The following is a 288,358-nucleotide window of genomic DNA, read 5'->3' on the forward strand; positions in this document are numbered from 1 at the left end:
CTGCTTTGTGTGTCGTTACATTACGAGCGAGTTTAATTACTGAGCAGTGCCGCGGACACCTTTGGGGTGTTTCCTAGTGTATGATATTTTAACCATGTTTCTCAGATCTGAAAGCTTCAAAATTTCCAAATCGCAGCGGCTTCCGTTGCCATCCTCGTGGGGCAGGGGAAGAACCTGGGGGGCACGACTTACGCTACTGGCCCAACATCAAACCACTGACAAGTGGTGGGGGGACGGGATTCAAACCACGGCCTGTGTACCTCAAGGAACTGCCCTCAGGACTCTCAGCCCAGTACGTCCTGTCCCCGACCGTCTCCACATCACAACCCGCAAAGAGAATCAGAGGCTGTCTGACCTCCTGGGGTGGAAGGGAAGGCTGTCGAGGGTCCGGGCGAGTGGTGCTGAGTTGTCCCCCCCTCCCCCCCACCCCCCCCCCCCCCCGCCGACTGCTGTTCCAGAATTCTGCCCTGGCTCGTCCATCTTCTCTGCCCGCCAGGGAGTCTGCTCCCACTTTCAACTTTCATTTAATGAATATCATTCGCCCACCACAGGGCTAGGCAGTGGTGCTTAAGGGCAGGACTCTGGAACGAGAGCTCCTGGGTTTGAATCCTACTGCCACTATTTGCTGGGTCTAAGACAGCGTGAGTCGCTCAGGAGCTCTGCGTCTCAGCTTCCTCGTCTGTGAAATGGTGATGACAGCACAGTAGTCACTTCCAACTGAAGGAGGGAGGCAGAGGAACTGGTGGGGGGCATTTCTGACCTTCAGGTGATCCGCCTGACTTTACGGGAGGGCAGAATGCGAGGCAGCCGGGGCTCAGACCCAGCCCTTGGAAGAATAACTTACATCTTCCCTAAGAGGGGTTGTGTTCATCTCTGGGGAAGGCGTGCATCACCCACACAGGCTGATAAACGCAGTTGGGGGGGGGGGGCGCGACAAAAGATGTCATCACTGTCCAGAATACACAGCTGTTGAGAAAGCCCGTCTAGCGGGCCTGAACGTCTGTAGACTAAGCCAGGCCCTGTTCTGTGTTTCTCTTTGTATTTCACCATTTGGGGCACTGTTTCCTTGGCCAGAGTTTTTACACTTGGCATTCCTAAGATCAAATCCAAAATTTCACAAGCAGAAATCAGTGGGGGGGAGAAACATGAGGTTGGAGCCCCTGGCTGGAACAGGATGCCAGGTTTGTTTCGGAGTTAAGAGCAGGTTCTCAGAAATCACTTGACATTGGAAGTTCTTTTCGTAAATGAGATGAACAGACCAAAAAAGTAGGCAAACAGAAAACAGCTCTCTCATTTCAAGAAGACTGTCTTTCTTCACCACCCCCTCCAGCCTTGCACAAGGCCCGAGAAGAGGTGTGCCTCTCAGCTACGTCAACCACGGGCCAGTCTCCCGGTTCTGTCTCTGCAGACCCGCTGGGGCCACGGAATGGGCTGACCCAGGGGCAGGGACCCAACGCTTTGGGGCCAGAAAAAATTGGAGCAGAGTTCAGATGTCCCCTGGGTAGGGTTCTTGATAATTCACTGAGGATTCTTGGCACCATTGGGCCTCCTTGCTCCTCTGTTTGTTTATTTATTTTCAGGTTTTTATTTATTTGGAGAGAGAGAGAGAGAGAGAGAGCATACATGTACAAGTGGGGGAGGGGCAGAGAAAGAGGGAGAAAGAAAGAATCCCAAGCAGGTTCTGCACGGTCAGCACAGAGCCCGACTCAGGGATCGAACCCACAAACCATGAGATCATGACCTGAGCCGAAACCAAGAGTTAGACACCTCGCCCACTGAGCCACCCAGGTGCCTCTGCTCCTCTGTTTAATGGAGCCCTGAAGGAAGCCACGTGTCCCATCCCCCCTGTCCCCTCCGTGAAGCCTGTTTCACTTTAGGGCTCGTCATCACTGAGTCAGCGACAGGTTCTGGGTGAAGCTTCACCCCCGAAGTGGCAGCATCCAGGAGCCTGGGTCTGGCTTCATGCCTCCTCCTTTGGTTCCTGCCCAGTTATCTTGTTTAGGATGACATTCTTCTAGTCCAGGGACTGGGTCCTGAGTCCTAGCTCAGAGCTTGGGGACAACATCTGTGCTGGGTAAACTCTTTCCCTGGGACTGGATCCATCTCACCGTGGCCTGTCTGCTGCATGCCGCCCATAGAATCTAGAAGGATCCTGCCCTCCGGATCAGACCAAAGCTTGATGGCCCGCATCAAGTCTTCTCTGTCTTTGGGAGACAGTGCTGTCACAGCCTGACTGCCGTCGCTGAGGCCGGCCTCTTTGCCGGGATGTTTGCCGCAGCCCCAGACCCCCAGCTTCCCTCCTCTTCTCTGCGGCTCCAAGTCTCAGCACCCCCTGGGCTTTACTTTGTTTCAGTGTCCTCAGCAGCTCGCCTGAATAAACCAGGAGGCTTCCTCTGCGTCTGTGAAGATAATGATGAACCCTGGCATCAGAAGGACTTTACAGTTCACCTGATGCTGTCTTCTCATTCCGTTGGGACCTCAGGTAGTTCTCTGGTAGGTGTATAGTTTCTGAGAGCAAAGGCCATTACCCACATGGCTCAAAGTTCAAGGGCCCCCCACCTCTGCGTGTTGTGCTTCTCTGGAGACCGTAGTCTCTCTCCTACCTGGGGAGGGGGTCTCACCTGAAATATTCTGGGTAGGTACTTCCTTGAAAGCATGTCCGCTGGAGGTACATTTCTTCTAAATGGCTGTTGTTAAGAGCGCAAGAGTTTAGAGAATGGTCGGGATTTCATCCTTCTCCTTCCATTGCTTAAACCTTGTACGTTCCTCCAACACAGAACTTACCAGAGCAGCTCCACGTTGGCAAAGATGGACTTAGACGAGTGTCGATTCTTACGAAAGAGATTATGCTCCTCGCTGTGTTTCATTTTACTCTTAGTAGTGAACACAGGGAGACCCCATTCCCTAACTTCCCCTGGAGTGAGGGGGGCCAGTGACGGAGCTCGGGCTGCTGATGGCACTAATGTGCCACTTCCAGGCCAGGTACCTAAGATCTTCTGAGTGACGCTCCTTCCTTCCTGTCTTCTCCTCAGCAGGCTGGACACAGAGGATCAAGCAGAAAGCTCTACGTCCTGAGAGGAAGGAAGTTAAGCCCTGACATCATTGTATGGAGCCCCCACCGCCCTCCACCCCACGCCCCATAGGACATGAATGACAGAAATCTCATCGTGTTTTAGCCACTAACATGGGAGTGATTCTCAATACCGGTCAGCCTTGGCTGACCCATATGGTTCTGATCCCGGTTCTACAACTAATTATACGGTCTGGGGAAAATCCTTTACTTTTCTGAGCTTTCTCATCTGCGTGAAACTTTGCTGGTAGTCTTTGTGGTCACAGGAGAAGATCTCAGGAGGCAGTCTTGCCGGGGGAGAGTGAACCTGCCTGCAACAGCTTCCCCACCCACTGCCTTTGGAGCTGGTCCTCCAACAGATCACGTGGGTTTGATCCCACCTCGGGGCCTTTGCCCTTGCCATTCCTTCCCATGGGGCCACTCTCCTCCCAGGGTGCTTGGTTCTCATTGTTTAGGGCTAATCTTCAACAGGAAGTCCTCAAAGAGGCCTTCCTTGTAGATCCCAGTTACACGGCATCCCTGACCTCCAATTCTCTATCCCAATTGTCCTCCCCAATTTTCTCTACGGCATCTACCCCTATCTGGAAGTAGATTACTTATGTATTGGTTTAGGGAACGTTATGGATTATCCCCACGCTGACTGCTAGTTCTGCGAGGGCCAGACTTTTGCCAGGATTTCTCTGGAGCTTAGGAAAGTACGGGCACAGCTCAACACACGCTGGCTGAGGGCATGCACACAGTACTGTGAGGGTCGCGTGAGGTCATTACGTAAAGGGTCTGGCACCGGGTCCTGCGCGTGACAAGAGCTCGACAGGGGCGCCTGGGTGGCTCAGTCGGTTGAGCGTCCAACTTCAGCGCAGGTCATGATCGCGCGGTTTGTGAGTTCGAGCCCCACGGTGGTCTCGCTGGCGTCAGCCTGGCTGGGTAGACCCTGCTTTGGATCCTCTGTTCCCCTCTCTCTCTGCCCCTCTCCCACGTAACGCTCTCTCTCTCTCCCCAATAAAAAAAAAACATGACAAAGTAATAAGGGGCCCTTGTGTCGAGTGTCTGCTTACACGTCCCTCTTTCATACTCAGTTGTGAGCCTTTCAAGGTCAAGGGAGCAGGTCTTATTTATCTGCGCTTCCCAAAGGACCTCGTGCATACGAGGTGATCGATAAATGTCTCTGATTTGAGGAGAAGCTCAAATCCTGTCTTCAGTCTAGTGTATCCCAAGACCAACGAAACCATCCTTGTTCTAAAAAAAATTAAACCTTTTTATTAGTATATTTATTTTATATATAAAAGAAATACAAAAAAAGGAAACACAAAGAAAATGCTTTCATGGCAAGTCGGACTTGTCGGCGCCCTCAGCCTGGGCCCCGGGCTCTGGCCCACTGGCTGTCAGCAAAGTCCGCCGGTTGTAGTGGCCCTTGATGATCCCTGTGTTGATGTTCTCATTGAGCAACTGCTTCTGCCTTTGCCTGTTGAGGGACTGGACAAGGCCCAGGACGACCGCGGCCAGTGAGTACTGCCCGGGCAGTCTTCTCGGGGGCAGGATGAACGGGTTGGGTTGGACTCTTCCCAGGAGAAAGTACGTTTTGATTTTTCCTTCCTGCTCACTGATGCCCTTCACGTAGATCTCCCCTCGGTAGTCGAAGGCAAAGCCCTGGTCCTTCAGGATGAGATAGGTCTCCTCGGGGACTTGGATCCTGCCGCTGACCCCTGTGCTGTCCATTCGGCTCGCCAGGTTCACAGTTTTGCCCCAAATGTCATATTGTGGCTTCTTAGCGCCGATGACCCCAGCTACCACGGAGCCGTGACTGATGCCTGCGAGCGACCAAAGGAGCGAGAGGTAAGAGAAGAGAAGAGGGACATCACTAAGGTGGCTGCACCCCCGCCTGGGACAGTGAGCAGGGAAGGTATGGTCTCTGTGGATAAACTGTGGGGCCCAGATCCCGCCTCGGCCGCTCACTGGGTGAGCGGCCTGGGTCAGTTACTTAGCCTGGGTGGACCTCACTTTTCCCACGTGCAGAGTAGAAGGAAGCTGGAATGAGATAACGGGAGGAAAGCCTCGGCATGGTTCCTGACTACCAGGGACTGCTCCCGAGCAAATTAGGATAATTTTCACCAGGATGCTGATGTAGCCCGTGGGACGGACGGAGCACTGTGCCACGAGTCAGGACGCTGGGGTCTCCTCCAGCCTCCGCTGTTGCAGTACTCTGAGAGCCTGGGTAGACCTTTGCCTTCTCTGTTTTAGTCCAGGGCCTGAGCATCATTCCCTTGGTCTGTGGCACAAGCCTCCCAACGGGCCTCCCTGCCTCCTCCCTTGTCCTCCAGCACACCAGCCCCCACTCCTGCCACCACAACAAGAGGGCTCTGGCTGGTGCGCATCTGGCCAAGTTCCAACCGCTTCAACACCTGCCACGGCCCCTTTTGCCTGTAGGATGAAGCCCAGGCCCCTTGGGATCACAGCCAAGGGCTTCTCGAATCTGCCTCGTCCTGCTTTGTCAGCCTCCTTCACCGCCACCCTCTCCTTCACCTTTGTGTCCACACTGACCCGCTAGAGTGTCCCCCCTCACCTGCCGGCCATCGCCCACCTCTGTGCCTTTGTCCCTGCCTTTCTTTCTGCTTGGACGATCATTTCTGCCCAACCCCCACATCTTATTTGGCAAATGCCTTTTAAGACATCTCCGACACCTCCTCTTTTACGAGACATAGACTTCTCTGCCAGGAATAATTGCATTTCACCAAACACGTTGGTGAGCACGTAGGTCTCCTTCTATTGGACTTTGAATTTCTCGTGTATTCTACTAAATTGACTAGACACCTGCTAGGTACCAGCGCTGTTCCAGGCACCGGGGCAATGGGTGGGAAAGAAAAGAGACGAGAGCCCCAACCCTCATGGGGCTTAACTTCACCTGGAGAGAAGGAAATATCAAAACAAGTAATATGGTATCAATGAATAATAGAGGCTAGAACGAAAACCCGGTCAGGTTAAAGGAAGAGAGAGGTGGGAGGGGGCATTTTGGAGGAAGGTGGCTAGGGAAGGGCTTTTCTGAGCAGCCATCTGAAGAATGTGGTGGGACAAGCCATGCAGATGTCTGGGTTAGATCATTCTAGGCAGAGGGCAGTACAACCCCTCCCCACCCCATACAAAATAAACAGAAATCAGAGAAGCAGACCCTACAGAATGTGTGGGCATCACAGTGATGGGGCTCCCTCCATGCCTTGCGGAGCCCCTCACAGGCGTCACCCCATCTGATCCCTCGTTACTGCTACGAGGCAGGCAGGGGTGGGGGTAATAATATCACGCCCAGCTTGCACACGAGGAAACTGACCTTCAGAGGGCTGGAATGATTGGCCCAACTTCACAGAGGTGGCCACAGCTGACCCCAGACACAAACAGAGGTGCCCCGTGAAATGGGGAAAATAATCTTCTAACCTCTGGTCTATATTTCACACCAAGGGTCGGCCCTGACCCCAGCGGCATCTCCCGCCTTTGTTCAGGGTTAAAGTTCTGGTTTTCAGTCCTGGTTCCGTCGTGTGGTCAAGGATTTCAGCAAGGACACGTAGGGTCAGTGGAAGATGCGGGAACAAGCCTTGAACATCCCATCCATAGACCAAAAACATAAAATAGAGCTTTTATATATGAACAAAGATCTGAGAAGTCAGATACTGGTATTTCTTGACTGTTTTTTTCTTGAAAGCTGTTGAGGGAGAGCCAAGTAAGCAAAACGGCATGAAGGCCAGAGGAGATGTAAAATGCGAAGACTGTGGCAAAGGCTGTCTTAGGCTGCAGCCCGGCAGCCAGAACGTCCCCGGTCTGTCCGGAAGTCCTGGGGCTGCCTCCAGGGTGTCCGCTTGGCTGTGTGATCGGAAGCTATCACCCCCCTTCTCTGGGCCTGGGCCTGAGTTTACGGCTTTCAGACCATGCTGTAGGGGGGCCTTCGAGAAGCAGCAGAGATGCCAAAAAAGTTGGCGAGTTATACAAAGTATAAAGGGTCACTATTCACCGGGCTGTGGTTTCTGTTGCATTGCTGCGCTGCACGAGGGGGTCTCTGAGCGCAAGGAAGGGCGAGCTGTGTGGCCAAGTGAGGAGCTAGGAGCCTCTCTGCCGTCCCTGCACACCACAGTATCTGACATCTTTGGGAGTGCAATCCTGCTTTTGCTTTAAGGCATATCCAGAAGGACTGGAGACCAACACACTGACCAAGGACATGGGACAGAGTGAATGAGAGATGACTCAGCTCCCTCCCTCAGCAGGGTGTTGTGCGGGTGGGGCACTGTACAAGTGAGCTGGAGGAAAGGTGGCTATGGTGTAGGGCCTGCTGTGTATGTCTGCACCCAGGCCAGCAGGCTTCCCTGGCTTCCAGCACCCAGAGCAAGAGGAAGCCTAGACAGGCCTGAGCTGACGCTGTCCCTGTCCCTGTCCTTGGCAAGGTCACACTAAGCCTGCTGCGTGTTGTAGGAGAAAGCTCCCCATGGCCCAGGGTGCCCAGGGCATGGGGCAGGGAGCAGGGGAGGGGTCTGATGGAGCCAGGCCAGGGAGCTGGGTGGGGGGGGGAGGGGGCCACACCTCCAGCTGCTACTCACCAATCCGGAGTTCGAAATTGTTGAAGGAATGTTTGTTGATCTCCTGTATGCTTTCGGTCAGGGCGAGGGAGAAGTCGGCCAGGGCACACAGATGTCCCCACTTGTCTTCACATTGCTGGAGCACAAGTGAGAGGAGAACTCACTCACTGTGGTGAACGTGGACCTTTCTGCAGCAGAGGGGAGCCCCGCTCTACGTCCCAACCCACCTGCGCATCCCTGGGATGAAGACGGCCAGGTGTGGGAGCCCCCGAACACCCCCGTCGGCAGTGTCCCCGAACACAGGATGGCAGGAGATTTGCTTAACTCAGTGTAATGTGTGCGGCTTATCAGATTCCTTTCCCCACGTCGACACTTGTGTATTCAGGCGGCCACACTATGAATTCCTGACTGTGCTCACTGGCGCGCGTGCGCGTGTTTATGTTTGCACGTGTCGTGTTTCCATCTAGGAAACGTGTACTTCCTTTCAAGTACTCACACTGTCTGTTCAAGGGATGTTTCACATTTGCTTCGACATTTGGTCACGGACCTTGAGGGGGGTGCGGAGTAAGCCTCTGTGCCTCTCTGAACCTCCGTCTCCTCACCTAGAAGATGGGGATCAGCATCCTTGCCCCGCCTACCTCCCTACCTCCCGGGGATTGAAGGAGATTGTGTATGCGAAAGAACTTGGTACCCCTCCAGAGCAGAGGTTGGCAAGTAGTTTCAGTAATGGATTAGAGAGCAAACGTTTTGGGCCTCCTCAGGGACACTCAGAACTGCCATTTTAGCTTGAAAGGAGCCGAAGAGAAAATATATGTAATGTGTGTGCGTGCGTGTGTGCGTGTGTGTGTGTGTGTGGTTGCGTTCCAATAAAATTGTATTTACAGAAACAGATGATAGGTCAGGTTTGGCAGGCAGGATGTACTTTGTGGACCCCTGCTCTCAAGTGCCACGCACAGGTAACCGATTACTAGTAGGGTTTTCTTCCCAGATAGTTACTCTTGGAATGTTTCTAGGTGTTTAGCTGGAAAGTAAACAAAGGGAGGATGAGAAGAAGGAATGAGGATTCCTTCTTCCCAGGAACTTAGACTCATATGCACGTAGCATTTATTGAGCACCTACTGGGTGTAGACAGCATAATGATGTTGCGTCCACTAACGCTGCAAGGTAAGTGTTAGTGTTCTCACTTAAGGCTGGTGCCCGGCACAGGGCCCTCAAGAGAACAGGAGCTATTATCGTTCTTACGTCCTACTTACACAAGTAAGAACAAGAAAACAGGCTGGTATTGGGGATTTGGTGACACTCACAATTAAATCATAATCAGGGTATTTCTCGGCCAGGGTATTTTGTCCATCAAGTCAACAATGATGTTCAGAATGGAGCCTAGAGGTTTCTGGGCCGTAGAGGCATCATTTCATCCAGCAGACCCTCATTCCCTCGGGAGCAAATGTACGTCGCACGACTAGAATATCCAGTGCGTCAGATTTCCTCCCTACCGGTCCCCAGACAGCCTGGTGACGATGGCCTCTCTGTCTTCAGCGACCCGACAAGAGTGAGGCCCCTGCCATATGGTGCAGCTGAATGCAAGGTGTTCCTTTACCTGTTTTTCAGGTGACAGGCCCGACACGGCCATGTAGGTGCTGCCGATGGTCTTAATCTTTTCAATGTCCTGAAACCGGTCTTCGCCTAGCAGCTGAAATAGATCCAAGCAACCACGTTAGCTCTGGTGTTTATTCTTCCAGAAGACAGGGGCTTCCCGAAACAGGCTCCCGGCTCACGCAAAGGACGGCCTCTGCCTTGAGGACGCTACCTTTCTCCCTGTGGATCATGCATTTGGGCAATCAACATGTTTACTGAGCACCCGGCAGGTGGCAGGTGCCGGGATGGGTGTGACCAGACACCCTTTAAGGAGTAGATCGGTTTCAATGAATCTTTTTTTTTTTTTTTTAATTTTTTTTTTTTAACGTTTATTTATTTTTGAGACAGAGAGACAGAGCATGAACGGGGGAGGGGCAGAGAGAGAGGGAGACACAGAACTGGAAGCAGGCTCCAGGCTCTGAGCCATCAGCCCAGAGCCCGACGCGGGGCTCGAACTCACGGTCCGTGAGATCGTGACCTGAGCCGAAGTCGGATGCTCAACCGACTGAGCCACCCAGGTGCCCCTCGATGAATCTTTGAAACGAATGCTTACTTTATTACTTCAAAGAAGAAATCCCAACTGTTCCCCAGAGCATCAACAAATTTTGGCTACACCTTCCACATGGATTTGGAGTCTTAACTCTTGTCTGTCAGCATCCTGGCCTGAGCCACTGTTGGCTTCCACCCGGTGGTTGTATCAGAATAATGTACCTGCTTGCTCTCTGCCTCACCCCCCCTCACCCCCCGCATGGCAGCCAGAGTGGTCCCATTCGGGGGAAAGTCAGATCATGTCCCCAATCTGTGCAAAACCTTCCTGTGGCTTCCCATTCCACTGCCTGCAGAAGATGTCCAGGTCCTAATTCTTGGAACCCGTGGGTATCTTACCTTCCAGAGCAGAAAGGACTTTGCAGATGGGATGAAGTTAACGATCCTGAGGTGGGGAGATTCCCTAGACTAGCTGGGTGCGTTGCAAGTAATCGCAAACGTCCTCATAAGTGAAAGGAGGAGGCGGGAAAGTTGGAGAAGGCAATGTGATATCAGGCAGGAGCGGAAGTCACAGCAGGGTGACCACGGGCTCTAAAGACGGGGGAAGGAGCCACCAGCCAAGAAATGCAGGTGGCCTTTAGTAGCCAGAATGAAACAGAGTTTCCCCTACAGCCTCCAGAAGGAACACAGCCGCGCTGACACCTTGATTTAACCCTGTGACATCCATTTTGGGCTTCTGACCTCCAAACTGTAACATCGTAAATTTCTGTTGTCTTGAGTCACTAAATTTGCGGTGGTTTGTTACAGCAGCGGTAGTAAACTAATACAGGAAGTATCCACTGAGCTTCTGCAACGTCTCATGAATAGGACAGGAGGTCCCAGCCATCCGAGGGCTGACAGCCCAGGCAGGGTGTGTGTGTGTGTGTGTGACATGTTAAATAAACCATCACACAAAAGGTGCCCTGCCTCAATTCTAGTAAAGCACATGATGGAAACATACAGGATGTAGGAACAAGGAGAGAGGAGCATTTTGATGAAATCTGGAGGGGCTGGGAAGGCTCCCCTGAGCAAGTGACTTCTAGCTTCACTTCTAAAGAGTGAGGAAGGGTCTTTTAGTGGTGGGTGCATGGGTTTGGGTGCTGGGAGGCTGGGGGGGGGCGCGGAAAGGGTTGAGAGGGGCATCCGGACAGAGGGGACGACATGAATGAGGACTGGAGGTTGGGGAAGATGTGTGGTAGGTTCAAGGAAGTCAGGAGAGGGCTGTGGTTATTTTTCCCATCTTAGAGAAAAGTCTTCCGGGACACCCCATTTCTTTCCACCTGTCTCCTTCCTTTTGCTGTAAAAATTTGCAGAGTTCTCTCTACTCACTGCCTCCAACAAAATGATGCCCCCATCATTTTCTAAATCCCCCAGAACCACCTTGACACTGACATTGCTCTGACAACCCCTCCCATTGTCTGGCCTCACTTGGTCCACTGTCTGGATCTTACCCGGTTGATTGCCACACCTCTCCCACATGGTTTCTGCCCACTCATGGCTTTACTTCCACACCACTGGCAACTCCTCAGCGTCCTTTGCTAGTTCCTTCTTATCTTCCTTATCTCACAGTGTTGGGGGCCCCGGGGCTCAGGCCTCAGACCTCTTCTTTTTTTCTGTCACCATGGTTCGTGGGCTTTCAACACAATCTCTCTGCCCAAGATTCCTCAATGCATGTGTCCTTCCTTGACCATCAGACTCTTCTGCACAAAACTGCTGTGACATCCCCGTTACAGTCCTCAAAGGCATCGTCAACCTGCCATTCCCAAAGCTACACCCTTGGTCCTCTCTACCCACCTGCCACCTTGATTAATGGCGTCTCCACTGTTCCAGTTGTTCTGGGTAAAAACATCATAACCCACATCTGATCTTTCAGAAAGTCCTTAGCCCCATCTTCAAAGCTATCCAGATTCTGTGTCTCACTCCCTCCACAGGAAAGGTAGGTTCAAAACTCAAACCTCCTTGGCTCCCGGGGCTAAGTTCTAGCCTCCTCTTCCTCCACGTGGGTGGGTATCTAAATGTAACTTCTGGTTTTCCAACTCTCTGCTTCCCTTAAAGACTGTGATGTCCTTCGGGGCTCATGCCGTGCTGGAGCTGGGCAGACAGGTGGGCCAGACCAAGAAGAGAAGATGGATTTTCCATATGCATCTTGCTACAGGCATCCTGTCAAAATGATTCTGGAGCTAAGAAAACGTGAAAAATTCCAGCTGGAGAGAAATTCTTCAGAGAAACAAGGGAAACACAGGCAGGTGCTTTTGAGATTTGCTTTGGGGTGTGTGTGCGTGCGTGTGTGTGTGTTTGTGTTGCCTGATTCACGGCTGAGGCAGCCTTTGTTTGTTATTTTTGTTTCTTGAGCCATTGAGTGAAGCCCCTCTTCTGCCCTGGCTGAGATCACACAAACTGCGTCCAGGGAAGGCTGAGTGTCCTCAGCCTGGGATCATGTCTGACACTTGCCCTCAGACACTACACTGAGGTTTGGTCTCAGCATCCCTTCGGCCGTTAAAGTGTTAGTTCGGGATCTAAGGCATGTCTTTGGTGGCCCACCTCTGTCCTTCTGCCTCCGTACAGCTGCATTTCCCCAGCTTTCTGCGGGGAGGGGGGACTCTTCCTCTCTGCTCTTGGAAGTACCTGGCCAAGGGCCAATTTCAGGCCCAGGCAATGCTGCCTCCTCTCAGAAGTGGATCAGAAGGCAGCAAGCGGCTTCATGATTTTCATTTAGTGTCCATGCAGCAAATCGATCCACCGTAGAGCTAAAAGCGTCTGGGGGCATAACGCGGTTCCTAATCAGCCCCTTTATTAATTCACTAGTCCGCACGGAGTGCTGAAACGTGGGAGCGCCCTTCCGCCTTCGAGGAAGCAGGGGCCCTGGGGTGAGGAGTCTTGAACCCAGTCTTGGCGCATGTGCTCCGTGCGGTGTTCTGCTTTCCTCCAGCCCGGAGGGAATTTTGCAGGCGCTCAGGTTCCCGTGGTGATTTTGTTACTAAAGTCAGCATCAGGGCATCCATCTGGCTGGAGCTTCGCCACGGCAGAATGCAGAGGGTCTCTCCTGACACAGAAGGCACGTGCGGGTGGCCCGAGGGGTTGGCAAGCCAGAGAATGTTCCTGCTGACCACATGCTCTTCCCTCTTCCTCCTCCTCTGTGCCGTCTCTTCTTTCCGTTTCTCCTTCTCTGCTCTGCTCTCCTATCTTTCTTCTCTCACCTCCCTGCCAGCTCCTCCTCCCTCTCCTCCTCCTCCTGCTCTAAAGCCCAGCTCTTGGACCAATCCCACCCCCACCCTCCTTCTCCTAGCCTCCCCAACCTCCCTCTGCAAAAACACGCCACTACCACTAGGGGCGCTGCCTGTTTTTCCTAAGACTCCTGGGGTCTACAAACTGGGGCACGGAGATGCAAATTTAGTTGAAATTTACGCATTACAATTGAAAAACTTGCTTGTGAGCACTTTGGAGGGATGGGGGGGGGGGTGCTACAGCGTTTAAAATAAAACTGGGGCGCCTGGGTGGCTCAGTCGGTTGAGCGTCCGACTTCAGCCAGGTCACGATCTCGCGGTCCGCGAGTTCGAGCCCCGCGTCGGGCTCTGGGCCGACGGCTCGGAGCCTGGAGCCTGCTTCCGATTCTGTGTCTCCCTCTCTCTCTGCCCCTCCCCCGTTCATGCTCTGTCTCTCTCTGTCTCAAAAATAATAAAAAATAAACATTAAAAAAAAATTTTAAAAATAAAATAAAATAAAACAAAGCCTGATGGCTCAACCTTCGGTCAGATTATTTTTAATACAGCTATTTTAACTTTTTTTTTTTAAATTTGAAGATATGTTTTGGATTGCCCTAGTTTCTCTTCACCTTGCTATTTGTCTGCCGATTTTTGTCCCCCATTAATTAATTAATTGATTGGCTGATCCCATCAGCAAATTCTTGGTAAGCATCTGTTACGAACATCTCTTATGTTCTACGCACAGCCCCAGCCCCTGAGGACTTAAAAGGATACATAAGAATATAATTCCTATCTTTATGAGCTTATGGCCTGTCAAAAAGAGCTGGAATAAAGATACTGTTACCATAGAATCACCCTCTACTCTCCACAATGCAAGGCCCTCTGAATGAGTGCACTTACTTCCCATGTAAAGGTGACCCAATCATCTTGTCCCTCCCTAGACTGGGAAGCCATGCGAAGCAAAAAGGGACCCTGTCTTATTTATCTTGATCCCCATTCCCATCCCTAGGACAACCAAAATGGCCCTTGTTGCCTTTTTGCCTGCAAAACTGGAACCATGAGATGCCAGTTAATGGTTAAAAACCCGAACAGTATGGCGGACCTGGGTGGAAATAGTTGGCTGGGCCAACTGGTGGTGGCAAAGCCTGGGCTCTCTTGCTGTCTCTCAGCCTCAGTTTTGCTTATTTGTAAAACGAAGGCTAATTAATTCTCCCCCTGTGGGTTTTGTTGAGGGGTAAGTGACTGAATGTTATGTCTTGAGCTTGTTTTGCATTTGTGGCAACACGTGGTAAACATTTATATTAATAAGATGGGTCTCTGCCCCCCAACTAGGTGGCTGGTGGGGGAGGCACATTTGCACACTGAAGGGTTTCAGGCTCTCTGAGGGCAGGTTCCAGAGTATACGTTTTTCACCGAAAAAAGAGCAACGACATTTAGCTGGGTAGAAGGGGGATGAGAAGAGGCGTCACAAATAGAGATGATATCGGAATTGACTGTTCAGGGAGTGTTACGTGTTCTGCTGCCCGTGGAGTTGAGGGAGAGAGGACAGGGTATAGTGACGATGGCATAACTTCTGGGCACAAAGGGCAGTGGGTGAACAGCCAGGTGGGTGTAAGGGCTTGTAAGTAGCTGGATGGTGCTTGGTGGGGGGCGGGGGGGGGCAGGTGGCACACAGTGGGAGGTAAAGCTGGAGAGGGTACAAGACCAGCGAGTTCAAACCAAGTGCAAAGCCTCAGGTGACCTTATGGGGCGCTGGAAAAGGGGAGGCACTGATGGGCTTCAGGTTTCAAAGGGATGTGAAAAGATAGTCTTGCTTTTGGTGACCGCTGAGGTGAGATACGGGAGGGGGCAGCTAGAGAATGGCTGCAGTCATCCAGGGGACAAGTAAGAGGGCGGAAAGCAAGGATAGGGCAGCAATGGTAGTGAGGAAGGGGCAGACCAAAGAGCCATCAAAAAGGAACCCACGGGGCTCAGTGGCTAAACGGAACGTGGGGGTGGAGCGAGAGGGTGATGATGTCACAATGGGAAACGTCACCAATGCTCCTGGTGCCCCACCCACGTCATTCTCAAGAACGCCATGAGGCCTGGCTACTGATAATGCACGGCTGTACCCTTTTTTGGATTTCCACGGGAATCGGGCTAGCAGGCTAGACTTCAGCTGAACCCACATCTTTGCAAGGTCTCTTCCTCAGCATTTTCTCAATGAATCACTTCCCTTCTCAGGCCTGGGCAGACAGATGGACAACGGTGCCCCACTTCAAGCTAGAAGATGGCAGGCGTGGGGGGAGGGGGTGGGGAAGGATCATTCCTGCCGAGCCTATTAATGTAAATTTAGTACAGCAAGAGTATCTCCTCCCATGTGATGTGTTCTTTAGACTCATGGAGCCTAAACGAACAAAGTACTATCTGGATTATGCGTACACTTATGTTTAGGTCTTGGACAAAATGCTAACTGACGGTTTTATCTCTGGCACTTTGAGCAGATGGAGAAAAGTCCCCATCACTGCCCAGTCTCTGTGACGCCAGTGCCCGAGTAGCAGTGGCCTCCAAGTCCTGGTTTTGCCATTTGATGGTTGTTTGACATTGGGTTAGATTACCTAGCCTCACTGAGGCTTATGCTCTCGATCCCCCAGATGGAGAAACCCTGGTGTGTATCTCTTGTGAACATTAAATTAGATAATACGTGTTTGTGTCTACACTACAGCCTGGAGTCCTGTAAGTGCAAACAATGGCTATTGCTACGGTGGACATGATGCTTTTACAAGACCGGTGCCCACTGGTGATTGGAGGCTTCCGAGGCTGTGACTTACCTCATCGAAGTCAGCAATGATCTCATTCAACAGACGCAGGCATTCTACCCCTTGGTTATTCATCTCAGTCTGAGAGTAAAAGTCTGCAAACCCCGGGATGGAGGCGAACATCACCCCGACGGCATCATAAGATTGGGAATACAGCTCCTGGACAGGGAGACACATGGGGGAGGGAGCCAGAAGGTCATCAGAGGTGAGGTTCTGCAGTGACGCTCCCCGTGCACGCGTGCACTGGCACCCACAGAGAGTGCAGAGAACGGGGCTCTGGCACAGTCATGTCAAAACAGTAACCATGTGGATGGGACCATTGACAATTCATAGTCTGCAGCCTTGGCTGCACCCAGAGGTCGGACTGCACATCCTTTGTGGCTGGCCAGCTTCCTTCTCTGTTCTCAGCAGCGAGTCCAAACCCTCTCCACTCTCCCTAACTTCACACCCCACACGACTCCTCTTAAGAGATGATCTTGTCTCTCACTTCTGTCGGGAAACTGAGGCTCTTGGCAGTGACCCAGCTCTGTTCCAGTATTTACACTCGTGTCTACATTCATATGTATTTTCATCCCTTTGGCTTCAACCCTAGACGATGTATTTTTCTTCTGTGGAAAGCCAACGTTTCTACCTGATGTCTCGACAGCACTCGCTTCCACCTTCTTCAGCAACTTCTTCCCGCAGCGATCCTTTTCCTTACTTCTTCTCTCCTCCACGACCTCCTCCTCTTCCTCCCCCCCTCCTGCAAATGTCCCCTGTTTGGAAAAGTACAACACGCCCTGGAGCCCGAACACACCTGTGACCACCCACCTGTCTCTCTTTCTCCTCGTCCAAACTTCTCAAACTGGTTCTCTCCACCACCTGTCCCCACCCCTGCAGTGTTCGCTCCGTGTCAGACTTCCAGCCAAAGTGGAAAGACTCGCCCCACAGATATCGCTTCATGTCTTCGAGGACGCCTCTGCGGGGTAGCGTGGTGACTGCTCCCAAGACCGTGCGTCTCGACCTTCCTTGTTTCACCGATGTCGTACTTGCTGCCATTATGCCTGGCTCCCTCAAAGATGCCTTTTTTGGGCTCACCTTCCATCTTAAAGGTGGCCGACGGCTATGGCTCCGTTCTGGACCCACTGCCAGGTCCAAAGTCTGCACACTTACCTGGGCCACCTTGTTTACTCTCAATCTTTCTCCAACATGCAAGTGGGGCAGCCTCTGAAGTCTTATCCTCAAGTCGGCTCTCCTTCTTGGGCTTCCAGCTGGGTTGTCCACATACCCCTCACGCTCTGCATGTTGAACCCAAGTGCATCTTCTCTCCGCCCAAACCTGCTCCCTCCTTCTCTCAGTCGGTGGCACTAGTGTTGCTGAGTCCTCAAAGTTTGAGACGCTCAGAGATGCTCGGAGATGTCCTGGCCCCTTCCTCTCCATCACATCTGGATTCAGTAACTTGCTAAGTGCTGCCAGCTTTCTCTTTATCTCCAATGTTGTTTTCTGCCCCTCCTGCCATTTGCTGTTCGTCAGGCCCACCGGCTTTCCCGCCCACACTGGACTCCTTGACTCGTTTTGTCCCATCCAGAAGCATGTTCCACATCGTGGCCGGAGTGATCTTTTGTTTTTAAGTTTATTTATTTTGAGAGAGAGAGAGAGAGAGAGAGAGAGCATGCGCGCACATGAGCAGGAAGGGATAGAGAGAGAGGGAGAGAGGATCCCAAGCAGGCTCTGCGAGATCAGTTTGGAGCCCGACGTAGGGCTTGATCTCATGAACCATGAAATCACGACCTGAGCTGGACACTTAATTGGCTGAGCCTCCTAGGCACCCCCCCAGGGTGATCTTTTAAAGACAGAATATTGGCCATGTCTCTTCCATTCTTAAAACCGTCCGATGGCCACACTGCCCTCAGGACAAAGCTCAAACACAGCAACATGACATGTATTCATATACTCATGCCCTCGCCTCCACCTTTCTCTTACATTTCATTGCCTGTGATTCCCTGCATCAGACCTCGCATTCCAGAAACACCGAAGCATTGTATCTTGGGTACACATGGCAAAAGATGCTGCAGGTGTCCTGACCTCTTCTCTCACAACCATCGGCTATGAGCCCTTGTGTTTCTTGGCGTGGAGCTTTTCTCTGACCACTAGAGGGCATTCTGCCCCCATTGGCATCGGGCTGATGGCTCCGGGAAATTCAGGCCCCCAGTACTGCTCTCAACCAGTGACTGATGGCAGTTGGCTGATACTTCTCAGCTCCTTCAGCCCTTGGGCCAGATAGCTGTGAGATATGCTCTCTGCATTTCCTGGAATCCCCAGGGGGATGGAGCTCCAGTCCCCTACAGAGGTAACTAGTCTGCTAATGCCTCCTTTATCACTTCTCTTCTCTTCCTTCCCACTCTCCTGCCTCCCAGGGTTTCCTGGGACCACCTCCAAGCCAATTACTTTCACCCAAATCCTTGTCTCAAGGTCTGCTTCTGGAAGAGCCGAAGACACAAACGGCTTCTCACCCTTGGGAAGGGGATATGTCCTTCCTTCCTGCAGTTAGCCTCTCTCACCAGGCTAGCTCTTCTCTGCCATCACTAGCCATGTGGATACCACGTCTTTGGAAACCTTCTCAGACCCACAGGTGGCGTCAGGAGGCTGAGCGCCGTGCTATATCCCTTGCTGTCTACATTATCACCTAATGTCTGTCTCTTCCTTTCGTGAGAGTTGCACAAGGCAAAGACCCCGGGCCATTCATCTTAGTGTGTTCAAATCATCCAGTTCATAGTTTCTGGATGCCTGGACTATAGCGTGTGCCGTCTATAGGGTCTGGTACAAGATAAAACACTCTAAATTGTTGGAAATCAATGCCGCCCCGGTCTTGGCAGGAAACATCAAAGCTCACAAAGCGCTTTCATAGGAGTTCAGTGATTTCATCCTTGCAATGATCCTGTGAAGGAGCCCCGATTCTTACTGCCACTTTACAGGTAAGGAAAACGAGAGAGAGGGGTCAAGCTATTGTTCTGGATTAACACCACGAGCAGTGGAAGACCCAGAGAAAGACAGTGTCCCTGATTCAAGATCAGTCAAGCACGGATGAACCTGGATGAATGCCTTTGCCGGCCCTTGTCCCCAAGAGCACAGGCGGGAGTGACTGGCTGCAAGGGGTTGGGCTGGGCAGGGTGCGGGGAGCACAGACCGCAGCCCAGGAGCAGAGCAATGGCACGCAGCTTCCTATGGTGCCGCATTCCCCTTGGCCTTGAGCAGCGGAGTGATCCCTGAAAAGGAGCCCAACTCTGCTTGATGGGTCAGATAACCTGAGGAATCGAACTTACAGAACTGCATCCTCCAGAGGGCTGTGATTTGGAGAAGAAAAAATGTGTTTATTACCTAGTACATTAGTTTGTTCAGGCTGCTCTAACAAAGCCCCACAGACCGGGTGGCTTAAACAACAAAAATTTCTCATCCCACGGTTCTGGAGGCTACAAGTCTAAGATCAAGGTGCTGGTCAGGGTCGGTTTCTCCTGAGGCCTCTCTCTTTGGCTTACAGATGCCATCTTCTCCCTGCGCCCTCACACGGCCCTCCCTGTGTGTCTATGTCCCAATCTCCTCTTAGAAGGACGCGGTCACAGTGAATTAGGACCCGTCCTAATAGCTTCATGTGAACTTAATCTCCTCTTTAAAATTTCTATCTCTAAAGAGAGTTGCATCCAGAAGGGCTGGGGGTTAAGACTTCGACATAGGAATTGTGGGAGACACAACTGAGCCCCTAACACTCATACTAACGATTTTCTGTTTAAAACAGAAAAGAGGAGACCCCAGCAGAGCCCTCTGAAACCCTTTCCATAGTTACACAGTTGGCCAGCTTGCCTCCCGCTTCCCCTAGGAGATGTAAATGCCCCTGTGATGTAAGGGCCGGTCACCAGGGGGCTCTTACCAATCATTCTCATGGATTCTAGCCCCTCCCACCCTCCAGCCTCCTCTTAGATTCAGCTCCCAGCCTCTGCCAACAACGAGAATGTTCCGATCGCTTATATAACACAAATAATGCTAATAATACCAGCTACAGCTACTGAGCCTTTACTGTGGGACAAGCGTGACACAGAGTGCTGCACACACATCCTCTCACTGAATCCTCACTTCCACGGGGTGTAGATGGGAGTTAAGATCCTGGTTTATTTGTGGGGAAACTGAGGCACGTAGAGGTTAAGTAACTTATCCAAGACCCGCGGTTGTGAAGGCACAGAGTTGAGGGGCGCCTGGGTGGCTCAGTCAGTTGAATGTCCAGCTCTTGATTTCGGCTCAGGTCATGATCTCATGGTTTGTGGGTTTGAGCCCTGTGTCTGGATCCAGGCTGGTGGTGTGGAGCCTGCTTGGGATTCTCTCACTCCCTCGCCCTGCCCTTACCCATTTATGCTCTCTCTCTCTCTCTCTCTCTCTCTCTCTCAAAATAAAATAAACTTAAAAAAAAAAAAAGACACAGAGCTGGAACTGACACCCAGGCAGTCGGACTCCAGAGCCCCCACCGTTGCTGCTACGAATGCTAACGTGAGTAAGCAAGCACCAGGAGGGTAGCCATCACCACAATAAAACAGTAATAATCAGGATAATGCCTAAGGGAAATGTCACCAGAACTGGAAACCAGATCCGGTAAGTCCTTCTGAATGGAGGGTTGATTTCACACAGGGTGGCTGTGGGAAGGGGTGTGGGGGAGGGTCTCTGTAAACCTCAAGACATATGACTTGAGTTCGGATCTTGACTGGCCATCCTCTTGGAGGCTGGACGGGTGGGACTGGGGTGGCGGGAGGCTCACCCCTCTCTGCCAGATGCTCTCTGGTGAACACAGAGGCCAGGAGGAACCAAACCCAGGGCCCTGGGCTTTCAAGTGCACCATGTGGCCTTGAACCCATAAGGTGCACCAGGCTGGACGGATCACTTCACATCTTCTTACCCAATTTGATTCCCACATCAGCTCAGCGAGGTCCGTAGTATCTCCCATTAATCAGAGGAGGATATGTGCTCAGAGACGTTGGGTAAGCCGCCCTAGGTCACACAGCTAGTTAACAGCAGTGATGGAATTTGTGCTGTGGGGGGTTGGAGGGGCATGGAAAAGCTCCAGCCACCTGCCTACACCTTTATTTTTTATTTAAAAAAAATTTTTTTTTAACGTTTATTTATTTTTGAGACAGAGAGAGACAGAGCATGAACGGGGGAGGGGCAGAGAGAGAGGGAGACACAGAATCGGAAACAAGCTCCAGGCTCTGAGCCATCAGCCCAGAGCCCGACGCGGGGCTCGAACTCACGGACCGTGAGATCGTGACCTGAGCCAAAGTTGGATGCTCAACCGACTGAGCCACCCAGGCGCCCCCTGCCTACACCTTTAAAGACAGCCCCAGTGTTCAACCCGCCCCAGTCAGCTGCTTTGAGTATGCTTGCTGTTACCCCAGTCATCTGCTGCTTGCTGTCTGGGGCTCCAAGAAAATGGCACTGATCGATGAATACAGAAAAGCTATTATTGTGCCACCCTCCTCTGGATTGAGGTACAGCTCTGGGCTTTCTAGAGGATTTTGAGCACATGCGCACTCCCTGCTCTGCCTGGATATCAAGCTGAAGACTCAGCCGGCTCTTTATCCAGGGAACCTGGGCCTGCCTCCTTCCAGGTCCTCAGTTTCTTATACCAAGTTAAGCCACCTCTCTGCAGGGGAGGAACAATGTCTGAGACCGGGTGACTTTATTAGTGTCCTCGGGTTTCTGTGCAAACGTCACCACCTCCGAGAGACCCTCCAGGGCCAGCCCCACCCCCTTCACATAACTCTCTTCTCTTACTCAGCTGCTTCCGTCCTCGGAGAAGTGACCACTACTGGGCACCTCTGAATATACATTCACTCACGTTCATGTCCATAACACATGCTCCGTATCGGCAAGGACTTCGTCGTCTTAGTTCACTGTTTGAGCCCCAGGATCTGGAACAACACCTGGCATATGATGTCTCTCAATAAATAACTTGCCGGGGCGCCTGGGTGGCTCAGTCGGTTAAGCGTCCGACTTAGTCGGGCTCAGGTCATGAACTTGCGGTTCGTGAGTTCGAGCCCCGTGTCGTGCTCTGAGCCTGGAGCCTGCTTCTGATTCTGTGTCTCCCTCTCTCTCTGTTCCTCCCCTGCTTACACTCTGTCTCTCTCTCAAAAATAAGGATTAAAAAAATTTTATTGAAAAAATACTTGCTAAATGAAGGTGTGAATGAGCGGGTGGGGCACTGGAATTACGAAGGAACGGAAAAAAATTGTAGGTGTGCTCCTAAAACGTGCCAAGCACCGTTGAGACGCTTTATGCATCAGAACTCACGGGAACAAGCCTTGTAGCAATTGGATTAAGTTGGGACGTACTGTCACTTTGTAGGTGAGGGAAGTGAGGTCCAGAGGGGCTCATCACTTGCTCAGTTACTGAGGTCGTGAGAGGAGGAGCTGGGATTGAACATCCAGCGTCAGGCTGTTGAGGGCAAGCACACAGCCTTTCCACACTGACCCCCCTAGCGCCAGGCTACGCGGGGCACTTGATGTGTTCTCACTCAGCTTCGTTCTCACGCTAAAGTCAGCAAGATTGGAACTGTTTCCTCAAAAACTGGATGAAAAAGTGGACTCAGAGAGGTTGGGTGAGGTGCCCGAGGTCACACAGCTGCTGAGTGCCACAGACGGAGTTCGTGCGGTATGGACTTCCCAGCGTCTGAGACACCCGCTCTTGCTAGTGTCCTTTCAGCAGCGAGCTGCAACGAGCGGGTGGGTTTCCCGGGACCCCGCAGTAGTCTGCCTGACACTGAGGACCCAGCCCAGGTGGCCTCATCTGTGACAAAGTCCCCGCCCCGGGGAGGTGAGCACTGTCCTACATCAAAGTCCAACAGAGTCCAGCCTCTGCTGAGGCTGCCAGAACCTCTTTGGGGGGACAGAGCCCGAACCGACTACACAGGATGTTCCCGGGGGCAAGGCTCTGTCCACTGCCCTGTGGCCGGTTGGTTTGAGTCCCTGCTTGTCACTGCCGCTCCTTCTCTCCCACTCATGCCCTAGAAACAACTTGGGACAAAACACCAGATTTAGCTTTGAAGTTACACAGGCCTGGGGGTGAATTCAAGCTTGCTACTCACTAGCTCTGAGCGAGCCTCAGTTTCTTCATCTGCGAAATGGGGATAATCATTATCTTTTTTTACCACTCACACCCGGGAGCCCTGAGGCGGCCTCGTGAAAGCTGGGACCCAAACGCATGTCCAAACCCCAATCAGCTTTTCAGAAGTCTGTATCGTAGTCCAGATTTGCAGCAAGAAGAGAAGCTAACATTACACCCCACAATAACAAGATACTGGGAGTTCCTGCAGGTCACAGAAGTCCTGCCTCTGTCACACACACACACACACACACACACACCCCATAGTTGTGCCAAACCCCCAGAGACAGCACGGGCTGCCCCACGGCTGGGGCAGCGCAGCACAGAGGGAAGAAATCCCAGGGGTTGGATTTGAGTCATAGCTTTGCTTCCATAAGATGAGGCAGGGCATGACCTCACTGAGCCCCAGTTCCTTCGTTGCTAAAGCGGGGTGACGAACTCTCCCCTTAAGAGTGTAAAGACAAGGGAAGGTCATTTACATCAATTGCCTATATCGGAACCTGGCCCGCGGCAGGTGTTCAGGAAACGGTACGTCCCCACAGCGTGAACGTTCTCTAGGCGATGTAAAATCTGAAGCCTTGGTCAAGGGTGAACTATTTAAACATTGAAAACTTCAAAGAAGGATGATGACGTTTTATCAAAAACGTCTTATATGATTGAGGCCCAAACCTGTCATTTGTTTTGCTCGGTGGAGGTGTGGCCTGGACCCCAGCTGCTGACCGGGGGGGGGGTCTCAGCATCTCTGGTTGGTTTCCTTCCTGTCGGGATAAAGCCAGTGAATTCTCTCTCCTCCCACCTGCTCCTCTATTACTCCATTGATTCGCTGTCTTCACGGAAAGGCGGCTTTCTTTTCATTTCTCTTCTGGTTTTCCCTCCGAGGGCTCCAGCCTGTTCGCTGCTCCTGCCGGTGGTCATAGCAGGCGCACATCTGCGTTCTCTCTGTTTCCTTGGCTTTGTCAAGAAGCTCTTGCGACAAAGCCCTTGACCTTAGGCGGCCCGGAGAAAGCCAGGCCCGAAGCTGATTCCAGAGAGCTTCATCTGTTGATTGAGGAGGGTGGGCGGTGCTTTGACGTGCATCCGGGAGATCTCCGGGACCCAGGTTCATCAAGACTATTCAAGCAGCAGCGTACTAACCCCCTTTACTTCTCTTCCGCTGGTCTTGTTGCGGTGACTTGGATGGGGAATGGACCCTCGGGATCTCTCCTCCTAGTCCTATCCTCAGGCAAGGGTCACAAACTCAAACGTCTTCAGCGCATCAGCAGGTGACATCAGTGGTAACATCTTACCACCAGAGAGGGAGACACCGGAGGGTCCATTCCATGCACACACATCAACATGTGCACAGACGTACGTAAAACTTACATTTCAACCCAGTCTCGCAATGGTGATCTCATTATGTCCATCTTACAGATGAGACGCCCGAGGTCGGGGAGGCCAGGCGCAAACCTCACGCACGCTAGGCAGCCTGGGTAGCCTGGCACTCTGGGGGTGGTAGCATGGTCTCCGTTCTCGTGTGCTGACGTGAGGACAACAGAACTCTCCCGGAGCCCGGGGCCAGTGTGCCCACCTCCACCCTCCCTCGCGGCCGGACAAGCCCGGGCTCACCTCGTTGTCTCGGTCTTTCTCCAGGAAGTGGCGGGCCACGTGGCTGGGTAGAATGTTCCGGAGCATGTTCTCATTGTGCTCCCTGAGCTCCTTCATCTCGTTGATCTCCTCTTTGGCCTGCACTCGCCAAAGGAAGTCCAGGCGGGCCGTGTACTCCAGCTGCCGGGCACGAGAGAGAAAGAGAAGGGAAACAGGTGAGCTCTCGGGGTACGGGCTCAGGGACGCAGCGTGGGACGCGGAGAAGGCTTCTCTGGAACCCATCACACACAAAACAGAGCCCGAGCCGAACGGTTCTGAGGGGCATTCTGCAATGCCAAGAGATCGGAGGGTGATCAGACTCCACAGGGCTGTGCACCTCCCCTTGCTACCATTAAGGTACCCGTGACTTTGCCACTGTGTGATTTACTGAGGATGCCTGGGTCGTCTACTAGACTGCAGGTGCTAGGAGGTCAGGGGTCCTCGTACCCGCTCAATGATATCCTCACCATGTAGCAACATGCCCTGTGCAGGACAGATGCTCTGTCAGTGTTGCTGACCCCACGAATCGGTTCCAATAACAGCCAGCGAACACTTAGATGGGGCTTCCTATGTGCCGGGGATTGTCCTGAGCAACATACATCTGTTCACTCCTTTCATGACACAACGGCCTCGACAGCGAGGTCGTCGGGATCCATCCTTATTCTGCAGATGAGTCAGTTAAAGCAAACGGGGTTTAGAGGGACTTGACCAGAGTTGCACCCGAGTTAGTGGGGAAGCCCGGATTGGAGCTAACTCCAGAGCCCACCTCCAGCATCTGAGCTCTTCATCACTAGACAAGAGAAGGGATGAGTGAGGTGACAATGGAAGGACCATGCACTGAGCTGGGACACAGAGGTGGCTTGGCTTAGAGTCCCGGTGCCACGTTTAAACACTGTAACCTGAACTCGTGACTCCATTCACGGATTCCTCATCTTTAAAGTTGGGACGAATACTGCTGACCACGCAGGGCTGGCAGCAGAATTATTCAGCAAGTTGCAGAGAAGGCACGTGGCTCACAGTAGGTTCTCAACGCACATCATTAGCTCCTTTTTGTCTCAGTGTCCCTGCACTGGAAGGTGGACAGCTTCTTTTCTGAAAGACTCTCACACACCGTATTTACCACAGCTTTGGGGATGCCATTATTTCCAAGTCTCTAACTGTAGAAATGACCCCTATGATGCCTGGTCGAACACGTGCCCTGAATTCAAGGGCTTGAAACATCCAGCTAGTTTCTCTCCTTTGTCTTACGTGAAAGTCTCAGTGGATGGTAAAAATACGGAAAGACAGAGGCACAAGATTATTCCTTCAGCAGAATTTGTAACAGCAAAAACTGGAAACAACCCAGGTGCTCATTTTGTTGCTTGAATAAACTTTTGTGTATGGCTATGAAAAAAAAAAAGGGAAGACTGGGGCACTTGGGTGGCTCAGTCGGTTAAGCGTCTGACTCTTGATCTCGGCTCAGGTCATGATCTCACAGTCCCTGAGTTTGAGCCCTGCATTGGATTCTGTGCGATGGCATGGAGCCTGCTTGGAATTCTGTCTCTCCCTCTCTCTGCCCCTCCCCGACTCCTGCTCTCTCTCTCAATAAATAAATAAGCTTATAAAAAAAAAGGAAGACTGTTTCTCTATACTCTGATGGATTAGTCTCCAACATGGAGAAAAGTGTGTATAGTATGTCACCATTGATCTAAAAATGGGAGCATCTACTTCTCCACACGCACGCACACACACACACACACACACACACACACACACACATATTTTTCTTTATTTATGGGAAAAATGAGGAATAAAAAATAAAATACAAAAACTCATTACCAATGAGATGAGAAAGGGAGGGAGTAGAGTGAGAAATAAGGAACGAATTTAAAGTTTTAAAATTATATCCTTTTTTATAAACCTGGCTGTTGTTGAATCATGGAAACATTTTACTTAATTATAAAATGAAAGAGATGTTTAAAAAGACTCCGTAAGAATAAACAAACAAACAAACAGTCAAGCAAATGGACCTACATGTATAAGCGCACTGGGAGGAGATACTCCAAATGTCTTTCACACAATAATTTGATGACACATTTGGAGAGGGAGATACTCTGAGCGTAAAAAGAACTCAAAAGGAATTTTAAAACTGTTTATAGCACTCATATTGTAGGTGGTAGTGTCTGTCTATTTTACCGTTAGACTACTGCATGTGAATTGCAGGATATAGCAAATGGGTAATTGCATTGCTGTCACTGAGAACTGGCCTTTCTGGGAAGGGAAAAAGGGGATGGAGATATAAAATGGATGGGTCTAAGCCAAAAGCCTGTAAGTATGACTGTGAACTCATGGTACTTCCTAGTTTTGCCCACTGCAAAAAAAAAAAAAAAGCCTAGAAATAATGAAAATCTAGAGCAATGGGCCTTCCTGTCGTGGTTTCCAAATATCGATTCCTACAAAAATGACCTTGCACTCTTGGCAGAAATGGCTAAAGTTTAGGGCAGAAAATGTGCAAGCCTGGAACATCTTTCAGATCAGAAAGTAGGTAGACCCCCGGAGACTACGGGCCTTATGTGACTAGGTTCCCTCGTGTCAAAGATGTGACAAATGAGCTTTTTAAAAAAAATTTTTTTTAATGTTTATTTTTGAGAGAGAGAGAGAGAGAGAGAAAGGGAGGAAGAGAGAGGAAGAGAGGGAAGGAGACACAGAATCTGAGGCAGGCTCCAGGCTCTGGGCTGTCAGCACAGAGCCGGATGCAGGGCTTGAATCCACAAACCACGAGATCATGACCTGAGCTGAAGTCCGACGCTTAACCGACTGAGCCACCCAGGCGCCCCTGATTGAGCTTTAATAAGAATGATGATTGCAGTGGATTGCAACACAGGAAATATGGCAGAATGCATCAGTCCACAACAACACTTAGGACACAAGACCTCACTGATCATCTCTGGATGGTGTTTGGGAACAGACTGGGAAACTTACAGGGAAGGCATTTATAGGGAAAGAATTAAGCACTTATCCTACTTTTGCTTTATGAGCTGTACTTGGAGGAGAAGGTTCTCCTTCAAATTGTATTCCAGCCAATGAATTACAGAGTATTGACAGAATTGAGATATCACCACCTATAAAATAAGTGAATAGAGGCTATTCTTGTCAATAGCTGCTAGCAGACAAAAAGATAAGCAGGTATTATGTGCCTGTTAACAGTTATTCACAAAACCAACCAATAATATAGTTTCGTAGAAAAAAACTGAACCTAAGTCTGGCCATTTCTAAATGTAACTACCAATAAAGAAAAAACAGGGATGCCTGGGTGGCTCAGTCAGTTAAGCATGTGCCTTTGGCTCAGGTCATGATCTCATGGTTCGTGGGTTCGAGCCCCACGTTGGGCTCTGTGTTGACAGCTCAGAGCCTGGAGCCTGCTTGGGATTCTGTCTCCCTCTCTCTCTGCCCCTCCCCCACTTGCACTCTGTCTCTCTCTCTCAAAAATCAACAAACATTAAAAAAAAATTTTGGGGGGGGCGCCTGGGTGGCTCAGTGGGTTAAGCGTCCGACTTCGGCTCAGGTCACGATCTCACGGTCCGTGAGTTCGAGCCCCGCATCGGGCTCTGTGCTGACGGCTCAGAGCCTGGAGCCCGTTTCAGATTCTGTGTCTCCCTCTCTCTCTGCCCCTCCCCTGTTCATGCTCTGTCTCTCTCTGTCTCAAAAATAAATAAACGTAAAAAAAAAAAAAAAAAAAAATTTTAAATTAAATTAAAAAAGGCTTAAGAGACATACCAACCCATGGCAATATGCGCATTTTATCTGCATTCCAATTTAAATAAACAAACTTAAAAATATAATTATAAACCAATTAAGAAACTGAAACACTGCCTAGAGGTTTTGACAATGTTAAAGAAGCACCACTTTCTTTTTTAAAGTGTTTAATAGCATTGTGACGAGGTTAACATTCTCTTATCTTTTGGGCGCATATTGAAGTATTCACAGATGAAACAGCAGGACGTCTAGAATTTGCCTCAAAGTGGTTGGGAAGGAGCCATGAGCAAAATCAATAGGGAGATAAGTGGGAAAAGACACATGAGTTAATGACTGTCGAAGCTGTGAGCTCATTATACCTTCCACGAGCTTTTGTATACGTTTGAAATTTTCCAGAAAAAAAGGAAAAAAGGAGGGGAGACGGCAGATTGCACCAAAGAATGCTGGTCTCGACCGTTCTGCTGTGTGACCTTGGGAAAGTCATTCCACTTCTCGTATTTTTGTTCCCCTTCTAAAAAATGAGGAGAGTCATCCCCATCACGTCTAGTTCAAGAGGCACGGATTATTATATGGATCTATGACCCGGGCCAAATCACGCGAGGCGTGCAAAAGAATTCTGGAATGCCTCAAATGTAGATTGGGAAGGTACTACCGCTACAATTCAAGGCAGCAGTGGATACGGTCTGATCGAAGCTGTGCTTTCACTTTTCCCCCCCTCAGATTCAAGAGCATCAAATTTTAATCTGTCGCATCGCAGGACAGAATTTTCTTATCCAAATGAAATGTTTTGTCATTCTCCTTAAAAATGCATGCTTGGGTGAAGCAGGAGACACTTTTGTATTTCTCTTCTGCCTGAAAACCTTTCATCTGGTTGAATTCAACTCAGAAACACAGGTAGGGGAGTCTGAAGCACTGGAGTCCATTTCAGCAAGGATTTTCCAGTTACAAGCAAGAACACACCTCGCGTTGGTGACCGCTGGCCACGGCGTTGAAGGCATGTCCATAAAGAGACTCTCTAATCCGGGGTGCCGGGGTGGCTCAGTCGGTTGAGCGTCCGACTTCGGCTCAGGTCATGATCTCGCGGTTTGTGAGTTCGAGCCCCGTGTCTGGCTCTGTGCTGACAGCTCGGAGGCTGGAGCCTGCTTCCGATTCTGTGTCTCCTTCTCTCTCTGCCCCTCCCCGGCTCATGCTCTGTCTCTCTCTCTCTCAAAATTAAATAAACATTAAAAAAAAAATTTTTTTTAAAACACTCTTAAGTACAGCTCTGTCTCTTGAGAAAGCAGGTCTCGTGCAGGCAGGCATCACCTATTACGAAATTTCTTTTCCAGTTTACTAAAAATCTAGTGGGTAGTGCCCCTACTGTGTGCAAGGTGTTGGGCATACAAAGATGGGTGAAACTCAGTCTCTGCCTCCCCAATTGGGAGAGTCTCTGTCTCTCCCAATCAACATTGCACCAGCATTCTTCTCAAAGCTAGAACAAGCCAGGGGCGCCTGGGTGGCGCAGTCGGTTAAGCGTCCGACTTCAGCCAGGTCACGATCTCGCGGTCCGTGAGTTTGAGCCCCGCGTCAGGCTCTGGGCTGATGGCTCGGAGCCTGGAGCCTGTTTCCGATTCTGTGTCTCCCTCTCTCTCTGCCCCTCCCCCGTTCATGCTCTGTCTCTCTCTGTCCCAAAAATAAATAAAAAACGTTGAAAAAAAAATTAAAAAAAAAAAGCTAGAACAAGCCATTCTAAAATTTGTATGGAACCATAAAAGACCCCAAATAGCCAAAGTAATTTTGAAGAAGAAGACCAAAGTGGGAGGCATCACAGTCCCAGACTTTAGCCTCTACTACAAAGCTGTAATCATCAAGACAGCATGGTATTGGCACAAAAACAGACACATAGACCGAAGGAATCGAATAGTGACTCCAGAATTGGACGCACAAAAGTATGGCCAACTAATCTTTGACAAAGCAGGAAAAGATATCCAATGGAAAAAAGACAGTCTCTTTAACAAATGGTGCTGGGAGAACTGGACAGCAACATGCAGAAGGATGAGACTAGACCACTTTCTCACACCATTCACAAAAATAAACTCACAATGGATAAAGGACCTGAATGTGAGACAGGAAACCATCAAAACCCTAGAGGAGAAAGCAGGAAAAAAACCTCTCTGACCTCAGCCGCAGCAATTTCTTACTGGACACATCCCCAAAGGCAAGGGAATTAAAAGCAAAAATGAACTATTGGGACCTCATGAAGAAAAAAGCTTCTGCACAGCAAAGGAAACAATCAACAAGACTAAAAGGCAATCAACGGAATGGGAAAAGATTTTTGCAAATGACATATTGGACAAAGGGCTAGTATCCAAAATCTATAAAGAACTCACCAAGCTCGGCACCCAAAATCAAATAATCCAGGGAAGGATGGGCAGAAAATATGAATAGACACTTCTCTAAAGAAGACATACGGATGGCCAATAGGCACATGAAAAGATGTTCAACGTCGCTCCTCATCAGGGAAATACAAATCAAAACCACACTCAGATATCACCTCACGCCAGTCAGAGTGGCCAAAATGAACGAATCAGGGGACTATAGATGCTGGAGAGGACGTGGAGAAACGGGAACCCTCTTGCACTGTTGCTGGGAATGCAAATTGGTGCAGCCGCTCTGGAAAACAGTGTGGAGGTTCCTCAAAATATTCAAAACAGATCTACCCTATGACCCAGCAATAGCACTGCTAGGAATTTCCCCAAGGGATACAGGAGTACTGATGCAGAGGGGCACTAGTACCCCAATGTTTGTAGCAGCACTCTCAACAATAGCCAAATTATGGAAAGAGCCTAAATGTCCATCAACTGATGAATGGATAAAGAAGTTATGGTTTATATACACAATGGAATACTATGTGGCAATGAGAAAGAAGGAAATCTGGCCTTTTGTAGCAACGTGGATAGAACTGGAGAAGTGTTATGCTAAGTGAAATAAGTCCTACAGAGAGAGACAGATACCATAATATGTTTTCACTCTTAGGTGGATCCTGAGACACTTAACAGAAGACCATGGGGGAGGGGAAGCAAAAAAAAGAGGTTAGAGAGGGAGGGAGCCAAAACATAAGAGACTCTTAAAACTGAGAATAAACTGAGGGTTGACGGGGGGATGGGAGGGAGGGGAAAGTGGGTGATGGGCATTGAGGAGGGCACCTGCTGGAATGAGCTCTGGGTGTTGTATGGAAACCAATTTGACAAGACATTTCCTATTGAAAAAACAATGAACACGGTGGTTTGAGCAGACCTGGGTGGTGAGCAGGAAAAACACGTGGGAGGCATGGGCGGTGAGTTTTTAAAAAGGAAAATTCTTCAGCATTTGCTTAAGAGACGTCAGTGGACTTGGAAATGCCATCTCTCTCTTGAGTGTTACCAAAGCACGAGAGAACTGGCTCTACGAGAAGAGTACTCGAGAACGAACACATACCGTTCATCAGCCTTGGGCCAGGCTCTTAGCACATCACGATGCCTAACACTGGCCCAGCTCTCGCCTTGGCCCAGGCGGTTCCAGGCACTTCCTACGTCTCGTCACACAACTCAGCAAGGTCGGCACTTTATTTAGTACCATTTCGCTGGTGAGGTCATCCTGTTCATTTTACAGGTTACGCACGGGCAGCTCTAGGGGCTTGAATTTCTCCATGTCACCCATCCTCCAGTGACACTGCTGAGATTCAAATTTAAGAATATTTGGTTCCCATGAAGGCACCATCAGTTGCACGTATGACTCTTGGTTTCAGCTCAGGTCATTCTCTCACGGGTTTGTTGGATGGAGCCCCTCATGGGGCTCTGGCACTGATGGTGTGAAGCCTGCTTGGGAGTCTCTCTCTCTCCCTGTCTCTCTGCCCCCCTCTCTCTCTGTCGCAAAATAAATGAATAAAAAACAAAGGAGAAGATTTTGTTCCGACGCTTGGGTCTTCCCTTCGAAGCCACACCGTCCCAGTGCCTGTCTTTATCTGACCAGGAGGTGACTGGAGACCTTATTAACCTCTGTCCCTGTGCATAGACTACACATGGTTCCTCTGCTATAAATGGAGCCCCCGAGGCAAAGTCCACACCTCGGGGGCTGCAAGTGAACCAGGCGAAGCAAGAGGCACCCGACCGCTCTCTCCTGTCCAACATTTAGAACATTCACCTGCCTCACGGGAGGAGGAAGCGACGGCATATCACCTCGACGTATGTACAAGATGAAATTTCCTAATTGCTCAGTTACATAACGCCCTCAGTCCCTCTGGAGGCATATAATTACCCATGCTCCCACCGGGCTGGCTGCTGCGTACCAGGCATCAGTGGGCATTATTCAGCCTTAAAAAAAAAATCGAGGGCCGCTGAGTCACAAAGGGAAACTGGTGGAGGCAGGTAGCAGACCCAGGAGGCAGGAGGAGACAGACTTGGTTCAGATAAACAGGACCCTGGCAGAGGACAGAGAAGTGATGCAATCCTGCTGAAAGAATCTTCTAACAAAGAGAGGCAGGGACATGTGGTGGAGAGGTAATGGACCCAGGTAACGGATTCCTGCTTCTGTCTGGTTTTCCTTATTGGTTTTATGACCTCGGATGACTTGGGACCAGACGGATAGTAATATTTTACCTGCTTGTCTCAGGCTTGTTTTCCAAGTAAAATATCCATAGCTTACCATTTTTGAAAGCTTCTTTGTGCAAACCACGGGTATAAGTATATTATAGTTATGTTCTCATACAATATTATAACAACCCCATGGAGTCAAAAATGTTATTATGGTACCCATTTTACAGGTGGGAAAGTTGAGACTCGAAGAGTTACGTAAATTGCTGAAGGTCACATGGCCACCATGTGACAGAATGGCGGTTTGAATACTTCTCTCCCACTCCAGAGCCTGGATGCCTGTAACTGCTACCATTATGGGATGTGACTATGTAATTTCAGAGCCTTCTGAAAGTTGAAAATAAGAGGGGGGACGCCTGCGTGGCTCAGTCCGTTAAGAACCTGACTTTGGCTCGAATCATGATCTCACAGTTTGTGAGTTCGAGTCCTTCATGGGGCTCTGCACAGATGGCATGGGGCTTACATTGGGTCCTCTGTCTCCCTCTCTCTCTGCCCCTCCCCAGCTGTGCTCTCTCTCTCTCTCTCTCAAAAATAAATAAACATTAAAAATTTTTTAAAAATAAGAGGGAAACATATCAGATGTCACTTGACCATGCAGACCCTCGCTATGCACAAATATACTACTACTTTATGCATAAACTTAACACGGTTAGGTTGTCAGTTTCCCAGGACAAACGGAGAACAGAATAAATTGAATCAGAATGTTGAAGGGGTGTTGGAGAAGGAGCATTGCCAGGGCACAAAATAATTCCTTAAGGTGACAGAGGAGGAAGGAACATCTTTCTTAATTTGGGATGAGGACTCTCACTTCAGAACTTGCTCTGTCTTAATTAGCTCTGAGGGCTGCTCATTTGTCACTTTCAAACCTGGGACGGGGGCGGTGGGGGGAGCATGGGTATGTTTCTCTGTCTGATCCTCTCCTCTGACTCCGTCTTCATAGCCCTCAAATGGGCTGCCACTTGCACGTCCGACTAAGTTCTCTGTAACTTCTAGAAGCCATCAAGACATGGAAGATATGACCCCAGCTCTGACAGATCCAGAAATACCTCACTACAGGAATTCTGGAAACGGCTAGATCTCACCGTGTGCCTTATTGTTTTGCCATAAATCCGGCTAAAATCTAAAACCAAATCAAAGTCCCGCTGCAGGATTGAATGCCCTGGGCCGTTGTGTTGGTGTGTTAACTTCTTTCTGTCTCTCTCCAGTCTAGAGAAGCGGAACGGGGGAGGTTCTGGAGAAAGATCCGGGTTTGACTTCTAGTTCTCCTGCCAACTAGCTGAGTAGTGTGACTTTCTTCACCTGTAAACTACCAAATCCCATTGTTGGAAGGGTTCCACAAGATAATAAAGGCACACACCAGTCACTTGATACATAGCGACTCCTCCCTCCTCCTCTTTCCTGGCCAAGTCCTTATACTCCTCCTTTCCTCCCTTGACTACATTTTCCCTTCCCCCTTATCATACATAACTTTATATGTATTTCTAGGTTCTCGGGGTTTGGGGCTGTTTCAGGGTTTCTCAGGGTTTCTTACCTCCCTGTTTCCATGGCGACTTCCCAGGGCTCTGTTTCTATTTCTGCTCTAGCCCAGAGCCTTCCTGTTTTGTTTTTCTCCTTTCCTGGTTACTTTTTTTTTTTGAAAGGCACGCAGACCACAGAAAGATGGACCGGGATCTAGGTCAGGGCAGGGGAGCTGGCAGGACCTGGAACTACCAGGGAGGGAAAATCTCCCCAGCCTTCGTGGTCTGAGTCCACATGGAGAAGTCCTACTGGCCACAGCAGGCAAATCTCCAAGGCGGACCTGGTGTCAGGCTCCCGTGCAGAATCGTTTCATGCGGCTCCAACTCTTGAAGTCCTCAGACAGCCTGACCCACACATAGCACGTCCCTCTTTGCGTCATTTGGGTTCTTCTCTCCTCCGGGAGACTGGAACCTTTGGGGCCAGGGATGGGGTTATGTACAGAGCCAGCCACAGTGCCCACCCCAGACCCCAGCGGAGCCGAGGCTCATAGGGAAATGGCATCAGAACGGGAGGCACTTGCTTTGCTTAAGACAAAGAAGTAACGAAGCACGTCCTATACTTTTGTAAGGCACAGGGCCAACGCAGCACATGGTAATCGCCACTGATTCCTCAAGACAGCCCTATTCAGGTGTTGCTATCCTATTTTATTTTATTTCAAATATTTATATATTTTTGAGAGACAGAGAGAGAGGAAGAGGGAGAGGGAGACAGAGGATCCAAAGCGGGTTCTGAGCTGACAGCACAGAGCCTGATGCGGGGCTTGAACTCTCAAACTGTCATCAAGACCTGAGCTGAAGTCGGACACTCAACTGACAGTGCTCCCCCCCCCCCCCCCCCCACGTCCCTTTATCCTATTTGAGGCGCGTAGAGGAGGTCTGGGCTCAGGGAGATAAGTCACTTGCCTGAGGCCACAAACTGCGAGTCAAAGGCGGGATTAGAACACCAGCTCAGCCGACACTCAAACCCGCCTGCTTATCTAGCACAGCACACAGCTTCTCCAGGGATGACCGTATCCAGGCAACGGAATTAGGAGGGATCCTGGTTCGCCTCAGGCAGAAATTGAAAGTTTTTTTGTTCTTTTTTTTTTTTTTTTTTTTTTTTTTTTAAATAACTGTGATCTCTTTGAAAGAGATTTACCTAAAAGGCATTAAAACCACCCGGCTTGCCAAATCATCTTTGTCGGCTTAGCTTTTCATGAGGTGGGCTTTACGAGGAATCGATTGGTTAAGAATCCCAACTTCCTGCAAGCGGCTGAAGGTCATTGGCTCCAGGGAAGGGCAGAGGTCTTGTAGGCCAGTTTCACGGCGGTGGGAAATGCCAGGTAACAGAAGGGAGTCGGTGCTAAGTGTTGGATTACCTGCTGTCCGTGGTAGAACACGGCAAGGAGGAACATGGCCATCAGCAGCAGTGACGCCTCCTTGGTCCCCAGGAAATCTCTGTTGGAAGAAGAAAGGCAAGCGGTGACAGGGTTACAACCACGGAGGGGCTCCAAGGAGACTCATTAGGAAACTAGGGTTCGGAGAGGACAGGGGTAAACAGAAAGGAGCGACTATTTCCTGAGCACCCACTAGGTGAGAGGGGCTGTGGCCCCGAGGGTTTCCCCATAGGCTAACTCAGAAATCAGTTGATTCCCAAGGGTAGGAAGTCACTTCGGTCACACCCGGCGGATGAATCTAGAATCCGGCATCTCGACAATGTACTCACATCGATAAAAATATCTTCCCTTTGCAGAACACTTCCAGACTTCAAAGAGCTTTGAAACTTTGTCACAAAAATCCATGTGAAGACAAGGATCCCTTCCTTTTTCTTTAGATGTTTTTCTTTATTATTTTTTTAATTTTTTTAATTTTTTTTTTTTTAATTTATTTTTGAGACAGAGCATGAGCATGAGCAGGGGAGGGGCAGAGAGAAAGGAGACACAGAATCTGAAGCGGGCTCCAGGCTCTGAGCTGGGAGCCCAGAGCCTGACACGGGGCTCGAACCCACAAACTGTGAGATCATGACCTGAGCCAAAGTTGGACGCTTAACCGACTGAGCCACCCAGGTGCCCCTAGATGTTGTTCTATCGAAGAGAGAGGGACGTGATGCTGACGATGTGGCTTTCTCTGTTCTAAGTGCTTTCACTTAGATTGTTTAGATTCTTAAGGCAGTTCTGTATGAGCTGGACACTATTTTAATCTTCCATCAATTTTTAAAATTCTTCTATCAGTTCTGTGAGTCAGGTACTGTTATAATCCCATTTCAATTCTTCTATCTTTTAATAAAGACTTTGTTCCCTGTGCATCATCTCCTCCTGGACTGACACCCCCTTTCCTCCCCGCCCCTGCCAAACACTCCATTTAGTCCTTGTTGGGGCACAAGCTGCCCCAACAGGTGTCACCGGTCTGGTCTGTCCCAGACTTTCCAGAAGACCAAGCTGGAAGGCAGCTGAAGACGGCCAGTGGCAAGCATGTGTTTAAGCACCGATGTGACTTTCAGTCATCCAGGGAATTCAGAAGTTCTAAGGAGTCCCTTGTTTGATTCCAAACGCTTTCTGTCTTTCATTTCAGCCCAGCACAAAGCCTTTTCCAGAACAAGCTAGGCCAGGAGGCAAAGAGTTTGGAGGAAGCAACATCAGGCTTGGAATGTGGACACTGGTGGCTTGTGGAAATAAACAGTCCCCTTGACAGGCTTCCATTGGCCAGTGAAGAAAACTCAAAATAAAAATGTTTTAGACAAATTGTTTCCAGGGACCTTGGGACTTGCTTTCCATCACCTCCTGGTTCTTCTACCAGTTTTCTTCACCTCAGGCGATGCTCCCCTCATCCACTCACCCAGGTGCTTGAGCCAAATATAAAAGCAAACCTAGGAATCAGCCCTCACCACCCCAACATCCAAATCATGTCTGCTCTTGCGCCCAAATATATCCCCAGTCCGTCCACTCTCTCCATCTCTACCTCCAACACCCGAGTACAGCCACCATAACTTCTGATAGCCCCCTGGCATTGCCCCCCACCATCTGTTCCTACATGGTTGCCCGAATATTTTGTCTCACCAAACCCAGATCATGTCACTCGTTTTACTGTCTTCCAACTACAAGCACACGTGTGCTCAGGAGTAACTTAACTCTGAGGGTTAAGGACACCAGGAGCCATCAAAGAGGAGATGCAGTGTTTAGATGGAGGGATAGAGTGAACACTGATATGGCCCCATCTGGGAAGTCTCCGGCCTTCCCTTTTCTTTTCTATCCTCCCTGGAGGTGAGCAGGGTAGCATTGGGCTCAAGAAATGGAGACAAGAACTCAGCTCCCAAGACCAGTTTCTCATCTAGCTTTATGTAAAAGACCCTCCCAGCTGATACAACTCTTCATATAGAACAAGGACTCAGGAACAGAACTGTTCTTTCTCCAGGGCGGGGGTTGGGGGGGGGCGGTTGTCCATACGAGGACCCAGGGGATCGGGACGTCTGTGGGCTGGAACAAGATTCAGATTCATGGATTCCTAGTTCCATCTGCTTTTCCTTAGAGATAATATGCTAATAATAGATGGTACTCATTATCGTGTCTCTTCCCTACAGCCCCAGTGAAGCACATAATTATTGAGCCCCAATGTGTGCCAGGCACACGCTGGGATACGGAAAATGAAGACGACACATTGTTTTTGCCCTCAAGACGGTCCAGTAAAGGAAAGGACCAAACAGAGAGTACGTTCATAACACAATATACTTCATTGTCAAAATATAGCCTTGTTGCCATGGGAATCCATGGGAAGTGAAAGTAACTCAGGATGGATGTTCTGGGAATTCAAGAGCTGGGTCTTACAGGATGATAAGACTTGAGGAGGAAAAGATGGGACTGGCTGTCTAGGTATGGGACATCGATCTTGTTCAGCTAGTTTAATAGCTGCGAGGCTGAGTCTGAATGGGAGACATCCTGTGTTTAACTCCAACTTTTGCTCTGACGAGCACTTCTGACATCCTTTTCTTGGTCATGTGGAAGCCTTTTGTAAGGCCTCCAATTTATCACTAACAACCTGCTTCCAAGAGAAAACACAAATGTCTCTTGAAAGCAGTGGTTGGCGAAAAATAGATGACTAGATTGAATTCAGAAGCAAAGAGAAAATGATTATGAATGGTTTCTTAGTCTTTAAGATGTATTTCAGACTGAAGAATTACAGTCTGAGTAAAGACGGCAAAATGTTCAGAGAAAGTCAGCCAGGCCAAGCAACATCCAAAAAGAACCATCATTTAAATTTAGAAGTAGGGGTGCCTGGGTGGCTCAGTCGGTTAAGCGTCTGACTTCAGCTCAGGTCACGATCTCACGGCTTGTGGGTTCAAGCTCCACGTCGGGCTCTGTGCTGACAGCTCGGAGCCTGGAGCCCGCTTCGGATTCTGTGTCTCCCTCTCACTCTGCCCCTCTCCCACTCCCACTCTGTCTCTGTCTCTCTCTCTCTCAAAAATGAATAAACATTGAACAATTAACAAACCGTAAAGCTAGAAGGAATTTTTTGTAGTTCTTGTGATTCTTTGAAGAACTTCCAAGAGAGCCAAATGACCAACATTTGTATGAAATTATAATACTCTGCTTGGTATTGGGTGGCAGAGAAACCGAGGGCGTTTGAACTAATTCATTTATACTAATAAAATCACGGTATTAATACTATTATCTTCCTATGCTAACAGAAAGAGGCATAATTAAGTGAAAACACATGTAGAAAATGTAATTCTCCAGGGCTAGAACAGTCTTTAGAGATCATCTTATCTGATGTCTCATAAAAATGAGTATTTAGTTTGAGGGTTACTTATTACAGAAGCATTTATACTAGTTGTAGTCAAATTGGAAGCTAATGCAAATTACAAATAAGAAAATAAAGGTAGTCCTGAAGCCTACCACCCAGAGAAAACAACGGTTAATACCTTGGAGCCAACTAAATGTCGCTCCATGCAAAAACATGCATGTTTGCAAATTTAGGACTGTATGGTTCGTACGATTTTTGTAACCTACTTTGGCACTTAGTGTATATAATGAAACTAATTCCATGTAATTACATACTTTACCACGTGAGCTGAGTGGGTCCATTCTATTTCATATTATGTGATGTAATATCCCTCGGGTGGCTCTCATTTTATAGATCTAAGGTTGAGGCCCAGGGAGAAGCTACGCGTCCAAGTTCGCACAGCTGATTTCTATCAGAGTCAAGATGCGCGGTCACATCTCAAGCACCAAGTTCAGAGCTTTAGCGATTACGTACCTGAGGCCAAAGTTTTGGTTTAGCTATGAGTTCCCATTTCCCCCTTTTGAAACTCAAAATACACCACCAGTTGGAACTGATGCTTTATTCTGTCCCCAGACTAGTGGCTGCATCGGCTACGTGCTGATTTTGTGTCACGCCTCTGATAGCACTCTACATACCTGTTGCTCGCCCTTTGTCACATCAACAATTAAGTACCATCATCCCTCTTCCAGTAAAGAAGAAACCGAGGCTCAGGTGTTAAACGATTCAGTCTAGTTCACTGATCTGGTGCGTGGGGAAGCCCGGCTGTCAATCCACACCTTAGTCATGCTGTCTCAGGAGCCACTGTGCCCTCCTATATGCACTTTCTTGTACTTTCTTGCCCCTAAGCTCCTTGAAGATAGAAACAGTGTCTTATTCGTCTGTGAATCTGCAGGGCCTAGAAGAGGTGGGACACAGAAGTGCTCACTGGGTGGGGAACGCTTGGTTTAAGGGTGATGGTGAGCAAACATCACAGGGTTGTGGAGAGCAGACACTTGGCTTACGGTGACTCAGTGGTACAATATGATTCCAAAGGAGCTAACGTTCCTTTCAGTCCCTCGTGTATTTAATGTTTCACCCAACAAGTCTTTAATTGGACACCCACTGCCAGATACCTCACTAAGTGCCAAAATATAAGCATGAGTAATGGTCCTTGCCCTCAAATGCTCCTACTCTAATGGAAGAGGAGGACGTGAAAAGTAATGATGGCAACACCAAGGGAGAAGTGCAATGAGAGGTTAGGCGCACAGGTTAAAAGCGAGGAACGCTCAGAGGGGGCATTACTGCCCTTGGGCTGGACCTTGAGAGGCATGGGCTGGGAATAAGGAGATGCACGCGTCCGGCAGAAGCCCCCTGGGCGGGTAACCAGCCTGGTTTCCTATGGCTAGAACACAGGATGGGTACGCTGTGGCCTCTGGAGCTACAGAAGGAAAAGCCTAGAGGAGTCATGGGGGCCAGACCAGGATGGCGGGTGGAGTCCTTGAGAAACAGGTTGAACTTTTAGCTTCGTAGAGGCAATAAGGAGCCCCTTAAGGGTTTTAAGAAGGATAATGAGTTCACCAGATGGCTCTGGTGGCCTTCAGAGGGGTGCACTGAGAGTGGAGGCTGGGAGATCAGTTAGGCGACCGCAGCAATGAGAGTAACGACCTTTCTAGAACTGTAGCGTTTGCAGCGTGGAGGGGGCAGATGGGACACTAATTGCTAGTACTCATCAAGTGCTTGTTCTATGCCAGGCCTTGTGCCAAGTTTCCATGATCACATTTGAGCTCTCTGACCCTTCTACTCTGGACCAGTGGTTATTGCCCCCACGTTACAGATGAGAAAAGCCGGGCTGAGAGAGATGGTCACTTTTCACGAATTCCCTTGGGATCCCACAGCTGGTTGATGGCAGAGCTGGGGTCTGAACCTAAGTCCTTTAACCCCGAAACTTGTACTCACGTGTGTTATGATAGAGTACTTCTCTGCAAGGGCTGCTGACGAACGGGAGTCCCCAGGGATTGATAAGATATTGGGGGAGAGGGTGCCTCTCTTGTTTTGGGTTCAGCGTCATCCACTGAGACAAGGAGTTGTGCAGATGGGGAGATGCCTGTCTGAAGTATGTGGGACCATCTCTCTGGAGACGCTGCCCAGCCACCCGGTGTAAGGTTTTCTGCACTTCTCGTGACCGGGGCACCCGACCCCCAGGAGCAACCCGCAGAATGCCCCCGAACCATCATGAGCAGGCTGTGGGTGACAACGAGATACACAGTGGCATCTAATGAACTGCTGACTTCCACCGTAGTGGAGAGAGAAGCCTGAACGAGCAGTTTCCCGCTCCTCATTAGTTTAGTTCCTTTGAAAGCAAAGTGGGAGTCAATACAATCCTAGCCGATAACCGACCTTGGCACAGGAAGAAGCTGAGAAAAACACTCGGACACTGGCAGCCTTGAGCCTGGGATTACGTTTACGTTCACAACCCTACTTAACAATTTCACTACAAGTTTTTGCTGAAGACCTCAGATCAGGGGCGCCTGGGTGGCTCAGTCGGTTGGGTGTCCAAATCTTGATTTCAGCTCGGGTCACGATCTCACGGTTCCTGGGTTGGAGCCCCGCGTCGGGCTCTGTGCCGACAGCTCGGAGCCTGGAGCCCGCTTCGGATTCTGTGTCTCCCTCTCTCTCTCTCTCTCTGCCCCTCCCCCTGCTCGTACTGTGTTTCTCTCTCTCAAAAATAAATAAATAAATAAACAAAGACATAAAAAAAATTTAAAAAAAGAAGCTGTGCTCCCCTTTGAATGGCTAAGTTGTAGCTGGTTTAATTTTATTTTTACCACAAACGTGGCTTATTTTGTTCCTACATGTCTTTACCCTCTGTTTGGCCGCAGGACACGGGTGGCCACTAACCACATTACCTAATTTGGAACTATTCTGATGGTCTTTGAACCCTGGGCATCCGGTGGGAGTTTCTTCAGCTTGACTTAAAAGAAGTTTACGCGATATTGACAAAGGTGGCCGCTGGAGCCAGGAAGACTCGAGTTGGAATCCGGGTCTGTTCCTTACTGGCCACGTGCCCAGGATAACTGTTTAACCTACCCAAGCCTGAGTTCTTCAGACGGTTGCCATGGGGATCAAATATACATACAGTGTCTGATGCATGTGTGCAGGAGGCACAAATTAGTGTCTAGAATTCACAAAGACCCTCTGCGAATCCCGTAAGAAAAAGGCAAACAGCCTAACACGTAAAGCAGGCAAAGGATATGATCTGACAATTCACCGAAAAGGAAATCCAAATGGTGAATAAGCAAACATATAAAATGCACACACTTAGTCATGATCAAGGAACTAATGAAAATAATGAGACACCCATAAATGCAACAAGAATTTTAAAAGTCTAACGACAGTGTGGGTGGCAACCAGAAGCAACGGGACCACGGCTTGTGAGAGGGAAACTGTTTTAAGCACGTTGGAGAGCAAATTTCGCAATATCGTAAAAGTGGGAAATGCGGATGCCCTACAATGCAGCGAGTTTACTTTTGAATAGAAGTTCCAGGAGAGGTCTTCGATAATGGTCACTGAAGCATTTTTAAGTAGGGAAAACTGCTAACAGCCTGAAAGTCTATTAATAGATCAAAGGATAAATATATTTTGGTACGTTTGTATTATATAATAGGAACATATTACAGCTGCGGAGATTGTGAAAGCTGTCAACAGAATTACATCTGTAGACATCAACCCACACGTAACTAAAAAATACAATACTGCGTGACAACAAAATAATTTTAGAAGTAATTTATAATACAGACATAACTAAATATATATTTAGAAAACCTGGGGGGCGCCTGGGGGGCTCAGTCGGTCAAGCATCTGACTCCTGATGTCGGTTCAGGTCATGATCTGAGGGTTGTGAGATCAAGCCCCGCGTCAGGCTCTGCACTGAGTGTGGAGTCTGCTTGGCATTCTCTCTCTCTCTTTCTCTCTCCCTTTCTCTGCCCCACCCCTACCTCAAAAGAAATGAAACAAAACAACAACAACCACAAAAAATCACAGATGGGTAGGGTACGCATTAAGTGCATTAGAAATTGGCACGTACGAGAAAGAGAGGAGAGGAATGCCGGGGAAGAGAACTTCAGCAAAATAGCTTAAATACTTTACCCTTTTAAGAGTGCAGAAGTAACTACGACTCGTTATTAACACTGTTTATGCAGGGGTTGGTTCATAGACGTTCACCTTATTAGGATCATGCACATTTTCTGAAGTTATTTGGGGGGTGATCTTGGCCTCATCTTTTTCTCATTGGGTTGGCCCCTTGTGGTCTCAGTTAGCCCGGTGCCTCCCACACCAGGGGAGAGTGGTCTCTGCCACTTCCAGCTCAGATAAAGCTCCACACTGCAGGTGCGGAGTCTGCGTGAGGGGCAACTGGCTGTCACCAGGAAGTTCATCCAGAGAATGAGCTGCGACTCACGAGAGCCAGGAAAGGGCTGGAGCCGATGGAGAAATTCCTCTCCCTTTCTCCGCCCTGAGCTGCCTTCCCCCCCCCCCCACCCCACCCCACCTCACTGCCCATCCAGAGACATTCCAGCTGAGTGTCTCTCCTCAATCTCTTCACAGTCCACGTGGCCATAGAATACCTCGTCAGCTTGCATTTGCCTCCTGCCCTCTTCCCCTTATTTTCACTGCCCTGGGGGTGTACCAGCCCTTCAGCCTTGTCTCAGGCTCTGTTCTAAGAAATCTAGGCTGAGACATTTTTTTTAATGTTTATTTATTTTGGGGGGGGCGGTGCAGAGAGAGAGAGGGAGATACAGAATTGGAAGCAGGCTCCAGGCTCCAAGCTGTCAGCACAGAGCTTGACGCAAGGCTCGAAATCACGAGCTGTGAGATCATGACCTGAGCTGAAGTCAGGTGCTCAATCTACTGAGCCACCGAGGCGCCCCTCTTTTTTGGTACTTTTTTGTATTTCAAAAACAATACAGTGCAAGGAGCATAGTAAGTGCCCGACGCACAATGTCTGCTATTGTTAATACTGCCCCAGCCAAATTATAATCAGATCCTGTACGTCTCGGAGCTGTGAAACTGGAAGGAATTGCAAATTATTGGGTGTGGAGGAGACCGGAGCTCCTATTTAGTTACTATTCAGTCCAGTCTATAAAGCTGATGTTCAGGATTGGAACTGGGGATGCTGCTTAGACTGGTAGGCTAGCGAGTGCCTGAGCTGAGAAACAGAAGTCAACGTCCAACAGTCCCCAGGTTTTGGTGTCTCCATCTCAATCACTTTCCCAATGGCTCCCTTTCCCACTGGGAGTCTGAGCACTTTTTGAGCACGCAACGGCGGGCACTTACTCTCCGCTGTGGTTTAGGTTGTCATAGCGCAGGAAGAGGCCCGCGTAGACGGTCTCAGTCAGCAGCGCGTAGATGGCAATCATAATCAGCAGCACGGCCAGCTTCAGGACAGAGTTCAGGCGGAGGAAAACCGCACAGGTCACCATGGCCAACACCCCAGTGAAGACGAAGTACTGGGAAGAGAGAGAGGGGAGGTGGTCAGACTCAACAGGAATGTGGGAGGCTCGCTCTCCTCGGCATGGGTGCTCGGGGCGGTGGGTGGGGGGGTGTCTCCTGATACAGATGGCCGCTGAGCACCTCCAGTTGGAGACCTCGGGCTGCCCTCCTGTTCAACAAGCCTCCAAGAGAACTCATCAGTGCCTTACCACCACCTCCCAAGCCTCTGTTCCGTGGTGTTTGGGGACCATTTACACCAGCCCTAGGCCAGAACGCTCGGTCTCTTCTCTGCTGCCTTTCTCCCCCCCCACCCCCCATGTTCCACAGCCGGGCCACCCCCAGTCTGCAGACTCCATTCCCTTCATAGAGCTCACATCCATGCAGTCTCCCCTTCTGAGCTCTTTCCATTCTGGTTCTGGAACGGTTTCGGCAGCTCTGTCTCCTCGCGGGCCTTGACCCTCACTGAACACACGTTGGCTTTCTCTCTCCAGAATCTCTAACACACGCCTCATCACCCCACTCCTCGCCTTGAAGGCCTTCCCTGGCCCACCATTCCCTCAAATGGTGTTCTCCTTGCTGAGTGGGAAGCTCACAAGGCCATGACGGATCAGATCTCCCTTCACTGTCCAAACCCAACATAGGCTTCGGCCTCACTGTCTCCTTGCAACTCCCACAGCTGTTTCCGGACCCTCCTGGGCCCCCGCTTTGCACCCCACAACTTCTTGCTCAAAGCTCATTCCTGTGACTTAGCCTTTCTTCTCTGACAAGGGTGAGCTCAGGTGTCCTTGCCCCTGAGAAGTCTTGGTGCATATCTCCAGGTGCCCTGGAAACAGTCTCGTTCCTCCACAGCACCCCCCCGCCCCCCGCCCCACACCCAGGATAAGGTCTATCTCCTTATGTTACAAGTAGCTGTTTAAAGGGCCAGTCTGGGGGCGCCTGGGTGGCGCAGTCGGTGAAGCGTCCGACTTCAGCCAGGTCACGATCTCGCGGTCCGTGAGTTCGAGCCCCGCGTCGGGCTCTGGGCTGATGGCTCGGAGCCTGGAGCCTGTTTCCGATTCTGTGTCTCCCTCTCTCTCTGCCCCTCCCCCGTTCATGCTGTGTCTCTCTCTGTCCCAAAAATAAATAAAAAAACGTTGAAAAAAAAAAAATTTAAAGGGCCAGTCTGGCACCACTCAAGCTAGAACACAGAGTGGCCCCCACGGGTCAGTCTGCCCAGGCAGATTTCAGCCTTCCAGAGGACACTCCCCAGAAGCCTATTTCCCTTACAGAAGCAGCTCATTGTATCATTTTGGATGAACAGGTTCAGATTCTGACTATCCAGTGGGAAAAAAGAATAAAACCGGCATCATCAAGGGCCACTTGATGGCCGTACTTGGATCTTTCCACACTTTTTCTCTTGCAATTTTCAACGTAACTGGCCAGGATGGGCATCGTAATTCCCATTTCACAGGTGAAGAGACTGAAGCTCAGAGAGCTCACGTAAATCGCTCGAATTCTCACAACTGGCAAATGGCACCCAGGACACCCGGATGCATCTGTGCACGTCCCCGTGACTCCAGTGGACACACGGAGCTTGAGAATTCCTCAAAATCCATTCTAGCCCTGTTATGCATGGCTCTGTGTAGCAAGTGGAGGTCTCCTCTCTCCTGTTATAGACAGAGACCACTACTGTATGGGCAGAGGAGACCAGCAAGAATTTCTAGAATCTCCGAATAACTACAGAACAGGTTGATTGAGTTCCTAAGCCAAACTGACCCATTAATGTACACATTCAACAGTGATATCAAGTGAGACCCCACTGAGGGCAAAGGCCCCGTGCTATTATGATGCATGGGGTAGACTCAGGAATAAATAAGGCAGTGTTCCGACAGATCCCCATGTCTGGGGCGGCCTTCGCTTTTGTCTTTCTTAGTAAAACCAGTTGTTTCCTTGTCTCAAATGGATGATGTGTTTTCCTCCCCTCTTTAAGATCTTCCCTTGGCAAGATTTTCGGGTAACTCATCTTGATGTCTCCGTGCCATCAATTTACCAAATAGAGAGGAAAGATGAATAGGTCCGAGGCATCCTGTTTCATCATTACCTGCATCATGATGAAGAGCTGTGCCCAGTTTTAGCAGTGCAAATTATGAATCATGTATTAAATCAAAGCTGTCAAAATGACTGTGCCCTTGAGAAAAACTTTATGAGGGCACAACAGTCAAGTTAAAAAAGCGTAATGAGGATTTATGGAGTGGCTATTGCAATCAGGGCATGGGTGCTGGGCGCTGGGGATTCCAAGGTGAGTGAGAGATGGCCTGGACCACATCTTGTGGTCTAAGATGTGAGGCCGACGTGGAGGCACCAGTGACAATGTGCCATGGAAAGTGCTCTGCCAGCAACGTGATCGCGTGTGATGGAGCACAGGGGCAGAAGGCATACACGTTTGGAGAAGGATTTGTGGGGCAGGCAGATCTGAACTGGATCTGAAGGATGGATAGGATTCACACGATGGAAAATGGAAAGGGAAGAACATTCTATGAAGATAGAATGACGTGAACTCAGGAGTGCCAAAGACCAAATCTATAGAACTCCTGGTTAAAAGTCAAAAAGTCGCATAATAAATCATAAGGGGAGCCAGGAACATAGGCAGGCAGATCAATTTCAAATGAATTGCCTGCCTCCTTTCTCTGCCAAGACGTCTGAAATTATCAGAGTTAAATACAGTCCCATACCTGCACGAAGGGTTGATGGATCTTTCTTTTTGTGGTCTCAACCAACCGGGTTAGTGCTCTCTCTCCAGTTCTACCTCCTCCCCCCAGTCCACCGAAACAAACCACCCTGCTCACTGCCTTGCACAGTTTAGGGAACTTTCCGCCCTAAAGTATAAAGCTGAACCTCATGGTGATGCTGTAAACCGCAGGATCATCAAAGGAAAGAGGCCCCTGGATAAATAACATCAGGAGCTTCTCCTGTGTCTCTTTCGTAGCTTGAATGAATAGTGGGAGTGGGACCAGGAAATGGAGAGGAACAGGAAGCTACCGAAGTATTAGGACTTCGCGAAAATCTCTCTTTCAGCTGGGCCTGGACCCATAAGTTTCATGTTTCCAATAACGTGGGAAGATGCCGGACCTAACACAGTTACTCAGTTTCTGTCAAGTGATAGTCTCTGTGCTCTTTAAGTCACTCCAGGAACTCAGAAGCCCCATAGTCTTTAGAATGCCCCCCACAGGGGACCCGGGTAACATAAAGGGTTCATAGGTGGGGCAGGGCAGAGACCGTTGGCAAAGCCACGTTGCAAAAACTCTCATGTGGACCGCTGAGAAGTCTGCCCTATAGTCCGCAGTCCACAAGGAACCACAGATGGGTTTCAGGTTTGCGATGGATTCAGTAGATCTAGGAAAAAACTGTGATGTGGGTAAGTACAGGATGGAATGTAATGAATGGAGAAAAGCTGAAGGTTTAAAAGAAAAAATTTTTTTTTTAAATTTACATATTTTTTGAGAGACATAGAGGGAGCACAAGTTGGGGAGAGGCAGAGAGAGAGGGAGACCCAGAATCTGAAGCAGATTCCAGGCTCCGAGCTGTCAGCCCAGAGCCCGACGAGGGGCTCAAACTCACAAGCCGTGAGATCATGACCCGAGCCGAAGTCAGACGCTTAACTGACTGAGCCACCCAGGCGCCCCAAAGGCTGAAGGTTTAAAGACAAGTTTAGGGACCTACCCAACAGACGAAGCAAGAGCTGTGTCTAGCTTCATGTGAAGGTGAGGAGAGAGGGGAGTCGGAACTGGTGCTAAGCATTCCAGCAGGGATTAGTCTATTAACTAAGAGAGAAAAAAAAAAAAACAACTACAGAATGAGGGATGGGGAAAGGGAATGCGTTCAGTTTTAGGCTTCTCAAGCTTTAGGTATCGAGGGTGGTTCAGTAAAGATAGCTCGTGGCCACCGCAGGTGTGAGGCTGGGGTTCGGAAGACAGATGGGGCTGGAGACGTGCAGCTGACATCGTTCAGCTGACCCCACAGCTGTGGTGACCACCCAAGCAGAACATGAAAAGGAAAGACAGAAGACACAGAGACTAAAATGTAGAGATTCCCATATTTGAGGGGCTGTGGAGGAAGAGAAATTGAGAACATTGATTAGGGATTGTTGGGGGTGTCAGAGAACAACGAGGAGACAGGAGTGTAAAAGCACAGAACTCAAAGAACAAAAATATCCATAGATGGGGCGCCTAGGTGGCTCAGTCGGTTGAGCAGCGGACTTTGGCTCAGGTCATGATCTCGTGGTTCGTGAGTTTGAGCCCCACATCGGGGTCTTTGCTATCAGCACAGAGCCTGCTTTGGATCCTCTGTCCTGTCTCTCTCTGCCCCTCCCATGCTCAAAAGCATGCACACTTTCTCTCTCTCTCTCTCTCTCTCTCTCTCTCTCTCTGTCAAAAGTGAAAATAAGCATTACAAATAATCTCCATAGACAAAGATTTTCAGAGGAACATTTCAAAGGCAAGATATAGAAAAATGTCTTCCAAATAACTGTGGAAAACAGGACGTAAAATTTTGTATGCGCTATAATCACAGCAATGCAAAATATGGACAGAGATAGGACATGGCTTTGGAGTGGATTATTTCCATCTAGTCCTTTAATTTGATCATAACATCCAATATCAAATGAGGCAATGGGTCGAATGCACTGTTTTGCAGTGAGTCCTTGTATTCCCAAGAAGTCTGTATCCCAATATAGTCATGGGGTTCTCTGCTTCTTCCTAGTTTTTTTAAGCTTATTTATTTATTTATTTTTTTTTGAGAGAGAGAGAGAGAGAGAGAGAGAGAGAGAGCACGGGAGGGGCAGAGAGAGGGAGAGAAAGAATCCTCAGCAGGCTCCATGCTGGTAGCACGGAAGCCAGACGTGGGTCTCGATCCCACAAACTGTGACATCATGACCTGAGCAGAAAACAAAAGCCAGAGACCCCCAACTGACTGAGCCACCCAGGTGCCCCTGCTTCTTCCTAGGTTTTAATGATGAAAAATACTAACACCAGGATTTGCATGAGTAGTGTTAAGGATGGGCCAGTTTCCAGCGACCTCTGATAAAGAAAACACACAAGCTGTGCACTCTAAGGGGAAAAGAGACCCAATAATGACACATCAGTTTTGACCAGGAAGATAAAAAGATTGCTGCAGTGGGCACTAGGCACTGGTCCCCAAGTTAGGAAATACAGATCAGAGGCATTTTGATAGTGAGGCTGAAACGTGGGTAGGAGAAGAGAGACAAACCAGGAGCATGTGCAGATGTGAGGCAGCCTGGGTCCTGATGTTAGACGAACACTAGGTAAGAGGGGCAGGGGGCGGGGCTCAGGTGGGGGTGCAGATGCCTATACATCAGGGGTAAGTTGGTAGAAGGTGGAAATAATAATTATAACCGGCCACTCGCTGGGCGGGCACGAATGCTGTGTAAGGTCCTTTATGAATGCCTGCTTCTGAGTAATTGAGACTTTCTTCTTTCAGATAATACACGGACTTGGGAAATTACAAATTACAAATTCCTTCCAAGTGTATGCGGAAAAAAATCGGAGTCCTACATCATGGCCAAGGGTCAAGGGAAGCAAAATCTGATGAAGTTTGCGGGAAACAAGCATTTTGCCAGCTAAATGCTGGCAACTCGTTGCTCTATGCTCGTTCCTCTACGCTTGCAGAATGAGGACCTACAAGCCACCAAGAATTGTGGCAGGCTGGAAGACACCATGCTAACGCCAGGACGTTGTCATAAAGTATCATAAATGACCTCAGCAACGGGTGCGTATTGTCCTCCTAGAAGAGGGAGGGGAAGACTATCACACAGCGAGAACGTGAAGGAGGCCTTGAACACCGACCCACGGAAGTCACCCAAGCTGGGCTGCGTCCATTTGGTTGCTGTGGCATTAGGAACTCAGAACAAGAGGGGCAGATAGCCGGTGGACCATTTTCAGAAGTCACTGCCGTTCAAAGAAAGAATCCAGACTTTCCGATTCACGCAAAACCGGATTCTCAACTCTAACTCTTCGTACAAGCAGCAGAGTGAAGGGCACGGAGGCTAAGGCTGGAGGCTGCTCTGTTTCGTCCTGAGCCTCCCCTCCCCACCATCGAACAGTGACGGTGTTAGGAACCTGGGGTCACCACGAGCGTGGGTGGGGATATAACCAACCCAATGTTCCCCGCCGTTTACTGGGTTGTGTGTGGCAGAGGAAAGGGGCGTTTTGTGTATGTTGGGTGCTCTGGTACAATCTTCCTGTGCTTTGGCTTATTCTAGATCCCGATTTCCATGGTTGACCTTTTTTTCCCCCCATATGGGGGGAAGAAAGGTAAGTCTTGTCTAGTTCTTTACAATGATTAGCTTAGGTAAGTCAAAGAAATACCACAAGGAGATGCAACGTTTATGACTGACTTGTGTTGAGGGCAGATGGACTCTTCTAGAAATTTCCTAGAAGCATCTACATTCTCAGTCAATACTCTCACCTCGAAATCTTTCCTGGAAAGGCACGTCTATATTAATGATGCCTACAAATAATGACTATCCCAGGAAAGCTATGAGGCAAACTCTAATCACAGAGCAGGCACAGTAGCTATTTCTTATGGAAAGGCACTACTAGAAAATATTTTTGGAAATACAGGATGATGCTGATCTTGGTGGTGCCCACTAGCCGACTCAGTGTGGCCACTTGGAAGGCTACATGCTTGTCTTGTCTCTGCTTCTTTGAGGACCGAGCTGAGACCCTCGTAAATGACCATCACAACCCATTTTTGAAAAACATCAAGAACGCAGTCTCTCTGTGTTTTGATTCCTAAACGGCGACGTCTCACCGGATCACCCATCTCAGTGACTTCCAGAAATTAAATGTGTTCCCAAAGGACGGCAACTTGACCTTGTTAAACATACATCTAGGAAGTATATGCGGTCAGCTGAGAACAACAGGCAGGGAGGAACATGGTGGGATTGTTGGAATAAAGTGTGTGCCCTCCAAGGCCCCTCCCTGAGCGTGGGCAGCAAGCGCAGGGTCTAGAAGGATCTGGCTCCCTGAAAATGGTGCCACACAAGGCGGTCACCATCTTGTACCCAGTGGGTGAGGCCAGAAGAGCAGCATTATGAAAGGGAAGCAGGCTATGAGAAGATGGCCTGTTCAAGTGTTTAGTCACACATTGGGCGCATAACCATGTAGATGATCTCATGTTTGGAGCACAAAGCCTTGTGCATTTAAAAAAATATGTTACGGCCCTTAACTGCCACTTGGGCAGGCTCTGTTTTCCCCGAGTTACCAAAGACGTCAAGAAAGAAAGAAACTAGCATTTAATGAGTGTTTTGGGGCGTCTGGGTGGCTCAGTCAGTTAAGCGTCTGACTCTTGATCTCAGCCCCGGGCATGATCTCACTGTTCATGAGGTCGAGTATTTTCTGTGTGTTAGCTCTATCTGTCACCCAAACAATCTCATGGCATAGGTATCATTAATAATCTCCTTATACAGGTGAGAAAACGAAAGCTCAGAGAACCTATGTGACTTGTCCAAAGCCACACGGCAAGTCAATGTCAGAAGAGTCCTCGCTCATCTGAGGTCACCACGCAGTCCCTGGTGTCCTCACCTGTTCTGTTTCCCATGTTCCGTTACTGCTCTTGAAGATCTGAAATCTAAGTTTTGGTGAACTGGGGCTGGTTGGTTTCTGGATCACGCTGTGCTTTTTATGGCTTTTTGGCTCTTGGTGGGGAAAGGCAGGTCTAAAAATTGATTATCATTTGGGAAAAAAAAATAAATCTCCTTTACGGATTTAGGCATAATACAAAACTGGCTCAGGGCAGAAACAAAACGGGCTTGTAGAACATCCCCCTGTTCAACTTAGAAAGAGTCCTGAAGTTATAGTGAAGCCATCTAACATTCATTCTTCGTTCGGATGTTTTGGGGGCCCCACCACTGCAAAAGCGTGGGAAAACCTAATTTCATCCTGAACAGCAGCTGGGGAATTTTAGACCACACTCAACAAAGTTCCCTCCGAAACCACTTGGGGTTCCAACTCCTACCCGCGGACTTGACCAGAGAAATGAAGGCACTAGTTTTCACAGCCACTTTTGGAATTTAAAAAATCTGCTTCTTTGCTTGTTCACGGATTCCTTTTGCTTTTGATCGTTTCTCTTCCTCTTTTAAAAAAAAAATTTTTTTTAATGTTTATTTTTGACAGAGATAGGCAGAGCATGAGCAGGGGGCGGGGTGGGGGGGAGAGAGAGGGAGACCCAGAATCCGAAGCAGGCTCCAGGCTCTGAGCTGTCAGCACAGAGCCCGACACGGGGCTCGAACTCACAGACCGTGAGATCATGACCGGATCCGAAGTCGGACGCTTGACCGACTGAGCCACCCAGGGGCCCCTCTCTTCCTCTTTTTTGACTCCTGGCTTTTTTCTCCCTCTCCTCTTCCTTTTTCAGTCTCCCCTTTCTTCTCTCACCTTCATCATGACAGCTGACATTTAATGAGCAAAGACATGGATAATTCCACCCCTAAGCAAGACTGGCCCTTAGAACCCTTTAAAATGTTAGCAAGCTCTGACTGCTTTTGCATAGTCGACTCTTTACTCAAATGTGCCAGTGCATACAGTAAAGGGGGTCTTTGTTGTATGCAATAAAGGTCTTTATTGCAGGTCTTTCCTTGGATCCTGCCAAGAACCCCAGGCAACGTTTGTGGGAACTCTATTCCTTTTACAAACCTGTGCCTCGTCCCTCCCCTCAGCCTACTTCTCAAATCATCCTGAGAATGCAGCTTTCTTCGCTGGCATTTACTGTGTCTTCATTCATTTTCAGGAACCGGCCAACTCCAGTTCAAGGCTGCATGATGCTTACTACCATCCATTACAACAGCCTCTTATTTTTACATCACATCACCCAGTTCCTTACACGCTTTGGGACCGAGTATTGTTTCTCACGGGGTGAGGCAGAGAGGTCAGGTGAAGAAACCAAAGCTCAGGGAGGTGAAGTAAGTGATTTGCCTGGGGACGCACACGTGGGGGAGCCATGAAGGGGGTGCTGCGTGCGGATTAAGCCTTTTCCCAGGTCTGTACGTCTCGTTCTCGTTGGGTAGACAAATCCTTAGGTAGAGCAGCACAGCCATGTATCTACCAAGATGGCAACCGGTTGGTCAAATCGGGTTGTTGGTGGTAGATGGTGATGGAAAGAGTCCAGCTCCCCGTCCTTTGGGCCAGTGGGTGTCCTGCGTCTGAGGGGATGCCAGGAGTCAGCAAACTTTGTCTGCCAACGGCCAGACAGGATATATTTTGGCCGTCGCAGCTACTCAACTCTGCCAACTGTACTATGAAAGCAGCCGGGGGCCATCAGTAATAAATGGGTGTGGCTAAGCCCCAATCAAACTTTACTTACGCGACAGGTGGCGGTTCGTCTTTGGCCAGAGGCCACAGTTTGCTGACTCCTGAGCAAGACGATCCTTTGGTTGTGGGAGGAAAGTACTGAGATGCTCATTTACTTTAACTCATTTTTTTTTAGACATTTTTAGTTTTTGGATATGGTCCCCAGTGTACACGACACATTAGCACAGCGAGAGGGGAATGTCACGTACAGGTAAACATATACTGGGGTGGCGGGCTCGAAACCTCTTCCACAGGAAATAACACGTACATCACGGCTGATGTTTACTGAGCAGATGCTATGTGCCTGGTGTTCCTCTAGACGCTTTACAGGAATTAATTCACTGTCCCCTCACAACCACCCTTGAGGGAGGTACGACTTTCATCCCCACTTTGTAGATAAGGAAACTGAGGCCCAGAGGTGATGCTACACGATCCAAAAGCCACTTTCTTAGGACCGGCAACCCCACGTGTGCCGTGGTCCTGAGTGCGGGAGCCTGGGTGTGGGGCCAAGGGCAGACACTGTCGTAGAGGGACGGGGAAGCCTAGACGAATAGCTCGCGTCCCATGACATGCTGGGAGCTCGGCATCTGCTAACCCACCTATGGAGGCACCACGAGAACACGACATTCCCACCAGAGGCGTGTGAGGAAGGTATTATTTCTCCCACTCTACAGACAAGGACGCTGAGGTTCAGAGAGAGTAAGAACTGATTCCCGATTCCACTGGCAGAAAGTACGGGGGGCTCAGTGGGGTGTGCCGTCCAGCTTTGCCTGGCTCTACGCATCTGACTGTCGGCCAACTTCCTGCCTCCTGGGCCACCCCTCCTGCCCTCCAAACCGAGACGTTCTCGGGGAGCTGGTATCCCACAGAGTCCACGAAATCTGTGCTCCCGTCACTACTTGGTGGGAAGAGGTCCCCCCAACGAGAGCTAGCCCCATCCTGCCCTGGACTTCCTTAAGAAATGCCTACTGCCTCCCTAGGGACCGAGCCTGGCTCCAGAAGCACGAGGTCAAGAACAAGCCAGGTATGGTCTGAACGGCAGTCCCAAGTCTTGATAACTGAATTAAGAAGAGGACAGAAAAGAAGAAGGAAGGAGAGAAGGGGGGGGAAGGATGGAAGGCAGGCAGGAGTGGCACGGAGCAAGTCACTCTCCAGGACCTTGTTGCATTCTCTGTGAAACAGAGGGCACTCCTGCCGGTGCCCGTTTCAGCTTGAGGATTTCATGCTGCATTTAATGCTGCACATCAAATAGACGACGGTCTACACCTTGTGCGGCGCATGAGGCTTTCTCTCCCTTTCAGAGCGTTTCGAACACCGATTTCTCACACCTAGCTGAGACAGAGAGCCTTTCCTCCACCCAGATATTGGCAGGGTCTTACAGAACTAGGGTCTGCCTGGTCCTCAGGGTGTGAGGATGGGCGGGGTCTGCCGGGACATCCCAGCCGTCCTCTCTCTTGACCCAGAGCTTCCGTTCCCAAATGTAAAGGTCTGGGCCATGGCTAACACAGCCTAAAACTGTCCTTTGCCCCAATGCTGCAGGCTTGATCCCCGAGGTCCAGAGCCAGACCAGTGGCTCTGTGATCAAGGGAAGGTCAGACTTACATAATGATGGTGGATACCTGTTGGGACATGTCCTGACCCCGTGTCCTGCAGTTTGCCTTTAGTGGTGGTTTCCTGTGTTTGCGATTTACTAGCTTCCTTCCTTCGGTCTCTTCCTCCCCTCCTTTCCTTCCTTCCTTCTTTCCTTCATCCCTCCTTTTCCCCTCCCTCCCTCCCTTCTGTCTCTTCCTCCCTTCCTTCCTTCCTCCCTTCTTTCCTTCCTTCCTTCCTTCCTTCCTTCCTTCCTTCCACTTCTTTCCTTTTCCTTTCCCTCCCCCTTCCTTCTTTCCTCCTTTTCCCCTCCCTCCGTCCCTGCCTTCCTTCATTCTGTCTATTCCTCCCCTCCCTCCCTCCCCCTCCTTTCCTCCCTTCCTTCCCCTTCTTTCCTTCCTTCCTTCCTTCCTTCCTTCCTTCCTTCCTTCCTTCCTTCCCCTTCCTCTTTTCTTCCCTTTCTTCCTCCTTTTCCCCTTCTCTCCCCTCCTCCCTCCCTTCCCCTTCCTTCCTTCCTTCCTTCCTTCCTTCCTTCCTTCCCCCCTTCTTCAGTGCAGCAAACACCATCTGAGCCATAACTCTGCAGCCTGTCTAGGCCGGAAGAAGCAGCAGCACATTCTGTGGTAGGATTTTGAGATGAGCAGGGGAAATGAGTGGGGGAGGGGGAGAAAAAGGGAGAAGAGGAAAATGGATAGAGATAAAGGTGAAGAAGGAAGAAAGGAGGAAGAAGAAGAAGGGAGACTAGGGAAAGGCTAGAAGTGGGAGCAGGGAAGAGGCAGGGGAGAGAAGGAAAGGCAGAGAAGGGGAAGGAGGAGGGGGCAGAAAGAGGAGCCGGGTCTCTGGAGCACTTTCTAAGACCCTTCAGCCAGTCCTGCTTGTGTGGAGCTGGTGGAGGAGACTCCTAGGCCAAGTCTCGCCAAGGGGAGCTTGAGAATAAATACCTCTGGGCAGGAGCAGATATCTGTAAACACAGCTGAGGAATTGAAAGTCAGGTTCTTCAAGGGTATCGACTTGTCAAAATCACACCACAGCTGCGGATTAAAAAAAAAAAAGAACAACAACAAGAAAACAAAACAAAACAAACAAAAAAAACAACAACACAGGAACAACAAAGTCAGCGTGAGTGCCGGGAACCAAGGATTGTGTGCCGTCACGGTGTCATTCCAGAATGGAGGTGCCAGCTGGGATCTCCTCGTTCATTTTAGAGAAGGCCCTGGCTCAGAAAAAGCATTTGCAAGCCAGCCAGGAAGCCGGGTTGAGACAGGTCTGCTGGCCCCATCACGTAGGGTCACTGAGGTGTGTTTGCGGGGCTCCGAACAGAGCCAGACGGCAGGAGGCAAGGTCTGAGGTACGCTCGCAGCCGGTCCCCTCATCAAAAGCTGGGAGGATTTCAGGGATCTGAGGGGCACATTTTCCAGAAAGACTCTTGGCATGGGGCGGTGGGCGTTCCCTAAGCCGGCACCTGCTGCAGATTTTGTGGTGCTCAGGAAGAATGGCTACCATTGGCCAAATGCCTCCTCTGTGCCACACACGTTGGACAAAAATGCCTCACAAGCACCTTGTGATGTAGCTACCATTTTTATCCCCAGTTTACGATCGAAAAACATGAAACTCTGAGAAGTAAAGTAACTTGTCCAGGATCCCCAAGCTGGTAAGTGATAGAGCTGAGATTTGATCGCATGTCTATCTGACTCCAAAGCCTCTGAACCTCCTACTGCATTGCTGTGGCCCCGGTAGCCGAGAGAGAGTCCTGACCTACAGCCACCGGATTTATTTCCAAATCCTGCACCCCAGAAACACCTGACACGTCAAGACTCGAGATCCTGGCTACACCTCCACAGGCCACGATCAACGGTCCTAAGCATTTCCATTTTCAACTGCAATAATCTATAAAATATTCATGAGATGATGAGTTAGTTAGAGTATGGTTTTTCTCTTTCTTTATCCCATAGACTCCTTTACTACGAGGCCAACCACAGAACTTGAGAATCTCCACAGACTCTAAGTAACTATCGGGCCACCCTGGGCAATGAATTTCAAGCAGTATAAGCCTCCGACTCACAGGCTGACAGTTGTGGGAGTCCACAGTTTGGGTCCCTGAACACGTGGAGACCTTCCCTCAGGCCCAAAGGGCCCAGTGATGGGTTCGGCCACAAGATGATGCCTCAACTAGCCCCTCTCAACCTGCCAAGTTCATAACCTGGAATCGGATAAATCACTCCCCAAATCTAGACTCACTAAGTCACGGACAACACAGACTGTTCGTAGATACACAGAAAATGCTATTGCTGTCATGTTACCACTCTAGAGAGAAAATGAAATCATTAAAACGTGGACCACCAAATTAGAAACAATGAGAAATATGGCAGCTGGAGAGTCATCTGAGTTCAATATGTCACAACCAATATGAACTCTTAGGAAGTCATAGGCAAGGTCTCAACCTTCCCGAAATGCAACCTTATCCATTACATGGGAACAGTAATACCTACCTGCAGCACACAGTAGGTGCTTGAGAAAGGACAGCTATTTTATTTCCATCCCCCCCCCCCCACTCCCAGAGATACAATTTAGCATTTGAGAATGAGCATGAGTCATGGAGTCAGACAGACCTTATTTGCAAGTTATTTCATGTCTCTGAGCCTCAGTTTCCTCAGCCATAAAGTGGGGATAATGAGACTTACCTCACGGGGTTCATGTGAGGATTAAGTAAGAAAAACGCATACAGCTTCTCCTTCAGTGCATGGCACATAGCAGGTAGGTACTTAATTAAAGGCAACTCTTATTTATGATTATAAATGATTGGCCATTGACAATACAGAAACTGAAGGGTGCTTGAGCTCCTTTGGAGCAAATAACCTCCCCCACTGGGAAGAAGACAGGTTGCCACCAGTAAAATGCACAGTTCTGACAGGAGTCCCATCTCTGTTCTCTGTCCCTAAGCTTGGGGCTGGACCAGGCACATGACGGTAAGTGGTCCCAAGGAAGGCAATGCAAAAGCTGCAGGCTCCATAAACTCTTCATTCCTGACTGCACACTAGAAGCCAGAGGGTTGCTGGGTTTGGAATGCTTACGATATTCAAGATGGCGCCCAGGAAGTTAATCAAGATGGATGCAAAGATGATGACGTTCCGGGCTAAGTAGGTCTCGTTAATCCAACAGCAAGTTTTCCGGAGGACGAGAGGCAAACACTTGTAATCTTCTGCCGTGGTGATGAGGACCAGAGCCGAGTGCAGCATGATCAGGATGGAAAACTGGATGGCCATTGGCATCACCCTGCGGGGAAACCCAGAATGTTGGGTCATGTGGCATCAGTTGTCTGATCCCCACTCACTGGACAATATGGGTAATCACATCCACGAGTGCCCTTCCCTGCCCCTGGCACCCAGTAATTCTCTAAGGCTCTGTTTGTTTAAGAAAAGGACCATCAGCAGGAGACCTTTTTATTACATCCGTCCCTAGAATATCCCCTTTAGTGAGAAACTTCAGAATGACCATCAGATATTTGGCTTGATTTATTGTTTCTGCTCGGTTTTTTTTTTTTTGTTTTTTTTTGTTTTTTTGCTTCTTTTATCATTCATCTTTCTCACTATGCGACTGCTGCCAAGGCAACACATTACTGGAATTTTATCTCAACACCCCGGCCGTGGGAGGGACCCACGTGCCCTTTCCCCTTCAGGGTGGGCTTTATGAAACACTTTCCCTCTTGGTCTACTCTGTTGCCATGAACTGAAACCCAGCACCTGTCTGCTCGGTTGGTAGTGATTACCAAGTTTCACATGGAACGTACTGTGTGCTGCTTGGGACATACCGGGTGCAAACTGAACTATAGGTAAGGAGAACTCATCCTTGCCCGAGGTTTCAACATCGCTCCCAAGTATCCGTCTCGAGCTTCAAGGTCTCACCAAAGCTCTGTTCCCTGGTAGCCCCTATCTATTGGACACCTCCTTTAGCTTATCTCCGCTCCTTGGAATGGACTTACGAAGTCTTTTGATCTCTCTTTTAGATGAAGATTTAAGGCTCGGAGAAAAGCAACTTCCCCGGGGTCACCGAGTTTACTGTTGGAGCTAGGATTTAAAGTCCACTATGCCATTCTAATCACTTAGGTGAGTGACTGATCTCCCACATTTGCGGTCATCTTTTTTTTGCTTCTGTGGTTTCATCTACGTATTCATTCAACAAGCGTCTTCCCAGGCACAGTGGCATGCATCATGGGGCACCGGGACCCAAGACACATCTTCCTCATCCTCTAGGAGATCGTCATCTGAAGGGGAATATGGACATACAAATGATGAACTACCGGATAATATGCTATGATCTCTGAAGGATTTTGAGCAACCATCATTTAGAAAATAGGAAATGCAATCCCGCGAGGCTTCACAAAAGAGGTGACATTTGGGTCAGGCTTTGAGAGGGTTTGGGGGAGGGGAAGTAGAGAGCACGAGAAGAGCATCAGAAGAAGAGTGACCAGTGTGTTTAGAACCTCCACTGACTCAGTGGTGAGGCTGTTGGGCTGGAGCGTAAGGGGTTTCATAAATGCTGTGCAGAAAGCTCCACATGGAGACCATGCACGGACGTTCCGGAAGCTTGATCAGGAAGGACGTGGTCAGGTCTGTGTATCCGAAGGACAACCATGGTGGGCAGTGGGGGATGGAGCGAAGAGGAGAGAAAGTGTTTAGCAGAGGTTTAAGTAGTTGGGACCTGAGTTACCAGGAGAGGGACACAAGGTAGCCGCACTGATAACTGGGAGATTCAGGGAAAGATGTGGAGGTAGTCTCAGTGTTTTGTATGTGTGTGCAGGGCGTGTGTGGAAGAGGGGCGTCGTCAAGGATAGCACTCATGCTTTTCCCGTCTTAACTGGGAAATGCAGGAAGAGAAGCTGGCCGGTAGAGGAGAAGGATAAGGAATTTGATTTGGGGCCAGCTGAATTTTTGGTGCTTGGGGATCATCTGGCCAGAGATAATGCAGAAGGTTAGGCAGTCAGAGGGGGCGGCTGTGGAACTCTGGGTCTGGAGTGAAAAGGTGGCGGCTGAAGAACTGAGAGGGAAGGCTTTGCCCAAGGAGGGTGAGAGGTAAGGGGACCACAGACGAAGCCACAGAAGAAGCTGAAGGGCCGGAAGAGGAGAAGGCAGCAAAGGGAATTTAGGAAGTGTAGTCGAACGCGCAGGAGGAAAGGACGCATAGCACCAGGGAAGGCAGGGGAGGAAACATTTGTAAGGTGGGGGAGTAACCAAGCCTCGAAAACCCCCGTGCCTGCTGAAGCATCACCAAGGCTGGAAAGTGACTCTCCCGCCCCGGCCCCCAGCTTTCATTGTGGGAGGTTTTATGTTTTCCCTTTTTAAAAAAAATACTGGCACAGTTTTGATTTTATGGATCACCTTGACAGGAAATCTCTGCAGGAGTTCTAGATGAGAACAGAAGGTCTGTGCAGCAGTGGGTCCCCAGAGGGCTCTGGGCAGACGGGAAGCTTCCCCCCAGACAGGTTGAGGAAAACACTGCTGAACGGCATACCATCATACTGGGGTCCCCCGGAGAGGCGAATGAAGGAAGCTGCAGGTGGAATGCTTTGTCAGACAGTCCCCGGAGAAGAGGGGCCGATTTCGAGGCCCGTGCATCTCAACAACGCGAGGCAGCCACTGAGAATGCGAATGCCTTGTTTCAGAGCGCGAGGCAGAAGCAAAGCTTGCAGAGGCCACTTTCAGAGCTGCTCAGAGGGAGCCTCATCTCTCGGGTGGCCCCCGCTGCCATCCAGACACAGTCTGTGGCCCTCCAGGCCGCAAGGGGCCGCGACGGCTGCCCTGGGCTCCCTCTCTCACCTCTCTGCCCTCCAGTGGCAACACTCGGCCACATGCCCCGAGGACTGTGCTGCTACTACGTCTGTGCTCTCTCCTGGGGGAATGTCTTGTTTGGCCTTCAAAGCTCAGCTTTTCTCTGGATTCTTCCTTGACACCTTGGACACTTCCTTGACACACACAGCGTGCTCAATAAACGCTCAATGACGTCTGCTTTTGTGGGGAGAGCAGGGGCGGTTCCTCCCCTCACCGCCTTTGATAGGGAAAAGGATTCTCCCCCACTCCCTAGCCCCTCTATCTCCTTGCCTCCGGGAGGAGTCTGCTATTAGCCTGATCAGAGCCTGTCTGGGGTATTCAGTGGACCTGGTCCTTCTTGGAAGGCAGGGCCACTGTTAAGTTCGATGTTTATATGAAGTTCAGCTGCTGGCCCTCTCCTCCTTCTAGATCCACTACGCTGCTTGGGAAGCCAGAGGCATGACCTTCCCTAGGAGAAGAGGCCTGGCCATCTCTTCCTGAGCAGAAGCTCACGTGCCCCCAGGAATTTACCAACAGGCAACTGCCCAATTCCTTTGGCACTGGGGCAGGGGGGCGTATGTGCCTTGTATAGGTCTTTCTGGGGATCGCAGCAGTGAGACCCCACACTGGTGTGGGAGGGTAGAGTCGGGGAGACAGGTGGAAATCCAGGAGGTCCAGAATGGACATCATGTAGTCTCATGACTTTCACATCCTGTTTTCCAGCCTTCACCATGGGTTTGCACAGACAAAGCAAGCATTTGCTTGGACATTTACAAAACGGGTGCTTTGTTGCCCATTTAGCTATTGTGCTTTGGGGTCCGCTTTTGGTGGGGTGTTTCGGGATGCTGAAGTGCCGCGCGTGGGATTTGCACACAGAACCCACTTGAACCCCTAACATGATTTTAAGTGATCAGCCTTCCCTTCTGGGTTTACTGAAACGAAGGAAAGGGCAGTGCTAGTGACGGACTTCTTACGTTTCCCCAAATTTGTATATTGAACCCTAATGCCCAATTGACGGTATCTGGAGGTGGGGCCTTTGGGGGGTGATCAGCTCATGAGGCCAGAGGCCTCACAAATGGGGCCAGTGCCCTCATAAAAGAGGCCCCCCGAGAGCTCCCCGGCCCCCTCCTCCATGTGAGGACACACGTACAAACCAGGAGGAAGGCTCTCGCCGGACACTGAGTTGGCCAGTGCCTCGATCTTGGACTTCCAGGCTCCACGACTGAGAAATAAAGTTCTGTTATTTATAAGCCCGCAGTCTGGAGTCTGTTGTTACAGGAGCCCGAGCAAGCCAAAGCAGGAGGGACAAGGCAGGCGTGTGGGTTAGTGAGCGGCAAGAGGGAACAAAATCTTGTGTGTTTGAACCGATGGCTCCAAAGCCTAACCAGGGACACAGCCTCGGGCAAGGCAACTAACTCTTCTGTGCATCCCTGTGAATCTGCAAAACCAGAATTGTTAAGCGCACCTCTTAAAGGCGGCTCTGAGGTTAAAAGTCATAAAGCAGTATGCTTCGCACGTAATACGAACTCAGAGAAACATTAGTTCTCTATTCACAGTGAAATCCAGAAGACCGAAGGCGTTTTAAAGATCTACGGGAAGAGTATTAATTACAAGATGCAGGGCGCTGGCGCTGCGTATAAAATTCCTCTAAGAATCCCTGCAGCCGCTCTCCGGCGTTCATTTCGTTTCTGCGCACACGAACATCAGAACAACGATTCGCAGTTTTCAAATCTAATTACAGAGCTACTCGGGCATCCAGGGTTTCTGAATTCGCTTTGCATTGTTGCTGGACGTAAGAGGCAAGGAAACCTTTCATTTGTGAAATCGAGTCTGAAACAAATGACAAAGGATCTGCAAACAGCTCTATCCAGATCATTTGTGGATGTGAAGTTCTAACTGTTCTCAGCAGTCTGTCTTTAAAGCAGAGTCTGGGCTGGTAGCATGACCAGATGTTTGCTGGGTGGGGGGGGGTGGGCAAGGATCAATGTGGATGGGTGAATAGCCTTAGCAGCTTGTGGTACAGTAGGAACAGGAAATTGGATCATACCCCAAAATGACATTTGAATCACCCTTCAAAATCTGCAAAGAGCCTATGAGTCCAATAGTACATTTGAGCCTCATAGCAACCCTGAGAGGTAGGTATTCTTAGCCACTCCGACAGATGAAAATGTTACGGCTCAGGAAAGGGAAGGAAACCAGAATTTAGCAAAATGGATACAGTTCTTTTAATTCTCGTGGCAACCTCGAGAAGTTGGCATTGTTATTCCCATTTTAAAGATGAGAAAACTGAGGCCCCAGAGAGATTGAGTACATACACACAGCTAGTAAGATGCACAGAAAATAATAAGATCCAGTGCCTGCCTTTCTTTCTTTTTCTTTCTTTCTTTCTTTCTTTCTTTCTTTCTTTCTTTCTTTCTTTCTTTCTTTCTTTCTTTCTTCCTTCCTTTTCCTTCTTTCCTCCTCCCTCCCTCCCTTCCTTCTTTCCTTCGCTCCCTCCCTTTCCTTCCTTCCTCCCTCCCTCCCTCCCTTCCCTCCCTCCCTTTCCTTCCTTCCTCCCTCCCTTCCTTCCTTCCTTCCTTCCTTCCTTCCTTCCTTCCTTCTCTCCCTCTCCTTCCTTCCTTCCCTTCTTTCCTTTCCTTCCTTCCTTCCTTCCTTCCTTCCTTCCTTCCTTCCTTCCTTCCTTCCTTCCTTCCCTTCCTTCCTTCTTTCCTTCGTCCCTTCCTTTCCTTCCCTCCCTCCCTCCCTTCCTTTTTCTTTTCTAACCTTCCTCTCTTGCTTGCATATTTTCTCTTTCTCCTTCCTTCCTTCCCTCTTCCCCCCACCTCGCCCGCTTCCTGTCTGTCCTCCACCTCCTCATCACCATGCATGTAGACTGAGGTACACTGTTCTATAATCACAAAAGATATTTTCTGTTCTTTCCTCAGTTTGCTCACTGGGAGAGGAACATCTGCGTGCATGTGGAAATTACAGCAAAGTGCCGAGCAAGCACTGTCTTTGCCAGGGTCCGTGCAGTTTTGCTTTGGGGGCTGGGAATTAGCTTCGGTCACATGAGCAAGGATGGTCTCCTCTGCTAAAAAGTCCATAATGGAAGAAATGCAAAGTGAAAGGCACCTACCATCTGTTGAGTCGTGAAGAATCAAGCAGAAACAAAATGAGTTGGAGAGGAAACGAGCACATTAATGAAAGCTTGTGCCCTGCCTGGGGCAAACGGACCCCTCAATCCCCACAACACGTGGACCGTCTGGTCAGAACTCAACTTGGAATTTTTCTTCACTGTCAGTTTTCTTCTCTTCGCTGTGCAAGTGGGCTTGGGGCGCTGGCTGGTGTTTCAGTTAGCAACGCAGAGTCAGGGACTCCCGCCGACCAGCAGGTGCACCCGGATCCAGGTCTCTTCCCGTCAAGCCAGGAGCCAGGCATCGGGGCTGGCTCACCTTCCTTGGTCGCGGCACTTGGGAAGGGAGCCTGCCCAGGCCACGGGAAGTGCCACACCAGTTCCCTTTTGGCACGACCCTTTCTGCCCTGGTGCCAGCCCAGATGCTCAGCCCCATCCTGGGCTCCTCTCTGTCTCCCACCACCCCCGGCCCCCACCAGTCCATCTCTGCCCTGTCTAGCAAGTTCTTCCTCTCTACTCCACTGCCATTTCTCACCCAGAGTTTTGTAGCCACCTCCTACTGGTCTTCCCAACGACAGACCATTCCTCCTACTCATTTTCCGTGTTAGTGTGATCCTTCTAAACACAAAGCGGAGCATAGCGCTTCTTTGATTAAAACGCCTTGGGGGCACCTGGGTGGCTCAGTAGGTTAAGCGGCCGACTTCGGCTCAGGTCATGATCTCGCGGTCCGTGAGTTCGAGCCCCGCGTCGGGCTCTGTGCTGACAGCTCAGAGCCTGGAGCCTGTTTCCGATTCTGTGTCTCCCTGACTCTGACCCTCCCCCGTTCATGCTCTGTCTCTCTCTGTCTCAAAAATAAATAAACGTTAAAAAAAAAAGAAAAGAAAAAAAACCGCTTTGATAATGTCTTCTCTGCCAACCAGTTACAATTCCTCAGCAAGGCTTGCAAACCCTTCACCTCCTTCTCAGTCCTCTCCCGCGACCCAGCCAGCTCCATCAGGAGGCAGCTGAGATGACAGTCACCTCCTCTGGAAAGCCTGCCTTGATCTGTTTGCTTTACCTCACCCCTACACATCCTCTTCCACCTTACCCTTGCCCTACCATAAGAGTCTTTGTACCATATTCTAGCTTTTCAGCTAATTGCCTCCCTCCACCCCCCCCCCCCCCGCCTTCATGATGACAGGGAGCAGGACTGTGTACCTCCCGGGTCTGGCACAAATGGACACATAAAAGATGTCTGTTGGGGAATGTCAACACCCAGTGTTCCAGGAGTCAGGAGGGAGCATGAACCAGATATGGTCCTTCTCGGCTCCCACACCTCCCCTGACTGCAGTGAAGAGGACAGTCCGGGAAGTTTGGGTGAATCTGGCAAGACCCTGCCATCACTCACAGCTCACCACCCTGAGACCATCCCTGAGACCCTGGGCCCTACATGGTTCTTGGGGAGTCAGGAAACCCACCTCCTTATGGCATTCCCTGGTACCTTTCCTGATTCATTCGTTGATGTAGAATTGATATGAATGTACATTCATATATGTAGAAAATACATGTACACGGTCTGTACATCATCTATATGCATAGCATAGACATAGACATATCTACATATGGATCTATCTATATATAGCATATAAGTAGCTATATATATGGCATATACATCTAGACATATGCATATATTTTCATTATTTATCTCCTACCGCTAGACTATAAGATCCAGGAGACCATATTTTTTGGGTCTTTTGGTCTTTTTTTGTTCACTGATCTATTCCCAGCATCTAACACAGGTCTGGCTCATAATAGGCATTCAATTTAGCAGAGGTACATCGTCTTTCCTTCTCTCTCTCTCAAAGCTTTTTTTTTTTTTTAATTGTAAAATGAAGCATACAGAAACCACACTGAAGTGTAGCTTCATTAGTTATTAGAACACATCTGCCTTTGTAATGACCACTGAGTCCATGAGACAGAACTCTGCAGGGCAGTCTGAAAGCCCATCCCTAGGCCCAGTTATCACCCTGTCCTTCAACACCAATCACTTTTCCTTTTCTTTACAGTTTTATTATCTACCATTAGACATTATAGTTTAATCCTGGCCACTTTTAAATTAAATTTGCTTTATCTTTTAAGTCTTGAAAAAAACTCTACCGATTCTCTCTTTATCCCTTTATTTTCCTTACAATTTATTTATTGAAGAATACATTACCTTTGACTGACAGCATTTCCCACTGCCTGGATTTTTTGCATACTCATTCAGCAGCCTTCATCCTCCATGATTCTTGCAAATCGGAAGCGGGATTCAACGGCCCGATCACTTAGGCTCAATCCCTTCGGTAAGATTATAGATGTGTTGTGTTCTTCCATCAGGAGACATGGTTGTCTCTGCTTCTGTGCAGTTCCTAGATCCATTAAGTCATTGGGGTGTTGGAAAACGGTGATATTTTAATTCTATAATTTCTTTAAAAATTATTGGCCTGAACAATTTGATGATGTTTCCATTCACCTACTGTTTGGTAATTTTGTGGTGCACTTCATGCAGGAAAGACAAAAAAAAATTTCTTTTCTTTTCTTTTCTTTTTTTTTCTAGTTTCCAAGATAAACAATCAGTTCTCTATCATTTACCAATGGTTAGCAACTTTTAAAAAATGTCATTATACACTTATAAAGTTAAAAAATAGTTGACCAGGTTTTCATTCAACATTTTAACAATTATCCGCCCCAAAGCTCCAATTATTCCCTTTTAGGACAGTGAAAGTTCTTCAATGTGGCTTCTGAGTCCTTTAGTGTGGCTCATAAACTTGATGGCTTCCTTACTTTCTAGTAGGACAAGATGTTCCAGTCTACCTTGTGTATTTCTGGCACCAGCCTTGGAATCACAAATATTTCCAAAAATTTTTTTTAAAACAAAAACTGGAGTATTATTTCAAGAGCACAGTCTGGCCCCTCATGCTCATCAATACTGGGTTGGACATTCTTTCTAGGGCTTTCCATATTTGCGTCTCCAATCCAGGAAACCACCTTCATTAAGTTGTCATATCTCCATAGGCTCTACTCACAATTTCTTAGACTTCCTTTGCTTTAAATGACCTTGAGAGTTGTGAGGAGTACTGGCCAGGCATATTGTAGAATGTTTTTCAGTTGGAAGTCATCTGATTTTCTTCATGATTAGGTTATGGGTTTTTGAAAGGAAGACCACAAAGGTTATGTGTCAGTCTCATCACATCCTACCAATGTGATTTATCCCTATTGATTTGATGTTACCCTTCATCAGCTGAGACAGTATGTGTCCTGTTTTTTCATGCTTTCCCTCCATTCATACTGTACTCTTTGGAAGGAAGATACTTTTAGGATAGCCACACTCCCCCACAGGAGTAAGGAGTTAAACTCCACCTCCTTGAGGACAGAGTAGCTACATAGAATATTTGGAATTTTTCTGAATGGGAGATTGTTCAATTCTTAATTTATTCACTCAATCACTTATTTCTATCAGTATCAATCCATTGATATTTATTTTGTATTTTGGGTTATAACCCAATTCTATTTTATTTATTTTCTTACTCAGGTTGTTTCAGCTTTGGCTCTGGGGAGTTTTTCCAATTGTCCCCCATGCCCCTTTGGCATTCTCCCATCATTGTGCGTGTGTGTGTGTGTGTGTGTGTGTGTGTGTGTGTGTTAATACTTCCTTATTTTCTGGCCCTTGTCATCGTAATAGATATGTGTTGGTATAGCATTGTTGTTTTCATTTGCATTTCCCTAATGGAAAATTATATTGAGCATCTTTTCATATGCTTTTTTGACATCTGTTAATCTTCTTTGGTGAGGTGTCTGTTCAGATCTTTTGCCTATTTTAAAAACTGGGTTATTTGTTTTCTTATTGTTGAGTTTTAAGAGTTCTTTGTATATCTTGAATACAAGTCCTTTATCAGATATGCGAGTTAATACACTTTCTTCTAGTCTGTGGCTTGTGTTTTCACTCTCTGAACAGTGCTTTTCACCCAGCAGGATTTTAATTTCAATAAAACCCAACTTGTTAGTTTTCTCTTTCATGGACCATGATTCTGGTGTTATATCTAAAAACTCCCAACCAATCCCAAGATCACCAATTTCTCCTAAGTTTTCTTCTGGTAGTTTTATACTTTGCATTTAGGTCTGTGAACCATTTGGAATCATTTTTTGTGAAGGATGTAAGGTTTGTGGTTCTTTTTTTTTTTCATATGGGTGTCCAATTTTTCCAGTGCCATTTCTTGAAAAAATACTCTTCCTCCATTGAATTGACTTTGCACCTTGTCACAAACCAGTTAATTATATATATTAGTGTGAATCTATTTCTGGGCTCACTCTTCTGTTGAACTATGTGTCTATTCTTTCTTCAATGTCACACTTTCTTGATTACTGTAGCTTTATATTGTCTTAAAATTAGGTAGTGTGACTAATCTAGTTTTGTTGTTGTTGGATTTTTTTTTTGTACTTTATTGATTATGCTACATCCTTTGCCTTCTCATATAAACTTCAGCATCAGTTTGTTGATATCTATAAAACAGCTTGCTAGGATTTTGAGTGATACCGTATTAAATCTATAGATCAACTTGGGAAGAACTGACATCTTAATAATATCAAGTCTTTCAACCCATGAGCATAGAATTTATTTAAATCTTTTTTGATTTATTTCATTGGTGTTTTTTTTAGTTTCATGCATACAGATACTGTACATAGGTTGTTAGATCCATACCCAGGGATGACTTTTTGGTGCTTTAAAAAATATTGTTTAACTTGGAATGCCAATTTTGAATTGCTTATATATGCCACAGCAATTGACTTTTGTGTATTGATCTCCTATGCTGTGACCTTGCTATACTTGGTCATTAATTTTAGGAGGGTGGTTTTTTTTTTTTTTTTTGATGGATTTTTTGGGATTTTCTACATAGAAAGTCACATCATTTGCAGATACACATAGTTTTATTTCTTCTTTTCTCATATGTATATGTTTTATTCCTTTTCATTGTCTTATTTTACTAGCAAGAATGTGTAACAGGATGTTAAATAGTTGTAGTGAGATAGCACATTCTTATTAGTGATATTAGGGGGTAAGCCTCCAGTCTTTCACCACTTAGGATTCTTTGTAGACTGTATTTAAGGAACTTCCCTTATATTTCTGTCTTTTCTGAGAGTTTTTACTTTAAATGGGCATTGGATTTTGTCAAATGCTTTTTCTGTGTCAAATGAGGGATCATGTGATTTTTTTCTTCTTTAGCTTGTTGATATGGTGGATTACATCATTTGATTTTCTTTTTTTTTTTTTTTTTAATTTTTTTTTTTCAACGTTTATTTATTTTTGGGACAGAGAGAGACAGAGCATGAACGGGGGAGGGACAGAGAGAGAGGGAGACACAGAATCGGAAACAGGCTCCAGGCTCCGAGCCATCAGCCCAGAGCCTGACGCGGGGCTCGAACTCACGGACCGCGAGATCGTGACCTGGCTGAAGTCGGACGCTTAACCGACTGCGCCACCCAGGCGCCCCCATCATTTGATTTTCAAATGTTGAACACACCTTGCCTATCTGGAATAAATTCTACTTAGTCGTGGTGTGTAATTGTTTTTATACATTGTTGGATTTTATCTGCTAATATTTCATTGAGAATTTTTATGTCCACGTTGATGAAAGATCCTCATCTTTAGTTTTCCTTTATTTCAATGTCTTTACTAGATTTTGATATTAGGATAATGCTGGCCTCCTAAAATGAATTAGGGACTGTTCCTTCCACTTCTAACTTATGGAAGAGGTTGTGTAGAATTGGTATTATTTTTTCTTTAAATCTTTGGTAGAATTCACCAGTGAAACCATCTAGGTCTGGTGTTGTACTTTTTACTAAGTCTTAACATTATTGACTACGTTTCTTTAATAGATATAGTGCTATTCAAGTTCACTTTTTCTTCTTGTGTGGATTTGGGTAGTTTGTGTCTCATTCTACAAGTTGGTATATTTCATCTCAGTTATCAAATTTGTGGGCACAGAGTTATATGTAGTATTCTTTTATTATCACTTTAATGTCCATGGGATCTGTAGTGAAAACCTTTCTTTCTCTTATGATATTGGTAACGTGTGTGTGTGTGTGTGTGTGTGTGTGTGTGTGTGTATGTGTGTCTCTACTTCTCTCTTCTGTTAACTTGGCCAGGGGTCTATCGATTTTGTTGATATTTTCAGAGAACCAGATTTCTGTTTTGTTTTTTCTGTTGTTTTCCTGTTTTCAATTTCATTGATTTCTGCCCTAATTCATATGATTTCTTGTCTTCTACTTGAAGTTTGAATTCTGTTTTCTCTGGTTTCCCAAGGGAGAACTTAGACGATTGATTTTAGATCTTTCTTTTGTGATACATGCATTTATTACTATAAATTTCTAAGAACTACTTTGGCTGCATCTTACCAATTTTGCTAAATTATATTTTCATTTTTATTGAGTTGAAAATATTTTAAAATCTCTCTTGAGATTTCTTTTTTGGCCCATGCGCTATTTACAAGTGTGTTATTTAACCTTCAACTATTGGGCGGTTTTCCAGCTATCTTTCTGTTATTGATTTCTAGTTTAACTCCACTGTGGTCTGAGAGCATACTTTGTATAATTTCTACTCTTTTAAATTTGATGAAGTGTGGCCTATGGCCCAGAATGTACTCTAGGACATGTCCCATGTGAGCTTGGAAGACTGTATAGTCCTTTGTTGGATGGACTAGTCTATCAAAGTTGATTAGCTAACACCGGCTAACTGTTCAGGCTCTCTATGTCCTTAACACCGTCCCACCTGCTTCATCTAATTGTCCCTGATGCAGTGCTGAAGTCACCAACTGTAATAGATTTGTCTCTCCTTTCGCTTCTATCAGGTTTTGCTTCACGTACTTTGACACTCTCTTCGTAAACAGATACAAGACAGGACATCCATATGGTTATGTCTTCTTCGAGAACTGATCTATCATTATGTAATGTCCTCCTTCACCTCTGGTAATTCTCCTTGTTCTGAGTCTACTTTGACTGAACTTAATATAGTCACTACAGCTTTCTTTTGATAAGTGTTAGCATGGTATATCTTTCTCCATCCATTTACTTGTAACTGATTTGAGTTTTTATATTTAAAGCGAGTTCTTAAATGCTTTGGTCTTTTTTTCCCCCCACTTATTTTTCTCTCTGTATTTCAACTTGGGAGTTTCTATTGACCTATATACAGTCAAGCTCTCTGATTCTTTCCATGGCTTTGTCGAGTCTACTGACGAACCCATTCATTATTTCTGTTGTAGTGTTTTCATTCCTAGTATTTCTTTTGATTCTTTCTTAGAGCTTCTATCTACCTATACTGCCCACCTCTTCTTGCACGGTGTCTAATTTTTCCGCCGGAACACCGAATATACTGTGCTCGCTTCGGCAGCACGTTGCCTAAAACTGGAATGAAACACAGAAAACTGGCATGGCCCCGTACGAGGATGAGACACAGATTTGTGAAGAACCCTTGATATATTAAAAATAGTTATGTTAGGTTCTCTGATAATTTCAGCATCTTTGTCATGCCTGAGTCTGATTCTAATGATTGCTTTGTCTCTTCTTGCCTTTTGGAATGTCCTGTAATTTTCTGTGGAACACTGGTCATATTGTGTCAGGTAAGAGAAATGGAGGTGAATGTATCTTTACTGTGAGGATTTAGGTAACTGTCTCTCAGAGGTGGGCTATGTTTAGTGTCTACGGTATGTTTATGTGTATGTATATGTATATGTATATGTATATGTGTATGTATATGTATGGCCCGCTTCAAATTCCTCTTGTGTCCTTTTTTGTCTCCCCTCTCGAATTGGGCTCCCCCGAGTACACCTCCTCAGAAAGAGTCTGTGTCTTGCAGCCCTTTCAGCCATAATCCACCATTAATCTTCTGGATTCTTGTCCATGTGGCATGAAGGCGTGGGGGAGGGGCCCTGAGAACCCTTTTACTCTTCTTTCTGATGAAAAAAATCCTTCCTTTGCACCTTCTGTTCCTCTTAAGGCATTCCTCGCCTTGTTTATGGGCTCTATGCTCTCTCTTGTTAAGTCTTTGTTTCCGAAATCTGTCTTGTCCTTTTTCTTCCTTTCCCGGGCGCTCTTGTCGAATGCCTAAGTTTTTCTAACTCTGGTTTAGGCTGTTATTTCATGTCTGGAAGCGCATTAAGTGCTTCGATTCCTTTTGAAGGAGTAGGTTAAAGATTTGACATATGTTGCAGGCCTGTCTTTTTGGAGTGTTTTCACCAACTCTCAGGATATCGATCTACTTTTTTCCCTTTTTTCTTGTAACAGCAGGGTATGGAATGGCTACTGATATGTGCTGTTGCTCATTTTCGTGTCAAACTAACTTTGCTGAGCTTTTCGAAAGAGGTGTGGTTTAGGAGAGATTATTATTATTATTATTATTTTAACTCTGGAGAGCTGTTTCTGTAGTTGATTTCCTGTGGCATTCAAAAAAGTGATGGCTACATTCTCTTTTCACTTTCACAAGGACCCTATCTTTCTTTTTTTCCCCTCTATAGTACGTATTGTGAGTAATCTTGATTCCCCTCACAGAGATCCTTCCAAGGCACTCTCCTGGGAGGGAGATGGGGTAGTCAGTTGGGGGGGGGGGTTCCTCGTGTGTAACAGTTCACGCTCTGCAGATTTGCTGTGGCCCTTTGCACTCCCTGGATGCCGGATTGGGCAAACCCTTCCTGCTTTCAGCTGCTCTCTCAATCTGGTCCATGACACTTCCCAGTAAATGGCCCCTCGTTGGTTCTACTGGGACTCCTTTCGTTCCCAGATGTGACAGGTGCCTACTTGCTTGTTTCTGATTCCTCACACACAGACGCTGACGTCGCACCAATCCCGGGGCTATTGGGAGATTGTTGCCCCCCACTTCCATTTGGGAACTTATGGGGCACCTGCCTCACCTGTTTTGGCTGTAGTACAGTCCATGAGGTTTTTGGTTCTGCTATCTAGCTGTTCAGACACGAGGGAATGTTGCCAGATTCAGAAATACACGCCCTCTGTCACCACCTTTCTCCTCCTCGTATCCCTGCCCATCCACAGCCATCAAGCATGGCCATTCTCTGAGTGTCATCGCGCCTGAACACCTTTTATCACTGAGGTCACAGCAACTGTGAGCTAGCTCATTCCTTTTTCAGCCATGGCACCCACCATACCTTTGCATAAAACCTTTACTCTAGCCTCCCATGTGCCCACGACTCTACAAACACAAGGGTTTCCGCACCTCTGTGCCTTTGCCAATGCTCTTTTTTAAGACTGGGAATCTTCCCCCACTCGATCTCATTCTTCTCAGCCCAAAATATTACTTTTTCTGCCAACTTTTCCTTAAACCATCTGCTCACAATGAATCGCTGATTTGGGTACACAGTAGGTAAGCAGTTAAAAGCACAGACTCTGGGGCGCCTGGGTGGCTTGGTCGGTTAAGTGTCCGACTTCAGCTCAGGTCATGATCTCTCGGTCCGTGAGTTCAGGCCCCGCGTCGGGCTCTGTGTTGACAGCTCAAAGCCTGGAGCCTGTTTCAGATTCTGTGTCTCCCTCTCTCTCTGCCCCTCCCCTGTTCATGCTCTGTCTCTCTCTGTCTCAAAAATAAATAAACGTTAAAAAAATTTTTTTTAGGGGCGCCTGGGTGGCTCAGTTGGTTAAACGTCCGACTTCGGCTCAGGTCATGATCTCACGGTCCGTGAGTTCGAGCCCCGCGTCGGGCTCTGTGCTGACAGCTCAGAGCCTGGAGCCTGTTTCAGATTCTGTGTCTCCCTCTGTCTCTGCCCCTCCCCCGTTCATGCTCTGTCTCTCTCTGTCTCAAAAATAAATAAACGTTAAAAAAAAATTTTTTAAAAATTAAAAAAAATAAAAAAATAAAAAATCTTTTTTTAAATAAAAAATAAAAAAAAAAAAGCACACACTCTGTCTCTGGATTCAACTCCCAGTTCAGCCATTATATAGGTATGTGACCTTGGATATAGCCTCATCTACAAAATGGGAATCAGAGTGCGCCCTCACTTACCGGTTGTCTTTGAGGCTTTGTGGAGACAACCCATGCAAAGGATTGAACATTTTTCTGCCAGGTAATAAGTGCTCATTAACCGGACAGTCGTCATTAATGTGTCTTAGAGGATGCAGACCTCCTCCCACAAAATTGTACCATACTCGGGGTCTAGCGTATCGCTTGCCTGTATTAGACATTTAACAAGTGTTTGTCGATCTCATCAAAGGGGAAAATTCATGGTAAGTTTTGGGAGAAGGGAATTTACCTAAGAAAGCAGGTAGGGGCTTCCTCAAAGTACAGGAAGGGCAAAAAGCATGGCCACGAGACTAATCCGGAACTAAGTTCCAGTGCTGGCTGGGGCACCCAGGACCTGTGCCATACGAGTCTGTGTCTGCATGGAGTGTCAAGGGCCCACACGCCGGAAGGAGACTTCCTGGGTTTGAATCGAGGCGGTCACATTTGCAACTGTGAGACCTTGTGCAAGTCATTCCATTACTCCGGGCCTCAGTTCTCTCCTCTTTAAAATGGGGACAGCAGTAGTACCTACCTCACAGGGTGGCCATGAGGATTTTATGGGCTACTGCATGTAAGGTATTTGCAACAGTGACTGGCCACATATAGGTGTCTGCAGTGTTATTAAAGTGCCAACTTCGCTGGCCCAGGAAGCTATGATGATGCTTTATCTATGAACAACAAAGAGGTCATTAACAAAGGGACAAGACCATGGGGAGGGAGGCTCTAATACTTACTTGCCGCATTCGTGGGTGCAATGTCAAATCAGAGCGGGGCCTATTTTGATTTTGGTTGTGGTTTTTATTGAGACTGGGGAAAGACTCTTGCCTTGGTAGAGCAGGGAGATGATGCAGAGTAAGACAACCCGGACAGACACTGATAACTGGCCAACGTTTCCGTGTGGATCCTGGATCCCGCTATTTTAAATTCTGAGCCTTTGAAAAGGTCAGCGGGCTGGCTCCAGGTGAGGGACCATCAACGCACAAAGACATTTCACCTGATAACTTAGTCCTTTCGTATTTACCTTGAAGAAGGAAGCAAACTTTGTATTGCCGTGATAAATAGGAGAACGATAAATGCACAGACCAAGTTTGACTTGAATACTTCATCCCTCATTTGAGAATACTGTAATTAAAAAAAAAAAAGGAGAATAAGTTACTTTATAGCAAAGCTGGACCTCTGGAAGAGTTAAGTTTTACCAGTGTTTGGAGTGGCGGGAAAACAGCAAGAAGAAACAAGGCATTTAAACATTTTTTTTTTTTAAAAGAGGAGTCCATATCTTAATTAACCCTTCACAGAGTCTTACGTCCATCCCTCCCTCCAACCTCCCAACGAGAGCCCAGAAGTGAATGCAATTCCCTTTGCAGCAAAAAGGAACGGGAAGGGACCCTGCACGTTTCTCCTGCTCTCCTTCCTCCGAACTAACGTCACTTTAACAAAACAGAAGCGCACACATCCATAAACGTCGCAAATCAAATTCACATGGACTCTCTTCATGAGTAAACTTGAGTCATTGAAGGGTCTCGCTCTATTTCGTGTTAGGTTTGGAACACAGGGAACGGTTTTGCCTGAGTCTTCCTGCCTCCTTTTTCATGGAAACTATTAAAAAATAAGGTCACAGAATCTTAGAGGGGAGAGCAGCCTAAGAGAGTTCTAGCAAGGGCAAGCCCTCTCATTCCACACAGGGAAACCCAACGGATTGACCAGCATGCTCAATGCCCTTCTGTTGTCTGAGGGAGGGGGCCCCGGCAAATGGTGCCAACTTTATTTTGATGATCTGGAGTGCCCAGTAATTTCATTGTCCAGCCTTAAAAGCTTCTGGAAGGTCAACACTGAATGTGAACTTGCCTTAGTCCTGCCTAGTTTCCGGAACCATCTGGGAGTCACTAAATGAAGAAGCATCCAATTCCTTCAGGAGGAGGAAAGGATTTTCAAAACTGAAGACGACCTTAAAATTAGCCTCAAGCAAGCCCCTCATTTTCCCTAACAGCCAGAGAGGGCGCGAACAGACAGCTAAGCCTGGCTTTGGAACTTTGTCATCCTGGATTCGAATTTCACAGTGACTCCATAGAGGAAACAAATGAATAGAACCGTTGCAACACCTCAGGCTCCGCATCCCCAGCACCAAGAGACGATCTGGGCCAGGTTGATGAAACAGTATCAGTCCAACTGGTCGGACTGCTGGTGACAATCGACAGTTACCTGAGTTTTATTCTTCGCCTACATCCTGGTGTGGTCCGGGGTTTAGGCTGACCTGAGTGCTCAGTGTTACGGCCAGGACGTGGGAAAGTCAGTGTCCTGTAGCTGGAGCTCTCCAGGGGGGGAGCACAACATTGCTCAGAGACCGCACATTCTCTGCGGCTTCAGGACAATGCTTTTTCTGCTCCCTAGTCCTGAGGCCTCTGTCTGCATGCTGACAACCTGTGTGGTATCTGGAGGGGAACCTGGAATATTCCCCCAAAGGATCACGACATGCCATCTTAACTCCCGATAAAACTACAGACAATCCGTATCACCAGGGGCTGTAAAGAGCGTTACCTAGGACCGGGGCACAGGCACAGAGAGGCATGCCCACACACACCAGCTGGGAAATAGTAAGTTGGCCACAGAACAGTTAATTCAAGGACAGATAGGTCCTTGTGCAAAATAAATTGCACAAGATCTGACTCTTCTTTGTCAGCTGACGGATGGATTTCACACCAGCTTGGTCATATAGATTTGATAATGAGATTTTGAAAACAGCACGAGTAACGTTTAGCGTACTTAGTCCCTCTCCTCTCGTTTTGCCTCCCCATCATCACCGCCCTTAGCACAGCACCTTGGCGTTACCATGGATCGTCGCCTTCAGGAAGCCTTCCCGTGGCATCCCTGGTGTCTACTCCAATGCCTGCTGGTGACCATCAGATGATCTTCTCTGCTTTGTTGGAGCAAGTGGGTTTCTATCCTCTGAGCTGGGGCAGGCCACCCTAGGGCTCTAAATACCCTCCACTCGGACACTCCCAGTGCCTGAGGACTCACTCCTTTGCCAAGGGTTCCTTCCCACTTTGGGTCTATTTTTACTGTGAAAAGGTATTTCCTGTAGACCCCAAGCTTGAGTTCCTTTCGTCTCCTGAATGCTTCTTGCCGATGGCTTTAAAAATGCCCCATAGTCCTCATTTGTCCAGCCTAAAGTGCGCATGGCTTTAGGCTTTTCGTTTTCTTCAGATGGCAGGCTGGGAGACTCACTCTGCCTCCAGATCTTTCACTCAGTCAGTGCCCCCACCATGAGCGACGCCAGTTTCTCTGAATCTCACTTTTCTTATCTGTCCGATGGGGGATTAATACAATTCACAGGTTCTCAATGCTATTATCCTATTTGTGCTAGAATTTAATGATACATTCCCTTTTTTTCATGTTTGAACTCCAGTTCCAGCACCGTCACAAGAAAGAGCCTTACAATATTTGGGAAGCTGATGTCAATCGAATGTAAAATACTGGGTTTCAGAATGGAGTGCATTGTTACTTTGGAAACACAAAGGAGAACAGGACTATGGCAAGACAATTCCTAATTGGTTCAGGATGATAGGGTACTGACATTGGGGAGTGATTCATTTCACTTCCTCTTGACTCGTGAAGGTCTGAACACGCTGGCTATATTAAGTTACAAGTACCCTCTCTCCTGCTACAGTCAGAGACTGCTCACCTCATGTCTGTCCCATCCTCACTTGGCCTTACTTATTCTTTGAAGTCTCAGTCATGAGCAAAATGGTCAATCTAGAGCTAGACGACCTGTATTTGAACCCCAGCTCCAACACTTACTAGCTACGGGACCCCAGACAAGTTTACTAAGCTTTGTGTCACAGTTTGCTCATCAAGAAAAGTGCCTACGGCAGATGCTTAGGGCTCGCGACGGCCTCATACACATATTCCCTATACTTGATTTACTTATCTTGATAATACTTACTTGATTGATTATACTTATTGGATTGCTATGAATGTTACCTTTTTGAAGCCTGCTTTTCAACTGCATGGTTGCCTTCTAGAATGCTGTCTTCTATTGCTCTACAGACAACGGTATCTTGTATTCAGTAAGGTCCCCTGAAGCGTGGCTGATTGATTGGTCCATTATGTTAGAAAGGGAATAGTAATCTCATTTTTTTTTTTTGGCTTAGTTAAAAATCCTGCCCTTACTCCTTCCCCTTCCTCCCAAAAGATCTAACAGTGTGCGGAATTCTCCACTTCCCCAGGGACCTTTAGGAAAGGAGTCCTTGGGAATGACCACTGGGCCTTTATAATTCACTGAGCCCTTGATCTGCAAGAGATTGTATATATAAATTCATCTGCAAGAGAATGTATATAGAAATTGAGAATCTGATATAGAGAAAGGGTTTGTCAAGGTCAGTTGGGGGAATTGGTGGCAAAGTTCAGACAAAAAGCCACATCTCTTGGCTCTCAAAGGAAGGTTCGCTCCATTAGACCACTGTCTGAGGGCAGAAAATGCCTGAAGCCAGCACCTGAGCCAACTTTTGGAATTAGTACCAATTAAGAGTGCATGCCACTTGGAACAAATTACAAATGTTTTCTTTGAAGCCTTAGATTAGAACTTGGATTACTTTTTGTTTTGAATCTGTAAGACTCTCAGGAAATGGTCAAAATCTTGCAACATATGTGAAGAATAATAACTAATGCCTGGTGCAAGGTAGGCACCACGCTATGTACTTTATGTGGATGATCTCTTTTGGTTATCACAACAGCACTTTGGGGAAGATACCGTTTATCATATCCCCATTTTGCAGAAAATGAAACTGAGGATTAGAATAATGGAATAACTCAACCAGGACTTTACAGATTTTCGGTAGAGAATCCAGAGTTTGACCCCGGAGTGCCACGTCTCATTGGCTGCACGATCTGCTGCTACCTTGATGTTTCGAAGGCAGGGCCATCGTCGTAGGGTACACGATAGCGTGTCTTGCTCTATTTCAAGAATGTGGTTCATGATACAAAGAAAGGGAATGTCTTGAAAATTTGAGTCTATGTAAGCCATGGTTAGAATGAGGGTAAAGCATGATCTGGGCTAAGGATGAACCTTAGAGGGGCACCTGGGTGGCTTAGTCACTTTCGGCTAACTGACTCAATTTCCGCTTAGGTCGAAATTCGTTCATGGTCATGAGATCCATCCCTGCACTGGATTCCATGATGACAGCATGGAGCCTGCTTGGGATTCTCTCTCTTCCTCGCTCTCTGCTCCTCTTGCATATACTCTCTCTCTCTCAAAATAATGAAACAAACTTAAAAAAAAAAAGATAGACCTTCAAGACACCCTATGAATGAGTTTAATACATGGGCACTGCTGAATTTCCATGACTGATGAATGAGTCCTCAGCCCAAAGCAATACAAAGTTAAGGGCCCTTTTCTTAAGGCCTGCGTGGGTGAACAAATAGAAGAAACTGAAAGACACAGTGGACTTTAAGTGTAACCATGAGAGGAACCATATAAGTAATGAAAATGTTGTTTGAAAAATAGAAGTTTCCTACTTGTTTGATCAAGTTGAGACTTGGCACCTCTTCCGGGGAGGTGGGGCAGGAAGGACGTGCGTTCCACTTTGTTCACGTCGGGGATGTGGGCCCTGCACTCTCTTGAAAGGCATCTTCAGGAATGAAATCAGAGCCATGAGGATCTAAGGGTTCCTCGATCTATCACAAGGGAGCCCGAAAACCAAGTTTGATCACACAAGGAAAAACCCATTCTAGATTCTTCATCCAGAAAGGTGCGACCAGGGAAGCTACCTTTCAGAGGGGAGGCACAGGGCTTCCCATGTTGTTTTTGTGCCCGATATAGGCCTGGAAAACCTTTTGGTATGTGTGGGACAGAAGCTATCCTTTTCTCTTAGATTTTCTACTTGGGCTCTGAGTGAGCTAAAGGGTACTGACTAAATACTTGCATCCTTATAAGATGTAAAAAATACTTCTAACTGAAGCCATGACCTAGTTAATTGTCCGAACTACAACCACACTGTCTTTTTATCCAGTTGTGTATGTGAGATTATGCAATTTTTCAGGAGGAGTGGACTGTATTTGTCACTTTGGTCCAATGCTTACTAATGTCAGTTTCACTCAGTGAAACCTCTCAGAAATGAGCCATTGACTCCTGCCTGAAGATTTCCAGTGATGGGGGAAATCAACCCCTCACTTGAGAGCCTAATTCCATCATTGGATAAATCTAATTGGAAACAAGATCATTTTCTAGCATGTTTGCTAAAGTAAAGAAGAATCTCAACCGGGGCAATCTGCTCGTTTCGCACGAGTGAATGGAGGAATTTAACTTCTATTGTTAAGCTCATGTATTATGTAGTGTGACGATGGCTAGAGCACCCTTAATTGATCCTGTGGGTAAAAGACATAATTGCAATAAAAGAGGGAGGGACTAATTTTCACTAAGTTCATATTTTCAAATAGACAGCCTTCTCTATCTTGGGTGTGTAGTGTCTAACCAAATCATCACTGAAAGCAATTCTATGAGTGACCAGCGCGTCCGAAGAACGTCTCACTATCAGACTTCTTCCCAAGTAACCTGACCTTTGAACAAAGATAGATTTCTTCATCTTTAATAAAGTCACAAGGAATCAGGCTAACACATATCTAAATGGACAGCTTAGAATGAGGCCTGGGAGGACACTACCCCAGGCATGACAGAAGACCCTTAGTGACCCAATATCCTTCATGGATTAGGCTACTATGTTCTGGTCTTCCTTGGTAGGGAGGTTGACTGACATGTGAGAATCCCAAGCTGGACTTTACAAAGCTTCCAGCCCAAATCTTCTAGCCCACCCTCTCTCAAACGTCCCATCCTTGGGAGGAGAGACTGGTTCTTTCCTGACTGGCCCAGTTCCCCAAGCCATGATAAGCTCCAGGGAGTGGTAACTACTCCTGTGTTCCCTGCCTAGAAGCCCCTTTTTAGAGGTGCTGGTGATGTCTACATATGAGGAATTAAGATTGCTCTAAGAACTTGACCAATGTCCTCTGGGCTGAAATCATCCTAATTCTACCATTCTACACTGTACTTCCGTAGATGGAATTGGTACGTCTGACTCTGAAAATATTGGCTTTGTGGGCCGAAAGCTACCTAATTGGTCTGATGAAAAGATACAAGTGAAATGACCCTCGATATCATCTGACCGCCTGGAGGGTGTTAGAAATAGCAGTAATTTTACAGGACAATATCATGAATATAAAGGGAGTCTCACAAAGCTACTGTTTGAATGAGGGATGGATTTTCTTCCTCAGCCTCCTTGAAACCTTTGAAACCTGTTCTTCCCGCCTGAAGGAGGTGGCCTAAATATTCTTACCATTCTGGGCCTCACAAGAGCAGTAAAAAGCCAAGAGTAACCTGATACTGTAACAGAATAGTTATTTTTAAAAAATGACTTCAAAAATAAGGTCATTGAAATGATCGGGACGTATCCGATTCAGAAAAATAAGAGAGAACACCTGAGACCATTTGGTTCACGCTCCATAGTCCTACCTCTCTGCATCTCCAGGGCATTTAGGAGAGCACTTGTCAGAAGGAGCACTGGGTGTCGTACGTAAGTGATGAATCATGGGAGTCTGCCCCCCAAAGCAAGAGCACGCTGTATACACTGTATGTTAGCCAATGTGACCATAAATCATATTTAAAAAGTAAGAAACGGAGTGGTCCGACAAATTCTGAGTGTCTCCAAAAAAAATGCGTTTTGTCACTACCTAATTCCAGAGTCCAACCTCCTAATCTATTAGAAAATTCCTTCATTCTCCTAGCCTCTGCCACAATTCCTCCTTAATGACGCCATTCCAGTCATTGTAACTTCAACAGGAGTGGGTGGGAAGGAGGAAAAAGAAAAGTCCAGGTTTGTGATGCGTTTTTCTGCAACTCTTGCAAGCCCCCACTTAACTTTGATCTCTTCATAAAAGATAAAATGGGGAGAACTTCTGAACTTAGATAAGAACCAATGGTACTCAGCCAAAGGCTTATCTAAAGTTTCTCTTGTGTGACAAATGCTTGCTTTCATGTAGCCGCGGACAGCAAAAAAAAGTAGCATTAAATGAACGTATTGAAAGTACGCAGGGCAAAATTCGGTTCGTTCCAAGCACTATCCATGACAGGTATTCCTACTACTGGAAAAGTGGGCGAGCTCTGATCGCTGACTTGCGAGTGGAAAAGGAAGCTCACCCATAGTTTTGTCTAACAACGCCTTTGGTCTTTGAGGTGGCTCTTCTCTGCTTTTGCCTGCTCTCTCAAGCCATCGGCTCACACAGTTCATTCCTTGACTGCTCACACCACCCAGCCTTCTTTTCGGATACACAGCTCAGGGGCAATTCCAGGGCTCGACCTTCCTACGTCCACTGCTCTGAGATGGATGGAGCTGTCTCACGCGCCTGCTTATTGGCTTCTTCCATTTTCACACGTGTGTGGGCAGCGCGAATGATGGGGGTGCCCTTGTTTTATCTGGGTGCTTCCAGGAACACGTGGTGGATCGTGTGTGCGTGCGTGCGTGCATGTGTGTGTGCATATATGCATGTGTACATATCTGTGCATGGGTGTGTGTGTGCCTGTCTGTGCATGTGTGTGTACGTGCATTCATGTGTATGTGTTTGTGCATGTACACGGGTGTGTGTACCTGTTTGTGCATGTGTGTGCATGCATGCATGAGTGCCTTGTGTGTACATGTGCACACGTGTAGCCACGTGTGTGTTTATACATGCCTGTGCATGGGTTGCCCATGTATGCGCGTGTACACGCCTCTGCATGTGTATGGGTGTGTATATGCATGCAAGTGTACGTGTCTGTGCTTGTGCGTGGATATGTATGCATGTACACCTGTGTATGTGCATGGGGGTGTGTGCACAGGTATGCATGTGTACACGTCTGTGTGTGTGCATGTATTCATGTGCATGCACATGCATGGATGTGTACATATATGTGCATGAGCGTGTACATATATGTATACGCATATTGTCTGTGCATGGGTGTGTATGTAGCAGAGGCAAACAGAGAATGAGAGAAATGATCATGGTTTAATGTAGATTGTTTTGTTTCTGCCTCCAAGGTATTTCCCGCATGCACGGCTATGTGTTTGTGCATGTGCATGGGTATGTGTGTACCTGTTTGTGCATGCGTGTGTACATGTATGCATGTGTGCATGCAAATAATCCCTCCCACGCACCCCGCCAGCCCCATCCTCAACACGTTCCAAACTATATGAAAAGAAGCACCCTGAAAGCAATAAGATCTTGTGCAGTGTGGTAGAAAAAGTCCGAGTTTTGGAAAAAGCTAGATTTGAATCCCCGTTCTGCTGTCCTCTACATGTTTGAGCCCTGAGAAAGTTACCCCAAATCTCTGGGCCTCCCTCCTCTATCAAACAGCGAAACGAATCCCTACATGAAAGGACTGTTGGAAAAATCAAGTGAGGTCCCAAATATAAGACGCTTACGGTGGGGCCTGATAAGAAAGTGATCAGCAAATGCCAGCTTCCTCACAACACTGTCGCCTCGAGACGCTTAAGAAGTACTATCTGCATTTCACCTGCACGGCAAGCTTGTGAGGTGGTCACTACCGTGCCCATCTCTAGGATGGGAAGCTCAGGGACTTGCCCGGGGTCACGAGCCGAAGTGTCAGCTGGAAGGCAGTGGAGGCCGTGTCTTTCTGTCTCGGTCTGTGTCTGAAGCAGGCAGCACACAGCACATGCTCTGAGCTGAGCCTGACGGGCTTCCCAGGGAGTCACAAGCATGGACAGAAGGACAGTCCTTGCAACGGCAGAAAGAGACTCATGTGTGAAACATACAGTCCTTCACTGGTTTGGTTTGGGGGGGAAGAAAGGCATGGCCTTTGGGACACCAAACGCTCTTAAAGAGCTGATCTTTCTCATCTTACTTGGAAGACGGTTGTAATAGAGAATTTGGAGTAATCAAATCATTTAGAGAAAAGACACCTGAATCACCCTTACCTAGTTAAATACATCCCAGGGGGCCAAGGGGGCCACGCGTGTGCTCCAGTGACTGAGAGGCAATGCGGGGCTCCCTCAACGGGCTGTCTGTGTGCACTCAGTTTGTGTGCACCTTTATGTACCTTTGTGATTACGAACTTATGAAGGCTGTGCCCCTGGTACACAAGGCACAGTGAGATGGTCACCTCCCACCATTTATAATGAACTAGTTTCTTTAAGGAAGCTCTAAAAGTGTGAGATTTATTTATTTATTTTAGCCTCATCCTGATTTGGATCGGCAAAGGATTAATCAGAAAGGAAGGGAACAGAATAGCTATTGCATTTATTCCACCATCTATTCTCTGAGTCTTATGTCATCTTATATTCACAACAACCCAATGAGGGGCAGATATTATGACCGTCATCATCTCAGTGAGATCACCTTGTCCTGTGTCACCCAGTCAGTAACTGGTAGGAAGTGGGTTCAAGCATGTCTATCCGGTAATCAAGAGTAAGTTCTTCCTCTGGCGTTTAACAAAGACCAGACACTTGTGAGATAAAATGTAGCTTACAAAAGTCCACCCGAGAGATGGAAAGTTCTCAACTTGTCAGCATCCACTAATGACCAGGAAATTCATCAACCCTCCTTTACACCTGCTTCTATTTCCAAAGTGGGATTTGAACCCGGGTCTGCTTGACTCCAGAGTCTGAGCTCCTAGAACACTGTGAGCTCTACAGAGACATTCCCTCTAGGCCTGCCTGAGGCCACACTGGCATCCAGTGTGGATCTAGGACCTTCTGATATGCCTTGATCTCTGAGGGTGTAAGGCAAGGGACAACCCCAAGTCTTAACATACAGCCAAGGACAGAGAAAGGTGGCCACCAACTTGGGACAAAGGAATCCTGGGAGAGTGTTTCCCTAAATGTAACTCCCCCTGAAAAATCAGAATATTGGGGACAGAGTAATGGGTGGGTATTTGTATTTTCAAAAGAACCCCAGATGATCTTCTAGGTGGAAAAATATCAGCCTAGGACAAGGAGACTTTTTATCACTTGAAAGTTTCACAATCACATAAGGAGGTCTTTTCTCAAAGAAAAAGGTTTTGGAATTTAGCAGAAAGATGCCAGCATTGAAGAAAAGAAGGAAATTTAGTCATTGTTGATATGGTTTGATTTTAATACTTAGACTCCCAAAACGCCCACACCAAAAGCATAACTTCTCATAAACAAATTTTGAACTATATATTAAACATAGCCTAACCTTTATTTGAGACGAGGAAGTTGACTCATTCTGAGGTGGTGATATTGTTTTTGAACACTAAGCTTAATGAAGTCACTCCAGGTAAGTGTCCTTATGCTACTGAGCTCTTCAGGCACTAAAAATATTAGGCCAGTTTATTTAGCCTGGCAACATCCATACGTAATTGTAATTAATTGCCTTCTCCATCCTAAGCTTCATAAATAGTAAATAAAGAGCCTTGTCCTAGAAGAGAAATGAGGACCAGAGGCTGATAAATATCACCTTCTCGTAAATGTTCTGGGGTTAAGTTTTTCATTATATAAAGAACACTCACAAATCAGTATGACCGAGGTGAGCACCACAATGAAAAATGACAAGGCGAATGTGCAAGTCACAAAAGAAGAAACAGACAAAAACCATAAAAACACACACAGACACAATTTCAACCTCAAGAACGACTAAAACATTAAAAGTGACGGGAGGTGCTATTTCTTATCAAGGTGGCAGTTTAAAAGTAGAGACACAATTTTGAGAGCGATTTTGGAACGTACATCAAGTATTTTTAAATGCAGATCCCCTAGCAGCCATGTTTGGGATTCTATCCCAAGGAATGAATTAAGCATGGGTGTATGATTTAACTAAGGCAGTGGTCACTGCAATGCGGTTTATAATTTATAATAGTGAAAAACTGAGAGAAGAAGAGCCAAAGATGCTTAAAACAGGCAAGGAAGTAACGTGCAGTTACAAACATTCGTACAAAAATTCGTAACTGCACACTTAATAGTATGGGGAACAGCTCAAGCAAAGAACACCTAACAGCACGTCACCCATTGTTATTTACAAAACAATCCCATTGTGAAATAAAATGGCGCGTGGATGAGTACAGAGGATCACGGTCATGGAAGCATAGCATGACTGTGCCCAAGTCTTTACAGCGGTTATCCTGGACTGTAAGATCACATGAGATGCCATTTTCTTCTTTGTCTTCTATGCTTGGCACACACTTTTCTTAGTGAAAATACATTCATTGTTTTCATATATAAGAAAAGAAAAAATCCACTATGGTCAGTAGTATTGGACAAACGTGTTGTGTTTCTACACCCCTTTACCATAATTCTTGTTTCTGTTTGCCCCTGAGATCTGTCAGCTGTCTCAGGAAACAGTGAGCTTGAGACTAAAGAAGGGCAGAGGATTCGTCTGTGAAATTTGGGAAGACCTTTGATGCCTGGTCTGTGCCTCCCAGCCCCACCCAGAAATCTGCTCAGAAGGTCTTCGTGGGGATTCTGGGAACTAGAGACGCTAAGAACCACTGATTCTAACCGGGCTGGGGCCCAAGCCCTGGCTCACGTTTTTTGTCCTCCACGTTGGTAAGTTTTGAAAGTGAAGAGAGGTGCTCCCAACAATCACACTGAGAAAATAAATGTCTCAGGCAAACCAGGACATATGGTCACCATGGTCAGAGGGAATTCAGAGGCTCATCGCATCGATTGCTGAAAGGTACCAGGGGCTGTCCAACTCTCTCTTCACAGATGAGGAAACTGAGGGCCAGAGAGAAGGAAAAATGGGTTGCCCAATCTCGGCGAAGCCACATGAGTCATGAGCATGCTTTTTTGAAGCTTAACACAAAAGACTCCCGTGTGTGTGTGTGTGTGTGTGTGTGTGTGTGTGTTTGTACCACCATGAAATGACATGGTAGGGAGTGATCAGAACGTCACAGTCTTCTCTCCTGAAGCTTCGCTGCAAAAAGTCACATCAACACTGACTCATGTCTTTTGGCTCTTACGGTTCTAAAAAATATCCCGAGGCCAACTACAGGAGTCAAGACAGTCTTCTCTAAACTTCTCCTGAATCTGCATCTTCGTTCATTCAGCAGACATTTATGCAACACCACGCGGTACGTAAAAGCCCCAGCTCACAGAACCCTGTTGGTGGATGGGGCCAATTTTTATAAGCGAATGAGACCGGGAAATGTGTGAATGACATTTCAAGGGAGATTTTATGTTCTCTAGTTCACTATAAAGGCGGGGAGGGGATGGCGTTCCCTTGTTCGCAGGTCTTCTTATTGTTCGAATAGAATGAAGCCTTTCCTTCCCCACAAAAGTTCCGATGGTAAAATCGTTGTTTCCGTTTCCTGTCTTCCTTTTGGAAAACATGCCTTTATGGCTCAAACTTGCTCCTAAGAAGCAAGGTAGGGCAGTGGGAGGAAAGAAGTCTTTGGGGCCACAAAGACTGTATATATTTCAACAATCCTAAGATGTGCTATTTTTTCCCCCACCTTTTAACAGCTCTGGAACCAGAAGGCAACTTATTCTCAACGGAGTTCTTCCAGAGAGGTCTTTGACTGCTTCTGCTGATCAGCAGGGGGCAATATCAACCTGGGACTTCAGTACATTCAATTCTCTGCCTGAGGCTTCTTAAAGGCCACATTCATTGTGTGAAATCAGGTGGCAAAGCTATGTAGATTTCGTTTTGGAGTTTAACCTCTTGGAGAGCTCCTTTTTTGCCTCGCCAATATCAGGAGATAAACCTGTGGGTTTCCTTACTCTCCTTATCTGCCGGGTGGGATTTTTTTGGTCCATCTTTATCTCGAGGGTAAGCCCAGCTTATTGGGAGGAGTTCCTTTTAGACTCCGCCTACTGGGTGATTTTTCCTTCTTGATGACGCATAGAAAATGGGGCATCTCATAGTTGATGGTACCTTCGAGTCAATAAAACGTGGCAGCCAGATTTTGAGATCTAGGACCTCTCCTTGACCTCTAGGAGGCTCAGTTTTCTCTTTTGTAAGCAGGACAGTAATGTTTCTCTGAGGACGCAATAAACTGATATACATAAACACCAGGCAACGGTAGAGGCACATTGATGCTGGTCTCCAATTTTGGAATCTTGTGGACTTGAAGGCACTGTGTCAATTTTGCTAAGGTTCTAGGACTCTTTCCTACTTACTCTCTCTCCCGAACCCCTGCTCCCTGCCTTCCACTCCATCCACAGTTCAAAGAGGAGAGAATGGAAGTTAGCACAGTATTGTTGTCTTTATATGAGGAACTGGGAGAGAAAGAGCCCCGGGACTCCCAGGATAGACAGTGCGGTGCATAGACCAGGCACCGGCTGGGGGGCTCAGCCGGTGCCCTCCGGGGGCACCGGAGGGCTCAGATAGAAGCCCCTCTATGGACAGGTGGCGTCTGGGCAGGCTACCTAATCATTTCCCCGTGTCTCCATTTCATCAAGCATAAAATGAGGCTCATAATAGCACTTACGTCACATTGTCATTGTCAGTGCATTCATTCTAAAAGCTTAGAATAGTGCCTGGTATTTGGTAAATACCAATACCATCGATGGGATCAATGAAATCAATGATTCCTACTTGTTATATATCCTCTGCTCGACAGTGATGCAGCCCCTGGAGAGAGAGTCTCAAAGCAAGAGTCAAAGAGGAGTGTCTCTGTGACAGAAGGGTAGCGAACCTTTCCCGACGCGCCCTACTGTCCTCACTGCGGGGAACCAACCCATGCGACACGCAGAGCCCGCACTGGAAGGTGCAAGGCTGGACAGTCAGTGGGCAAATCCCCCGTGTCTGTTCAGGGAACTACCCTTTGCTTTTCCTAGAAGAGCTTCTCCTGGACCCAGAAATCAACCACAGACACATTGTACTCTCCCCAGCACCCCCCCCCCACCCCCAGGTCCATTCCTGCTCCAATACCAGGTCCCTGCAGAGAAGATAGAGACACCACTGAATACAATGCATTAAAAATGATCTATCGTCTGTAGGAGTCAGGTCATTAGCGACGCAAGTACATCTTTAGCAAGAACGAACAAAAGGGTTTTGTATAGCTCTGGACATAGGTATTTTACCCAGGCTAATTGAGAAGATTCTTTGCTAGACTACCTCGTTTTCCTTCAATATAGCAACCGAGAAAGAAAATGCATTTAATTTGGACCTTAAGCCCTTAATTATATTACAAATAAGAAATGTCTACCTGCTACTCGGAGGGGGGAGGCGTTGAGTGAGGCAAAATGGTTCTTCTCTATCTGTTTTGTTAGTACACAGACTCAATGCATTTCAAATTATGAACCAGAGGTGAAGACACTAATTTTGGAGTTTGCAACCTTTCAGGTAGTTATCAAAGACACTCATTGGGAACGGTACATGCGCCCAGAAGTGTGAATTCTCCAAATCGAGGAGAGCAGAGCGTCCGAGGGAGCTGAGCAAAGTAACAACAAACTGCTCGCTGAAGCTTTGCAGAATATCGGATCAAACTCCTGAAATTTGCTTGCAAATTCCCTGCTGTTTTTGCCTGAGGCTCCTGCAGAGGCCAAGCGCCTCCTGTGCTCAGTCAAGGAAGGTCTGTCAGCTTCCATCAGCACAGAGGAGCAGCCCAGTTAAACAGGGGCAGTGCCTGCCTCCTCGCCGTCTTTTATAGATTAGAGCGAGAGCAGGAGAGAGGCATGGGAAACCGTCATCTTCAATAGGGCGATGGCTGCCATTTTTGAACACTTGACTTAATCGAGGCATTGCCTGGAGCCTCTCATAATAGCCTATTACGAGGGAGGTACATCCATTGTGCTCACCACCCACTGAGGAACTCAGGCTTAGAAGGGCACAAGGCAAGAAAGTGACAAGGTAGAATCTGCACCCACCACCCACCTTCTTTCCCCTGTGCCTACATCAGGAGCGCTCTGAGCCAGCAGACAACTGGGAAAATGGGAGAAGAGGGGTCTGTAATCTAAGAAAGGTGGTCTTTGTCACCAGTGCTGGTGTCAAGTCATTGGGTGGCCTCATACCTTACGTGACAGAGAGCTACAACTGACACGAATTCTCCTAAAAGCAAAAGCACGTGCGTGTTACTGTCACTTACTGGTTAAAAATCTCACAGTGGAGGGAACTCCTTTGTTCTTTTCATGACCTTCCCCTTAGAGAACAAAGCTGGGGCCCCCTGTATCTAACCAGCCTCTCCATTCATGGCCTTCAGTCTACTCATGATTTGCAAAGAGAAAAAGAAAAGACAGCACCAAACCAGACTAAACAAACAAACAACAAAGACACCGACCAACACCGCAGCCCCCGGGCTCTCTCTCCGGTCCCGTCAACATTTACGACAATTTACTTCGGAAAAAAAGAGCCACTGTGGAGACCCAGCTCTACCTTGTGCTCCAGGCTGGAGTCTTTAAACATCAGTGAGAATGGCTTGATATGCTCTCTTCTCAATTTATCGCCACTCCGCAAGTCGATGGTATGTTCTATTCTCTTGTTAATTTCCTCAGGCCCAGACTGGACATGCAAAGCTTGTGCAAGATGGTTTGGAAGTAGATTTATTGAATTTCTTGTTAGGGCAGCCAGAGTCTAGGGGGAAAGCACATGCAAACACAATAAACCTGCTAGTCCCCGTTGGATTAAGAAGAAATGCAATGTTTTTAGATCAGGTTGCATTGCAAACACAGTAACAGCGCTCCATGCAGTTGTATTCGGTGAAACCTACAGAGGTTCATCAGTTAGCATTTGCTTCAGAGAAACACAACCCGGCGAAATATCACATCAAAAGGGACACTTGCCTTTCCTCTGGGTCGGTGCACTACCTTCCTTTGGTTCAGGTATTTAAAGAGGTGTTGGCTTGGAGATGTTAAATCAAGAGCCTTTCTTTAACCAGGCACATCCCTGGTATGAGAGAAAGAGCACCGACAGGAATCACAGAAAGTGAAATAGCTGAAAAGCCCACGGAAAGGCTCATCTCCCACCGAGCAGCGTCCACACTTTCATGTGGTCTTTCCTTTGATGGTGGTGGAGAGACTGGGAGACCCAGGGCTTGCATTTTTGTTTTTGTTTTTGGTATTCTTTGTGGCCAGACAGCCAAACGTGCCGGGATGGGCTCCTTAAACTCGATGAAGGTTGTTCGATTTTTACACTTGGCAGGTACATTCCCCCTGCCCCCCGCCATAGCCCATTATATATCTATATCTTCATACGGCTGTATGGGCTTAATTCCCTTTAGGCAAAAAAATGCAAGCAGCTGGAACCTCTCACCATTTCCCTGGGATAAACAGCATGAGGTAGGGAAAGGCGCGACCATCCTGGCTGGTCACTGGGTGTGGCTACATGGAGGCAGGAACAGCATTGGCTTCTGAAGATTCACCAGGTGTGGCAGGGGGGGCCTCTGTCTCCCGGTGTTTCAGGGCAGGTGACGAGACCCACCGGCTGGATCGAGCCGAATGCGACGCCTGTTCGCAGCTCCAATTTAAGACAACTACTTTGACAAAGAAGTGGGAGTTTGAGCTGAGGGGGTGCCCAGCTCTTCCTCCAGGAGATTTCCCCCAGGAGAGGTACAGGATGCGGTGCGTTTGTAGAGCCAGGAAGTGAAAACTCCCTGCCTCTGTAGACACTCACCGCATCTGCTTTTCTCTGCCAGCCTCCCAGCTTGGCCCCCAGGCTAGACTGGGATCAGATGATGGAGCCAGCGGATGGCAGCCTGTGGGTACCGACAGAGCACCCAGAGCCCTCTTGCCCGAACCCTTCAGGTATCCCCGAGCCTCACAGATGTGTGCTCAAGAGCCATCAGCTCATCTACAGCTGGGTCAGATCCTCTGACTCTAGAGCCAGAGTCAGGAGCTTTGAGCTCACGGAGAACTTCTAGCCCATTCCATAAGGAATCTTCCTGTGGTCCTGTTAGACTCTTCATTTTAACCTTCACGGAGGTAGTCAATGTAACCTACATTCAAGGTCTCTAAAGAATTCCGTAGTAGGACTTCATCACCGGTAGAATGTACTGAAACCCCTTCTCCAGCCCCAGGCTGAAGGGTGGGGGAGTATGTGCCAACATAAGTAAGTAAAGTAGATGGTCTCAGGGCACCGAAGCGGTTGATTTCAGCTCTGAATACCAAATGCTCTCAGGGCACTGAAGCAGTTAATTTCAGCTCTGAATACCAAGGAGGCTACCGCAGAGAAAAAGATAGCCGTTAGGGGGAGGTATGGCAGGATGAGAGGGGAGGAGGAGGGCTGGAGCGGAGAGAAGGAAGCAGGGACCAATGTTCCAGAAAATTGAACAGCAGGATCCATGCAGCGCCAGAGGGCTGGAGCCCCTGGGATTAAATTCTGTTACAACAGCATCTCAGAAGGCAAAGGAGACTGTACTGTCGGCCACACTGAGCGTCCCCCGGTTCGTTTCTCGGGCACAAACTCTTCCCACAGTTTGGAAAATGACGGAATTTAGGTCTTTCTCTTGGCGGGGGGCGGGGGTGGGGGTGGGGGGATGATGCTCAAAATGCCCTTGTCCGGGCATACACTTTGACCCATACACTTGGCTTAGAGATGCCAAGATGCTCGCCCGGCAGGTGCTTGCGGCCGGGACCTAACAGCCGGACGTGCCACCGGCTAAATATCCACTCGATACATTCACAGCTAGGTATTTGTTTCTCCCCCTGCCATTTTAATTTTCTCACAGTTTTCCTTCTTTGAACTAAACTGATCCTACTCTACCAGTTCCTTATGCCTTCAATGGCTCTTGACCCTCTGGATTTCACAGAGGAGTTTCCAAAAATATTTTGGGGACCGACTTCTATAATTAACAGCAGCAGCCAGAACTGCCATGAGGGCAGCTGATGTGAGCACCGCTTTGAAAACATGAAGGGCGTTTCCCCCGATAAGAATGATGCGCTCTTGAAACAAAGGAGAGTCCTTTACATCGCATGCATTTATTTGAAGGTGTAACTCTCCGCTTTGCCCTCATTTTTCTTAGGTTGATGGGAACCGGCGAAAATGTCAGGAGAGACGGACTCTGGTGTGTAAAGCAGACGTTCAAAAAATCAGCAATGCATGTTGCTTCCTGGCTGCCTGCACCATTGGCCACTTCTCTAAGGCACAGATGAGTGAAATCATCTTTCAGAGATTCCTAACCCCCTCCCCCCCCCCCCCCCCCCGCCATTCTATTGGCTGTGTGGCTCCTTCAAATAAAAGAGAAGTCTGGAAGCACCTCTCTTTTTTCCCCCCTCATTGCTATCAGGTTATAGTTAACAGTTAGGAAGGAGCCCTTGTATCAACAGGTCATTGACAAAGTATTGAGAATTCCTTTCTTGTCTTTTCTTGTCCGGGCAGTTCTTTTTATCCTTTGCAATTACAGCCCTTGGGTTTTATTGCAGGAGTCAATGTTCAGGGGGTCCTTTTCTGATCATTTGCTTTGTCAATGACATACGACCATTACACCTGCTGTTTGACCAGCAATCCCTCTGTACCCAACACCGTCAGGTTGTACACGCTCAAGGGGAGACCAGCATCAACTCAAGAAGTCAAGCAACTTGCAATGAGGGAGGGAAACTGCTTTCACTTACCCCCCGCCTTCCATCACCACAAAGCATGGGTGGCTTTGGGGACGACTATGGTATGAGATTAGCTGTGATACCCTTCCTCCTCCATTAGGGACAACCACTAAGATTTGACCCAGTGCTCACTTTCCGTGGGCTAAGGCTGCCAACACCAAGAATCCATACGCTGATACCCCCAGAGGGATTCATTTGTAAGGAGGATTGGAGAAATGTATAACAGGTCTCATTTGGAGATTTAGAGTCATAATGGAATCCGTTGTTTTTAACAGACTATGGCTTTCTCTCTTTTCGAGATGGGCGGGAGCAATGAGGGCCAGACTAAGATCATGTTAAAAAGTAGTGTCAGTTGTCAAATAGGACTCCAATTTAAAGTGATCTCTAAAATGTCAAGATTGTTCTTTTATGTAAATAACTGAAGCAGTTGGCTAGGAACAGGAAAAACAAAGGGATGAAATGAGAGGAAATGGGAAATGCCCTGAGACTATTAGAATATTATTATATATGTAATCTATGTATTATATAGATATGTGTACTCAATTGTTTGTGTATGTATATATATACCATATTATGTTACATTATTAATATGTTATATTATATATACATACGCACAAACACAATTGAGTACATGTATCTGAATATATGTTTCAGTGTATAACTGAAATACTTGTTATGCTTATATACAACAGCAAGTGTGTATATTTACTTATTGACCTTAGCTGGTGTTTCCAGATATCTGGGGGCTCATACTGGAGCAACAGTGTTGGGAAACACCAAAGGTTGCTGCTGAGCCGGCCTCTCGTGTCTGAGTCTCTTCACAAAAAGGCACTGCAGCCCTGAGATTTATCCTCACCGAGATCCACACCCTCCTGAAGCAGTTCAATTATTTCCTTACTCATAGGCACTTAGGACAAACAGATCAAAAGCTCGAATGAGAACCAGAGGCCCTTCTGAGCCCACGTTTCTTTTTTTTTTTTTTTTTTAATTTTTTTTTCAACGTTTTTTATTTATTTTTGGGACAGAGAGAGACAGAGCATGAACGGGGGAGGGGCAGAGAGAGAGGGAGACACAGAATCGGAAACGGGCTCCAGGCTCCGAGCCATCAGCCCAGAGCCTGACGCGGGGCTCGAACTCACGGACCGCGAGATCGTGACCTGGCTGAAGTCGGACGCTTAACCGACTGCGCCACCCAGGCGCCCCTGAGCCCACGTTTCTGAATGTAGGGTCTGCCTGAGAATCCGGGAGCTCTGGTGAAAATCAGTATCGGAGGCTCCGGGAATTTTTCAGTAAACTGCATTTGAATGGGGGTGGGGCAGGTCATAAATCCTCTTAAACTCGTCATCTGGTTTTTGGCCCCATGACTTTTCTTTGGGAATCATCTTTTATCTACATACACAGCAAAAACCCATTCTTCCTGGAGTCCTGTCACTTCACGAATGACCTTGAACTCTGGTATTCCTTAATCAGGTCGTGTCAGCAAAGCAATTCTTCCCAAGAAGATCTCAGGCTAATGGTGTTCTCTCCAGAAGCATCCAGTTTTGGTGAATCGGAAACGCTTTAGGTCTTATGGCTCACGTATTGCAATGACAGAACACCCTGTAGACACTGCAAAATTAGCTGAACTAGTTGCAGTGCTGGTATCTGGGGAGGTCATCACCGGCTCTCCTAGTTAACTCCTTCCTAAGAAAGTTGTCCCAAAGAACGTAAGGATGAAGGGACACTTCTATACAAAATGGTTCTTTGGACCAATCAGGTTAGGAAATACAGATCTATTACTGTTTACTGCCATCTCTCCCCACCAGTCTCCATGAGAGAGGGAGCTCTGCCTCTTTTGTTAATTTCTTTGCCCCAAGGGCTCCTATCAGTGCTCGGCACAAGTCTGTTGAATGAACAATTCTTACATCCTCCTATTGGAGGCTCACAGTCCACATGACTGAAATAAAGGCTCCGATAAGTTCTGTAGAAATGAGATCTTAAAACTCTGCGTTTTCCAAACTTAGAACCACAAAATGCTTTCCGCTCAGATCACCTCCACATGTTGTTCTATGAAATACCATCTGGGAAACGCTGGTCTAAAGTTTTTCTCTGCTTTTGTTCATAACTTCTACCCATGGACGTGCCTCTGATCTCTGAGTAAGATCCTATTAACCTCCTTCCATGTGGCCACCTTCTTGTGTTCAGCATCAGCCCAATGCAGATGACCTCTGACCATCTGATCTTGTACTGGAGCCTAGACACCTGCCACAAAATGACCTACTGAATGATGACTCGGCCCATTATATTTTATGTATTTGAACATGGAGCATCTAAGTTGCGTGTCCTACCACTACGTTAAAAGCCAGTCAGGTATCACCTTCTCCACAAAGCCGACTTGAGCCTGCACGTACCCTCAGCACAGCGGTTACTATGATGCATTGCAGTTGCCTACTTGGGTGCCTGTCTCTTCCTCTAGGCTCTGGTCCCCTTGAGGGTTAGGCACTGTGTTTTAGCCATAACTCAATCCGGAGCATCCGACATATTTGGTAGGTTCTTAATACGTACGTATGGAGTGCATGCACGGATGAGTGGATAAAATGACAAACTATACAGAACACTAAAAAGGGCGTTGTTTCCAAACTCTTGCCATCAAAAGTCCCTTTATTTTTTACCTCTCTCCAGTCGACTCCGATTTGGAAAGATTCAATTTACTGCACTGTATTTACTAAATAAAAAGTAGTTTATTTTTCTACCATTCGATCAGTAGGAGATAAGAGGCATTACACAACTGAATATAATTCCAGCCAAGAGCAAGAGCCTTGAAAGTCAGCCCCACAATGCTTGTCAAGGTTCTGGGATCCAGAGAATGTCCCTGCCTTTACTGTCTCCCAGTACTGGCCACTAAGGGACCAGAGGTCACAGATAAGGACCCGCGCCTGGATTAACGTCAGCTTGAGTGCTTGCCACAAGACACCACAAGGTTGAGGTCATCACTGAAAGGGCTTCCTCTTTCAGCACCTCTGGGAGGTGGACGGGGCAGGCTTGAGATTTAGCCACAGGCGGTTGTCATTGGGGACGCACGAGATGGGCCAGCTCGTTGCCGATCTGGGAAAGACCCAGAGAAAATGCCAACTGCGGGGGGTCTGGGGCCCCTGCCTCTTTGTGCTGAGATGCTTTATCTTTTTCCAAGACCCTGCTTCTTCCAGGCTCTGGCTGGAGCCTGCATGCAGAAGCAGGTAGGGCCATGGCTTGCTCAGCTAACTTCTGCTTTGCCCCCCCACTGCCTTGATGGCAGCATTTCCCTGTGCCTGCCTTGGAGGCCTTCATAGCTCTCTTTCAAACCTGCTGCCTGCGTGGTCCGGGTTGTGGAAAAGACAGAGGTTTTCCCTTCCGGTTCCTACCCCCCTTCCTGCATCCTACAACCACACAAACGTGGGAAGAAATTGCGGGAACCCTAAGCTCAAATAAGAGCCCCCAGCTGCACACATGAAAGCTCTTTCTTCTTCTGTTTAGTAAAACCCCAATCCAACCCCCAGAAGAGAAAGTTCCTACCTGCTTAAAAAAGAAGACTTTTGTTGTTTTTGTGGTTGTTGTTCTTTTGAAGAAAGCTCACTTCTTAGGAAAGCTTTGAGGTGACCTAATGCATGAAGATTTGCATTCAGGGCCTCAGTTGGTTATGTCTGAAAGAGACAAAACCCCCCCTTTCCCCCACCCCCCCTCCTCAAAACTAGGGAGGGGGAGCAGAGATCTTCTTAGATGTGGTACATTGTGTTTTCCTGGTGAGAAGGCTCTGAGTGTTGGGGCTTCCCAGAACCTACTCCCTAACACTTCTTCCTTCTTGTAGGAACAGAGGCCCTAGGGAGCAGGACCACTCTCCATAAGCAAGGGACGCCAGTCAGGATTTGCCACAACTTTTCCCATCTGTACTGACAGAAAAGGAAGAATCACATTCAGATTACAGGCCTGACAGCGTCTTACTTAGGGATATCACTTACTTTTCTTTTATGTTTTGTATAGTTACGTGACTGTAATCTATTTTCCGAACACAGCCAAGGAATGGTCAATGAGACCTTACTGCAGGAGAGGTCTCCGTGGTATCGCCGTGGGAAGAGGTTTAAGTTATTTTCGTAAGCTCGTAGCTTCTGCTCCAAGAAATGAAATAACAAGGGGCAGAACTCTGCTGAAAAAACAGTCCAGATGTTTCCAGCTGGCCCCTGTGGGATTCCAGCAACTGTCTGTAACCTGGTTCCCAAATGTCAATCGAGCACACGAGGTGAGTCTGGGGCCCAGGCTACAGGGACAATCATTGGTTCCCAGCTTTAGGCAGAACTGAAAGTTTGCAAATATCATCTGGATGTTACATTTCATAAGGAACAAAAGTTGCGTGGAATTCTCCCATTGGTCTTGGTCACTCTGTGTCTGGAAATTTCCATCTGTTTGTGATTAAGAGGATAAGACAATGACGTGGGAGGTACCCCTAGTTCTCGTAGATGCCACATTAGTAAGTGTTTTCTAGAGTTTGCTACTTATCTGAAGCCCACAGCCTTGCTCTTGACTTTTCAGCTAATATTGATAAGCTGGATCATGAAGACACTTTCATCATTTGGGGGTTTAGTTCCCAGACTTGCTGAGCTCTCTCCCCAGTGTGTTTTGCCTGACATTTAATGCTTTGCTCCTTGCCTCAGTTCATCCTACTGGAGGCTTATGGTCTTGAACATATACTGGTTTGGCTCTCTTTGGATGAGGTTTGGGCAAACGGTCAGCTGTGGCTGACCTTCCAGGCCAACCACAAATCCAGGCGACGGGGCAGAGCGCCCAGGATCAGGGGACTCGGCGGCAATCACCAGCATCCCAGATTTTGTCCCCAAGCTCTGGTTCAAGACCGCAGAGCCAGGTTGACCGAGGACAAGTGGTGTCTGATACCCAGTCTGTCCTGTCTGAGAATCTTGTCTGGCTCTGTTCAGCTCTATTAAGCTAATTCCGGATTTCTTTCTCTGATATTATCCTTTGAGTTTCTCAGAAAGATGCTAATCTCAGTATGGGAATGTCATTGCGCTTGAGTCATTTACACACATGGGCCACTCTTAATCAAAAGGAGTCGTCACACTTCTGCAGAACTGGCTGAGACAGAATTTGGCACGTCCATTGGGATGTGGCCACTTTGAAGCCACATGATTGGAGGCAAGCTGCCAATTGAAGTTTTAGCTTTTAAAATACCCATCCATACTAATGTGTGGAATATATACACAAACCTCAGCAATGACCTCCTCTCAGGGTTGAGCTGGGATGAGGGACGGGAATGGGGTGAGCCCAGCGAGGGAGACAGGATTCCTGTTTGGGACACGACTCAGGAGTTGGGGAGAAAGACTCTGACACATTAATGGTTTGGATCAAAGTGCTTCTAGCCCTATAATGACTGGACCAAAATGTCATCGAGGCTGTGGTTGGACAGGTAACCAAATACCCACTGACCAAATGACCTCTGGGCTAGCAATATGGATACTTCCAGCTCAGGAAATGAATCAACAAACATATCAGGACCTAAGTTACTCAGTTTTGTGTGTGTGTGTGTGTGTGTGTGTGTGTGTGTAAACATCAAAGATGTAGACTTTTCAGAAAGGTCAGTTACCACGGGAAAAATGAAAGTGTGTGGGGAGCGGGGAAGGGAGCACGTTTGTGTGTGGAGTGTGTGTGTGTGTGTGTGTTCTTGGACATTTGAAGAGAATTAAAATATGAAAATTACCTAAATGTTTATTTTTTCTAAGGTTATGAAGTAGTTCTTTTCAGGTAGGAATAGGAAATAAGGATCATAAAGGTGAGTTGTTGATAGATTACTCATGTTTGGTGTTTTAAGTCTATCAGTCTGAGTTTTTCTATTTTTTTCCAGATTCCTACTCTACAATTTGTTAATTAAATTTAGTTACTGATGTTTTCATTCATTTGGTTCCAATGGAGCTAGGCATACTGACCTTCGAGAACCCAGCCTCTTACTTTTCACCAGTTACGGCAGGACAGAACCCAGCAAAGAACCTACTTAGGTCACGTTCTGTCTTTGGGACTTTGTGTCGTCCACTTTCTCTTAACTTTTCTACCACACGCTTTTCTGCTGGCATTGTCTCATTCATTTCGCTCTCCTGGGCTGTTATTATCCCCAGTGTTTGTTTCTGAGCTCATCAGTCCAAGACACAGAGTCCTGAGTGGATGCCACCACCCATGACATATACAAAGCCCTTCCCACGTCATGGTGGGAGATCCTTTGGGGGCCTAAAGGTAGTAAAAAAAGTCGTGGAGTAGGAAAGGCATAACTGAGCTGGGAGGTTCCTAACGTGGAATTCATAACAGCAGTTGGGAGACCTTGAGATGTGCGAAAAGCTTCCAGAAAGTTCCACCGATGCCCAAGCAAGGATCAGGGTAATACCTTTTTGACCCTGAGGGAAGTGAAAATAAGTACATGCATAAATAGCTAAGATGAGGCCAAAAGAAATGTCCAGTGTCTGCTCTGGGCTGGAATTAAATCACCTTAGCGTGGTAACCCTTGTTGCCATGTGCCGAGAAGCAGTAATGGTGGGTTATGGCACATATGCCCAACCATTTTAAAAAGCAAGAATACACATTCATTCACACCCAATGCAGTTTTGTGTGGAAAGAAAACCCTTCATACGCAGGCCTTGCACTGGGCCAAAATAATCGTTAAGTATCCTCGGTGGCAAAAAAGATGGAAAAATCTTAACGTAGCTCAACGAAATTTTACAACGAAGAGTCTTAACCGAGTCATTGTCCCAATTAGCCCAGAGATTAATAAAACATAAATCCCAGTTCAAGGATATAAAGCAGCTAGGGGAGAAAAAAATCCATATTTTTGCTTTCTCTTCCTACCAACCTTCACATATTTAAAATATCATGCATTAAATTTCTCATATTGAAAATACGATGCAGGGGCACTTGGATGGCACAGTCAGTTAAGTGTCTGACTCTTGATTTAGGCTCATGATCTCACAGTCGTGGCATCGAGCCTCACAATGGCCTCCATGCTGAGCGTGGAGCCTGCTTGGGATCCTCTCTTTCCCTCTCCCTCTGTGCTTCCCCCACCAAATAAAATTAAAAAAAAAATAATAAAATAACATAACATAACGTAAAATGAAATCCTATGCATTCATGGGTTCCAGCTCCTCGGGCTACGATTTTGTGACTCCCCGAGTCAATCGTTGGTGAAAGACGAGTCCAGCCAGTTTGTTTAGAAAAGCTTCAGCCAGTTATTGGCCAGTGGGGAAGCCTGGGCTGTGTGTTGTATACTTTACAACTAACGTGCATTTCCAGGCTTCCAATTCCACATGAGCCACAGGCTCACCTCTGCCTTTCTCTCTCCCACCTCACTCTAGCCCTGGAACTTCATGGAAAAGAAGCGTGATTAGTCAAAGTTAATGGACCAAATTGCCTACTTAATCCACTCAATGCTCCCTGAAGGCTTCAAATCCACTTGCCTGTCTGAACAGAGTGAAAAACCAGACCCCTTTAATGACTCTCCCGGGCTGAACTCAGCGGCTGTCTTCCAAGTCAGGGCTAAGGGCTGCCTGGGGAGATGTGTTGTGGGAAAAAACCCTGTTACCAGAAGAGCGCAGGTGCACTGGGGGGAAATGGACCAAGCCCTCCGTGTTCTCTATCCAAAAAGCCTGCAGCTGTCCCGTCCAGTGAACATCAAAACTTAATCTGATGTCAAAATGGTTAAAAATAAGTTACGGATGGAGAAAAATTCACCTGTGATTTCCTGCATACAAGATTGAATACGGACGATTAGATTTTCAGCAGCCTACCCCAGAAGCAGTAAAGTCTGAGAATACAACGTCTTCTTTCTCTTCAAAACCAAGGCCCAAGATTTCAGGCATGTTTAGGAGGAGGAGTTTCAGGTCAGGGTTCTCTGGGGTGGGGTGGGGGGGGCAGAGAGAGAAATAAGTGCTCCTTCTGAGCAGTAGAAACCCAGGCTAAGATGGTGGCCTTGCCGTCCCTCTCCTCCGTGGGTCTTGCTCCCTCACCCTTGGCCTACGTCTGCTTGTCTGTGGGTCTCAGTTTCATAGTCACTACCTTGAGAAGGTCTTCCCCAATTACTCTGCCCCCTGTCCTTTGTTAATGCTGTCTTGCTATGACAGTAAGTTCACAGTGAGCTGTTGACCTGGTGGTAATCCCAGGGACCAGGAACTCTTTGACAGCTTGGACTTCCTTTCTCATCCTTCCCTGCCACCCCCCTCCCCCCTAGTCCCCAGCACAGTGCCTGGCAAATGGCCTTTACTCAATAAACAGCTGAGTAACGAATGACTGAATGAGAGAACAAACGAATGGGGGGACTGACTTGTTCAAGTGGATGACAGAAGTAAAATGAGCTTGAATGGAGAGCTCTTCTTGTGGGCATTGGCATGCACAAAAAAGGCACCAGCCACTTTGCCCCTGCCCTGTGGGGGCAGAACCGAAGGAAAGACATCAAACCCCAGCGATCAATGTTACTCAACAGAACACAACGATCATGTTGAAAGCAGGACCCGGAAAGAAGGCAAAGGCTGATGATGTTTGCAATGACGTCTGGGTGTTCATTTCATGCAACCGAAACTCAATTGCGAGAACAGACTTCATTCTCTAGTTAGGCAAGATTCTACCTCAAGTACCTATTTATTTATTTATTTATTTATTTATTTTGGCTTTCACTTGTTGCTGAATTTGATAATGATGTTTTAAGACAGTTCGCTGGGTAGTAATTATGCTCAACCGCCATCCTATACTAGGGTAACTGTACATAGTGGGGTATCCCCGTTGCTTCTCGGTAAATTCTTATTTCCTGGGCTTTGCAGGGGGAAATTCTGAAGTGTAGATAACTCACCAGGACAGCCACAGATTCCCGGCATGCATCTGGGGCTGAGAGACTAGGGCCAATGTCAGTGCTGAAAAAAAAAGTGAAGGGACGTTCCAGGCAGACCTGCCCTTGTGCACATGAGGGCACTCGGGCTTGGAGGCTAGAGGGGCTGCCTTAGGCCTTGACATATTAAGTGCAGTAGTCAGAGCTCCCACTTAGTTCTCTGGAGTTTTCCTCCAGACCCTTCCCACCATTATTCGGACAAATTTTGGGTCCTGCAGAGATCTGCCCCAAGATGACAAGACTGACCGGCAGTTTAGCACAAGGAACCTGCGACCCTCAGGTCAACGTGAGGGTTTTGATCAGAAGGGCGACCACAGGAGAATTCTTTCTTTTCTCCCTATGGACACAAAGAGCAGCATCTAAGAAAAGCTCCATCTGGAACTGATGAAGACATAACAACCCAAATGTGTTTTTTTGTCCTGCTTCGAGCCCAGCCAGCTCTCCTCCCTCCACATTTTCTTGTCCCTTGGGCTCAACATTCTCGGATCCAAGTGGGACAGTGTCGAATGTTTGGCTGTCATTTTATCCTTAGGTGGACATGACAGACTGTCGAGCTTAGCCTTTTCCATGCAAGCGGTGATCCCATCAGGACACTCAGGGGACGAGACACTGCCTAGTATGTAGGGACAGACTGGAGGAAAATCTGGTCATTCCCTGCAGCTCTCGCAGAAAATTTCTAAGTATCAGTGGTGACCCATCTTTAGAGGGTGAACACACACACACACACACACACACACACACACACAGGCACACAACTTTGGAGACTCACTGACTGATCTGGCAACAACGTAGAAGGTAGAAACCCAGCATAGACCTTCGAGCAACAAAGGGGAGGCAGTGTGGCCGGATGGCAAGCATGTGGCTTTTGGAGTCAGACATAACTGGGTTCTAATTCCAGCTCTGTTATTTATTGGCTCCATGGCCTTTAGGGAATTAATCGATCTCTGCGAATCACAATTTCCTCATTTGTCAAGCAGGCACATCACACTTATCCTGTAAGGTGGGTATGGGCATTAAATGGAAACAATATGAATGATGATCCCAACGTGGTACCTGACCCCAGACTCTCTACTTCTAGCACTAGCCATGCTGGGGGTATTTATCTATACCCACAAGGAAGCACAAGGAAGCACATCCGTGTGGTTTTGTTGTGTGGAATGCAGAAATTCCACCGACGTCTTCAACCTCCACAGTGCCCGCATTAATTTCAGATGCCCCAAGTGAGTCTATGGTGTAGAAACCACACATCTCTACAACGAAGCAGCAAATGTGTACTCTTCTCCAGGGGATTCTTTTAGAAAGCTCAGAGGAGCACCAGAAAAAAATGTCGGACTGTGATGCCGTGGTGGGTGTGAAAGGGATGGACGGGACAATGCTGAGGATTTCACAATCGATGAGGGACAGACTCCAGGCTCTGAGAGGGGGCTTGCTCCTGACGCAGCAGCTTGGCCGATCGCTTGTCATAAAAACCAAGTTAAAATTACTACTGACCTCACACAATACATTTTACAGCAACGTGAAAGCTTCCTCTCATAAATCTAAGACGCGGTGTGTCTGATTAAGTTCATTGTTGCTCCTATCATCCATTCTCCGCAAGGCAGTCAAACCGATCTCTTAAAAATCTGAGTCACAGCATGTCACTGCCCTGCTCAAAACCTTTGATCACTTCCTTTAGAATAAAATCCAAAATCAGCAGGCCTGCAGGGCTGAGCTCCTGTCTCCTTTCACTTCATCTCATACCCCTTTCTTCCCTGCTCATTACGTTCTAGGACAAGGGCCTTTTTAATAACCCTTTTCTAACGCACCAAACCTTTTCCTACTTCAGGGCCTTTGCACTAGCTGTTTTCTCTGTCTGCAAAGCTCTTCTCCTGGTCATTTGCATCTAGGGCCCTTTAAGCACTCCAACAGAATCTTTAGAGGCCTCTACAATCCTCCTGAGTAATTCTATTCACCTCCTATTCATAGATCTCTACTTCTTTGCAGCACAAGAAAGTTCATTTATTATAGTTCATTGGCTGCATTCCCCGTAAGAGGCAAGCTCCTGCAAGACGGGGACCAAGTCTGTGTCCTCACTACTGGATCTCCAGGATCTAGAATGCTGGGTGCCTGTTAAATAACTCGATGAGTAAGAAGAGCCCAAGCCCACAGGCAGATTTTAGACAGAACATGCAACCAGCAGGGAAATGTGATCTTTAATGTAAGAACCGTTTTCTTCAGTCTTCACTTAACATCCCAAGTTCTGTCTTTATTCCGAGAGCTTTGGTGACCATGTTGATGACCCATCTAATAAGCTCACCTTGAAATTTCTGGACATCCTCCCTAAAGGTCAAAGTCTTCATTTTCGGTCTGCTCCCATGACCTGCTTCCGCTTTTACAGTCTTAACTTTCAATAGTCTACCATGATTCAAACTTCCTGACTTCTAGTCTTCTTACTTTCATTCCACCTAGAGGCTCAGAGCATAGGCGGCTTCCCTGGTAACTGAGCCTGGGTTCAGGAAGCCAAGACACCAACTCAGTGAGCAGAACACCTGCCCTTGTTAAGAGTCAGGGATGCAAAGCGTAAGTGCTCAGGGCATCCAAGAGCAGCCTGGATACCAGAACCCAGAGGGCTGAACGGCAATTTTAACCGAAATGGGCACAGACACAGGGGCAGGAGGGGGCACAACATCAGAACAAAGAGATTATCTTTAGGTTTAGTCAAGGACCAGAAGATACCACCGGGGGCCCAGAAATAATTCTTGGTAACATCTCTTGCTGTTTCAAACCACTGATAGACTCCTGAAATGGGCATTAGGGAGGGGAGAGGAATGGAGTTGGGGCTCTTCTTGGAAATCCAGAGTTCTTTCGTATCAACTCTGACAATCTGGCTCCTGACCCCATCACCTCATCAAATCTGCCTCCTACCAGTGATGGTTTTCAATCTAATTCCCATTGGTAGTTTCCCTTCTTCACCACCCTGGGCCTCTTGGTTACGGCTGACATTGTTGATTGCCCCCTCCTTCTCAACATGCTATGTTCTGCAGGCTTCTGTGACACCACATCCTCTAATTCTCTCCTGATCACTCTGACTGCTTCCTATCTGTGTCTGTCGTGGGATTCTTACTCGCTTTCACCTCCCATCAGGTGCCCCCCAACATCTATCCTGTGCCCTCTGGTTACGGCTGACTTTGTTGATTGTCCCCTCCTTCTCAACATGCTATGTTCTGCAGGCTTCTGTGACACCACATCCTCTAATTCTCTCCTGATCACGCTGACTGCTTCCTATCTGTGTCTGTCGTGGGATTCTTACTCGCTTTCACCTCCCATCAGGTGCCCCCCAACATCTATCCTGTGCCCTCTTATTGCTTTATTTTACATTTCCCTACGGTGATCTCTGCCACTCTTGTGGCTTCAGTTGGCACGCAGGTCCTGAAGACGGCCAGGTTCACATCTCTTGCACTGTTCTTTCGTGTCTGAGCTTCAGAAGTGTGTGTTCCATAGCCTTCTGGATCTCTCTCCCTGATCCATCCCAGGCATCTCAAGCTCAACATGCCCCAAACTGAATTCCTAGTGTTTCCTTCCCAGTCTTCCTCCATTCCAGTTTGGCTTATTTTCAGAAGGCGGTTCTACCATCTCCCCAGTCACCTGGAAGTCAGGTTTGACTGGCTCCTCCCCCTTACCACCTGTAGCTATCATTTCACTCATTCATTCAGTCAACAAACTGTAATCAAGCCCTGCTACCTACCAGATACCGTTGTAAGTGCGGGCAAAACAATGGTTAAGTGAAGTCTATGTTCCCTGTCTTCATGAAGCATATAAACTCCTGGCTGACTTTACCTCCAAAGTGTTTCTTTCCTCTGTCCCTCCTTCCCTTTCATCACTACTAGTAGTTGGCATATAATAGATGCTCAATTAATCTTTATTGAATGAATGAACACATGAGAACGTAACTCTCTGAACATCTGCTGTCTACACAGCACAGATTACGGCTCGGCATACTGATGTCATTAAAAATATTTCTAAGCACACATTATGAATCAATAGAAGCCAAAACATCTGGCCAATTTAGCTGGAACACCCCCCCCCCCCACCCCCAGTGAAGCATTAGTATGTTTCATCTGTCTTATGCAAACACTCAGATGGTCTGGGCTTTCTGCAGCACTGACTGGGTGTTTGGCAGTGAGCAGGCTCAGCCAGACCCCTCCTGATCCCTCCCAAGTGCACATTATGTCTCTGAATTACACGCATGGCTCCCTGACTCCCAGAGTTAAGCCTAAGCACAAACTCTGAGAGCCTAGCCTGTGACCGTTGCAACCGATTCAGTCATTTCCAAAATGTTATGAGTGCCACTCGGTTACTTATGAATATCAACACACATTCACTGGCTTCTAAGTCTGGAGGCATCAAAACGAATTGAGATTATTCGTGCTGAAGACAGTACAGATGAATTGTATCCAGGCAAAATTCGGCATCGCAAGAAATACACAGTATGGTTAAACACCAAGAATATAATTTTTGACTGATGATGATGACACGTCGTAACAGCTACTTCATGACAACGGCAAGTTACCTTTAGGAAACCAGCAAAGAAAATATTCCAACTATTCCTATGCAATTTTACCGGGTCAATCAATCATGAGCTAAAACCCAGCATCTCTACTTCTCTCTGCTTGGTTCTCAATTATTAGTAGCAAGGTCAGGTACAACAGAGATTAGAACCATCAGGAATTACCCCGACTTCCACAATCAGCGTAAATAGAGAGCATTTCAAATGGAAAGACCAAAAAGAAAAACAGAAAACAATAAACGCAAGAGAGAATTTCATGCACCGTTACGGAGGTATCCAGGGTGAGGCACACATCTCCTCTCTTAATAACTGGGATTCAGGCTCAAGCTCAAACTAGGCAAAGGGAACAGAGAGGACACCGTCAGCTGGCCGTGCACCCACTGCAGAAGTATACAAGACCGTTATTTTGTAGAACAGCAAACTGTACCTTGCATACCGCTCCAAAGATGGAAAGAAGGGAAGGCAGTGAAATCACGCGATGACGTGTGTGGACACAGAATTGGGGGGAAAGTGAAACACTCAGAAGAAATGCAAAGACCTAAATGTAGACTCTTACAAGGCCCGCAGGCTTAGCTGGACCTACATCCTTCCCCACTGGAATGTGACCCAGGCGCTGTTCTGTATGGAGCTTCTTCACACAGAACTGGAAAGAGACAGGTTAACCTGGCCTCCGGGTGCCCCAGGCATCTTTCAAGTGCAGAAGAAAGAGGGAAGACTTTCGGAATTGTAACCGTTTTCGTTCTAAATGTCTTTAGGCAGATAGATTTTTCTTATCTGCAAGTCAATGAGAACAGTTCAGGTTCATGAATTGAAACAACCCTTTTACGTCTTCATAAAGCTGGTGACACCTTGGTTGGGTTGACTGACTGCACAGCGCTTTCAGCTTTTGTTTGATAAACTATTTCCAAGTCTTATATAATATACTGGCTCTCGTTTGTTTCTTTAAAAAGGCCTGCTGGAGTCACATGAACTGACACAAATTCGGCTACCTGTGCTTGGCCTAAATGATTAAAAGTAAACTCCTAAGAGGGCAGGTAATTTAGCCCAGGCTCTGGACAAGCATGCTGGGGATAAGAGCACCTTTGAACCTCTCTGGTTCTCTCCCCCGATCAGTCTCCCTTTTCCGGTGCATCTTGGAGTCCGAGCATCTCATTGGATTTAGTGGGATTCTGGTATTGGAAGGAATAATTTTGAAAATAATTTGATTACTAGTGAGTTACACCTATGTACCCACTTAGTAGCCCTGCCCTGCATTTAAGATACAAATCCGCATTAAATAGGAACAGAACTAGGGCGCCTGGGTGGCTCAGTCGGTTAAACGTCCGACTTCGGCTCAGTTCACGATCTTGCGGTAAGTGAGTTCGAGCCCCGCGTCGGGCTCTGTGCTGACTGCTCAGAGCCTGGAGCCTGTTTCAGATTCTGTGTCTCCCTCTCTCTCTGACCCTCCCCCGTTCATGCTCTGTCTCTCTCTGTCTCAAAAATAAATAAACGTTAAAAAAAAATTTTAAAAATAAATAAACAAATAAATAAATAGGAACAGAACTATGTGGGCAGCTCTGAAATGGAAGGCTACTCCTGAATGCTCTGGTGCTCCATCACTTGGTGATGCTTTTATATTCCCAGATCAACAGTGCCCTCCTGATTTTGAATTTCAGAGGGCAACTCAGAACTCCTCGCCTACCAGCTGCCTAAGAAATGGTATTCTCACGGACATGATCTTCAACTCTTGTGGTTACATTAATAACATCAGGTTTATCTTTTCCAACACGAGTAATTTTGGGAGGGGGTGGAGATTATAATCCACCTTCACAGGACATTTATTTTCAGCTAGGTCAGAAAAAAAAAAAAAAAAGAGGGTGTGGGGAACCCTCTGGCATTTCTGGCATTTCCTGAAATTGCATACATAGGTTAACTGCATCATAGGAGAGATGTTTAATTGTTTGCAATTACGACGCTCAGCAGAGAAAAGGTTAAAAAGATGAATCGGTTCTCTCTGGGCTGGGGGTACGCTACAGCATGCATTCGTGGCTAACCAGAAGAAGGAAGCCAGGACTTACGTTCTGTTTCCCCACTATGTTATCAAAGGGCAGTTCGGGGCTCCAGGATCCTTCTGTGAATGTCGCCCCACTGTTTCTCCTGTCTGAGAAGCTCACCGACTCCTTGACAATGTCTTCGGGCAACGTCAGTAGGCTCTCCTCAGGCTGCTTAATCAAATAGGTCTCTATGTTATGCTTCCTCAAGAATTCGTTTCTCTCTTTACCATGACCCTCTTCCACATTATAGTCACCGTTGAGGCAGTCCAGCGTGGCTTTGGAAATGTGAATCCTCCTGTGTGCACAAAGCATAGGTCATTATACACTCCCGAGGGGGCCTACAAAGGCCATCACTGGTTTTTGTCTTGTGCAAAGCCAACATCAGGGCCACACACGCGTGCCGTGAAGACAAGTTCTCAAAGACAATATGCGTTCCCCTAAAAAAGCAGAAAGAATGAAAGAAAACAGAAGTACAAGCATAAATCAGTGAGCAGCATTATCGCTGACTTCACCCCAAGGGACATTGTGGCCTCTGATAAGATACAGCCTTGCTGAGCCACACTTAAGCACTTCTTTTGGCTTTTCCTATGACTGTCAGACTGACCCCAGAAACCTTCAAGAATCAGTGATTTTTCAGCGTTGTTATTGTACTAGACAAACAAGTTCCATATATGTTTCTGAACCCGACAGCAATTACTGTCCAGATCACCATGAAACAACAGTAGTTTTCTCATGGTCTGGGGACTTTTCTTGTCATTTTAATTTTTTTAAACTTTTTTGAATGTTTACTTTTGAGCGAGAGAGAAGAGAGGGGAAGGGGCAGAAAGAGAGGGAGACACAGAACCGGAAGCAAGCTCCAGGCTCTGAGCCGTCAGCACACAGCCCGACGCAGGGCTCAAACTCATGTCCAGTGAGATCATGACCTGAGCCGAAGTCAGACACTCAACCGACTAACACACCCAGGCGCCCCTTTTCCTACCATTTTGACTTTCATATATTTATGCCTGGATTCTTCAACTTGACTACAAGCTTCTTAAGAACAAAAGCAGGTCTTATAAGTTCACGGGGCTGCCTGCAGGGTCCTTTAGGAAAAGCACTCGATGATGTACTTTCCTCTAGAAAGCGTATATGTCAAGGAGCAGGGAACAAAGCTGGGGAATGCAGGCAGGCAGCTGGCTAGGCTCACTCACAAGGTAAGTGACTCATCTGAACATCATTACTGGCCATCCCAGCTCATGATCCAAGTTTCATTTTTTGTTTCGTTTAGCAAAACAATAGACGGCTTAAGGATCAGACTTCAGTTGTGGGAACTTCGCAAGGTAAATCCTTTGGTGAAGAGCATTTCTGTCCTCATAACTGTCTAACTCAGGCAGACTACTTACTGTGACGTATCACGGTCTGGGTAGATTAGTGTGGTGATGATTAGCACCGACTGTTTGGGCAGATTGCCTGGATTGAAACCACTTGCTAGCTGAGAGATCTTGGGCAAACTACTTACACTTTCTGTAAATGTGTTTTCTCACCCATAAACATGGGAAAATAACAGTACCCACCTCTTAGGGTCATTGTATTATAGGAGTCGATTTGTGTAAAGGAGTCAAGACAGTACATGATGGATATACTGCACATACCCTAAAAGCAAGTGCTAACCTACTACATTATTCTCAAAAATGCCGCTGTGATCATGTCACTGTCGTTTATTCCTTGTATCCTCAAGGCTTATAGGACACGACTCAAGTCCTGAACAGGCTTCTAAGCCTCTATTCTCTGGTTTCTGTCACTTCAAAGCTCATTTTCTGACACTGCTCCCCTACTCTACCCTATGCTTTCTCCAGCTAATCAGGTAACCAGCATTTCTTCAAATTCAAGGTGCTATTTCATGACTACTAAACTCAGAACAAGGCACTCTCTCTGCCAAGAATGCTCACTCCATGTTTTCGACATGATAATTTTCTACTCCCTGATTCAGCTCAGAAGTCATTTCCTTAGGTTGATTTTAGTGCTCCTCTGAATGAATGAATGAATGTGTGTATGAATGAATAAGGTGGATGCTTGATATTTTGCTTGGCTTCTGTAATCCTAAAAAATATATATATATAGCCAAGGAAACAATAAAATTTTTTGAAAGAGGCGTTTCCAAATACACTGTACTCAAATACACTGTACTTTTCACCCATCCTGCTGAACCCCTGCTTACAGGGAATAACTCACTGCAAAGGACATGTAAAGAAACAGCATTTCTGACCATTTAAGATCCATTCTCCGTATTTTCCAAATAAGTGTCGTTGTGCATAGTCCTCGATCTCAAAGGCAAGGCATACTAAAAATAAAAGTGTGCAAAACACGTTTTGAGCTCTCGAGAAATGTGTTGAGTAAATGCAAATTATTCTCGTGATGGATTTTGTGAACGCTTGGGAACTCAGTCATGCTAACCGAGGAAAACAGAGAGGTCACTTGACCTTTTATGAAATGGATGTTCCAGTCTCCTTTCTCAGATCAGGCTCAGAACTGGGTGCTAGAAAGCCATCTTCTTCTCCCTGGCAAAAGGAAACTCCTGGAAGGGTTTCGTTAGGTCCGAGGGTTGATTTTCTCTTAAAATAATTAAGTTAAATACCAACTTCATTTGATATTTTCTCTGGATTCTACATTTCGTTATTCTGCTGCCAGTACTCGGGGGAACTAATATTTGCATGTACTGAATCAATATTATGTTTCCCATAGTGGAAGGCATCCTCGTTTTTATTACTGATTCCTCTGCTGAAGTTGTAATCAATATATGCTTAAATGTTTTGATAGAAACTGGGCTTCAGATGTTCATTTTCATCCTTTCTACCGCCCCGAGGCTGTGGGTAAGGCATTTGCAGATGACAGTGTGCGTAATGACATTTCCCTCTAAAGGAATGAATCAGTTCTCAGACAGTATTCTCATATATTGAATGGCGGGCCAACATTTTCTAGCAATTTCAAATGCTAGGATGTAATAATACAAACAGTCATGATCGTAAATAAGATGTAACAATTGGGTAGCACTTAGTTTGCATAACTGCTATTTTGTAGCCAAAGGTATTACTATATGCTTAGTTGCATGGATCGTCTCCTACAATCTCCATTCTTCCAACAGCTCTAGGGGACAGGCATTTCTTCCCCTCCTTTTGTGGATGGTGCAAACTGGCCCAGACACAATGGTGGGTTTTGCCCATTTGGTAGATGAGAAAACGCAGCTTCGTGGATACGGAGCATCAAATCACAGGTACCATATCAGGATTACCATCTCTTCTTTCATAGTGAGGAAAGTGAGACTCAGAGAAGGTACGTGTTGGCTTGAAAGCATACAGACACAGCAATGAAAGTTCTAGGTGCCGTGCCTGCTTTCCATGACTTGTTAAGATTAACAGAGCTTAGTACGGGGCAGAGTGGAAATCCTGCTTTCTCTGAGACCACGCCCACAGTTTATTTCCCATGATACGATGTTACCTGATATTAAATATAATTAGCAAGGAATGATGACAGATACCAGAGAATTCTGTGGCTCCAAATGTAGGGCTGGGGGTGAGGGGTGGGGAAAGGAATATGTATAGGCGTTCTATCTTAGCTTTCTGGCTGTCTATTGGTCTATCTATCATCTATCTATCTATCTATCTATCTAACTATCAATCATCTATCTACCTATTACACATCATCTCTTGGAAAGAAAGAGTGTGCAAAAAGTCAGTACACCTTACTGGCTTACATATATCTAAAATCTCATCAGGCCCCGTGTGTGTAAGCAGAATCTCACTACTACTTTCCAGGGTTCATTGACCCCTTCCAGGCCACTAGTACCTTTGAGGATTCCATACCCATTGGTCTTGCTCACATTTGGAGAGCTGAGTTTTCAAGGGAGGGTAAGGTCGTATAGAAAGAAGGTCAGGAGGTCTCATCCCTGGCTGCCCAGGAGAAGTGCTTTAAGAAGTTACAGATTCTGCACACATTTCGCTTTCTATGAACTGACATGGGGTCTGGACACCACCGTTTTTAAAACGCTTCTCTGCTGATTTCAGCGTGAACTCAAGTCTGAAAACCAACGTTTGTGTGAAGTTTTAACGTTCTGTCTCCGCCCAAACGACGGTTTCTTAGATGGAGACCTCTAAATTCTGCACAAGGAAAACGATCGCAAAGGGAGCAAACGAAAAGGGTTAAACAAGAAAAGGGCTTTGCTTTTGACTTACCCAGGGATTCCTCCAGACTCAAGTTTGTTTGCAATGTCCACGTCCCAAGACCAGACATCAAACTGCCACTTCCTCAGACCCAACACGCCACACAGCACTGAGCCCGAGTGGATTCCGATCCGCATGTCAACATCATGCTTCGTCCTTGACCTCACATACCTGTTGACATAGGTGAACGAAAAGACGCGCATAAGGCCAGAGCAGACACTCTTGACCTCGGCGGCAGCCCCAACCTTTCCAACTCTGTAAGTTCAACTCCTGCCCATTCATATGCAACCTCTTCCGTGAAGCCTTGTTAGATTTCCTGGTAGCTGGAAGGATTCTCTTCCTCCCCCAAACTCCCGTAGTCTTCTATCTGAAATTTTAAGGGTCCTTATCACCCTCCTCCCTAAGCCTGCTCGTTCTATACAACCTGCCTCAGAGAATGGCAATCAACATCGTTGTCTGCCCCCTAGTTCATAACCTGGGATCCACCATAGATTCCGCTCTCTCTGGTACACTCCTTTTCCAACCCAAGTATTTTCATTTCCACTCAGTTTCCTTCTTTCTGTTCCTCCCGCTAGCATTCTACTTCAGCATACTTCGGTGCTTTGGTTCAGAGTCCCTGCTCCAGCCTGACCTTCCTCTAGCCTGTGCTCTACACGGCTATCACAAACGCAAATGCGACCTTGTCATTCTGTCACTCCCTTGATGAAAACTCTTTCCTGCCCTCCTATCCCCAGAGCCGTCTCCGAACAGAGCGCTCCCATCCCAGGGCTGAGCGGGTTCGTCCAATGGCATGCAGGAAGAAAATGGTAGGACCCCATTTACAGCTCTTTAAAAATCTTCACCAAAATTTGATATATAGGTTGCTCTCAGTGATCTCACAGGGTCCACGCCAGAGGGTCCTCTGACGGCAGGCATGGACGAAACTTCTTGAGAAAAGAAAGGACTGCTACTGTTGGAAGGTTTCCACAGGCACCCACATCCCTTCTTAACGTACAGAGCAGTTCAAACAATTTTAGTTTATGCGTTAAATGACGTTGTTTATGTAGAAAGAAATTCAAATGGTAGAATACAATACAGCTGACCCTTGAACTACGCCTGGAGATTCATGCCTTGTAAACAGTTGGGCTTAAAAACGTGACTCCCCTGCCCCCCTTTTCTGAAAGAATAAACGAATGAACGATTCCACGTACAAAACTGAGTGTTCGTGTTTGCTCTTCCTAACAAACTATAAGATCGTACAAAGTTATTTAAATAGGAAGGTAAAATTGCGATGGGTTGAAAATATAGAAATATTGAAATAAATCAGATTCTAGGAAGGCAGCCATGGAAGACTGTCTGTGGCTAAAGAAACAGTCCTCATCCCTGGTGAAGAATCGGGTTTCCGGATTTAACTTTAACTTTGAAGTTAACACTATATAGTATCAACTGATGATGCTAATAGCAGAGGCCATGTGAAAAACCGGAAGGAGGCAAGAGGAGAAACAGCGTCCAGCACTTGAGAGGAGCATTTGAGCTCTGATGCCTTTTCCCGTGAGTTTTTGTAAGGCAGGTCCCTGGGAGAGGTCCCCGGTGCTGTCTGCCAGCTGTGTTTAGTACCACAGGATCCAAGCAGGTGGGAGGATTGCACTTACCTGTACATTTCACGTTGCTTTTGGCCAACTAAATGTGAACAGAAGTGAAGGAGCACGATTCACTTCCTTCACTTCCGAGAAGAGGCTTTAAGAGCCTGAACAATCACACTCCTTGTCTTTTTTTATTCCCCCCTCCTTCTGTGTCAATTATCAGTCAAGGACATTGGGGCAGCCTTCTAAACCAGAGTTCTTTTTTTTTTTTTAATTTTTTTATAAGTTTTATTTTCTTTTTTGAGAGACAGAGAGAGAGAGAGACAGAGTGTGAGCAGGGGAGGGGCAGAGAGAGAGGGAGACACAGAATCCGAAGCAGGCTCCAGGCTTTGAACTGTCCACACAGAGCCTGATGCGGGGCTCGAACCCACGGGTGCGAGATCATGACCTGAGTCGAAATCGGACGCTCAACTGACTGAGCCACCCAGGTGCCCCAACCAGGGTTCTTTTTTTAAACATTTTTAAAATGCTTATTTACTTCGAGAGACAGAGCGAGAGAGGGGGAGGGGCAGAGAGAGCGAGAGAGAGACAGAATATCTAAAGAAGGCTCCACGCTGTCAGCACAGAGCCCAATTTGGGCTCAAACCCACAAACCTGGAGATCATGACCTGAGCCCAAATCAAGAACCAGATGCTTCACCAACTGAGCCACCCAGGTGCCCCTAAACCAGGGCTCTTGAGTGAGGATGATGCACAGTGGTACCCTTCCACTCTCCCAACCCTCCCAGGGGGACAAGAAATGTGAGTGAAAACTATTTGCTGTTTTAAGACCCTGAGATTTGGTGGGATGTTTGTTACTTCAGCATAACCAGGGCTATGCTGACTGGCACAATCATTATTCCAACGTACCTTCTTCTCATTAACCCCTATGGTTGTAGGCGTTAATATGGGCTCTGCATGACCTTAGGCAAATTACTTAACTTCCTTCTATAAAATGGGGATCATAAGATCACTGTCAGGATTAAGTGCATAAATGCATGCAGAGTTGAGAAAGTGTGTGGCACAGATGTAGGACGAGTTGGTCGCTTATCACATATGAAGGGACTGCAGCCCAGGAAAGTAGAAGGATTTTCTTGTGGTCACAGAGCCGGTCAGCAGAATTCTAGGACCAAAGTGGGGCTGCTGTGTCTTCAAACCTCGGCCTCTTTGCAACACAGGTGCTGTATATGGCACGTGATCCTGGGTAAACAGCTCAGTCTGACCCTGAGTTTCAATGGTTACAAAATAAGGCTCTAGCAGATTGTTTTACTAACGGAGGCTTTGTGAGCCCCAAAGGAGGTAAAGGATGTTAAAATGCTTCGCCAACTAATTGTGAGGGACTGGGGAACAGCACACTGTGCTAATGCCATTAGGTAATTAACATGACACAGGGACTGTATGCGAAAGGTCTTAATGAAAAGGCATTTAGGTCTTTTATTTTCTTTCACCAGGCAAAAATCTTAACAGGACCAAATTTCCTTATTGCGTTTTTTTTTCTTCCCTTTCTTTTTGTTCCGTCTGGGACTTGTCTTAAACGAAAGACAGCCATGAAACGGTGTGAAAGTAATGAATAATTTACAGGCATCGATCATCCTCCTTGGAAAGGCTACCCGGCAGTTGCACAGCACCTCAACCGTGTTTCAGGATCAGTGCTGGAGGGGACGGACATGGCACACGCCTGTATGTGTGTCGCGTACAGACACGGATGTGGACACCCCCACGCCGTGAGCGTTGCCGAGGCTAAAACGAACGGAATCTGCTCTGAGTTCCGAGTCTCGCCCACTTCCTCCACGGCGGAGCCCCAGGGATATTTTGCTGTGTCGCACCAGCCGCAGATCAAGAGAAAATGACTGCAGATCACTTGCGTCCTAAACACCCGCACCTTCTCCTTCCTCCCCACCAACGCTGAGCTTCTGGAGGGCGAGGGTATGATCTTCTATTTCCACGTGGCCCAGACCTTAGCACAGCGCTGAGCGCATAGGGTCCGTCCATGCTCCAAAGCATTTCCTGAATTAACGGCCACAGCTCAGAGGCTTTTCTTGCTCTCTAGCCCCACCTGGTCCTCGGATGCTTCTGAGAGCCCTGGGAACCACAGGGATGGCTTTGGACCTGCCAGCTGGGGAGGCGGCACCCCTCCCCCCCCCCCCCCTGCACAACTCCCTCCTCCAAATAAAGCATCTCTGCTTCTCACGTTAAGCTTCCATCTAACGTTTCTTTTAGGTAAAGAATGCACTGAATAATTAGTATTAGTTTTTGGCTCTGCGCGGACAGCACGGAGCCTGCTTGGGATTCTCTCCTCTTTCTCTGCCCCTCCCCACCCTCAAAATAAATACATAAAATAAAAACTCAAAGCGATAATAATTGTTATTCGTTTTTGCAGCTGTATGTCAAGCTGGGGACCGATAACACAACCACAGACCCGCGAAAGTTTGAAACCGTCATTTCTTTTAAGGGTGTCGTTAAAGAGGAGAGGGCTCGGTAAGTGGCAGGGCATGAAAAAAAATGAGACTTTTTCCTTTGATTTCAGGGCTTCACATGGTTCTTTCTGAAGCCAGTTAATCAATCTGTAGAAGGTGCTGGAGGAAGGACGGGAAGTATCATCTGGTAGCCATCACTGATCTGTGAGTCAGACTCTCTCCACTGTTAAGTAAATGGATGAACAAGAAGACCAACTTCCACACTGGAGCAGTTGGCACCGTGGGAGGAAGGACACCCGAGTCCTTGGCTCTGGGGGCAGAGACCGGAGTTCGAATGCTGGCTCTGCCCCTTGCCGCCTGCGGGAACTACAGCGAACATATATTCCCCCTTCCCCTCTGGCAGTGGAAGTGGTGTGGGCTCCTCAGCGCAAGTCACTTCAACGCCACCGAGAGGCAGACTCCGCATTAAAGCAGGCCCAGATGTGAAGCTGGGATTCCCCACTCGCTGGCTGTGGGTCTCCGGCTGGGTGCCTGAGGCCCCACCTGCTGCCTTCTCAGGTGCAATGGGAAAGAAGAAGGGGTCCTTTGTGGAACCGCTAGGACGCTTGGTAAAATCACGTACATAAAGCACTTAACCTGGTGTATTCAAACACCCCAAAAGAACGGCTGATACCGATTTTTGTTAGTAATACCGGCTTGTCATTACAAAAGAAGTAACACAGGTTGGCGTGCCTGCGTGGCTCAGTTGGTTAAGCGTCCAACTCTGGGTTTCAGCTCAGGTCATGATCTCACGGGTGGTGAGTTTAAGCCCTGAGTCAGGCTCTCGACAGTGTGGAGTCTGCTTGGGATTATCTCTCTCTCTGTGTGTATGCCCCTCCCCCGCTCATGCTTGCACTCTCTCTCTCTCTCTCTCTCTCTCTCAAAATAAATAAGCAAACTTTACACTCACAAGCATTTTCTTATACCACTGAATACTAATGTAAACCATGGTGCTTCATGGTTACCCATTTTTCTATTGTGTAGTATGCCAAAAGTTATCCAACTATTTATTTGCCTTTGCATATACAGAGTCCACTGGACATGGCTCAGCGTCTTTTATCTGCCACTTACAAGCCGTGTGCCATTGATCAGAAGTTACTTACCCTATCAGAGCTTCAGGTCCTTCCTCTGGAAAGTGGGGAAAGTAACAGTAGTTCCCTCACAGGGTTTAGGTGAGGGGAGTTAGGAACTTTAATATAGTGCCTGGCACATGCTGAAACTTCCACTAATCACAGCTGTATCAACTATTATTACTAGATATATTCCATCTCCACCATTGTAAGTAATTTTTCAAAAAAAAATCCTGTCCATGGACTGAAGAACACTCTGACTGCTACATCTTTAAGAGGAGAGGGGGCTTTATGGCTGCTGTAGATAATGGTATTTCAGAACAAAGAGAGAGGGGGCATTAGGGGGACAGTAAAAGAGACAGTGATTGGTAGAGGAGGGGAAGGAAAGAAGGAAGGAAGGAGGAAAAGAAGGAAGAAAGGAAGGAAGAAAGGTGGGAAGGAGGGAAGGAAGGGAGGGAAGAAGGGAAGGAAAGAAGGATGGAAGGAAGGTGGGAAGAAGGGAAGGAGGGAGGGTGAGAAGAAAGGAAGGAGGGAGGGAAGGAGGGAAGGAAGGAAGGAAGGAAGGAAGGAAGGAAGGAAGGGAAGAAAGAAGGAAGAAAGGTGGGAAGGAGGGAAGGATGGAAGAAAGGATGGAAGGAAAGAAGGAGGGAGGGAGGAAGGGAAGGAAGGAAGGAAGGAAAGAAGGAAGGAAGGAAGTTAGGAAGGAAGGAAGAAGGGAAGAAAGAAAGGAAGGAGGGGAGGAGAAGGAAAGAAGGAGGGAGGAAGGAAGGGAAAAAGGGGGGGAAGGAAGGAAGGAAAGAAAGAAGAAAGAAGGAAGAAAGGTGGGAAGGAAAGAAGGATGGAAGGAAGGAAGGAAGGAAGGAAGGAAGGAAGGAAGGAAGGAAAGAGGAAGGAAGGAGGAAAAGAAGGAAGAAAGGAAGGAAGAAAGGTGGGAAGGAGGGAAGGAAGGGAGGGAAGAAGGGAAGGAAAGAAAGATGGAAGGAAGGTGGGAAGGAGGGAAGGAGGGAGGGTGAGAAGAAAGGAAGGAGGGAGGGAAGGAGGGAAGGAAGGAAGGAAGGAAGGAAGGAAGGGAAGAAAGAAGGAAGAAAGGTGGGAAGGAGGGAAGGATGGAAGAAAGGATGGAAGGAAAGAAGGAGGGAGGGAGGAAGGGAAGGAAGGAAGGAAGGAAGGAAAGAAGGAAGGAAGGAAGTTAGGAAGGAAGGAAGAAGGGAAGAAAGAAAGGAAGGAGGGGAGGAGAAGGAAAGAAGGAGGGAGGAAGGAAGGGAAAAAGGGGGGGAAGGAAGGAAGGAAAGAAAGAAGAAAGAAGGAAGAAAGGTGGGAAGGAAAGAAGGATGGAAGGAAGGAAGGAAGGAGGAAAAGAAGGAAGAAAGGAAGGAAGAAAGGTGGGAAGGAGGGAAGGAAGGGAGGGCGGAAGGGAAAGAAAGAAGGATGGAAGGAAGGTGGGAAGGAGGGAAGGAGGGAGGGTGAGAAGAAAGGAAGGAGGGAGGGAGGAAGGGAAGGAAGGAAGTTAGGAAGGAAGAAAGGAAGAAGGGAAGGAAGAAAGGAAGGAGGGAGGGAGAAGGAAAGAAGGAGGGAGGAAAGAAGGGAAAAAAGGGGAAGGAAGGAAGGAAGGAAAGAGGGAGTGAGGGTGGGAGAGAAGGAAGGAAGGAAGGAAGGAAGGAAGGAAGGAAGGAAGGAAAGAAAGAAAGAAAGAAATAAGGAGGGAAGGAAGGGGCAATGATGGGAGAGTGGAGAAAAAGAGCTCAAAAGAAATACAAGAAACAGAGAGAGAGACTGAGCAGGAGACACCAGGAGGGGGCCTGGGCATTTCTGCCTCCAGGAAGGGCGGCAAAACCTCCTGTTTCTCACTCCTTGTCCTGCTGTGTGGCTTGGCAGGGCAACTCCACCACAGGGATTAAGATCTTTGCTCCAAGTAACTGTTGGGGACCAGCCAGTTCCTGCTCGCCATGCTGGTGTCATTCTATGACTTTTTAGCAAAGGCGCTGAGAAGACCAGACTCCGCAGTCTTCATGAAGATTCATCCAGGAAACCTTTTCAGATCACGAACAAGGATACTGCCTGTAGCAGCCCACCTTACCCCTGTGTCTTCTCAGCTCTAAAGCCTCCCCCTGCGCCTGGGTGGCACGGTCAGTTAAGCGTCCGACTTCAGCCAGGTCACGATCTCGCGGTCCGTGAGTTCGAGCCCCGCGTCAGGCTCTGGGCTGATGGCTCGGAGCCTGGAGCCCGTTTCCGATTCTGTGTCTCCCTCTCTCTCTGCCCCTCCCCCGTTCATGCTCTCTCTCTCTGTCCCAAAAATAAATTAAAAAAAAACGTTGAAAAAAAAAATTAAAAAAAAAAAAATAAAGCCTCCCCCAAAATAGACCCGGGGCGTGTGAAGGGGAGCCCCCTGGAGCCACTTTGCAATATATTTAATGGAACTATTATCTAAGCCTATTTTAATGAATTTAATTTTATGAACAGACATGCATGAAATGGTATTAAGTGCTTCATGAGACATAAAGTTACACTCAATCACTTTTTTTTTTGCCATTCATCTAGCTAATACCAGGTTTCTAAAATCAAGCATTCTTGATGGAATGGATTTATGATGAGGCTTGATTAAGGCTTACGATCTTGTTATTCTCAGATGTTAACTGACGTCCCCTCCCTCTCGGTATCGGTTCTGCTAATTTATCAGGGATGTATGGACAGTCTCTTGACCTGTGTGTTGAACCTTCGGCTACTAATGGGAGGTTTCAGACATCAGAAGCCATTGCAGAAGCCTGGAGGTGAGAGGCGGGGCATTAAGACGGTGAAGGCCAATGGCTTCGGAGTCAGAAGGTTCCAGATGGGTGTTCCTTGTTCTGCCACTGAATGGTTGTGTGATTTTGTGCAATTACACAAACACTGTAAACTCTAGTTTCCTCTCTGGTAAAAGCAGAGGCCAACTTTCAGAGTTTCAACGAGTCAGGATGTACCTGTAGAACTATACTGGTTGGTAAGGGCTGCCATCCATTCTGATTGGCTGCCCTGGACTATTCCGTACTGTGGTCACACGAGTGGTTCAGTATTTTGCCTAAGACCCCTGCCTACCTCTTAGGATTGTTGTGAGGACTTAATGAGATCATGCACGTAAAACACTTATCTCTGTGCTTGGCAAGTAGCATCGTAGGTGGTCAATAAACCCTATTATCATTATTTTCCAAGAACGGAATAGAAAATGTAAGAAAGGAATAGGTTTCTATAACTTAACTGAGCCAAATTTTCCGGTGTCCAAACTCAGCCTTAACTGCAAGATTCTATTAAAAAATATGTGGACGATCATAATGTGCCTGTTATTTGAGTTTTCAAAATCCATTTGAGTTTTCGAAAGAATACTCTGAGGTTGGATCTTACGATCCTCGTTTTGCAGCAGAGTCCCTGCAGGCTCTGAGAAGTCAAGTCACACTTGTCCACGGTCACACACCCAATAACAGGAAGGAGCAGAAACCAGATGAGGTCTGCTGACTGCAGGCCAAGGGCTCATTCCATACATACGCTCGACCCGTTGCCCGTAAGTCATCATTCATTCAGGGACACCGCCATGGTCGGCATGACCCAGCAACAAACTCTATCTTCAGTAAAGTGGAATCCCGTCCCAAATCCCTGGAGCACTGTCAACTGATAAATAAGTTCACTATTCTGATCCACGTCTGGTTTAATTTAAATGTTTACATCACGTATTGTCTCTTGCGGAGACGCTCAGGCTCGCCGGCTCGAATCGTATCGCTCTTCCCTTGTTGTCTCGCAAGGTCACCAACTATCTGTACACTAACTAGTGATCATCAAGGGCCTGCTTCAAATGCTGAAGACACACACACACACTTGCACAAATTCACACATGTGCACAAACACACACCTGCACACGTGTACAGGCACGTATGTGCACGCACATGCATGCACACACCCACACACTACACGTGTGCACACACACGTGCCAGACACACACGTACACATAAACACTGCACTTCTATACATATACACATGCACACATTCACGCACACACAGGGCTTCTGTCATTCTTAACAGCTAGGAAGGCATATTCTTCACACCTTTCTTTCCAGGAAAACACCTCTATTTTTCCATCAAAAAGACTAGAGTGGAGATACCTCTGGAAAAGACAAAAGGCAGGGGAAATGACTTTGGTCACACTCATTCTTCTGACGGCCTCGACCCTCGCTCACTTGGGAATCCTACCTAGTGTTCTAACCAGCAGCAGCTGACCGTGTCCTCTCCTGGTTTGGGCACCTGTCCTCAGCAGTCTGGGATCGCAGGACGACCTCCATCCCGTATTTAGACTCATCTGTGAATAAGGGTCAGGGTCGTTTTGAGAGCTGGTTTGCCATTTGCGCAAAGGTTGTAAATCTCAACCAACAAAGGAACTACTGGAGCTCTTGGGATCTACAGACCCAGGATCCAGATGCCATCTGGCCATCAGAGCACCGGCCCCTCACTGTGCACTCTGGGGACCACGGTGGGACCCCAACTCTTTGAGGAAATGCCAAAAAAGGCACCAGGAGAGACCTTGACGAGGTGGGGACAATACCTCGAAGAGGGATCGATCTCTGACGACAAATATAGGGGGCAGTCATCAAGTCTGCGAACACCATTCAATAAATGGCTTATTTTCATTACACAACAACACGCGTAGTATGATGTTATGAATGCTTCCAGACCTTATGACTTCTAGTAAGTTCTCCAGTTGGAACAAGTGCCTTTGGGTCTGAAGAAAAAGTTGCATCTTGTGTAAATGATGGTTAAGATTGTGAACTTTTTGATACAGTTATGGAAATGAGATTCTCTTCTACACACATTCAGAAATACTGCCTGCCTGTCGTTCCTCAGTCTGGCAACAGCAGACAGCAAGAGTGGAAGCTCTAGAAGTCTGAACCTACTGCAACTAAAGTTGCCTAATTCCAGTGTTCTTATTTATTCCCCCGCATCATGTTTTCTTGCTAACTGGAAGAATTAATTTTGGACCTCCAGTCACCTCCATTGTAATCAAGGAGTGTTTGAATATTAATAGACTCTGAGTTATGCAGTTTAAAAATTCCTATTGAACTGTCTTATTCTTAAAGAGTAAAAGTAGCCTTAATAAACTGATGAGAGAAAGCCCTCGAGTCATTTCAACGCATCCAAACCTGACCTCTCACTGACCTAGTCTGGAACTCCAGAAAGGAGACCTTACACTGGACAAAATGGTCAGGAGGAATGAGGTCTTTTCCAGAGAGATAAATGACCATGTTGTAAGTATGTTAAGCATTTTGATGATCGCTGTTCATTTCTTCTGCAAAACCCTCTCTGCAGCGTTTCTGCTGTTTACGCTCAAGATACAAACTCCCATGGAAAGTCTATGGATGAATAGATAGAGAAGATGTGGTATGTATATACATGCACATGTACATCTACGTATACGTAATGGAATATTACTCAGCCTTAAAAAGAGAAGGAAACCCTACCATTTCTATCCACAAGGATGAGTCTGGAGGGCATTACGCAACGTGAAATAAGCCAGACAAAGACAGACAAATACTGTGTATGTGAAATCTAAAACAAAAAATCCACATTTATAGAAACAGAGTAGAAAGGTGGTTGCCAGGGCTGGGGGCGGGTGGGGGAAATGGGGTGATATTGGCCAAGGGGACAGACTTGTAGTTATAAGAGGAGTAAGCTCCGAGGACTTAACATACAGCATGGTGATGACAGTGAATGATGCTGTAGCGTATACCTGAAATTTGCCAGAAGGGTAGAACTCAAGTGGGCTCACCAAAAACATGAGAAAAAGACCACTAAGTGAGGCAATGGATGCTCACTAACTAACTTGCCTTTGTAATTATTCCACAACGTACACGTACATTAAAGCAGCACGCTCTGCACTTTAGACCCATGCAATTTTTTTTTTTGTCCACGATTTCACCATAAAAAATAAAATTAAATTAAAAGGAAAGTCTGTGGCACTTGCTGGGATGAGCACTGGGTGTTGTATGTAAGTGATGACTCACCGAGTTCTCTTGCAATCATTATGGCACTGTGTCAACGACACGGCGATGTGAACTACGTTAACATATGTTACGTTCTGTTAACTAACTTGGACTTAAATGAAAAATTAAATTAAATTAAGTCTAATTAAATTAAATTAAAATTTTAACTTAAAAAAAGGAAGCCTTTTTGTGATGTGGGTGATCAAAAATCACAGCTTTTCAGAACTGGCAGAGACTTCAGAGCTGGTCTGGCCCAATCTCCTCATTTCACAGACAGCAAATCCACGTTATCACCCAGGGTGATGACACCCACGGGTGAGAGAAAGACACCCACGACACGTTGATCACTGTACTTCTAGGGATTAGTATGGTGGCACCCGACACGTGGCAGAGCTCCACAGATTCTTTGTTGACTGACCTACGGATTGGCCTGTAGAATAAACTTCACACACCTAACAAGTTGTAGAATGCACACAAAACATAGAGCCTTTGGGGTGTCCTGGGGCCTTCCTTGAAGCCAGCTAGAATATTACAATTCACCCTAGTTTTCAGGGCAAGACTCGCCAGTGTCCAAATTAATAGCCAAGAAGCACCTGCAGCCTTTTCCATCGACCAAAAGGGAACTTTGGGTTGGAAATTTTGGGCTCCTCTCTCCACAGGCCGTGGAGGAGACAACTTCTGAATTGCTGTCAAAGAGGGGGCGTGTCCTGTCACTCTCCACCTGTCTACTTGGACTTAGGGATGGTGATGGTTGGATTTGCATCATACACCCCATAGCAAAGCACCACGTCACCTTGACTGGCCCCGGTCATGGGTTGGTCCCAGAGGTGGGAGCCTAGGGGTCAGCCAGCATATCTGCCCACCGGGAATGTGATCTATGGCCAAGTCTTGAAATGACCAGTGTCACATCAATGAAGGAAAATCACATTTAGAGAAAGAGCTTCTGTCCTCTTCTTAATTAGAGGGCCACACAGCATTTCCTGATGTCAAGAGACCTCTTCCCTAAACCTGAATGAAGTCAGGGATCTATCAGCAGGTCGAAGGAGCCCAGGCACACCGTGTTGGGCATGGTCAGGCTCTAGAAAGGGAGGCTCCAACTGCATAGATCCCTCCTGCCCACTCTGGGTTTGGTCCCGGGAGCCAGCAGTTGGGCTGAGCCTTCAGAGGAGAATATGTGTGGGGTTCAGGAGTTGTTCTCCTGCTGTTCTTGAATCCAGATGGACAAGGCCAATGGTCACAAACATGGCTGCTAGACCACACAACCGAGGCGTGAGTTCACGAAAGAATATTCTGGCCTGTTAATGGCAGGATTCTCCTTCCCTTGTAAGATGAAGGCATGAGCCACAGAGAAGACTTCAGCCCACGTACCTTCCTTACTGTCTCTGCTGTGGTTGGGAAAGGCTGTAACGCTTGGAGGCTCTGCAACCACATTTAGAAGCTCAAGGGGAGCTCTGGCAACACGGAGCATCTGTCCCAGAGCCACAGTCTAATTCCAAAATCCTTGACCTCAATTCCTCCTGCCTTCTTGATTAAGCTTCTATTTACCAGATACACTGACCAAAGCCAAAAGCACCCAGGAAACCAACCATGGCGGTGGCCCTACAATGATTTCCTTTGGGCCTCAGGCCGCAGTGCAACCCTTATCATGGCTGAGAAGGCCCTGTGGGCCCTGCCTGGTCTCAGTCTGCAGTCCATCTGTCCTGGCCCTCTCCTCCCTAGGCTTCACCAGCTGTCACTGCAGCATGTCCCGATTCCCCATATGTCCAGCTGTGCCCCAAACTCCTCCAGGGTCTGATATCCGCTCACCTTTCCGAAAACAGCTTGGCTCTATTCTGGAAGGCCTTTTCCAGCACCCTGGCCCAAAGAAGCTGCTCCTCCTCTGCTCCCCTTGACGCACCCTGGTTTGGATTCATCTCAGAACTTATGGTACCATCCTGAGTAACCTTCCCGAAGTCAAGCACCCCCCGCATCTCGGTCCTCGATGTATCCCCACAAAGACATTGGTAATACAAATTTGCTGCACGAGTCATTGAAAGTGAGGCAGAGATAGAACACGATGAAGCTGGCAGGTTCACCGGTTCGTGCGGGAGAACTAACGGCCATGCAGGTTTCACGACGTAAGTCAAGGGGCGTCACCATTCAACACACGCACGATCTACCACAAAGGGTAGATGGGGTGGTTCGTCTCTGTGCCCACTGAAGGCCTGGGAATTACGGAGGAGACCCCGGATTACCTGATGGTTTTGATCATGCTGAGGCCCATTTCAACGCAGCAGTGGGCGTGGTCCTGGCGGGGCTCCGGAAGCCCTGAAACACAGTAGTAACAGTCCCCCAGGATTTTAATGCGAAGGCAGTGATGCTCCTGGAAGGAACAGGGTGGAGAGGAGAGGACTGAGTCAGCAGGCAGGCAAGTGCTCCTGAAAGTCTCCTGAAGGAGGGCAGTGGAGTCAAGCGGTCTTCACCCTGGGGGCAGAGCACCTACCTTTGAAATGAGCTTCTATTATCTTGCTAAAATATTGGGGAGGTACCCTAAATAAGGGTTTCAGGGGTTCAGCAGTGGAATGGAGTCATTCAAAAACACTGGATTTTGAGTCCAACAGATACAGGGCTATATCCCGGCTCTGTCACATACTAGCCTTCTGATGAACACTCATCATATGGGCAAGCCTGGCAAAGAATGGGCATGGTCAGTGTTCCTCTGTGAATCCTGCATCTCGATGTTTTCGTGCAGGACGAGTCTCTGAATGAACACGTTTCAGCAATCTTTAGCTCAATAATAAGCACTTAAAAGTATAAATTATTCAGCGATGCCTGTTCTTTCAACTCTAGCACCTTAAGAAGAAGGGCTGATTATGTCCTACATATCCTTTTATTCATGTACCAATTCACAGGCTCGCTCACTGGAAAAAATGTCTATAGGGCATCATGGTAGGTCAAGCGTTGGCCCTGACACAAAGACGATGAATAACAACCCCTATGATGCAGCATAGACTAAACAGACATAACCCTTACAACAACCTTGTGAAGTAGGTACAATGCTTTTATTTCACAGGTGGTGAGGGTGACACAGTTGTTTGGTAGATTGACAAGTTGCCTCATCTATAAAATGGTAAACGAATGGGACTTCACCGTGTGACGGTGAGGATGGGTGATACGATGCAAGGCTTACTACAGGGTCCGGCAGAAAGGGGGCCTGTGCCTGTGATGAAGAGGTGGACTTCTGACCCAGTGTTCTCACATCATGGACAGATGACTTTCCCTTCTGTCTTCTCTAGATACACGGACGGGGCTGAATGACCTCTGACAATGCATCCCAGATCTGAAGTCGAAAAGATTTATGGGCTTTTTGGGTGAGAGGCTCTCCTTTGGAGACCGGGGTCCAAGGGCAGAGAAGGAGGGGCATAGACAGAAAGGGGCCCATCGAGACACCAGCAGCCCAGTGGATACCTTGGTTATCAACCTATACAGCACCACGTTGGCTTCCTGACCTGATCACGGATTCAGCCATTGTGTTTGGGTGACAAACGAAGGAAATCGCTCTCCCAGTAAAAAACCCAAATATCAGAGAGGGAAAAGAGGCTCAGAAATGGCTTTGGTGCTTCTCCGTCTGGATCAGACGGCCAGGGCTTTGCCAACCTTCCCAAGTGGGGCACAGCTGCGATCCTTAGAGCTCTGATGGCACGCACGGCCGTCCCAGTGTTATTTTTAGGAGCTTGCGGTTCCTGTCTTTGGCTGCTCTGATGCGGCTAATTTGGCAAGACAGTTTCTGGTGAGGTCTGATCAAGAAGGGAAGCTTATGACCTTCAGCTGTTTCTTCTAAGACCCCTAGTGGTATGTGTGGAACAGAACCAGAGAGCACTTGTTCTATGGGTCTTGGCATTTCCCAGATTTGTGGCATCCATGGGACAGTTCTAAGAAAAAGAGGACCTGGGGACTATTCTAGGGTTCAATTTTATATTTTGCCAAAGAATTATGAAAAATTCATCAACAAACAAAATAACAACCCGAGCACCATCCACTGTCTCCATGGCTTTATTAAAAAAAGGGCAATTTTAACACGAAAAAAGTAAAAATACATTCCTAAGAGACAGGAAAGTTTCTTGAACTAAATAAAATTATTATAAAAACTCACTACATTGCAGATAAATATAACATGGATGTATTTTATCTCATGGCCACAAATTTAACTTCCTGACATTTGTTGTCAAAGAGCATTTGAGAACCACTGATGGAATAAATCCCTCATTTGTTTTTTCAATAATTTTTTAAAAATTCTTTAGAGAGAAAGAGGGAGATAGAGCATGAGCAGGACAGAAGGAGAGAGAGAGAGACAGAGAGAGAGAGAGAGAGAGAGAGAGAGAATCTTAAGTAAGCTTCACGTTCAGCATGAAGCCCAACACAGGGTTCAATTCCCTGCCCCTGGGATCATGACCTGAACTGAAATCAAGAGTCAGATGCTTTAACAGATTAAGCCATCCAAGCACCCCTAAATCCCTTATTTGGATTTTGCTGAGGACACTGAGGCTGGGGGCTCAGGAAGTGATTTCAACTAGCCACACTCTTTGGGGTAGAACCAGCTGTGGTGGTAGTCAGGAGCAATGGTAGTCAGGAGTTGTGATCATTGGCAGAGGAGGGAGGAGGGAAAGGGTAGAGCAGGAAATACTTTGGTCTAAGAATCCAACATCCGCATTCTGGTCAAATTTACCAGCTGTCTGACGTTGGATAAATCACTGAAGCCACTGATAGGTGAGTTTCAATTCCCCATACAGGAAACGTGTCACAGTAACCCATCTTGTTCTTTATACATAACAAAGTAAGAATGGCCATCAGTTAGCAACAGTAGCAGTGACAACAAACACCTGGAAACAGCCATCCGAGCGTTCAACGATCTTTCTTCCTTTGAGTCTTACCACAGTAACTCTGAGCACAGGAGGGCAGAGAGGATTTACATCTGTTTTTAAATATGAAAATTTCAGTATGATAGGAAATATGTGAAAATTTCCCTGTGCCACAAATCAGCTGGCTAAAAGTAATGATATGGCAACATTTCGTTGTTTTTAATGGCTAAAGTAATATTCCTTTATGTATATACAGACCGCATCTTCTTTATGTATTCATCAGTGGATGGACATTTGGGCTGTTTCCATAGTTGGGCTATTGTAAATAATGCTGCTATACACACGAGGGCACATGTTTCCCTTTGAATGAGTATTTTTGTAGTTTTTGGATAAATGCCTAGTAGTACAATTGCTGGGTCACAGGGCAGTTCTATGTTTAATCTTTTGAGGAAGCTCCATAATGTTTTCCCCAGTGGCTGCATCACTTTGTGTTCCTACTAACAGTGTGGGAGGGTTCCCCTTTCTCCACGTCCTCGCCAACACCTACTGCTTCTTGTGTTGTTGGTGTTAGCCATTCTGACAGGTGCGAGGAGTATCTCCTCGTGGTTTTGATTTGTATTTCCCTCATGATGAGTGATGGTGAGCATCTTTCATGTGTCTGTTAGCCCTCTGGATGTCTTCTTTGGAGAAATGTCTATTTAATCTTCTGCTCATTTTTTAACTAGAGGACGTGGCTTGGGGGTGTTGAGTTTGTGAAGTTCTTTGTATATTTAGGATACTAATCCTTTGTCAGAGATGTCATTTGTAAATATTTTCTCCCGTTCTGTAGGTTGCCTTTTAGGTTTGTTCGTTGTTTCCTTCGCTGTGCAGAAGCTTTTCATCTTGATGACCGATGAATGAATAAAGAAGATGCAGTGTATATATACACAAGGGAGTATTATTCAGCCATAGAGAATGAAATCTTGCCATTTGCAGCAACATGGATGGAGCTGGAGAGTAGAATGCTAAGTGAACTAAGTCCGTCAAAGAAAGAAAAATGCCGTATAATTCCACTCACATGTGGAATTTAAGAAAACAAATGAGCAATGGAGGGAAAAAAGGAGAAAGACAAACCAAGAAATAGACTCAACTCAAGGGAACAAACGATAACTACCAGAGGGGAGAGGGGTGGCGGGCATGGGTGAGACAGGCGACGGGGATCAGGAGGGCACTTGCGATGTGCACTGGGTGAAGTGTTGAATCGCTGTCGTGTATACCTGAAACTAATTTTACGCTGTATGTGAACTAACTGGAATTTAAATCAAAACTTCAAAAGCTAAGCGTTATGGGCCATAGGTGATAATTCACCGACTCTTAATCAGTGATTTTTCCATGAAAACAGAGGTAAAAGCATTTTGGAAACACTTACGTAGGGAAAGGAGGCAGCATTTACTGAGCACATACTATGTGCCAGGCTACGTGTTAAACGCGTAACATTTATGCCGGTGAGTCTCCACGACCACGTTTTGAGCCGTGCCATTTTCCCCAGTGGCTCAAGGAAGCGAAGGTCATGAAGCAAGTAAGAGGCAGAATTGGAATTCACACTCAGGTCGATCTGACTTTTGTACGCCATGCTGTCTCTACGAAACTGAAGAAAACATGGCGGTGTCCAGGATGTAGATCTCCTGACAAAACTGTGTTTTGGGAGGAAACTGTGTAAAATGCTTTATTACCCTTCTGGTGCAGACACGCACAATGTGGTGAATATATTTGTGCCCAGGGTCCATTTTTCTTGTAAACAAAACGTGAGGCTTGCAGCCTCTTTGAAAAATTTGAGCCCCAAATAAATGGTGCGTGTGTGTGTGCGTGTGTGTGCATGCGTGTGTGTGAAATATAAATATATAAATATATAAATATAAATATATATGTACACGGAAAACAGGTCTTATCTGTGAAGTTCTGTCCATTTGCAAGCACATTTTTCTGATCAATTCCTGTGAGCTGTTACATGACTCGACAGTAATATCCACCTTCCCTGCCTTCCGCGCCTCGCGAATTGGTATACGATAAAATGTTCTGTTTTGATATGGGGCACAGTGATGATGGCACATAGAGCAGCTACATCACTCTCAAAGCCACTGCACCTCATGTCTGTCTGTGCAACTCGCCTCTTCCGTCCACCTCTAGCTCCCGGCCACCATGCGTCTCTTTCCTGTCCCTATAATTTCGCCTTTTCTATAATGTCGTATAAACGCCTTTGTCCTGCCATCTGGGCTTTTGGGTCTAGCTTCTTTCACTTGGCATATTGCTTTGCAGACTCACTGATACTCCTGCGTGTCTCAGGGGTTGACTCCTTTTTGTTGCTGAACTGTATTCTATTGTATGTGTCTTCCCACTTTTAAAACTCGGTCCAAGAGTCGCCTTCTCCAGAAAGTCTTCTCTGACTCGGATGCAAGCACGAATGGCCCTCGTTGGAGGGAGGCAGCCTTAACTTCAGACACGCCGATGCTCTACAAATGAACTTCCAAGGGATGCATTTACCTTTGCTTCTCTCAACAGCCCTGTGACATTGGCACTGATCTACACACTTGATGAAGAAGGAAATTAAGGTATTCCGGGGTGAACCCAAAGCCCACTCTTAAAATAGAGGGTGTGGATGACAGTCTTCCCCAACTTGGGTGGCTTCGGGACTAGGAACCTGTGTTTTGATAGCAAATGTCTATCTCCCTTAGCCTGTTCTCTCGAGCCAGCTAGAAAATAAAGGTAGTGTCCTGTTGGCTAGAAAGAAAGCTGTTAGATCACGTCAAACAAAATGGGGGTCCAGCAGGTTCCTGGCTCCCAATAACAGTCATTTCAGATGGCTGGAGTTGGCTTGGGAAGCTGCAGGCGGCTATCCTTGCACGAACCAAACTGAGGTGGCACTGGATGGCACCTGGCCACATGCAGCGGGGACATGATGGGGAGCAGAAAACACATAAAAAGAGCTTTGGCTTCACTGTCGCTTCATCGGCTATCTCTCAGCTGGGAAAGTCAATCTGACGCACCTCCCATTCAAGATCTGTAAGTAATTAACCCCGGTTCCCAGGAGGTGGGAGGGTCAGGAGTCCGCGCCGGGGAAGAGGACGCAGAAGAGGAGGTCCCCGTGATGAAGCCTGAGTCTTTCTCTCCCTAATTCCACACGCAGCCCCTCACTCCCACAGAGGACCAGGAGGGAATGAAATTCAACTCACGTGGGCCAGTCGATCAAATCTGGCAAAGAGCTCGTTGAGCATCCTGACCAGCTCCTGGGCAGACAAGGTTGTGGAGAGGTTGGTAAATCCTTTAACATCTGCAAAAAGAATACTAGACAACAGGGAGGGGATGGGGCAGGGAGAAAGCACATTAATATTTTAATCCGTCCTGGAAGATATCAACCCCACCCAAATAAATCTACTGTGGTCTGAGATTCTAGCTTTCTCTGCCGGGGAGTCAGGAGGAATGTGTCGGTATTTCCCAAACATCTCAGCAGAGGGAGTCCACCCTGGGAGTTCAGCAAGGGCAAAGGGACAACGGCAAGCCCTTCTTCCTGTGCAGGGCTGCGGCAAACAGCCCAGGAGGGGATTTGTTACTAGGAACAGATCGATTTGTTGTGGAAAGCGAAACGAAGCTTTCTGGAGTACCTCTCTATTTTCCCAACCAACAACACGGCAGCTGCCATGAGCACAGAGTGAAACGGACACCCGGGACAAAAGAACAAAAGGTCTCATCATCTCCAGCAAACGGCATACCGAACATCGCAGGCAAGGAGAGGCAGGCAGTTTTCAAAAATTCTGAGAATAGGTGGCCAGAGCCGGGAGACCTCAGGCAGAAGAATTAATTACCTAAAAACTCTCACATTTACTAAGGATTTAAGTGAGACGAGGTCTTCTCTCTGCGTGTGGTTTGGCATAAGGGGCGAGGAAAGGGAGGGAAGGGGGTAGTCCTTGAAAGCCTTCTGAAAGCAAGGCACTGTGGGAGCACTGCCTTGGTTCATCCATCCAGGCGCCCTGCAGGGACGGCATTATTCCCTCCATTAGGATGACAAGCAAACCGGGGCTCAGAGAGGCAAGGAGACTGGCCTCACAGTCCGCCCGGTAGCGCGGGGCTGAGTGGGGATGGTCCACCTGCACTGTAGGGCCCTGTCCTCCCTCAGCGACTCATGCAAAAGCAGAGGCACCTCTATGTGGAGAAAGAGGAAGCCTTGTGCACCGCTGGTGGGAATGCAAACCGATGCAGCCGCTGCGGAAAACAGTACGGGGTCCTCAAAAAATTACAAAGGGAATTAGCATACGATCCAGGGATTCCACTGCTGTGTACCTTCCAGAATAAGAAAACGCTAATTTGAAAAAATATACGGCCCCTTCTGCTATAGCAGCGTTCTTGACAATAGGCCAACTATGGAAGCAGCCCAAGTGTCCATCAATAGGTGGTTGGATACAGAAGGTGTGGCATAGAAAGGCAACGGGATATTATTCAGACTTTAAAAATAACGAAATCTTGGGGCGCCTGGGTGGCTCAGTCGGTTAAGCGTCCAGTCGCGGCTCAGGTCACGATCTCACAGTTTGTGGGTTCGAGCCCCGCCTCGGGCTCCGTGCTGACGGTTCGGAGCCTGGAGCCTGTTTCAGGTTCTGTGTCTCCCTCTTGCTCTCTGCCCCTCCCCTGTTCATGCTCTGTCTCTGTCTCTCTGTCTCTCTCTCTCAAAAATAATAAACATCAAAAATTCAAAAAAAAATAATGAAATCTTGCCATTTGCAACAACATGAATAGACTAGAGAGTATTATGCTAAGTGACGTTAAGTCAGTCAGGGAAAGACAAATACCGTACGATTTTACTGCTATGAGGGGTATAAGAAAACACAAAATGGGCAAAGGGAAGAGAGAGAGGGAGAGAGACAGAGAGAGACAGAGAGAGAGAGAGAGACAGAAACCAAAGAACAGACTCTTAATCATAGAAAACGAACTGCCGGTTACCGGAGGGGAGGTGGGTGGGGGATGGGTGAGATAGGGGTTGGGGATTAAGAGCACACTTATCATGATGGGCACTGGATAGTGTAGAGTTGCTGAATCACTGTGTTGCACACCTGAAACTTACACAACACGGTCTGTTAACTATACTGGCATTAAAATAAAAAAAAAGAAAAAGAACTTGGGGCGCCTGGGTGGTTCAGTTGGTTGAGCGTCTGATTGCAGCTCAGGCCGTGATCTTGACGTTCAAGATCGTGAGTTCGAGTCCTGCATCAGGCTTGCCTCTGCCAGCACACAGCCTGCCTCAGATCCTCTGTCTCCCTCTTTCTCTGCCCTCCCCCTCTCAAACATTACAAAAAAGAAAAAGAACAAAAGAACAGAAGAACAAAGAACAAAAAGAACACCTCTCAGATTTTATCATCTTTCAAGCTAGAATAGCATCTTAGTGGCCTGTCAAACTTTCGGGGGCGTTTCTTAAGTGGCATAAAATAATGGGCATCTTGCAATCACTGTAACTTAGTTTTAATGCAATAGGTTAATTAGCCAGAAAACATTGCGGAATGTTTGCTGACTTACGTTGGTTACCCCAGGTATTCAGTGGTTCTTAAATCTTTCTCCATTACAAACCCTTTTAAGAATCTGATGCAGGCTCTGGGGGCGCCTGGGTGGCTCAGTCGGTTGCACGTCCGACTTCGGCTCAGGTCGTCATCTCGTGGTTCGTGGGTTCGAGCCCCACGTCGGGCTCTGTGCCGACAGCTCGGAGCCTGGAGCCTGCTTCAGATTCTGTGTCTCCCTCTCTCTCTGCCCCTCCCCTGCTCGTGCTCTGTCTCTCTCAGTCTCTCAGAAATAAATAAATGTTTAAAAAATAAAAAAAAAAAAGAATCTGATACAGGCTCTGAACTCCCTCTTCTAAAAGTGCCCAAGTATTCACAATTTTGCACTTTATTTCAAGGACACTTTCCCTGAGTGCATTCATGGATTCATTTGGAATCCTCAGGCCCCAGTTCTAAAAAAACCACTGGTTGAATTAATTATTCACTGCCTTAATTATTTTAGCAACGATTGTTACATTTCCCATGTGTCTGGCTACACACGGTGCTAGGAAGTCAGACTGAGTGATAATAAACAGGCCATGTGTGTCCTCAAGATGCTCAGAGTCTAGGGACCCCGGGGGACGCCTGAGCCGGTGGCTACTACTGAACTCTAAGTAGACTGTTTTTTCCTATACATACCTACTTAGGACAGAGCTCATTTTATAAATTAGGCACAGGGAGATATTAACAACCATAGTAATAGCACAGAACAATTACAGCAATATACCGTAACAAGTTACGTGAATGCGGTCGCCCTCTTTCTCTCTCAGCACATCTTAGTGTCCTGTACCCCCTCCTCTTGTGAGGAGAGATGATAAAATGCCTACGTCACGTGATGAAGCAAGAGCAGTGATGCAGGTACAATGTCAGGCTACCGTTGACCTTCTGACATTAAGTCAGCGGAGGAGCATCTACTTCTGGGCTCAGTTAACCGTGGCAAACGGAAACCGCAGGTAAGGGAGGGGACCTCTGTACTCTGACGGAAGGACACTCTGAGGGGTGACCAGTCACAGGGGAATCGGCAGTCTCCCAAGGCATCAGAGTTTCGGCCAAGTTTTGCAGGCCCGTGGGGCTTGCCGGAGGGCCAAGCGTGCAGAAGGGTGGACGGTCTGAGCAGAGGAATCAGCACACGCTGGGGTCGGCTTGAAGTGTGGCAAATGGACGGCAGCTCGGCAAGAATTCGGGGGCAGCTCGTCAGCAGGTGTCACTGAGCAACGAGGTCGGGGAAAGAAGAGAGGGAGAGACCGCGTCGGAGTGAGAGATGGCTGGCAACGGGCTGGTAAGCCAAGTGGAAGAGCACGGACTTTGTCCCGAAAGTGACGGAAAGCTAGTGAAGGGTTTTAAACCCGGGGATGACGCCTTGAGATCTGTAACGTATAAAGCCTGCTCTGGAACAATCACTGCACAGCCGCTGTCCTGTACAGCGATCTGGTGGCACAGCATCTGACAAGTGCATGGGGCCAAGTGCACAGGACTGGAGTCTAGACAGATCAGAGTTCAGAGCCCAGCTCACCAGTTACGAATACCATGACCTTGGGTTATTACGTCCCAAGCTTCTCTAAGCCTTTGATTTGTGAACTGGAGATAAGTGGGTGGCAGTTGCTTAGCACAGTGCCGGGTATACAGTAAGTGCTCCGTAAGCGCGTTAGCTCTTTTTACTATTTTACAAAAATGGACTGTGATTGCATGATTGCTTTTGAGAGACAGTGAGGGAAGAGAGGTAACAGAGGAGAAAGCGGGATCATTAATTAGGTCATTTGCTACTTGTAGCTAAAGGAATTCCTAATTGTTGACATAAATACCACGAGAGCACCAGCGATTTGCAGAGTACCTACTGTGGATTTTAAATACTGTCCCAAGTTCCACAGGTGTTCCTCACGAAGATCGATGAGGTAGGATTTATTTTGACCATTTCCATTTGATAGATAAGGACACCGAGACCTGAGTAACCTGCCCAGACATGGAAAGCCAGGACTTGAACCAGGCAGCCTGGCTCTGAAATCTATACTTTTTTTTTTTTTTTTTAATTTTTTTTTCAACGTTTTTTATTTATTTTTGGGACAGAGAGAGACAGAGCATGAACGGGGGAGGGGCAGAGAGAGAGGGAGACACAGAATCAGAAACAGGCTCCAGGCTCCGAGCCATCGGCCCAGAGCCTGACGCGGGGCTCGAACTCACGGACCGTGAGATCGTGACCTGGCTGAAGTCGGACGCTTAACCGACTGCGCCACCCAGGCGCCCCTTTTTTTTTTTTTTGAAGTTTACTTATTTATTTTGAGACAGAAAGGGAGAGAGAGAGGAGGGAAGGGGCAAAGAGAGAGGGAGAGAGACAGAGCCCGGTGTGGGGCCTGAACCCACGAACCACGAGATCGTGACCTGAGCCGAAGTCAGGCGCTTCACCGACTGAGCAACCCAGGCGCCCCTGGAATCTATGCCCTTCATCACTGTAGTATGCCACCTTCAAAGTAAGGACAGTCACTGCCACGGCAGGTGGAACCAGAAGGGCCCATAGACGACCCAGTCCAACCCACTCAACAGAGTCATTCGCCCAAAACTATTAATATCTATGTCGAGAATGATCCATTCATCCATCCCGTCATTCATCCAACAGCGAAGTAACTGAATGCCTACTTGTGCCAGGCGGTGGAATTATAGTGGTGAGCAGAAAGAACCATCACAACCCTTATGGAGCATGCCGCCTACTGACAGAAGAAATGGGATTTGCAGAGCTCAAAGGTCAAAACGGTTTCAGAGGTGATCAGCGATCCATTACCATCCAATTGCTGGCGGTTTTCTGAACACACTGTGCTTTATGAAGCTGGGTCTGGACATGATGTACCTGCTCCCTGGCATAGCTTCCCTCCCTGCTGCTGCCTATTAAACTCCTACTTGTCCTTCAAGAACCCACTCGTATGTTTAGATCCTGCTTTTTTAAAAGTTCATCTATTTATTTTGAGAGAGAGAGAGAGAGAGAGAGAGAATCCCAACCAGGCTCCCTGTTCAGGGTGGAGCCCGACACGGGGCTCGAACTCATGAACCATGAGATCACGACCTGAGCAGAAATCAAGAGGGGCGCGCCTGCGTGGCTCAGTCGGTTGAGCGTCCGGCTTCGGCTCAGGTCGTGATTTCGTGGTTCGTGAGTCCGAGCCCCGCGTCGGGCTCTGTGCTGACGGCTCGGAGCCTGGAGCCTGCTTCGGATTCTGTGTCTCCCTCTCTCTCTGCCCCTTCCCTGCTCATGCTCTGTCTCTCTCTGTCTCTCAAAAAAAAAAATGAATAAAGTTCAAAAAAAATTAAAAAAAGAAATCAAGAGGTGGATGCTTCACCGACTGAGCCACCCAGACGCCCTGTAGATCTTGTTCTGTAGATCTTGCTTTTACAGAAAATTCTTTAAGCACTGCCAGTCATTGTTTTTCCACCTCCCTCCCAGCCTGCGGTCCCCTCTGTCATGGTGCTTAACACTTGATAACACAGTCACTTAGGACGGAGTGTGCTCCATCTACTAACTAAAAAAACAGGAAGAAAGTCACTTCTGTGTCCCAACTGCCTAGCACACAGTAGCCTCATGACATGCTTCCTGAATTGAATCAAAACAGAAATCTTTAGAATTAAATCTTTTTTTTTTTTTTCTCTCAGAGTGTGGTTATGGCCACCACTGGCATCTCCTGGGAATCTGGTTAGAAATTCAGAATTTCAGGTCCCACCCCCCAACCCACTGAATCGGACTCTGCTTTAAAAGGAGCCCCTAGTGATTCGTGTGCACACGCAGGATGGGGGAGCACCTGTTTAAGTCATGGTTGTGCAGTGACAGTTTGTTGCGTAGAAGACGAGAAGCAGAAACCAGGGCCCCGATCTTCCCTGCATTTGCTCATTCTGCTATCCCCAAGTGGTGAGCTCAAGGTCAGGTCCTTTTTTTTTTTTAATGTTTTTATTTATTTTTGTGACAGAGAGAGACAGAGCCTGAGCAGGGGAGGGGCAGAGAGAGGGGGAGAGACAGAATCTCAAACAGGCTCCAGGCTCTGAGCTGTCTGCACAGAGCCCAACACGGGGCTCGAACTCACAAACCGCGAGATCGTGACCTGAGCTGAAGTCGTTCGCTTAACCGACTGAGGCACTCAGGCGCCCCGGAGTATATTCATTTTAGAATGTACTGAAGAGGCCATGTTAATTTTCAAATCTAATTTGCTTAAATACGTTGTTTATTGGGCTAAAAGGAAGCGATGTTACCTAATAGTCACTCTGCAAATAGAGACCTCAAGAAAGCGTTAGCAAAGTTCGAAAGAATCGCTAGGAACGTGGGCTCTATGTAGACTCTTCTTCCTAACTGTATGTCCTTGGGAAGCTTATTTAACCTCTCTGAGCTTCCATTTTCTTGATAATAAAGAAGAGATCACTGAAGCAATGATCTACCTACAAGTAGTAACTTCCGTTTATTTTTTTAAGTTTATTTATATATTTTGAGAGAGAGAGCACTAGCAGGGGAGGGTCAGAGGGAGAGGGAGAGAGAGAATCCCAAGCAGGCTCTCCTCACTGTCAGCATGGAGCCCGACATGGGGCTCGATCCCACGAACTGTGAGATCATGACCAGAGCTGAAATCAAGAATAGGATGCTTCATCGACTGAGCCACCCGGGCAACCCTAGGTAACTTAAAAAAATATATATACGTATTTATTTTTGAGGAAGAGGGAATAGGGGAGCTACGGAGAGAGAGTGGGGGACAGAGGATCTGAAGTAGGCTCTGTGCTGACAGCAGAGAGCCCGACTCGGGGCTCGAACTCAGGAGCTGTGAGATCACCACCTGAGCTGAAGTTGGATGCCGAGCCGACTGAGCCACACCTATGCGCCTCCCCCCCACCCCCCAACCCCTCCAGTTAACTTTTAAATCACAACGTCGTGTTCAATAAGTGGAGGGTATGCACTTCTGGGGAATCAGAGAGTATTTAATAGACTGCCACGCAGACAGGTCCTAAAAGCCAACAGGTTCTCTGGACGCATTCAATTGCATTTCGCTTGTGCGTGAAACTCTGGTCTACGTGGTACGTGTCGTGGCTGCACACATGGATAGGGCCGGCTGGGAGTAACAGCCAACCCAGAAACTGGGGAGGCTGAGTAAGCCTGTAAAACTGAGGGTCTTCCGATCCCTGATGAAGGCTCACTGAACTGTACACGGGGAAAGGCAAAGACAAATTTGTCTCCTGAGTGGATCCAAACAAGTCAGACGGTTAACCGACTTCACATAGCAAATATGCCAGTTTGTATGGTGTGGGGCTGGGCAAGAGGAAGGTGAAGGGAGCTTTGGGAGAGAAGCCAACTGTCCACCACATCCACGTTCCCCTGTCGCTAGGAAAGGCCGCTGAGCCCCAGACTGTGTTCTCCTCTTGTGTCTGCGTGGGGCCACGCGATCGGTCTCATCAGTAGAATCTACCCTTCTCCCTCCGAGAGCTGAGTACCGAAAACGCCGAGGCCCAGGGGAGGGCCTTTGTCCCCGAGTCACCCACTGACCAGGAGTGTGAGCAGTGAGCACACAGTATTACCCTAACTAACGTAAGTGTCTTAAATATACAGGAGAAAATAAGAGAAATAAAAGGAATTGGGCACCAAGCGGCTGGGTGTGGCTCCAGAGGGATGCTGCTGGAATCTCAGCTGCACAGGGCTGAAATCAACAGGAGAATCCAAAGTTTCTGTCCATTTCAAACAGTTCAGTTTTTGGAAACTGAGGTCCCCAAAGATGAAATGATGCACCCAAAGTCTAGCAGGGGATGTGGCTCAGAGAATGCATTCTGGAATGAGAAGCCTAGTCCCCTGGCTCTCAGTCCCCTGAGCACGGTAAGGGCACCTCTTACCATAACCTATACCCACCTATTCGCGTCTACATACGCGACAGGAGACAAAGGATTGTATGGAACACAATCAAGGATTAGACGTTTACAGCAGACCGTTTTCAGGGAAGGGTCACCAAACAACCACAGCAGTAAAAGCAACAGAGAAGAAAGAATGAGCAGAGGTGGGTTGCCCTGAAGAGCCAGACGGGATTGGAAATAATTTAGAAAATGCTCCCCACGCCGCAGCAGGTGCTCTGGGTGCTGGGGAACAGGGCAGAGCAGGCTGTACTTTTCTCATCTCTGATCTTATTTTAGTCTCCAGCAGCCCTGCAGCGGGCCGGAGGGGTCCCTCCTTCTCTCCCAGCGTTCACCTTCCCAATTCCAGGGGGAGGCTCTGGGCATCCCCCACCCCCGGCCTCCGTGAGGGCAGGAGAGCCCCCAGTGTGCCAGCAGGCGTCCGCAGACTCTTCTGTTAGAAGCAGCTCCTTTGCCTGGGGCTGAGGCCACTGAGAAGCACAGGGAAGCAAACCCAATTCTAATTTGGTGCCGTCTATACTTTTGCAAGAGGGTCTCCGGTGCAAGAAGTCCGTTTAATGATTTAAAATAAATGGGTTAGGGGAGCCTGGGTGGCTCCGTCGGTTAAGCATCTGACTTCGGCGCAGGTCACGATCTCAGGTCCATGAGTTCGAGCCCCGCATCAGGCTCTGCACTGACAGCTCAGAGCCTGGAGCCTGCTTCAGATTCTGTGTCTCCTTCTCTCTGCCCCTCCCCCGCTCATGTTCTGCCTCACTCTTTCTCTCTCTCTCTCAAAAGTAAATAAAGATTAAACAAAATTAAAAAAAATAAATAGGTGGAGTGGGGAGGGCAGAAGTCACCTTAGCTGTTCCCGACTAAGGGGAGCACTGGAAACTGATCGATGCAGAAAAGAACACCAAACGCATCGTTTATTGAGCTTATGGCTCCTGAATAAGTTGGTGTGGCTGTGCAGGCTTGTTTATTTTTTTCCTTTTTTTCTTTACTAAAAGTAATTGTCTCCTTCCCCCTCCCCCTGCCTTCTTCATGGTGACAGGCACTTGCATAATATTCTTTTCCTATTTTTAGATGTATATATATCATATAACATATATTATCATATTCTATGACATATATCATGTATCATATCATATATCGTATCCTATACATAATGATAACCAATTATCAGTATCAAATAATATAATAATCACATACATGTGATATATATGTTACATATTATATACAGATACAGATATAGATAGACAGATCTCACTGTTCAGCCTTCACTTGTACGAATCCTTTGGCTGGGGATTCCTTTCTTTGATATTTTTTTTTTTTTTTTAATTTTTTTTTTCAACGTTTTTTATTTATTTTTGGGACAGAGAGAGACAGAGCATGAACGGGGGAGGGGCAGAGAGAGAGGGAGACACAGCATCGGAAACAGGCTCCAGGCTCCGAGCCATCGGCCCAGAGCCCGACGCGGGGCTCGAACCCACGGACCGCGAGATCGTGACCTGGCTGAAGTCGGACGCTTCACCGACTGCGCCACCCAGGCGCCCCCCTTTCTTTGATGTTTTTCACTAAGCTGGCTCAATTTCAAATAAGGTAAATAAGAATCATGTCTTTTAGGACGGTTTCTCTTATCACCCCCATCCCCTTCCCCTCCCCCTAGCTCTTCCTCTTTATATGATCCATTAACAGCCTTTACTTACTTTAAAAATAGAATCCTACACTGTATTATAATTATAGGCACCTCCCTGAACCTGTTGTCCACAACTGGCAGCGATGAGTTCTCATTATCGATGGGACTAATCTGTACATCTGGGGAGTATCTTTTATGGGAGTTGCTATTTGACAAAAGGCTGCTTTGCAGACCCAGGCACCTACACCAGTGGAGCTCTAGTCTTGGACAAAATCCTGAGAATGACCTCTACTGAGACGCCCGCTGTGTTAGAATCGTGATCGCTGTTGGACTTCCTTTCAAAATTTTTTTTAATCTTTATTTTTGAGAGAGAGAGAGAGGGAGTAGGGGAGGGGCAGAGAGAGAGGGAGACACAGAACCTGAAGCAGGCTCCAGGCTCTGAGCTGTCAGCCCAGAGCCCAACGTGGGGCTTGAACTCACGCACCTGAGATCCTGACCTGAGCCGAAGTCGGACGCTTAACCGACGGAGCCACCCAGGCGCCCCTGTTGGACTTCTTTTCAAATGCGTGTCCCAGCATGCCAGGTGAATGCCCAGAGATGCTGGTTAGAAGGAAAAGCTGTTTCTCCCTCAGACCAAGGTCAGGACGAAAGGAGCTAAGAGGGTACATTGGTCACTCTTAGAGCTGTTTAGCATATAGAATGTTCTCCTATGCCTGGGTATGTTTGCCCTCTGATATTTAGCGGGAGGGAGGTATAATTCTACTGTACAAGATGCCCATGTCAGGTATCTGCTTTCCAGGCACTTCTGGTGAGTGTCAGGGTTAAGCCAATCAGACACATCTGCCCCAGGCTCTCACTTGCAATGCAAAGAGGCAGGGGGAACGGGGAGTGGGGGCAGGGCAAAGGCCACCACATCCAGATCCCGGGGGCTGCAGGAGGATTCCAAGAGGTGGCAGCTGTGTTGGGGAGGGTGAGGGAGTTGGTAGCGCAAGCAGTGGATTCTTCAGGGACAGTGGAGGCAGCATCCTCACTGGCCTAGTGCTCTGCTGTGATTCTGGCTCTGCTCTGGCTTCGCTCTGCCTCATTTGCTGAGCCTGCCTCTCCATCCTTCCCCAATTATTCTATGAGCCACTAGGCAGCCTTTTAACAGACTTGGATCTGTTGTTTTTGCTTATAATTAGGACATATGTCTAAAACCATCTACAGATGCCTAATGCTCTACTGTATGCTTACCTCTATTCTATGCCTTGTATATAACTTCACTCACATTATGTACATAAACCCCTGCAAGGTGGCTATTAACATGCCCATTTTATAGGGAATGGTCCTGAGATTCAAGTATGTAAATTGTCCAAGGTTTTACACAAGGAAGAAGTAGAACTGGATGGATGAAGGGATGGATGGGGGAAGGATGGGTGGGTGCAAGGGTGGGTAGATGGATGGGTGGGCAAGTGCATGGATGGATGGATGGATGGATGGATAGGTGAGTGGATGGGTGGATGGATGGATAGTTGGGTAAGTGGATGGATGGATGGATAGGTGAGTGGATGGGTGGGTGGATGGATGGATGGATGGATAGGTGAATGGATGAGTGGATGGGTGGATGGTTGGGTAAGTAGGTGAGTGGATGGAAGGAAGGAAGGAAGGATGGATGGATGGATGGATGGATGGACGGACGGATGGATGGATAGGTGAATGGATGGGTGGGTGGATGGATGGATGGATGGACGAAGGGATGGATGGGTGGAAGGGTGGGTGGGTGCAAGGGTGGGTAGATGGACGAGTGGGCAAGTGGATGGACAGACGGACGGATGGATGGATAGGTGAATGGATGGGTGGATGGATGGATGAAGGGATGGATGGGTGCAAGGGTGGGTAGATGGATGGGTGGGCAAGTGGATGGATGATGGATGGATGGATAGGTGAATGGATGTGTGGATGGATGGATAGTTGGGTAAGTGGATGGATGGATGGATGGATGGATGGATGGATGGATAGGTGAATGGGTGGGTGGATGGGTAGATGGTTGGGTAAGCAGGTGGATGGGTTGATGGATGGATGGATGGATGGATGGATGGATGGGTGGGTGGATGGATAGGTGAATGGATGGGTGGATGGATGGATAGTTGGGTAAGTGGATGGATGGATGGATGGATGGATGGATGGATGGATGGATAGGGGAATGGATGAGTGAATGGGTAGATGGTTGGGTAAGCAGGTGGATGGATGGATGGATGGATGGATGGATGGATAGTTGAATGGATGGGTGGATGGATGGATGGATGGATGGATGGGTAGGTGAATGGATGGGTGGATGGATGGATGGTTGGCCACAAATATGTTTGCAAAAAAAAAAAACAACTGAGCTGTAATCCATTTTACATTGTTTTAAAAAAAGTTATAAGAAGGAGACCAATGTGATCACCCCTGAAGTCTCTAGGTTGCATTTGGAATTATTTTTTTAATCATAATGTAAAAGGCTTTTGCTTTTCCACTCGAAATGTGAAGGCAGGCAAGCCGACAGAATTGTATTTCTCTGACATTCTTCTCGAGCCTCATTTGGAAATTAACTCTATGATGAATAGTCACTGGTTAATGAATTAATCAGCAAAATGAAGAAAGGCACTGGCATTCAGCCAGACAGAAGTCATGGCAGTCTGACGAGAGCAGCCAGTCACACACAGATCAAGTACAGAGCAGGGGTCAGGGCGCTGTCTTTCTCACCTGACATTCTCATAGCGGTGGATGTAGATCCGATGGAATTGGTGCTGCAGGTGCTCGTCTTCAACATTGGTCATGTCATTGATCATTTCCAGGACGACAAACCGGGGAAGCACAGACAGCACGAGCCGCTCCTGGAACACAACAAAGCAAAGGAGACGGATAGTCTCGTCAGGCCACCCAGCAAGTCTGAGATGGGTGCATGCACCACGTAGAAGTCGTGGGGCTCTTGGCTGACCTTCTGGAGGAATTGCTAACTTCACACCATCCTTGAACATGACAAGTATCTACTGAGTACGTGTTATTTGCCAGGCACTGTGCAGGATGTTGGGTAGACGGTGGTGATCCAAAGGAGTGTGGAGCTTATAGGGATCCGATCATTAAACATCACCCACTCAAATGCACCCATACACATTCACAAAATGCGGCGAGTGCCATGCGAGAACAGGTCATGGCCACAGAGCGCGGCGGTTGATGACACGATTCAAATCAGGTTAGGAAGGACCTTTTGGAGGACCTGATACTTAAACCGAAATCTGAAAGATTGGAATGAGCCAGCCCTGTGTAGTGCAAGAAGAAGAGAGGTCCAGGGAGAGGAAACAGCGGGTGTAAATGTTTAAAAAAAAAAAAAAAAAAAGCAATGGTGTGGCTGGAGGGTGGTGACAGAGGGGTGGGGTGACAGATGATGAGGTTGCAGGGGTAGCCACGTCTCCCATGCTTGTGTAAGACGTCGTGGCACTTAATTCCATCTACAACTGGAGGCCACTGTGGATTTACATTTTAAAAGATCACCCTGGCTGTGGTTCGGAAAACGAAATGTGACGAGGGTGCCCAGGGTAGAGGCAGAGAGACCAGGTGGGGAAGCTGCTCAGTGGTCCAGGTGAGAGGTGACGCTGAGACCAGACCTCGAGGCCTGGCAGCGGCGATGGGAGGAGCAAAAGAGGGTGTGACCACGGGGAGGGCCAGGCTCCGAGTCTCCCTGATGGGGACAACGTGCTACGCTAATGAAATGGGGGACAAAACCAGGGTTAGGAGGTACTGCCTCTTTATCAAGAGGACAGAAACGAGACACACACGGCCTGAAAGCAGGGACCTAACACTCGACAGAAGAATGTTCTTCTGTTGCAATCAACATGGTAGATAAAAAAAAAAAACAACTGATTCACCGGCCACAAGAACCAAATCCTAAAAAGACGTGTGCTGTGGGGGCCAGGCAGGGATCTGGCTTCTTTGCTCTACAGTTTGCTGCGATGTGGAGCTGAGCTTAAGACGGGTGAATTCCCAACACGGAAGTTTCTCGTATCTTTATAGTTATTTATGGCTCTTAAGGATTTTCACCATCCATTTGCAAAACGCCGACACTAAGCAGGGACAAATTATCACTGGCCTTGCGTGGACGGAGTCCAGGAGAGATTAAATTACTCGCATGGCCGGCACAGTGACCAAGTGGCAGCGGAGATGGGAAAGCCCTGGGTTTTGAGGGTGACTGGAGTCTGGACCTTGTCTTCATGGCCGATAGTCACGTAGCATTCGGCGAGCTCTACGTTCTCTGTGCTTTAGTTCCCTAATTTGGCAAACGGCAATAAAATCATCTACTTCCCAGGGTTGCTGCGAAAATTCAATGAAATAAAACATGAAATGGGCCTGGCATGAATCCTCTCTCTCCCCTCTGCTCTACTTAACTCGGCTCCCACGCAAGGGGCTTTATTAGTGAAGGGCCTACAGAGTTTCATACGATGAGGCTTCTCCTCTCTTGAAGGCTGTCTCACAGTGGGACTGAGAAGCATGTTTATTGCAAACGCCCCTGTACCATATCCATTTTGTGCTCATTAGTGCTTGTTGCCAACTTCCTAGGTACCCGTGGCCTTGCTCGCGCATCGCTGCTGGACGGGAGTAGGTGCTAATCATGGCTTTGCGGGGCACTCAGTGCCTGAAAATAGTAGACACTCAATAAATACTTCCTAAACAAATGGTGAACACACAGAGGGGCAGAGATTGTGCCCAGATCATGACTGGACCCCCTGCCCTGGCCAGCACAGTCCATGCACAGGATGATTATTTGCTAGACAGACTTTTTTTTTCTTTTTGAGAGAGAGAGAGAAAGAGAGAAAGAGAGAGAGAGTATGCACAAGAAGGTAAGAGGGACAGAGAGAAAGAGAGAGAGAATCCTCAGCAGGCTCTACGCTCAGGGCAGAGTCCAATGTGGGACTCAATCCCATGATTCTGGAATCATGACCTGATGATCATGGCCAACTGAGCCACCCAAGTGCCCCTAAACAGATTCTTTAAGTGGCAATGCACACTCACCTCAAAGGATGATATCAATGCCTTCATGGGAGACTTTAAAACTAAAATTCTAAGAAAAAAATTCTCCAGCACCCAGCCTTGCCAGTCTCCAGTCAGTGGTGTTACCTATAAAAGCCCATTTTCAGGGCACCTGGGTGGCTCAGTTGGTTAAGCGTCCGGATCTTGATTTCGGTTCAGGTCATGATCCAACCATCATCAGATCGAGCCCTGTGTTAGGCTCAGCATGGAGCACAGAGCCTGCTTGGGATTCTCTCTCTCTCCCTCTCTCTCTGCCCTCTCCCACGGGTTCTCTCTCTGTTTCAAAACAAATAAATAAACTTAAAAAAGCCCATTGTCAGCACTATTGTTTGCCTCAGATCTGTTCACTGCTTGAGAAATACCGCTCAAGTCCCCTGAAAACACAATCAGAAAGAAAATGAGGAAGTTGGCCCCTTAATGCAATTCCCAGCTCCTGCTGAGGCACAATATCTGATTTTCTGCTCTGGAGATCAGAGGTATGAGAATCTCTCCTGGAGCCAGACTGTGGCCAGGGTGGCCTTTGTGCTCAGAGTCTGCACATCTTTTCTACCCCCCCACCCCCCCACCCCGGGGCATTTTCCATCTGCAGTGAAAAGGGACCCAGGTTGATTCAAAGAGCACCATTGGCTCCTGCCTGGACTTCCTTTCCTCTCCCATCGTGTGCTCTATTCATGTCACCAGAAGCTGCTTCAGGGCATCGACTGCTACAGTGGCCCCTGGGGGGAGGTCCAGGTGAGAAATGGTGAGGGATTCAAGAGGTTTATTTTATGCAGATGATTGTCCTGGGGGAGAGAGAGAGGGGGGCAGGCCCCCCATGCAGACAGCACTTCTGGGCTTCTACGCCCCAGTGATTCCGAATGGCTTTAGGAAGAACCCACCACTCCCAGGCTGTTGCAAACTGAGAGACCTCTCACCAACCTGTCTCTATGGCAGGGCAAAGCGGGGTTAACGGCAGTGAAAGTCAAGGCACCAAGAGACCTCTCCTGGGGTTATAGACAGTATCTTATTTTTACTGACCACTCACACCGTAGCACACCAAATGCTTTGTATCCGGTATCTGATCAAAACTTCCCGTCAATCGTAGGAGGGAGTAAGTTACAATCCTTGTCCCATTTCACGCACGAGGATACGGAGATTCAAAGAGTTTTAGGGGAAATCCGGAAGCCCGAGGTCATGCACTTGGCAAGTGCACAGGGAAGACTCAAGCCCACGTTCTTTTTCACCGACGCCTGGCTCATAATTCATCCGTTTGTTCATGCACTCACCATGTCAAAGAGGAGGGGCTCTGTGCCAGATGCAGCGCGGAGCAGGGAGAATCGGCAGAAAACAAGAATGGACACGGCACTTGCCTCTGTAGAGCCAAGGTTCTAGAGCTGGAAAATGGACCCTGGAAGAAATGAAGGCGAGCCCGGTGGCAGCTCTGGCTGAATGGTCAGGGAGGGACTCCTCAAGGGGACTGAAGCTGGGATGTGAAGGACAGAGAAGGTGCTGCAGGCACAGGGCAACAGCCAGTACGGAAGCTACGGGATGCAGTCTCTTTGGAAATTCATTCATTCATTCACTCAACACATTTTTACTGAGATTCTCCTGTAGACAAGTAAGTTAGCTGCTGCGACTACAGGAGAGGACCAGCAGATGGGATCCTGAATTCCGTGGGGGGCCTACAGTCTCCGTCTCAGAGAGGACAGGCACAAGATGTGATAGTCGTGCTATCCGAGAGGTCCCACGAAAAGGAGCTTGACAAGCACTAGGACAGTAAGTCAGGAACAGGCCCTCACTAGTGCTGTGGGCAGATAACCCGGCGACGTGGGGCAGACTGCTCTATAAGCCACAGATGAGGTCCTGGGTAGCCTTTCGAGAGCTGCAAAGGCAAGAGAGGAGAGGCTGGGCTCCTACTCAGTGGGTCCTCAAGACTCAGAGCGAGGCAGAGAGCAGGGGATGAGAACTTCACCTCCAGACTAACCATTCGGTATTTAGTCTCAGGAATAAGGCATGGGCTCATCCCTAGTACAGGGGCTCGCCAGCCCAGTGTTTTAAACCCTCCAGGGGCGCCTGGGTGGCTCAGTCGGTCAAGCGTCCGACTTCCGCTCAGGTCACGATCTCGCGGTCCGTGAGTTCGAGCCCCGCGTCGGGCTCTGGGCTGACGGCTCGGAGCCTGCAGCCTGCTTCCGATTCTGTGTCTCCCTCTCTCTCTGCCCCTCCCCCGTTCATGCTCTGTCTCCCTCTGTCTCAAAAATAAATAAAACGTTAAACCCTCCAGTTATTCTGATGGGCCATGCAGTCCTCTGATCATAATGGACCTGTCCCTGGGATGCCTTCCTTCACTGGTCTGCGGAAGTGACACCACTTCCATGAAGCTCCCCCGAATCCTTCTATGCCACGTAGACCTGCCTACCTCTGCCCTGACTGCAACGTGCACCGGCCTCTGACTTTTACTGCAGCAGCGGCTTTCCTGGGTGACCTCCACTTACCAACTCTCTGGACTACCTGACTCAGTGGGTCCACTTTTTCCAGTCCCTCCCTCACACCTGTCAGCTGAGCACTGCAGGGCTGAAGTTCCCCCAGCTCATATGGAGATCTCTAGATGCCCCTAGTTTCTATGCCTTATGTAGCCCCACGCCGGCCAGGAGGTACTGGGCTTGTTCCCAAACATGATTATGTCACTTCATCTGTTGGTGCACCCATTCTATTTAATTAGATAGTCAATTAGAATTTTAAAACAAGTAGGAACAAGTGATGCTCTTTGTATGCAAATGCAATCGAATGCTTTGGAAAGATCCGGTAATGCTGGGTAACTGAAACACTGTCACCAAATCAGATGTGGGCAAGGTGGCCATGAATATTTGTGGGAAAAGTAATAAAAATTCAAAAGTCCCTCTGATCATGTTGCAAGTCCTTTTCAATCCTTGCTCCATGTTAAGGAACTAGAAGCCTTGGCTGATGCCCAGTTAGCTATGGTCTCAATAAGAAACAATAGATCTAAGCTAAAAATAAATGCGTGGGCTTTATATCAAAAGACCAGACAATGAATTTGTTATTTTATGTTTAAGTTATAAGCCAAATGTTTAAGTACAATGTTTCAGAATTCCCCATTTTAACCCACTTTTCCAATTAATCAAGCACCTTCTCATCCTGATGGCTTCAACTGAAGCGATCTTACAATTCTTGTTTAGATGTCTGTCTGTGAAGCCTTTGAGAGTCGCGGTGGTGTTCTGTCCACCTCCAGAACCCAACACAGGCTTAGTAAGGAAAGAGTGGCCATATTATCCAGATTCCTCTGTTGACGGATAGATACTCTAGTCTGCTTCAGAAAACTCAGGCTTTATCCTGAGTATACTGGGATGTCTCATGGAATCTAAGGGCAAAACAGAGGCTGGGTATGGGGAACCAAAGGGGACCCATAATGACTCTTTCCCCTAAATGTGGATCTCTGCTTCTCCTCCAAGCTGGCTTCATCCTTCTCTGTCACTTCTCATTCACTGAGAGCTCTTGGTCCTTATCCCTTATAGCTTAGGCCAGTTTAAGAAGAGTCTCGCTCAGTTCAAGCCTCAACGTGTCTTCTAGATGACTACCAGACGTATGAAAAGATGCTCGACATCACTCATTATCAGGGAAATACGAATCAAAACCACAACGAGGTATCACCTCACCTCTGCCTGGCTAAAATTAACAACACAGGAAACAACAGATGCTGGCAAGGATGTGGAGAAAGGGGAACCCTCCTGCACTGTTGGTGGGAATGCAAACTGGTGCGGCCACTCTGGAAAACAGTGTGGAGCTTCCTCAAAAGGTTAAAAATAGCACTACCCTATGACCCAGCAATGGCACCGCTAGGTCTTTATCCAAAGGGTACAAAAATGCTGATTCCAAGGAGCATATGCAACCCAGTGTTTATAGCAGGGCTATGAAGAATAGCCCAAATATGGAAAGGGCCCAAATGTCCTTCGACTGCTGAATGGATAAAGAAGATGTGGTATATACAATGGAATATTATTCAACCACCAGAAAGAATGAAATCTTGCCATCTGTAATGATTTGGATAGAGCTAGAGTGTATTATGCTAAGCGAAAAGTCAGTCAGAGGAAGATAAATACCATACGATTTCACTCATGTGGAATTTAGTAAACAAAATAGATGAATAAATGGGAAGGGGAAAAAAGAGAGAGAGAAGCAAGCCATAAGAGACTCTTCAAGATAGGGAACACACTGAGGATTGGTGGAGGGAGGTGGGTGGGGGACGGGCTAGATGGGGGAAGGGGATTCAGGAGGGCACTTGTTATGATGAGCTCTGGGTGTTGTATGTAAGTGATGAATCACTGAATTCTGCTCCTGAAACCAACGTCGCACTGTATGTTAACTAACCAGAATTTAAATAGACTTTTGGAAGAAGACAAAAAAGACTTAACACGTCTGCCTAAGGAGTCAAACACCCAGACCTGCCTAAGGCTCACGGTCAGAGATGCAGGGGCACAATAAAGAGACTGGTCATCACTGAAGTGACCCTTGAGAAAGGGGTGGGTTGGGTGCAGAGGGGAGAAACTAAAGTCCCCCTTCCTTCCACATTCGTGGAAGGAAAGGATGGGTAAACTATAAACACCTGCTCCTGAACAGAATCCCGCTTTGACCACAGGGGTACAGAGCAGGGAACGTGGAGACATGGGTAAGTTAGAGGAAGGTCGGTCATAGGCATGGCTCTGGCTGCAAACCCTAGCCCTGCCCGCTCCTACCTCTGTGACTTGGGACCTGCTCTTCAGCTTTTCTGTACCACAATTTTCCCATCTGTAAATCGGGGCTGGTGGTGATAACAGCATCGATCTGCTAGGGCTGTAGAATTAAGTGAGTTAGTATTTGTAAAAGAATTAGAGAGGGTCTAGCATACTGGAACCACAGCCCACGTGCCGATGAAATTCACCGGCATGCATGCTGTATTTTAAGCGCTGTTTCAGAACTCTGATTGTGCACTGGTGTAAAAACTTAAAGCTCTTAGAGGAGGAACACGACACAGCAAATACGGGGAGAATGCATAGACAGAATCTAAAAAGGCAATTGTGGTACACGGTGAAAAGCTTCAGCCGCACTTGTAAAAATTAAAATTTCTTAAGTTTTTATCACCAAAAATCTTGACTCTGGCATTTGAGTTTGTATCACAGAGGGATTTTATAGGATTTTCACGCGGAACTGCTACCATTTCTGAAAGGTAAGGGTGAGCACAGAGGTGCAGAAGCCGTTGTTGAACTGGCTCCTGGAGGCGTATTCCATGTACGCACTTCAGGCGGATTCGGCAAGGAGGCTGAAAAGTCTGGACACCATCCATGCCTCCTTGGTGATGGTCTAAGACCACCAGGATCCTTTGGTTCTACCCGGACATACAAACACTAAAAGGTTTGGAGTCAGGCAAGCTTGCAGTTTGCTCAATAGCTGGCCCACCTTGTGACCATAATAACCTCTATGACCCCTCTGTGCCTCAGTTTCTTCATCTACAAAATGGGAATAGTACCGCCTGCCTCCCAGGATTGTTGTTTACACTAAAGCCCCTTTTATAGATCCTGGCATACAGTAGGTGCTTACTAAATAGCAGTAGTGATCAGGTGTGCTTTTAATTCATTCCAGCAGCCAGCTCACAAGCCAGAGGCTGCGTTACTCTCTCGTCTGTAGTCCACGACGGGGAACACACTTTAAAGAACGCACACCTTCTGGCATGAGCACTGGGTGTTATATGGAAACCAATCTGACAATAAATTTCACATTAAAAAAAAATAAAGAACGAGTAAGAAAATTCAGGTTTCAGGGAAGTTTTTCTTCTTTTCATCTTTTCAAGGAGTTAAGATTTTTCCAGGTCCCTTCATTTAGTAGTTCCCAGGCAAGGCTCTTTCCTTATTCTTCGATTTGCTTAAGCATTGCTGAATGCCTACTGTGTGCCGGGAGAGTCCAGTGCACAAGGCCAACAAAAACCCTGCCTTCACAGACCTCGGCTCACTGCAGGGAATTTAAAACAGTAGTAACATAGTCAAAACTGCTTTGCTTTTTATTATCATCACCATTCACCATTTACCCTTGATATTTCAGTTTGAAACAACGTCAGTGCCGAAATACTCCCCTCTACTCCCCAGGCATCTGCTCAGTAGAGATGGCACACGGTCACTCTGTCCCCACAATTTTTAGCGCTTTCAATGCAGAATGACCCGTGATAGGGCATCACACGCCTTCGCCATAGGTTTTACACCCTCCCCGACGCTTAGCACACGCAGGGTAACTCACAGCTGAGGGCCTCCTCTGGTGTGTCGACAACTCTTACATTATCGGACAGAAAGGAAGGCAATTTCTGGGTCGGTAAAACAATGATAAATCAAAGGCAGTAGTATGACAGTCGGGCACAATGCTGAGCTGCCCTGAAAGGAATTTCGTCAAATATGAGGAATAAAGAACACATTTGCTGTACGCAGGAGACACAAGGGGCCGAATCTGCTCTCAAGCAGCTCCTCTAGAAAAATCTTTCTTTTGGGGCGCCTGGGTGGCTCAGTCGGTTAAGCGTCCGACTTCGGCTCAGATCATGATCTCACGGTCCGTGAGTTTGAGCCCCACGTGGGGCTCTGGGCTGACGGCTCAGAGTCTGGAGCCTGTTTCGGATTCTGTGTCTCCCTCTCTCTCTGACTCTCCCCCGTTCATGCTCTGTCTCTCTCTGTCTCAAAAATAAATAAACATTAAAAAAAAACAAAAATCTTTCTTTTAAGCACTTCTTATGGCTTGAGGATTTCAGTCTTTTTAGAGAGCGCTAAAAGGTTCTTTCACATAAGGTTTGCCACTCTTCTCTGACACAGAAAAAAGTAAACACCGGGCCATTTTCAATAAAAAGACATTGATATATAGGTCAGAAATCCACAATTGGAAGACGTGATTTTGAGTCTCTTTCCGGCATGCACCGACCCACTGTCTGATCTTGGGCAAGCTCCTTGATACTTCTGAATCTGAATTTTCTTAGGTGTAAAGGCAGGCATTGAACTTTGCTCTGCTGGCTTCACAGATGGTGAGATATTCCAGCTGGATATTATCACGTCTTAAAAAAAATAGGAGGGGCACCTGGGTGGCTCAGCCAGTTAAGTGTCCAACTCTTGATTTCGGCTTAGGTCATGATCTCGCGGTTGGTGAGTTGGAGCCCCTCATTGGGCTTTGTGCTGACCGTGCACAGCCTGCTTGGGATTCTCCTTCTCTCCCTCTCTCTCTCTGACTCTCCCCTGCTCACATTCTCTCTCTGTCTTTCAAAATAAATAAATGAAGCTTTAAAAAAAATTAAGAGTTTGCCAGTTAGAGTCAGAGAAGACCGTTCAGACAATGAACAAAGACACAGGATGGTCAGGGGATGGCAAGTTTGTGGGTGAGTTCACCATGGTTAAAGGTTCTCTGTGAAGGACTAATCAGAATAGAGACTTGAGAATTCCACTGGGAACAGTGTGGCATGGCCCTTGCGAATTGTGGCAAGGAATTTGGTCTTTAGGTCATAGGGGAATAGGGAGCCAATGATTTTTTAAGTGGGAGGGGAGAAGGGAAGTAATATTATTTGTGTGACTCTAGAGAATGGACTGCAAGCCTAGGGGACAGACAGAAAATAGGTGACATAGTCGTTGCTAAGCCTCCAGCAAAGAAAGTAGATCTGAACGTGGGTCAGTGCAGTGGGCAAAGAGAAGGAGAAAAAAAGGGAAGCTACTGTTATTGTATATAGGCTGAAAAGTCTTCCAATTTTTGAAATTGCACAAGGGATGAAACAGAAAAAAAATGGTATATACATATATATTTATATATATACACATATATATGTACATATATATACACATTTTTAGCACTTTGTATATATGTATATGTGTGTGTGTGTGTGTGCGTGTGTGTGTGTGTATGCTTGGGATTCTCTCTCTCTGTTTCTCTCTTCCCCTCTTCAACTTGCATGCAAGCTTGCACTCTCTCTCTCTCTCAAAATAAATAAATAACTTAAAAAAAGAGAATTTCCAGCTATTTATCCATTTCCATCTCTCTACGATCATAAATCTGAAAAAGGAAATTCCTTTTAATATTATTCATCTATTTATTTAAGTAATCATTCATCAATTATTTTTCAAGCTCTCCCTCAAAATGACACCATGTAATGAAGAAAAGGCTGCTCCTCTCACTGAACTTCAGACAAGTACAGAAAGATATTAGAGTGGTAAGTGCAGTGATGGACGGGAGGTGAGGGGCAGTATGAGTCCAATTAAGGGTATCTTGACCCAGTCAGGGAAGTCTTCCTGGAAGAGGTGGTTCTTGAGCCGAGTTTTGGTTTTGAGTAGAGGAAATCGTCTGAGTGAAGCCATGATGATGTAACAGACGGTGTACTCATAGTGCTTCAAATAGTTGAATGTGGAGAAGGGCCGGGTCTTAAAGTCACTCGTGTGCTAAACTAAGAAACAGTAACTTCACCTTGAAAGCTAAGGGGAGCCACTGAAGGACCTTTTTCTTATCGGTAACTGAAGTGTAATTTACAGAGAGGGACATGGGCGTAAGCTGGATGTATTTCCACAAATGAAACACGCTCTCGTGAACAGAACCCAGACCCAAAAGCAGAACAGGACAGCAACCCAAAAGCTGTCCACAGGGGACCCTTCGTGTCCCCCAGCAGTCCACACGTTATTTAGCAAAGCAAATGCCTAAGAAAGAATAGCAATCGTATTGTCAAAATAGGATTCTGTCCACCACCACTGCTCCTGTTGGCCGGCACTAATGGGTCCAACTCTGTACATGAATCGTCTCATTTTGTCCTCACCACAACTCATGAGAATGATATCCTTGCTTTACAGATGTGGAAACTGAGGCACAGAGAGACTAGAGAGCTGTGTCAAAGGCACACAAAGGGGCACAGAAAGGCAGCACCTGAATGCAAAGTCAGGTGTCTTGGTCCATTAGTGAGTGAGTTCACCACACCAGGCTCTGTGTTATGGAGCCTGATTCAGGTTCATTCTTTCCTCGGGGACAGAGGGTCACCTGGGACTGCCTCTCATGCCACAAGCTTTTCCACATCTTCATATAATCTACTGTGGAATATCACCCGCTACTCACTCATGCGTCTGGAGAACTGTTATTTAGCAAGCATGTACTAAGGAATGAGCGAGTGCTGTTTATTTCACTGGGCAAAGCAGGGGACGATCTTCACTTCTGCCTCCCCTGTGCTCGCGGTGTAGTCGGCTGAGAGGCTGAAAATTGCTGCCATAAAATATTAACAGCAGTGCACTAAACATCAGTTCAGGACACCACCTGGCTCTTGCCTGTTTCAAAGAGATGGCGGGATAAGAGATGTGGAAGATGAGATGCTTTGAGCTGGTGGAGAGTCAGAACTCCCAACGCCAAAGCTTAGTTTTTCCTGTCCTGAGCTTCATATAACGGAATCACCTGTTCTCCTTTGTGTCTGGCTTCCCTCGCTCTCCACCCAGGAAGAATGGGTCACTGATGGATCTCCTGTGACCTTCTGGCAGCCACTGAAAGAAGTCATCCACTACTCCTCCTTGGAACGTCTTCTGGTTCTGGTCTATGCACCTTGCTCTTCTGATTTGTTGTTGTCGTTGGGCTGTTTTCATCTTATTTTTATTTTTTTAAACTTTTTAACATCTTTGCGGATTGTTTCTCCTCTACCTACCCCTTTAAGTGTTGGGGGACTCCAGAGCTCAGCACCATACTTCTTCCTGTTTTCTCGTTTGCACTACCCTCCTGGATTAATTCCTCTAGGGAAATGGCTTTCTACACCATACGTATGTTGACCCACTCCAGAGGCTGTATTTCAATCTTAGCCTGTCTGCTGGACTCTAAGCTCTATATCCAAGTGCCTAAATTTGATACATCCACTTTGATGAATAGCAACCCAAATTTACTTGACCCAGATATGTGCTCTGGCCCAGTTTCCCATCATTCATCCCAATCAACACCACCCTCCAGGCACATGAACCTTTCTGCTCCTTGAACGTGGTAATAAGCTTGTTCCCATCTCATGACCTCTGTGTTAGGTATTCCTTCTGCATGGAATGTTCGTCCCCCAGCTGCTTGTTTAATTTGCCTTTTCCCAAAGGTCTCAGTTCTTCAAAGCCCCAATCTGGAGTACTGCTCCTTGTCACCTCATCTATAATCATGGCATTGATCATGAAAAATTTCAAGCTTATGCCTTTGTTCATTTGCTCACTGCTGATCTCCTCTCATCTCCCCCTAAGTCCATGAGAGCAAGGATCTTAGTGGTATCCTGAGTACCTTGAGCAATGTCTGGGACACAGTAGGCACTCCGTAAATGTCAGCTGACTTTCTTCATGAATGACTCACACTGCATCTTTCAGAGATACGCAGGCTGAGGAACCGTGACTGATCGCAGGAAGGCAAGAGGGAAACCGATAGGTGAGTTTAGAACTATTGAGAACACAGTCCATAGTGAGAGACTGTCTCACTGGCTGTCAGTGTCCTCACGGCAGCCTTCTCAAGTGTCTAGGATCCCTGGGGACAAACATTTGAGAACAGTTGATCTGCACAGTGACCACGCATTAACCAGCATATTTTAATGTCTGGAACATCCTGATCTTTGACATTCTGGGAGAACAGAAATCCCAGTGTATATAGGTCAATATGGTTTTTCCATGTTATATAGTATATGGTATACCTACAATCATATGGTGTATAGGTCTGATGGTTTTCTTTCTTTTCATCATGTGTTTTGCTAAACTTCATGTTCCTTTTGTCAACAGGGCTGAGATCAATTTGCAGCACACACACACACACACACACACACAGACACACACACACAATGAAAGATCAAAACTTAAACTTTGATTCCTTTGGCCTTGTCAGGACAAAACAGCTAGCAAGGCTATAACAAGGAAAGCAGAAATAAGGCAACATTAAATGTAAAATTTAAAAAGTCCAAGATGTCTATTTTGGAATGGCTTCCTGAGCCTGAAAAATGCCATTTCTTAAATATATCAATGGAACCAAAATACTTTGATATTCTCTTAGGGATCCGTTCATATTTATAAACCCGTTTTGTAGTCAGAGGTGGACCTGTTATGTTCATTGAAAATGAAAAATGTTTTCAAAAAAAAAAAAAAAAAAGAAAATGAAAAATGTTTTCTCTAGTGGGCATTGAGGAAACCACGGGAAGGACATTCAGATTTACCAGCCTGATCTTCATGTTACCCGTGAGAAGGAAGCGATTTTGCTCTGATGTAAGACAAACTAGGTCTGAGGTCATTTTCTCACTGAATGATCTTGCAGGAGTGTCAATTTCTTTATCGGGAAAATGGGAATGAGAAGGAGCCCTCCATGCGGGTCTCACAGAAGTGACACTACATCTCTGATGTATAGTGGGGGTTTAACCAAAGCTGACCGCCTCTCTCTCTCCTTTCCTCCTCCACGTTCCTTCCTGTCTACACTTTAACCTTCCAAAATGGACCAGAAAAGAAGGTTTATAATATAAACATCTAATACTAGAGATATCTAATATAAATAATATAATATTAGAACATGTGCCTTTTTTAAAAATGTTTTTATTTATTTTTGAGACAGAGAGAGACAGAGCACGAGCAGGGGAGGGGCAGAGAGAGAGGGAGACACAGAATCGGAAGCAGGCTCCAGGCTCTGAGCCGTCAGCCCAGAGCCCGACGCGGGGCTCGAACTCACGGACCGTGAGATCGTGACCTGAGCTGAAGTCGGACGCCTCACTGACTGAGCCACCCAGGCGCCCCAATGGTGATTATTTTAAGCCACTACGTTTTGGGGTCATTATACAGCAAAAGGTAAGCAATACTCTAAGGTAACAGGTATGGAAAGACAAGTTGGGTGATTAGGATCAATGACTAGGAAAGGGACTGACATCTGAGCACCTGCGTGTGACAGTTATCGCCCAATTTATGGTCTTGGACCCTTACAGCTAGCCAATGGAGCAAAGCCTAGCTTACAGCCAAGAAAAATAAGAGAGATATTATATATCGTCCAAGGACATAACGACAAAGCGAGCCTTACTATCCTATTTTATAGATAAGCATATTGGCTCAGAAGTGAAAAAAATCTGCCCATGAAATCAAGAGTGGCAGAACCATGCTAAAAACTTTGGTAAGTATGGCACTAAAGCCAGGGCTATCTTGAATACTCTTGATGTTGTGTCTACACTGCATGCTTCCAAAGCCGTGTAAATGAAGAAAGCACTATTAATTTTCCTTCTTCATTGTCCTTTGATGGGCTACTTCCCCTTCTTCCTGTGCTCTATCATCATCATGGAGGAGGAATGGATGCCTTGCTCTCAGGATGCTTCCCCATGGGGTCCTGGATCCGGAGGCATCGGAATCACAAGCCAAAGCCACCAGCCAGAGGGACTAGAGAGTCTGCTGGAACGGGCATATGAGGAGTGTGGTGGGCATGGTGGCCTTTACCCGCAACCTCTAACGCAGCATTTTTTTTAAGTTTATTTATTTATTTATTTATTTTGGGGGGGGGGAGGGGCAGAGAGAGAAGGAGAGAGAAGATCCCAAGCAGGCTCTGCCAGTGCAGAGCCTGACATGGGGCTCAAACTCACGAACTGTGAGATCTTGACCTGAGCCGAAACCCAAGAGTTGGATGCTGAACCAACGGAGCCACCCAGGGGCCCCTAGTGCGGCATTTTTTAAACTGGAGTTTGCGACACAATCGTGGGCCCGAAATCAAGCGGATGAGACACGGCCTTGAAGCGTGGTTTCACAGACACTTTCTCTGTTTTACATTGTATGCCTTTGTGATACTAGGTCATAAGTAAAATGAGCTTCTTACTGGGAGCTGCCATCCCAAAGTGGAAAGGCCCCAAATATTCCTTTCTGAATGAAAGAGGCTGGGAAGTTAATTTCCTGCATCTCCCTAAATCCTGCAGCTCTGGATACAATTTGGATTTTGCAAATTAGGTGTATTCCTGCAAGATAGAATGTAGAGGTGAGAGAGAGGCTATTTTCAGCTACTTCTGCTCTTAGTTGCTGGCAATCGTGGTCATGGAGATAATGGATTTTTAAATGGCAGTCTTCTAGTGTCCCGTCACAAGATTTGTGGTCGTCCAGAAGATGGCCACTGTCCCTATTTTGCCAGGGGAGACCCAGGAGGCGGCGGGCTCCGGAGTTAACATCTGTGGCAGTGGCACAGCTAACACGCTGTCCATCACAGTGACTGCGAGGCTGGTCCACAAGGTCTAGAAGAGGAACACGGGGGTCCGAAGAGAGGATTTAACCCTTCTGCGAGGCCAACGGACAAGAAAAGTCCTCTTGTTTAAGGGCAGCAGGGATCAGGGGAACAGGAAGGGATTTTATAGTGTCATCAATATTCAAAGATCCTTTCTAAGAGTCATCAGTCCAGGAGAAATTACATACACCCTAGAAATCCTCCTGAACACATGTTCGCAAATGTCGTACCACACATCCCTCTGCTTTTCCGTTACATACCAAAAACGAGTGCATATTTGGCTCTATTGAACCGTTCAATTCAATTTCCTCCAATAAATGGTAACCATGCCTGGCGTGTGCCAGGCTTGGAGGGTGTTATTCAGACTCTGGCCCCAAACAACGCATAGCCTGTGGGGAATCCAAGATGCAGGAACATCCCGATGGCTCGATTCAAAAAGCTCTGTCGCGAAACCAGAAGCCCTCACTCTGGGAACACCAGTCATGATCTGGGGATGGTGAAGCAGGGCTCCGTGGTACCCGTTCGTCAGGCACACTGCGAACATTTATTTCAGATAAGTCTCACCACAGTCAGCGAGGTATGTCGGATTATTCCAGTTTCACAGATACGGAAACGGCGGCACATCAAGTTAATGTTCTTTGCCCAAGTTTTCACAGCTACTGAGGTGCAAAGCTGGGGCTCAAAACCAGGTCCGTCTGACTCCACTGTCCATGCAGCAACTAAGCTGCCTGTGAACACAGTCGGGATTTTCTCAGAAATAAATCTCCCACTGAAATTCTAACAAAGGACAAAATTAGAAGTCTCAGATAGACTTGCCCTTGGAGGACTCTCGGCTCTATTCCCCTCCATTCTGATAAATCCCTGTCCTACTACGGTAACTTCCAAATCTGTTGTAACAACATACTATCGTTGGTGATGAGGAGCTATGTTACAAAAGCTACCAACTATTGCTTCAATATGCCAAAAAGGCACACATCTCTTGGACAACTACCAATCTTGGTGTGGAAAAGACCTCCACATTGTTATTTCCCCCCGGAAATATTTGAACCCATTCAGCAGAACATGTACATTTTCAAATTGGCTTCCGTGTCTGGCGACGGTAACCACTTGGGTGTTTACGGGGCGGGGGGGGGGGGAAGGCTTAGGTTCTGAAAGTATAGTCGGCACAGAGCCCGACGTGGGGCTCGAACTCACAAACCGTGAGATGGTGACCCGAGCCGAAGTCAGACGTTTAACCGACCGAGCCGCCCAAGTGCCCCTGGAAGGATCCTCTTTTTTTTTTATTTTTTAATTTTTTTTTTTAACGTTTATTTATTTTTGAGACAGAGAGAGACAGAGCATGAACGGGGGAGGGGCAGAGAGAGAGGGAGACACAGAATCGGAAGCAGGCTCCAGGCTCCAAGCCATCAGCCCAGAGCCCGGCGCGGGGCTCGAACTCACGGACCGTGAGATCGTGACCCGAGCCGAAGTCGGATGCTTAACCGACCGAGCCACCCAAGCGCCCCTGGAAGGAGCCTCTTTAAGAAAAAGATTGCAAGTAGTAACTAGACACGTGCCAGGACCCTCCGGAAGGCTTTGGAAGGACCTGTTGACCTGTTAAGTGAGAGGTCCTGAGGCTTAAGTTTCATGAGCTTCACTAGAGCTGGCAAACAATCCTGCATTCTGAGCAGAGCAACTTTTATTATTGTAAATGCTGGAAGATGCCCACAGCTTGGAGCAGCACCCCGCCCGTGGCTGCATGTGGACAGATAAAACAAATTACTGCCTACTTCAACTCTTAGCAGGCAGCTGTTCCCACAGATACCTATTTATAAATGTGCCGTAATACATGCTTCCCAGGCTCTTTGAACGGTGAATTCTCTTTTTTCCCCACACGGTGAATTCTCTTTTTTCTCTCTCCCCAGAAAACGTTCATTCACTCAATACACATTTTTCAAAGTTTGGAGACATGATGAACAAGACTGATCAGATCCCTGCTACGACCAAATTACATACTAGGTGGAAACAAGGAGGCATATGCATTCACAATGTAATTTCACGTAGTTTTAAGTTCCACCGAGGAAAGAAAACTGGGTGGTGTGGTATAGAATATACCTGTGTGTGGAGAGTGTGGAGAGGGTCAATATCACTCAGGGAAGGCATCCTAATTAAGGATACATTTGTGCCGAAGCCCGAAGGACGAGAATCCAACACCGGGAATTCTGAGTTTCTAATTCAGTGGTTATGATTCTGGGGTCTATTTAGTTAGCAATTGACAAGAGCTTTATAACACTCATTCGTGGAAATTTGTAAAGTATTGACTATGGGTTATCTTTTCACATTGATCCAAGAATATCGTATGTCAAATCTCACGGTTCATGGGTTCGAGCCCCGCGTCAGGCTCTGTGCTCAGAGCCTGGAGCCTGCTTCGGATTCTGTGTGTGTCTCTCTTTCCACCCCTCACCCGCTCGCCTCTGTCTCTGTCTCTCAAAATAAATAAATGTTTAAAAAATAAAAAAGAACATTATGTGTCAATAGTGATTGGAGGAGCTCTAATTTGGAGGTAAAAGACCGATTAAACCTTAAAGAAGCCCCTTAAAGGCAGTATTATCAGGACATTAACCATCCTCCTCCAATACAACATTTAAACAATTTAAAAATAATCACTTATAAGGGCGCCTGGGTGGCTCAGTCGGTTGGGCGTCCGACAACAGCTCAGGTCATGGTCTCACAGTTTGTGAGTTCGAGCCCCGCGTCGGGCTCTGTGCGGACAGCTCAGAGCCTGGATCCTGCTTCAGATTCTGTGTCTCCCTCTCTCTCTGCCCCTCCCCCGCTAACTGCTCTGTCTCTCTCGGCCTCTCAAAAATGAATAAACGTTAAAACAATTAAAAAAAAAACACATCTGAAGTGCGGTTACAGTTAGAAGATCACCTTCCTGTGTACGAGCTCATTGAATGGGCACAAGAATCCTGCGAGGTAGGAATTATTAAAACAATTTTACAGGTGAAGAAACTCAGGCTCAGAGAAGTAACTGGCTTGAAGCCAACCTCTGTATTAATACAGGACAGCAAACTGCACATCCCGCTTCTGCTGCATCTAAAAAAGCACGGCTGTCAATGCCTGAGCTCCAAAAAAGAAACCGAGTCAGAGGCCAGAGGGCATGGTGGAGGCAATGTGGCAGGTGGCCCTTCAACTGCAAACTCCACGAACTGTCTGGAGAAACTGTTCAGGGCAGGTATGGACATGTGGTCCCTGTGACCCCCTCCTCCGAGCCTATAACACCAATTGGCTGTTGATCTGAATCGTCACTTTTCACTTCGGTGTGTAATGAATGATAAGCTGATGTCAACTTTCTGCTCATGAAAAAAAAAACGATTAAACACTTCTCATTTATATTTGAAATAACAGGAAGTATCATAATCAGCAAAGTTTACCTGGAAAACACAGGCAACGTTCATTCTTTAGTTCCCTCTAACTCTGGGCAAACACAAGCTACCCCCTGAACAGAAGGCGTAATTCAATTGCCTTTGATTTCCGCGGCTTTTCACACTGCAAACATCTGAGTTTGGCTCTGTCTCTACTTGTTTAAAATCAATTCAGTCTCAGGGCACCTGGGTGGCTCAGTTGGTTAAATGTCTACTTTTAATTTCAGCTCAGTGGGATCGAGCCCTGCGTCAGGCTCTGCACAGAGCGTGAAGTCTGCTTGAGAGTCTCTCTCTCTCTCTCTCTCTCTCTCTCTCTTTCTCCCTCTGCCCCTCTTTCTCGCTTGTGCATGCTCTCTCTTTCTCTAAAAATAAATAAAATGAAAAAATTTTTAAATCAATTCAGCTTCTGGTAGTCTGAGGATTTTGTTTTCTGTGCGAGACATTGCCTTATGATTAAAACACATGCTTTAGAAAGAGTCACAATTACGGGATGCCTGGGTGGCTCAGTCGATTAAGCGTCCAATTTCAGCTCAAGTCATGATCTATTCGTGGGTTCGAGCCCCACTTGGGGCTCTGTGCTGACAGCTCAGAGCCTGGAGCCTGCTTCCGATTCTGTCTCTCCCTCTCTCTCTGCCCCTTCCCCACTCGCACTCTGTCTCTCCCATGAATAAATAAACATAAAAAAAAATTTAAAAAGAAAGAGTAGTAATTACAATGACAACCCCACTGCCAACAACAGATCTTACTCAGACTTAACTACGCGTCAAGCTTTATGATACACGATTCACCTCATTTCCCCCAGCAACTCCCAAGATAGGTACATTTCTTACTGCCATTTCACAGATGTGGAAACTGAGGCTTAGGGAGGTCAGATAGCTGTCCCAAGGGCACGGAGTGAGTCAGCAGCAGCACCTGAATGCATACCCGGCTGTCCTGGTCCATGAGGGAGTGAGTTCTACGCACCAGGCTCTGAGCTATGGAGCCTCATCAGGGTTCATCCTTTTCTAGAGTGCCACAGACCATGTCGGGCTGACTCTCAACCTCACGAGCTTTTCCGCCTCCTTGCATAATCTATTGTGGAATATCATCCGCTACTCATCTGCCCGTGCAAGGTGCTATGCGTGTGCTAAGGAGGGAGTTAATGGCAGGCATCGTGGTCTGTGCTGAGCAAAGCAGGGGATGAACTTCACGTCTGCCGTCCCTGCGCTTGAGTGTACTTGACTGACAGACTGAAGACGGCAATACGATATTAATGGCATTAGGATAAAAGGTCGGTACAGGGCACCACCTGTCTTTTGGTGTCTCTCAAAGGGATATCAGGAGTATCGATGCGAACAACGAATTGTTTTGAGCTGCTGGAGACTTAGGAGGTATAAGATGAAGTATTTACATTCCTGTGATTATCAGACAAAAGAGGGGGTTTCCACCAACTTAAACTGCAGACTCTTGGACAGTAAGGAAGGAGGAAGAGGAGTTGATGGGGAAGAGCAGTGAAGAGGAAACACCGTCAGTTGCAAACGGAATCTTCTGCGGAACTCATCATCCAACTGCTTGAGGAGGAGAGGGAAAGGATTCCTCCATATTTGTCAGTGATACTCAAATCTGGGGGAAGGGCTTCATGGGCAACGCTCCTTCATTCGGTCATTATTGTATTTATTTGATACAACGCTACTACGTGTTTAAAACCAGGTTAGATATGAGGAGGGAAACCTGAGTCGTCCACTGATCAAGAGACTTGGATTCCAGGGAAGAGGTAGAAGACATGCCACCTGTCACCATGAGAGAATTTGCAAAGTACGAAGCCCAGCAAACTCCAGTTAATTATGCGAAGTTCTATCTAAAAAAGAAATTCATCTTGTTTGATTCTTGACACCTAGTTCCGGACTTGGTCTACACTCCCTAATGCACTAACTTGATTAAAAGTGATGACACAGCGAGGGAGACACAGAATCCGAAGCAGGCTCTAAGCTCCGAGCTGTCGGCACAGAGCCTGACGCGGGGCCCAAACTCACGAGCAGGGAGAACTGCTGATGCCCCATGATGACACCCTTCTTACTAGTAGGACAGTTCTGGAGGGGGCTCTGGGAAAAAAGTCAACTGCGGTGGAATTTTGTTTGGCTTTTGGGGACTTAGCGGAGTCTCCGATAATGAAGAAATCAACCAAGTGTACTGGAGGGCCCCTGGATCAACGTGTGCCTGAAGCCTGTGAAGAATGGAACCCAGGTAGGTCAAAGCCGGGCCTGGAGAAGGACTATACACCTTGACGAGTGACCCCCTGAGGCCGTGATCAGTTTGGTGCATATGGTGGGTAAGTGAGCCTAAAGCTGGAGCCTTTGGAATAGTTGGGAGGATCCAGGATGCTTTTGCTGCGAGAAAAGCAAAGGGAATTTGCTTGAAACCCTACACTCTTCCTTGGCCCAGCCAGGCTCTCCCAATTGGAAGCAAGAGTCTTCATGGCGCGTTCACCGGAAGCTGGCAGCTTCACGGGCTGCTGTGTCTTCTGAGTACATCATTCTACGTTTTCCCTAAATTAAGAAAACTCATCTGATGTCCCCACATCTCTCCATTATTCTTACAGATCACGTCCCAGTCCCGCTGTGGCGAATGCACGCCGGTCCCAGATAGTCAGTAGCGGGAGGTGGCGTTATGGTTTTGATTGCCAAGACCAGTGCGAGCTGGGTTTCCTGTCATTCCACACTGAAAGTCTCCCGTGAGGAAGCGAGGGCCAGGGCCCTCCCGGCTGAGGAAACAGTTCACATTGAGGCACGGGGTTGTGAGCCGCACGGTACGTTGAGGAGATTTTACGAATTCACAAAGCGTAATAGTTGGTATATGCGTGCGCTCTGGAGCAGGACTGTCGAGGTCCAAATACCAGCTCTGGAACTTACTACCTATTATGTAACTTGTTTCCCATAGGTAATCGCTGCTCTGATAATTAAACAAAGTAATGCAGTGGACCTGGTTTTTAAAAAAAATTTTAATGTTTATTTATTTCTGAGACAGAGAGAGAGAGACACAGAGCACAAATAGGGGAAGGGAAGAGAGAGAGGGAGATACAGAATCCGAAGCAGGCTCCAGGCTCTGAGCTGTCAGCACAGACCCGGATGCAGGGCTCGAACTCATGAACTGTGAGATCATGACCTGAGCTGAAGTTGGACGCTTAACCGACTGAGCCACCCAGGCGCCCCGACCTCGAAAATCTTAACTTAGTACTGAAGCCCACTGTTGACTGGAAGCCTCACTGATAACATAAACAGTCGATTAGCACATATTTTGTGTTATATGTATTATGTGCTGTATTCCTACAACAAAGTGACCTAAAGAAAACATTAAGAAAATCATAAGGAAGGGAAAATGCATATACAGTACTGTACTGAAGTTATGGAAAAAAAAAATCTGTCTAAAAGTAGACCCACCTGTGTCGTTCAAGGGTCACCTACATACATAAAGAGGTTTGGGGAGCCTGGGTGGCTCAGTTGGCTAAGCCTCTGACTTCGGCTCAGGTCATGATCTTGCAGTTTGTGAGTTCGAGCCCCACATCAGGCTCTGTGCTGACAGCTCGGAGCCTGGAGCCTGCTTCGGATGCTGGGTCTCCCTTTTTGGCCCTCCCCTGCTTGTGCTCTCTCTCTCTCTCTCTTTCAAACTAATAAACATAAAAAAAGAATAAAAAAGAAATAAAGAGCATCATAAGACAGCATCCTAGCACCCAGTCAATGCTCCATAAGGGCTAGGTGTTGCTAATTCTATCCAGGAAATGTTTACGGTGGAGAGAGAAGAAATGCACTGGATTCTAAGAGCATGGACATTTGTCTTGGATTCCTAATTACCACACCACCACGTGGCTTAAAACAGTAGCCATTTACTCTCTCCCGGTTCTGGAGGTTCAGGAGTCTGGAATCAAGGCGCGGGCAGGCTGGTTCCTTCCGAGGGCTCTCAAGGAGAAACCGCCCCATGCCCTTCTCCCGGCTTCTGGTGCCCACCAGCAGTCTTGGTGTTCCTTGTCTTGTGCATCTCTCCAAGCTCAACTCCGAATGGGACTCGTAGATCTGTCAACTCCAATCGCTGCCTTCTAAAGTACTGCTCTCAAATTAGATGTGCACGAGACATTTGCAACAGACTCGAAACAAACACAGACAATTCTAGAATGGCTCTGTACTCAGACTGCTCTAAAAGTATTCTTTTTTTTAAGAGAGAGAGAGAGCGCGCGAACACATGTGATAGAAGGACAAAGAAAGACTCCCAAGCAGCCTCCGTGCTAAGCACAGAGTCTGACATGGGGCTCGGTCTTGTGTCACACCCGAAGATCATGGCCTGAGCTAAAATCAAGAGTTGGATGCTTAACCAACTGAGCCACCCAGGCGTCCCCTGCTCTAAAAGTATTCTTAAATGATCTGTCCTCTTTTATGGCCAATCCATTGTGGCTGCAAAACAGAGAAGACAGAATTCCCGTCAGGGGATCCATACTCAAATCCAGCTAAAATAAGCTATTCTCGGCATGAATCATTTTTTTTAGAGAGTTATTTTGGGGGCGCCTGGGTGGTTCAGACCATTAAGGGTCTGACTCTTGATTTCGACTCAGGTCACGATCTCATGGTTGTGGGATCAAGCCCCGAGTCGGGCTCTATGCTAAGTGTGGAGCCTGCCTGAGAGGCTCCTTCTCTCTCTCTGCCCCTCCCCCGCTTGCACGGGTACGCTCTCTCTAAAAAAATTTTAAACAATAATATTTAAAAGTAAAAACGCTTATTTCATCTTCCCCTGCTCCATCCTACTCCCACTTTTGAGACGTGCCTTCAACTATATCGACGCAACAGAACGTGTCCTGCCTTCGGCACTTGATAGTGGACTGTGTCTGGTTTCCGGCGAGCATTTTTTCCGTCAAAATTCCCGGGACAGGTTTGGGAGACAAAAGGGACCCTTGTGACTCTCTGGCTCCTCCTTAGCTTCTCCAGGCTGGATCAGAGGTATTGAGGGTGGTGGTGGTGACTGAGTCCTCTTATCTGAACTGCCTTGGGAAATGTTAACTGTGTGCAAATGAGCGCAGAGGGCTGGCCTCTCTTTGAATAGCGGGAGCACTATTTATGTATTTATTTATTTATAATTTATTGTCAAATGGTTTTCCATACAACACCCAGTGCTCATCCCAACAGGTGCCCTCCTCCATGCCCATCACCCACTTTCCCCTCCTTCCCACCCCCCCATCAACCCTCAGATTGTTCTCACTCAGTACTTAAGAGTCTCTTATGGTTTGCCTCCCTCCCTTTCTGTAACTTTTCTTTTCCCCCCCTTCCCCTCCCCCATGGAGTTCTGTTAAGTTTCTCAGGATCCACATATGAGTGAAAACATATGGTATCTGCCTTTCTCTGCCTGACTTATTTCACTTAGCATGACACTCTCCAGTTCCATCCGCATTGCTACAAATGGCCAGATTTCATTCTTTCTCATTGCCAAGTAGTATTCCATCGTATATATATAAACCACATCTTCTTTATCCATTCGTCGGTTGATGGATATTTGGGCTCTTTCCATAATTCGGCTATTGTTGAAAGTGCTGCTATAAACGGGGGGCGTATTTAAAATTAGTGCTGCCAGAGCACCCGGGTGGCTCAGTCAGTTAAGTGTCTGACTTCGGCTCAGGTCATGATCTCCCAGCACTCGGGTTGGGGTTCGAGTCCTGCCACTGGGCTCTGTGCTGGCAGCTCGGAGTCTGAAGCCTGCTTCAGATTCTGTGTCCCCCTCTCTCTGCCCCCTCCCCGCTCCTGCACACGCTCTCTCTCAGAAATAAATAAATGTTAAAAAAATAATAATAAAATAAAATTAAATTAAATTAGTACTGCCCAGGGATGGCACATATGAATAAGAACACGAACGAACAGCAAGAAGAGAAATTCTACAGTTTAGAATCAGAGCCAGAGTGCGTTCTGCTATTAAGTTCAGGGCATGACCCAGAGGATCCGATAGTTCAAGGGCCAAGTCTGACATCCAACTTTCACCTCTATGCTCGATTTCCTCGAAGCAACCTTGAAATACAGGGATCATCATTTTTGACGGGTGAAAGATCCAAACTTCAGAGAGTTTAACCGATGCACCCAAGGTCACCCAGATACGGAGCTGGAGCTAGCAATCGAATCCAAGTTCATTCTTCAGAGCTCACCCTCTGTCCGCCACGTCAGAAAATGCAAATAATGTACCAAAAAGATCACAAAGAAGCCGGCAGCCAGATGGACTGTAAGACTTGCTGTTCCACCCACAGGAGGCAAACACAACCCCTTGAGTGAAGTCAGCTATTCCTGAGAGGCAAGGCCATTAACACTGGTGTCTGTTCGCTGCTCAGAATCTTACCAACGCTTAGAGGGAATTGTCCTACTAAGCGTGATACCAGAGTCTAAAAAACCCGTGCTGACTAATAATCTCTAAGTGCCAGTCATATTTCATGACTGGGAGGAGCACAGGGAGCTTCCTAGAGGGGATGTCTGAGCATCAGCTCGGGGTGTTGGGGAGATTTTCATCAAAATAGCCCTAACATTTGTGGAGTTATTTATGGTTGAAATGACACTGAAAAATCAGGCATTAATGCTATTTGTCTCTCAGAACACCCCCATGGGTTAGGGCAGGAATTACTTGTAACTGAGAGATGAGAAAGCTTGCACACAAAATGGTTCAACAACTTGCACGGTCACATAATTGACATGGAAGGAGCATCTAGGGCAGCCGTGTCGAGAAGAAACATCATGTGAGCCACATTTAAACTCCCCAGTGCATGCGTTTTACTTTATTGTACATTATTTTATTATTTTTTCAATGTTTATTGATTTTTGAGAGAGAGAGAGAGAGAGAGAGAGACAGAGCACGAGCGAGGGTGAGGGAGGGGCAGAGAGAGAGGGAGACACAGAATTGGAAACAGGCTCCACGCTCCCAGCCGTCAGCACAGAGCCCAAGGTGGGGCTCAAACCCAAGGACCTTGAGATCATGATCTGAACCGAAGTCAGACGCTCAACAGACTGAGATACCCAGGTGCCCCTAAAAATCCCCAGTGTGCACATTTTAAAAAGCAGAAAGAAACAGTTGAAATGCATGTCAATAATATATTCTATTTAATCAAATATAGACCAAATATTATTCTGATATGTAATCAGTATGTGACCAACACGTTAAAAGTTATTAAGGAGAGGGGTGCCTGGGTGGCTCAGTTGGGTAAGCGTCTGACTTCAGATCAGTTCGTGATCTTACAGTTGGGGAGTTTGAACCCCACGTCGGGCTCTGTGCTGGCAGCTCAGAGTTTGGAGCCTGCTTCACGTTCTCTGTCTCCCTCTCTCTCTGCCCCTTCCCCTGCTCACACTTTTGTCTCCCCCTTTCTCAAAAAGAAAGTCTTTCTCAAAAAGACTCCTTGTCTTTCTAGTTCTACTAAACTGCTTCACAAATACAAATGGCGAGGGATGGCAGCAAAGGGAGCGATAGGAACATGGAATTCAGGGTCTTAGCAGGACACAACTGTTCACTCAAAAAGGGTAACAAAGAGACTTGAATGAGAGGCCCCTGAGTGGCTCAGTCGGTTAGGCGGCCAGCTTTGGCTCAGGTCACGATCTCACGGTTTGTGAGTTCCAGCCTCACGTCGGGCTCTGTCCTGACAGCTCGGAGCCTGGAGCGGCTTCGGGTCCTACGTCGCCCTCTCTTCCCTCCCCTCCTTGCGCTCTCTCTTGCTCTCGAAAATAAACAAACAAAAAATTAAAATAAAAAAAAAGAAGAGACTTGAACGAAAAGTTAAGGAAGCCGACAACGGATGGTGAGACGCAAGATAGCCAAAGACTAGGAACAGTGAATCTGCAAGTACCCTTGGAACCTGGCAAATCCTGTAGCTGGAGGAGAGGCCTACCTGATAGAAGCTGTGGCCTTTGGTAGAGAAATGTTAAGCACTGGCGTTCCACAGCTCAGCCTGGTAGGTGACGGGGAGATAAAACCATTGACCTCTTGGTCCTCCCATCTACTGGTCTCCATTCTGTGGCTCCCACTGGCCAAACCCAACCAGAAACTAGATGGTAATGAGCCTGTGGATGCTTCCCTAAAGGTCAGCCTGCAGGGGCGCTGATAAAAAAGAAGGGTAGAGGTCGGATCAGGAGGGTGATCAGGAGACATCCAGCAAAAAAATCAAAGGCACAGAAGGGTGGGCGCGTTTGCTGGTCTGGGTGGAGTACGAGAATGGAGGTAGCAAGTGAAGCAATTGAAAGGTTGGGCTGAACCAGGCAGAGGATGGGCCGTAACGCCGGGTGAGTGAGATTGGGCCATACTCTATGGGCAGTAGCAATCCACGGGAGGATTTAGTGTAAAGTCTTATACAACCAAAATGGGGCACTAAGATGATGATCATGACAGGTGTTACACTGGGTAGGGTTCTGAGATGTGAACTAGTTACGTGCCTCACCCCTCCGATGAACCTGCCGAGAAACACCCGTAAGAGGTGAAACAGGAATCAAGAGAGACACTGTATTACTGGCAAAGGGATGGGGACTGTGGGTCCGAAGGAGAGCCTCAGGGTGGAGTGACTACAGGGGGCTAGACCAGCTCCCAGTAGTTAGAAACTGGTTAGCACCCATTAGGAAGCTAACCTGTGTGGGAGGGCTTCAACAGTATCCGAGGAAGAGGTACAGCGACAGTGAGTACATATATGGCGGAGACAGCATTAACGGGCATTAGCACCACAGTCGACGTGGACAGATCAGGTCAAAAAAATGTGTATGACGGAAGAAAGTGCATTCGGGGGAGATGAGAGGATCCTGAACAGGCTGAGCCAATGATACCAGGCGGCCATGCAGATGAAGCTGCCCAGCAGGAACGGATAGCGAGCATCCGGAACCGGGAAAAGAACACGGTGTTGGAGATATGGACATGGAACAATCCAGAAGTGATGGGCGAAGCCGCGCTAAATCACCACAAGAGAGACCAGAGACAAAAATGGTGATTTAATAGTTATTTAAATCCAATCAAAAGTCGGGACCAACGGTTACGTCCTCCCCCCATTTCACAAAAGTCCTATGTGGTTCGTGGTTTCTGGACGGCACAGCTTTGGAATATTCCCGGCATCGCAGGAACTGGACAAGCACACAGTTGCAGAGCATTATATCCTGGGGGAAGACGGTGACTGGGATACCATTTTGCTTTTTATCCCCCAAATACCCGAGGGAAGTGGAAGTGAAACCGTGAAAAGGAATGCAATGACGCTGTGACAGAAAGGGAGCATGGAGGTGGAGAAACTTCCAAGATGAGCTGGAAACAACAAAGATGAGTTGACGTGAAACTTATTTATTTATGTATTTTAAATGTGAAGTCATGTATGTGAACGAATAACAGAAGGGGAAGCTGGCCGGGGAGATGCACAAACAGGAAGATTTTACGTGTCAAGGACAGACTGGGCTCCTGGCTTTGGAGGACAGGGGCCCTGGAAACCATAGCACAAGAGGAGAGCATTTCCCCGATCTATTTATTCACAAGTATTTTTGCTTGAAAGACTACTGCGAAAACACAATGACAGCATTCATTATGACGTTCATTGTCTCTGCTTTTCTTCCCAGCTCGGGCTTCTCCCCTTCTGGATCCAGAGCTCTCGTGAAGCACACGATGAGGTACATATCCGATCTTCGGGGAGTTCGCGGTGTAGAAGGAAACATAAAGCAAGGACATGGCAGAACGTAGAAAGAGATTAATGCCATAAAGAAATGCACAAATGAAACACTCACGGAGGTCACAGGTGGGGAGAACAGAGAAGGTCTTTGTGGAAGAGGTGACATTTGAGCGGAGCTTTGAGGAGTGGATGAGGTTTATGGATGAAAGGAGTGTTGTACCAGGTGGGGGAAAACAGAAGCAAAGGCATGAGCTTAGTAAGGCAATAAGAATGTTGAGGAGACCAAGAATGTTCTCGTATCGTCTAGACAATAGTTAATATGTATTAATGGCAGATAAGGATAAACATGACAGATGCTACGCGGGTGGTCTTCAACGTAAAAGATGGAAAATAGTAGAAAAACGGGCGATAAGAGACTCAAGATGTTTTTTGGAATATAATGAGAAGCCAACAAGTTGGAGCAGAAAATCCAAATATTCTGAGATTCTGCCATTTTCAGGTCAACCTTGATTCTTCCTTGAATAAGTGGGCGAATACATGAATGGATGACAAGGCTCTGCCTTAACAGTTACCTGTAATTTTAGAAAAAACTAAAGGCGGGGGGGGGGCGCCTGGGTGGCTCAGTTGGTTGAGTATCCGACTCTTGATTTCAGTTCAGGTCGTGATCTCAGAGTCATGGGATCAAGCCTCGTGCTGGGCTCTGCACTGAGCATGGAGACTGCTTAGGATGCTCGCTCTCTCTCTCTCTCTCTCTCTCTCTCCCCCTCTGCCATTCTCTCCTGTTTGTGCTCTCTTTCCAAGAAATATATATAATTCCCTCGATTCTGTAGGGCACTAATATAAATCAAGCTAACCAACCCAGAACTCCATAGGAAACCTACCTTTCTCACTATTGTCCGAATCACTAGCTTCCACCAATGTTGTCTAGCAAAGATTATTTAAGTTAAACAGAATTGTTTTAACATAGCTAAAACATCTGCTGCATTTAAGAATAATCTTCCTGCTGTTACAACATATGGCATCATCAGAAACTTTATTTCACTGCCCCCAGAGCTTTGGAGACACCTCGAAATGCCACGATTACCATAGGCAATTTTCAGCAATTCTCAGACTAAAAGAAAAACGATTAATTCATTTTAATATTTAAAATAAACAGAGGCCATTGGATCATTTGGGAGGAGCAGTGGGATCACAGTAACTACAGTGATTAGAATGCAGTTCCCCAAAGACAGATGTCTTAAGATTCAGCTTCTAGATGGAAAATTCCCCTAACAGGTTTGTACCAGACATGTGCTCAGTCTGTCCCAGTCTATTCCTGAATTGGATAAGAGCCCTCCCCATGCCGTTTTGATAGGGGGTCACAAAGGGCAGAGACCCCTTCACTTTTACATAGGAGAATTATTACAACATGACCCTCGTGTAGGCAGAAGTCAGGCCCGGGGGCCAAAGTTTGAATTCAATATAAATCAGTTAACCAGACATTAATCAGAAGATCTTTTATTCCAGCCATTGTGCTGGATAAATGCCAGAGAACCAGGTGAATTAGAAAGGGCAGACATCTTTAAGTAGCCCTTATTGGCTGTAGAGGACAGAGGGAACACAGACTAGTCCGTGGCATCAGGTGCGACAGGCTCTATAGCAGAGTTAACTTTAAGGAAGGCTGGAAGCCTGCAAAGCTGCAAAAAGCATTTCCACTCAACTCGGGAAGAGGAAACCAAGCCTCGTGGAGGAAGGATCCCAGAATTGTCTGGGTGGAGACGTTAGGAGGGAGGTGGGCTTTCCAGGCTGAGAGAACCAGACAGCACAGGACAGTCGAACAGCAGTTCCGGGAGATGACGGTCGGTCATCCGGTGTCGTGAGAGTGGAGAATCTGGGAGAGAGGATGGGGGCTGGAAGGTGGGCCATGTGTGGGGGTTCGGATTTTGTCTTGGCGGGAACATGGCCACTGAAGGGTTTTCCCGCAGAGAGAAGAGTGACATCCATGGCATTATCATCATAGCATCGTTTTTCGTATGGCTTGAGTACACCCTCTGCCTTGGGCTAAGAACTGTTCCTCCTTAATCCGCACCACAACTCTTGGAGGAAGGCAGAATCATCATGGTCATCTCATACCCACAAAATCAAGGTCTCTAGGAGGAATAGTGTACCTACGTTTCCATAGCCAGGAAGCACAGAAAGTAGGACTGGAATCCAGATCTTTCAGACATTGAAGGTTTGGCTCTAAAGCACTAGCCTCTCCAGGCTTCTGGACCAGACCAGGCTTTTTGGAAAGGAGAACAGATTGGAGAAACAGAAGCTGGAGACCAAGAGACCCAGAGATGTTTAGCAAGCGCCATGCAGGTGACGACTGGGGATAAAATTACCTTTTATTTGTTTCTTTTTAAAGTCTACTTATTTACTTGAGAGAGGGGGGAGAGCATGTATGAGAGATATAGGGCAGAGACAGAGAGAGAGAGGGAGAGAATCCCAGGCAGGTGCCACACTGTCAGTGCAGAGCCTTACGTGGGGCCCAATCTCACAGAGCATGAGATCATGACCTGAGCCGAAATCGAGTCGGCCGCTTAACCAACTGAGCCACCCAGGTGCCCCCGAATTAATTTTTCTTAAAAAGGCAATGCCCTTGCCTGACCAAAGGAGAAAATCAATATGTGCTCGACCTCTTGATATCAATCATCTAAATGAAACATGTCAACATTCGGACCCATTCAGTACCTTCTGTCTGGCATTGTGCCAGCCGCCATGGGAGGGAAAGGTGGTAAGAGCCACCTTCAAGAAGCTTTGTTAAAAATCTCGGTTGTAGAGACTTTGAGCACAAAGTGTTAACATTTGCTCGTCTCTTCTGCCTGCTCTTGACCATGGAACCACCCATGCAACCTCAGGTTATCCAAGGAAAGAGCCTCTTTTTCCCCTGACCTCAGGCATCATCATGCCATGGGACCCGCCAAGCAAGCGACGGCAGGGTTTGTGTGCCGTTTATTCTCTAGCTGATGCTGGGCAATTTTTCTTTGGAAAAATTATTGGAAACCACTATTAACCATTGACAATTTCAGTCACTTTATAACCGTATCCTCCGTGCTGGTTTTCAGGCACTGCTAGGTGGGCTGTATGGACGAATGAGCCACGGGTGAGTTTTAAGGAGCTCCCAGATACCCTACCAAACAGGCATGCAATGATCAAGGTCCAGTGTGGCATGGTGTAATAAAGATGTGCAGTAGACCTTCTTCATTTTGGTATGCATACCACATAGTTAACACTCAATAAATATATATTGAATGTCAAAGTGAGCGGAATAGTTTGCCATTGAAGGAAGTACATAACTTTGCTAGGGGCTGTCAGAGAAAACCTACGTTCCCATGTTGCTGTCCTTCATCACATCATATGCATCACATCAACAGTATCTTTGCTAATTCTTTCTCCCCCCTCTTCCAATAATGAAAGTTCTACTCATCCTCCAGGCCCAAACCAGAAGACAGACGGAGACTTATTTGTCTCTGTAACCCCACCATGAGTGGATGAATGGATGGACGAGTGCGTAAGTGAATAATGGGCGTAGGTCATCATGGAGTGCTTCTAATTGTCCGAACAAACTGCATCCTCCCTTCTTTTAGGTTGTTTGTGTTGATGGACCCTTACGTGGCACTCTTCACTGCTTCTCCGCCGAGCTAAATCCTACTCACAGGTCAACTCAGGCACCGTGTCTTGTAGGTAGCCTTCCATCAGCTTGCTTCCAGGTTTGGCCCATACATTAATGCCATAGGCATTTGTACAGCCACCCCTTTCCAAACCCAGTAAACTCTGTAAGACCAGGAACCAGCTGCTAGTCACTGTTATGTTCCCAATGTTCAGCAAAGTTCATGGCACATAACAGATCCTCAATAAATGAATTAATTCGTGATTGAACAAATTAAGTCATTTGACGATTTCCTTTGTATCCTACCATGAGATAAAGCCAGTTCTCGAAGAATCCCACAGAGCTTGAACATTTCTGTGGAATAAGCCCTCTTGATTCTGCATTTGTAAGTACAAAAAAATGAAATTTAGTCTCCTTTGGGATCACTTCCCAAGGAAAAAGGATCTGCTGTCACTGAGGCTCTTTCAGGGTCTGCTTTGCAGGGTATAGAATTTCTAACAGTTATGGTATTGCAATTAGCTCTGATAAGAGGTAAATGGGGTTGGATTCGTTAATGACACAAGATATTTTAACAGATATGGAGCCTAATGCTGAGTTCTGGTTGCTATGAACGTGAGGCAAACCACGATCCTGATTTCCTTCCCAATGAGTAACTTACACTTGGGGTTTCAACGGAGACGAGCCAATCCATAATATGTTCTCACAGGAGTCCCTCCCGGGATTGAGCTATGCTGGCTGACTCATGAATCATTATGCACAATCATGCAAACTCCTCACTGAGCTGCAAGGGCACGACACACAGTACTTCTCATTAAGCTGCCTCTTCAGGAAGAGTGTTATTAGTCCCATGCCACAGATGGAGCAACCAAAGCTCTGAGCTTGCTGGGGCTCACTAAGATAGTAAGTCATTCAGCAAACATGTCCAATCCTGAACAGTCTCATTTGAAAGGCTTCTCTGCCTCTCTACCACCGGGGAAGTTCTCAGGGATAATGGGCACCTGAAGCAGAGACCAAATGGAAAGTAACTTTATCACTGAGTGAAACAGAGTCAGCTGTCTTAGCTACTACCACGGGGGTGAAGGGAATGGTCAATATACCGGAAACACATTATCATAATTGTGAGCCCAGGGCTATACCAAACCTACAGCGTAGTTTGCTGTATATTTAGAACGAAGAGTATTCCACCGAAAGACAGTCTTTTCTTATAAAGAGGCCGACTTATAATTTTGTATTGATGCATACACATGACCTCACTTGAGGCAAACATAAAGCTGGAAAGAAAGCCATTGCCTCATGTTTGGACGAGGAACAAAGACAAGAACTCACTGGCTCCAGTGGCCCAACCAGGTGTTAGGACAGCTAATGCATGAACTCTAGTCACTGCTCCCCATCTTCCAGCTGTCACGGGTTCTCGCCTCTGTATACTGTTCTTTCCTTCATCCTTCCACCAGCTTAAAAAAAAATAAAGATTATGAAAGACAAAGGAAGGTCCCTCTGCCATGTGAGATGACTAGATGACAGTGACTCCAGGGCACTCAACCTGAAGGAGGGGAGATGGAAGAAAAGTCTTAGGGGTATGATAAAGCAGCCCTTTCCAGTGCCTCCCATACTTCGTAAACATTAAACAAAAGCCTGAGCTTCCCGGACAACTCACCCACAACTGCAGCTCTGGTCGCAACGGAACACCAACAACAGTCGAATAAATTATTAATACGGCAGCATTCTCTGAATTGGCTCGCGTCCCATGGAAAGAGGGACGGGCCAGTCTGGCGGGTGCTCTGTTTTGCAGAGGAACACGACATATCGTCCCGGAAGATACCCGTGTTTATTGCACAAGGTTGATTTCAAGCTATTTTTCGGGATTATTTTATAAGGACATTCAGGACCACTATAGTCAATCTATTATGAAGTTGCATGACGGCTCTAGACATTAATCTGAGAAACTTGATGCTGATATTCCGCATCCAATGAAGTCCACGGAGGGCCTGGAAATTTGGTAGTTTCCTCTGTGCCCCTGGCAGTGGCATGTGGCAGTGGGACTTGAGTTTGGGGCAGTTGCACCTGCCTACCTGCCTCACTGAAAGTCGCCCAGACGTGGCTCCCGTCACTTCAAAGATCCATGTTTTACTGATGATCTGACCAAATTAAGATGAAGAAAATGTGGCGCTTTTTGGGGGCAGCTACTCTCTTTATAATTTCTCAAACTATTATCGCGTAAAGCTTAATATAACACGTGCGTATCCACAGACGTAACATTTCTGAAAGAGAGCCTAAGACGAGAGAACTAATACATCTGTTGCACCCAGAACTCCCAAGAGCAAATAAACTTAGATTATATGCTGGTTCTATAACCGATTTTCCACACATTCCTGTTATTCCTCTTTGAAAACGGCTTTCAGAGGCAAAGATGTGCACGAATTTTGAAGAGGGTATGAATAATTTTCCCGGGGCAAATCTTTATTTTTTGAAAGCTAATTCATCCGGCGGGATATATATATATATATATATATATATATATATATATATATATTCAAAGCCAATATATATTTGAATTATATAATTCAACGCCAAAACTACTTTTTAAATCCTTATAACATCCATCCAATCAGGAGGTCTACGAAACTGAATTTCAGTCTCTTCAAACTGGAAACTCATGGCCCCGAACCCAACCCCACCTGCTTTCCCTGCTGCATCCCCTGGCCTGGGACCGCCATCATGTTCCACGAGATATACTGTGTTCAGTAATCTCTTCTGAAAATCAAGACGAGGCGTCAGGACCTACACATACACGAGATTCTTCCATAAGCTTACTACAATTTGAATTGGTAGGTCAGGAAAACATTTACTTGAAATAACCATTCACAGTTTCAAGACAGGAGGATCAAAAATGAGAATGTTCGTGGTTTTTAGGACCCACGGCCTCGTTCACAAACACAGATGTCAGTCCACGTGTCAGAAAAGCACTCTGGGACAAATCGCTTTATTTCTCGTAGACGGCATTTAATTGAAGGTGGGAAACAAAACCAGACGTGCTTTGAGCTAAAAGTCGAACATAACTACTTTGGACTCTGGAATCTTGGACGCAGACTTTAAGGGAACACTCGAAGTCAAGATTTGTTTGGGGAGGGAAAAAAAAAAAAAAGCTCCATGGATCTCAGACTGGCTGGGGATACCGAACGCCAGGCCCTTCCAGTTGGTACCTGTCTTTGGTTTTCCGTCTCCAGGCGCAGCCTGGCCTCCACACACCTCCGTGTCTCCAGGAAGGCTTGGCGCTGGGCCCGGTCTGACAGGTAACTGATGAAGGTTCCAGCCGTGTTCATACACATGAACAGCACTGCCTGGGCCATCACCTAAAACACATTTGCAAACATAGGCCGGTCAGATGGTTAAAACAACAGCTGTGTGGAGACAAAGAGGAAAACATAAAGAAAGGCTCCCCAGGTAAACCTTAAGGTACTCATGTAAAGTATGAGGCTAACAGAACCATATCCTTCATTCAGGCCTTGGGTGGAACAGTGCCTCAGAGAGGCCGCCCTCGAACTTTCTATTCAACTCAAAAGCTTCTCCCGCTGCAAGTCTGGATTTGAGCCTGAATTGGAAACTTAAGGTAAGATGAGGGGGGGCTTCTCTCTTCCTCACTCTGCCTCACTTCTTCTTCACTAGCGGAAGTGGGTCGTTAGCCTTTCAGAGGACTGGAGAAGCAGGTCGGAAGAAGGGAAAGAGACGAATAAGAAACAGGAGAGGTTAGCTGGACGGCGCTCTCCTGTTTTGCCTTTGTACTGTTTGGTAACATCCAAGTCCTGTGGCTTCTAACTCAAAAAAAGATACTATAATTGAATGGATAAAGAAGCTGTGGTTTATACATACAATGGAAATCTACTTGGCAATGAGAAAGAATGAAATTCTGCCATTTGCGGCAACCTGGACGGACCTGGAGGGTATTATGCCAAGTGAAATAAGTCAGTCAATCATATGTTTTCACTCATGTGGATCTTGAGAAACTTAACAGAAGACCGTGGGGGAGGGGAAGGGAAAAAAGAGTCACAAACAGAGAGGGAGGGAGGCAAACCATAAGAGTCTCTTAAATACAGAGAACGAACTGAGGGTTGACGGGGGGCGGGGGGGGTGGTGCGTGGGGGAGAGGGGAAAGTGGGTGATGGGCACTGAGGAGGGCACTTGTTGGGATGAGCACTGGGTGTGGTATGGAAACCAAATTGACAATAAATTATATTTAAAAAGATATCATATTCATTAAATGCTTTTAATCCCCGTGGTTATTATCCTATCCCTACACACCAAAGTCTCCTGGCTGGACCTTTACATCAGGCTTCTTACTTGCACATTTTCCCCTTTCAAACTACTCTCCAGTGAAGAAAAGCAGGAAGACTCTGGAAAGGAGTCAATACTTGGAAGAAAGAAATAGCCAAGTGTGGATTTTTTTATTTTTATGGCTTTAGCCTGAGGCAAGTCACGGAGGGCACCTTGTAGGGTAGCAAAAACTCAAACAGAAAACCCAGGTGGCCTGAAAAAGCAAAGATCAGAGTTCAGACAACTATAGCTGCTAGGAAATGAGGGGCAAATCCCCCAAAGAAGGGAACCAGTGAGGGGGAAGCTTAAATTCTTATATAAAATCTTCTCTGAACCACACATCCACAGGGAAGACAGCAAGTGATTAAGCTGATGGTAAAAGAATTTAACTGAGATTTGAATTGCCTTCCAAAAGACCAATCTTGTCATTTCATTTGCACCAAGTTAATCACTTGCTAAAACAAAACAAAAAAGCATTATTTCCCAAAGAATGCAAGAGAATCTACGATCTTAAAACACATAGCCATCACAGTGTCCTAAACTCAATGCAAAATTATGTGATATAGGAATAGACACGAAAAGGTGACTCACTCGAAAGAGAAAGAAAATGAACCGAGATGTATTCTGATGCCCCCCCCCCCCATATGTTGGAATTAGCAGACAAAAATTCTAGTAGCTTTTACGGCTTTTGTCAATGACGTAAAGGTAAGCATGGTAACAATGAATGCAAAGCCAACTCTTGGCAGAGAAGTAGAAACCACACACACGCACACACACACACACACACACACACACACACAAATGAAAATTCCAGAAGTGGAAAACACAACATTTCAAAGCAAAACCGTCACTGGAGGATATTAACAGCATAATGTCGGTGACAGAAGAAAAAAAAAACCCCACTAACCTTAAAGATAAATCAATAAACCAAGAATAATCTGGGAAACAGAGGAAAATGTCATAGACAGGGGACACGCTCTCCAGTTACAATAAAGATTTTTCAGGGTAGATAAAAAGAAATACATTTCCAAACGCACTGAAACAAAAAGTCTGAAGGCCAAAACAGAATACAGCGGGTTTTGCTGTGTAAATAAAATGAAAGAGAACTGAAGGAAGACAACATCACGAGCGATAAAAATCCCTAGATAACGGTAAGAGCTTTAATTTACCAGAAAGATACGAAAATTATGAACTTGAGCACACGTAGCGACATAGCTCAGAACACACAATGCCAAGTATGAGAGAAGTCTGTGACATTATTTACAAGTCTACCATCACGCTGGTCTATTTTTTACATAATGATCAGCAGTTAAAAATCAGCAAGAGGGGCAACTGGGTGGCTCAGCCAGTTAACCATCCAGCTCTTGGTTTTGGCTCAGGTCACGATCTCACGGTGGCGAGACGGAGATCTCACGTCGGGCTCAGTGCTAAGTGCGGAGCCTGCTTAACAAAAAGTTTGAAGGCCAAAACAGAACTAAGACAGACACTTTGAATAGCTCATACAACTAACCAACGTGAAATGAACACTATGCAGCAACTAGATGGTACAAATTCTATTTAGGTACATATGGAATAATTATAAATAGGACTGTATGATAAAACCTGAAGGTAGCTTCAACAAATTTCAACCAACTAGTATCATATAACCATAGTCACTAACTACAATAAAGTCAATTTACAAAGAAATTTTAACAGATAATTAAGACAACATCATGTGTTTGGAAATTAAAAATATTTCTAAATAACTCATGGATCTAGAAATATATTATAATGGAAAATATGCATAATGGGGCACCTGGGTGGTTCAGTTGGTTAAGTGGGCAACTTCATCTCAGGTCATGATCTCGCGGTCCAGTTCAAGCCCCGCGTGGGGCTCTGTGCGGACAGCTCAGAGCCTGGAGCCTGCTTCGGATTCTGCGTCTCCCTCTGTCTCTGCCCCTCCCCTGCTCACACTCTGTCTCTCTCAAAAATAAATAAACATTAAAAAAATTTTTAAAGAAAATATGCATAGCTGATGAATAATGAAAATACTACTGAACAAAATTTAGTAGACTTCACAGAGGAATGTAAGGTAATTAATGCTTTATTCTTAAAAAGGCTGAAAGTCCCTGTGCTAGCCATTCAATTTAAGGATTTAGCAAAAAACGAAAAGGAATAAATCCAAAGTAGGTGGAAGGAAAAAATAATAAAATAGGTGCAGAAATAAATAAAAAACAAATATACACTAAAGAGGATCAATGAAGTCAAAAGCTCATTTTCCAAAAACACTAGCAACCAGTAAGCATTCTTACAAGCTTAATTTGAAAAAAGAGACAAGGTCCAAACAAGCAATGTTAAGGATAGGAAATGGGACAAAGACATTGCAGAAATTAATAGGTCATAAAAATGTTATGAAGTTTAATGCTAAAAAAAATCTGCAATGACACTGATGTACTTCTCAAAATACATCTTTACCAGAACTGACTCGAGAAACAAGGAGAAAAAAATCAACAAATGGAACCATAATTAAAAATCTTTTCATAAGGAAAGCAATGGGTCCAGATGCCTCTAATGGAGCACTTTACAAATAATTGCAGAAGAAAGAATTTAAGTATTTCATAATCTCTTCCAAAGACAGGATAATGGCAAACACCCCCCAACTCAGTTTATACGACCGGCAAAGCCAGATACCAAAACCAATATGGTTCGCAGATGAAGGTAAGTAACTGGTGAATCTCACTCGTGAACGTGGAGGGAGATACCTACACAGAGTATCAGCAAATCAAATCCATCAAGAGATAGAAAAAATAATTTAAGTTGACTACAAGGAATTTTCCTCAGGAATCTGATGACAGTTTAACATTATCAACTCAATTAATGTAATTCACATTTACAGCTTTTCAAAAACATATATTCAGGGGCATCTGGGTGGCTCAGTAAGTTAAGCATCTGATTCTTGATCTCAGCTCAGGTCTTGATCTCAGGGTTGTGAGTTCAAGTCCTGCGTTGGGCTCCATGCTGGGTGTGAAGCCCACTTAACAAAAAGCAAACATATAATCATTCCACTGAAATGAAACGGTACTGATAAAATTCAGTATCTTTTCATTAAAAACAAAAACAAAAACAAAAACAACCCTGAGATTAAAAATAATTTTTCATTTTTTATAAGTTTGTTTATTTACTTTGAAAAAGAGAGGGAGAGAGAGAGAAAGAGAGAGAGAAAGAGAGACAGCAGGAGCAGGGGAAGGGCAGAAAGAGAGGGAGAGAGACAGAATCCCAAGCGGTATCCATGCTGTCAGCAAGGAGCCCGACATAGGGCTCAGTTTCACGAACCACAAGATCACGACCTGAGCTGAAATCAAGAGTCGGATGCTTAGCCAACTGAGCCATCCAGGTGCCCCTAAAATTAACCTCTCTCAATCATTACGTAGAACATGTATGAAAACAAAAACAAAAACATCTAAAGCAAACATCCTGCTGCATGGTAAAAGGTTCAAAACATTTGCTTCAAGACCAGGATGCCAGTTACCATCAGATGTATTCAAACAGGAGGGGCGGAGGGAGAGGGAGAGGGAGAAGGAGGGAGTCCCAAGCAGGCTCCACGCTATCAGCACAGAGCCTGCCGTGGGGCTTGATCTCACAAACCATGAGGTTGCAACCTGAGCTGAAATGAAGAGTCGCACGTTTAACCCACTGAGCCACCCAGGCACCCTTCATTATCATTTTTATATGCACGGTCTCCTTCAGTGAGGCCGTGGATAGTTCTGGGGACAGAACTGAAGCCTGGGTTTATAATTTCTGGGTTGTACATTTTGTACATGTGCGTGCAGTACCTATCCGAGCACATGGATTTTTAAATTGCTAGACTGATAAATTTATTGCTTCAAAAAAGGAGAAAGGCCAAGTCCTCATCATGGCAATAATGCCTGCTTGATCGTCTTCAAGTTCATTTCACACCATTTCTCCCCTTACTCACTTTGTTCCAGCCAATCTGGTTTCATTTCTGTTCTTCTGATAGGCCTGTCCCGCCTGGGAGCCAACGTTAATGCTGTTCCCCGTGCCAGAGACACCGTTCCCCACATTCCTTGCCTTGCTGCCTCCTCTTGTTCATAAAGAGACTGGACTTCGTGGTAGTTTTTTTCAGAGAGGTGCTCCCTGATCACTACATCAAAGTGGGATTTTCCTGCTTTTCTTACCCTTGCACACTGTGCACTTAGCACACACTGCAATTGTACCTGAATGTGCTTGGTGGGTTGGTTGATGCCTATTTGTCACGTTGGATTATTAGCTCTACTGATGTGAGGATGATGCTCGTTTGAGCCACTGACACCTAGTACCTAGCACAGCGATGATCAGTGCTCAGCACAGTGACTAGTAACTGCTCAGCAACCAGTAAGCACTAGATATTTGCTGAATGAATAAACAGCTTTCCTATGTCCCACTAATCATCATTTACAAGATATGATGAAACCCATCTTATTCACAGTAGCAACAATAATGTAAAACACCAAAGAGCATCCTTGACAACAACAAAAGCAAATGTGAGAGCTGGAAAACAACAGCAACAACAACAACAACAAGAAAAACTAAAGTATGCAATGTTACAGAGGATAAAGGAGGGAGGCATTTCCGGTAAAGGGATGCTAACTGCTGTTAACTATGGAAATACTGCCTGAATTGCTTTACAGATTCAATATTTTACTCCCAAGTGGAAGCCAATTTAAAAGTCTATCTGAAAGAACAGAGAAGTTAGAATACAAATGGGATTTGGGAGGGAGGAGCCGCGGGGGGCTTGCCCAGCCAAAAGGTAACAGGAATCAGGGGCGCCTGGGTGGCGCAGTCGGTTAGGCGTCCAACTTCAGCCAGGTCACGATCTCGCGGTCCGTGAGTTCGAGCCCCGCGTCGGGCTCTGGGCCGACGGCTCGGAGCCCGGAGCCTGTTTCCGATTCTGTGTCTCCCTCTCTCTCTGCCCCTCCCCCGTTCATGCTCTGTCTCTCTCTGTCCCAAAAATAAATAAAAAACGTTGAAAAAAAAAATTAAAAAAAAAAAAAAAAGGTAACAGGAATCATCACGCTACAGTAAGTAACATTCTATAGCAGTAGAGAAAATCCCAACTGAAAAATTAGTGGAACAAAAATGGAGTACACTAGGGGCCCCTGGGTGGCCCAGTCGATTGAGCGTCCGACTTCAGCTCAGGTCACGATCTCGCGGTTCATGAGTTCGAGCCCCATATCGGGCTCTGTGCTGACAGCTCGGAGCTCGGAGCTTGGAGCCTGCTGTGGATTCTGTGTCTCCCTCTCTCTCTGCCTCTCTCTCTCTCTCTCTCTGCCTCTCAAAAATAAAGAAAACTAATAAAAAAATGACAAGAGAAAAAAGAGACAAGAGAAAAGACAATGAGTTTTTATTATGATACGTATGGCTCAACAATCATGAAAAAATAATCTTGAGTAAAAGGATTCGATGACTACTGGTCAGCTGCTGGGGAAAAAGGATTCATGGTCATCTCATGCTAAATGTACGCATGTTGATGCCAGTGGATTCAAGAGTTACATGTGGAAAATGAGACTACAAAAAAGGAAAAAGGGGATATTGCTCTCATCTTCTAAGCACAAAAGCATGACCGAAATCCCAAAGATAACTGGTTTTGTGTTTTGTTTTTAGGAATCTCTATGACCAATGTGGGGCTTGAGCTCACGACCCCGAGATCAAGAGTCACATGATCTTCCTTCCAATGGAGCCAGCCAGACTCTCCGAGATAATTAGTTTTTGGGGTTTTTTTGGTTTTTTTAATTGAAACAATCTAATCACTGCTGGAACGGAAAGCAAATTGGCAACATGTTGCAAAACTTTACTCTTATCTTTTGGCCTTCTAACCTAACTTGTCGTTACCTATTTTAAGTAACTAATCAGGTACAAGGCCAAAAACTTCTGGTAAGGGATGTTCACCGCAGCGTTCTTTATGGGGAGAAAAAGGAAACTGCATATTTTTAGCAGCAGGGGAAACAGCTGAATGAATTGGGCTGTGCACATATGAAAGAACGTAAAATCACATGAAAATATTTAGCGGCACGAGCCAACCTGTACGGTACACTAAGTAAAACGTAAGTTTAACTCGAAACTTTTAAGATTTAATTTAAATTAACTTTATGTTTTAAAAGCTTTCATTTAAAACTCTCAGTTTAAAGCTGTGTTAAAAAAAATGGGGCGCCTGGGTGCTCAGCTGGCTAAGCATCCAACTTCGGCTCAGGTCATGATCTCACGGTCCGTGAGTTCAAGCCCCGCGTCGGGCTCTGGGCTGACAGCTCGGAGCCTGGAGCCTGCTCTGGATTCCGTGTCTCCCTCTCTCTCTGCCCCTCCCCAAAGTGATCTACTACAGGCCCACGGGCTGGCCTAAGGGAATCTCTGCTTCATAAGCATGGCCGGAAGATCACATAGAACACTACCTTTTGACCTCCTTTCTCTAGGTCCACCGGCCTTACTAAATTCTGAAAGCCCAGAGGGCGGACACCGTGTCCCTCCATCTCTTCCACAGGGCCTGGGGTCCTAGTGCTCAGCAAACACCCGTCCAGTCCAACTGAGCAAAAAACGTGGCACAGCCACATGAGCAAATCCCAATCACCCACCACTTTGGTCCAGTTTTGTAATCACCGGAAATGGGGAGATTGTCACTGAGATAGGAAGCCCTCCACGAACTTCTCCAGAACAGGACGAGTCCCTCCCCACCTCCCCCCCCAACTCCTCCCTCCACCCCTGGCATTGGAAAGGGTTCTCTCTGTTGGACCCATGGCCTCCCTCCCCGCCAGGGTGGTGACCGCACTGGGGGCGCTGCTGTGTGAGGCCAAGGGGCTCAGAGCTGGAAAGGCTCACAGAGTCGGCTTCCCTATTTGATGCAGGACGTGCATGCTGTCCCTGCAGAAAAAAACCACTGCTACTTGCCGCCAGGTGGCCAGACCGGAGGTGGGGGAGAGGACCGGCTCCCTGGGGCCTCCCAATCGCAGTGTGTGATTTCTGGTGTCACGGAAGGATGCGACGCGTTTTGTCCGTGGCTCGCTTTGTGCAGGAAACATCGCCCGGTCTGCAGCCTGAGCTGTCGGCGACTAGAGGAGGCCTGCTTTGCTAAGAGCAGGGGAATCACCCTCCTTCCCCGTGTTCCTGGGTCTCCAGGAGCATCCACTCAAGTGCCATCGCGTGTGGAAAGGCCAGACCTGCGAAAGTGATTCTGTGCCTGGAGATAGTTTTATTTTCTTAACTGAGAAAGAAAATAAAGGAGAGATGTGTTGCGATCCAATCACGACTGATTTGCATTCGGATAATTTCTCACCTTGTACTGGAAACCAGAAACTTGAAAGGTGATACCCTTAAGCTCAACTTATATGAAATTCTGAAAACTAAGTTTTATAGGACGTCCACCTGGCTTTGACCTTAGCACCAAAGTTTCACCATAAGCTTTGGAGGATATGCAGACTGAAACTGGAAGAGTGCAAGATAGCAAGTATAACTTACTTTTTTGGGTTCATATTAAGTGCAAGGTATCTTACTAAGTAATTTTCATGTATGTTCTTAAATAATCTCAACGGAGAAGGAACTCTTCTTATATCTATATGAGGAGACTGGAGTTCAGAGAGGTTAAGGAACTTGTCTAAGGTTAAACAGCCCTCACAGTGGTAGGACACAGAATTAAAGGCAGGAAGTCTGACTTTGCAGGGTCCGGACAAGCGTTGGCCAGGACCTGAAGGAGACCTTTGATATTCAGAAGAAATGGCGCCCTTTCCGGAGACTGGGGTATAATTTAGCAAATAAATACCGCACAACGCCTGAGGCACGCTGAATGTTTTGCCACGTAATGGGCTTGGCCAGCTGTGGTGTGCTTGCAAGCGTCCCACCGACGACTGGAGAAAACGTCCCCGTGCGTGGGCCCCTGTGCTTGAGGACTCAGGCCTGTCCTCATGGGGCCCACGCCTGAGCGCTGATGGCTGCCCACTGGGCACACGGAGAGGACGAAGAAGCCGGAAGCATGGACACAGGGACGAATGAGAAGAACCGTGCCTGGAGGCTGGGATCCTCTCTCCAACCCCCAGATGCGTTTAGCTTCTGTGGAGGGGGGGGGGTCCCGGACGAAGTGAGCAGGGCAGCCAGCCCCGGCTGTTGTAACCAGAGACCTGGGTTCGCATCCCACACCTTCACTACTGGCGAGGCGTATGACCGCAGGCAAGTCGCCTTTTGCCTTTTTGAGCCTCAACTTTCTCATCTGAACAATGGGAATAAAATTTTGCCCCAGAGACACGATGTATTTGTATGCACATCTCTATCTACCTATCCATGTACATATAGCATAGACGTATATGTGTATGAAAGTGCCTGGCAGATTAACAGATATCCAAGAAATGTTGGTTATATATTTAAATATGAGGCCATCTTTTTTTTTTTTTCCAAATTCTAGTCTATGGTGTAACACATATTTTTTTTTTTCCTGAATAAATGATGTCTTACAAATTTTCTGGGGCGCCTGGGTGGCTCAGTCGGTTAAGTGTCCAACTCTTGATTTGGGCTGAGGTCATGATCTCGCGGTTTGTGAGTTCGAGGCCCACATTGGGCTCTGTGCTGAGTGGGCTCAGTGCAGAACCTGCCTGAGATTCTCTCTCCCCTCCCTGCTCTCTCTCTCTCTCTCTCTCTCTCTCTCTCTCTCGCTTGCTCTCTCTCAAAATAAACAAATAAACTTAAAAAATTTAAAAAAACACCAATTTTCTTCCTCCCTGGTAAATACTCCAGAAGACCATGAAGTATTAAAATCTTTTGTACTTATGCTACTTTGCAAAGATGTTGACTTCCCATTATTTACCATCAGAGAGGACAGCAGAGGTGGGGACTAGGGAGAGAACTCTGGAGTCAGACAGAGTGGGCCTTAAATCACCATTTACCTGGGGCGCCTGGGTGGCTCAGTTGGTTGTCTGCTCAGGTCATGATCTCACGGTCCGTGAGTTTGAGCCCCGCTTCGGGCTCTGTGCTGACAGCTCAGAGCCTGGAGCCTGCTTCAGATTCTGTGTCTCCCTCTCTCTCTGACCCTCCCCCGTTCATGCTCTGTCTCTCTCTGTCTCAAAAATAAATACACATTAAAAAAAAAAAATTTAAATCACCATTTACCTGCAGGGTGACCAAAGCAAGCCATTCCCCTCACTAAGGGGTAGATACTCAACAGCCCAGTTTGCTGTGCTGTATAGAGCTTAGCAGTCTAACCCAGTGGCTAAAGATCCTGGGTCCTACTTCCTTGTTAAGGTGAACTTGGTCCGGTTGGTTAATTTCTCTGGCCCTCGAATTTCCTCACCTGTAAAACAGGAATCTTTCTTACAAATTTCGTTTGGACAACTGACACAAACAGTTAGCCATAGGGCTGTAGCATGGTAAATACTCAATGTGTACTGAGTATCGTTGTGGTGATGGCCATTATTGCTTGTCTTTTCTGTCACAGCGGTAACACCAGGTTAAACTCGGTCTGTGAGGGTTCAGTGAAGAATGGCATGGAGGAATGATGAACTGGAAGGCCAAACGGAACGGCCAACATCCTCTGCCAGGGTCGTGGGCTCTCCCATAGCTGCTGGCCCATGACCACGCTTCCTGCCTGCCCTTTATAAATAGTACACACTGAATTAGAAAAAGAAATCACCAGGAGTACAGAACGAAGTTTAAAAAAATAACAGAGCCATAAAGCAGTAAACTTAAGGGAATTCTCTAAGAAAAAGAGTTTTGAAAAACGAGTCTTGCTGAATCTCTCAGCTCGTGTACAAGAAAACGATCAGACTGATGAAAAACCTACACGAAAAACCTGATTTCAGTGACGGGAGTCCTGAAAAATCACAAAGCAATGAGGCGACAATGCAATCTTTTCCAACGACAACAAAAAGAGAGAAGTTCGGAAAATGGAAATGAAAAGAATCGCGGAACAGAGAGACCGAGATTGTTTTTCATGGATTTAAAAAACGGTGACATTGGGAAGAGGCAAAAATTTAAAAGGCGAAAACGTAAGAAGGGCTGGAGGTGAGGAAAAATAAGTGATCAAACCCTTTAAAACCAGACAAGGTACAAAATGACCAAGGGTGTTGTTTCGGAAGTCTGAGAAACGTAGCAGGTGGTGGCCCAAAGTTTAAAGATAAAGCACGTCAACCCAAAGCAGGTAAGACAGAACGTGGTTATAGTCACTAGAGCACCCACTTGATTTGCTTCCTGTGTGAATTAAATGAGTTGATCACAGGCACGACGTTTACAGCAGAGCCTATGACACAATAGGTGCCTAATACTCTTAATTAGTTAATGACATCAGCAGTTGGCATGACAGGCATCAGCTGCCGTTGGCGTGGGTCTATCCTGACACCTGACACCCTGTGTGGGAATCACATCTAATCGTCTCTCCTCCCCGCCGGACCGGAACGTCTTGCGGGCAAGGACATCATCTGTCCTATTTTTGTAACCCGCAGTGTAAGCTCAGTGGATAGCTCAAAGTGAGTTACGCAAAGAAAAGACACCCAGGGGCGCCTGGGCAGCTCAGTCACTTAAGTGTCCGACTTGATTTCGGCTCAGGTCACGATCTTCCCGCTCGTGGGTTCGAGCCCCGCATCGGGCTCTGCGGTGACCGCGCAGAGCCTGCTTGGGATGCTCTCTCTCCCTCTCTGTCTGTCTCCCTGTCTCTCTCTCTCAAAAGAAAGAAAAGTTGAAGAGAAAAAGAAAAGACATCCACACCACTGGGTTAGAAACGTGGAGCTACTTGAAGGAGAACGGCCGTATGTTGCAAACAAAGCAAGTTTTGAAAACGAAGCCACACACTTCGCACTTCCCTAGTGGTAATTTACTGAACATCTGCTGTGTGCTGGTGACTGGAGAATTCCAGGGGGGGTGGGGGGGGGTGGTTTCTCCACTTCGGCGCTGCTCATTGCTGTGCAGGATGATTCTTTTGTGGGCAGGGAAGACGGGCTGTGCGGTGCAGGATGTCCAATGTCACCACTGGCCTCCATCCCCAAATGCCGGTGGGCCCCCTCCAGATGGGACTTCAGAGTATCTCCAGACATTGCTGAACGTCTCTGATTGGGCAAAGTCTCCCCTTTGAGCTCCACTACTCGAAGGATAAGACCTTCCTTCTTCATCTTTACATTACCGTTGAGAGACGGAGAAGTCTCATGCTTGTGGGGTTTGTATGAACACAATCCTGACATAGTGCAGATGCAGGCCTTCGATTTCCTTCCCGGGCCATTAATATTTACGCCGAGTGAATTCAGCGATCCTCATTCTTTTTTAGGGGAAGGGGTGTGTCGCACCGTCAATTCAATAGAGATATTCCTGCCCGAAAAATTCCATATTTTCCACTGTTTTATACATTCGCTCATTATCTTGGGACCAGTGTTTGCCAGATATGGCTTCTCTTCATTTTGGCTATTACCTGTGTTGGATAGGATGCCTTTTTCTTCTCTTCTTTGGTCTTATAATCAAGCAATCTTCTATACATGTTGCAAACAACAGTCATGAACGGTGTTAAAAGACCAGTGTTCTCAAAAGTGAAAATCTTCTATTTTCTTTTCATTTAAAAAAATTTTTTTTAACGTTTATTTATTTTTGAGATAGAGAGAGACAGAGCATGAACGGGGGAGGGGCAGAGAGAGGGAGACACAGAATCCGAAACAGGCTCCAGGCTCTGAGCTGTCAGCACAGAGCCCGACGCAGGGCTTGAACCCATGGACCGCGAGATCATGACGCGGGCCGAAGTCGGACGCTTAACCGACTGAGCCACCCAGGCGCCCCGCACCTTTCCTTTTTTGAGTCATTGGCTGCCATTTGCAATGGCCCAGGAAGTGATTTGTTCACTAAGCCACCAGGAATTGTCACAATGTGGAAATGTGAACTTTCCAAGACTTCATATGCCATAGGCAGATGAAAAAAAAGCTAAGGTCTGGAGGCCTGCCGTGTTTACTTAGATGTTTCTAGGTAGCGGGTCTTTTATTAAGAAAAGCAAGTTGTAGGGGAAACTCTCTTTGTCAGGGTCAATAAACTCAAAATAGACCCACTTTCCAGGAAGTCAGTCTCTCTTTTTTTTAATGTTTATTTATTTTTGAAAGAGAGAGAGAGAGAGAGAGAGACAGAGCATGAGCAGAGGAAGGGCAGAGACAGAGGGAGACACAGAATCCAAAGCAGGCTCCAGGCTCCGGGATGTCAGCACAGAGCCCGACGCGGGGCTCGAACTCACAAACCGCGAGATCATGACCTGAGCCGAAGTCGGACGCTTAACCGACTGAGCCACCCAGGTGCCACCAGGAAATCAGTCTCTTGATAAGGGCATCCGATTTTCCCTGGAGGAGTCCCTTTTCTTACAGCCAGAAACGCACAGAGGGCACCCGTGCCTCTTCAGTGACTCTCTTGCTAAATCTACAGCTGGTTCTTAGACGACCCTGAAAGTGTCCTGTCAACAAATATTTACCGTGACAGCTATAAGTTAGGTATGGGATTCAGCAAGGGAGGACAGTAGCCATTGGCCTCGAGGAACACACCGGCAAGGCCCAGGAATGGACAGGAGTTTCAAGGCCACGTGCAGACAAAGTCTGCTGGCAGGAAGCATTGAGCGAGTGACTACCTGGAGGGTAAGGGACTTTCAGGGAGGACTCCCAAAGAGAAGATGCTTCTGCTGCATCTGGAAGAGTTCCAGGGAGATAACATGTGCGTGTGCTGGGAGTGGGGGGCAGGGAGACGTGTTAGGAGAAGGGACCCAGATGTTCAAAGGCCTGTGGATGTAAGAGGGTGGGGTTCATGTGTCACTCAGGGTCCCGGCAGGAAACAGATAAACACTCAACGGGGTAAGTAAAGGGAACTCAAGCTCAAGCAAAGGTTTGGGGCAGTTAAGGGAACTACAAGATGTGAGGAAGCTGTTTCCACCCCTGGGAGGAGGGCGGGGGGGCAAAGGGCCAAAGGGAGGGTACTATCAGACTGGGAGAGCTGTCCTATGGCAGAGGAGACAGTCCTTGACCAGAGGGCAGAGCAGGACTGGTGACTGCCCAATCTTTTTCTCTCTCTCACTCTCTCTGTCTCTCTCTCTCACACACACACACACACACACACACACACACACACACACATTCTCTCTCTCCTTCACTCCAGCTTTGTATCTCCTGCTTGAGCTAGCCACAGCAGAACCCAAATCGAAGCTGGGGATCAGGGGACCTGCTGCAGGTTCCAGAGACACCAAGCTCTCGGGGCACAGAGGGCAGCTCTTTAGGGCAGAAGGGGAATAACCCGCAGAGTTGGCCCAGATGCCTCCAAGTTATGCTGTGTGACCAGAAGCCACAGAGCATCTGCAGGAGAAATAAGGGTCCGGAGAGGCAGGGGCAAGGGTGGGGCCAAATCCCCAGGACTCTTCCATAGTCTGTGCCCAGTGCCTCATTCTGGAGGCAGCCTGCCTGCTTGAGAACAGCAACACTAGCGGCTGCCATTTTGGAGCCTTTGCTGTGTCTCAGGCAAAGGCTGGTAAGTCCTTCATATGCAGCGATTGCCTCCGTTAATCTTTAGAACCACGCGTGGGGCGCCTGGCTGGCTCAGTTGGTTGGGCATCCGATTTCGGCTCAGGTCACGATCTCACGGTTCGTGGGTTCAAGCCCCACGTTAGGCTCTGTGCAGACAGCTCGGAGCCTGGAGCCTGCTTCGGATTCTGTGTCTCCCTCTCTCTCTCTGCCCCTCCCCGACTCAGATTCTGTTTGTCTCTCTCTCAAAAATAAACATTAAAAAAGTTTCTTAAAAAAATCTTTATAGCCACTCATGAAGGATCATTACTTACTGACTGCTAAATTCCTGTCACGTTGATGGCGACATTCACGAGTTGTGTTATTTTATTTTCGCAAGAATCCTACGTCCCAGGAATTTCTTGTTTTCATGCGAAAAGAACAGTAAATTTGCTAGGATATAAGCTCCAAGAGGAAGAGACTTCTTCTGTAGCCCTAGTACCAGGGATAATGCGGGGCACATATATAATAGGCCATCAATAGGCACTTCTTTTAAAAACCAAAATTGGGGCGCCTGGGTGGCTCAGTCGGTTAAGGGTCCGACTTCAGCTCAGGTCACGATCTCGCGGTCTGCAAGTTCGAGCCCTGCGTCGGGCTCTGGGCTGATGGCTCAGAGCCTGGAGCCTGCTTCTGATTCTGTGTTTCCCTCTCTCTCTCTGCCCCTCCCCCATTCATGCTATGTCTCTCTCGGTCTCAAAAATAAATAAACGTTAAAAAAAAAATTTAAAAACCAAAATAGGTTCAGGGGCACATGGGTGGCTCAGTTGGTCAAGTGTCCAACTTCGGCTCAGGTCATGATCTCATGGTCTGTGAGTTCAAGCCCCATGTCGGGCTCTGCACTGACAGCCCAGAGCCTGGAGCCTACTTTGGATTTTGTGTCTCCCTCTTTCTCTCTCTCTCTGCCTCTCCCCTGCTTGTGCTCTGTTTTTCTTTCAACAAGAAATAAACAGTAAAAAAAAAACACCTTACAAACCAAAAGAGATTCAGAGGTTGTCAGAGGTTGAGTGTTGGCGTTAAGCTCTGGCTCCCAAACTCTAAACTCTTAAGTCACAGGCCCTTCCTGGCCACGTGAGATGGAACAGACGAGACTGTGCACTTTCCCCCTTCCCGTGGGTGTCCAGGAGAATCTGGCTTAGCTGAGGCCTCCCCTGAGACAAGGCAGCAAGCCGCATGGCCCCCGCCCCTTTATTCTCTTCCCCATCAAGCCCGTTCACTTATTCATTCAACAAACACACCCCAAGTCCTGCAGGATTATTAGGCTGTGACCTCCGTGCGGGCGGGACCGGTGTCGTTCGTCACTTTCCCACAGCCCTGGCTTGTGCCAGGCCATTTGGAGACCAGTAAACATTTGTTGACTCCTGCGTGTGTGAGAAGCAGGAGAGGTACCGGTGTTCTCCAAGGCACGGGGATGTCTAGAGTCGACCATGGAAAGATGGCGCAGAGGGGCAGTGATGGGTGTCTACATGGGCACCATCCTAGTGGGAAGGAAGGAGAGTGGTCGTTTCCACACAGGGAGGGCGTCAGGCTGCGTCGTTGAGTCGGTGATTGCCAGATGGACGGGAGGAAGCTTCAGAGAGAGCACGGCAGGAAGATGGGGGGGTTTCAACAAAAGAGCATTGGGGGTGGGGGCCCTGGGGAGGGCAACATACGAGGCGACAAGGGGCAGAACAGCGAACCCAAGGGCCATCGCTCATTCCCTGCCTCACTGAACTCCCAGAAGCCCTGGACCTGGTTGTTCACTCTCTCCTCACCTGCACTCTCTTCACCTGGCTTCCAGGACACCTTCTGGGGGCTTCTTCCTACTTCAGGAGAGAGAACACCGGACTAGAAGCCCGAGAACGGTATTCTGGTGAATTTCTCATTGTTTACAAAGAAAAACATTGGCGAGCCCACCTCACGCATGAGCCGTACCCTTTCCTTGGCTCGCCCTCTCCTTCCACCTACCACACGCCCATGCACACACTCACACACACACTCGCACCCATCCTGGTAACCTAAACAACCACAGGGACCCAACTTCTTTCCCTGATATTACCCCAGAGTGATGGGGAGATCGAGGGTCAAACACGATTTTTCTGCAAAGGACCAGCTGATAAATAGGTAAATATTTTAGGCTTTGTGAACCACGTCATGAAATCCGCCTCCCCCTCCCCCTCCTCTTTCTTCCTCTCCTCCCCTCTCCTCCCACAATATTAACAAAAAATGTGAAAACCACTCTTAGCTTACTGGCTGTACAAAAACAGGCTCTTGACTGATTTGCCTTGCATGTAGTTTGTGGACCCTGAGGGAGAACTTGAATGAAAACTCCTGCTTTTCCCCAGGACTGTCCAGATTTTATAACAAAGTTCTGTGTCCTGGGCACACAAAACAGGATATGTGGCCACTCTGGTGCCCCTTATGAGCTCTGTGACCTTGAAAATTAGTTGACGTCTATGAGCCTCCCTTTTTTGTAAAATAGAGCTAATAACACCAAGCAGGATTGCTACTGAGTGGTCCGTAAAATAGCACATTTAACAGCCAAAGGACAGTGTCTGCTATACAATCGGGGTGTGTCAACAGAAGTTCTCCGAAACTCCCCTTGCGAAGAGGTCGAGAGAAGACACTGAGTGGTAGACGTACCTCTTGGAATCTGCAAAATGGAACAATATGGCCACTTGTGGAATAGACTTCCGTGGAATAGACAGTATAACCACTGGAATAGACAGTCTATTCCACGGTGTCAGAGAGGGAGACACAGAATCCGAAGCAGGCTCCGGGCTCCGAGCTGTCAGCACAGAGCCCGACGTGGGGCTCGACCCCACGAACCGAGAGATCGTGACCTGAGCCGAAGCCGGACGCCCAACCGGCCGAGCCACCCGGGCGCTCCTCAGCTGTCATCGCAGAAGGAAAACCAAGAGCCAGACCCGGAGAAGTTTTGTCCAATGTGCATGGAGCATGGGGGAGGGAAGGTTCTCTACCGGACCCTGGGTCCCCCAAAGTGACAAATTAGAACACCGTGGAGTTTTCAGCCCTGTGCATTTAGGGCATATGTATTTCAACTACAAGCTGGGGGTGAGAAAGAGGGAGGGAGGGAGAGACGGAGAATGAGGAGAAAGGAAAGGGACAGAAACCAAGGGAAGGGAAGGGGGGATAAGGCATCCTAAATGGTTTGAGCAATGCTGTCTGCTTGGGAGCACTCAAGACCTGGCATGGGAGCACTCCCAACCGGGCAAGGGAGGAAGAGCACGTATAGTCTGTTTCAGGCCTGCGGCCTCCAGCACGGGGCCCACCCGACTGCACTGGGTGTGTATTGGGCTTAACATCCCATCTTTTCCACCCATCATGGTCTCTACGCAAAAACCCACTGCTCTACCTGGGGCTCGATCCTATCAGGGGAAAACCTGGGTTGGGTTATTGAGATGATGCATCCATTCACGGACTCTTGGCATTTCAGGGATTTTTTTTTTAACAGCAGGATTTCTGACTCAGCTGTTAGCCTTAAAACCCCACCCCAGTGTAAGCTGTGATTCCAATGTGGTGTAGGCCTCCCACGAGCGGCAATGGGTCCTGTGACAACACGTGTTCCAGAAAATGGAGGCGTTCACGGGCAGCAGCCGCAGGAAAAGCCAGCATCTTGACTCACACAACCCCTGGCAGGGTAGTTAGCGATGGTGGGTGCATCGCGAGTATTTTTAGCATTAAAAAAAACAACCCCGAATTCATGACCCAGCCGCCACTGGCGGTCAGAAAAGAATCAGGAGCACTTTCTGGAAAGGCTTCTCAGGCATGGGCATTTTGCAACGCTGCGTAGGAAATGAGGTCTATAAATATTCACCGGCCGGCGACTCGGTGAGGTTTATGAAGACCCGAGCGGACACTGATTCAATTCTGTTCCGTCTTCCTCTGGGGCCTGTCAGGCAGAATCTAAAGGGCTTTACGGACGCGGCTGGAAGGAGGCGAAGGGCCCGCTGGACGGGGACACAGATGAGTTGTGCCCGTGCTCAGGTCACGGGCAGGTCGAGGAGGAAACCGCCACCTTTACCAATTCTCCGTTCCTGACACACAGGGCAGGGGAGAGCTGGTCATCTGCTTCAGCTACTTTGAAGTGTTTATGCTGCCAGGGTCAGTGTTACCAATCTCGAAAGGGAGGGGACAGGGTGAGCCCGTGGTGGCTCTGCTAGGACTTTGGGGGTGGACGCGTGTGGGAGCGTCTGGCTCCGGTGGTCTCGTGTCAGACCAAGGGACAGCCTTAATGGCAGAGGAGGTGTGTGGGACGGGATGGGACACAAGACTGCCAGGCCCAGTGGCTGCCTCATTTACTCACTCCCAGAAGCGGATGCCATGAGAGAAGGAAGGAGCTCCCTGGTGCCATCTTGTAGGCAATACCCTCCGGAGATGGGATGCCACCCTCCGGGATGCAGTGGCCACTTTCCATCAAAGGCCTTCTATGGGGCTGTGCCCCTGTAGGAACGATGCAGGACTCTGAGAAACGAGGGGTGGAAACAGGAGTGGCCCTAGTTACCATCACTCTTGGTGACGCACGTGGGGAGCCTGTGATTTCAGAGCCTGAACCTTGGCTTCTATAGCTTTGGACTTCCAGCTTTCCACCGGGTGACACACAGCAAGAGCCCCACTCAACTATAAAATATGGCCTGTTGGGTGCCTCACGCCGAGTGGCCACGAGACAGGAAGAGTCACCTTCCAGGTGGAGGTTGGGCCCTGGCCTGAGAAAGGCATAGTGAGTAGAGGCTCAAATGCCTGACAGGTGAGAATCTGCATGTTGCCATCAGGTAAACCACCAAGACCAGCAGAGGTGCTAGCTGAGGGAGAGGCGAATCTAGAATAAAGCGTACAGGAGGGAGACCACGTCTGTCAGTAGGGACCCCGCCATTAGCTGTCCTCCTCCAAGGTTCTCCAAGAAGAAAGTGCCCCTGCCCCCCACGATCATAGAATGGCTCTCAGAACTTCACTGGTGAACTAAGTCCTGGAGGCACAAGGGGTGGACTGTGGTGGGAAAAGATCTCCCTCGGGGAATGGAGGGTGCATCCTGTCACAGTTACTGTGGGTGGACGCCCTTGGCTGTCCACCTCCTTGGGAGATCACCCAGCTAAAGAGGTCCTTCTCACCAAGATCATGCCCAGGATCGATCAACTGGGAGTACATTTGGAATACAGTCATAATTCCAATTCTGAGATCTCAGAAAGACCATCCCAGCTTCTGGGATGCCCACGGCACTAATGGGTCTCTGTGTAGAAACCGCATCACAGCTCAACTTGTTCATCTGCCTACTTCTGCCTCCACATCTTCCTGCCCATGGGGGCTGATCCCAACAGCATCTCCTAATCAACTTCCTACCCACTGACTTCCCTCCCAGAGTCTGCGTCTCAGAGGATCGAACCTGTAACAGCCAGAAAGCATTCATGACCCTCACTAATGCTGTCAGCCTTGTGTATTTGTGGAAGGGGTGATTTAATTAATGGATATAATTAGTTTGTGCCATCCAGACCACCAGATGGATGATGACGATGACTGTTTTGTAGATACTTTCCCCTTCCTCAATTCCTTTTATCAGTATCTCCTGAGCTCCAAGTCAGACCTAAGCACTGCTGTGGATTCTAGCAGCAAATACGAGAACAATGCCCTATGGGGCATCTCGTGGGGACCTTAACTGAGATCAAGGGGTGCAGGGAAAACCTCTCTGGGGATAAAATATTTCCATGAAACATGAGGAAGAGAATAAGTTGGAAAGAGCCAGGCAATACCTATGCCAGGTGAAGCTCAGGGAGGGTGACCGTGATGGGGGGGGGGGGGCTTTGAGGGAAGGGAGAAGGCCTCTTATTTAAACCCTAATCTTTAAAAAAATGTTCATTTATTTATTTTGAGGAGGGAGGAGGGGCATAGAGAGAGAGAGAGAGAGAGAGAGAGAGGAAGAGAGAGAGAATCCCAAGCAAGTTCCACGCTCAGTGCAGAGCCCGACACGGGGCTCGATCTCATAACCACAAGATCACGACCTGAGCTGAAACCAAGAGTCGGACGCTTAACTGACTGAGCCACCCAGGCGCCCCAAACCCTAATCTGATTTCCCCTGATACTCTTGGGTTGAGCCGCTTCCCAATCCTGGTGAAAACCCCTACAGACTTTCACAGAAGATGATCTTTCCCCCGGCACGTCCCTGGCTCCAGACTCTCTCCGTCTGCAATGACTGGCACAAATCGGAATTACCTTTTTCTCGTTAGACCACCTCTCCTCCTCACTACAGAGCAGATGGGGGTGGTCAAGAAGGTGGGGGCGGAGGTTCCTAAGGAAGTCTGTCACGTGAGCACAAGGATGGGTCTTATAACGTGACGGTTACTATGGCAATTTTTATTGGGTAATCGGGTTTGAAGAAACATTTTGATTCATCATTAGTTACTGAGCCAAAAATAGCACTCTTACCAAGAGCTCATTTTCTCTTCAAATGCATCTGCTTTTCAGGGTTAATAAAGTACAGTCCACGCACCGAAAACCGGAGCATTTTCCCGAAGTCATTGCCTCTTGATCCACACTTCTCACAAGCAGCCCGTATCACCTGCTGCTTTACTTAAAAAAAATGTTTAGTGTTTCTCGTTACTAAGAAAGATGAAAAAAATAGTTTGTTATGTCCAAACTGAGTATCCCAATTCTTTTTTTTTTGATGTTTTGATTTATTTTTGAGACAGAGAGAGACAGAGCATGAGCAAGGGAGGGGCAGAGAGAGAGGGAGACCCAGAATCCAAAGCAGGCTCCAGGCTCCGGGCTGTCGGCGCAGAGCCTGACGTGGGGCTTGAACTCATGAACTGCGAGATCATGGCCTGAGCTGAAGTCAGACGCCTAACCGACTGAGCCACCCAGGTGCCCCAGGATCCCAATGCTTTAAGGAAGGCGAATTTACACGGAATAACTTCACAAAGTTTCTCAACTGTACTATTTTACACAGTTGGGGGACAAAGAAGCCTCGAGGAATCCTTTTCTCTGATGAGTACAGACCACAGAGTGGCTGAAAAATGACTGTCTACTTAGGGACAAACACTGGTCGACATCTGCGGGGGGGGATACACACGAATAAAGGGAAAAGGGTTTCATGTACTCTTGCTTTTTAAACGAGTACACTCAATTCAATGTCTGAATCAAATACAACATTCCTCCAAAATTTAATACAGGGAGGTTATGAGTAAGCACAATGTGCTTTGGTCTAGAAGGCTGAGCTACATACCTTGTGACACATTAGGAAGTAAAAATATAATGGAAGCCAGGAACAGAAAATGTCTTCAGCCCATGGTGACTAATACCTAACACACCAGGCTGTTCGCAATTTTTTTCACAAACGTGCTTATTCTAACTTTGAATGCTGATCCTGTCACTGCACACAGCTAAGCTGGTTTTACCACTTTAAGACATTGAGACAATGAACCTTCCAGGACTGTCACCGAATAAAAGGAGGTTCCGTGTGAAAAAGCCCCTCAGTGGCACCTGCTAGGCTTACCTAGCAGGTGCCCAGGTCTGTCCGCTTCGGGGATTTGCATCCACGCTCTGCCTTTTACTCGTGGTGGGAAGAGGAGACGTTTACTTAACCTCTCGAAGCCTCAGGCTACTCGTGCTGAATGGGGATGGCAACTGAACGTACTTCATAGGTTGTTGTGGCGGAGAGAAGTAATTACATAGAACCCTTGACAGAGGACGAGAATCCAATACACGTTAGCTGTTAACTATCAATTGTAAATTTTTTTCCCTTCTCATCCGGACCATATGTTCCTCTAATGAGGGATTATCTGTCATGCCTAAACCTTTTGGACTTCGTAGCTGTTGTGTCGGTGTCATTTAGTTTGCAAACTGGGCCGCTTTGGAGGTGAAAGGAGACAGGAGTATATCTGGAGTGTCCTGGGTATGCTGCGACATAGGGTGGCCCTACCCGTGGCACACACTGCTGGGTTAGGCGGAGGCCAACTGTATAAATCTTCAAGCTATATTCCCGGCCGGTTGCGGAACGAAGAGAATTCACTTCAATTCACAGTATATATCTGAACAGGCTCTGGGTCTACGTCAAAAAACAAAATAGACTAAATCTCTTCCTCACCCTACGGGGACACAGACAATAAACAAAGATATACAGAATTACTGTATGTCCTGTGCATTGGTAAAAAAAAAAAAAAAAAAAAAAATGCGGGGCGCCTGGGTGGCTCAGTCGGTTGGGCGGCCGACTTCGGCTCAGGTCATGATCTCGCGGTCCGTGAGTTCGAGCCCCGCGTCGGGCTCTGTGCTGACCCTCTCAGAGCCTGGAGCCTGTTTCCGATTCTGTGTCTCCCTCTCTCTCTGACCCTCCCCCGTTCATGCTCTGTCTCCCTCTGTCTCAAAAATAAATAAACGTTAAAAAAAAAAATTAAAAAAAAATGCTATGGAGAGAATTAAAGGTGATAAAGACGAGAAAAGAATGGCCCTTTCTTTTATATGGGGTCAGGAGGGTACCTCTGATAGGCTGTATTTGAGCAGAGACCCCAAAAAGGTAAGCAAATCGTACAGGTATCCAAAGGAATGATGTTGAGTATATATCCCATTATCAAACACATTTATAGCAATTGTCTTGATAAAGGCAAAAGGTAAAAGGTAAAAATAAAGGACGATGAGTAAAATATAAGCTACCCGATGTTATAAAGACTTTAAAAACTCATTTCAGGGGAGTCTGGGGGGCTCGGTCAGTTAAGTGTCTGATCTCAGCTCAGGTCACGATCTCACCGGTTCACGAGTGTGAACCTCGCATCGGGTTCTCTCCTGTCAGCGCACAGCCTGCTTTGGACCCTCTCTTTCCCTCTCTCTCTGCCCCCCAGCTTTCTCTCAAACATAAATAAACATAAAAAAAAACTTCATTTCAGGTATGCCTGTTGTCTTCTCTGTAATTTTGGCTATTTGATCCCTGACAACTCATAATCTACTGCTTTATCCAGCTTTTGCCAGGATAAATTAAATTCATTCAATTCAAGTTAAATTAATGAAAGAATTGTTAATTAAGTTAAATTAAATCTCTCCTAGTTGCCTGGTGCTTTAGTATACGTGCTGTGGAAGCAAGCACGTTGCCTGGTGCTTTATAAAGAAGACGTCATTCCTTCACTTGTCAGTACGGGACAAGACACCCACTTCTCAGGTCAGAAGCCCGAGGCTCAGAGATGTGGAAAACTTTCCATGCACTCAGCCAGGGAGCTGGGGCTGGCCCTGAAATGCAGGTCCCAGTTTGCTAGTGTCTGGCCTCTTTTCTCAAGATTCTGCTTATAATACGAACACCTAGATGAGAATCCTGTGTCCCCGAGAGCAGACAGCAAGACACAGTTTTTGATGGAAATCCATTCTTTCGTTCCTCATCCCACAAATATTTCCCGAGTGCCTAGTACATGCCAGGAACTGTTCTGGACCCCAGGGATTCATTTCCGAAAAACGGACACAATTTCTACCCGTGTGCCCGCCTTCTTGCTGACAGAGATAAACAAGAAAACTAAGTAAATTATTTGGGGTGGGAAAAGGTAAAAAGTGATTTTTAAAAAAAATAGAGCTCCGTGGGGCACTTGGGTGGCTCTGTCGGTTAAACGTCCAACTCTTGATGTCGGCTCAGATCATGATCTCTAGGAGTTTGTGAGTTCGAGCCCTATGCCCTGCTTGGGATCTCTCTCTCCCTTTCTTTCTACCCCTCCCCCTGGTCGTGCTCTCTCTTTTTCTCTCTCTTTCCCTCAAAATAAATAAATAAAACTTGAAACAATAGAGCAGGGGGGTGCCTGGCTGGTGGCTCAGTTAGTTAAGCGTCAGGTCATAATCTCACGGTTCATGGGTTCAAGCCCCGCATCGGTCTCTGTGCTGACAGCTCAGAGCCTGGAGCCTGCTTCGGATTCTGTGTCTCCCTCTCTCTGCCCCTCCCCTGCTCACGCTCTGTCTCTGTCGCTTTCAAAACCAAATAAACACTAAAAAAGCAAAACAAAAAAATAGAGCAATGTAACAGGGGAAGCAAGGTCCGGGGGTGTGTGTGTGTGCGGGATGTGGTGAGATAGAGAGGTTACTAATGAGAACTCCAGGATAGACGCCGGGACCGAGAAGGTGGCTTTCCTTCCAAAACGTGGAAGAGGAGACCAGTGGATCATGGGGCTCTCTGGGTAAAGAACACTCCAGGCAGAGGGAACAGCCAGTGGTACGGCCAGGAGGGTATGCTCAGAGAAGCTCTAGGGGATATCTCCCTACCCCAAAAAAGCTGTTGATCCATGTGCTGGAACTGGCAGAATACAAAACCCTTTGCAGGCTGCCTCCTGCACTCCTCCCAAAATTTCCTTACCCCCAAGAGTTGCTCTCCTGCCGCCATCCACAATACTGGATAAAAGACACCTGCTTTGATTAGAAGGGGAATTTGGTGGCCTTGAACATCCCTTCCAACTTGGAATGCCAGTGATTTTAAAGGCAAACTAGGAAGAAATCTGAGCTGGATGACTGGAGGCATTCAGATTGGAATCCTTGCTCCCCCCCGGAATCTTTCTTTGGATAATTGTCTTGGCTTTTTAATTGAACTACAGTAAAAACAAACAAACAAAAAAAAACCCCACCCAAATATGCTTGCTTAACCGCTCTTTCTGATCTAGGAAGGAGCAGGTGCTGGTTGCACCGAAGAGCCGCCCCCAATCCTGGCGTCTGTGGGGGCGGCCACCAGGGGTCCCCGTTCTCATCTGTGCCCACCAGGTGGGTCTGACCCCACTGCCCACGCAGGGTAGGCGGCTGGAGCCCCAGCACAGTCACAGCCTGTTACTGGTTAATTCCCTTTGCCCATCAGAGTTTTAGAAATGGCAAAAGGGAAGTATCCCATGTAAGAGAAAAAAAAAATCCCCCTAGGAAATGAACTAAGAGAGGAACAGCCCAGGATGGTAACCTGCCCAGTGTCTGGATATTGAGAAATCTTTCAGGCCTGGGCTTCCTCAAATTTGCCCTCTATATCCGAGTTATTATACCATCTGGTATGCGTTAAGTATCAGAAAACGTTAAGATATAAATTGTGCTACAAACGCCAAGTATTTTCTTTGGTATGAGGGCTCTGAGCGGATAATTCGGACTAAGGGTTGGTTCAAGGGAGAGGGCTGGGCTTTGAAACACACGTCTTCCCTCAATATTTAATCAAAATTGTGACTCAACCTAGTTCCAATATTGCCTCCTCTAGCTATTATTATTTTTTAAAGGTCAAAGAGTATACTCAAAGAAAGAGAGGTAGTTCTGCGTCTGTCTTTATCTTTTGGTGAAATACACCCTCTTGGAGAAGTGATGTTCATATTAAATGTATTCTTCTAGCTTTCAAAGGATTTGGAAACATCAGCTAAATATACCAAAGGCATGCACTTTATTAATCAAGCCATTTGCTCGTGCTTTGACCTGAGCCTACTGCCCAGGTTGAATTAATGTTTATTTGTTTTTGAGAGAGAGACAGAGACAGACTGCAAGCAGGGGTGGCCAGAGAGAGAGCACAACGCAGAATCCAAAGCAGGCTCCAGGCTCTGAGCTGTCAGCACAGAGCCCAGCGCGGGGCTCGAACCCACAAACGCAAGGTCACGACCTGAGCCAAAGTCGACGCTTAACCAACTGAGCCACCCGGTGTCCCCACTGCCAACCATTTCGGTTTGTCCACGCTACTCTCCCGGGTGGTCGTTTCCTCATTCATAATTACTTACGGAGCACCAGTTATGTGCTAGGCAGTGTTCTAGTGGCTGGAGACATGGCAGTAAATCGCAGAATCAGGGTCTCCACCCTCACAGTTTGCCCTGCCTCCTGCATAATTCACAGGTGATACTTAGGGGCTACGCGCCGTTCCAAGACTTTACCAGAATCAGCTCTGTGAAAGCTCACACCTTCCTTATGAGATGTATACTTTACCTAGCCCCATTTTACAGATGAAGGAACTGAGGTTTATGGAGGTTGAGTAACTTGCCAGCTCAGAAGCCAATGAGTGGTGGTGTCAGAATCCAAATCCAAGCACTTGGGCTCTTGAATGTGTGTTCTCATTCGCTGGACCAAAACACTTTCTCTTATTTGAGAGGAAATACAGGGCAGTGTATATATTCCCTGAAGACTAAGATCCAGCAAAGGGTTGGGGCACCTGGGTGGCTCAGTCGGTTGAGCGTCCGACTCCAGCTCAGGTCATGATCTCACAGTCCGTGAGTTCGAGCCCCGCGTCCGGCTCTGTGCTGATGGCTCAAAGCCTGGAGCCTGCTTTGGATTTAGGGTCTCCCTCTTTCTCCGCCCCTCCCTGCTCATTGTCTCTTTCTGTCTCAAAAATAAAAAAAAAACATTAAAAAAAATTAAAAGATCCAGCAAAGGGCATGAATGTAGGCACCTCATCTTTGCCCAGTAAAGGTCTAAGTTCATCACGACACCATTTTGTGGGAATCTCCAGATCCTACCCCTGAATTTCAAGTTCACCTGCCACCTCCATGGTGAAGTCTTCCTCAGTCAGAATTAACTTGCCTTCTGGCTCAAAATACTCTGGAGACATTAGGGACACTTGTGGGGATGATGAAAGGGGAAAGGAAGGGGAATGGTGGGGACGATGAAGACAACGGTAACGTTGATATTAACGGAAACGGTAATGTGTGCTATCTTAGGCAGCACTCACCTTCTGCAACACACAGTTATGGCAGCTGCTTAGATCATGTCCACAACAAACATTCTTTTCTACAAATAGGGTTGTTAACATAAGGCAAAGAGCTACTTGGGATGGGAGAAAGCCCCCCATCGTTGGGGCAGTCAAGCAGAGTTGGGATAAAAATGTGGTAGGAGATTTATAGACTAAATAGGTTAATCCATATCTTACTTTCCTATGTTGTTCTTTACTCCTCCCAGACCCATTCCCAAAATTGAGAAGACAAATGAACAACAGTATGACTCAAAAACCCTCCTTAGTAGTCTATCATCTATCTATCTATCTACCTATCTATTTACTATCATCTATCTATCATCTATCTATCTATCTAATCCAATATTAGTGTCAACTTCCTCTTCATAAGGTCCTGTATGTCTATGTTGTAACTCGGTCTTAACAAGATCCATTACAAGAAACAAGCAAGAGGATAAGAAGAATGACGTGTCGTAAAATTGTTGTTTGTCTCTTTAATGATACCGTATATTTAAAGACTGTGGAAGCCACAAGTATTTTTACCAGAACACAGACTATTAAAAGAAAAGCATCATTCTGGCATAATGATTCTGTGTATGATCACTTGAGTAACAATTTGGCAGGTTCAGTAGGCCATCTTTGCCCGGTAGGATTTCTGTTCAGCTGCTAGTACTGAAAATATTTTATCTGCAAGTTTTAGCCTTATCCAGGAGTTGAGCCACGGAGACATGGGCCAGAAGCCCAGCGGAAGCACTAACCTGAACCCTGATCCAAACCAGTGTTATCTCACCTTCCCGGACTATTGATGTCTTTTGTTAGACATCCTCTAGAGAAACCAGAAGAACCAACAGGCCCTGGACACACCAGCCCCAGCCATTCCCATGCATCCATTCATTCTTAAATGCATATATATCAAACATGGGATGCTGAGAATATTCTGGTGAACAAGCAAACCTGACTCATTCCCATTTTTCACAGTTACTAGCTGGAAACAGACACAGGACAAATACTCTCACCACACACACACACGTATGTGTTTTCTAAGAAAAGTAGGAAGGAATCTGAAAATGTAATTAAGTGGTAACCTAAGAGAGGGCAGAGGAAGCTTCCCTGAGAAAGGTTCCCAGAGCTGAGAATGAGGGAAGAGCGCCCCAGGCAAAGGAGGAACAGAAATTCAGAGAGCTCAGAGGCAGGAAAAGACCGGGGTCTTTAGAAGAATTGAATGAAGGTCATGTGATTTCAGGGAGGTCAGGGAGAAGAAGAATGGCAGATCTAAAGGTGGGTCCCAGGAGGGAGTTCTGCCTTTGTTTTAAGGGCAAGAGGAAGTTACCGACATTTACTGACGGATTCTAAGCCACCATCAGGAGAAAACCTCCATCCTGGTGACACCGTGGACAGTAGACTGGAAAAGGCGGGAAGTGGATACAGTGAGGCTGCTATGATTCAGATGAGGAACAGTGTCTCCTGCACTAAAGCAGAAGGAGCAGAGATAAAAGTGAGTGGGGGGAGCTGGGTGGCTCAGTTGGTGAAGCTTCCAACTTCGGCTCAGGTTCATGGGTTCGAGCCCCGTGTCGGGCTCTGTGCTGACAGTTCAAAGCCTGGAGTCTGCTTCACCTTCTGTGTCTCCTCCCTCTCTGCCCCTCTCCTGCTCATGCTCTGTCTCTCAAAAATAAATAAACGTTAAAAAAAAAAGAGTGAGTGGGCTTGAGGGTATTCAGGAGGCAAACTTGTCAGGAGCTTGCAACAGACTGGCAGTAGGGGCTGACAGAGGGAGAAGGGACAGGGGTGCCTTTGGGGCTTTCTGGCTCAGGCAGCTGCAAGGATGGATGACAGGCCCCTGGCTTCCCTGGGGGGCGGGGGGGGGGAGATCCATGAAGAGGGAAAGGACACGGGAGCTGCTGGATGTAAATTTCTAGCACTCTTTTCTGAGATTCAGGTGGTTTCTGGGACTCCTCTCCTTTTTAGAGTCCAATTACTCTACATCTAACCAATTATTTATAACATCGAGACACAGTCATAAGCAGGGATCTCAAAAATAATTCAGTTCAACCCCATCCCCTTTGCCCCAAACCGCTGACAATGGGCAGCTGGCCTCTGCTGGGCACCTCCAGGGATGACTTTTCAATCTTGCAAGGCCTGGTGCAATTTCAAAGAGCTATAAATAGGAAAACATCAGTTTCTTCCCTTGAGAAATAGTCCCTCACATCTTCTCCAGCCATAATTATTGCCTGGCATTTATTCCGGTGCTATAAATTATGTATCAGGTGATACAACATCTGATCTGGGTCTTTCTGTTCCCCAAATCTCAACCATGGAGCAAAAAAAAAAAAAAGAAAAATCACAAAACGAAAATGGGTCTCTTTGTCTTAGACAATCAGATTGTCAAGTACACCCTGTTGCAATGTTATCTCAAAGAGTAGTCAATGTTAGTTTATTGGCTAATACGCCATGAATATATTTTGCAGCCAGGTTTTATTCGGATGCTGTAATTCGGCAGTAAGACAACAGGGGGTTAAATGCATTCAAAGTCTATTTTATGTCACATAAAACAATTCCTGGGGATGAGCAGTCTGGGGCTCGTACAGTGACCCGGGCACTGGCAGTGTGTACTAAGATTCTGATTTCTTTGTGGTGTGCCATCCTGCTCTGTGGTTTCCATCCTTAAGGGCTGCTCATAGTCCAAGATGGCGGGTGGAGGTGCCATTATATCTGCTCACCAGGCAGTAAGATGGTTAAAGGAGATGGGGTGGGCAAGGAAAGGCAGCCCTCCCAGGTGAATCAGGCGTCTTCTCAAAGCTCTCCAAAACCCTCCAGTGGTGAGTACCTCTATTTTACTGGCTGGTCTCAGATACATAGGAGGGATGTCTGTACAAAGAAGAAAGGACAATAGGTACCACCAGCCACCCAGCAGTCTCTGAAACACGGCTGTAGGGACGCCTGAGTGTCTCAGTCGGTCCTTAGCCAACTTCAGCTCAGGTCACGATCTCCCAGTTGGTGAGTCTGAGCCCTGCATCCAGCTCTCTGCTGTTAGTGCAGAGCCCACTCGGGATCCCCTGTCCCCCTCTCTGCCCCTCCACCACTCGTGGGCGCACGCGCTCTTTCCCTCTCAAAAATAAACGTGTAAAAATTTTTAAATGAAATAAAATAAAAGTAAAATACGGCTGTACGCAGAAACCTACCTCAGGTAGACAGGCGATGTCCTCAAATGGCTTATCTCTTTAAAGCATACAAAACAGTATAGTGTAACTCAGAATCACATGGGCAACTAGGTCTAGATTACTTTCAAGAAGCTATTTATTTTGCTAGAAGGGATGTGGGCCCAAAGGGCTTGGTCTGCATATTTTAATAAATTATATAATGATCCTCTGCTTTTCCTTCTGGTGTAGCCACTAATCCGGTCTTGAAGACAGATGGTGAACTGTGAAGTCATCAAAACTTCAAGTTCCTCTGTCTCGGTTTCCTCCCTAAATGTTCTACTTTGGGCACATGCACAGAAGGCCAGGTAAGGAAGTGCACCGTATCTCAAATCTTTATAGTTTCAAGGTATGAAACCCACTGCAGCTGTCTGTAGAGGCCATCCAGGAAGCAACCAGGTATCAACGCATCAACGTTTCTTTCTTGCCTTCATGCTCCGGAAATATAAACGACTCGAGGACAGGAAAGGGATCTTAATTGAAATTGCAGTCCTCAAGTTTAGCACGCTAGACAGTTGAATGAAAGAAACACGCTCTAGTAAATGTGAATATACATTTATTTAAATGGAAGCCTGGCGTGTGCGGGGGGTGGGGGGGTGGCGGTGGGAGCCAGCAGGAGCCCGTGTATGGCTGGAGCCAAACCAACTTGAGGCTGAATCCTCACTTGGCCACACGCATCCTGAGTGACAGAAGCCAAATGAATCTCTGATCCTCAGTTTCTGCATTTTGAAGTGAGGTTACAAGCCAACTACTAGAACAGGAATACCATTAGGAGTGGACAGGACGTGTGTGAAACCATATTAACACAGATACCACCAGAGCTTTGCCAAATCCAAATGTGTTCTGCTATCCAGTACTGCCTTTTGGAACATCTAAGTTAAGTTCTCAAAACCCGGAGGCCTGGAAGGGGTCTTCTAAAGGAGAGGTTCTCAGACGGTGCTGGGCTGAAGCTTGGTGGTGCCTTGGCCCGTGGGGCAGCAGAAGAATGGCAATGTAGCGAGGAGACAGACAGAGCGGACCTCCCTCCACTCTCCAACAGCACAGTGCCTCTTTCTTTACTTTCGTGTCTTATCGCTTAGTCTAGTATGTAAATGGGATTCTGGCTATGCTGAAATCATTCGTTTATCCCATTTGCTGGGGGAAGTGGGTACTTACTGTGAGTTTTCCTTCTAATTTTACTGTCCATCGATTCATTTCGCTGTCATTTAATGGGTGTTTAGTACTGAAATACATTCGCGGCTTAAATTCTGCCTGTGCGCGTGAAACAAAATAAAGTTTACTAACTAGACCTTGAAATGATCTTCTTGGCCTTTTTCACATTCCAATTATCCTGACCCAAAGTCTTTTTTGCAGGATGTCAAATGAGCATCTGTTTCCCCCTTCCACAAAATTAGGAAGCACTTTCCATAAGGGAAGACTTGAGTGTGGTTATCTGTAGGGAGATATAGCGGCTGTAGGGTACACAGTGTATCTGTAGGGAGAAGCGCAAGAAATGTTTCTCTTCCTCCTAAGAATGTTCCGAACATGTGGCAAAAGGGTGACTCCGAATGACTGGGTTCTCGTTCGTGAAAGGAACACGGGAGCGGCAGTGGGTAGCCAGAACGTTAGTGGGCATCCTCTCACCCTGGGTGCAGTTTCTGCTCCCAGTGTGCAGGGGTCATTGTCGCTGGGAGTTTCAGGGCCCTTCCACTTCACTCACCCTGCAGGCAATCAAGGGGCAGAGCTCCGCCCCAACCCCAGAGTGAGAAAGCCTGCCACCTGCGGCCACAGCAAGCAGACCCATCTGAGTTACAGAAGTAACACTACTCCCGCCCCGTGCTTGGTGACCGCCATTTCTCCATTCACAACCTTCACCTTCTTTCAGCTCCACTCGTATCGATAAACGGTACAGGCACCGCATTCTCTTCTTGTTACAGAAGAAGGGACCAACGCACAGCAAGATTAAGTGAGTTCCTCCAGGCCCCGGTGTCGGTTCCCTGGGGTCTGCAGACAAAGAAGACGGAACCACAAAAGCCAGCCTCCCAGTTACGGATCTTCAGCTGGCTAAGTGCCCCAGTTCAGTTGCTTCTGGGTAGTTCGGACATAAAATGGCTTGTTGATCACAGCGGACATGCACATTCTGAAAAAGCCAGATAGGCGATTCTGACAAGCACCACAAAGTCACTAATTAAATATTCACAAGGAACAATTGCCTGTCAATTAAAGAGCCCAGCCACTATTCCCTTTGAAACAAATCGAATCACCAACGTGACGATTTTACAACTCATGGTGTCAACGCAATTAAACCACCAGCAGAAATTAAATATTAAATACTACCTAATAAGTAATTCTCTCTGTATTTGCTAAATCATTATTCATCCTATTTTTCTTCCTTCTCAGAGGTCAGAGGCCTCAGCAAGCTATGTTTTCTATGTCAATTGCTTTATCTGATCTTGGGAGCCAGATAAACCAGGAAAGCAGATACATATCCCCAGATTCTCATTCACTGTAACTCAGGGGAATAAAAATTTTACAGCTGGGCGGAGCCTCAAAAATCATTCCGTGCTGATGGAATTTTAGAGCTGTGAGGAATTCGAGGCCAAGGCAGGTGGATTGGTCCGTACAAAGTTGAACCACGCTGGGTATAAAATCGGAGGTCAGTCTTTTGACGACTGTTAGGATGCTATTTTCAATACAATGTGTATTCCCCTGGCGCCACAAAGCTCTAACGTTGCTATAAGCATTGCTACCATTTGGAATACAAATCTCATTTTTCCTCTTCTTTATTACTTTTAACTCACTGCCTCTGAAACTAGCTGTGTTAATTGAGATAAAGTGGCCTTCAATGGCCATCAAATCCAGGGGTAGTTTTGAAATGAGACAGATGTGGCTTAGAATCCCTCATTAGCGGTATGACCAAGGGGAAATGATGTAATACTCCGACCTCCGCATTCTCAGCTATGAGAAGGGAAGCAGCAATGCTCATGCTAAGAGGACTGTTCAGGCATTTATTCAGCAAGTCTCTGCTGCGAGACTCCCTTGTGGTGTGCCAATGTCTCGTCCAGGGACATACAAAAGGACAGAGCCTGTCCTCAAAGAGCACATGTTTTAGCAGTAGAAACAAATAAAGACACCATAATTCCAGGTTCACCTGCCAACTTCTATTCCTCTCTCAGGTCTTAATTAAGAATGATTTCCAGGGGCGCCTGCGTGGCTCGGTCGGTTAAGCATCCGACTTTGGCTCAGGTCATGATCTCGCGGTTTGTGAGTTTGAGCCCCACGTTGGGCGCCATGCTGACAAGCTTGGAGTCCGGAGTCTGCTTTGGATTCTGTGTTTCCCTCTCTCCCTGCCCCCACCCCCCCCGACCAGCTCTCTCTCTCTCTCTCAAAAATAAATCAACTTCGTCCCCAGGATGCCTTAGTAGCTTCAACAGAGCCTGGTGTTGAACCATGTCACCTGGCTTAAAAGTACTTAACTCTGTTTGAAATTATTCACGGATTTAGGTCATTATTTGATTGATGGCTGTCTCTCGCTCTAGATGAGAATCCATGTAATAGCAGGATCGTGGATTTTTGTCCTTACCACAGTATCTCTATTGCTTGTGCCCCGCACGCAGTGGCACTCCATAAACATTCGTTGTGTGAAGGACTAAAGAGAAGTATGAACTAGTAAATGATGGAGGGACGTAAGGGGAATGAGGAGAGCCCCGGGGTCAGTGGGATCCACCAGTGGAGTGTCTGGGCAACCACTGCAGAGAAGGTGGGGTCTGTGCTCAATTCTTTTTATCACTATTCATTTTTTTTTATTTGAGAGAGAAAGAGAGAGAGAATGCACACATGAGCAGGGGGAGGGGGCGGAGAGAGAAAAAGAGAGACACTATCTTAAGCTGTCTCCAGGCTCAGCACGGAGCCCCACACAGGGCTCAATCCCATGACCCTGGGATCGTGACCTGAGCTGAAACCAAGAATGAGACGCCCAACTGGCTGAGCCACCCAGGTGCCAAATGCTAAAGCCTTTCTCCCCAGACTGGATGTACCGACTGGCAGCATGTAGCACTTGGGCCCTGACGAGGGATCCGGAATGTTGGGACCCCCTTCCCAAATCCAAAGGCTGTTCCAAGACCTCCAGGTGATCTTCACGCACGTTAAAGTCTGCAAGCATAGGTCTACTGTACACAGGTGTTTAGAAAGGTCAAGCCTGGGAAAGGACTCCTCGGGGCAGAGGACTCCATGAAAAAGGTAGTCAGTTCTGAAAATTAAGTTACCAGAGAAAATAAAACGTGTTGTGCAAGGTTGTGCACTCGCCCCAACCTAAATACTCCAAACACTCCAGGGGTACTTCATTTCTTCAGCAACCTTCCGGGCTGTTGTTATTATTCTCGTTTTACAGCTAAAGAAAGTGAGATGAAGAAAGACTAAGGCCCTTATTGGTATTATAAAATTACCAATGGCCATCAGTCCCAGGCGGTTTGAGCCCTCATCCTGCACTGGGCTCACGACTCCAGGGCCCTCCCGTGATACGTGAACGCCTGGCTCGTAGCAACCCTCGATACCTGTACTTCCCACTGAAAGAGTCGTACTTGAAAGGCTATTTATCTTTTCATCAAACATAGAGCATCTGCTTACCCCTCCTCCCTTAAACACCTCATCTGAGCTCCGGTCCCCCAAATCAAACACGCAAACGCGATTGATTCTCCGAACAAATAAAACGCCATTGGTTCTGAAGCTGGTACGTGTCTCTCAGGAGGGGCACGGGGGAGGTCTCCTGGAGCTGGTGACCCCTGGGTGAATACTGGCAGACAAGGAAGGGCCAAGAAGACAGAAGAGCTGCCCCAGGATGCAGATACAGGAGTAAGCCAGCGCCAGGAAACTGGGGATGGGTTCACCCGTGGAACTCCCCCGTGGGCACGAATGGTGAGAACACTCGCATTTGTGAGAAGCCTACTCCGTGGTGGATGGGGGAGGCTTGGAGAAGCACAGGGAAATCACTGGGTTGAGTAATCGTGGGGGCTTCCCTGGAACAGTAAGGAGGAGGAGGACGGAGAGCTATGGACAGATCCCAGCAATGGAAGAAAAAAACCATCAGGATTTCACGTGGATGTTGGGTGGGAGGGAGTCAACTTTTGATTTGCTGACGTTGAGCTGCCTGTAAGACCCTTAAATAGAGGTGCCCAGCAGACCACTAGATGGCCTGGTCTTAAACTTAGCCAAGAAAGCTGGGCTAAAGATCCAGATTTAGGAGTAAGCAGCACATCGATCCATGGTCAGTAATGGATGGAGGGAATGACTGGCCAGGGTTGGGGGGGGGGGGGATCGTGTGTGGAGTGAGGTAATGAAACACGTGGCCTGGCAATTTAAGGAAGCCCAACATTAAAGAAGTGAACCAAAGCATCTGAGAAGGAAGAGAAAGAAAAGCAGCACTAGACTATGTCACAGAGATACAACCATGACTCAGGTACAACCCCTGCCTCCATGAAGCTCACAGCCCAGCTGGCGAGACACCTGGGGACCAACAGCAGCACTGTGTGGCAGGGCAGGTGGGCAGGGGAAGGGTGATGCGGCCAGCAGAGGAGGAGTGTCTAACTTGGTCTGGGGCACTGGGAACCCTTCATGATCCTGTATTTCTTGCCACTACTCACAAAACTCTCTTGGGTATAAAGATACTTGTGGCCAAAGAAGCCAAGGCCGTTTGGCCAAAGTCACCAGAAAAACATCATGGCAAACACAGGATGAGAATTTGTGGTTTCTAGGTTTTTAAGGAAATGCATTTACATGGTTTCAAAAATACCTCTAACTGCCCAATGACAGAGCTCAGAGTTCGTCTCTGGCTGAAATGACGTGGGCAGGGCCCCAACGGCTGCTTATGACGCCGTTACTCACCTGGGGAAAGGCAAGGGCTGTATCTGTCTCTTCAATAGGGAAGGGCAGGGGCTCTGTCCATTGGACACTGTTTTGGCCATGAACCCATTCTCACATGAGCTGCCCACCACCAACAGGCAAGGTAGGAAAAGCTCACCCAAGTGATGAGGGGAGTCTGACTTTGAACTTAAAAGGAAACAAGCTTTCTGTTCTTGATTCTGACTTTGTTTCATGAACTAGCTGAAAAAGGAACCAAGTGAGATAACTCTGAAAATGGAAGACTTAACTCATAACCTTTTGCGGACTTCATGAGGACTGTTTTAGTTAATTGCATGGGGTTCCCATATCTAAAATCAGGCTTGATTTTGCTGTGAGGCAGCCTATAGATAAACTGATGCATTAGGGGGCAAACTGGCCTTTCTGTGAGAGGTTTTAAGCCAAGGGGAACTAAGGGCAGTCTAAGCAATTACCTGTTCACCGTGTTTCGCGAAGTCAACCAGTTGTGTGCAACGCCTTCCCCTTACGAGTGAGGGAGACCAGCCCTGCTGGTGTGGAATGCCAGAAATGAGGTCTGAACATGGGAGTGCGTCTTGTCCACAGCTATCCCTGTATCAAGCCAGAAGGTGAACATTCACTGGAGACCAGAAGTCAGGCCGTAGAAGAGATCTGGGGTGTGTCACAAGGAAAACCCGAGCAAGGTCTCGGTGTGTGGATTCAGAGCCAGGGTGCTGAAGAACCAGGAAGGAAGTGAGTGAGCAGGTGAGCCCCGTGTTGGGACTCTCCTTTGTATGGGTGGGCCCGACCCATTTACAATTTTCACAAATGGACAAACCCTTAATAGAATGTCTACAGTGCATTGCTTCCCCCGCCCTATTCTCCTTTCCTCTTTCTTTTTTGACTTAAATGATCACTTTGCTTTTTCCTCATGTTACCTGCCTCAACTTTCTAAAACACTTGCCTAGCAAAATCTCAGCTTGGGGCTTTCAGCCCAAATCACTTCAGAAGGGGAGAACTTCAGATGTGTTTTCTGGTTTCTCATTGGCCTTCTCTTCTCTCCTCTTAGAGAAATTAATCTCTCTTCTCTCGCTGGTTACTCATTCCCCGTTGGTAACTACGTGATTTGGCGTGGAGGGGGTCAGGGGAAAGGAGGTGGTCATGCAACATTCGTTCATTCCACTCTTTTAAATGTACGGTACTCGGAACTGCCCAAGTGCGATGCTACATGCTGGGAACACAGAAATGAGGAAGACACAACCCTTGACCTCAAGGGGCTCATGGGGAACGTTAGGACATTGCTCTGATAGGGGAAAAGGGCAAGGTGTAGCAGTGCACCGAGGAGAAGGAGCTGAGCTCTGACTAAGCTCTTCGTCTGCCTACCTGTGTGTGAGGGGGCGGGGCAGGGGGTTTCCTGGAGATGCTCAGTTTGTGGCTGGGGTCACTGTGCACACAGACCGGTTGGGAGTGCCTTGAGCTGCATACCAGCCTGACCCTCCCCAGCATGAAGCAGACATGCCCTCGTGCCACATCTTCTGGTCCAGGCTTAGGGTGCATTCAGTTTGTGGTTAGATAATACTCAAATAAAAAAAATGAAAAAAAAGCCCAAGGGGCACCTGGGTCAATGGCTCGGGTCAGTTGAGTGCCCGACTCTTGATTCTGGCTCAGGTCATGAACTTGCGGTCTGTGGGATCAAGCCCCAAGTCAGGCTCTGCGCTGAACATGGAACCTGCTTGGGATCCTCTCTCTCTTTCCCTCTGCCTCTCCCCTATTCACACCCTCTCTCAAAATAAATTAATAGGCTTAAAAAAAAAGCCCAAGACTTGCCTTTCCATAAAGTATTTACCGAATGCTGCATTCCCGACATGTTCTAAGAACCAGGTACAAACCTCCCGACCTCCACACCAGTCACAAACTCCCTGTCAAATTCCGTTCAAGTATCGGCCTCATGTCAGCAACAACCTTGACTGTCCCCTACACAGCCGTGCCCCAGAACCGAGAACCCAACAGGCAGTCAACAAATACTTGGTGAACTATTTACCTATTCAATCCTCATTCTCCCCTTCTTCCTACGCGATGCTGAGTTTTTGAGATGTGGTCAAATCTAATATATTTTTGCCGTCCTCTCTGGCTGATGGAGTGGCTATGTGTCAGGATTCGGGTCCCCACAATGTAAGCAGATGTCATTGGGCACGGAGCCCAGAGGAGCTCCTCGAAGGGCAGCCCGTTCAGCTGGCAAATGCCCATGGGCCATCTTAGCCTTCTGCCTTTTGCCCTCTCCTTTTTCTTGCCTGCGAAGAGGCCATGACAGCTTGGAGATGAAAACCAATGGCTTTCAACTGACTGTAAGGAAGACTCGTGGTATGGAATCTACCACAGGCCATCCCTGATGGATTGCCGTACAACTTTCCCTTGAAGAATCCCCACGACAGGGAGCTCATTACTTCACAAAGCAGCATCCGGGCAGGTGTCTGTGTTACAGAATCTCGCCTTTAGATGAACCAAATCTCTCACACTACACAGACCATCGATGGGTCCTTATTCTGTCCCAGAGGAGACACGTAAAATAACCTCTCTTCACCATGGCAGCACCTTAAATATCTGAGAGCGCCCACCCTATCTCTTCCACTTCCCTGTATCCCTAGGCTTCCGAGGGTTCTCCCTTTTTTTCTTGGTCTCGTTCTGTTAAAGTTTTCATGCTGCGTTTTTTCTTCTTCCCGTGTTCAGAGTTAAAGAGATACATATATTTCGATTATGCACTTCCTAATCCTTGGTAGCCTCCATTTTGTAAGCGATCATGGGTATTCACCATGGAATCACAAAAAGGAAAAAATGAAAGAACATTCTGGAATGATTTACTCCAGTCAACTGGAAAGCTGGCTACACAATGAAGTGGTTACAGTTCTTATTTCATGCGGAAATTTTATGCTGGTACGCACCTTACATAGAGACGGCAGCTTAAAAAATTTACTTCCCCCCGAACCCACATTACTGGGATTTAATTTCACATCGAGCTCATGTCCTCGCTATGTAGAATTTTATCATTTCCTGCTTTAGGAGAATTTTGGGTTTCAAGGACATGCTGGCAGATAAGGCAGGAAACGGGATGGAAAGGAGAGAGAACCCCAGTAGCTAAGGAATGTGTAAGATACCGCGCGTCTTCAAACACACGATCCAGATTAATGAAATCCAAATATCGATCACAGATATCAAAGGAACGAGGACCACACTGAGTCATAACCGCAGTTCGCCGGTCGAACTTGCATTTGCTGGTAGCGTGGTTTTTCTTCCTACCGGGGCTGTGGGGCCTCCCCGGCCTCCCTCGAAATGTCTGGCCCCTCAGTGGTTAATTAATCTACCTTACGCTTCCTCTACCCTGCGGGGCTGACTGTAACATCTTGCAGTGAGAAAAGCTGGCTTCCAAGTGCTACTTAAGTGACCTGCCTTCTTAAAACAGTCCTTCATACACAAAACACACATGACATGACTTGAGTGTGTAAATCCAATTACACATCCCGGGGACGCGCAGGGCAGACGGTACTGGCTTCTGCGTCTCCACTGTGCCAGCTGGGCCAGGCAGCGTCCCTGCCCTCGGGCCCCGAGAAATGCCAGGGAAGAAATGATCTACAGAAGCCATCCTCCTGCTAACTAAGGTTCAAACCCCTCCACCACCGCAACCTGCCAACCTTCAGCTTCCATTACCTTGATGTCCAGCCCAGAGAAAGCCCAGGACGCGCTTCAAAAGCAATTCATCAGGTGAACGGATACGCTGTCCAACAGGAGACGTGGCCCTGCTGGTTTCTTGAAGAATTAACATTGGGCCGATTTGCGGGTAAGAGGAAAGCTTTGAAAGGAGTGTCGTGGGTACCTCCCATGCCCCGAAAACAAACACATGTAAGATCAGCTAAGAGAGATCCGCTTGTGAAGTGAATAAATTGGCCTCCTCAGAAATATTTAGACAGCAGTGAAATGTCACGTCAGCATGATTACACGTTACCAGCGGCACTAAATATGGGCTATGCTTTTTTTTTTTTTTAATCTTTCCTTTTTATGCTTGGTTTCACTTCTTTCTGATGAGCTCTTACGGCGCCATCAATCATCAAGGTGTAAATATGACTAATGCATTTGTCCTACTTAGCATATGACATTGCAATAGCTCCTCCAGAAGGAACGTCCTCCCAGACTTCCCAGTTTTGATCTAATTACGCCCTGACCCACTGATACCAGTCAGGTGACATTACCAGATAGGAAGGAAAACAAATTCCTAATTCAATCTTGCAAAGCACACGATCGTTTTTACAACTCTCCCTAAAAACACAGGCACCAAGCCTATTAGCAACTCAAGAGCCAAGAGGGTGGGGTCCAGGCCAGGGATGAAGGGATTTCACAGGTCATTCCAGCAGCCATTAAAAATATCCTTTGTAAAGCCTACGTTTCCATCACACACAAAACCTCCCTAAAAAAACCCACAAAAAAACAAAAAAACAGAAGGGCAGAATTGAGGGAAGGAGTGAGGAAGGGAGGGAGGGAGACAGGAAGGGAAGAAAGGGGGGAGGGAGGGAGGAAGGAAGGAAACTAGGAAGGATGGAAGGAAGGAAGGAAGGGAGGGAGGAAGGGAGGGAGGAAGGAAGGAAGGAAGGAAGGAAGGAAGGAAGGGAGGGAGGAAGGGAGGGAGGAAGGAAGGAAGGAAGCAGGGAGGGAGGGAGGAAGGGAGGAAGGGAGGGAGGGAGACAGGAAGGGAAGGAATGGGGGAGGGAGGGAGGAAGGAAGGAAGCTAGGAAGGATGGAAGGAAGGAAGGAAGGAAGGAAGGAAGGAAGGGAAGGAGGAAGCTAGGAAGGAAGGAAGGAAGGATGGAAGGGAGGAAGGGAGGAAGGAAGGAAGGAAGGAGGGAGGGAGGGAGGAAGGGAGGAAGGGAGGGAGGGAGACAGGAAGGGAAGGAATGGGGGAGGGAGGGAGGAAGGAAGGAAGCTAGGAAGGATGGAAGGAAGGAAGGATGGAAGGGAGGAAGGGAGGGAGGAAGCTAGGAAGGAAGGAAGGAAGGAAGGAAGGAAGGAAGGATGGAAGGGAGGAAGGGAGGGAGGAAGCTAGGAAGGAGGGAAGGAAGGAAGGAAGGAAGGGAGGAAGGAAGGAAGGAAGGAAGGAGGGAGGAAGGGAGGGAGGGAGACAGGAAGGGAAGGAATGGGGGAGGGAGGGAGGAAGGAAGGAAGCTAGGAAGGAAGGAAGGAAGGAAGGAAGGAAGGGAGGGAGGAAGGGAGGGAGGAAGCTAGGAAGGAAGGAAGGAAGGAAGGAAGGAAGGATGGAAGGGAGGAAGGGAGGGAGGAAGGAAGGGAGGGAGGGAGGAAGGGAGGGAGGGAGGAAGGGAGGAAACCATAAAGGCTGGATGGTCTCTGGGCATTTTTCACAAGAAAGAAAGAGTAATATTTCCATTTCCTGGCAAGAGGAACCTCCTGGGAATGGTGACAGTCAAATTTGTTTCTGAAAGACATTTTCTCAGACACGCTGGGACACTGTAATTATTTTTTTAAGCCTATATGAATTTGCTTAAGGAAAATGTACAGAAATGGAGGTATCTGGGGTTTTACAAAATGCACACTATAACTAGCAAGGTGCATTAAATAGATAATTTAATGGGCACTTTGTGTGTTTTGAAGCGAGCGCTCTCTTCGGTACTGGATACCAAATTAGGAGGATTTAAATTGCAACGCCATTTGCTGTATGTTAAGTAGTCGTACAGTTCCCTTGATTTGATTTGAGTTAGCAGAGTTAGACAAAGAGCACAGAATATACACGTACGGGTAAATTTTACAAAAGCGGGGAGAGATATCGGTAATTCCATTATACTGACTTAACGTTTACCCTGCACTCAATCCTTCAGATCATCAGAAGTGCACTGTAAAGCACACACAAAGCCTGCTTGTCACCTGACCCCTACCTGCTCACACCATCAGCCACCAACTTACCCAGTACAAACACTGCATTTCCTCCCAAAGGGTTTTTTAAAGGCCAGATGGAAGCCAGAGGCTCTGGTTATTAGTCAAGTTGAACAATCACGATTTAATTAGTACTTTTCTGGCTCCAGCTTCTACTGTGTGATGGGATCTGTGTGAGACAGGAAAGAAAATGCAGCCCAGAAATTCAGATCTCAGGGCATGACCTTGAGCACTAACTAACCTGGCTGCTTTGGCTCTGAGACTTATCTTGGAGGAATCACCTTTTCTCTGACACTTCGGCTTATCTACCTTGCCAGGAGGTACAGAAGACTAATTAGACACTAGCTTTAACATTGCAGAATCCCCAAGAGGAAACATGATGCAGCAGTCGTTCTGGTTAAATATTGCTGCCTCTCTGTTTTCCAATAACTAAATGATCTTCACCATTTTATTGCTAATGAGCTGAAGAATGAGAACAAGAGGAGTTTCAAATGTTAGCTAGCTCATATTATTGTCACCAGCAATTAAGAGTAAAATGCACATTACGGCAACAGTCCTTAGAAATGTACTCACCCCACGGAAGCACCTAGCAAGGATAACCTTATTATTAGTGTTTTATTTATACAGATCATATTATTTTGTAACAGATGGTTAGATGAATAAAGTGAACAAGCAGGACGAACCATTTGTTTAAGATGGGGACAAAAACCGTGTCGTATCTGGACAAAGACACTACTGGCAGTGACCTGATTCACATACGTGAAGCCATGAACTTGAGGTGGATGAGGCGTCCTGAGGAAGGAATAATCGCAGCCCCCGTGTTAACCTATAACTGAGCTCCGTCAGGGTGGATGGACGAGGAACCCTTTGAACTGAGCTTTGAACCTTCCAGACGTTCCTTCATATTTCTAATGTCGCTTGAGACCTAGAACGTATACGGATGATCATGTCTGCCACGGACAATAACCTTTTCATTTGGGTGGGAAGTCCGTGACTCCAGTCTAACAGTTCACTGAATGGAAAAAACACAAACGACCTCTGTGCCGATGGCAAAGACCCCCCCCCCCTCCCCCCCGAGTGGCCCTTTTCAGGTTCCATCCTGTATCCACAGTGGAAAGCACAGGATGATCTAGAAAAACACAAAACCCTGTCTCTTCACATAGAATTTCTGCAGAGATTTGCAGCTTGGTGGTTCCCCTGTCGAGCCACAGATGTAATTTCCATCCGGAGGAAAAGAACAGAAACACATTCTCATAGCTTGGATTAAGGGAAGGCAACCATTGACTCATTTGTTACTTTTGAAAATGGCACGTTCAGTAAGTGAAACAGTTGCCGAGGTGTGTTGACTTTACACTCTCGCTTCTTGAAAATGCTAAGTTAAATGTGAGCCATCCTCTAACGGGAATCAAGATTAATGTGGAGAAAGAAGCTATCCCAGGGTGTGTGGCCTTCAGATGACAAGTTTGTATGCAGCTGAGCAAGATGATGGGCTAGCTGCAAAGAGCCTGTGCTCAGAGATTCAGTTATTTTCCCCTCATGATTTCCTTCTGGCTTTCTTCAGTAACTGTTCATTGGTGCTATAATGGGCATTGCCCTCTTGCGTAGCGACACAGGTACGCCTCGGTCTGGAGTCAGTTTGAAATGTGTGTTTGGAAGGAACCCCCCTCAGAGGGTTTCAACTTTAGAGCCAGATCTGAATCGTGTTCTTGCCACGTGTTAAACTCATCATCTTTGGGATGTCTCCTGAAAGTGCTTAAGAATGTGTTATCTCGGGGCGCCTGGGTGGCGCAGTCGGTTAAGCGTCCGACTTCAGCCAGGTCACGATCTCGCGGTCCGTGAGTTCGAGCCCCGCGTCAGGCTCTGGGCTGACAGCTCGGAGCCTGGAGCCCGTTTCCGATTCTGTGTCTCCCTCTCTCTCTGCCCCTCCCCCGTTCATGCTCTGTCTCTCTCTGTCCCAAAAATAAATAAATAAATTAAAAAAAAAAAAAAAAAAAGAATGTGTTATCTCTTCTCTGAAATGAAAACGAAGGATACGTCTGTTTGCCATCATTAGATGTGATGACGTACGTAAGTTACGTGTAGTTATGTTAGCTACATGTAAAATAGTGTACGGATGTGAAAGCTTCTCATTGTGGTTTGATTCCTCCAAAGGGGTTTATGTGGAAACGACCACCTTATACACATGTAACTTCCACGTGTTTGTGCACGTAGGAAGCTTTCACCAGCACAACATCAGGGGGCTTGGATATTTTATAGTATTGCCTTCACAATGGACCGTCTTGTTCATCCAGTGTTTGTGCTGAGTGCCTACTATGTGCTTGGCATTTTTCTAGGTGCTGAGGATAAATGGGTAAACACATAGGTGTCTGTGCTCTTAGGTGGTGTTTACATTCCTTTGGGGTTGGGGGAAGAAACACCGTAAATATAAGCAAATAAGATAATTTCAGACGGTGAACGTGCTCAGGAGGAAACAAAACAAGTAACGCACTAGGGAATACCGCGTGAACCGAGTCCAGAATCACGTGAACGGTTCAGCCGTGTGAAAACCTGGGAAAAACTATTCTAGGCAGCTGTCACTAAGGCTGAGAAGTGGGAAGGAGCTCAGGATCTCTGAAAGACACAAAAGGTACTGTGCGTTTGGAGCCTGAGGAGGAGAAGAAAAGGAAATATAATTAGAGAGGGAAGGAGCAACCACCTTGTAAGGGGACCGAGTGACCATGGTAAGGAGTTAAGATGTTATTCTAATTGCTATACGATGTTAGCCGGTTTTAAGCACGACTCGTATATTCCCCTTCCGGGAAGCCTAAACAGTACCTATCAAAAAATCAGATTTTTTTTTTTTAAAGCGATGATTTCTCTACCTTACCCGCCTGCAAGATCTAGGAAAGGAGCTTAGACCTCTAGAGGGCGCCAAAGGAAAACATTTTGTAGCCAAAGCCACAAAGGTCTTTTCAGCACCTACAAGGAGAGGAGAGCGCTCGGGCTGTTCCCTCCGAGTCTGGTACAAGAGGACTCCGCTTGGGAAACTCACCCATCCACCATTCCTACCCAAACATAAAGTCGAATGAGCTTGGTTTGCATGTACCGGGACCTTGGCTTTCAAGCGAAGCACTGTTTTACCACGGGATGGGAGTGGGAAGACATTTGGGGGTTATTTTTAATCTTCTTCCATCTGCTAGTAGTTGAGTAGAACATAAAACAAATACGAAGCCAAGATTTACTTTCTGGATTCATTTGGCAAGCAAAATGTCTCTATACTTAGAACTTTGAAAATATTCATCATTTGCCACTTGGGATGTGTTATTCTAAATACTATTCCAAACTTACTTGATGGGAGTCTTTTCGCAAGGAGTACTAAGGAAGGCTACTGCATGGAAAGCCGGGGGTTACGATCAATGGGATTTTCTGCAAATGAGCAAATGCCTACGATACAGGAGAGCCTTTATCACATGTGAATGCTAAAGGCTCGTGGTGATTTCGAGAAGACGTTCATTATTGTCTTTACTAAGGACAAGTTCAGCTGGTCAGCCCTTACTCACAGAGGCTCTCATCTCCCCATTTCGTGCCGGATGATCACAGCCAAGTACTTTATATACTCTTTGCTTTACCCAGGGAGACTTCGAAAAACACTGGAAAAGCAGCCGACCAAATAAGTAACCTGAGCAAATGGGTACAGAGCCATCAGAGAAGACAGAGAATCCCAAATCAACTAGAAGCCCCAGCAGGTCACTGATGAGTGAATCACTCTATAGGTGCTAGCACTCCAGAAAGCATGAGCAAGTTTTGGAGGTGTTGTACCTGGTTATTCGATGGTATATTTGAACCCAGCCAGAAGGAAGAGGAGTTTTTAAGCTTCCAATTGAGCAAAGTGACATAGAGGTTGAAACTGCAACAGGAAATCGCATACAAAGCAGGTGCGCGTCCAAGAACCTCTGTCAGCCTTCTATTTGGAAACACTTCAGCTGACATGTTGCCCTCATTTTTATGGAGAAGCTCTTGCTTCTCAAATTCAGTCTCTTGCTACCTACCAGACACGCAGCAAAGAAAGTGCCAGACCATTAATTATCTATTGATTTTAATGGACTTAAACAATAAAGTCACTATCTACCTTCTCTTTCACAGACAATGGGGAACTCTGTTCCCAGAAACACATCCATATTTAACGAGAAAGACAGGAAGAAAGGAAGAAAAGAGACAGAGTCAGGTCCGCCTGAGTATTTCAGACCATCTAGAGCAACATGCCCTTTATCAATTGAACAAAACTTGCGATCTTTGCCGAAGACACTCCCCCACCCACCCTACCGGCCCCAAATGAGGCTGATCTATGCAAAGCACTGGGTTTGGATCCCATAACAAAAGAGAAGATATCATGTGAGATCTCCAAGGCAATAAAGAACTCCCAAGTAAAATACGTTATCAGGGGACTGTCTGAAGGACTGGATTACAGGACACAAAAAGGTCCCCACCAGCAATCAGTGTCCAACAAATGCTGCTTCCTTTAAGAATTGAGGGTTTGTGGCAGAAATACACAGAAACCCAAATCTGAATCCCAGAGTCTCTTACAACACCCTCTGGAGAGGACAGCTGTTAAGGGATGGGTCACCTTCTAAACAGGGGTGTTCTTCCTCCCCCTTGGGTCTCCTGCTCCCTAGACTACAGACCCTGAGGGACATTTGCAGAGCAGGAAGAAGGCTGTTTCTTAGCTGATGTCAGAGAAGAGTTACTCACAGAAGCACAGGAGAAGGGCAGGGCTGGAAGAAACTTTAGAGGTCATTTACCTCCAAATCCTCTAAGATGAGCGAAATCCCATCCCACCAGCACCCTGGACCTCCCAAGTGCGAGGCTCTGTGCCAGGCTGGGGGAGGGGCCTCAAAGCGAGCAAGGCAAGCCAGCCTTCCCGGAAAGCTGCTTCCAAATAACCCAGGAGAGGCAGGGGGAAGCGCAAGGCAGGCAGGAGTTACCTGGTTGATGGAGATGACCGCCAGCCGGGGAATGGCCACCTGCACGACCACCTGCAGCAGCGAGGTGCCCAGGCCGGCCAGGATGGCCCAGGTGAGCGGCAGCGGCAGCATGCTGTAGGTGGCGAACAGTGTGAACAGGACGTAGCCGATGCCATCACCCAGAAGCCCGTAGCCGAGGCCTGCTGCCAAGATCTGGGTGGTCATGGCCACCCAAGTGACCACGCCGCTGTACTGCAGGTACGTGTGCGAGGTGGTGTCCTTCCTGACCACCACGAGCGCGCAGATCACCACCTCGATGCCAGTGAAGAAGCCCAGGAGAATGCCCTTGAGCGGGTCCATGGGGGCCGAGGCCAGGCTCAGGTGGAGGACCAAGAGGGTGAGTTTGGTCAGCACGTCCAGCACGTTCATCACCACCTCGGATTTGCGCCTCTGGCCCAGGAAATAGCGCTGGTAGAGGCGCTCCAGATCCCTGGACTTGAAGGAGTTGCGCAGAGTGGGGAAAATGACCCCTCGGTAGCTATAGCCCCCATTGAGGAAGAAATCGGAGTTGCTCGGGGCGCAGTCCAGGTGCAGGAAGCCCAGATCGCCCCCGCCCCCGCTGCCGCTGCCGCTCCCGCTGCGTTCCGGGAAGACTTTGGTGCCACCGGAGCTGTGCGCTCTCTCCCCGGGGCCCAGCGAGTAGAGGGGCAGCGCCGAGTCCCCGGACAGCTGCGCCGCGTGGTGGTTGGGGCCGCCGCCTGCAGCGTCCGAGGCTTTGCCGGAGCCTCTACTCCCGCTGCCGCTGCCGCCGCCGCTGCCCCGGTGCCCGTGAATGAAGCGCTGCTCGGTGATGTGCCTCACCGCCGTCTGCCACAGCAGCCGCTGCGGCCGGGAGCCGCTCCCGCCGTCGCCGGCCGGGGGCGTCGGGTGGATGGTGTAGAGTTCCTCGGTGCCGCTCAAGCAGCGCACATCGGAGAGCTCCATGGCGCCGGGCCGCAGGCGGGGAGGCGCGGAGCCGGGCCGAGGCGGCGGGGAGGTGGGGAAGGGTCCCAAAGACCCCACGGCGGCCCGACCGGAGCTTGGTGGCGAGCCCCCGGTATCCCCGGCCGCCCGGTCGCGCGAGCCCTGGACAGGAGGCCCCGCGCGTCAGGTCATAGTGCGCCCCGGGGCAAAGGGCGTCTGGAAGATCGCCGCAGACCCCTGCGTCCTTGCGCGCCGCCCTCCCGCCAAGCGGCGCAGCTGGGGCGCGCGGCAGCGGTGGCTCGGTGTCCGCAGAAGCCGCGGCGCTCGGAGCCACGCAGCCTCCTTCCCGGGCTCAGGCTTCTGGGCCGCTCCTGGGCTCAGCGTCTTGGCGCAGCCTTTGCTCTCCAAGAGGCACCCGGGCGCCGTGCTCCTTTCTGCTGCGCGCCGGGCGGGTCCTGGCTGCGGCACTGGGCTCGGGACACCCACGACTCGGCGGCCGCGGGAGGGCTGGCCCACGGTGACCGGCGGCGGCGGCGGGTGCGAAGTTAGCCGCTGTGGCAGGAGCAGAGCCCTTCGGGGAACTCCATTGCGCCGGGATGGGGAGCCTGGGCGGAGCTGGGGGCGGGAGCAAAGAAGGGGGCGGCGTGGGGGACGGGGAGGTGGCGGGGTGCCCCGCGGGAGAGGTGGAGAGGTGATAGCCTCAGGGCTAACAAGTCACCAAACAGTTAATTTGGAGAAGGGGGTGTGCTGAGGCTCCCTCCTCGGCTCCTCTCTGGCTGTCTCCTCTTCCTGCGCGAGGACTGACAGCGCGGCGCTGGCTCTGGCCCGTCGCATCCCTCGGGGGAGGCGGCAGGGTCCCAGTCGCGGCTAGAAGACGAGGTCAGCCCTTCCAGCTGTGCTTCCGAGGGGTCGGAGCCCGCCGTTCCCATTTCCTTCACTTCGTTCTTCGGAGTCCATTTGGCCCGGAGCTGGGAGGAGCGGGAGGTGGGGGCAGGAGAAAGTGGGGAGGGCTCGGAACCCAACAGCTCCGAGGACGCAGAGAAGCCACCGGTGCGGATCCCCGAAGCTAAGAACCGAAGCGTGGCGGGTGCGGCGAGTTTAAGGTTTGGACGAGGAGGGAGGCCCGAGGCCGCGGGGAAGTCGGCTGAAACGCCACTGGATCCAGGGACGCGCCGCGTGCCACCCTGGCGCTCTGAAGCGCGCAGCGGGCACCCGGCGGCGGGGAGGAATTTGGAGACCTGTCAGATCGGTCAGACACCCGCGGCGACTTAAACCCGCCCCCACGCCAAGCCACGCCCCCGGAACAGGGTTGGGGAGGGGTGGCGGGGAGCTGGCACCCAGATCTGGCCAGGACGCCCCAGGTCTTGGAGGCAGCAGCACGCGCAGACCGGCGTGGGTGAGGACGACCGCGGGCGCCCCGGTCTCCCCCCGCGCGAGGATCCAGCGCTCCAGCTGGCCGCGCGGGCCGGTTCCTCCGCTATTCTTTTTTAGGCACTGGCTCTGGGCCTCGGCAGGTGCGGAGCCAGGACTCGTAGGCCGCGCTGCCCACGGGCTCCGAGAGCCCAGCGCGGTGAAATAGAGGGTCTCCTTTCCGCCCTCCCCACCCGGGCATCGTTTGGCGTAGCCAACTTTCGGGCTAAAAGCAAAAGACCCGCAAGGAGCCGCAGTTGTAGAGACAGCTTCCGGCAAGGGACTTCACTACACCAATCGGGAGGGGTGGTGGGCTCGTCCCCTGAGCGCCGCGCGCACCAAGTTTCTCCCTGCTTGCGGCAGGGGGAGAGGGGGAGGACGTGGGGAAAACATTTCCAGCCGCCCGCCCTAGCTCCCGTTTCCCGCCCTCCGGGCTCCGCGCCCACACCGGGCGGAGCCGGAGCGCCGGGCGCCGGGGCCGCAGGGCAAGTGGGGTCGCCGCAGTCCCGGCCTCTGCTGCAGGTGGCGGAGCCGCGGTGGCCGCCACGTCCGCCACCGCGACTGCGGCTCTAGCCGGTGGAGCCCGGGCCCTGAGCACAGTCAGCTGATGGCCAATGACGTCAGGCCCTGGGCGCGTTCTCGGCTCCCAGCGGCGTCCTGCGAAAGCCCAGAAGACCGCTTGCTGCCCCCTCAGCCCTTCGGAACGCGCGATTTCCCCTGCTCTCTCTCGGAGAAACTCCCCTCCCTCTGCCTGCCCCGAGCCGGGATAGCTTTCCACGGCCCCCCTCCCCAGCCACACACTCCCATCTCTAGGGTTATTTGTGTCCACCGTGTCCCAGAAACACGAGATGTAATGCTTTCCTTTTTATTCTCTTATCCACACACATGGGTTTCGGTTTAAATCCAGGACTGGTCCACTGCCTTGCACAGAGAATCCCAAAAGGGAGAGGACAACTAACCTTTTCTCCTATCGCTTAACAGTAGATTTCTGGGGTGTAGAATACACCCGGAAAAAAAAAACAACTCCTTTAATCGCAGGCCTTTAGAGTTGTAGTCTTTTCTGAAGAAAGAGAACAAAACTGAATGCTCAATTTCAAACAGAAAGAAGGTCGGTTCTATTTTTAAGCCGGCTTGCGAAGGAATTGATTTAACTACAAAGATCTCCCAGAGTAGCTGGCCCACTCCCAAGGGGGGCTGGAGGTTAAGAGCAAAGCACCCCCCAAAACTCAGTTTCGCAGTTATCTGGGCCTTCATGAAATCATCCCAGGAAAGAGACAAGGCTTGTTTCTTGGTTCCTGAATTGGGTGGACTTCTCACCCTCACCAGCTCTCCTGAAACTCTGGTGGGTCATAAGTATGTTGACTTGAGGAAGGAGCCCAAACAGGGCAGAAGGCTGGTGAGGGAGGGGGGCGGGTTCCTGCAGACCCGGTGCCAGGATGTGTGGGGAGCTGTGTCCTCTTTGTAGGCATTGCCCCAAGTCATCTGTGCTAATGACCATATTAGTAAACTTGGCAGTGGAAGACACGTCTTTATTTTCTCAATTCTTTCTCCTTGGGAGCCTGAGAACTCAGCCTGAATAAATGAGGGGTTGAATGCAGATGGAACTTTCCTATGAAAAATCTTCCTCCTGGACATATCCCAGGATGATTTATTCAGCAGTAAAGAAGGCATGCCAAGGAGGGGGAGACTGGACCCAATCAGATAAAATGACTCAGGCTGATGAATGAGCATAGCAAGCGACAGAAAAAAAAAAAAAAAAAACAAATTAATGAACAATGCAGGCTGAAACTAACATATCGAGAAAATACTGCATCTGGTCAACTGACTCCTCTGGAAGTTCCTTTGCTGTAAGGGGTGTTAGAACAGGTTATTTAAAAATAACAGCACAGGGGCGCCTGGGTGGTCAGTGGGATAAACATCTGACTTCAGCTCAGGTCATGATCTCACGGTTCAAGCCCCCCGATCGGGCTCTGTGCTGACAGCTCAGAGCCTGGAGACTGCTTGGGATTCTATGCCTCCCTCCCTCTCTCTCTCTGTCCCTCCCCCGCTCGCACTGGCTCTCTCTCTCTCAAGAATAAATAAACATTAAAAAAAAATTTTTTTTAAATAACAGCACAGAAGAGAATTAGATTCTTCTTCATCTCGGGATGACACGGTGCCATTCAGCCAAAAAAAAAACCATTCTGTTTTCAAATGACAGCATTGGCTTTACACAAATATTGAGAGCCTTTTTGGACTATGCAAACCACCGAATGATTGTCATTTAAAACAAGTTAATTCACTGCTTTGAGTCTACCATGGGCCTCTTTTCCGGCTTTCACTTACTCTCTGCATATTTATTTGGGGTGGGTCTCTGTTATACGCAAGGACCTGTTCAGCATTTTGCAAACTGAAGGTCTTTCTGTACACAGTTGCCTTCTCTTGGAATTTCTCTCTATGCACACCCCCTCTATGCATGAACCTTAGGGCAGTCCAGCAAAGGAGAGGAATGTTATTCTACGGAGAAGAAGGAGGATGTTAGGAAGGGTTGTTATGAGAGCAAGTCCCCCACCCCCCACTGTCATTTCCTCCTCAAAATACTACTCCTCTTGAGCCGGGTCCTTGCACAAATCCTTTACCGATATTCCCAGTGAAAATTAAGGACTTCTTTCTGTGGAAGAAGATTGCAGAATGGAGGAGGCATTGCTAAAAGAGTCACTCAAAATAGAGTCAGAAGAATATCCAGGAAGTAGGACCAGTGCCTGTCTCCAGTTTTCATTCTCAGAACTTTTGACTTTTGTCAATTGCGGATCCGGGAGCTCCTGGAACACATCCTCCTACTTTGGACTAAAATAGAGATAGTGTAACACCTGTTAGCCAAACAACCAGCCGTGTATAGATTTCTTTAAACTCTGCCAGCACCCATCATAATTCTTTCAAAACAACTTATGTAACCTCGTGTGTTCTGCCTTTGTAAGCCTGTACACCCCTCTCCCATTGACTTCTGTGGATTCTGTATCCTCTGTATCTTCTGTGTCTCTTGGCTTGTGATTCCTAAGACTCGCAAATAAACATGTTTGGTTGCTTTATAGCTTTGTTGTTTTCTTGGTCGACACTTCTCCGTTGTCCAGCAGTCTCTTCTGGGTACTGCTAATGTGGCACTTAGGACGGGGGACTGGTTCTGTGCTCCTTGCTTACCCGTTTCTCTCCCCCTTCCCCATGAAGCAGTGAACTCATTGAAGGAGAGAACTGATTTTCTTGGGCCCACAGTCTCCAGTTTCTAGCAACTAGAGTGTTGACCTTAACCATAAAGCCATCAGTTTTTGTTTGTTTTTTTTTTTTACCAGGAAAAAAAAATTGGGGAATAGTCATTTGGCACATGCAAGCTATGGAAAAACCACGGGGCAGTCCAGCAGACAAAAGAGAGGAATGTTATTTTATGGAGAAGGAGGATGTTGGGAAGGGTTGTTATGAGAGCAAGTCCGTTGGAGAAAAGCAAGAGTTCAGAGTGATGACAGTTTCTTATAGGCTGAGTTGCAGGGACAGTGGATTTCTGAAAGATTCCGTGTGTATCTTTCCCTGTTGGGGGGGTCTGATCATTCTTTCCTGTCGATGATTCTTCTGTTTGAGTCTGTATTGCAGTTCTTCCTGCAATTGTAATTCTTCCTGGTATGGTTCCCAGCCCCCCTTCTAGCCTCCCCACCCTACCCCGCTTCGGTGAGGTTTTCCTTTATTAATTTTCACAGTAATAAGATTAGCAACAATTTATTGAGCACTTCTCCCTTAAGATCTTTGCAAACATCTCCTTTAAGCATCTCAGCAATTCTCTGAGTTAAAGAGAATCAAATGTTCTTCCCATTTTACTGAGTAAAATACCGAGGGTCCATCTGGCTAAGTAACTTCCCCGGGATCTCATGGCTAAAAGATGACAAAATTAGGGCGATTAAATTTAGATGATATAATTTGAGTGTTCACATGCTTAATAAAAATGCTGTCACAACTAGTCAACAAATGTTAACCTAATTTAAATAGGACTGACAGAAATGAAAACATCAACTATATTTGGACTTCCCAAATGCGAATTAAATAAGAGACGGCTGAGATATTTAGGCTTTGAAACTTCTGGTAGCATGATTCCAAAGGTCAAATACAGGTCACGGAATTAATTCTTGTTTGGGTAGACGGCCCGGCCCGTTAGTTTTTGCACAGTTGAAGCCACAGACACTATTCCTACAGCTTGTGAAAAAGCAGAGTTTGACATACTGGATTTAACCAAAATAACTGAGTCTACTTCACTTCCTTTGGGTGGTAGTGAATTGGGTGCTGGAGGGGGAAACATCTTGTCCCGTTAGAAAATAACATGGTTTGCTTTATGACCTGGCCATACCCACCGGCCTCGCCTACAGTAGACGTGTTTAAGAAAGGGAAAATGTGTTTTCCTCCGATGCATCTTTGACTTCATAGGTTAAGTGTATTAATATATAAGTTTAAATTTTATAGGCGCGGGGCCCTTTGCAAAATGCCCGTAGAAACCCTGCCACTCACTGAAGACATATAAAATATTCACACGTAAAAGAAAAGATGTACTCAGTTCAGGAAGGGGACCTGAAACCAGGGAGATCCTGTTTCCAAGGGGAAGGAGGGTATTTGTGACAGGCGGCTTCCAAAGCTGGAAATCCTTAAAGGAAAAGTACATGGCATTTTGCTAAGAGGTGTATCTTAATTGTTCTCCCTTGCACCCCACCCGAAGAAAAAACAAAGCGAATGGTAACAAAATGACCTCATCTTGACCGGTGGTGATTAACTTGCACGATGTATGAAGTTGCACACCTGAGCTATGCAGTTTTTATTTTCAGCTTTACCTCAATATGGCTGGAGGTGGGGTGGGGGGAGGCCCTGACTGTCTTGCCTGGAAAGCACTGCTCTTAGGGAAATATCAAAGGCATCCTTGACCGCTTTGATGGAAGTCAAGTGGCTAAAATAAGTAGGGCTTACTTTTTATCGTGTCAGTCATTCTACAATGTATATAAATGTCAAAGCACTATGCTGTACATCTAAAACAAACATAATAGCGTATGCTAACTATACTTCAGTTCAAATTTAAAGTAAGTAGGGCTCATCCATAAAAAACGGTCTATGAATTTACAAACTTGGAACTCAGGTTTCATCGGGAATGCAGCACAATGTACAATAGAAAAACAACAAAGTATCTCCTTTGCTCCCCTCTTGTATTTTCTTCTGCCTTGTAAAATGCAAGAGAAGAAAACAGCCCCTAGTATACATTTTGGATCTTCACCGGATCTAGTTTAAATTAGATTCTGGTGCCTGGAAGGAGAAGGGAGTCTCATTAGTGGGAAAACAATTCTGAAACAATGTATTTATATACAGAAGTCATCTCTTAGTCAAGTCAGAGGAAGAAATCTTAAAGTGACTTAAACATTGTTTTTTCTTCTTAAAAGATGATTGATTCCCTTGTCTCTGGTTTCACTAGAGTATGAGCTTCTTACGACATCACTTACTAAGGTTTCACTTACTGAAATCATAAGATAACAGGAACACACACACACCCGTGTGCGCGCACACACAGCTTGTTGGAGAAACTATTAAGGAATTAAAAGAAGTAATAATGAAAGAAAAAATAAGAGAGTTTCCAGCCAGTCTACCCGTGCAGCCAAACCCTCTTTTGGTCATGGCTCAAGACTTGCTTAAGACTTGCATTTTAATTTGACCCACATATGAAGTGTTGGGACAAAATCATCGGACTCAGTGGGAAACAAGGCAGATCATTTTCCTCATTCTCTTTTGGGAAAAAAAAAAAAAAAAGAGAAACCTACCCGAGGGCTATTCCAATAACAGAAACATCTTATTTTTTAAATATTTCGTCCTATTACTGACCCCCCTCCCCCACTCCCCAGGAGACCCTTGGAATCTATGGAGACTATTCAAGCTAAAAATGTATAGACAGCATTGTAATATATTCATATACATATATGTCGTTGTATATATAAATCTCTGTCCATTAAATGAGTTTGTGAAAGAAACGTATTTCTTCACTTTTCAAAACCCAGTGTATTTCTGTCCTACCCAGTTGGTGACACATTTAATTGACATCAGTCTGGAGGCTTTCATTTGTATCCTCCCACCCTAGGCGTGAGGGTGTGTTGGAAGGAGAGGGTACACCCGTGAATGCGCATGCCCTCTGGCACCTGACTGTTCACAAAGGTCATCCCTGAGGCAGTCAGTCTTTTGTGCTACTCGGTTCCCTGCGGGAGAGTCTCCATAGGTCCCCTGTGCTTGATGTAACACATTGCCCTTCTCTTTAGAGTAATGAAACCTCTCCACCACACTCCTGAAAAAGTCATTATTTAAGGCACACTGGCTTTCTCTTTTTCTCTGTCTGTCTGTCTGCCTCTCTTCCTGCTCCGGCTTGCGAGTATCTCCATTAGACTGATGAAAACCCTTGCTTTATGTTGCCTCCAAGCCCATCTGCTCACCCATGCGCACGGGTTCCTCCGTGCAGTTCCAAAATCTTTTAAGTTCTCTCTGGGGATTATATTTTTGTAAACACCAAAGATGAATACATGACTTTTGCTTTCTGCTCTTTCTTTGCGGAAGTGATTTAAAGAAAGCCGAAGTGAAGGCAAGGAAACAGAGGAGCACACAAAAGCAAATCCCATGAAGTAATATCTTAAAATATGATTCCTATATGCCAATGTGAGAGTCACTCCTCCCAAACAGTGTTTTGTTGGTTTTTTTTTTTTTTTTACACGGTGGGTTCCAACCAGATCATAGATTGTGAAATGACCTGGTGGGTCACAATTAGCGTTTAAATACTAAATTCATAAGGGGCGCCTGAGTGGCTCAGTCAGTTGAGTGTTGGACTCTGATTTGGGCTCAGGTCATGATCTCACGGTTCCTGAGCTCCAGCCCTGCGTTGAGCTGTGTGCTGACAGTGGGGAGCCTGCTTGGGGTTCTCTCTCTGTCTCTGCCCCACTGGCACGTGCACATGTGCATGTTCTCTCTCTCAGCAAATAAACTTTTTTTTTTAAAAAAAGACTAAATTGATGAAAGAAAGTAAAATAGATTAATAAGAAAATCATGTCTTGCAACTCCATACAAAGGTATTCTTTAGCATCCAAATTCTTCTCCTCTGAAGTAAAGAACAGAAGAAAATTATGGGACACCCGGGTGGCTCCGTCAGTTAAGCGTCCGACTTCGGCTCAAGTCATGATCTCGTGGTTTGTGAGTTCAAGCCCCGTGTCGGCTCTGTGCTGACAGCTCGGAGCCCGGAGCCTGCTTCAGATTCTATGTCTCCCTCTCGCTCTGCCCTCCCCTGCTCACTCTCTTTCTCTCTCTCTCTCTTTCTCAAAAATAAATAAACATTAAAATTTTTTTTAAAAAGAAAGGAAAATTTTTCGATAGGATTTCAGAGAAATTCCTAATCAAGTTCTTGGTGTTACAGTATCTGAAATTCACAAAACATAAAGTTCAGTAAACATGGTATTTCTCACTCTACAAATAGATACTTGAACTCACGTTATATAAATAGGAATCAAATAGATTTGGATAGTGATACACACACACACACACACACACACACACACACACACACTACATGTACTGGACACAATTTAGAGTGGATTTCTTAATGTAGACTGAAGTAAACGAGATATTTGGAAGTGATTGGTCCGGTCCTCAGATGCTAAGTGGAATCCTGAAATACTAGGTTTACTTGAAGCCATGGTTTCGTGAAACGAGTTGGGTTTTTAGTCAGGAAGACTGATTCTTGAGTTCTAACCTTACAGGGTGCTAGCTCTATGACCTGGGGCAATTCCTGCACACTTCTGAACTTTCGTAATAAGGGAGGAAATAACAACTTGGCCAGGTTTTGTGAAGGCGGAAGGCGATTCATCCTAAAGCACCTGGTATGGTGCACACGTAGCAAACGCTGTTAGAAGAGCTCGCCCTTTCTCATCCACTCAGTTAATAATGTTACCTACTGACAGTAGACCCCGGCTTCGTCCTGTTGCCTCCACCTCCACTACTCTTTTCTTATTTCTGGCTATCATCCTCTCTCACATAGACTATGGTAGGAGACCCAACATTTCCCTCTGGTTGTAGTCTGCCTCCTTCCTCCAGCTGCTGTGATCATTCTGAATTAAATAGATGACTGTGTCACTCTTTCTTTCTATTGTGGAAAAAACACACAACATCAAATTCACCTTGCAACAACTCCCAAGTTTACCACTCAGTGTTGTCAACCGCACATGCGTGGTTGTATGAAGTATACATACAATGGTTGGTGAAGTATATTCCCAGAACCCCCTTGCCCTCCTACATGACTGAAACTTTGTACCTACCAAGGAACAACTCCCCACCTCCCTTTACCCCAAGCCAACCTGGCACTCCTTGACTTAAAATATCGCAATGATGATGCTTTGCCCTCCTGTGCCTTAAAAATCATAGACAGATGTCTCTAGGATTGCCCCTCTCCAGTCTCCTCTTCCACTGCGGCCATCTTGCCCTCAGGCCTTCAGCCACACTCAGCTGGCATTCGGCTCCCCAGACTTATCTGGCTGTCCCATCTCTCTGAATCGAGGAATTCTCTGCTCCTTTTCCCCGGAGCCTCTTCCTACCCATGCTTCTGCTCTTAGCATGGGTGTCACTTTCTCCAGGAAGCTCTCCCCAGCCTCCTATGCCTGGCTACGTGCCTTTATAAGTTAGAATGACAGCAAATAATGGGAAAACCCAAATAAGAGTGGCTTAAATAAATAAGAGTTTATTTCTATGACTCAACAAGAAGCGTGGATGCGGAACTTGGCTGGTTTGGTTCAGGAAGTCAGTTATGCCAGGGGATTGGTATTGGCCAGTCTAGAATTCCTTTGACCTTTCCCTCATGGTTCCGAGATTGTTACAGCTTCTTTTAGCGTTCGTTCTCTGGCACCACATGGAAAGATCAAAGCAGAGGTAGGAGCACGGCTCAGAGTTTCTCCTGGGTACCTCTTTCTTATTCAGAGGTGAAGGAGTCTGTCCAGAATCCCCTAGAAGACTTCCATATATATGTCATTGGCCAGAACTGTATCCCATGCTTACACCTAAGCCAGGACCTGGCCACCTTTTCCAATGATCAAGGGATGTGATACAAAGAAGCATGTGGTTTTGGAGAGGCAACAGAGATAATCTTAGAGCCCCCGTTCGCTCTTTGCTTAGCAAGCTGTACGCCTTCATCTCGGCTCTATCTGAAAACCTCCCTTTGCTCATCGGTGGCAGCCAGACTTTAAGATGATTCCCCCAACGCCACTCCCCCACATCCTAGTGTTCATGCCTTCGCATAGTCCCCTCCAACATCACACGAGAATTCGTTTCTTTGACCGGTAGAAAGCAGCAGAAATGGTGGCAGGTCATTTCTGAGGCTAGACCATTCTGCTTGCCCTCTCTTGCACTGTCCACTCTTGGGGATGCCAGTCACCATGTTATGAGGACCCTCAGGTGTTCCATGTAGTAAGGAGCTAAGGCCTCCTGCCAATAGTCAGCAAGGAACCGATGCCCTTTTCCAGTAGCTATTTGGGTGAACCCTCTGGGAAGTAAACTTTCCTATCCCAGTCTTACCTTCAGATGATGCAGGCCTGGCTGAGAGTCCGTGAACCAGAATCACCCAGTTAGGTCACTTTTGAATTTGTGACCCACATCAACTGTAACACAATAAATGTTTATTGTTTTAAGCCCCTAAAGTTTGTGATGATTTGTTACGCAGCAATAGATAACTGATACATTATCTGACTGCCCCAGTAACGTATGTTTCTTTTTCTTAAGTTTATTTATTTATTCACTCTGAGAGAGAGAGAGAGAGAGAGAGCAAGAGCGAGAGAGAATGGGGGGAGGGGCAGAGAGAGAGGGAGAGAGAGAGAATCCCAAGTAGGTTCCACGCTGTGCTGTTAGTGCAGAGCCTGACTCAGGGCTTGAACCCATGAACCATGACATCATGACCTGAGCCAAAATCAAGAATCGGATGCTTAACTGACTGAGCCCCCCAGGCCCCCCAAATACCACTTCTTAGTTTAAAAGCATTCAGTAGGGGCTCCTGGGTAGCTCAGCCAGTAATTGTCCAACTTCGGCTCAGGTCATGTGATCTCACAGTTGGTGAGTTCGAGCCCTCCATCAGGCTGTCTTCTGTCGGCAGAGAGCCCACTTCAGATCCTCTGTCTCCTACTCTCTCTGCCCCTCCCCTGCTCTTGGGTACTCTCTCTCTCTCTCTCTCTCTCAAAAATAAATAAACATTAAAAAAATAAGTGTTCAACAGCTTCCTATTGTACTAGGAATATTTCACACTTCTTACAATTTCTTTCTTTCTTTCTTTCTTTCTTTCTTTCTTTCTTTCTTTCTTTCTTTCATGACCAAATGGGTACATACTGTAGAGATACCAGGACAGGACATTTACACTGGGCTCTGAGACAAATAGGCACTGAAGCTCAATTATTCGCTAAGAAGAAAACGTAAAGAGGACAACTGCTCTCACTCGTACTTGATGTTCCCTCTGGAGTCCCTTTCCAGCTCATGGCTTGCCTGGCCCCTTCTGGTATCACTCAGAAATCACCTCCTCAGGGGTGCCTGGGTGGCTCAGTGTGTTGAGTGATCGACTTCATCTCAGGTCTTGATCTCACGGTCTGTGAATTTGAGCCCTGTGTTGAGCTCTGTACTGATAGCTCAGAGCCTGGAGCCTGCTTCAGATCCTGTGTCTCCCTCTCTCTCTGCCCCTACCCCACTCGCTCTCTCTCTGTCTCAAAAATAAATATTTTTTAAAAATTTTTAAAAAGAAAAAAAATTCACCTCCTCAGTGGAAGTGTTCCTTGACCATCTCACTTATGTTACCTGCTCCTAGAATTTTCCAACCAAAAATATGTTTACTTTCTGCATAGGACATCTTACCATCTGCAATGATCACATTTAGTTATTCATTTATTTGTGTTCTGCCTTCTCTGATTAGAATGTTCCCTCTTTGGGACGCCTGGGTGGCTCAATCGGTTAAGCGCCCGACTTCGGCTCAGGTCACGATCTCGGGGTTTGTGAGTTCGGGCCCCGTGCTGGGCTCTGTGCTGACAGTTAGGAGCCTGGAGCCTGCTTCCGATTCTGTGTCCTCCTCTCTGTCTGCCCCTCTCTCTGCCCCTCTCTCTGCCTCTCTGCTGCTCATGTTCTGTCTCTGTCTCTCAAGAATAAAATAAACATCAAAAAAATTATTTTTAAAAACCATGTTCTCTCCTTGAGGGGCAAGGACAACTCTGCCATAGTCACCACCCTCTCCCCAGTGCTGGGCACATAGTAGAAGTGTAGTAAACAGCTGTTGAATGAATTAGTGAAAATCATCCAGTTTTAGTAACTAACTAGCTGACTAGTGACTGACAGGCAAGTCTTATAAGCAGATTAACCAGGCCAAGAGAAAGGCTATACTTTTTATGAGCTGCAGCAAAAAACAAAACAAAGCAAAACAAAAGAAAACAAAACTTCAAAATTAGAAAAGGACAGCTTACAGCCCTGAGAATGTTTCATGGGATTCTACTTGGGGCACCTCCTCATGGTCAAGAACACTTAACAAAATCGCAGGGTTAGGGCTGCTTTGGAAGGAGCCTAGGAAGGTGTTTTCAAGGCATCTGCGTGCATCCAGAATAACTCCCCCACGCAGATCCGGACGGTGGAAGGGTTGGGACTCTAATTTCTTTCCAAAGCCAAGAGATTATTGATTAGTAATATTTTTAGCCGCAAGTTAACAGCTTGTATTCGTCTGCTGGGGCCTACCGTAACAAAATGCCTTAGGCTGGGTGGCTTAAACAACCGAGATTTATTTCTCACCGTTCTGAAGGCTGGGAAGTCCAAGATCGAGGAGCCCTTTGAGTCAGTTCCCGGTGAGAGCCCACAGCCCGGCTAGCAGATGGCTGCCTTCTTGCTATGTGTGATCTCTCTCTCTCTCCTTCTTCTTGTAAAGCCACTAATTCCATCGTGAAGGTCCCACCCTCATGACTTTATCTAACCCTAATTTACCTCCCAAAGACCTCACCTCCAAACAGTAGCACATTGGAGGTTAGGACTTCAATATATGAATTTGGTGGTGTGAACACAATTCAGTCCAGAGCAGTACATGAATAGCTCGCTTGGGGGGTTATTTTTCTTCGGGTAGGTAGTTGCAAGCGTTGAGTCAGCATCCCCAAGATGTTTGGGTGCAGATTCTCCTGGCCCCCTCAGACTCCTCTTTCCTTGTGTATGCCTCGCCAGCCAAGGTGGTGAGAGACAGTCTTCCAGCAATAACAAACAACCAACACCTCTGTGTGCTTCGCCACTCCAAGTGCTATGCTTGTGTTTTAGTCTCTTACAAGTTTTCCAGCCTTGCCAGACACCCGGGGAAGTCTCGGATCCACTCACTGTGTCTGCGATGACTCCTGGTGGCAAAGGGAGAGGGTGAGCAAAGGAGAAAGCCCGGAAGAGGAGAGCAAAAGAGGGACGGGGGAAGTAAAGGAGGAAATGAAAAGAGAAAGAAGGAAGAATGGAAGGGGAGGAAGGGAAGACAGGCAGAGATTAAAAAGAGCCACCTAACAGAGAGGAGGAGGGAGGAAGAGTGCAAAGGCTGAAGGAGGCGAGCGGGAGAGAAGGAGGGGGTCACCGTCAGGGGCGCAGCCTGAACCCCGCACTTGGGCAGGCTTTACTGCATCTCACCCGTGCAAGGATCCCGCAGGGCGGGTATCAGCACCACCCATAGCACGGATGAGGAAACTGAGGCCTCATGAAGCTCACACAGCGATTCATCTGCACGATTCAGGAATGGGACTGGGCATCAGTGGAGGCTTTCAAGGTCATGTGGTTGTCACTAAATCACAGGAGAGAAGACAGGAGTATGGGAGGGAGTGATCGTTGATGGGGAGGAGCCGGGGAAGGAACAGGAAGAACAGGGAGGAGACCAAGTAGGCCAGATCAAAGGGGACATCTGGTGCCCTTTTGTCTTCATTAAAGCTGTGGATACTCTCTCACGACGATGCGCGCTATTCGATGGGTTAGTCGGGCTCCAGGTTGGTACCCCTTACAAACCCCAGGGGGGTTGCCGGTAAATGGTGTCTTTGGCTTTAGTTCCCGGTGAGACTGACTGGCTAGAAGGCAAGATTTGGTTCTGGTTCTCCGCAAGGCTGGAGCTAAGACTTCACCCCACCCAACTTTATCTGACAGCCCCCATGGTGAGATGGCTTGGAGTAGCCATGTGGCCCTGAGTGGGGGTCCCAACATAACAAGGCGCATTTGTCCCAAGCCTCAAACTAACCGAGGACCACAAGTCTACTCTTTGGCAATATTCTTCCTTTCTCTGCCCCTCCTTCTCCTCCTTCTCCTCTTCCTCTTCTGCTTCTCTTTTCATACTCTTTCCCTCCTTCCTCTATTCCTTTCCTTCCTCTCTTCTTTTTTTTCTTTCCTTCTCTCTCTCTCTCTCTCTCTCTCTCTCTGTTTCCACATGACAGCCCTTGATCTACTCAGCTCCAAGGCCTTTCAGTCTCGGGAAACGTCCAGGTTTCTCATTTCCAGAAGATAGAAATATTTCACTGATAGGCTAGTCAGGTGCTTCCGCTTGGAGAACCATCTTTGGTCCCATAGGCATGGTCCCATAGTATCCCATGTGGCTACTGGGTATGGCCCGTGGATCACCTGAATTAGTGTTTACTGCATACATCAAGCATTTATGGAGTGCCTACTGTATGCCAGGGAACACTCAGACGACTGCAACACGGTTTCCAACTTCAGCGGTTTCTAGCAATCTTGGGGAATTCCTGTTCACATTTTACCAACTTTCCATAAATCGGTTCCCGTTTAATGTACTCACAGATTTGGAATCTTGACATCATCCTCTTTCACTCGTGTGTAAGACTAGAATTAAGAGCTATAGCTCCTGGAGTTGGACCTAAGTTCAACTTGGCTTAATTGTGGCTCTAGGCACATTTCTTAATTTCCCTTCTCTGTGCTTTGGCCTCCTTGCCTGCAGTAGGGCAACAGTACGAGTCAATAGCTTGTGTGTGTGTGTGTGTGTGTGTGTGTGTGTGTGTGTGCGTGTGTGTGTGTAAGAATGAGAATGCATTAAGGTGATGCATGCGCACAGATGCCCAATGGTTGTAAGCTCTTTCTGCTCCTGTTACTATGGCCCTGGTGCTGTTGATCAAAATTGGGTTTCAGAAAAACTGAAATGATTTGATCAGTATCCCTCACTATCTACTGGTGGAACTAGACTGTATTTTAGGTAGAAGTGAAGCCACCCCCACATATATACGGCTCTGAATCCTAACTCTAGGGCAATATAACTGTCCAGATATATACACCGGGCAAATCACCTCCATCCCGAGCATGTGGCAGTTAGTAGCAACTACATGACTCTAAGCTCTTGTGATATTTCAGGACTAGTTGTTGAAAGTTGTGTGTGTGCCCCCCACGTGCACCTGTTGTGTTGTATGTGTGCACGTGAGTGTGCAGGCCTTTTCTCCCCACCCTACTTAGCTTTTGAAACATATTAAAGGAGTGGTTCTCGTAGAAATTGTAGTCAAATTGGAAATTAAGAATTTGATGAGAAATCAGAAAATGGGGACTCTGAGAATCCTCTAGCCAAATTCTTTCAGATATTCGAGAGTTCCCTCCTCTTTGTAGTGATCACTGAGGAATCATGTGTCAGGAAGGAGCCTTCTTCTTGTCTTCTTGGGCCCCAGGAACCATATAATGAGCAGATCCCCAGCCGAGCTGGGTTGAATACGTCGCATGAAGGAGAGCTAATTCTATTCGTGTGAAGCAATGGAGCTTTGGGGATGTTTGTTACATCCGGCCTCTCTTGACTAACACTAGCAATTTGAACTTCACAGTGGAAACCAGTTATGTCCAGATTTTCGGCACTAAGGGGAGGGACCCCAACTGACATGGGGATTACCTCGTAAGCATTCAGCGAGCACTTGCTTGTTCCAGGGTTATGTGGGAATCTGATGTGCAGATATGAAGTTGTTTCTTTTCTTAGGGCGTGTGCAGCAGAGAGGGTGACACAGAGCAGTGAATTAGCGACTTCGGGTCCAGAGGGCTCAGCCTGTTCCTGGACTATTACGAGACTGGCAAAAAGTATTGGTTGAGTTAGGTCTTGATAAGCAAGTGAAAGTGAGTTAAGACAAGAAGCAAGTGGAGGGCATTTCAAGCGGAGGGAACCTTGGTGTGAAGCAGGAACACATGGAAAATCCTGACACCTTCAGGGAACTATGAAGACACATTGTATCTGGGTCAAAGGTGAGTGAGGAGACATAGGCCGGAGTGAAACTAGAAAGGCAGGTCCAGACCACCTCGGGCTTGAATGTCATTTAGCATACCATGGGACGGTCCTGAAAGACTTTTTTGTTCCATGTATTCCTCGTGGCAATCTTGTGAGGCAAGAGTACTATCCCTAATACATAGGGCTCAACTGGGGTTCAGAGGCCAAATGAGACTTCTTTTTAATCGTTCATTCTCAAGTCTATCTATCTATCTATCTATCTATCCATCTATCATCTATCATCTATTATTTATCATCTATCTATCTATCATCTATCGTCTATCTATCTATCATCTATCTATCTATCTGTCATCTATCTATCTATCATCTATTATTTATCATCTATCTATCTATCTATCTATCTATCTATCTATCTATCATCTATCGTCTATCTATCATCTAGCTATCTATCATCTAACTATCTATCTACCTATCTATCTATCAATCATCTATCTATCTATGAATGGCATAAGTGACACAGAACATTGGGTCAGTTTAAGGTGCCCAGTGTGTTGATTGGATATATTCCTCTATTGCCATATGATTACCACCGTAGTGTTAGCCAACACCCCTATCACGTCTATAATTACCGTCTCTTTTTTTGTGGTGAAAACATCGACAGTCTAGTGTCTTTGCAACTTTGAAGTATACAACGCAGCATTGTTGACTATAATCACCATGCTGGGCCTTGCAAACTTGTAGTTAGAAGATGAATAAGTTCTGGAGATCAAATGAGATATTTCGATTCCACGCGACTAGTAAGTAAGCCACCAGCTGAGACTTGAATAGTGTCTGGGGTCTGAGTTCCCCAGCTTCTTATCTATGCTTGTCCTTGCCTCTGGCAGCAATCTGGGTTCTCAGATCTTCCACTGACTGCCTTTATTTTGCCATATGATGTCCCCTAAAGTGTCTCTTCAGAGCCATCCTATCAGAAGAGTCTCCTCACCCTGATTTCCCCATCCCTCCTACTCTGAATTAATTATTTCTCTTCAAAACACTTATTACAATCCAAAAACTTTCTTTGTCATATACCCTACTTACATGTTTTTTCCTTGTGATTCTCCTTTAGAGTGTAAGCTCCATGAAAACTTGACTGTTGTTCATTTTATTGATCACCATATCCCTTGCACTGAGCATAGGTACCTGACTCATGGTGGATGCCTAATGAATATTCATGGAAGGAAGGAATGAATGGTCCAATGAATGACTTCCTCAAGGGCACAGTCTAGGAGACAGCCCTGTGCTTGTGCTGAAGGTTTAGGGTAAAACTTTGATCCAAGAAAAAGATTTTATGCTGATTTGACCCATTATGGGACCCCCCCTCCCCTAATTCCTATATTTTATCCAGGATTAGTATTGAGAGGTTAGAGCAAAGAAGGTCTTTTTCAAAAACAAAAGCAGGGACACCTGGATGGCTCAGTTGGTTGAGTGTCCGACTCTGGATTTCAGTTCAGGTCATGATCCCAGGGTTGTGGGATTGATCCCTGAATCAGGCTCTGCTCTGGGTGTGGAGTCTGCTTGAGACTCTCTCCCTCCCTCTCTCTCTCTCTCTCTCCCCCTCCCTCTCCCCTGCAAGTGCTCTCTCTCTCTCTTAAAAAAATTTTTTTTTTAATTGAAAAACAAAACAAGTGAACATAAAAAAATCTTCCAAAGCAATCAAGGAAGGCTAAGTGTTTAGCAAGGATCTTTCAAATTTATCAAATATATGTTGAGCACTGAGTACATTTCAAACATCTCCAAGGATGAAATGATAAATATCACCACGTCCTTACTCATGTTACCTAAAGCTGGCATCTTTTTTTCCACCATTATTTTATGTTGTTGACTTGCAGCGATAATCTCAATGACATTTTATATCTGGAAAAACCATGGTTCCTGGGTAAAAGAGTCCTAATGGATTGAGCACCCTGAGGAAATAAATCAAAGATACATACAATTGCAGAATTTTAGGGTTATGTGGCCTCGCATGCAATTTCAGCTCATGTCTTTTGCTTATAGGAGAGCAGGATCACAGATTCTAAGTGACATGCCTCAGGTGACACCTAAGATAGTTGAGAGATCTGGATCCTCTGATTCCTATTTTCCAGATTTTCCTGTGTAGAAAATGAAACATTAAAACCAAAAAAGAATAAAGGGAGTTTCTTCCTTTCAAAGAAATATTGAACCGCTCGAAGGGGGCACGATGACTGATGGGATTTGTAACGAATCATGATTTCTACTCGATGATTGCTTAACCAAACAGAAGCTCCCAGTTGAATCGTGGTGAACTCTTTATTACCTGACAGGAGGTCAGGTACTCGCTTTAGTTGCCCTCGCTTTGGTTGTTCTCTCTGTTTCTGAGGGGTTGTTTGGATGCAAGTGCACCTGTAATCATTATTTTCAACCTACATGGATAATGCTCTGTTGACTCATGTTCACATTTAGATTTGAAAGCTTGGTTTTGTCCTTGCTAATTAAAATTACCTCATCCCTGAGACGGGCAGGGAAGATAGCAGTTCTATCCCACTGCGTAACAGATAAGATCTGTGGAAACACCAGGACCTGTTTATTTGAATCCGATTACCATCCCCTCGGGAGTGCCAGAACATCGAAGGTATTCGTAGTGAGTTTATGAATTTCTCCTGGTCATATGCTCTTGCCTTCCTCTCACTGAGTGGTGGAAGAGGTTCCTATAACTGGAAGTTTCTTGAACATGGTTGGAATGGAGTGGGTTATTGGGGCACTTTCGTCTCACTGATCTCTGTGGGTGCCAGGATTCCATGACCATTGGCTTCACAGATTCATGGGGGCTGGGAGATCAGGGAGAGCAGGGGCTGGTGACCCAGGTCAAGTGGGGCTGCCGTAGGCAGTGAGAAGAAAATGCAGCGTCTGGTTCTTGTTGTACTGTCGAATGTGAAACACGGTCAAGGCGGCCTTAGCCACAGAGTACTTTTTCCGCCCTTTGTGGACCAGACATCTGCAGGGTTGAGGGAGAAGGTCACGTTCCAGGTGCAACACGAGTGATAGGAGTGTAGAGAAGCCGAGAGGTAGCTTCTGGAACGTCTGGGGCCACAGTTGCAGAGGCCAGCCCAGAGTCCCCCGAGTTCACAGATACTGGGTACTTCTATCCGTTTTGCTGATGATGTGGTCGTTTGCGGTTTGCCTTTGGTGGTAATCCTTTTACACTCTTTCAGTCCGAACTAGAGGATAAACACTTTATTCACATCCGTTCTCAAGTGAGAACTTCTTCATTGTTTTGAAATACTCTGTAACAAAACGTTTGACTGCCTTTGAAATCTGTTTACAGGCTCGCCAGGCATTGCCTCAATACTTGTCAGTGAAGGAAGAGAAGGATCTTTTGGATTCTGTAAATTTAATTTCAGCGGTTGCAAATCCTGGATGGTTGTAAAAGGGTTTTACGCTTCATTATCACCTACGTGTGCAAAGACATTTTTTAGTGGTGGTAGCTATTAAGATTTTGAAAAGAGCCTCATTAAAACGTATCCATCAGAAATTGTGGGTGGCCAATTCAAGCATAAAATCCACTATAAAATAAAAGTTATCACCAGAGAAACAAGTTAGAATTTTCATTGGATTTCAGTTAGATGTTTCGCACAAGCTTAATATTTACTACGTTCCGCAACGCTTTTTATCTTTTATCATAATTATGTTTTATAAGGAAATTTAATGATTTTTTCCTCTACTCCCAGCTTTCCTGCACTAAAAAATAGTATCACATTTCCTGTTGCAGTAAAAAGGGTTCCACACTACACCATACTACCCTCAACAGTCCTTTTACCAGTTCCTATTGTGGTAACAATAATGACCCTTGTAAGAAGTGATTTATAGTTTATTTGAAAAGAAAACTCTCCCTGGTTTACATAACAACTTGGTGAATGAGGCAGATTGTTTTTCTGTCTTTGTAAAGATGAGGACAGAAAGCAGTGAGGTTAACAGTCTTTCCCACATTGAAGCAAACTGTGAATGGCCTACGTCTTTGCCTCCTGTCCTGTGCTCGCAGACCCATGCAAAGTTACTCAAGAAAACAGATGACTTTCATGGGGCGCCTGGGTGGCTCAGTCGGTTGAGCGTCCGACTTCAGCTCAGGTCACGATCTCGCGGTCCGTGAGTTCGAGCCCCGCGTCGGGCTCTGTGCTGTCAGCTGAGCCTGGAGCCTGTTTCAGATTCTGTGTCTCCCTCTCTCTCTGACCCTCCCCCGTTCATGCTCTGTCTCTCTCTGTCTCAAAAATAAATAAACGTTAAAAAAAAAAATTTAAAAAAAAAAGAAAAGAGATGACTTTCCCCATCCAAACTAGAAAATTGAGACAATTCTGGTTGTTATTAGTACCCTCGTCACGTAAAGGAATTTTAAGCGCGTAATCCCAGAAATCCATGTAAACGTTCATCTTAATATGTTGCATTCATCCTTTCCTTTGCAGCCGATGCTCTGCTCGCGAGGAGTAGAATATCTTTTTTTTTTTTAAGTACTTATTTAGTGTGTGTGTGCGTGTGAGAGAGAGAGAGAGAGAGAGAGAGAGAGAATCCCAAGCAGGCTCTGTCAGCACAGAGCCCAACATGGAGCTCGATCCCATGAACCGTGGGATCCTGACCTGAGCTGAAACCAAGAGTCAGACACTTAACCAACTGAAGCACCCAGGCACCCCTAGGTTATCTGGTGGATAGGAAAAAGATGTTTTGCTAGGTCACACAAGAGGGGACGGAAAGGTACATGATCTGGGAACCTGTGAAGTGATACACCAAGAGGGAAAATAATGCAAACCCTGCATTACCCACTGAGGACACGAGTCTAGGTGTAAAACGAGGGTTATTACAACATTCAGCTACAATCCTTCCCCATCTGTCCCGTCTGCTGTCGTAAGGTGTCTCGTTGTGCACGACCACCTCTCAAATCTTTCTCCTTTCCTTTCAACTCCACGGCCACTTGGTCCAAGCCACAGCAGCTTCTGAGTTGGTCTCCCTGCGTCCTTCCTTCTTTTTGTTTATTCTCCCCTCCCCGGTCAGTACTGATCTGGTCCACAAAAAAACCTGCTAAACCACCCCCTGGTGGCTTCCACTGCCAATCCCCCAGAGGGAGCTCAGGGCCTCCCGTGACCCAGCCTCCACCTGCCTCTCATCCTCACCTGCCCCGAGGGTCACCTGAACTCCACTGTCTAAGCACCTGTTCCACACCGCCCGTGAACGTCTGTCCGCCATCACCCCTTGGTGCCGGTGCCTTCCCTCCCTCTGGTCACCTCAGTGACCCCTTTCATCACTAGTATCTTTACGTCATTGTGGTATCCTCCAAGAATATTTCCCCGATTCCCTGTCCTCAGCTGCTCCTATCACAGGCTCTGAAAAGATCGTGTAACACATTCTTGGTTCTGCTTCTCAACTTGGCAGTTTTTCATTTACTCGGCAGTTACGTGATTAACATCTATTTTTCCCACCAAACCATTTGCTGCCTACGAGAAAGGACTGCGTGTTTTTTTTTTTTTTTCCCCTCACCATTGTGTCCCCAGGGAGCAATTTTGAGTCTGATCAAATGTAAATGCTTAGCGCATCTCAGCTGCTATTTAATCTTATTATTTTTTAATGTTTTTAATGTTTATTTTTGAGAGAGAGAGAGAGAACATGAGCAGGGGAAAGGCAGAGAGAGAGAGAGAGAGGGAGACACAGAATCCGAAGCAGGCTCCAGGCTCTGAGCCGTCAGCACAGAGCCCGACGCGGGGCTCGAACCCACGAACCGTGAGATCGTGACCAGGGCCGAAGTTGGAAGCTTAACCGACTGAGCCACCCAGGTGCGCCCATAGTAAGTTTTTACGAGGAAATAACCATTAACTTTGCCCAGGGCATTCAGGAGGGACTTCTCAGGAGATACTAACGTATGAGGTGAATTCTAAAGGGTAAGGAGGGATTTCTCCAGCAGATGAGCTGGGTCGGAGAGTTCTGAGGAGAGGTGGGGGCAGGCTCTCCAGGCAGAAGTGAGGAAAATCAGCTGGTTGATTCGGATGAAATGGAGCTTGCGGGGTGGAGGGGGTGGTATACTCGGAGCTCAAAGCCACAATGAAACACGAACCCCACGTTGTGGTCCGGCCACCACGTTTCTGAGAAACACGGTGGAGAAAGTCCAGGAAAGCATCCTGGTAAAATGAAAGAGACCACTGGGAGCTGGCAGAAACTAACTTCATTCATTCCCTTCTTCATTTGGTAGAAGCATCTCGGGTGCCAGGAGCCGCCCAGGTCAGAAACGCAAAGAATGAGAGGTGGTGGAACCACAAAACACGGCAAGGTTTTTTGGGCCAAGGTGGGACATTTAAGAGGCTGCTCATCCTTATTCAAACCCGCGTATGCCTTTTTAAGGCATAATAACCATGAAGTGGGAGGAATATATCTCACGTATGAACTAAAATGTGTTCTTGCTGGCAAAAAATAGTACACCCTGGGTTACACACACCATGTTCGGTGTTTAAATTTTTCAGCAGAAATAAACATTCCGAGTGATCACATAGAACGACAGAATTAAGTTTATTCTTATTTACTTTGAGAGAGATAGAGAGAGCGAGTGGGGGAGGGGCGGAGAGAGAGGAAGACAGAATCCCGAGCGGGTCCCACACTGTCCTCGAAGAGCTCGACGCGGGGCTCGAACTCACAAACCATGAGATCATGATCTGAGCTGAAATCAAGAGTCAGAGCCTTCACCGACTGAGCCGCCCGGGGGCCCCTAGAATGACAGAAGTAAAGCAACTCTCCTTTTGTTTACCTTTACATCCCTGCACTGTCCCTGGTTGTTGTTTTTGTTGTTATTGTTGTTGTTGTTGTTTTTTTCACCTGTTGGTTAAATAGAGGAATGAATGCTTCCTGCCACAGACCTGGAGACGTTGAACAGCACTGTACCTGAGGTGAGCACGGACGATTCCAAATCGTTACACGCTTACTCTCAAAATAATGTGTGTAGCCAGATCTGCCCGTGTCAAGGGGGTTCTTGAACCAACTTCCGTTTTATTCATGGACAATGAACGTGCCCGTTTGGGCTTTATCTGCACATTAGTAAAACCCAACTTCAGTAACAGCAATGGGACCCACTTACAACAGCAAATATTTGGAAGGAATGTGCGTTTTCTCACTGACCTTGTTTAGAATTGCCAGTGAACGGTGATCATAAAAGCAGGTGGAATTTCAGCTAGGTATGTTCTTGTTATGAAGGTTGCATAAGTTAATATGTAAAGTGTTTATTTTTTTCCAATATTTTAAAGTTTATTTATTTATTTTGAGAGAGAGAGAGTGCAAGCAGGGGAGGGGCAGAGAGAGGGAGAGAGGGAATCCCAAGCAGGCTCTGTGCTCTCAGTGCAGAGCCCGATGCAGGGCTCGAACTCACGAACCCTGACATCATTTCCTGAGCCAAAATCAGGAGTTGGATGCTTCACTGACTCAGCCACCCAGGCGCCCCAGTGTGTGAAGACTCAGAATTTTAAAATGAAGGGTTATTTTGGGGAAATTGGTTTATGCATTGTCGCATGCCAGTTTTCCAAATTTGGGCAAGGTATGTAACCTCTCTGCCTCAGTTTGGCACGAGGTGTTATTGTAAGGAAAGTGGGAAGATGGATCTATAACAGCCGCATGCTGTGTGCACCTGCTCACTGCTCAAAAATCGATGATTTTTATTACTATCATTATTACATATGAGCGCTGTCCAACAGAAATAGAGTGCAAGCCACAAGGCCTGCCATAAATGGAATGTCAAGTTTCCAGTAGCCACATTTCAAAAGTAAAAAGAAAGAAGTTGAAATTAATTTAATAATTTAAAATAAGCTCAATTCGTATTAGAACAACTTATTGACAAGAAGTAACTTAAAAGTACGTTTCATGTAACCCAACGTAGCCAACTATTATCACTTTCAACATCAATATACAAATCAACAATGAGATTGATTACATTGTTTTCCTAGTCTTTGGAATCCAGTGTGTATCATACACCAGACCGTGTCTCAGTTTGAGCCACTCACCCTGCAAATGCTTAATAGGCACAGGTGACTCTGTCAGATAGCACAGGTATAGATAGTTACTCTAAACGGTGGCATAGATTGAGGCTATAAATAGTTTGGGTAGTCAAGTACAATCAGGGGTGTCTGAAGGTCATCCTGAACTTTGAAATATTTTATATAAAGTACAGATGTTCTTTATATAAGATGTGTGTGTGTGTGTGTGTGTGTGTGTGTGTGTGCGCGCGCGCTATTCTAATGATGTACCAAATAAAGATCTTTGTAAGGGTCCACTTAGAGTTCAGTGCAATGCTGTTTTTCCTATAAACATTTATGCTTCCATTGGTCAGCTTTTGAGACCTCTGTCTACTGAGGTTGATCGCACTGCCTGCCAGGAATCTTACAGCTAAGTTGCGTATTCTGTCGTGACAGTTCTCTTCAGCCAAAGAGTTTTCTATCTGCCCTACTCATGGGTCCTTTTTGTCTGTTTGCTCTACCAATTTTGCCTAATTTTTGCCAAGTTATTTATTTGTTATTGCTTACCGAAAATTATTTGAAGAGAATAAATAATCTCTAAAGGAACGGGTATAGAAAGGCTCCTAAGAAGCGTTTTGTTGGCAACTGCTTCGGACAGATTTTTTCGGCTGAATGAGTTACAACCACAGGCGAGACGCGACTTGGAGTTTGGGATTCTTAGAAGAGTAATTAAACCTCAAACTCTAGATTGAGGGATTTTCAGAGCCTGGAAAAGCTGAGAGATTATTTAGTCCGACTCTCTGAGTGCCACGGAATTGAAACAACCTTAAAGGTTTCAAGACGGTTAATGGCAGAACTGGCTTCCAGACTGACCTTCTCCCAGCATATAAGCTGCCTCTACATCCATTTCAAAAAGATCCAGATAAATGAATCTTTAAAGAATCAGCTGTTCTTGGAGAGCGGGCAGAGGCGTTTAAATCTTGACATTTGCTGGTGTATTGGAGACAGGGTAACACTGATTTATATATTATTTGCCAAGAGAAGACTGTGTTGGACCTAACTGGGCCACCCTATGAAGGAGTCTAGGCTCTCCGTCCCTGATAATAGAACGATTATTCACGTGAGATGACATGCCACTGGGAATTTGACCTGTAATAGATCTTGGTTTTCATCAAGTGTACTCGATAAAACCACACAACATACTAATTGCTGAAATTATTTAATAAAATTTGACGTTGGTTTGGGAGAAAAAGCAGCCCTTCCCGTACACTTATCTCAAGCCTTTTGGAGAGCAGTTTGTAAAGGTGTATCAAAAACCTTCAAAATATACATGACCGCGGGACCAAAAATACAGCTTTTAGGCATTTAGTGCAAGTCAGCATAAAGTCTCTGCTTATGCATGTTAACATTATACAAAGTACCTTCTGGTCACACGTCTGATCCTGGGAAGTAGGGCAAACCCAATGATGCCCATTTTATAGATTAAGAAACCAGGGGTTGAGCAAGTTTAGACCAGCAGCTTGAGGTCCCTTAGCTAATACACCGCAGAGACCGTACTCAAACCTGCCTCCAAATCCAGTACTTTGAACCCTCCGGTGAGTGTTGTCTTCTACAGTTCTTGTCCACTTCAAATATATGCTGTGGTAGCACTTCCAGATAAAATACAGGACATCCCCCGAAACTCAAACTTAATATCAATAATAAACAAGTCTGAGTTTAAGTCTGTTCCTAAACAGTGCATGGATGTCCGCGCAATATTTGATACATACTCATACTGAAGTTTTGTTTGTCATTTACCCGACATTGAAACTGAACTAAATGTCTTGCCTTTCTATTTCCTTCATCTGACATCTCTATTCCGTGGGTGCCGGGGTTCCGGGCCCGAAGATAATCAAAAGGAGAACAAGATGGGTGGGGAGTACAAAGCCATTCGGCCAGTCTCGATGCAACAGGAGTCAACGTGAGTTGTCTAAGGTTGGAGAGACTGCACGTAGAAAACCATTGGCCAAAGACAGAGTCTTCATCTAGACGGGATGACTCTGAGCGTCTTACATTGCGTAGTCATGCAAAATAAGTCCCAGTCTCTCCAGGAGGGAATATTTAAATTGTTTAAGAGTTAGGCAGTGGGGCTAAATAAGTAGACAAGAAATCTATTGGATCTTATATAAAATATTATGAAGGAAAATCAGACTTAAATACTTGCTGGAGAGAACACATGTTTACGGTGGCATACAGGCATGAATGACCCTATTACACGACAGTGAGTTTGTTTATTGCACATGTAATTGAAAGGAAGGGGTGGAGGATAAAGACAAGTAGAAGGTGAATCAATGCCGTTATGATAGTTTTTTAAAGAAACAAACACAGTATAGAGAGAGTGCGGTCAAGTTTCCTGGAAACAAATCGAAAATACATTCAGGGGGTTTACTGGGAACACACAATGAGGGAGTAAGGAAAGGCTGGGGTGGGCAGAGGGAGACGTTCAGTCTCAATGCACTTAACCCAGAGAACGCAGCCAAGAGCCTGGGAGGATCTGGGGCAAGATGACCCTTCTGGGTTGTCCCAGTTTGAAGCAAGTGTTTTGAGTTTTGTATCTCTGCATAGACCAGTCATTGGATGAGGGGTGCCCCCGGGAAGGGGAGGCGTATCCCTCTGGCTGAAGGTGATCCCTAGAGAAGGGCAAAGTGCTCACCTCCTTCAGGGGGCACTCTTGGCAGGTGGGAACATGAGTGCCTCGGTCCCGAAGGAGATCGGAGTGGCACATGCCACGAAAGAAGTGACCAGGTGGCAGCCATGGCCTAAAGTTCAGTGGGACATTGACAATGTCTCCTGGTGGGGGATTTGGTTGTAAGGCATGACTTGAGCAAATGGGTGACTAATCCGTAGGATGGACTCCCATGGGTATGGCCAGCTCTCAAGGGTAATGACCCAGAAGAAGGTACACCTCACAACATCCACACTGGTGTGGAGATATTTGGAGGCAAGTACTTGACTTCTTTGCGTTTCTTACTCATTTGTTTTGGATTGGAACGTGCCGAGCAACTGAAGAATATAAAAAAGTTTCAAACCTTCGAGGATGGCTGACAAGAAGAGATAAGGGACTCTGGACTTTAGCCAAAGAAGCCAAGATTCAGGGTAGTTTCCAACTCTAAGACAGCAATGGAAATGTAATCAGGAAACCGTGACAGATTTGAACGGGGTGACATTGGTGGACAATTGGAGAAAGACATAGCATGAAAACATACCAAACCTTGTAGCTGAATGGACGGTGTCCCCCTGAAACTCATATGTTGAAGTTCTAACCCCCAATATGATGGCCTCAGAGGATGGGGCCTTTGGCAGGTTAAGTAGGCCATGAGCGTGGAGCCCTCATCAATGGAATTAGTGCCCTTATTTTTTTTTTTTTAATTTATTTCTTTGGAGAGAGGAAGAGAGAGAGAGCAAGGAGGGAAGGGGCAGAGAGAGGGGGAGACAGAATCGCAAGCTGTCAGTACAGAACCCTATGTGGGGCTCGAACTCACGAACTGTGAGATCATGACCTGAACTGAGATCGAGAACTGGATGCTTAACCAACTAAGCCACCCAGGTGCCCCAAGGATTCGTGCCCTTATAAAAGAGACCCCAGAGAGCTCCCTCACCCTTTCTACCATGTGAGGATGCAAAGAGAAGGTGATGTTCTGCAACCTGAAGACAGGTCTCACGAGAACATGGCTGTGCTGGCACCCTGATCTCAGACTTCACCCCTCCACAACTGTGCGACAGAAGTTTCTGTCGTTTCCATACCATAGTACCCGTCTATGGGACTTGGTTACAGCTTCCTAAACTAAGGGCAAAGGCTGTGAACTCAAACAGGTCTGAGTATGAACCTCAGCTCTGCCGTCACCCAGCTCTCTGACTTTCTCGGGGACTCAGTTTCACTTGGATAAGGGGCTATAAATACAGCGTATGAAGTTTAGAGAGAAAGCGCGTATAATACATATCCTGGCATCTGGCCCATTCCTGCCTCCCAAATACTAGTCCACTGTCCACCTCTTTTGAATTATGCAGTCAGCCTTCAAGACCAGCACTTTCGAAGAGACCAAGGAAATTCGATGAAGAGATTAGAGGAGACAGGAAAAAGAGCAAAGGAAGAGCAAGGCATCCCTAAGTGACCAGTCTTATTTGATCCTTAAATATGTTTGACATCGGGGCGCCCGGGTGGCGACCAACTTCGGCTCAGGTCATGATCTTACAGTTCGTGAGTTCGAGCCCCGCGTCGGGCTCTGTGCTGACAGCTCAGAGCCTGGAACCTGTTTCAGATTCTGTGTCTCCCTCTCTCTCTGACCCCTCCCCATTCATGCTCTGTCTCTCTCTGTCTCAGAAATAAAAAAATAAATGTTAAAAAAAAGAAATGCAAGTTCAAAGTGATACAGTATTTTGCTTTTTATGGCTGTTCATTTAAAACTGGCAAAGATTAGAACCAGCTACCAACCTTCATTCTTTGGACCAAAACAATCCAGTTTTAGAAGGAAGGACCAAAGAACAAACTCACCATCTTAGCTCATTTAATTTTTTTTTTTCTTTTTATCTTATTTAAAAAAAATTTTTTTTTACAATTTTATTTAAATCCAAGTTAGTTGACATATAGTTTAATAGGGGTTTCAGGAGTAGAATTTAGTGATTTATCACTTCATATCTAACACCCAGTGCTCATCCTAACAAGTGCCCTGCTCGATGTCGGTCACCCATTTAGGCTCCCCCCCCCCCCACCCCCAGTCCAATATGCCACCATTAACCCTCAGTTTGTTCTCTGTATTTAAGAACCTCCTCTGGTTTGTATCCCTCTCTGTTTTTAGTTTATTTTTCCTTCCCATCCCCTATATTCATCCGTTTTGTTTCTTAAATTCCACATATGAGTGAAACCATATATCTTTCCCTGACTGACTTATTTTGCTTAGCAGAATATACTCTAGTTCTATCCACGTTGTTGGAAATGGCAAGATTTCATTCTTTTGGATTCTTTCTCCACTGTGTATATATATATATATATATATCTATATATCTATATATCTATATATATATATCTCACATCTTCTTTATCTGTTCTTCGGTTGATGGACACTTGGGCTCTGTCCACAATCTGGCTATTGTGGATAGTGTTGCTATAAACATTGGGGTGCATGTTTGAATCAACATTTTTGTATCCTTTGGGTAAATGCCTAGTGATGCACCACTGGGTCGTAGGGTAGTGAAATCTTTAATTATCTGAGGAACCTCCATACTGTTTTCCAGACTGGCTGCACCAGTTTGCATCCCCACCAGCGGTACCAAAATTTTTATGGCCACCTTGTGAACAAAGAGCGGTTCTTTTCAATTTAAGGGGAGTAAAAACCTTAAGACTCAGACAGCGGAAGTAGTATTTCCAACATCACACAGCTTGGGGATGGCAGAATTAGGAATTGAACTTTCCAAGCCCATGTCCGTTGCACTCTTCTGTGTTCCTTCATTCCATGCTTATGCATTTGCTCTGTGATAATTCATGTTTATAAAGAATTTAAGAAATGAGTATTTTCACAGTGATTCTTGGAATATTTGGGGCGTAGATGTGGGCGAAGCAGTTAATACCTACACGACAACATGAACTAAAAAAACAACCTGCACGTCACATGCTTCCAATGACCATCTATCAGGCAACAGCCATGGGGTTGAGTATCCCCCATGCTGAGCTTGTTTTCCATATGAGACCTCCCCCCCCCCATCATGTTCTAAGAGCTATCATTCTTTTTTCAAAAATTTTTTTTAACATTTATTTATTTTTGAGAGACAGAGAGAGACAGAGCGTGAGTGGGGGGAGGGGCAGAGAGAGAGGGAGACACAGAATCAGAAGCAGGCTCCGGGCTCCGAGCCATCGGCCCGGAGCCCGACGCGGGGCTCGAACTCACGGACCGCGAGATCGCGACCTGGCTGAAGTCGGACGCTTCACCGACGGCGCCACCCAGGCGCCCCTGATTTTTTTTTTTTTTTTGAAAGAGAGAGAGAGTACGTACCGGAGGAGCAGAGACAGAGGGAGAGAGAGTCCCAAGCAGACTCTGCACTGTCAGCACAGAGCCCAACGCAGGGCTCAATCCCACCAACTGTGAGATCATGACCTGGCGTAAACCCAAGGTTGGACCCTTAACCGACTGAGCCACCCGGGTGCCCCTCTTCCGATGATTTTTAAAGGCACTAGCAAATACGTTCAAACAGAAAAATTCCATAAGCACATTTATTCAGGAAGACCTCTGATTATAGATGCCCGCCTTCTTTGTCTCTGAACTTTCTAGTTGTTGAATGCTTTCTATGTGTCAAGAGCTAGTAAGGATAAACCAGAGGTTTCTGCCTTCTGGGGGCACATGGTGTAGATACGGGAGTGGAGAAGACGTGCTTCAAACACCCACAATATAATATAACAAGTGTTTCAGTCAAAGGGAGCTCCAAACATTGACGGAACACTCCGTGTTCCCTTGGTTCTACCAGGGAGGGTTAGGAAACACGTTGCTGAAAAAGTGATGTGTGAGCAGAGTCTTGGGGGGTGAGGTATGACTTTTCATGACAGAGAAGTTGAGGGAGAACTCGCCAGGCTGTACTGCGTGCTTGGGGACCGGCTTGGTCAGAGAATGTTCAACGTACAATGTGTGGGGAGCGCATTCTGAAAACTGTCAGAGGCGGGAGGAAGACACACAGGTAAGAGCCATCAGTGATTGTATTTATTTACTTATTTTTGGTGGGGGTGGCCCTTGTCCTGAGCCTTGAAAGTCACAGGATGAGGCTGAACTCCAAGAAGCACCGGAGGGAGGACAGGACATGCCTGCCCAGTGGCAAGGCGACTCAGGTATTCGTCTCCCCCTATAATTCTTGAGACGCCATAACTGATTTTACGCTGGGGCAGGAGACCCCTACATGCGTGAGGCCACAGTCTAATCGTTGAGAAAGAGACTGTCTGTTAGAGTTGGTAGAGTGTGGGCTAGGACTCATTGGACCTGGACTTGAACTCTGGTGCCGACGCTGGGTAGCTTTGGGAGGGTCGCCGGACCTCCCCGGCTGGACAACTGAGTTCGTAGTATGCAAGCTGCGGACTCTGCTGTAAAGATCGGAGTTACTATATTCGTGTACTTTGAATACAAAGCACAGAGCAGGTGCCAAACCACTGGTAGTTATTACTGTTGTTATTATTTGGGATTTCCCAATCTGGTAAAGGAGTGTGGAGAGGAATGACGAAAGTGGGAGATCAGAAATCTCCAGAACTCTGGTGGCAGAAAGACAAGTCTTGATTACATGGGGGAGGGGGGGAGGTCTGCTGATAGTTCTGGAAGCACACGGTGATGTCAGCAGGGATCCTGGTGGCCAACTCAGGCAACCCGCCGTCCGCTTTTGCAGGTGAGGGTATGAGGCAGAAAGGGCAATTACCCGTTGACGTCTGTCAATGTTCTGTTCCTTCCAGCGGTTAACAGAGAATATTGCTGTCTAGTAAAAAAAAAAAAAAAAAAAATACAGATGTGATGTACTGGAGTATATGTGATGGAAAATCAAACGCCAGGGAGTCGTTGAGTGAAGGCAGAAGAAAGGGCAGTTTGGAACACATCGGCCGTATGTTTCGGAGATTAAAAAGTACTGACTTAGCACTAGGAAGACAACCTAAAAGGAGAAAGATACTAGCTTTTAACCTGTTGCACGAGTGCAGGGGAGGAGATAAGAGGAGCAAATGGGATGCTCGAGCAGCCTGATTGGGACTCTCAGTTCAGTCCCGGCTCTGCCTCTTCCCTGCAGACGTCCCCATGGCCATCTGGCCCCCTCTAGGAAGGCAGACTGGGCTCGGGCCCCGCATCCGGCCGGGGGCTTCTGTACCGTACAAGAAATGGGTCTCAGTCCCAGACGACGGGCAGAAAAACAAGTTTAAAAAGGTGGTTTGTTCTTATGGTTCTTTTTTTAAAGGCTGGTTCCTATAACCCGTGGAGTCTCTGATTCTTATTTTGAGGGAGGAGGCAGTTCTGGAAAAGGCCACAAATACCTAGTGCACTCTGCCCTGAGAGACCCTGTTCCTCAAATGCAGAGCAGGCCTCGCTGCCTCTTCCTTCACTCCCCCTGCTTTTACCTGGTGTTTTCAGAGGCCCCAGGTGGAGCCACCCCGGGCACACAAATAGCCAGGCGTCCAGCATCAGAATGATTTTATCTGCCTCAAGCCAGGCATCTGCACAAGGGACCTGTGTAATCTTGAGACGTGAACCCCCTAGGCGCTGTTTGCCAAAGGGCTGGAGGCAGAGTGCTTGCTTCGTGAAACTGGGGACAAGGTAAAGTTAGAAAGTTCAGGATAGACGGGACCCTTCTCTGCAACATGGCCACAGTTCAAACCCAGTTCCTGGAGCCCCCATAGTATGCGACAGCTCTATCACTCTGACACTGGTGATCAAATATGTTTGTCCTTTTCAAAGTGAAAATTACTTTATTGCTAGAGTGGGAAATGAACTTAGTTTTGTTTGTTTTTTGTTTTCCTTAGGGCACAATCCAGGCAACGCCCCGGAATACTGGAGGCTGGAACCGCAGTTCCGAGGCACTGTTCTGTGACACCTGATATTAGATTCCAGTGACACATTTTGACCTCTGCTGGTTTGTTCTAAGGTGTGGCTTTCTGTGTTTAGATGCCCTGTTCCCGAATGGAGATTATGTTTAATCTGCAAAAGCACAGTTTACATTAAGTGAAGTCGTTATGGTACTTTGCTTTTTTACAATATATGGGTTTCTTTTTTCTTTTCTTTTCTTTTCCTTTTCTTTTTTCTCTTCTCTTCTCTTCTCTTCTCTTCTCTTCTCTTCTCTTCTCTCCTCTCTCCCTCCCCTCCCCTCCCCTCTCCTTCCCTCTCCTCTCCTCTCCTCTCCTCTCCTCTCCTCACCTCTCCCTTTCCTTTATTCTTTAGCACAACTTATGACCCTCAGTCTTATGGTGACCAACACCCTCTCTGGTGTTGACACAAGCACCTTAGAATTCCTTAACTCTTCCAATAATTCATCTTCAATCATACATGTTTCTTTTTAGAATATTAGTTCCCCCCTTGTTTTTACATTCCTAAATCTATCAAAATCCTTTTCTAATTAATGTATATCATGAAGGTTTACCTATAAGTTAATTCTCTTTTTGTTCATTTCTGAATTTACTCATTTTGGCCTCACACTCTTTTTCTTGATGAGTCTGTCTAGAAGTTTATCAACTTTTTTGAAAACATCTTTTCAGTGATGTTTCCAGCTCTTAGTTTCATTGATCTCTTCTTTTTTTAAATTTTTTTTTTTTCAACGTTTTTTATTTATTTTTGGGACAGAGAGACACAGAGCATGAACGGGGGAGGGGCAGAGAGAAAGGGAGACACAGATTTGGAAACAGGCTCCAGGCTCCGAGCTGTCAGCACAGAGCCCAACGCGGGGCTCGAACTCACAGACCGCGAGATCGTGACCTGGCTGAAGTCGGCCGCTTAACCGACTGCGCCACCCAGGCGCCCCTCATTGATCTCTTCTAGTCTCCATTTCATTTATTTTCACTCTGATCCTTATTATTTCCCTTCTTCCACTAACTGCGGACTTGCTCTATTTTTCTTTTTCTGGTTCCTTTGGATGTACGGTTTGATTGTTTATTAGCAATTTTTCTTGCATCTTGAGCTGTGCAAGTGACAGTATTTTGGGATTTCCTTTGTGACGTCTTTGGTACCTGTCGGTTGTTTAAGCAGTATGTTGTTTTGCTTCCATGTGTTTATGGGTTTTTTTTTTCCAATTTGTAAATGTCATTGATTTCTGGTGTCCGAGTGTTGTTTTGGAAAAGATGATTGATAGGAATTCATCCTTCTCAAAATTATTGAAACCTGTTTTGTGGTTTAACTTGTGATCTACCTGGAGATTGTTCCCTGTGAAATTGTTCTTTTTTTAAATTCACTATTTGCAGCATAACTTCCTTTGTATTTAGTTTTCTTCTCCGTGAAGGACATCCTTTAGTATTTTTAATTTTTTTTTTTCAGTTTCCTTGTGGGTACCACTCTCAGATTTTGTCTTATAATTTCTTTTTTTTTTTTAACGTTTATTTTATTTTTGAGAGACAGAGAGAGATAGAGCATGAGCAGGGAAGGGGCAAAGAGAGCGGGAGACACAGAATCTGAGGCAGGCTCCAGGCTCTGAGCTGTCAGCACAGAGTCCTATGTGGGCCTCGAACTCACAGACCGCGAGATCATGACCTGAGCCGAAGTCGGACGCTCAAAGGACTGAGCCACCCAAGCGCCCCCTTCCTGGTCTCTTCTAACACGTCTTCCTTATCTTTAGTTTACTGCTTTTTTCACGAAGATGTTGAGTTTTGGATTTACTTTTATGTACCCATTTACTTGTATGTACTTGTATGTACCCATACATAACCCATTGTTATTCTCAATATGAACATTCATGCTTTTCTATAATTCTGGAAAGTTCTCAGACATTAGCATATCTTGCCTCTCCCCTGTTTCTCTGTTTTCTCCTTGTGTACCTACTGATGGACACACGTTGGGACATCACAATGCATCTAATTCTCATCACTTTTGTTTTCTCTGCTGCATGATGTGCATTTTTCACTGCCTGATTCTCTCTCGAGAGTTGGTTGTATTAAAGTTGCTGTTTAACTCGTCCAACAAGTTTTTGATTTCAGCGACTGTTTTGTTCATTTTTGGAAGTTCTCTGTGTCTGTTCTTCCACGGTGTTCTGGTCTTATGTTTCCAATTTCTTCTTTTATGTCTGTAATCACTCACCACATATTTACAGTCTCATTTTATGTGGCTATTATTTGAAATGCTTGGCAATCTAAACTAATTTGTTCTGTCTTCTGACATTGCTCATGGCTTGTTTGCCTGTTACATGGAGAAGTTTGGCAAAGGGTTAAGAGGACACGCTGACATCAGAACACATGGGTCTGAACCTCGACTTTGATGTTAGCTGAGTGACCTTGAACTGGTTACATCACCTCTTTATGCCTGACTTTCCTCAAGTGTAAAATGAACAGATTAATACAACCTGTCCTACGCATTAATGCCACATTTAAAATGATTAGAAAGAATTTCTAACGACGTGAGAATTTCTCAGAAATGTTAGGTCTATCCTCATCGTCCTCATCCTCAGCATCCTCGTCATCATCATCTATTTGGTTTGTGAACTCATTTTCAGGGGGGCCGTGGCTTTCTGGATCCTGCGAATGCTGGTGTGGTAGGGCAATGCTATGTGGCGGTCTTCTGTTTATTTCTCTCGGGCATCTCAGGAGGATCTCCTGGGTGGACTCCTGCTCGGTTAACTTATAGGGCTTTGGGTTACAGAACCGAGGGGCTTTGTGGATCGAATTCCCAAACCTGAGGGTCAGCGGGCTTATATTTGGGTTTGAGGAGGCCCAACAAAGAGTCACGGTAACTAGGAACAGTAAATACATTAAACAGGTTTACTGTCTAGTCATAAAGACGGCAGGCCCGGCCTCCCCAAAACTCACAGCGCGGACAAGCTGAGGGAAATGCCTCTTTCTGTGGCTTGGCAGATCCCAAAAAGCAGCGAAGAAAAGGAAAACGCGGAAGTAAAACATGCCCGATTTATATGCCAAACTCCTGGTTGATAAGATGCTCTTTCTTCTTCCTCTGGAAAGATGAGGGATCAGGAGAGGGGCACTAGAGGAAGCCCCTCCAGGGGCTCCTGGGTGGCTCAGTGGGTTGACCTTCTGCCTCTTGGTTGGGGCTCCTGTCATGGTCCCGTGGGATCGAACCCTGCGCTGGGCTCTGCACTGAGCGATTTCAGAATGGATGTTAGACCTCCGTTGGAGATGTACTCCTTGAACAACCCCACCTTGGTTGAAACCCCTTGGTTGCATTTTCTCCCGTTTTTGGGTCTTATTACAAATACTGGTTATTTTATACCCAGAGTCTAGCTCAGTCCTTGGCACAGAGTAAGAACTCACTGAATACCTATTGAACAAAAGAACACATTTCCCCCTTTACGGAAAAGACGATTTTGGAGCTAAGTTAAACACGTCATGCTTATTAGAAGACACACCCACCCAATCCTACCTCCGTTACGATTTCTTCTACCGTTTCTACCCATTTTCTACCCCTGGAGTTCATGTATTTAATGCTTATCCTCATCCAGGGACTTCCCTACAAACTTCTAATGCATACACTCATAAAATCCTCATAATCTTCTTAGACTGAAGATATTATCACTACTGCCCTTTTGCTAATAGTGACATTAAACAACTTGTTGTAGATCCGTAATTCTCAACTGGGGAGAATTTCATTCCCTCTCCAGGGATGTTTGACAATGTCAGGAGATATTTTCGGTTTTCGCAACAGGGGTAGGAGATCCTTCGGGTCTTGTTTATAATTCCTGTATTTTTCACCCCCTCCCCGGGTGTGAAATGGCCTCACTCAATCTTCCATGTATTCAGATTTTCATTCATTCATTCATTCATGTAACCAAACATTTGCTGAGTATCCAGTTGGGCGATGGGTCCTAATCAGTTGCTCTCATACATTCACACATGCATCATTTCGCTCAACATCCAAGAACCTACTTAATACCTGGCACCTGGCACCTGGCACCTATTAGGCCGTTGTGACTCTTAGGATAAATAAGGCATCATCCTGACATAAAATCTCGGACGTGGATCTTACACTCTAGCGGAGATGAGCGTCATGTAAAAACGTATACCCCAATTCAACTGGGCACATGTTATATTGGTGGTAAGAACTAAATCATGTAGGAACATGTAGAAGCTGGAATCTCAGTGGGAGGGTCTCTGAGACGGTCCCCTTGTGTCAGTGGTGGATGTGATGCATCCGATGGTGTTCAATCTGCTCGGACACAGAAACACACTGTTAAGCTGCAGGTAGTACTGCCCTTGGCAGTGATGGTGGGGAGGGTGTAAAAGTCCTCTGGACTCATGCGGTGGGGCTGTGTAACTGACTGCGGGTAGGTACCCAGCAAGTGGCAGCATTTATTAGAAAAGAGGTGGCTACAAAAATCTTTATTTAAATCTAGGGCTTCAGGAAAGCTGTTGAGGAGCAGCTGGGTGGCTCAGTCAGTTGAGCCTCTGACTTCGGCTCAGGTCATGATCTCACAGTTCATGGGTTCGAGCCCCACCTCGGTCTCTGTGCTGACAGCTTGGAGACTGGAGCCTGCTTCAGATTCTGTGTCTCCCTCTTTCTTTGCCCCTCCCCTGCTTGCACCCTGTCTCTCTCTCAAAAATAAACATAAAAAAAAAAAAAGGAAAGCGATCGAACTCAAATGGGAGAGGACTAGCGTAGGGAAGGAGGGTAATGATTCTGGAGACTGAACTAACCTGATCAGGTGTTCCAGGTCTGGCTTAGAGTCTGGGAGGTAGGTGGCTTTGCTCTGGGACCTCGGCTACTAGCCTGGACAGAGGGTCTATTCTGGCTGCTGCTTTGGGGCCCAATTTAGAGGCTCCCTCTGCCTAGCAACGAGGAGCACTGCCCACTGGTTGCAGAGAACCCATTACCATTACCCCAGCTTCTCAAGTGAGTCAGGGATGTCACCTGGTTTCTTTGCCTCTGCTCTGAGATGGCTCCTGGAAACGACTCCTTCAAACACTTGTATTATTTTTATGTCGGACGTGCTTTATTACTGTGGGATGGGGGCAGGAGAGTTGGGATGCTCAAGTCTTGCACTCTGGGGACAGATTGGGACATTTATTTATTTGTTTGTTTGTTTTTGAGAGAGAGAGAGAGAGCATGAGCAGAGGAGAGGGGCAAAGGGAGAGAGAGAGAGAGAGAGAGAGAGAATCTCAAGCAGACTCCACACTCAGCAAGGAGCATGACACGGAGCTTGATCGCAAGACACGGGGCTCGATCCCACGACCCTGAAATCTTGACCTGAGCCAAAATCAAGTGTCTGATGTTCAACTAACTGAGCCACGCTGGTGCCCGCGGGTGGGGCATTTCATTTGCCTTCTGAGCTGGGAGGGATATGGGCTGGGGAAATACACTCTGGCTAATAGGGATAACAGGATCCACATCTTTATTGGACAGTCCTAGATGCTTGGGTGCTCTGCTAAGGATTTTTCAAAACAACAAGACCCCTGGGACGCCTGGGTGGCTCAGTCGGTTAAGCGTCTGACTTCGGCTCAGGTCATGATCTCACAGTTCATGAGTTCGAGCCTTGTGTCAGGCTCTGTGTTAACAGCTCAGTGCCTGGAGCCTGCTTCGGATTCTGCGTCTCCCTCTCTCTCTCTGTCCCTCTCCAGTTTGCTCTCTGTCTCTGTCTCAAAAAATAAATAAAAAACAATTAAAAAAAAAGCAAGACCCGTGAATTTAAATCCAGCAGTGTGACTTTGTGAAAATCATGTCACTTTTTCAGACCTCAGTCGCCCCGTCTCAGAAATGGGATCATAATTCTACGACCTTTTAGAGCTTCTGTGAGTATGAGTTAATGCATGAAAGGGGCTTAAAACAACCTGATAGGGTTGTTCCGAGTTATTGATATTTATTGCTATCATTTGGTCCTCCCCACAATTCCGTGGGTGCTATCGTTATTCTCCCTTTGCCCATGTAGAAACTGAGGCTGAGGTCATGAAGCTGGTACGTGATGCAGCGAGGCTAGGAATCTCTGTCTGACTGTGGTGCCTGGACTCTGAGCCACTAGGGGGTTGGATAGTATCCCCTCAAAATTCGTGGAACCTCAGTGGTCGTGGAACCTCAGTGGGAAGAACCAACGTATCCAAGATGGATGAAGAAAATGTATGCATAGATACAGTGTGCTACATTTCAGCCCCCCAAAAGAAGACACTTCTGCAATGGGACGCAACCTAGGCGGACCTTGTGGACATGCTACTAAGTGAAAGAAGCCGGCCACGGAAAGACAGATGCTGTATGATTTCACTTATGAGAAGTACTTACAATAGTCAAATTTACAGAATTGAAGAGTGGAATGAATGGTGGTTTGCGAGGGCTGGGGGAGGGCAGGAAGAGAATGGGTAGTTACTAATCAATGGGTATAAGATTTAGCAAGATGAATGGGCTCTAGAGATGTGCGGTACAGCATCGTGAACAGTCAACAATGAGGTATTGGATACTTAGAAATTTGTTAAGAGGGCAGATCTCATGTGTGTGCTTACTGGCACGAAGTAAATTTTTAAAAAATTCATGGAGACTCAGAATGTGACCTTCTTTGGAAATCGGTTCTTTGCAGGTGTAATTTAGTTAAGATGAGGCCACGCTGGGTGAAGGTGGCTCTGGATCCGATACGACCGGTGTGTCGTCATATAAAGGACAGAGACACAGAGATGTACACAGGGAGAAATTCACATAAAGATGGAGGCAGGTATGAAAGTGACCTATCGACAAGCCACAGGATGCCAAGGATTGTTGTGTCCACCAGAACTGAGAGGAATTCTTCCCTATGACCTTCAGAGGGAGTACAGCCCTGTGGACAGCTTGGTTTTGCACTTGGCTTCCAGAACTCTGAGAAATGAAAGGCTTGTTATCCTGGGCTGAGCTGTTTGTGGTTACACTTGTCCTATGAAACTAATGCAGCCACAAAGCGCCCTGTCAGATGGCTGCTGTGGGGCAGTCCTGCCCCCCTGGATGGAGCTTCTGTTTGGGGGCAAAGGGGGTGTGGGATTTTCTGTGGAGTCTTTCCTGCACCTGCCTGGCAAAGTTCTTTTTAACTTTAGCTTGTGAAGCTTATAATAAGGGATTTTTCAGTGGGAGTCAACGCCAACACGCAGGGTTTTAAAATGCCGGCACTGGGGCGCCCGGATGCCTCAGTTGGTTAAGCGTCTGACTTTGGCTCAGGTCATGATCTCGCTGCTCGTGAGTTCAAGCCCCGCCTCGGGCTCTGTGCTGACAGCCTGGAGCCTGGAGCTGGCTTCCGACTCTGTGTCTCCCTCTCTCTCTGCCCCTCCCCTGCTGTCACTCTGTCTCTCTCTCTCTCTCTCTCTCTCTCTCAAAAATAAACAAACATTAAAAACAAAAACAAAAAAAATGTAGAAAGGACTTGTGAAGACACGTGGAGGGGAGGGGGGGTAAACCTTTTCCCTGGATGGTTACCCACTCCTTGCACAATCTATTATGATCATCGTTATCACCATCATCATCAAAATAATTCCGAACGGTATTGGGGCATTGAGTTCCAAGCACTCTGCTAGGCATACCGAGTGCATGATCACAATTAATCCTCATCGTGCTGAGGTAGGTACTATTACCCCCACTTTGCAGACAAGAACATTGCAGCTCAGAGTACAAGCAGAGCATCACGGGAAGAGGGGCAGCTGGACCACGGTGCTCAGCTCACACCCTAAATGTCAGCCCCGGGGGACCTGGCCTCAAGGGAAGCTTCCGGAAAAGAAAAACGGCTGCAAACAGTCAAACCTCATTTGCATCTAAATAGTCTCCATTCCATTAGATGAGGATGGGAATTATTCCATCCACCTTGAGTACTGTGTGCTCGGAATGGCTGGAACTAAGCAAAATCGAATTGCTGCTCTCAGCTTGAGAAGCTACAGATGAAAAGTAAAGAGAAGGAACAAGAATCAGAGGTCAGTTTGGAATCAGAGGCTACCAGCTCTGTTTGTATATTCCACAAAGAAAATAATCTGTTGGGATGATGTCAGAGGGTGTTCCTGCGGCTCAGTGTAGGAAAAAGTTTTCACAGATGAAGAACGAACAAAACACAGAACTTTAAACATAGGCGGAAAATGAAAACTTAGCGAGAACCTTCCAAGTGCCTGACCCTACTTTATGTGTATTTTCACATCGATTTTTCTGCAACCTGCAAGGTAGGCATTAAATATCCCTATTTTAGGGGCGCCTAGGTGGCTCAGTCGTTTAAGCGTCTGACTTCGCCTCAGGTCATGATCTCGCAGTTGGTGAGTTCGAGCCCCACATCGGGCCTGTGCTCACAGCTCAGAGCCTGGAGCCTGCTTCAGATTCTGTGTCTTTCTCTCTGTCTCTGCCCATCCCTTGATCACGCTCTCTCTCTCTCTCTCTCTCTCTCAATAAAATACAAAAACCAAACCAAAACAACACAAAACAAACAAACAACAACAATAAACATTAAAAAAATTGAAACAAATGTAAATATCCCTATTTTATAGATGATAAACGTGGAGCTTGGAGATATTATGTGACCTGCCTGAGATCATTAAATGCTCATCTCTCTCACTCTGAACAATATTTCTAATTAATGTTCCACAACACTTCCGAAACTATTTTAACGATTTGACTTAGGTCTCAATCTTCCCAGCAACTGTAGGAGGTAGGTTCCATTATCCCTATTTTAGAATGGAGACGCTCAGATTGTTTAAATCACTGTCCTAGGTAAACCAGGTGGCAGAACCTGGGTTTGAACCCAGGGGTGCTTTTTGTGCTCTGCGCCCTCTACTCTCAAACATGCAGCAGGGTGTGAGAGCAGTAGCAGCAGCAATCGTAACAGTGATAGTAATAAAAAATAATGCGTAAGTAGCTTAAGAAATTTAGATGATGTGCGAAGGACTGGAGAGGATTGGGCAGGAGCCAGTAGGGCAGACGCTGGGGGCAGAAGACAGAAATTTCCGCTTGGGGGAGGAGGGGTGAAGGGCAGAGGTGGGAGGGAGAGGGCCGGGGAGAAGACAGGAGTGTGGGTGCTTTGTCATAGCCCAGCAGTGGTGGGCAGAACTTGACAAGAGCCTGAATACACACAGTGTGGGGCAAACGCAGCCCTGGCAGAAGCTGGAGCCCAAGGTTTGGACTCACCCAGGAATTAGGAGAACATCTGTGAGACAGACCCAGACTTGGAGAGGCCATGGCCTTGGAGCTGGGGACCTAAAGGCGATGTCATTAGGTTCTCTAGGTGGAGGGAAGCCCATGGGCTCACTCCCTAAGCTGCAAATGTTATTCAGACCCAAGTCAACCATTGCGTCTAATGGTTTTAATGTAGCTCCTCATTAACCTTGTTTTCTCTGTGAGAATGTTATGTCCTTGACCAGGCTCTGCTTCCTTTTAGCCAAGGACTTGGGGATGGGGAAGTGGTGAAGAAAATGCACAGGTGTTCACTGATTGCCACGTGTCGCCAATTCATGTGCGTTCTGCAATTCAGTCCCAGAACAACCAACACTGTAGAGTAAGGATAATTATCCCAGTTTGGTAGACGAAGAATAAGGCTCAGAGGTTAAATGACTCTCCTATGATCCTTCAGCAAAATGACTCACCCCAGAGCTAAAATCACTTGCCTAAGAAGGGAAATGACTTGCACGAGAGGTTGACCAGGAGGTCAGATGACTTTCCCAAGATCGTTCAGATGTTGCTGGTTCCAAAGTCAGGCTCGAATTCCTGGGCTGCCTCCTCCTGACCCTGTCCTCCTTCCCATGTCCTTTCAGCACCCAACACAGAGCTAAGTTCGCACCAGGTACTCAATAAAAGTTTCTCTTGATTGTGTAGTTGACAGATTACTAAATCCAGCACCAGGATGAGTCTCTGGCGTTACTTCTTCCAGCTGTGTATCTAGAAGGAGCCCTAGATGTCCTGGAAAAGAAAGCCAAACAAATACCCGGCTAAGTTCAGGTAATAATTTTGCATCTAACGACGCTAATTATCTGTGATATCCAACCAGGCTCTCAAAGTCCCACTCAACAGGTGTGCTCATTTTCTTCTTAGATGCCTGTCTACCAGGTGTTTCCATGGGTAATGGAGGGACCTTTAATGACCAGGTCATTCCCTGACCAGGTGTCTATGGAGGACAGAAACACTGCTCTAACTGTCCTCTCGCTTCTCTTGTGATCCAGTAGGGAAGTCTGTGCTTCAGTTTGTTTTCAGGAAAATGGGGACATTGAATATTTCAGGAATTCATAACGAATGTACTTAAATGAGTCTTTAAAGTTCCAACCAGAAGGAAGGACAAATCCTGAGTTTGGAGACAGATACCTCCTGGAGTCCTGGCTTTGTCTGTCCTACGTGGATCCTTGAATATATTCTTAAACTCCAAAACCTAGGATTCTCTTTTTTTTTCTTTTCAAAATTTTATATAAATCCCAGATAGTTAACACACAGTGCGTTATTGGTTTCAGTAGTAGAATTCGATGATTCATCCCTTACTTACAACACCCAGGGCTCATCCCAACAGGTGCCCTCCTTAATGCCGGTCACCCATCTAGCCCATCTCCCCCCCCCCCCCCCCCACCTCCCTCCACCAACCCTCAGTTTGTTCTCTGTCTTTAAGAGTCTCTTATGGTTTGTTTCTCTCTCTCTATTTTCTCCCCCTCCCACATGTTCATCTGTTTTATTTCTTAAATTCCACATGTGAGTGAAATCGTATGGTATTTGTCTTTCTCTAACTGACTTATTTTGCTTAGCATAATACACTCTAGCTCCATTCACGTCATTGCAAATGGCAAGATTTTGGTTTTTTTTGACAGCTGAGTAACATTCCATTGTATATATATGCCACATCTTCTTTATCCATTCATTGGTCAATGGATATTTGGGCTCTTTCCATAGTTTGGCTATGGTTGATAGTGCTGCTATAAACATTGGGGTGCATTTACCCCTTCGAATCAGCATTTTTGTATACTTTGGATACTTAATAGTCATATTTTCTGGGTCATAAAATACTTCTAACTTTTTGAGGAAACTCCATACTGTTTTATATTTCTTTGTTTTTTTCTTTAAATTTTTTAATGTTTAGTTTTGAGAGACAGAAAGACAGAGTGTGAGCAGGGGAGGGGCAGAGGGAGAAGGAGAGACACAGAGTCTGAAGCAGGCTCCAGGCTCCGGGCTGTCAGCCCAGAGCCCGATGCGGGGCTCCAACTTATGAACTGTGAGATCATGACCCGAGCAGGAGTTGGATGCTCAACCAACTGAGCCAGCCAGGCACGCCTGGTTTTTTTTTTTTTCTTTAAAAGTGATAATAACCATTGTCCAGTCTCCCAGGTGAGGGTGTTCCTTGGGGGTTGTGCAATGGGGGAGACTGGCAATCGTTTGTAGCCTGGACCCCTGCAGTGGCTTCCTAAGGGGTGTCCCCACTCATGTTCATGCCACCCCACCACCCTTTCTCCACACAACAGCCTGGGCCACATGAAAGCGTGGATCGGATCCCAGCCTGCTCCTCCAAGAACTCTCTGAATGAAGGTCGAGTAGCTGCAGAAGAGACAAGAGCCAGTGCCTGGCAGAGTCTGTTAATGAACCTCAACTCCAGGTGATATCCGTCACCCCCTCTCTGGCTTTCCACCTCAACACTTAAAAAAGTGCACGACGAGGGCCTTCTATCGGGGGTAGCGTAAGGTTGTGAAAGAGCATGATCTTTGGTGCTGGACCAGCTGCGTTAAGGACTCATTTCTGGCCCTTGCTGATTGTGTAGACCTCGGGAAACCTACACAGTCTTTCCAAGTCTCAGCTTCTTCATCTGTAAGATGGGAACAGCAACACTGCTTTCTCCGGGGTGACTGTGTGCTTACACAGCACCCTGCCGTTGGCCCATTGAGACAGTTATCAGTCTGTTTCATTACTGCCTCCTTACCTGGCTGTTTCTCTGTGATGTTGGAAGTGACACAAAGGCAGGGCACATATCAGTCATATTTTCTGCTGTGTCCCCAGTGCCTAGCACAGGGCCTGAAACAGAGTGGTATGAACAGAGAGATTGTCCAGCGAGCTCTCTCACAGCAGGGATTGTGCCTTATTAACCACTGGATCTCTAGTTCCTGACACAATAAGTGGTATTTCCTCTCTCTTTCCTATTATTGGAGTCTCCACAGCAGCTGTCCTGGATACAGCACATCAGGACACGCGCAGCTCACGAGGGTTGAGAGATGGGGTGTAGACCAGATTTCAGTGAGCTGATTTCAAACTATGTGTGGGTGTGTATTCGTTTTCCATTGCTACGAACCAAATTACTTCCAATTTAGTGTCATAACACGTTTATTAGCTCACGGTTTCTATAGGATCAGGGCTGGGCACAGCTTAGCTGGGTTCCCCGCTTCAGGATCAATTGAGGTGCTAGACAAGGCTACGTTTTCATCTGAGGTTTGACTGGGGTGGGGTCTGCTTCCAAGCTCACGGGGCTGTGGGCAGCAACCATTTTCTTATGGGTTGCTGGACTGAGGACCTCAACTTCTCACTGGTGGTTGACCAGAGGCTCTCTTTCATTTCTGGAGGCCACCTTCAATCCTCCTTTGAATATGTCCTGTTTGTCACAAGAGATCGAATTTCTATCTGCACTGTGGCCCAGGAGGCTAACTTCTATTTTTTTTTTTTTTTAATATATGAAATTTATTGTCAAATTGGTTTCCATACAACACCCAGTGCTCATCCCAAAAGGTGCAGGAGGCTAACTTCTAACAAGTCCATCAACTGAGCTCTGTCCTCCAACATCTGGTCGAGTTTGACCAGAGGGGACATCAGCAAGAAATGCAGAGAAGTAGGTACATGAAAATGCATACATGTAAGTTTCCTATTGCTAAAGTAGATAATTACCACAGACGTGCTGGCTTCAGACTACATAGATTTATTACCGTATAGTTCTGGAGGTCAGGAGTCTCAAAGGAGACACACGGGGCCCAAGTCAAGGTGTCGGCAGGGTTGTATTCCTTCTGGAGGCTCTGGGAGAGAATCCCCGTCCTTGCCTTTCCCAGCTTCTACATGCTGCCTGGATTCCTTGACTCGTGACCTGCTTCCACCCTCAAAGCTGGCAATGGCTGACTGGGTCTTTCTCCTGCTACATCCTTTAGATACAACCTCTCCTCTCTTACAAGGATCCTTATGATTCCGTGGGGTCTGCTTGGATAATCTAGGATAATTGCCCATCTCAAATTCAGATCATAAGCAGCCTTCATCATGTCTGTAACCATAATCCCCCCTGCCATATTGCATAAAACATTCACCGTCTCCAGGGGTTAGGACATGGACATTCTCGACCACAACACAGATATTCACACAGCTCTTACTTTAAAATGGGAAACAGAGGGGCACCTGGGTGGCTCCGTCGATTGAGCGTCCGACTCTTGATTTCGGCTCAGGTCGTGATCCTGCGGTTCATGGGGTAGAGCCCCGCATGGGGCTCCATGCTGACAGCGCGGATCCTGCTTGGGATTTTCAATCTCTCTCTGCCCTTCCCCAGCTTGCACGCGCTCTCTCGCTCTCTCTCAAAATAAATACATGAACATTAAAAAAATGTCATACAGAGAGGAAAAGCATACATAAAAATCAATTAAAAGTTGTCTTGCTTCTTTTAAATCCTCCCTTTTTCATCATAAGTAGGGGTAAGCAGCTAACAAAGTCTCTTAGCATAGTTTTCCTTTTTACTACACTTGGAGAATTATGTCGATCTTATATTGATCTTTGAAATGATATATATGAATATTATATATATCATGTTCATATCATATACTTAAGGAGTCGTTGGATTTGCTTGTAACAAGATGGGACTGGAGAATCTGATAGGGCTGAGGACCACTCCACTAGGTATAATTTGTGTCCCCCACATTGCTGACTGTGACTGACATACAGCAGAGCTCAGCCAGCCTTGGGGGAGTGGAGGAATAGGTAGGCAAATTATTTGCCTTTAACATCAGTATAAAGAGCTTGGCGGGCACTGCTGTGTGTTGTTGAAGGATACATTGTTAAGTAAGGGTCACAACCTCTACTTAGTGGCTTCTGAGGTTCAGGACAATTTGTGCAACATTCTGGTCCCTGAGAACAGGGCAAAATCAACGCCAAAAAGATTTCTCTTGCAGGTGGCCTTTTTTGGGAGATGAAACCATTTCTGTTTGCTCAGTGTAAATTTCCCAAGAAAGGGACTGCAGTTTGAGATTGGTGAGCTCAGGAATGGAGCATTGGGAAAAAAATAAATAAAAGAAAAACTAAAAAAGAAAAAAAAGAAAAAAGAAAGAGAAGAAAAAGAATCAAGTAGAGTCCCCAGTTGGGAAGATGTTGTTTTGAGGGACGATTGACTTGCCTAATTCTTGCAGTTCTTGCCTGTGTGTTTATTCCGTCGCTTCTTCTGTGCTGCTCTGAAAGGGACTTCTCTTTCTACAAATCAATCAGTCCCTTCCAATCGGCCCATGTTCTTCTTTTGTTGTGAACAGGTCTTCCTGTCCTGTGTGTCCCTGAGTTGGTATGTGTCTCCCAGAGATTGGCACTGGCTGCAGTGAACGTTTGCAGGTAGATCTGTCACCTGGAAAGAATCTTAGAGCCCCAACTTCTTCATTTTGTTGACGAGGAAATAGAGAGTCACAGAGATCTGACGACTTCTGTCAGGTTACATAGCTGGTGAGTGGCAGTGCTGGGCCAGGAAAGCTTCACTGAGAGTTCTCAGTTTATCTGTAAAAATTTGTGCTTGATCTGGAAGTAGGCTACAAAATAAAACAGCTTTTTATGCTAAATTACAGAGATGTGGCTTATTTATTTATTTATTTTTATTTTTTATTTTTTAACGTTTATTTATTTTTGAGACAGAGAGAGACAGAGCATGAATGGGGGAGGGTCAGAGAGAGAGGGAGACACAGAATCGGAAAACAGGCTCCAGGCTCCGAGCCATCAGCACAGAGCCTGACGTGGGGCTTGAACTCACGAACCGCGAGATCATGACCTGAGCCGAAGTCGGACGCTTAACCGACTGAGCCACCCAGGCGCCCCAAGATGTGGCTTCTTTAATAGAAGTTCAGAACATAAGCGTACACATACATACATATGCATACATTAATTATATAATTTCATTTGAAGCCATATATGCCACGGAAAGGCACTATCAGAATATGGGGGGAATTTGCATAGGATTTACAATTTTTAAGTATGAAAAGGAAACAGTGAAAATGAGGAAAATGGAAAGAAGAAAAAGAGAACTCAATGTGCTGAATAATTTACATACTGACAGCAAGTTTCTTTGAATGGAATATACAAATATATGTAAATCGCCCTGACTATTTAAAAGGATATGCAAATATATGTCCACAGAAATCTGCTATTTGTCATGTTGAAGGAGAATAACAAGACGCTTGATTTTCACTCAAATTATTTTTCTTCTTTCCAGAAAGTGCCCTCAGGAAACTCTGGGACTAGATTCCTGTCCATCTAGCATCTTAGTCCACCGTGTGTCCATCTTATAGGCACCCCAAGCCAAGCGTCGGACAGGTTGCTGGAGTTACGAAGGTGAATAAGACAGAGGAGGCATTAGTCTTCCAAGAGCTTGGAGTCTAACAGGGGACACGCGTGTACAGGGACTCTCGCGATGCACCACTGGGATACATGCACTCGGTGTACAAATGCACTCATTGAGATCACGCACTCATTGCGATACACGTGGTTAAATCCACCTGTCGTAAGGTGGTAGTGGTGAGTCTGATGGGGTGAGGGCTATCCCATTGACACGTTTAGTGTCCCTGCCTGTCCCTGCCCTACTCTGTCATTCTTTCGTTTCTGCCTTGAGTTTTCATCTCTTAGTGCCTCCAGCTCCTCTTTCCTAAGTCCTCATTTTGGGTTCGATACTCTCAAGGGTCTCCTGATGGTTGTCTGTCCTGACCAGGTTGTTAGGAGGGAGGCAGGATCTACACAGCCCTTTCTAGGTCCACGCCTCTACGATTCTATATTGAATTTAACATAAATGGAGTCACAGGGGTAAAACCAAAAGAAACAAAGGGAGCAGAAAAAGGGAACTGATTTCTCTTGAATGCTAAGCTCGCAAAGATCACGGGCTTTGGAGAGGCAGCCACGAAATCAAATGTCCATTTAATTTCTCCTTACTTGTGTGATCTTGGCTAAATCACGACCACTTTGGAACCAAGCGGAGGGAATACAACCTACCTTGAAGGGTTGTGAGGAGGCATGAATGAAGCCAGCAAGCAAAGAAAATTTATGGTTCTGTCCCAGAAACTTCCCTCAAACCCTAAGCTCAGAGAAACAACGGACTACTTGAGATCTCTACTTGAACATCTAAGATTAATCTCAAAACGTGTCTAAAATCGATCTTCCGATCTCCCCCAAGCCATCCCACACACATTCTTTTCTTTTTTTTTTTTTAAATGTTTATTTATTTTTGAGAGAGACAGAGACAGAATGCGAGTGGGTTAGGAGCAGAGAGAGAGGGAGACACAGAATCCGAAGCAGGCTCCAGGCTCCAAGCTGTCAGCACAGAGCCTGATGTGGGGCTCGAACTCACGAGCTGTGAGATCATGACCTGAGCCAAAGTCGGACGCTCAACCTACTGAGCCACCCAGGCGCCCCTATCCCACGCACATTCTTACCTACATTATTTGTTGACCACTCCGTCCCTTCTACTGTTCAGGCCGAGTCCTTGGGGCCTTCTTTGGCTCCTTTCTTTCACACATCACATTTTATACATGAGCAAACCTCACGTCCACCTTCCATGTACAACCAGAGTTCCACCATTCTTTCTGACTCCACTGCTGTCACCATGGCCCAAGCCACCACACTCTCTGACCTCGGGTGTTGCAATAACCTCTGTGCAAGTCTCCCCACTTCTGTGTGTGTGTGTGTGTGTGTGGCCCCACAAAGCAGAGAAAACAGTGTGGTACTTCAAAACCTTCAGTCAGATCACATCGTTTCTCAAAACTCTGCAATGGCTCTCCATTGTCACTCAGAGTAAAAGCCAAAGCCTTTGCAATGGCCGAGAAGGCCCTGCCTGAAAAGGCCTCTCCCGGGGACGCCTGGGTGGCTCAGTCAGTCAAACATCTGACTTTGGATTTCAGCTCAGGCCATGATCTCATGGTTTATGAGTTTGAGCCCCACGTTGGGCTCCCCTTTGAGAGTGTGAAGCCTGCCTGGAATTCTCTCTCTCCCTCACTTTCTGCCCCTCCCCTGCTCTCTCTGTCTCTCAAAAATAAATAAACTTAAAAAAAATTTTAATTAAAAAAATAAATAAATAAAAGAAAAGGCCCCTCGTTTCTCCTCTGACCCTCCTGCCCCCTCTCCCCTGTGCCCCTGCTCTCTCTGATCTGACTTCACCGGCCTCCTCACTGTTGCTTGAATATCTCCGACATGTGGCAGCCACGGGGCCCTTGCACGAGATGTTCCCTCTGCCTGGCATCCTCTTTTCCACGTAGTCTTTTGGCTCATTTTTCCACTTTTTAAAGCCTTTGCTCAGATGTCACCTTCTCAATGAAACCTAACGTGACCACCAAATCTGATGCCACACTTCCCTGCCCGAGTACTCCCTCTCCTCCTCACCTGCTTTAGTTGTTCTTTTTGGGCAGATATCACCTGCTTCTTTCTAACAAGTTGGAGGCTGTACTGGTCTATTGTAGGTCATGGTTAATTGTATATTTCCCCTCTTCTAACTGAAGCTCCTCTTAGGTCAGAGATCTTTCTCTGTTTTGCGAATGGACCTGCCTGCATCTGTGTCTAGAAACACAGTGGGAAGTCCACAAATATTTGCGAAGCGACGGGATCACCTGCCCGAACGCAAATGCTCCAATTGTAACACGTTTTCTCTTCCTTGACATCAGCTGAAACGCTGCGCCCAGTCGGAAGGTAAATAGGACTAGGGATGTAAAGTACAACACGGGAAAGCTGATTCACATGGTTCACGCTGCTGGGTGGCAAACTGGGAAGTTGTTAACAGAGTAGATGCTAAGAGCTGTCACGGCAAGAGGAATATTTCTTGTTGATGTTGTGTCCACCAGGTGGTGGTTGCTTGTTTTGTTTTTTAAAACCGTATTTTTTTTAATTTTAGAGAGAGAGAGAGAGAGAGCACAAGCAGGGGAGAGGGTAGGGGGGAGAGAGAGAGAGAGAGAGAGAGAAGGAATCTAGAGCTGGGCATGGAGGGTGCGACACGGGGATCGATCCCAAAGCCCTGGGATCATGACCTGAGCCGAAATCAAGAGTCGGACGCTCACCCAAGTGAGCCGCCCTGGGGCTCCGAGGTGACGGGTGCTAACTAAACTCACTGTGGCAATCATCTCGCAACATATGTGCGTCAAACCATCACGCTCCTGCCTTAAACCTATACGGCGATGGGTGTCCATTACTTCTCCGTAAAACTGGACAAAAATGAAAAGCGACCCAGTGTTTGTTAGGGTCAGAGAAAGAAATGGCCCCCAGCCACCCTCCCTCTCTGCTCTTGGTGTGACAGGGCCCCGTTCTGTCTGGATTATCACTGCTCCTCAGGGGACACTTTCCAGGAGGGGAGGGCTTGTGTTTGGCCTGGGTTCATCTCTCTGTGGGTCAAGTGCCACGTGTCTGCCTCTTCTTCATACAGGTTCCACGCCCCACTGCGCCTTATGAACGCAGGGCCTGTGCTCCCGCCAGGAAGCACTGAGCCTCTGCTCTGTCCCCTCTGCTCCGTGGCAGACACTGTCCTTCAGCCTCAGTCTCAGCTCTTCTTTGCTGAAGGGATGGTGCTCTGCCTGCGTGTAAGAAAGTGTCTTCCTTCCTGGTCACGCCTGTTGTGGCTTCTCAGCCTATGCCGGGCTGTCTCTTCTACGACTTATTCCCCCAACCCCCGGGCTGGGGAAGGACAGGACCGGGGGGCAGATTATGGACCGGAGCACGCTGCCCGAGCGACGCATGCCGCCTCGCAGATCACAGAGCGCCTTCTTGCTCGTTGATGTCTTCATCCCTGCAAAGGGTCGGGCCCGCTTGTGACGGTTCCACGACGATGGCACTCAGAACACGACAGCCCTGCATTCGCTCACAGCTGGTCCACTTAGCGGCTGGGTGACCTCGGAAGGCCCGCGTGGTGTCCCGAGCCTTGGATCCGGGCCGATGACATCGTGATCCTAAAGGCTGCCATCCAAACCCAGATACCTTTGAGCTTAAGAGTGAGTCTTTTTTCCGTATTTCAGCTATTGAAAATGGGGCCGGAATAAACGTCGGCGTGCGAACATGTGGAACCTAAAAAACCGAATGAATGAACCCTGATCGGAATCAGACCTACAGATACAGAGAACGAACGGTTGCCAGAGGCGAGGGGGTGCGGGTTGGGCCAAATGGGTTAAGAGGAGAGGGAGGGGCAGGCTTTTAGTTACAGAATAAGTAAGTCGAGGGAATAGAAGGCACGGGGTAAGGAATGTGGTCAGTGACCTCCTAGTCGTGTTTGCAGGGTGGCAAATGGTAATCACACTTGTGAGCAGCGCGTAAGGTACAAACCTGTCTCACCCCTGCGCTCTGCACCCGAAGCTAATGCGACACTGGGTGTCAGCTCTCCTCAAAATAAAAGTCCTTTTCAAAAAAAAATTTCCAAGAAGCACTTCGAATTTTTTATTTGTTTTTGAGCTGAGTTTTATTTATTTTGAGAGAGAAAGATCGCACATGTGGGAGGGGCAGAGAGAGAGGGAGAGACAGAATCCCAAGCAGAATCTGTCAGCGGGGCTCGAACTCACAAACCGTTGAGATCGTGACCTGAGCCGAAACCAAGAGGCAGATGCCCAACTGAGTTACCCAGGTGCCCCTCAGATAAATACTTTTAATAGCTGTATGAGGCTGCAAGCTTCGTTGGCTTTACGGCAGGGTTGTTAGGTACATGATCGCCCCTGCTAATGATGACCCTCCTCACTTACAATCCTAATGCTAACACCAAACACTCAGGTGACAATAATAATACTTAGAAGTATTGATATCTAATAATACTGGTGATTGCACTTATTAAGTGATTGGGAAGATTAAAAATATGTATTAGGGGCACCTGGTTGGCTCAGCTGGTTAAGGTGACTTCGGCTCAGGTCATGATCTCGTGGTCTGTGAGTTCGAGCCCCGCGTCGGGCTCTGTGCTGATGGCTCGGAGCCTGGAGCCTGCTTCGGATTCTGTGTCTCCCTCTCTCTCTGCCCCTCCCCTGCCCGTGCTCTGTCTGTCTCTCTCTCTCTCTCTCAAAAATAAATAAACATTAAAAAAATATATATATGTTAAAAGCCCTTACATACTGTTACATGTTATATAAATGTCCATTGTTTAATTAAAAACTGGCAAGACAGACCAGGTGGGTCATTCCTAAATAGGTAGTGACTAAGTTACAGAGGGTCTAGTGGGATTCTTCATAGTTCCCCAGGTGGGAAATGGCCAAGCAGGGTTTCTAACTTTCAGTTTAAGATGAATGCCTGCTTGTTTGTTTTTTCAACAGCCAGAGGCATGTTCGTGTCATCCACCTGGAGGTGAGCCAGGCCTCTTTGCTCAGCGATGAAGGCCTTGAGGGCAGGGCCTGTGTCTTGCTGATCTAATCCGTGTGTTCTCGGTACCTGTTAGAGAACCCGGCAGCGTGCACGGCCCTGATGGACGTGATGATGATGGGATGCACACGTTGTTACAGAAGAAAGTTCTGAAGGAACGGTGTGCATGACGGGTACTGTCTTTTGCCCAGAAGTCAGGTGCAAGGAAAACCTCAGGAGGTGGGCTGGAATCAGTGAGAGATGCTGGGTAAGCTACAAGTGTCAGAAGCCCAGAACGGGGCCCTTAACGTCTATCTGTCTAGGCTGGTGATATTTACACGGCAAGTAAAATGCTTGCACTTTGCAGGATCTTAACAAGTGTTGTGGAATGAATCAACATCCACAGGGGCGGTCTCTTTGACATGAGGAGGGACACGGGATTCTTCTAGAAAACAATCATTATGAACTTTTGGCCAAGAGAACCAAGCACTTGGAAAAGGCATGGGCAGATGGCAGCAGGCAGGAGCAGCAGCTTGGACGTGTTCTCCTACGTGCTGCAGGGCTGAAGTTTGATGGCTGGTCTCATGCACCGCGGCTCTTCCCCAGTGGGAGATAGCAGATCGTTGTCCTTTTGCGCTGGGTTGACCTGAGCCTTCTCCCAGGTATGACACCAGCTCTCTCTGAGCCACACATCTAATGGCTGTGTAGCTAGGACTCTAATCCTTGTGCATTCCACTAAGCGATCTTGTCTTCTGCTATTTACCTCTTCTTTCTGCAAAATTTCCATGAAAGTAATCTCTAGAAAATTCTGTACACCAGGCACATGCAACTGGTTGCACATCAAAGTGTCTTGCTTGTGTAAAGTAAGACTAGCCAAGTATTTCCCAAATTAGTATACCACAGAACACGAGTCCAGCAAGGGGTCCCATGACAAATGGTCCCATGGATAACATCAGATCTTACATCCAATTTTTCCCCGTGTAGAGTCCCAGTGGACCTTAGAGACCCTAGAAGACCTTCCCTAAGAAACTTGTCTAACTTCGTGAGATGTAGCATTCTCTCTGTTTAAAAAAATGTCCCTAGCCCCCCTTTCTTTCCTAGAACATCTCAAGGTTCCAGTGCTTAGTAAAACACACGTTGGGAGATGCCGGGTTGGAGATTTCTGATCTACTGATCTATTTTAAGAGAGCAGCTAGTGGCCTCTCGGGAGGAGCCTAAGTAAACACTGTGGGTTCCTAACCCATATCTGGGGGATTTGTATTACTTTTGACATCTGTGCTTAGGGTGCTGGCATAGATTACTTAGAAAAGGTGAAGCAAAGTGTCTCTAAGAAGCTGTCTGAGTCCTGTGTCTGCCCACCCTGAGGAAAATGAGGAAAATAAGGGCAATTATATATCACGGCGGTCTTGAGATGCAGGAACGTTCCTACTTACAACATTTCAGTGGCGGGTTTCAGGCTGCGGAAAAGGTTACGTTTGTGGTCTTGCCTTGCAGAGATCCTCAGAGAGTAAGAATCGGTACCTTTTAGGAAAGAGACTTTGGGTAACTCAGAGCAGGCAGTCTGTGTGTCTTCTCTATTTTTTCACTTTGTTAGGTCATCCGGATCGGCCTTCTTCTTAGTTTTTTAAGACCTCTCTCGGCTTCTCCAGGCCATTGCAGTGGGGGTGTCAGTGGTGACATAGGCCAGGTCTGAGGAGGAAAAAGGCAAGTCCAGCTGTGGCTCTTCCCCGAGGCAGTACGCTCACGGTCGCCAAACCCGCTGTTCATCCCACGGGGTGTCAGGGACAAAGATCCCTTTTGGGCATGTGTAGTAGCCTTTGGTCTTCCCCCAAACCGGGCCTCTGTTGAGATGACCCTCTGAGATTGGATTCGAAACTGTTTTGTGGCAAGAAGATGGGAGGGAGAAGCTGAGCACAGTGAAGGCACAGGACACAGAGGATCTGCTTCCGAGAGGGGCCCTGGAAACGACCAACTCGGACTTTGAGGCGAGCTCCGGGCCTCCCGAGGTTCCCATAAGACCTTGCCTTCGTGGAACTTCTATTGTGGTGGTGAGGAGGCGGTCAATGGACACACAAAGAGCAAATCGATGAGTAAGAGAATTTCCAGTGGTTACAAGTGTTGGTAACACGGTACTTCACAACGCTGTGAAGAAGCAAAATACAAAGAAAAGCAAGAAAAGGAAAGGAGGAGTGGGAGGGGGGTGGCTGATAGGTGATGGCGGACAGTCCCCTGAAGCTGAATGACAAGGTGGGGCTCCCATGGAAAGATCCAGGGGCAGCGCCCTCCATGCAGAAGGCGCATTAACAGCTGCCCTAACTTGGAGATGAGCGCAGCTGGTTCAAGAACAAAAAGATGTCCAGCGTGGACATTCATGGAATTTTTGGAATGGCTGAGCGGTAGGACATTTCCCCCCCCTAAATGGAGTCTGGAGCCATTGAGAATTTTAGACAAGGTTATCATGCAATGTTATTTATGGCTTGTAAGGCTCTTCTGGCTGTTTGGAGACAGGAAACGGGGGGAGGGCAGGCCGCGGGGTGGGGGTGGGGTGTGTGGAAAGCAGGAGCAGTGAGACCAGGTTGATAAAGTGGCCCAGGCTGGAGAAGGGGTGTCCTAGATTATGGCATCTTGGTGTCATAATCCCAAATAGGTGATGTAGTATTTGCCACACAAGTCGTCAATAAACGTTAGCTAGCTATCATCATAATTATTATCTGATGTCTCTTTAGCTCTATGTCCCACGGAGTTCCAAGTTGCTTTCCTAGCCCTTGGGTCAAAAAGGATAAGGTGCTGCCCAGTTTCTGGACGGTGGCTCTTTTCTAGGTCCATGGGACTGGCAGTGTCCAGCCGAAAGGGTCAGGGACGCTACGAGGGAGGAAAGGGTGGGTCAGAGAAGGCCTGGAGACCTTAGTGTCCACCTGTCCACTCATCGTGCACACAGACCTAACCTAGAAGAAGATCAGGGAACACACGGGAACCAGCGGACCCGTGTGGGACATGTTCTCTCACAGGCTATTATTGGCTCTGCTGTGGATGTGTATAATTGTCTATAAATAAACACCTTCCAGGGCTGCTGCTGTACGAGAAATCACTTTAATCTCCACTAAATCTTGAATCCTTTTGCATTTTAAATGAAAGCCTGTATTTTTAAAACACCTCTTTTATTTAGCTCGAAATCACATGGGCAAAATCAGCTGTGTTCCCCCTTGATTTTTCTGCAATTGGTGGGGTCCAAGACTTCCTTTAATCATAGATGTTATTCTCCCACCAGTGCCTTCACTGTCATCCCTGACGACCATGGACCTTCGCTCTTGTGCCCCCTTTCACGTCCCTCTCCCTGTTTATCTTCCTATAGAGAAAGATGAGGAAAAAAATAGATTCTTCTAACCAACGGGGCATTGGTCCCGTTCTTCTAACCAATGGTCCTTTCCTCCAAGAACATTTTAGCCCTATTTCCACCCCAAAATATATCTCTTCCTTTGGCATAGGATTGTTTTCAGCCTGGTTACTTTTAGGAAGCAGCAGACACGGGAAAAACTGAATACTGAGTGGAAGTCACCTCTTTCGTAAGACATTTACATTTGTAAGAGAAATCTCTTTCCTCAGGGTGTCTCCCTCTGTGTATCAGAAAGTGAGGCATGACTAAATCTCTAGAAACTTTTTAAAACTTTGTTCTCCTTTATTTATTTATTAACTTACTTATTTATTTAGAGTGCTCAAGTGGGGGAGGGGCAGAGAGAGAGAGAGAGAGAGAGAGAGAGAGAGAATCCCAAGCAGGCTGCACTATCCGCATAGAGTCTGACTCAGGGGTCAATCTCACGAACCGTAAGATTATGAACTGAGCCAAAATGAAGAGTTGGACACTTAACCAATTGAGCCACCCAAGCACCACTAAATCTCTAGAAACTCTTATCAGTGGGGATGGCAATGACCTAAATATGCACAAAAACTTTCCCTGATAGCCTCTCATCCCTGACTTCCCAAACCACCCCCCCGTCCGTGCCCACAAAACATCTTCTTTTGCCTTTAGCTGAAAATGGTATTTAAGGTGGTAGCTTGGGCCATCTGGGGAGTTACTCAGTTTTCCTGGGGCCCTCCCATGTATACAGGAAGTATACATGTCTTCTTTGGGGAGCAAGAATTCCTGTCCCCTCAAAGGTCTTTCTACCTGGACTCAGAATCAAATAGACAGGTGGCAGACTAACCGGAGACAATCAAATTTAATAGACGTACGTCCAGGGAATCCACACAAACATGGAAATTCCAAAGATAGTCAGGCAACATGGGGTCTATATGTCATTCTGAACTAAGGAGAAGGGGGCAGGGATCTGGCACTAAAAAGGAAATTGTGGTGTCTAAATGTCGTGTCTTTCCTGATTGGATGGGGGTCCCCAAATGTGGGGCGATGGTGGGGTGAAAGCTGGTGACAGGAGCCAGTGAAAGGAGCTACCAGAGGCAGAATAAAGGAGACAGAATTGTATTGAATTCACCGCAAGGGAGAGGCGGGCAGGACTACAGAGGGAAGGCTATCTGCAATGAGGCAGTGGTTGGGGGCTGTTTTTAAAGGGGGAAGACGAGAAGGTATGGCGATGAATAGAATTTTCCCCTATTTTGGCAACTGTGCCTGGTTGGAAGAAGCCCATGGGTTGGTTAGGGCCTCTGGATATTTTGGGGTGGGTCGCCCAATGGGGGCTGTCTGTTTTCAGCCAGGGGGCGGCTAGGGGACCCCTTTGGCCTTGACCAAGTTTCCATTGCTCAAGTCTGTTGTCTAAAAGTGGTCTCTTCACAGCGATCAGAAGAGCAGGTGTTTGGTAATCAGAGGCCTGTCCTACCATACAGATGGGTCGCTCAGACAGAATTGATCTCTGTTAGTAATTCTTATGCGGACAAAGACCCCCCAGTTTAGATTCTTCTGTGTGGTTAAGGGAGGGACCAAAAGTCTCTCTGGAGCCCACAGGGTCTCAAGTGCCTTCACCTCGAAATAATCCACATGCGAAAGTGGCACATTCAGGGGCCAGGCGGGTGGCGCGGTCAGGAACCCCTTCATCTTTAGACGTCTGTTTGTTTTTTTCCAGTGGCTTTTTTAAAAAGAAAAATGTCAGCAACAGAAGGCCAATCCACTCATCAACTACCAGAAGAGGTTCCCTGCAGGGATACTGGATGGGTCTCAAAATGTGTTCGGTTATGCGAATATTTCCATTGGAATCTCAAAACTGGATTTCATGCAGCCTCCATGGCATGCATTGTCTCCACACACATCCCTACAACTCTGATGAAGGAGCAGAACGCACGAAGTGCTTCGCTGGTTTATCCACACAGGATTTGAAACGGATCTGTGGGTTGTGCTGTTGCTATGTTGATGTAAGGTAGAGAAGCTGTGAGGTGTAGCGGACGGAAGGAAGGATCGGGAGGCAGAAGACGCCACTATCAGCTCTGGATCTGACGCACCGCGGGGCCTCGGGCAGGTGAGATTAACTCCCTGATTTCACCCTTTTTTATTCGAGACGGCTGAAGTGTGATGTCTAAGTCTCCATCCGATGCTGAGGTTGCAGGACTCTGGGCTTGCGCAGTTGGCTTATTGGAGGGCTGGTCATAAAGGGCCTCAACTTCTGTAGTCCATTAAGACGTGTGCCTCTGGAATTTGGCCTTTCGTTTCGTAAGAACACTCAGAGCATTTTGAAGAGGAACAAGAAGGTCACTTTAACCCTTCTCCAAACCGAGTAGGTCAGGTGACTGGATTAGGATAATTCGGGCAAGGCCAGGGAGAAAATAATGGGCATTTATGAATTACACCAGAGAAAGGGGTCCCAAAGGGTCTGCTGGGCACTCTTTGGAGAGTGGGATGGCTAGGACAGGAGTTAGTAAGCGTCTGCCTCTCTCCAGGGAGA

General features: G+C 47.1%; 1 protein-coding gene, 3 long non-coding RNA genes and 1 other non-coding gene across 7 annotated transcripts; 4 read left to right on the top strand and 1 right to left on the bottom strand.

The window, feature by feature from the left end:
- Positions 1 to 4,312: 4,312 nt before the first annotated feature.
- Positions 4,313 to 230,487, bottom strand: ADCY8 (adenylate cyclase 8). 3 transcript variants are annotated; one of them, XM_058699091.1, is made up of 18 exons: positions 227,836 to 230,486; positions 180,683 to 180,832; positions 145,322 to 145,452; positions 132,778 to 132,889; positions 126,965 to 127,092; positions 113,618 to 113,776; positions 109,434 to 109,704; positions 90,789 to 90,986; positions 75,496 to 75,596; positions 58,615 to 58,816; positions 56,485 to 56,574; positions 44,454 to 44,626; positions 35,747 to 35,825; positions 24,509 to 24,667; positions 15,797 to 15,943; positions 9,221 to 9,313; positions 7,645 to 7,759; positions 4,313 to 4,878 (listed from the first exon to the last, which is right to left on the bottom strand). In XM_058699091.1, exons 1-18 carry the CDS (start codon positions 228,796 to 228,798, stop codon positions 4,391 to 4,393), a joined length of 3,759 nt encoding a protein of 1,252 aa, XP_058555074.1. In that variant the 5' UTR covers positions 228,799 to 230,486; the 3' UTR covers positions 4,313 to 4,390. The 3 variants fall into 3 exon arrangements, with proteins under 3 accessions (XP_058555074.1, XP_058555076.1, XP_058555075.1); XM_058699093.1 differs by lacking the exon at positions 90,789 to 90,986 and having other exon boundaries at positions 227,836 to 230,487; XM_058699092.1 differs by lacking the exon at positions 56,485 to 56,574.
- LOC131494641 (uncharacterized) lies at positions 15,023 to 15,684 on the top strand. Its single transcript, XR_009253514.1, has 2 exons — positions 15,023 to 15,165; positions 15,470 to 15,684. It is a non-coding gene; the product is annotated as an uncharacterized LOC131494641 (long non-coding RNA).
- Positions 71,846 to 71,951, top strand: LOC131495217 (U6 spliceosomal RNA). Its single transcript, XR_009253843.1, has one exon. It is a non-coding gene; the product is annotated as a U6 spliceosomal RNA (small nuclear RNA).
- Positions 131,841 to 135,983, top strand: LOC131494642 (uncharacterized). Its single transcript, XR_009253515.1, has 4 exons — positions 131,841 to 132,156; positions 132,405 to 132,607; positions 132,732 to 132,855; positions 135,894 to 135,983. It is a non-coding gene; the product is annotated as an uncharacterized LOC131494642 (long non-coding RNA).
- Positions 136,025 to 137,823, top strand: LOC131494643 (uncharacterized). The gene is made up of 3 exons (XR_009253516.1): positions 136,025 to 136,402; positions 136,894 to 137,015; positions 137,735 to 137,823. It is a non-coding gene; the product is annotated as an uncharacterized LOC131494643 (long non-coding RNA).
- Positions 230,488 to 288,358: the final 57,871 nt, after the last annotated feature.

Source organism: Neofelis nebulosa, chromosome 14 (genome assembly GCF_028018385.1).
Source record: "Neofelis nebulosa isolate mNeoNeb1 chromosome 14, mNeoNeb1.pri, whole genome shotgun sequence".
NCBI classification, from domain to species: domain Eukaryota; kingdom Metazoa; phylum Chordata; class Mammalia; order Carnivora; family Felidae; genus Neofelis; species Neofelis nebulosa.

What these genes read in the sequence shown, in the direction of transcription:
- ADCY8 (XM_058699091.1), bottom strand. Translation starts at nt 228,798, where the DNA reads ATGGAGCTCTCCGATGTGCGCTGCTTGAGCGGCACCGAGGAACTCTAC. An exon ending in CACCGCTATGAGAATGTCAG is followed by an intron (nt 132,890 to 145,321) that starts GTGAGAAAGACA and finishes CCTGTTGTCTAG; the next exon opens with TATTCTTTTTGCAGATGTTA. An exon ending in ACATAGTGGGGAAACAGAAC is followed by an intron (nt 90,987 to 109,433) that starts GTAAGTCCTGGC and finishes CTTTCCCCCTAG; the next exon opens with ACTCTGGCTGCCCTAACAAG.